Genomic DNA, 219,607 nt, shown 5'->3' with positions numbered 1-219,607 from the left:
TTTTTTGAATGCCTTCCTTGTCTCCGCCATTACGGCACGTGGTGTGTTCACTTTGATCAGGTATGATAGTTGTGGGTAATACTTTCCGCGCTGTGGTGGAACATAGAAAAGAAAAGAAAGAAAGAAGAAAAATAAAATAAAATGATGACAAATAAACACTTGATAGTTTTGTTTTGTTTTTTTTTCGTTTTATGGAGATTATTGTTGAGATTAATAAATATATAAGAGAGTGTGATCCGAACAAATATGGCAACGATACACCACCGATGAATTGATTGATTGATTGATTTATTGATTCACTCACTGTTTGTTTCCATTTCATTGCTTGTACCAATTCCTCGTGATTGAGATGAGCATCTTTTCCACGTGATTTAATCTTCTTCGGTAGTTCATTTTGATACCTGACAAAAGAGGAAAACAAATACAAAAAATTAAGTATAGTTTACGATGATCCCATCATCACATAAAAAGATATATACAATGAAGTTAACAAGTATAGAGGTATACTAAGAATATTCACACGTATAATATGTATATTATATATGTCAATGTGTGTGTGTATGTGTATGCGAAAAGAAGAGGGTATGTATGCGTAGAAATCAGAAATACGCGGAAGATGACGCAATTGTGTGGTCGAGTAGAATGCATGAAATCGTCGATTAGGAGTAACACCGCGTAAAGTGGTTTCCTCGTATCCGGTTTGAGATCGAGGAAACGCGCGTGGAACAACTACGACAACGACGTGCAAGTTTAAAAAGGACTATGACTAGTAACTATATATATATACATATATATATTATTATACTTACATACTATCTTACTTTTTATCCAAGTTGTAATCAAGAATGGTTTTTGTTATCGGTTTTTAAAGTAGAAGGTTTTTGTGCATAATAACATTCTCTGTTCTTTTTTTAAACTTCAGTCGAAGGATAGAAAAAAAAAAAAAAAGTAAAAAAAGAACGAAGTTAAATAATTTTTCTTTTCTTTTGTAATTTACATTGAAAAAGTATTACCTACCATTGTGTTTCATTTTAGTAAAATATTGAATCGTTTGATAATTTCAAATACATTTTTTTTTTTTTTAATATTATAATATCAATTAAAACTTGGACAATTTTTACATTTAATTAACATTTAAAGATTAATCATTGTGTATTTTAACAAGCAAATGAACAATCAAATAATCGTACGTGTCTAAAGAAAGAATGAAATTTCACGTACAAGATTATTAAATTTTATATCAATATATTTTACACACCTTATAAAGATTGATCAAAATGAAATATAAGAATAGAAAAAAAAAAAATAGAAAGCGTGTGAAGGGGAGAAAAGTATTCTTAGTAAAGTTTTATGCTCTTTAACCATCTCTGCAAAGAGACCGAGAAGAGTATAACTCACTTGGTAGAAAACTTACTCACAATGCGAACTGATATAGTGTTTTTAAACTTCAATAGTATCTGACAGGAAAATACGATGAACAAAGAAAGTAGTATACCAACAGCTTAAGAAAAAGCTATAGTAATAGTATTTACACAGCAGAGTTATGTGCAGTTGTAATTGTAGTGTAACAATAATAATAATAATAATGATAGTATAGTAATTATGACAGTAGTAGTTAGTATATTGTGGTGTAATAATGATAATGCAATAATTATAATAGTAATAGTGTAGAAGGAGTGATGAACTAACTGTAATAGTAATACAATAGTATTTATACAGCTTAGTTTTGTGTAATTGTAATTGTGATGTAATAATAATAACAATAATAATAATAATAATAATAATAATAATAATAGTATAGTAATTATAATAGGAGTAGTTAGTATAGTGTGGTGTAATAATGGTAATGCAATAATTATAATAGTAATAATGTAGTAAGAGTGATGAACTAATTGTAATAGTAATACAATAATATTTGTATAACAGAGTTTTGTGTAATTGTAATTGTGGTGTAACAATAATAATAACAATAGTATAGCATTTATGATAGGAGCAGTTAGTATAGTGTGGTGTAGTAATGGTAATGCAATAATTATAATAGCATAGTAGTAGTAGTGTAGTAGGAGTAATACACTAATTGTAATAGTAATACAATAATTGTGACAATATAGTGTTGGTGTAATAATGATATAATAATAGTTGAGTAATACAATAATTATAATAGTAGTAGTATAATAAACATAATATTATAATAGTATGTTAAAATTTTGAAAGGTGATATACAAAGAATAAATATTAAACTTGCACATGAGTTCTTAATTGCAAACTTACTTCTCTTAATAAAAAAAAAAAAAAGTATGATTGATTTTGAAAAATGGACAGAAACTTTTGGGTTTACCCTCGAGTAATATTAACAAAGAGACAAAAGGAAGAGAGAAACCAACGAGCCATAACACGTTCGTTGTTAGATTGTCGTTTCAAGTGAACTTTCGAAGGGGAACAAAGAAGATGAGATATTAGGTAAGAGGGATGAGAATTTGTTCAATTTTCTAACAACAAACATTCTTTGTCGATTATTATAAAAATAAAAAAAAAATAAGAAAAGAATAAAAAGATAACAATTTTAACCAATAAAAAAAAAACTACAAATAGAAGGTAACTTTATGACAAAAAGAAAAAAAGGTCCGAAAAGGGTCAGAAATAAATTCTAGGATAGAGGACTTTTGAAAGTAAAAAATAGAAAAAGAATAAAGTAGTTTCTTTCGAATCGTTTTTCCTTTCACGAGGCCAGTGAGCAAGTAAGCAGCAAGCAAGCAAGCAAGCAGGCAGGCAAGAACGGAATGCCTTTTCAAGATAGAGCAACCGAGACTCCATTTTGAGAGGCGCGTTCACGGCTTACACAGAAAGCCGAGAGAAAGAAAGAAAGAAAGAAAGAAAGAAAAAGAGAAAGAAAAAGAAAGAATTATTCCCTACAAAAACAACCTTGACACAATCGGCACACTAACGCTTTAAAACGAGGATTATGTCCCACGCTTCTCTTCTCTTTGCGATATAGTGATTCAACCTGATCTAACACTAATACAATACACTGTATAACTGTGTACTGTTATACTTTAAAAATTTATCATGTAGATACGTTTATTATATTATTATTAAATATATTTTCTTCTTTTTTTTTTTGTAGAACATTTATCATAAGTGATACAGTAATATGTTTATATCTATATTTTACAAGGTTACTGCATAATTTTTTGGATAAACACAAAATTTCTAAAACATAACTAAATTTTGCGAATTAATCATTTTATTATTATTAAATTTTATTATTACAATTATTGGGTTGTTCGGGAAATTTGTGCCGATTTTCGATAGATGGTATTAAAATTCTTTTGCTAAAAAAACCTGAAAAGTTCTGGAAGCGTGAAATTTTAAAGTTATTATATAATTATATTTATTATTTATTATTATATATTATATTATTTTTATAATTATATATATATATATATATTTATATAATTATTAATATATATAATTTTATTTATTATTTTATAAATATATAACACACAAAAAAAAACTTAAATGGGTTGCATTTCAATTTTTCGTCAAAATCGGCACGAACTTTCAGGACAACCCAATATTTTATTATAAAAATTTTTAAAAAACATAACTAAATTTTGCAAATTAATAATTTTATTATTATTAAATTTTATTATTATAACAATTATTTTATTATACTATAAAATAAACTCTTCAAACTTTTTCAAACGAAATTGAACTTTTCTATTGTCTGAGAATAAAATGAAAGTGTGTAGAACGTATAATAAAAGAAAAATAAAGTTATAACTAGATTGGACAAGTGCGAATTGTACCAATAAAACTGTATGTGGAAACCGATCATCCAACATTGAAAGATAACTTACTATTCTGTTGTTACGTAAGAAATATTGAAATTATTGCTTCAACTTTAAAAGACATTGGGATGAGAAGGGGAAATACAAGAAGGAATATATGTTCAAGGATCAAGTTCGATCATTTCTCAATAGTTCTTTGCTAATCTATCAAACTTGTTTTGTTTTTTATTTTTTTTTTTTTTATTTGGGGGGGGGGGGGTTTTAATTTTGTATAAAAGCAAAAATACTAAAAGACGATGCGATACGTGGTTGAAAATAGTTGTTGGTTAATCGCGATTGGCACTCAGCAAAGGAATTGACGGATAGTCGTTAGAAAGAGACAGACTGACAGATGGATGGATGGATGGATAGATAGATAGAAAGAGAGAGAGAGAGAGAGAGAGAAACGTCGATATTCAATTACAGGCCATTTGACCCAAATATTTTGATCGGTTTAACGAACTCGGAAATCGACAAAAAACTAGTGGACAGGATCGGTTCTGCTTGCCGGTGTTGCCGCCGCCGCCATCTTGCGAAACTTTTTTTTGTGAGGGGGAGGAATACAAAAATTGTGCGATATTTTTTTTTTTTTTTTTTTTTTTTTAATATTCTATTACGCATCGAGTAATTCTACAATTATTTGGAAACAAATTGATAAAAAAAAAAAAACATTATATGCATACGAATCAAATTTCTTGCACAAGTTAACTCTCTCTCTCTCTCTCTCTCTACATTTTATTTTGTTAAATAAATTAAATATACAACAGAACACAATTTTTATACGGAAACAAAATTGAAAAAAAAAAAAAAAATTGCAATGAAAGTATTCGAATTACGCGTGCCTATTCGAAATTTAACAATATGGTCGCCTAAAAAAAAAAAAAAAAAAAAAAAAATTGGATGATGTTATGAAAGTCCGAATAGAAGAATGAAACCTTACAAATACAAACAACAAATCGTACGTGCCTTAACATATATTTGAAAACGTTCGAATGAACGTACGAACCAAATAATAAATCACAAAAGTTCGTGAAAATTCACTGGCAAAAAATAGAACAACGAACAATGCACCATTGGATCAATTCTTGTTTTCTTTTCAGTTTGAATTTAAAGAAATCGAGCTATTTAAAAATGGCGGTAGCGTTAATGGTGGTATGGTGGTGCTTATCAAACAACGAGGGTTATTTAAGCATCACCACTTTTCTAAGATTAATCAAAATAATTAATATTTAATTTAAATATCTTTTATTACAGCAATTATAATTTACTCTATAATCAAATTTATTTAAATATTAAATGACAACATTATCAATGTTGTCATGAAACAACAAAAGTTTGGTTAGAATTGTTGAAAAATTTCTCAGTAAATTTAATTATACATTAATTGAAAAGAAAAAAATAATGTGTAAATTTAATTGGTATTTTTGAAGAGGTTCATTTATTTTGGAGTATCGTTGTCTCGTCACTACTTTTCGAGAGCTGACAACGACAACGCTCATTAGGATATCCGTTCGGCTCTCAGCAGCCATTTTTCTCGCATGTAACACGTTTAAAGCCAGTATATCTCTTTATCAACATCGTTTGATTCATGTTCGTGGTCATGTAACTATATATACATACGTATAAATGTGTGCATAAGTACATATATATATAAACTCAATGTAGTAACTCTTGCAGCTTGTTACTTTCAGACTACTACAGTAACAGTAACAACAGTGGGACGATAACTAAAGAATAAGACAAGAAGAAAGCTGGTTACAAGGTGGGCCGAAAGTTCTAAGGTGATTTTAAATATCAATTATTCCTTTCTCCGAGTCTAGATAAGATAATATTTTGAAATTATACAAATTCTATTAAACTTGTAGTTTTGCAATCTTAACAAAAATTATCTTAAATTATCTTTTAAAAGAACTCATTAATTTTCAAAAGCTTCTAATAACTTCTGAGTAATGTTATTAAAATAGAAAGTTCAAATTTAACGATAAAAATTCATTCTAATGGTCAAAGGAAATCGAGTGTGGAAAGAAATAATAAAAATTTCTGAATAAAAGAAAAATAAATGTTTATATACTCGGTTGATAAAAAAGCAAGTCGTTGTTATCGATAAAGGTAATTGCCCATTAAATATTCAAATTAGAAAAATAATTACAGAGTTAGGTGTTAATTAGTTATATCGTTATATCACGTGTTAATTATTCACATTGGTTAAATATGAAAAAAAAAAAAAAAAAGGTGAAACTATTTTTTTAAAGTGTATAAAATATATCAATGAACACACCGACACGAGGACAGTTCATTAAATTGTCGTTGAATGCACATAACGACTTGGTGTAACTTTGTTTTTGTGTGTGTTTTTTTTTATTTTAGTTTAGTTTATCACTGGACGTGTAACGGTCTCTCAGTTGATGTTCGCTTTCGTTTAATTCTTTTACATCAGCTGATACAGTAAAAACCGTTTATGCGTGTGTGTAATATGTTTTTGTTCTGTGTCCGTAATGATATAAACGAAGTTCACACACACCATCACATTTTTTATATTTTATTCTTCAAATTTGTATATATATAAATATATATATATATATTTTTTAATTCCCATATTTAATCAAGTTTAATTTTATAACAGGAAGCATCGTTCGGAAGTAAAAGTGATTCGATTATCGTCATTAACGTTATTGGCATCGTCGTTAGGTTCTAACCAAACGTTGATCGTTCGTTCCAAAGAGGGAGCGAAGGAGAGGAAAGGGTAGGAAAGTAAAAAAAAAAAAAAATCTATGGAGAGAGCGTTAATGCAGAATTTAACGAAGGCTCTACACAACCTGCTTTTAATTAATTAAAGCAGACGTGACGCCACTGGAATTGAAGCTCGAGTTCTCGTGAAGCACACGACGTCGACAACTACTACGGACGACGATATGCGTACACGCGACGTGTCCTCACATCACGAATATTCGTGATGTCAAGGATGGTTCCAATTTCCATTTGGGTTGTTCCTAACATATATTTTATATTTTTATCTTTTTTTAAAGGTTGCAAACTAAAAGGAACTTTTTTTTTTCTTGTGTCAAGCATATGTGACAAAAAATATACAGAATTTTGCTTTTTCTTTTTATGAAGTAATCGTTAAACAAAAATGTAATTTTGTTGTTATTGTTTTTATTATCAAAAGATTATGAAAATAAATGTTCAATACCGTTTTTCATAAAATCCATGTCGAACTTTGATTATCGGATTTGTTTATATATTCGTATCATTCATGATTTGTCGATTGTGAATTATTTATAAACGCGACTAATTTAAATATCAATATAGTAAAGTGGTTATGTGAAAATGATTGTTTTTGTAGAAAGGAGAAACACGTGCGCTTTACATTGATGAAGAAGAAGTAGTGTGTGGTAGTAGTGGGTAGTGGTAGTGTAGTGTAATGGTAATAAGAATAGGAGTGGGAGGTTAAGCTATTCCGATAGTGGAAAGGGGAAGAAAAATGACGAAAGCTAATCGCAAGAAAAATATAGTTCTTTGAACAAGATTAATAATAAAAAAATAAAAAAAAATAAAAAAAGAAAAAGAAAAATACTTCGGGCATTGACAAAAACGCAAATGGACGTGTCCTTTGCAATAATAAAAACCAAATAGAAGAGATCACGTGTTACTTGATAAAAAAAAAAAGTAAAAAAAGATAAAAATGTTTGCAACCATTTAAAAAAAAAAAAAATTAAAAAAAAAGGTAAGAGAGACGCCATGAAATGCGAGTACGAGGCACATGGCACGTAACCCACCACCACCGCCACCACCACCAAACCGTAACACGTCCATCACAAATTTTTCGTAATAAAAACTTCACGTTTCAACACAAATTTGATTGTATTAATTGAAAATAATTCACAGGAAAGAAAAACAAAAAATAATATGTAAAAATATTTTCTAAAAGTTTCTCCCTAAAAGAAAAAAGAAAAAAAAAAAAGCAAATTCAATAAATTTTTAACTCGCTAGACGAAAAAATGGATACCGGTAAAAGAATATACCGTTTATCGTTGCTTGAAAAAACAAGAAAGAAAAAAAAAAAAGAAAAAGAAAAAAACAACCGTTTGCATGCACAAGCTACTGATATGAGAGAAAACGAAGAAAGAACACACCGGTAAAAAAGAAAAGACCAAAACAAAAGGAGACAAAAAAAAAAAATAAAAATGCGTGGAAGCGCACAGCAGACACGAGTTTCGCGTTCTAAAGTATTCCCCCACTCCTTGTTTTCTATATCTACACCCCCGCCATTTCTTTTTTAACACAAAGAAAAATTAAAAGAAAAATATGAAAAAACTTCTATATAAAGTATTTGCTTTAGTTTTAACTAATTTTTAATTAATCATCTTCGCGTTGTGAAGTATTTGTTAGTGTATTATATACATTATACGTGTGTACACATAAAAGATTTAATTAAGAATATAATACAAGTGAAAGAATTAAAAGTTATTAAGAATAACGAATGAGAATATAGATAAAGAAAGATAGATTATTAAGATGAAGAAAAGAGAAAGAGAAAGAGAAAGAGAAAGAGAAAGAGAAAGAAGAAAGGTTCATTAATTGTAGCACAGGCTGCTGCTGCTGTTAGTTGTATTGGTGACGTCGGTAGAGTACTGTGTGTAAAAGTGGTAGTGGAATGGTGGTAGGGGTATGTAGGGGGGGAGGAGCCGAGGTAGAGCGCGTTCGCGCGACGCCGTGAAAGCGACGGGTCGGTCGGGACTCTTTTGCGAAGGCCTTGTTGCCAGTTCTCTCTATCTCTCACGCAGTACGGAACGATTCGTTCAAAAATTCACAATAATACAACATTGGCAATTCATTCGTCATATGGGGTTGTTAGGCCCAAATGTTTGTCAAAATATTTCTATTTTTATAGTTAAATTTATTCTTCCCCCTCCGCCCCTATTTTCTTTCATTATTGTTTAATTTAATGTAATTCATAAATTGGGTACAACTGTTGAGTTTTGTTCGTAACAAAAGTTATTTACAAAATTACAAATGATATGATATCGGAAAGAAAGAGAGAGAAAGAGAGAAGCAGCGCGTGTAAACGCCCTTATGCTAGACGACGGAATAACGGCAACGTCGAGAGCCGAGCGTCGATGAGTCGGCACGAAAATTCCGACGCAGGGAGAATGGGGAACTACTCTGCCCGCTTACTTGTTTGCTAGCTGGTTGGTTGGTTCATTTGACGTGCGCGCGTTTTTTTAATTTTTCAAATAACGAGAAATCAAACAAGCACGACAACAAAATGTACAAATAACAAAAATATGAGGTATATAGAATGGTATATTTTTTATGCGTAAAAAAGGGGTAATTTGGTCTTTTATAATGATGATATTATAACGAAGAAGAATTGAATGTGGGAGTGAAAAAGATAAATGAATGAATAGAGAAAAAGATAAAAAAAGAGAAACATCGTCCATCGATCACGAAACGTCCGAAGAGACGAACGACGTCCGTTAGAAGAGCCACGTGACGTGCCTCTCTCTCTCCGGGTTGGTTGGATTAAGCGCGGTCACGGCTTTCGAACCGATCGCACTATCTTCCTCCTATAATAACCCTTCTTTGTTATTCCACCGCTCCCTTATTTTCTGTAACCAAACCCCTCTCGCTGTGAAGTCTCGAGTCGTCGATCAAGATGATACAAAAGATAAATTCGCTATCTGAGATCAAGTAGCAGTAACGAAGACAATAACGACAACGACAACGACAACGACAACAACGAAGACGACGACGACGACGAAAACAACAGCAGCAGCAGCAGGAGCAGCACCAGGAGCAGGAACAGCAACAGCAGGCAGGCATACAAGGGGGATTGTGGTGGCGGACACGTACAGTTCGGTACGCGCTGGCAACTGGCGCGCCACGAGTTCATTGTCCCGTGCGTGCCCGCCGATGAAGCCCCTCGACCAAAAGGAGGGCCGGTGTCGGCTCTGTAAACTTGAAGCACTCGAAGAAATAGAGAATGTTGTTCGTCGGGAATAGGGGAAGAGAAGGAAAAAAGAAAAGAGGATTAATAAGAAAAAATAAGAAAGAAAAAAGATAGAGAGATATATAAAAAGAAAAGTAGAAATACATAAGAGAGATAGAGAAAGAAATAAAGAAAGAGACAGACAGAGGATAGAGGAGCCGTTTCATGACGAGTCCTCTTTGCAATTAACTTACCAATTATCCAACTTGATCAATTCTTCTGGTTTTTTCAACTTTCGTTCGGCCTTAAGCCTGAGCGCCTGCGGATATAATTTCAATACGTGCTCGAATTGATTAGCTGTGCCCCTCGTAAAGAAAGTTGATGAATCTTTCGCGGAAGCCATTGTGATAACTAAGCTTCGTAGAACGGCCGTTAGGGCGCAGCAACAGCGCCTCCGAGTAGCGCACCCGTCTCCGTCGCTTCACTTCCTTCACGCCACCAACTCTCTCTCTCTCTCTCACCCTCCCTCTTGCCCTCTTCCTCTCTTCCACCGACCTTATCTTTGTCTCCTACTATCTCTCCCCTTCTTCGCACGTAACGTCGGTGTTTGTCACACACCGTAATACGTCTCTCTCACTCTGCTGCTTATTCGCTTCCAACTCCAGCGTTGTGTTTACCGTCCTTCTCGCTCTCACGTTCCTCGATACTATATCTTTCTCTGTCACTTCCTTTCTCTCTCCTTCTATCTTCCTCTTTCTCTCTTTCGCGCTCGCACCTCCGTGCACACCAACCAACCCTCCTCCCACCGCGGGAGAGGACCACGCGAGAAATCCTATTTTACCCTCTGCCTCGTTCAAATTCTCTCGGTTTCACCGGCGGCGGTGATACGCGACACACGCGTGGGACGCGTTCGCAAAGAGACACGCGCGCGCGCACACACACTCTATCGACAAGAAAAAGAGAGGACGTTGACGACGACACCACCACGACAACTCTGCTACGACTGCTAAGACGACGATGACGACGACGAATAAAGCACGTCAGCCGAACTTAACTTCGTTCTGTTTCGTTTAATTTCGTTTTCCGTAGCCTTTGTGATATATCCTCTTTTATTTTCTCTCGTATAACAAACCTTCTTCTTTCCTTTTTACTCAATAAAAATTCTTCTCAATCTCTACTTTCCTTCTCTACTAACACAATACCCCGTTGTCTCTTTTTTTTGCTTTCTACTTGTGTATCTGCTTTTCGATAGGTTCTCTTGAATGCGCCTGTTCACAAAGCAAATAAGCGCACAATAGCGAAATTAACTCGATATCAAATACGTGTTCAAATAGAATAATATATCTTTGTCTCTCTTCTGATGATAGTCGTTATTATTTAACTAGACTTTAAAATGAGCAGCAAAGTCAAGTCAAAGCCAGACGACGACGCGACGAGAGTCAACTAACGACTACGAAGAGACGACGAGAACGACTAAACTGACACGAGGAGAGTACACAGACACTGATGAGAGAGGAGGAACGCGCTAAGCTGATCAGGGTAGCGGAACGAAGTCTTGCGCGTACCCTAGTCAGGGAAAATCACCGTGGTTACAAACCAAGAGCTCGCCTTCGGACCTCGTTCGACTGTCCCGGGTGGGGAGTCGCGACTCGACGTCGCCAATAGGGAGCAGCACCGCTCGGCATGTTTCTCCCCCCTCCCGCCGACTCTATCCTCCCTCTTCCCTTTCTTTCCCCCACTCCGACAACTCCAACACACCTCTCTCTCTCTCTCTTTCTCGCTCGCTCCAGCTGGCGTTGTGTCCTTCCACCACTCCTTCCTTCCACTATCCCTACCACTCCCTACTTTATCTCTCTCTCTCTCTTTCTCTCTCTCTCTCTCTTTCTCTGTTATTTTAACCGAAAATTTTCGTTACTACTAAACTACTACTAGTAGACTATGCACGAACGTCCATGTAACATCACTCTGAAGAGGATATAACTCTGGCGATAAATACTAAATTGATACTCGATATTACCTTCTCAAACATTCTATGAACGTGCGCAGCGCAGCGCAAGCCTTGACGTTGGGCGACCTCAGTGGCCAGATTATAACATTGTCTACTCTTTTAGAAAACCTATTACTTTCTTATACGAATATCATTTTCTAAATTTATTTCCATATATTTTTTATATTCGAAGGAATTAGATTTTTTGTATACATATATTTTGCTTAAATTCCCTCGTGCATCTCCAATAGACAAAGAGAGAGATAGACTATGTGTACGAAGAGCGCGTGCGAATCCCGGGCCGGATGTACGCGCGAAGTAACGTGTCGCCCTGATCCCCACTCTGGGTCTCCTCTCTTCGTGTTTCCCCCACCACTCTCTGTAGCTCGACTCTCCTCTTTTTATCTTTCTCTCTCTCTCTCTCTCTCTTTCTCTTTATCTCTTTCTGGTTCTCGCTCTATACTGTGTACGCACGCTCGAGAGAAACCGAGCGGCGTACTTCGATCGGTCGCCGCGGGGGACTACTCAGCCGCGTTCACTCTTCTAGGGGTGCGGAGCAATGTGGTGGAGGCTTCCTCTTCGTCCTATTTACTCTTTCGACGAGATCGTTTCATCGGTTGTTGTGTACCCGCACCACCAGGACACTCCATACCGACGCAACGTTGTTTTTTGCGTCAACAGTTATTTCTTTCTCTCTCACTCTCTCTTTTTTCTATTTATTTTTTTCTTGTAAACGAAAACATTACAGCTGGCACATATATAGCTCTCTTTATATATATGTATTATACATATATATATGACTCTATATACCCCAGCGCAATATATATGTGTATATCTACAGGAAGGACGACTCGCATACCACTCGTTTACTTGGCCTCCGATCTATGGCCGTATTTCAAAGCGAGCGACGAGAACGGATAACGAGAGTTAGAGAGAGAAAGAGACAGAGATATAGATAGAGGTCGAAGCCGCTGCCGAAGCTGCTTGCTGCTCGTTCGTTCGTTTCGAAAAACGGGAACGCGCCACAGCAGGCTACGCGCAGTGCCGATCGCTCGTTCGTTCTCTCCTTCGGTCGTTCTAACTTCGGTTATTTTCGGCCCTCTCCGGTCCCCACTCTTGTACCACTCGCAAACTCTGGCATCGACGAGCCGACTCTCTCCCCGTATATCGTTCTGCACTCCCTTCCAGCACGCCCCCTTTTCCTATCTATCTCTTTCGCTCCTTCTCTTTCTAGTGGTGGAAAAGGATACACAAACGACGGCGACGGCGACGGCGACGGCGACAGCGACGGCGATGACGATGACGTCGACGACAACGACGACCAAGAAAATCGCACCTTTATTTCGCTACGAAATGTATTTCTCTTATCATAGTACCTTGTTTACTTTGTTTTTCTAATTGTCTTTCAAGTTTATTTTGCAAATCTTTTTTTCTTTCTTCTTTTTCTTTTTCCTCTTTTTCTACATTTCGTAGTTTATTTCCTTGCCTAGGCTAAAGCCGTTCAACGGCAATACGCGTCAGCCAACTCTCGTCGATCCCATTGCCTTCGTCCAAGCCGAGATCGATATTAATGCCGGCGGGGCTAGAACGTACCGTCGTCGTCATAATAGACTTATACTCTCTCTATCTATCTCTCTCTTTCTTTTTCTATCTATCTATCTATCTCTATGTTCCAATAACACCAAATAACAACAACAACGATCGTTCTCGTACATCTATCTTTATATTTACTTTAATCATTTTAATAGAAATTATTTTCTCCTGACAATAATACAAATCAAAATGATTACGAACTAAACATGTAAATCTTAAATTTTGATTTAAACATTTTATTGTTTTCTATTTTTTTTTTTTTTAAGACACGATTAGATTTTACAAATCTTCTTTTACATTACACGAGTGGTAGTAGATGTTCTAAGCACGAGGGTTGATTCACGAAAGAGTTACCGAAGTAAATTCTTGCATGCATGCATAAAAAGTACTTTGAGTTTACTTGCTTGTACGCACGCATGCGCGTCAGTAGTCACATGACTTAATCCCTGCAAATGGGGTCGCGGAATGATCGACCCTCTCTCGGTCGCATTCTACTCGGAGCGTTTTTCAAAAAGTTATCGCTCTTTCGAAACATCTCACGCAGATAGCGTAGTCTGATATAAACGGATGGCACGATTATTTCCAGACCGGATGTCAGGACCGTTGCGAAACGTGCGATTACTTACGGAATTTCTTATTAGTTATAGTAAGACGCGTGATAGTATTCTCGCGGGATTTTCAACCATCGAAATATCCACACCGACCCTTCTTAAAATTTCATTAATAAATTCTTCTTAAGATTAAAATTAATAGGTCGTTCGTTGAAAATGTTCTCAACTCTTATGAAAGAATAAAATAAGTAAAATTGTTCAAGTAATTTTTTATAACATATAATATATTTTGAAAAATTCTATACATTTGCAATACTTATATTATATAAAATACATTTATAATTATTTATAATAACTATAAAGTTCTATAAAGCATTTGAAAGGATCAACTGAATCGATCGTCAGTAAGTCTGTCGCGCGAATAAATGTATTATACAATGTTTCGAAGGACATGGAGTGCATATCGTTTAAACGCATGCGCAAAAATGGGATGCGCGCTTGTTGGACATTATAATTGGTCGTTCGGTTGCGTTTAACGTGAAAAAAACAGAAGAGTGTCGTCGGTGGTACGATACGTAGCAAATATCGTCTCGCTTTCGTCTATAGTCCAGCTTATTGTTAGTATAGCTACTGATCTCTACTACATCTTTATTTTATTACTTACACTATCATTGCTATTGTGTAACTGTTAGTACACAGTTACTGTGAACTACTACACTACTACTTTACATTTTTATCTAGCATAGAGCACTAACGTTACTACTCTTATAGCTGATACCACACAGTTACTGAACCACACAGTTTTATTTTACTACCACACAACTTTACTGCCATTACTGCTACTACATCGCTACTACTTTTGTGTTTGCTAACGTCGGCATACACCAACACATACATATACGTTCGCTACGTCAGCATACACTACCACCACAGCAGCATTGCTGTCGCCCATTACGGCTGCTCGATGCAGCCAAGAGCGAACAGGCAGGCCTGTACGTAGTATACTCGTGGAAAGTACCGAACGTGCTGCCGGCTTATTCCTCAGTAACTTTCCATCGTATCGAGCGTAAACGAAGAAAGTTTTACCAAAGCAATGCGACAAAAATAGGAAAAATCATAAGAAATAACTATATAGATATTTTTTTTATATTACTTTTCTTTTTTTTATAATAAATTTGATTAATCATTTTACTTCTTTTTTTATTATCCCCCATGCAGATATAACATTCCAACGTGTAGATATTATTCATAGAGTTACAATCTAGAGAAACTATTTTTTTTAAAAATAGTCAGAAAGAATTGGAATTTAAGGACCTTAAAAATTGTCTACGGTTCTTTTTAAAATCCTAACCTTGAACAGTATTAAGAACTATCTCTGTATATCTACCTGAGGAATAACAGAAAAAGATAAACGAATGAAAGACACTAAAAGATGAATTGTTAGGTTAGAAAGTTTTAAGCTCAATGGGTCTGACTCTATAATATGCTTACAATTGTTCCTCTCGCTTGGTAAGTAGATGGCGTTGGAAACGCACGATAAATGGTGGGGATCTTAATGGCAGATGGCATTCATTTTCTTTACTTTATTCCATCGCTTTCTAGGGATGAGGGTTATTTCTTTTTAAAACTATTTGTACAAGAAAAGGAAAAAACAATTATCGTCAAAGCCATATATCAAGGAACGACACTGTTCAATTTTATTTTACAGACATTAGGTGTCCTTAAAAGAGTAGAATAGAGGATTTTCAAAGAATATCCGATTTCGAAGTTTCGAAAAAAGAATTGCCTGCAGGAAAAGGAAAGGCCAAAGGAGGGCACGTAAAGGAAGAGAAGGTAAGAATAGGGGATAGGTAGAGGGGACGGGAACTTGGTTTTCCTCTCGAGCCGATACTGCTAGTGCTGCTGTTGCTGTTACTGCTGTTGCTGCTTACCGAGCAGGCAGAACCGGGCAGACGGCCATAAGCCTCTCAATATGGCCGCCGAGACTCACCGTTATGCCGTAGAGAGCATCGTCGAACGGAGCCCTCGTGCCCCTTATACAAAAGAGAGAGGCCGGACCCCCTCTGTCCCTCGAGCGTTTGAAATTCAACCCCAACACACTGTTGGCCGCTCTGCTGCTGCTGCTTCTGCTCTTGCAGGGTTGCCAGATTGTCAGATTGTCAGGACACGCAGTGCTATTGGCTTCAGCCGTTTTATGTATCTATCTATATATATATATATACATAATGTGTATATACATTTATACATAGATATATACATTCCTATAATATATATGTGTATATAAGCATACACCAATAATAACCTAATCTCACGACAACCGAAAAACGTCGGCTTGGACTGTGTGTTATCGGTCATGGTAAACCGCAGACTGCTGTGGTACTACTCTCTAAACCATGGAGAATCCATGGTTACGAGACATTATTTTATTTTTTCCCCCACTTTTTGTTAATCTAAGGGACTCATTCGTTGTCACGTTTCGATCGTATGTACAACACAATGTTTTATTTTCTATTATTTTTCTAAAACAATTGTTTAGTCTTATGGGGTTTTTTGTTTTAATTTCTTTTGTAAAGAGAGATTTAAATGAACTAATGATAAGGACCATTGCTAAAACGAATACTATATATAAATACTGTTAAACACTTTGGTGTGCTGCTTTTTAAAGAGAGATCTATAGTCCGTTAATTATCCATTGTCAGCAACAGGTCGACCTCGACATCTACGACGACCTCGTTCAGAAGTTCGGCCACGCTTGATGAAACATTATCAAAATAATTTTAATAATATAAATACTTGACTTCTCTAAAGTCATATGCTTTCTTACATTTTTAATCCAATTACTGTAAAGTTCATATCCAAATTATTTTTCTTAACATTTGAATAAATTATTTTTAAATTCATAATTTTTCAAACATTGATATTTCAATTAGAAAAATAATATCAATCTGACCTTCAGTAATAATTAGTAAATACTATTTCAAAGTGATTGACCCTCGTTATTGGTTTTTAATTCTCACCTCTCCACCTTTTCTCCTCACACATATCGCGTATATATTTACATACATATTACGTAACGCCGATCGATAGCTCGTCCCATTTTAAGCAAATTAACTAAAAAAGAACGTTAACTCTTAAACAAAAAAGTAACATTTGTTTACGTAACATCCCCAACTCATAAATACACATATATTTTACACACACATACGACTTTATATCCCCTAATTTTTATTACTATATCATAAAAGTTTCTCAAAACTGTGGGAATTTTTCACCATACGTGTATATCTAATTCAAAATTGGCGCCTTTTATAAATCACTAAACGACGGGCTCAAAAAAGTTGAAGTAAAAATATCGTCAACATTACAAAATCTGTTTCTTTTTGATCTAAACAATAAAACAAAAAAATAATAATAATAATAAAAAGAAGAATAAGAGAAAAAAGTAATGCGAAAAAAGAAATCTAGAAATAGAAAAGATAGTAAAAGGGATAATTTGGATGATTGAATGACAATGATAGAAGTTGAGAACTCGTTCTTTCTTCCGCGAATATCTTTGCTTTCAATGCGAGGAACACGTGCTTCGAATGTTTTCTGCTATATGGCATTGTCGAGAAGTTGACATGTGGGCCACACGAAGCGACGACGGACACACAACCAACAACAACAAACAACACAACGATGGGAGAAGAAGACGATGACGATGACTATGACTATAACTATGACTATGACGATGTGGTAAAGAAACATACGAGGACACTAAACGAGTAAGTGGAAAAGAGATAAATGCATAAAGTCAGAGAGAGAGAGAGAGAGAGAGAGAGAGAGAGAGAGAAAAGAGATAGAAAGAGCTTGGACTTTACCGTGAGCCAATCCAAGCTGTGACCTTGAGGAGCTCTAGAAAGAGAGATATATTTAGTCGTGAGCGGATCGAGTTGGCTGCCGCCATAGCTTGTGTGCCTACTCCTTTTGCATTAGTATATTATACATGTGTATGTAGTAGTAGTAGCGTGTAACAGACATGAGCTGTGGTTTAACTGTGGCTGCTTGTGTGCTTGATTCTATTGCATTAGTGTGTGTACGTAATGCGTAGGGATTTGTGTGCGTAAGTAGTGTGTAACTAAACTGTACTATAGTTGTGTTAGCTGTAGCTGTAGCTCTGTTGTTGCTGTAGTTACTGGGTTGGTACTTTCTATATCTATGTAGTACTCTTTCTTTCTCTATTTTTCTTTTCTTCTTTTCTTTCTATATACAAGTTCTAACTTTTCAAGAGTCCCTATTTCTCTCTAGAACGTGGATAATAACTTTGAAACAACCGCTAGATGTGTTTTTCAGGAGGCACGCTTCCGTGAATATAGAATATCTGTGTTTATGTATGTTAGTGTGCGTGTACGTGACACGTGAGTTGAAATATATAGCTAGGTGTAGTTAAATATATATATATATATATATGTATGGTTGGTGTGAGAAAAAGTTTCATTTTTGAGTATTTGATGTTTGTAATTAGGAAAAAATATCACAGTTTGTATAAAAAATTGAGTTTTGAAAATATTTTAAAATTTTGGATGCATATATACGTGTGTATGTTTATTACAAAAGTTATTTTTTCTTCAAACTTGTAGTTAATTTGAATAGAAATTCGAATTTGAAATTAATAAACATACTGGTTAAATTATTTAATAGATAAATCTGTTGGTTATGTTAGTTTCACGAAATTTCAATAACCAACTCGCGAAATTCCAAACTCTACAAAGAGATTCCTAAAGTAGACAACTAGTTCTCTACTGAACAGTGTCCACTGTCTACTTTTCTTAATCTTCCTTCGAACGAAGTGCAAATGACATTCCGGAATTCTGCACGGTCAAGTTTAATATATTGCTTGACCGGTCACGTGCATACTCATGTGTTTCCACGTGCATCCAATTTACATCTATAATTATTCAACTGTATATTTATTTCAATCATTATCATACAAAAGAATAGGTCGCAAATTAATTAAATCGAAAAATCAATTTATTCTTTTACTACCTTTTCTTGAATACTCCAAATCTCGTAATTGAATTTGAAATTTTTTACGAGTTAAGCTTGCAATTGTATAATCTAAGAAATTGATTTTTAAAATGAGCTCTAACTTTTAAAAACATTCGATCAACTTCGTAATATTTGATCAATTTAAGTATTACCAATTTTGTCGAATTTGTAATATTTTCAAAAAAAAAAAAGAAAAAACAACATTTATAAAATTGAATTATTAATACTCTGGTCGATTAAAGAAACGAGTTACTTTTCCTATGTATATATGGCTTTTAGAAAAGGTCAACGATATGTTAAACGAGCAACCCAGTGACAAGAGAAACCTAACAGCAGTTCTCCTTGGTTGCTTTTGAGATACAACGACGATGAGAACGATGACGACAATGACAACGAGTCATGGGATACTCAAACTTACTCGGCCCAATTTCCGTGAAGCTCTCAAGCGTTACGAGGCCACTGGGCATTCCTAAATTACAGTTGGTACTTCCGCCACCTAGTATCTACGCTGTTAATCTACAGTATGTTCCATGAACTCGACGTAAGCGTGTTTCATTTTACTATCTATCGAGGAAAAATACTGAAAAACTGGAGATGAAAATATTGTAGGCTTATTTTTACATATAAATGGAATTGGATTATAATTTTTTTTTATCATAAAGTATTTTTTTTTTTATGGGAAAATATATTTTTTAATTGATCGTAACTCAAAACTAAGATTAGGAAATTGTATATCTTGGATATGACAATTAATAAAATCTGGCATTTGCAATTATTTGCTAATTAAACATCAGTTATTGTTGCCATTTTTTATAATACCATATTGTTTAATTAAAAAATTATATATAACTTATATTTATTATATTTAATTATATTAAATTATATATTGGGTCTACAAGTAAGTTTCCAGCGTTTTTTCCATAAAATTTGAGGATTTATTCTGAAAAAATGGTTTCGTATTTTTCATTCGAAATATTGTCCATCGGAAGATACAATTTTTTCCCATCTTTCTCGCAATTTGTGAATTCCGGAGCAAAAAATGTTCTCGTCTTTTGAGCTCAGGAATGTATTGAGCCAATTTTTGATTTCCTCTACTGAAGTGAAGCGCATTCCGGTAAGAGCGTTCTGCATCGACCGAAACAAGTGGTAGTCGGATGGCGCCAAATCTGGACTATAAGGCGAGTGAGGCAGAATTTCCCATCCACTATTATCCAAGTAGTTTTTGACCGAAGCAGCAACATGTGGCCGAGCGTTGTCGTAGTGAAAAATTACGGACTCGTGCCTGGTCTAATACTCTGGCCGTTTTTTCGTCAATGCCCACTTCAAACGAATTAGTTGGGTTCGATACAATGGTCCTTTGATGGTTTGACCATTCGGAAACAGTTCGTAATATATGACACCCTTCTGATCCCACCATATGCAGAGCATGACCTTATTCATGTGAATATTTCGCTTTGGCGTCGATTTGGCGGTTCGCCAGGCTTTGCATATTTTTTTTTTTGCGTTTAGGATTATCATAATAGATCCACTTTTCGTCACCAGTGACAATACGATGCAGAAACGACTTTTTTTTACGCCGCTGCAGCAACATTTCTGACATGTAAAATCGCCGTTCGACATCTCTCAGCTTCAACTCGTACGGCACCCAATTTCCAACTTTTTGGATGAATCCCAAAGCTTTCAGGCGCAGGGAAATGGCTTGTTGTGTGATGCCCAATGATGCAGCAAGCTCTTCTTGAATTTGACACGGATCCTCATCCAGCAAAGCCTCCAATTCCTCGTCTTCAAAATTTGTCGGCTTTCCGGAGCGCTCCTTGTCTTTAATGTCAAAATCACTATTTTTGAACCGTTTGAACCACTCACGACACGTCGATTCACCAATACATTCCACCTCGTAAGTTTCCAGAAGCAAACGATAGGCCTCAGCTGCATTTTTCTTCATATTAAAGAATAGAAGCAGCGTTTCCCGCAAATAAAGCTTATTTGGCACATAACTTGTCATGTTTTTGCTTCATAAAATATACGACGCCGATAGAAATGCGCAAATATGATGCATATGATACAATGTATCATATGCAATGTTGTTAACAGATACACAAGCTTCGAAAATGATACATTAGATGTGATATTTCTGCTCGAAATCTACTCGTGACACCATCTATTAAAAAACGCTAGCAACTTACTCGTAGACCCAATAATAATATAATAAAATTTAATTATATATAACTTAATATAATTAAATATAAACTCTTATTTTTCTGAGCTTACAAATAATATATTACAATTATTATTTATTAAAAACATAAAAGAGTATCTCGAATAAAATAATAATTAATTACACTAATATTTTCTAAATATTAATCAACCTTAAAAAAAAAAAATAATAATTTAAAAACTCATTTAAAAATTTGTCATATTCCCTTCTGTTTTCTCTTTTTTTTTTTTTTTTTTTTTTAAGATTAAAAATAATGAATTATTATAACTTCGTAGGATAATATTTTTTATTGTTTTTAAATTTGTTGAAATATTATTGACCTTTTTCTCTTTGTTCTTATTTAAACTCTTCCAATATGTAGTTTCATAGTATCCTTTAAAATTGATCTGCAAAATATCGGATAATCCACATCGCGATTTTCCAAACCATTGATACACGGTTCGACGTAGAAAGGAGAACGGAGGAACGAGTGGGTGTGAGTTTCCGTTTAACCCTTTACACACGCGTTACACATGATATGGCACGCGGTGAAGTGAGTCCCACGGAAGAGAAACGATGACGACGATGACGACGATGACGATGACGAACGACAGGGGGCGGGTCTTTTTAAATCTCATCCACGAGATATTTTAATTAAAATTTATCCTTTTCTTTTTCTTTTTTCTTTTTTTTTCTAACACGTTAATTCAAACCGTTTTCAGGATAAATTAATTCATTAAAATTACGAAACAAACTGTTTTGAAAAAGGAACGAAAAAATTTCAATAATAAAACAAAAAGAATTTAATTATTTAAACACTTGTGAACAAATAATACGTGAATGGATTGAAAAGTCTTGAACCTAAACATAGAAACAATTTTTTTTTTCTTAAAATCATATAAATTTATGTTTATTTTTTTTTGTTATTTAAAAAGTTTAATCATTCAACTAACTCTCGTAATTATTTATTTAATTAATGATCATAAATTAAAGATGAATTAATTGAAATGAAACAGCATATATATATATATAAAAGACAAAAAAATTACAAATAAAGTATTTTCAATAAAAAGAAAATATTTATTTTAACAATAAGTTTTACTTGTATGAAAATAATTTATTTATAAATAAATTAATTTAATGTCTTTTTTTATTATAAAATAAAATTATAAATTAATGATTTAAAATGAAATAATATAAATTATAAAATAATCTTGATGAATCGTAATAAAAAGAAAATAAAGTAATGATTGAATGCCCGTATCAAAGAACATTTTTATTCGTGATAGGAGGTACGGCCCTGATGTGGCGAAGGGGACCTCCGAGAGATCGATATCTTGACTTTCCATTGCGCGAGCGTTGGGAACTCGTAAAAGTTGAAAATTCAGGTAGTCGTATAGGATTATACAGGGTAGACCTAAAATTTCTGGATGTTTCAACAATTTTTGTTATTTTCAAAAATAACAAGAATTTTTTTTTCTTTACTTTTTAAATTGACAATTCTTTTATCAACAGTTCAAAAGAACGATTAAAATTACAGGTTAAAGTATAAACTTGAGTATGAGTTTAAAATAATAAAAAATTTGAAACAAGGAACAATTAATTAAATTTTTATAAATTATCTAACAAAAATTTGGGTTCACCATGTACCTGAAATATTATTTCCTTTCTCTCTCTTTTTCTTTCTTTCTTTTTTTTTTGTTTCTTTCTCTTTCTTATTCATTTAAAGCTGAAGATTCTTAGATACCTACGTATATTACGTATTTATCAGTCACGTAAGTCCGCTGTGCGTCACGTTCACTTCTCTTCATTCCAGCCTTGGCAATCTCTCTCTTAAGTTCTTTTGGCTCGTATTATAGTATCTTCTTTAAGCTATGAATTCAAAAAATTTCATTTCGAAAAGAACTTCAAGGTGAATCACAGCGACCATTTTTTTAAGAAGAACGTATATATTATTTCAAAGTATTCATTTTTGTCTCATTTCTTTTCTCTCTTAGACATTTTATAATTACCATGTCATATTATATTTCTTAAGAAATGTATTTTTTAATAATACGACATAATATTAAAAATATATTTTTTATAATTAACAAATAATTATTCGTTGTATTATAAGAAATATAATAGAAAAATATGTGAGAAATATTTTAAAATATGATCAAGGATTTACTTGAAATCTGAACACACACACACACACACATATACAAACTAAAATTTATTTATTAGAAAATAAATAATGGAAATAATTTATTTTAAACAAATATAAGAAATATGTTTGAACATTTTTTCTTTCCATCTATCAAAGAATTCACGTGAAATATTTTTCATAGAACTGAGAAAGAAATCGGGAAAATTGATTGCGATTGATTTCACGATGAGCTTGAAAGAAGTTCAAAGGTGTCCCTAGTGTTTTCGAAAAATCTGTCCGATAGAAAGGTATACAGGAGTACGAGGACGGGCCGATGCAACAGGCGGCCGAAGGTTCCGTTCTTTTACGAGCGAAAGAGAAAGCAAGAGAAACGTATATTCCGAGAGTGAGAGTGAAAAACTCTGCGGGATAGGACGAACGAACGGATACTCGAATGAATATAGAGAGAAAAAGAGATGGAATACGAAAACGAGAGAGATAGAAAGAGAGAGAGAGAGAGAGAGAGATATGATATACAAAAACGAGAGATAGAAAAGGATGAGAGATGGTCCAGTAATTTTTGCAAAGGCGGGAAATTCAAATTCATTATTCTTATCCAAATTAAACATCTACTTATATTTTTATTTTTATATATGAAAAGTTAAATATTAATATCATCAAATTAAACATAAAATGTATACATTTGATTATAAAGATATTAAAAAATATTATTGATAAGTTACTAATATTTATCACCATGTTTAACACTAGATATACCAGACGAGTCATTTTAATTCAAAATTTCTACTTAATGTAACATTTGATTTCTGTAAATAATCAAGCGTTTTGTTATTTAAAAATATCTATAAATCCATTTATCTATTAAAATTATTATTGTTAAACATTTTTTGTTATTTTTTAAGAGTAAATAAAGACTGGAAGCCTCAAAAAGGATTTTTTTTTATACACCAGTCATTTTGACTAGTGTGGTAGAAATATACTGAAAATGGTGTTATATCTAGTGTTAATATTTGCAATTGAAAATTATCACTTCTTTCATATTAAAATAATCAAATTTATCATAGTATTTCATTTTTACTTGAAAATCATTTCAATAATATTCTAATATTTATATCGTGATTTTTAATATAAACGATTTAAATACTACCTTTCATCTTTACAAAATTAATTCTTTGGATCATAGGTACATTTGATAAATTTTATTATTCATTTATTTAAAAACAACATCATATCTCAAAACTTATAACATAATCTCATCTCGAATGAACAATATTGTCAGAGTTGGGAACGTATAAATATAAAACGTTGAATATAATGAAGAGGAAAAAGAAATAATGAAAAATAAAAACGTTTAAAGAGGTTAATAGTCTGCACAAGAAAGGTAAACAAATCGTTCGGTCTATGAATGACAGAGTTGAATAGAAAGAGAAAGAGAGATAAAAAGAGATAGATAAAGAGAAAAAGACAGAGTGAGAGAGAGAGAGAAAAAAAGACACAGAGAGAGTGAGAAAGAGAGAGAGAGAGAGAGAGAGAGAGAGAAGGAGAAGGAGACTACTCGCGGCCGATGCCGTATTTACTTACCGTATGATTGTCATTCATGCATTGTGAATCACGGACTTTATTTTTAGAAGTCGTCTGAATGAAAGTGGAGTAGCCTCGTAGTAGAAGTAGTAGTAGTAGTAGTAGTAGTATTATAATGTTGGTTTGGTGGGAGGAAGAAGAGAAAAGGTGGAAGAGGAGGAGGAGGAGGAGGAGGAGGAGGAGGAGGAGGAGGAGGAGGAGGAGAGTACCAGCAGTAGTACCAGCAACAGTAGTAGTAGTAGAAATAGTAAAAGTAGTAGTAGTGTAGTGTAGTTGTAGTAGTAGTGGTGGTGGTAGTAGGGGAAGTTAAAGAGAAAGAGAAAGAGAAAGAGAAAGAGAAAGAGAAAGCTTGAAAGAGAGAGAGAGAGAGAGAGAGAGAGAGAGAGAACGAGAAAGAGTAAGCAAGGAGTGTAAGTAGTGGGGGAAGCGAAAAGGGAAAGGGTGGTGTTGTTGAACGTGGATAGATAGACGACGGATAGTTGTAACGGAGACAGCATCTACTAAAAAGAGGGAAGGATAAAAAGTTCGGTAGGGAGGGAGGGTGTTAAGGGGGAAGAGAGAGGGATGGATGAGGGAGAGAAAAAAAAGAAGACGTTATACCATCGATCTCGGTAAAATCGCGAATATATACATACACACACACACATATGTCTGTTAACAGAAAGAGAGAGAGAGAGAGAGAGAGAAAGAGAGAAAGAGAGAAAGAGAAAGATAGAGGAATACTTGGTCGCACGTGCGACTCATCCCTCGTCCTGTTCCCCCTTTTAGCACGATTTTCCCATTCCCTCTCTCTAACTCTCACCCTGTTCTCTTGCATCAGCATCATCCCCACCCACCCTACCTTTTGGAAAGATAAAGAGAGAGAGAGAGAGAGAGAGAGAGAGAAACACGTAGGACATGGTCTCTCACGCACGTGCGCACTCTGACGTTTACCTATATCCCTACGAGAAACTCGCGACATGGAACGAGAAAGATGGAAAGAGAAAGATAGATAGGTGCATGCATAGAGAAAGAGAGAGAGAAAGGATAAATGAAAGAGAAAGAGGACGCCGACAGATTTAGAGTGGGAGAAACGCGAAAGGAAAGGGGGAGAGAGAGGGTGTATACCAGTCACTCTGACTGAATAGTGTGTAAAGAATGAATGAGTGAGTGAGATAGACGTAAATAGAGGGAGAGAGAGAGAGAGTGAGATAGAATGAGGAAGAGGAAGAAAGAGGGAAACGCGTATGCAGAGGCGCGTTCGAACGACGATCCAATAAATACAAGGATCGTTGACCGAGGTGTACGACAACCGACTACAACGATGACAACGACAACGACGACGACGACGACGACAACGACGACCAAACCCGCGTGGTGGACGCACAGTTCAACGTCACCAACCAACCAAGTACTCTACTACGATGTTTACGGTTTAATTCGAGATACTCGAAATGTCACGTGTTCGGCTTCCTTCCTTCGTAGACGCGCACTCTCTTTTACATGTCGATAAGGATGCACGCGCATATATATATACATACATGTGTATGTGTATGTATGTGTTGGCAATAATAGGTATATCTAATATGCATACATTTGTTAAGTATGTATATATATATATATATATATATATATATATATATATATATATATATATATATATATTACTATGATGGAACGCACATGGATCAGATAGAAAGAGAGAGAGAGAGAGAATGAAACGATTTGTAGTAAGTGGGGGTGATGAGATATGAGAATAAACAAGATGGCGACTCTGTTTAAACTATAAGTGGGGGTTTTGGACTCTTTGATGGATACGAAATGACTCACGTTGTCATTTTCTTTTCCCTATCTTTCTCTCTTTCTTTTTCTCATTACTGCATCCGAATCTAACCACGTGGTGAATGGGACACAAACAAGGAAGTGGGAAAGGTTGTAGTAGTGGTGGTGATGGAGGTGGAGGAAAAGGAACGAATGGGTTCTCTCTCTCTCTCTCTCTCTCTCTCTCTCTCTCTCTACCTCTCTTTCTCTCTTTCTCTGTTTCTGTCTGTTGCCTATATCTATCTCTCTCTCTCTCTCTTTCTCTTCGTCGAGAGTGAGAAAGAGAAAGACAACGTTATCTGAAGCGGATTACATCGAACAACCTTGACCCAGGAAGAAGCTTTATCGAGCTCGCAAACAAAACGTCCAACGTTGTCACATTGAAAGATCTCGTGGGTGGTTTATATTCCTGCATATTGGATGCATATTGGATGCATATTGGGTGTATAAAAAATAGAGATTTTTTGATTTTACAAGTAACATTTGAAAGGTGCAATTTTTTTTTACTGATATGGGAATGCTCGAATGTGTTTATATTTGTAAAGGGAAAATCATTTTGTTTCTTTCGAATGTTCTTGGGTTCGAATAGTTTGAAAATGTTCAGTTAATTATTTCTATTTAACTTTAAGAAACTTAGCCAAAACTTTTTCATTAATCTAATTGTTTAACAATAAGTTTATATACGCAAAACAAATTTCTGTATTTCGATGTATGTAAAGAAATGGAAAGATGTCATTGAACTAGTGAAAGAGAGATGGCAAACGAAAGATGAGAAAAGAGGTCGGGTATGATGATGTAAAGCAAAAGTCATATCTCATATGTAATTGCAAGTTATGTCGAAGTCGTGTCACGTTTTGATTCTCTCATTGCTGAATGTAGAAATAAGTAGTTTCGCGGTCTAGGTCGATTCGTTGAGAAAGAAAAGATTGCATTGGCTCATATTGTCACATTTATCGTGCTTTTCAAATGTTGCATTCACAGTTTGCAATGACGAAGTCTCATAGAAATTGGAACGTGTAATATACCTACGTGTAGTTTGAATCCAATTTGTTTATTACAAAATTATATATATATATATATATATATATATATATATATATATATATATATATATATATATATATATATATATATCGTCTATGCAATTAATTTTATGATAATTTCCTCTAATACCACTACTATTTGAAATTTGATCTCTTTGAATCAATTTTAATTCCATTACTAATGAGAATAAAATTCAATGAGAAAGAATGCATAGGAAAAAAAAGGGAAAAAGAAAAAAGTAGAAAATTTGGTACAGCTTTTGGCAAAAGCAATGATTAAACGGCATAAAACTGGATTTCGATGTACCGACAGATAAGCCCTTAAAAGTCCCTTTATATTCCCTAGCGCAGCTGCGATTTGTATCACAGCTCGCGGTCGTATTTGTGCAACCGAACGAACGTGAAATTAATTGCCGGCTGATATTTGGGCACGTTCGATGCACCCATGAGACGAATAGCCTCGTCAGTATACACCATTTTGGTACATATACATATATATATGTATATGTAAATTGCCTGGCTACATATACAAAAATTCAATAGCTGAAATACTCGGGGGTGACCATTCTGCTTCAAATAAAAAGAGTCATCTCTCTTTTCCATCTCTTGTATGCAGAATGATTCAAAAATCAGTGAATACCTACTCTCTCTATCGGTAATGATTGTACCGCCTGCAAAGTTATAAATTATTAAACTTCGTATTTACGAATTTAAACGTTCGATTGGATTATAAAAGTGTATATGTGTATATGTATGTGCAAAAGAGATAATGAGTTATCTGATTTTCATTTTAAATGATTTAACTGTTACGATAATTGTACATATGTGCATATATGTACATATATGTCAAATTTATCGGTATATTGAAAATATATATGATATCAGTTTTATCGTTACTGCATATGTATACATAAAATGTTTTATGTTCAAAAATAAAAAATAAAGAAGTCTCCTTGTTGTCAAATATTGACAAGTAAATGATACGAAGAAAACATTTTTGTCCCATTTTTATCGAGTTCAAATAAACGTGGTCAATATTCCCGCGCGGATGAAATTGTAAATTGGTCCGAAATTCCATCATGGCCGCGCACGTATCTGTTTCGAATATTTTATTAACAAAGTATAACCGAGTTTCGAATAAACGGCGGTACGGTGTGGTAAAATTCTGTAGAAAGAACTTTTATCTTTGTTATGTTCAAACTTGATCAGTGTATTTATCGTACTAGAATGGATATAGGATATGATCGATAACCTATAAATATAAATTCTTGCGTGTTAATCGTTCCTATAGGAGAGTTTCATTTTCTCTTTCTATTTTGTAAATTTTATTGGATAATAAATATGTACTTTTTAGATAAAAACAAAAGCAATTAGAATGTTTTATCTTTGCATGCTCTGAAATTTAGTTTAAGACATTTGAATAGTGAAATTTGTCTAATGTCGGCCATATTGTAAACAATGTTCGATTAAACACATCTCGAGTTTTTCAATCGTTCTTATCAATCATTAAAATTAAAAATATCTATTTTAATTATTTGAAAATGAAAAAGAAAAAGTGAACTTTTTTTTAGATAACATTATCGACAAAATTAAAAAAGGAAAAAAATCGACACGTCTCATTTTAAAATTCATTGGCAAGTAAACATATACGTATATATTCGTGATATGTTAGTGGAAGTGACACCAGATGGAGAACTGAAATTGAGATGCAGGCGAGATCGAGTTCCCGGTCTCGTATTCTGGATTCTGGTTTCTCTCGCAAGAAGACAGACAGAGAGAGAGAGAGAGAGAGAGAGAGAGAGAGAGACAGGGAGAGAGATAGAGAGCAAACCGAGAGAGCAAGAAAGAAAGAAAGAGACCAGACCGAGATTTCAAGTAGAATATCATTGGTCGTTTCACTGGGCGAAATGTTATCTTGCGCGTTACAAACGGCCTGCATTTTAACAGAAACCTTGGGATCTTCTCTACACAAGAGAGGATAAGATAAGAGTATATTGGATTGGCTAACGATTTCTTCTTTTTTTTTTTATATTAACAATAATATCGATTAAACTGACATTAACATTTTCATTAAATTTCATTAAATTCATAAATGAAATCATCGAACAAAATTGTACATTAAATTATTGATATTTTAAATATATGAAAATAAATTTTGAAATAGCCTATATAAGTAGATAATAATATTGAAGTGTTCTTTGATCAAGAAATTCAATGACGTGAATAATCTTACATATATATATATATATGTATATATAGTCAACATGTCACCATTGCGACACCTAGCCGTCGATAGTGTTGTTTTGCACGACGGTAATCTTCTTGGATCGGCGAAAACAAATGCTGACGTTTAGAGAATATACTATTGACACATGCTGCAGCAAATCCGTCCGCTTTTAATTACCGATCGTATCAGTTTTCACAATTTTCTAAAAAAATAAATTAAAAAAAAAATATATATAACTAACTTTACTTCAAACTAACTTCATTTGATCTTATCATATAACTTATTAGTATTTTTCTATTTGGTAACATTATCTTGTAGATAAAAATGTCAAAGTTAAAAATTAATTAAAAATTTCTAGATGTATAGAAATTTTGTTTAAAATATGTCTAAGCTTTTCTAGAAAATCTTTACTTAAGATTTTTCCCTCTATGTGTGTAAATCTAACTTAGGAAAAATTGAATTTTCCTTTGCTCACATAACGTACATATTTAGTATCGTCTAAACGTACGATAAAGCGTAGGCGCATGCGCGGATGACTGTATGCTTGGCCGAGCCACGCAAAATGTTCCACTCGCAAGCTGGACTTTCAACGGCGTATCACCGACCATACTCGAAGTTAACTCACCATGAAAAGATTTCAATTTATCTAGAAGATTAAAAGAAAAACCTTTAGACCCTTTAAACATAACTAAATATTTCTAGGTTAGAAAATTTAGTATTATATAAAGGAAGGACGCAGTGATTCTCAAACGAATTTATTTGACAAACCTAACAAAGATTTCTATACTATCACAACAAAGTTCTTTGTATTTTTTTTTCTTAACGACGACAAATCCTATAGAAACAAAAAAAAACCAGTTTAGAAACTTAAAAATAATATAAAGAAAAATGCATTGATTCTCAAACGAATTTATATTAAATAATTACTTCAAATTTTATTTAATCTTTCCTGTAATATGGACAAATTTAGTAATCGCGAAAAATTTTTTTAGGTTAGAAAATTAAAACATTTTTTTCAATAAAAAGTATCAATGACTCTAAAATGTATTAACATGATTAAACTATAGAAATGTGTGTTTAGTTGTTATATCACAGAAATATTGAATCATGTTCAAACGACAACGACGACGACGACATCAATAACGATGCCAATGACGAGGACAATGAAGAAAAGACAGAAAATACTAGTAAAGCTTCGCGGTTTACGCTAATGAAGCAGAGCATCAGCGAGCCTTTATGGTGGTTTATACGCTTACGTCATCAAATCCATCGGTTTCGGCCTCGAGCAAACCAGCAACCGAGGAAAGGAACGCCTCGAGCGCACTCTCGCGGCAGATGGGGGGAAATAGTGGAGTGGTTATGCCAGCCGTGTCCCTCGAAGCAGCAGGCAGCAGCTGACGTGTGTTCTTTTCGAGAACGATAAAGGATGACGCACGAGTTACCCAGGAAACGTGCTCTAGGAAAATCGTTTCGAACGTCCGATTCGTTGTCGTTTGAAAACGTAAAATATGAACAACGTTAAATTATACGTTTTATTTTTTTTTTTTTTTTTTCAGAAGAATTTAATGGACGACGACGCCATGATGAATTTTTCTCAATGATTTATTACAAATATATTTCCTTTTTTCTATTATTATTTATTTTTTAGTCATATAACTGAGAGGATTTAATAAAAATACAACACCGAGTTGAAATCTATGAACTTATTTTTCATGGTCGTTCTTACTACAAACATACATATATTATATATGTATATATATATATATAACTTACAATGTATTATATTATACATAGATGTATAGTTTATTCTGACATGAGTAGTATATTACTTGTATTTGAAAATTAAATGAACCTGACTCTGACTACTGACTATGAAAATGAACTTACCATAAAATGTGGGCCCATGTCAAACGAAATTAGTCAAGCGAGAATGAAGTTTCCGTTTTTCTTTTGTTGTTTTTTTTTTTTTTTTTTTTTCAAATAATTCAAACCAATTGTCATCCGAAACAAGATTTATATATAATTAACTACTTGGGTCATATTAATCCCAATATTCTAGATAGCTTTACACAAGTATGTACTATAAGAACAGTGATCATTTGACAAGTAACTACATAATTATATCGAACCTTATTTTGTTTAACAACACACCTGCCCTACTCTATCGTATTCTGTATTTTCCCCTATCCCTTTTCTGTCTCTTCATCCTTCCTCACGCAGGTGTTTAGATTACGGAAGAATGCTCTTCTTGTAATGATATTCTTATTTACAGATACAAAATAAGTACCTTTTTGTGTAAAATTCTTTTCTTATTTTTTTGTTTCTTTTTCCATTTACCATATTAAAATTTTTTACAGTTAAATTTAACTATTTTTAGGGTGCCTAATTACTGGCACTTTCTTTCATTTTTCTTTTAAATTCATTATAAAAATAATATTAAAAGAATTTTTTTTATTTTCTAACAACATGTGAACACTTACTCGTTATACCGGTCTTTATTGAGTCGTCATAGTGATTGCATAAACGATTCCTATGATACGTATTTTAAGATTATCAATATACTTTGTAATTTTTTTCAAAATCATATATAAATAAAAAATATATATTTATATATATACATAAATAAATTTAATTTTTATTATTATAGTAAATTCAATGTACAAAATGAATCAAATATTTTGTTTATAATCAATAACATCTTTCAATCTTCCTTTCTCTTTTCTATTAAATGTAAACATGTATGCAAATACAGCTGTTGCGATCATCCTTAAATATCATTATCAAACGTGTTTATTTTCTCACGAAAAACGATAGATATTATTATTATTATTATTATTATTATTATTATTAAGCTCGTTTTCTATCAATTTCTATCTTACCGACTGATTTGTCTAAATAGCCACATGGTGGCAGCACAATCCAGAGGAGTAAAGGAATCTTCTTTTCCAATGGATACACTTTCAATTATTTTTTATTTGATCGAAACTTTTAAACTTTATTTACATTTTTATTATGTAATTAATACGTTGAATATTATAGGAACCATCAATAACCAGAACTTAATTTGTTCGTAATACTGCATCTATATAAATCACTAATATAATACAATATAATAGTAGGATCCTGTTTTATCGACACATTAATAACAGCATTCCTCTTTTTACCGACGTGTCGGTAATAGTAAATTTCTGTTTTTATTTTAGTAAAATTTAAATATAAAAAAAATATTTTTACTTTCATTGAAAGATTAATAAATGTAAAGTTAACGAAATTATCCTAATTTTATTTAATTTCAGTTTAAATTATCGTGCTCTATTATTTGTTCTCTTATTAATTTTTGTAAATTTTCGTTAGGAATTAAAATAGATCATAATCTATTATACTTTTGGGAAGTCGTGGTTTCCTGGTAACTGTAGCTAAAGAAAGATAATAACATTTCTAATCAATTCTACTGAGGACAACTACTTAGAATATTACAAACAGTTAAAGTTTTCGTTATTTCATTCTTTCTTACGTCAATTAAATTAACGATTTTGATTTATACATTTTAAATATTATCGTCATTTATGCAAGAAAAATTATGTAAATTTTATATGTTACATAGAAAAGTATTCTTATATATAATGAACATCACACATACAGTAAAATAATACAACAGGAAATATTTCAAAGAAATGTCACTTTGAACATTAAAAATGAGATATTCTTAAGGAAAAATAAAACTTATAAAATTCAACACCTTTTAGCATAAAGTTTTTCAAAGTTTTATTTATTTAACTTCTTTATTATAGTTGTAATGGTAAAAATAATAATAAATAGTAAATTCCCGTGTGTTTGAGTCTACTTGAAATTGACTTGAATAACATCGTGCAAATTCTTAAGAATATTCTTATGGCAATTTGCCAATATGAGTATACAGAGGGGTTCGACAATTCTTAGTAATGCTAAAAGTTCCTTCATTATTTTTTTAAATAAACTACTCTTTTGTTTATAATATCAAACTTCTTACAGATTTGTAATTAGTATTTGTAGTTTTACAAACTTGAAAAAAAAAAAGGAAGTTAGTCTAACATCTAAAAGCATGTAATTGCAACCTTCGAAATGTTGCGGTTATTTTCTCGTTGAATTTATCCAACGATTATATTCCAAAGCGATACAATCTAAATCACGATCTACCGTGAATTGCAATGAGACTTTTTTTTTTATTCCTTGAACATGATTCTACTTCGTTATTTTTTCCCTAGATTATTTTCTTGTCTTTTTTTTTCTTTTTAATTTTCACTTACAGTAAGACGTAAAAACGAAGAAGAAAAAAACAAAGATTTTACCTGTTAACCAGGAACGATGTATATATACGTCAAACGTATTTTACGTACTTTATATTTAAATAAACGAAAAAATATATATTTCATATTCTTTTTATTTATTTTAAGCATAAATAATAATAAATAATAAATAAATATATACAAAATGATAAATAAAGAATAAAAAAAAAGCTGCGTAATTAAAAAGGGAATTTCCCGGTTAACAGTTAAACGATATCTTGTGACACGATATATTTATCTTGACACACAAATAAACAAATTAAATACTATGCACACACACACACACACACACACACACAATACCCATATTATATTATATATGACATCCTATATTATATATTATACAATAGTAAATAATGCATACTGTGTTATAAATTATACTATATTAAATAGTACCTATATGTATGTGATTTCCTGTAAGAAAAAGAAGACTAATTAAAAATATATAAATAGTAATAGTATAATAATGATATTACTAATATTAGTAGTGATAAGTAATAATAGTAATAGTAGTAATAAATAAATTAAATATTATACAACACCTGTATTATATCATATATGAATTCCTATACTACATTATATATATACTATATATGTATACTATACTATTGTATAATATACAATAGTAAAACAATGCATAATGTGTTATAAATTATACTATATTAAATAGTACCTATATGTATGTGATTTCCTGTAAGAAAAAGAAGACTAATTAAAAACATATAAATAGTAATAGTATAATTATGATACTACTAGTAGTAGTAGTGATAAGAAATAATAGTAGTAGTAGTAGTAGTAGTTAGAAACTGTCTAAAACGAGCTGAAAACGTAGGAGGCTCAGGGCCATTGTCTGCTGTGTTCGAGCCTTTATCTCTTCCCTTTCCCTTTGATAGTCACGAGAGCCTTTCATCTACCGAGACGTGGCAGAGAAGAGAGGCCTTCTCTAAGCTCACGACTGCCTGTACATCTTCAACAGTCTTCAAGGAGCCATCCTGAAGACAAGACACACGCTACTGTGACATCGCCTTCAGACACAACTAGAACCGAAATTACGTTTCCCTATTCCTTTCCCTTCTTCTTCTTATTCTCTCTCTCTCTCTCTCTCTCTCTCTCTGCATCCTTCTATTTCTTATGCTTTCTCAATTTCTAAAATAAAATAAACACTCTCGTGTGAGAATAATATAATAAGATAATTACATACATATTTTATGTATATATTGTCTTTAAATTGTATACTTCAATTAAATTGTGTGAAAATCCTAAATTTTATTCAAAATAACTAAACGTTTTAGGGATATATAATATAATATAATATAATATAATTTTATTTATATAAATATAAATATATTATATAAAAATAATTGGATTATACGCTAAAACTAATAATTCGAATAAATAACGTGTTTATATATGAGTTCACAAGAGTAGGGTAGGGTTAAAGTATTTTAAGTATAACAAAACAACACGACTAATAGAACATTTGTTTTTAAATAATAAAAAGAGATAAAAACAAATCAACTAGTTTCATTGTTCGTGTTTATTTTATATACTATATACTATAACACATACTACTATGTTATAGACTGCATATTATATATATACATATATATCTAGTATAGTATAGTATTTTCTTAAATGTTGTTTATATATATATATATATATATAGTTTATATCTATGTGACACGTGGGTATACGTATATGTACAAGATACATTGAAAGTTGAAAAAATCACGGTAGTAGAATATCGAATCAAGAGGAACACGACACACGATGATTATTTCCACTGAATGGCGCGCAAACATTTCCGACATTTTTTATTGAATGTGGGAGGAAACGAGTAGTCCTCGCTCGGTTGCGTTCGCGTGTTCTATCTCTTTTTCTTTCTCTCTCTTTTTGATTTTTCTTGTTTTTTTTTTTTTTTTCGTACTACTACAATGCTCGTAAATCTTTCACAGGAAACGAAAACTCGCGTATTCATGAATTCGCCACTGTCCGAATGACAATGCCGATCGCATTGACGAGATTTGAATAAAAACACGTTGCGTTCCTCGTTTCAATTACAAACACAGATACGCGTATACATTTTAAAACAAACAAAAAAATTAGAAGAAAAACAAGACAATTAAAAATATACAAAAAACGAAATATATATATATATATATATATATATATATATATTATAATAGTTTACGCTAATTTGTACGAAACTCGTTTAAAACGAATGAAGCATAAACGAATGAATGAGTTAATCGAGTAACAAAAGAAATATTATTATTATTATTATTATTATTTATGATGTTTTGAACAAATATAATGTTTAAAATAAATCTAACGAATCAAAGAAAGAACAAAATTATTTGTAGATTAATCAGAAACGAAAGAAATTCATTATTACAATATGGATTCTTTATAACCAATCACGCGCGCGAATATGTCCAGACCTTTCTTGCAAAAGAAATAATAATTCGCAGCTGTATTTAATTGGAAGCTTGTTAAGGTGCCAACAACTTGACTGTATATACGTCTTTCATGTTCATCGGTGCACCAGTCGCACAAAGGTAATTCAATTTCCGCGCTAATATTGCTCACGTTTTATGTATCTATGTATGTATTTATGCACGTATGTTTCTACATATACATATATATAGGATTATAGATCGTCATCGTACAATATCAAAAACATTGGTCATCTCAATATCACAATAAGCGAGAGTGAGTATTTTGTTTAAATATATGTTGATATGTTGAAAAAATGAGTAGCTTAACACAAAAACCAATTTCTTTTTCAATTAAAGTAATTTTTATTTTTCAATAAATATTGGATTTTGTTACGATCAATTTTTATTTGATCTGTCGGTAAAACAGATCCACTTAAATTACAATTATTTTTAATGTAAAGTTCTTTTTTTTTTAATTATTTTTATTTACTTCAATTGATGTTTCTCTTCTAATAGAGTTTGTCTTTCATTTATGTAATTTCTAAAATAATTTGTCAATATAAAAGAATGTTTTTTTTATAAAATTTCGTGAAATCGTTAGTTCGTTGTGTTTACTAATGAATGAAAAGTAAAAGAAAAGAAAATTAAAAGTAAATGAATAGGAGTCAGAAAAACAACGATCACAATTAATTACAGAACACAGTGAGCGTAGTTGCTATCGGATGAACAGTCGTTTCCAATTGTCGATCGCGAATCGCAACCTTGAATTTTCCAGCACCTACAACAATCATATATATATATATATGTAGCTTTAACGATTCTATTTCCGAATCATTATGGGTGATTCTTGACGAGATATCGTTTCTAATGGAAAACTCTAAATTTATTTTGTATGCTTTCAAAACATTTCTATTATAATCATATTTATAAGAAAATAAAACAATTTGAACTTATCATTAATTACGTCAGTAGAGTGCGTCATTTTGATTTAATAAATAATAAATATATACATATATGTTATAGATAAAAATGTATTATCTAATAAAATTCAAGATTATAATGTATCATAAATGTATGTACTATATTATAATCGTACAAATATTTAATAATAAATAGAAATAAAAAATATTCTATATAGTATTCTGCAAAAATAAAAAAAAAATGGAGGAAGTAAGTAACTACGTGAGTCATCGATCGTCAATAATTATTATGGATTTCGATAGATTAAAAAAATACAATTTGAGATTATATAACTTGATATATACATCGTAAAATTCACGAGAATTGAAAACAATGATAGAAAATGTTAACAAATACATGTATAAACGTATACGCGTACGTGTAAAAAATTAATATTTAACTTTGTTCGATTGGATAAACTTGTAGAAAGGTGAAATCCCATAAAGAAGATCGAGGATTTGAAAAAAAGTGACTTTACTCGTCGTGCGTTCCACCCTGCTTTCACCGCGTGTTTCTGTTTACAAGACACGTGACCATTTGTTGGCGTTTGTAATCCTAACGCGATATTATACTTTTCTTCTTTCGCATTTCTATTTCGCGCTAAACTTTCGCTCTTTTAAACTCATTTTGGGCATAATGAGATCAAAGCCTAATTTTATACGTACATATTTTTTATATATAAATATATACGCTTAAAATAATTATAAATCGTTTCATTTTAAGAAGTATATTTTTTCGATCATTAAGATAAAATATATGTTTAGTTAAGTGTATATATTTACAAGGAGTAATTACATATATACGAAGAACGTTCAACTTCTCGTTTCTAGAACGATCTAAGAATAGTTAAGAAGAGTGGGGAGAGAGAAAGAGAGAGAGAGAGAGAGAGCACGATAAGTAGGTTTACTAAATATACATATATATAAAAGAGAATATGTACACATGACGGTATCATAGGATAGACATTTTGTTTATATTATAAATATATGTGCTCGTTGTTGCCGAGTAATTATTGATAAATCTAATCGTGATTTCACGTCGAATATCGATTATTTTCTATATCAGAATTATTACTTTTATACATTACTTTTTATACATATTTCATTTCTATAGAATCAAAAAAAAATAATAAAAATTAAAGATAGCCAAAAACATTTTTATTTTTTTCTAAGGAGAAAATTTTTTGTTTAATATATTAATATCTCTCGATTATTATTATTGGAATGAAGATATTAATTAAGTATCAGAGCAATAAGATTGATTTTTCGTGAAAAATTTCATGAAAACGATCGAAATACGACTTCTCACGTTGAAAGCAATATGGCTACCACAGTAAGCGAACAAGTAACGAAGGAACGAGCGAGCTAAGTTAAGCCGAGTTTAATCGAGTCGAACCGAGTAGAGTCGATCGAGTAGTCGATGTATCTTCGAACGAATTCTGAGCGCATGCGCAACCTGCGCGACGAGAAACTAGTTCGTCAAATAATTATTCGTAATTTCTAACTAAAATCAACGTTTTCTAATCTTTCTTTCCATGTTTATCTCTAAACAATGTTACAAGAGAAAGAAGGCTTAGTCATTTTGTTTGCGTTTAAGATAATAATTAGCTCGAAAAAGATAAGATATTAAAAAAATATTGTCTATATAAATTATTACGAGGACGAGGACGTGCAAAAAAGAACGTCTTCCTTGCGCACACATCAATTCGGGTAAGTTCGGCTGAAGTCGGTGACGTCACGTGCGCAATAGTTCTGTGCGCATTGACGAAGAAAAGAAAGAGAAGGAGAATATTGAGGATGAAACGCAAAGAGAGCACGGTTATACCGGGCGAGGAGAGAGTGTAACGCCTGATAAGACCGAGCGATGGTCGCTCTCGTGAGAGTGCGTGATCCAAGCAACGTACCTTTTCTATTTTGACAGTTCTGCCTTTCGTCCCGTTGAAGAAAAACAAAAAAGGATAATATCTGAGGAAATTCAATATCGGAATAAAAACTATACTTTTTTTTAAGTACACAGGTATCACAACACAACGGATCCGCCATTATACTTTGTGTCTCTCTCTCTGTTTTATTATTTTTTATTTTCCTTTTTTTGACTCGATACACAAGTTTCTCTCTCTCTCTTTTCTTTGATCGTTTCACTTTACCCTTTCTCTCGATTTCATAGAACGAGGATGCAAGTTGTCGTGATCGTAGTTTAGTTCGTTCGCGGGTGTCATTGAACGCCGTTGAATTTGAATAGAGTGCAAGAGAGATAGGTAGACGGACAGAAAGAGAGAGAAAGATATATAAAATAGAAAAGGAAAGCTTAAAAGAGACAAAGACAGAAAGAGGGAGATCGTTGGTCAGAAAATTTTCGGTGGTATTCCTTGATACATACGGGGTGGAGAGACAAATCAAATAGCAGTGTTTGTGTCTGCTGCTGCTGCTGTTGCTGCTGTGCGCGAACGTGAGATATTGGTGATGTGTTTTTAAGTGCGCGTCCTTAAAGCTTTTTCGTACAAGTTTTATATATATATATATACTACATATACAATATATGTGCAAAGAGCCACCTAAGTTTCATCCAACGATATGCTAACTCAGTGAAAATTGGAAAGCAAGTGCTATTCGATAAAAAGAAATCGAACAATCAACAAATTTTACTAACTCTTCTATTCCTCCTTCTTCTGTTATTGCTGTGTTGTGTTACGTTTCGAAGTTCCCTTATTTTTCTTTCCTCTTTCCTTTTCTTATATTTTCTTTCTTCCTCTTTTTCTTTTTTTACATTCACAGACAAAGGTGGCCGCCTTTGGTGCCGCCTCGAGGACTGACTCTCTCTCTCTTTCTCTGTGATATAGCTTTTTCTCTTTCTCTTTCTATCTCTTTCCCCTACTCCTACTCCTCTTTTATCCTTCTCGCTCTTTTCCTCTTGTTCTTTTCCTTCCCTTCGTTCCCCTCTCGGTCCTCTTCACCGCAATCCGTCTAGTACATACACGCGCGTTTGACCCTCGAGGGTAGAAGAAGTGGAAGAAAGAGAAGAAGTAATAAGAAAAAGAAAGGAAAAAGTAAAAGAAGAATAAGAAGAAGGATAAGACGAAGAAGAAGAAGAATGGAGGCGGTAGCCAAGCACGACTTTACCGCGACAGCCGAGGATGAGCTTAGCTTTCGCAGGTGTCAAGTCCTTAAGGTTCGTATTTCCGGGAAAAAACGATTTCTTTTTGATTGACAATTTTACTTATTTCATTTCTTTTTCTTATCTTTATTTTGATTATTATTTAATGTCATCAATGCGTTGTGTGTTGTTATTGTTGATTGCATTTTTCGATGACAGACCCTTCGAAAGTATTGTTTCTTCGTACTTTAATGAACCAACTAACTAACCAATCAACAAACAGCTCACCGTCGTCGAGCCAATATACTTGCTTCTGATTGGCTCATACTCTACGACGACTGATCACCGAACATCCGCAAACATTTCTCATATATATACACTCACAAATTTTGTTATTCTTGAATATTCGATTGGTTTGCAACAATATTTATTTTATTTTTTATTCGTTTATGAAATGCAAACATTAGCTTCTTTTATTTTTAGCCGAGAATTTGTCAATAGTATTGTTTTGTAATTTTTATAGGTTGTATACTTTTTTTATGTGCAATCATTACGCAATATTTTTTTGACACAATTTTCTGATTGGCTAATTTTTTAAATTGCATTAATAAAAAATTTTAACTATAATATTACTGGGCAAACAAATGTATGAAATCTTATAATTGAACATTTGTTTGTTTGCCTTTAATATTTTTATGTTATTATTTTAATTACGAATAAAGTTAGTTTATGTTATTTTTGTATAGTGATAATAATTGTTGAGGTTAATTTTTCTAATGAAATTTGTGATAAAATTCTTGTATCGATCGTTTCTATTGATAACTATCGATAACAATATCTGATTTGATATTTTATTTGAATTGACTTGATTTTCTAACATCGTCATTAGCGTATAGCTTATGTGTTTTCCATTCTCTTCCTCGTAATAACAATCGATATGATGTTGCTTTATTTTACTATATTCATAGATGATTTCGTATTCGTCGAAAAAGAATTCGCCCGCGAAATTCAAAAACTTCAATGTGGTCATTATTTTATATGAATATAAGTAAAGAAACAATAAATAATAATAAAATTATAAAATTATATATAAATGTTGATTATATTATATTAAATATGTAATTGTATTTTTATAAAATATAAAATAATATTTTATTTCTTTATTAGATTCTAAATATGGAGGATGATATAAATTGGTTCAGAGCCGAATTAGATTCCAGAGAAGGACTCATTCCAAGTAATTACATAGAAATGAAAAATCACGAGTAAGTTTTACTTTTTACATTGTAGTAAATTAAAAAGAAGATATATCTTATTATTCTGATTTTATTTTTAGTTGGTATTACGGAAAGATAACAAGAGCAGATGCAGAAAGGCTATTAATGAATAAGCATGAAGGTGCCTTTCTGATTAGAATCAGTGAAAGCTCTCCTGGAGACTTTTCACTATCTGTAAAGTAAGAATATGTTTATTTCTGCAATAATAATATACTTTTAAACGAATCAACAAGTGTTCAAAAATTGATATTGTTTCTTTATGACGACAGATGTTCAGATGGTGTGCAACATTTTAAAGTATTAAGAGACGCTCAAGGCAAGTTTTTTCTTTGGGTTGTAAAGTTTAATAGTTTGAATGAGCTGGTAGAATATCATCGTACAGCATCTGTATCACGTTCGCAAGATGTTAAATTACGTGATATGATTCCTGAAGAGGTAAGAATATTCACAGACAAATTACTATTGATTAGAAATGAAATGCGTATATATAAAAACATATATATATATATATCTTTTTTTATTTCAGTGTTTAGTGCAAGCATTATATGACTTTGCTCCACAAGAACCTGGTGAGTTGGAGTTTAGGCGGGGAGATGTAATAACTGTTACAGATCGCACAGATCAGCATTGGTGGCATGGGGAAATTGGTAATAGAAGAGGACTGTTTCCATCTACCTACGTTACTCCTTATCATCACTCCTAGGTATAACAAAAATTAAATCATAAGATCTAAAGATAACCTAAATAAATCTTTCATCGACAATCATCGTTTTCATTTTGTTTATTATTTTCTAGGTTATAGAAAAAGAACAAATGAATCTTCTGTTTTAGGCCTGATTTAATATATATAATGCAGGTCTCAACTATTGACCGCCTTATCCCACCATCAATCATATACAGAATGATCAGTCTCGCTGCAAAATTAAATCTGGAATATTTTGCTAGCAAAGCACCTATCGAAGTGGGCTACCAGGAATATACTCTCTGGTGGTTCCAAATGTCGAGTTATTGTAATAATACGATTTTGACATTAAATACTATTTAATAAGGACCTATGATCGGTCCCATTGAGAAAAAAACATTTCTTACATCCTTAGTAATCCATACGAGAGTGTGTAGAGAGTTCCTTGATGTATTACATGACAGGGTAGTGTCCAAAATTGTTTTTATATATCGCGTTAAATGGACAAGTTTAAATCTTCTCTATGGGACTGAATATGCTGCTGCTACCATTTGAAGTTTAACATTGATAGATGTCGTATGTGTATACCGTATGTCTTTGCGATCAAATAGAAATCCATGTAATGAATATTATTCATTAACTGCACATATTTTTTTTTCTTTTTATTTGACATATATATATATATCGAATATATATATACCAAGTGCTCTAAGCGTGCAATCGTTAAAATATTTTATAAGTTAAATTTATAAAAGCTGTAACATCGACATATATTATAAATGAAACTTGAAATGGTCTTTAGTATTTCTTGGTAGTCCATTTTAAAAATGGTGTTATACATCACAGATAATAAGCATATTAGTCTTTTGCAAGCATGTTCATTGGCCATATTAAAACTATAATTATTATTATTATTATTATTATTATTATATATATATAATAATAATAATAATATATTATATATATATATATATATACATCTCATATATGCTATCTCAGATAGTAATTCAGAAGAACTGGGATTTACATAAATCTTGTATTTTTTAATACAGATACCGCTAATCGAAGAAACCGGGACCTTGGCGAGAAAAGGGCCTAGTTACAAAAAATAAAATAACAATTGCATAAGAAATCTTACTAAAAAAAAAAAAAAAATGAACAAAACAAAATTATAATAATAATAACTTTATATACGAACGTGTATAGCGTTTAAAAGGATAAAAAAAAAAAAAAGAGAAAAAAGCGCATCGCCTTTTGGCATTAGACAATTTTTTGTTGTCTTTTTTTTATCGTCAATATTTTCGCTAATGAATAAAAGAAGAAGAGAGAAAGCATTTCTTTTCTTACGTTTTTATTATACGTTCGATAACGCGAATATTTCAGATATATTATCTGTACTATACACATACACATACACACACACGTGCACACATAACAAATCGAATAGACTAAATATATATATATATATATATATATATATATGAATAAAAAAAGTAAAAAAAAGCTTGTTCGATTTTTAGTCATAAGGAAATATTGAATGAATTGGTGTAATCTGTTTTAAAAAGATATTATTATGAATTATCATTGTTTTTATCTTTCTCTCTCTCTCTCTCTCTCTCTTTCTCTCTCTCTGATCATCTATATTATACATACGTAAGCAGTTAAAGCGCTTAAAGAGATTTATTTTGTAATTAAACGAATCTTATGATATGCGTCAGGTTTAAAAAAAATAATAATTATAATAATAAACAAAAATTTTTTTGTTTTATTTTAGAGAATTAATTATTCTAGCGAGGAGAGACAAATACTACTACATATATACAAAAAATATTGAAAAAGATAATCGTATAAGATTATTTCAAATAAATATTCTGACTGATTATCTTTGACAATTGTGTAAGAAAAAAAAATATATTACATGAATGCAGAATTATTAGAGATATATACTTCATATGATAAAAACACTCTATTACTATTAAAAAAAAAAAAAAAAAAAAAAAAAAATAGTAAACAAATATTGCTAATATGCACTTTATTTGTCTAGCAAATTTTTTAATCTGCCTATTTGTCATTTGTTGCAAATAAAAATAAAAAGTAAAAAAAAAAAAAAAAAAAAAGAAAAAAATGCCAAGAAGCGATACGATATTATCGAAGTCTGCCATGTGTTAATTTTAATTTGCACAGTTACTACACAATATTTAAAATATATGAAGTTTGTAATTTTTAAAATGATATAAGGAGTCTATATATGTGTACATTTAAAACAAGAAAAACGAAGGATAACAACAACCAACATAAAAAAAAATATTCTGTTTACTGACTTCAGTAATTATTGCTTTTTTCTTCTTCTATGTAAACAATGAAAAAATTTTTAGTCTTATTGTGTAATTATTATTATTAATTAATTATTATTATTATTATTATTATTATTGCGTTATGTTACATTTTATTATTAACAATATATTGCATTAATCATATTTGCATGCTTTTTTTACTTACGCCCATAAACCATATATGCCTATATTGTATAAGAAAAAATCATTTATAATATTTATTGTTTCGCTATCTATTAATTTTATTATTGTTTTTTTTTTTATTGTTCGTTAATGAAAATTTAAATTTATATTAGAGAATTATACTTTTAATATAACTTCTTTTTTTTGTTTTTTTTTAAAGAGAATATTATAGAAAGTATTATAGAAATTATATTCCTTTCTCTTTTTATTTTGTATTTTTGTTCATTCGTTTCAAATTAAAATTGTAAGTAAATTCTTTTACAATTTTATAAATATTAAGAAAGTAAGACTGTTTAATAAAATCAATTTATCAGTGATATATCAAATACATCGATAAGATTGTAAAATAATGAAATATATAAGGACTGACACATACATTCAAATTTTGATTTGTGTTTAAAACACTGCGTCTTTTATTTTTACTGTTACTTTAAATTCTTTTTTTTTGTAAGTTAAATTATTATATATATATACATATGTGTGTGTACGTGTGAAATAACATAGTTCCTGTTAAAATTTTTTTATTCATCGTTGGAATAACAAAAAAAAAAAGAAAATCTATTTCAATTTTTCTTTAAGAGTATAAAAAAAAAAATTTTTTTTTAAATAAAGAAATTTAATGAAGTTAACGTTAAGTAAAAAATTGAATATATAATTACTATTGATTTTTAATAGCTTTTTTTTGTAAAATAAGTTTGGCTTGTACTTAAGGATGCATTATACAATGTATTTTCCATATTATTCGTTTTTAAAACGATAAATTGCTAAATATTCGTAATAATGATGTAGAATATATTATAAATTAGTAATTTTTAATATAAATTCATGAATTGCGCATAACAGTATGAATCTCTCTTTCTATCTCTACATATTTATCACTTTGCTAAGATTTATCAAATTTTATGCATTATTGTAGCGTATTAAAGAAAAAGAACAAAAAAAAAAATAAAAAAGAAGAAGACCTATTCGTATATGCAGATAATAAATAAAGCAATATTTACATCTGCTTATGTAGTATATAAGCAATGTATTTTGACACACATGTACAAGCTGTTTAAATAAATCTGGAATTGAGTTGTCACTTGACAACAGCGTACCACGATACTTTGGACCAAGAAATAGTATAACAAAGAAATGTATTCAAGCTAAACGTTTGCATAAGAAAAATAATAATAAGAAGAAGTTTAGCTCTGATTATTGTGCCAATTTTCTCTCTTTTCATTAATATTATTTATTTCATGAAATAAAATAATAAAAAGAAAGAAAAAAGAAATATTTTTAATTAGTTGCTTTTTTTATTTTCATCTACGTATGTTGTTTTAATAAAATAACATTGTTCAAAGTGAATCTTAGAATCAGGGAAAAAACAAATGTATTGTATCGATGAATACATTTGAAATTATTGCACGTTTGTGGTACAACCATTAGTAATTATTTACTGCCTGATATATAGTTAATGTTTACTACCAAATGTATATTATGTAACGAAGCATCATAATTGTAGTACAATAAAGCATTCTCAGAAAGTAATATTAATTTTATCCCTTCGTTAAATCTTATGTTTATTTAACGTTATAGTGGATAGTATAATTGGTTTTTTAAGATCAATGAATTTTATAACAATAATGTATTTAAAAATGATTTGTATTTACAAAAATATTATTATAGATCAAAATTAGAATTTCATCAATAATAATGAATTGAAGTAACACGAAATGAATATTATTTGTTGCTTGTATTAATGATCAACATACGAGTCTGTAAGAGATATATCTTCCTGCAGTTTCAGAAGGTCTTATAATTTTGACTACTTGTCCTCTTTTCAAACCAAAGTAACGAGCAACTGGATCACCAGCTTGTATACGCATTAATTGATTTTCTTTAAGTTTATATCTCGTTAATAATTCGTCTTTTTCATCAGGAGTTAATACTATGTGTTCAGGTACCAGTTCATGTTCTGTGATATTTATCAACAATTCGGATTCCAAAAATTGTTCTAAAATATATTTAGGTGCCATGTCTACTAAGGATTGTTTAGCAGATGGTGTCATACCTTGCTGCACAACAATGATTGCCCTATAAAAGTTATAATTAAAATGTAAATTAATTTTGCATTATAATAAATCTTTTTAAGATGCATACCTATGAATTTTTTCTTCCTGCATACGCTGACAATAAGTTTTAATAGTTTTGATACCAATTTTGGGTTCATCAGGAAAGAATACAAAAAGTTGATCTGTAGGATCATCGTTGTGTGCAACTAATACAATAAGATCGCTACGTGCTGGTTTCTTTTCACTCGGTTTTTCACCAAATTGTTGTTTAAATTGTTCTAAAGTTTGATCCAATTCATCCTGTGTTACGAGATAACCTCTATCATGGCACAATTGCATCACTGTTTTACGAATTCGCCACAATTTATATGATTCCGCTTCATCATCCATTTTGCAATATATGTAAATATATTTTTAATAAATTATTAAATGTTAATTTTAATAATTTTACTTGGTATTTTTCTTATTTAAATTAAAAATCTTCAATCTCAATAACGCATAACACGCCGAATGAGATAAACAAATATTTCACTAACCCTAACGCGTCATTTCCTAATTTCCTCATTTCCATGTTCCTAACTTATCTCAATATGGTAATGTTGATTTCAATATCGATAAAGTAGATTGCTGCATTATCAATAGAATTTTTTTAAAGTGAAAGTAAACACGTTTTTGTTAAGATCTTTTTATTTAGTTTTTCGCTATTTTCTTCTAAGATTTTTTCCAATTTTAATCAAAATAAATATTTTTTAATTGTTGTTTACTGTGATAGTTCAACATGGATCAATATTTTAAAAGCTATGAAGAATTAGATGTAAGAGATAGGTTATAAATAAATGTTTACATGATTATATTATAATAAAATAATTTTTAGGTCCATCGTTTAATGCTCGATGATACGTCCAGAACTTTAGCATATAAAAATGCTATATTTAAATGTGCAGATAAATTCAAAGACAAAGTAGTTATCGATGTTGGTGCTGGGACAGGTGTTACAAGACTGTAAAATATTAATTATATATATAAAATCATGTGAAATCTTAATTGTTTAAAACGAATACATGTTTTTTAGGTATACTCTCTATTTTCTGTGCTCAGGCTGGTGCAAAAACAGTATATGCGGTAGAAGCTAGTGAATTAGCCAAAATATGCAAAGAAGTTGTTACTGAAAACAATTTAGAAAGTGTAATTGAAGTGATCCATAGTAAAGTAGAAGATTTGGATCCAAATAATATTCAAAAGGTAGATGTAATAGTCTCCGAATGGATGGGATTTTATTTAGTACACGAAGGAATGTTTGAATCAGTTCTATTTGCTAGAGATCATTTTTTACGTGAAGGAGGAATCTTATTTCCATCAGTAGCTAAATTATATGCTGCTCCATGTCAATTGTCAAATATGTTTCAATTTTGGGACAATGTTTATGGAGTTAATATGAAGTAATTATCAATCATTTGTATATATAATTTGTTAATTTGAACTTATGTTATATATAAATTATATATTAAATTAATTTTATTTTGATTTAGATGCATAGGAAAACATTATCGAAAGAATAAATCGATGAAACCAGAAATAGCATTGGTGAATCAGGATGACATTTTAGGGGATGGTAAATTAATAACTTGGTTAGATTTAGAAACCATTAGTTTAGAAGAAATAAATATTTTGGGTGATGACGAATACGTATCAGTTTGTAATAAAGAAGGATTATTGCAAGGAATTTGTATTTGGTTTTCCGTCGAATTTCCTGATGGTTCAGAATTATCTACAGGACCAATGGATGCATCAACGCATTGGAAACAAACTATCATTGTATTGCCCGTAGATGTAAAAGTAGAAAAAGACGAGCCTGTGGCATTTCATTTAGAAATAAAAAAGGACACTTCGAAAGAAAGAAAATTTAATATAGAATTTATATTATTGGATGCTGCCGAAGTTGAACACGAAATTCCATGTTTTTGTTATATGACTAAGTGTATTGTAACGAGAACATATTTAATAGAACAACAATCGATTGATATCACGAAAGACTGAAATTATTTGCATATAATATGATTATGCAATGTGCACTCCTATTACAAAAGTCTTATTTTATTATTTACATTGCTAATATAACATAATATTGTATAAATATATAATATGTGTGTATTAATTGTAAATAAATAAATGAGAGAATATCATTGATAAAACAATATACATAAAATGTAACGAAATTAAAAAAATATTTCTATCAGAAATTATTATACATATATATGTATTATATATAATATGTTTTTATTATTTTATAACAATTTAAATAAAAAGATAAAAACGTAATAACTAGAAATATATAATTAACAATAAAGAGTTTACAAAAGGAATAATACTTTACACAATGTAAATATATTTTACGTATATGATTTTATAATTTCTTTACAATTTTATATTGTAGTACCAATATTAAGACCATCAGTTAAATGGTTGGATAAATAACTTATATCATATACGTTACGATCTCTCTTAAAATTTGTATTAATTATACATGTACTGGGTACATGCGTCTCTCTTTCTTTCTTTCTTTCCTTCTTTCTATTTTTGTTTTTACGCAAATGTAAATTTCTGGAAGAAATTAAGAAAATAATCTCATCGTGGTCTTGATCACAATTGTCAAGTGAAATGGATTTACTTTATAATTTTATTTATATAATATAAAGAATGAGAAATAAATATATATATATATATAAACTAATAAAGAAATTTATCAGATTAGGATACAACATTTTCTTTTTGAGATATATAAGAATATAATGCATATTTGTTTTTACTTATTCTGGATATTTGATTAATCTGCTACAATTCGCTACAATTTTGCTGAATACGTACAATTCATTTGAAAATGGTCATTTCCTACAGCTTTTTTCGTTTATATTATTATTTTTTTTTTTTTTCTATTAATATGTTCATGAATTCTGCATTGCATTAGCATGACAGAAATGGTAATGGTTGTTGTTTTTTTTTTTTCTTGCGATTACTTGTATACTAATTTCACAAGAAATGAGAATTAAGAATTGCATACATAAGTATTGTGAATAAATTGAATAATAAAATTTGATATAAGATTTTATTAAATTCTTACCAAAAGTAAGACAATAATGTAAGAATAAATCTGTTGTCTTACATTTGGAAAAAAGAAAATGAATTTATATAATATTTCTATTATCAGTTTGTAAATTTCTATGAAGCATATTTAATAATATTATGCACACGTTACACAATCTTTGATATTTATGTGTGTGTTTATGCATGAAATTTAATTCTATAATATCATTCAAGGAGTATTTTAACTTACTTAGTAAAATTTCTATTGGTACAAAGTACTCGGACACATCTATATTTAAATGCAATTGTCTCAGAAAGATTATTTAATGTTAAAATTATAAATTACTGACATTTTATCATTGCATTGTACATACATCTCAATAATAGTATGCGCACTTCATCGAGCTATTATATATTAAAAACAATTTTTTCTTCTTTTTTTAAATATTATTTCTTTTCAATTCTGATTTAAGAGTAGATCTTTTATTTGTACATAATATTTAACTTGTTGTTAAACTTTTGAAATTATATTGATATCAAGCACGCATCTGGATGAATAGACAATGATATTAAGCAACTGTACAAATATCAACATTTGCGAAACCGAATAAGATTTTGGTATCTAGTTTTGTTAAATTGAATTTTTATACGAAATAATATATATATATATATAACGAAAGGTGAAGATAAAATATATATATTTCATAATTTACTATTTTAAAGAAATTTGTGAAAATCATATTGTTCGAAAAACAAAACCATACTTTTAAATAAATTATAAAAATATATTCGTTTCAGAAAAGAAAAATGTATACTTGATTGTTAAAACTAGTCACTTCAATCTTTTCGACCATCATTTTTTATATTTTCATAACACATCGATATATAATAAACATTAATATTACTAAAAAATCAACAAGTGATAATAATTCATTAAAATTTGCTTTTTATTAGTTTTGGATGGAATTAACAATTCTGTCGGATTATTTCGGAATACTTTTAGTGAATTATTCACTTATTGTTAATTTAATTAGAATTTTTTTTTTTTTTTTTTTTTTTACCGAGAAATCTATAACTATTTGTAGTTTTGTAACAAATAAGATTTCCAAAAAGGCAGTTATATGGTAATTATTAATGTGATTTTATGATTTTTAATATTTATATTTAAAGATCTCTCATGAACTTACACTCAGAATAGGATAATAATGTTTTTATATCTGAATTTTATTAGCTAAATGTGTATTTGTGTAATGTGTATATTGTTTTTAATATCAAGAACAAGTTGGATTAAACATGACGGAAAACTAAATCTCTACTTGTATAATGTAAGATAATTCTTGTTGTTTTTTTTTTGTTTTAAATTTTATCTTGTATGCATTAATATTCAAAATTTGTCTATTTTTTTTTTTTTTTTTTTTTTTAATAAATATTAATAACATATATATCGTTTAAAGAATTTGTTACTTGTATACACTTTATATTTGCAAATGGGCAGCATATTTATCTAAAAAAATTGTACATTTTGATAATTATATATTTATTTTATGTTCATCATTTTTCTTTTCTTTTTATTTATTTTTTTTTCTTCCAACCAAGATTTATTTTATATTTTATTTTATCTAAAGATATTGCGATTTCAATAGCTCGATAAACACAGCTTATGCAATGTCATAATTAAGTAAAATGTAAATCATTATTTTATTTGCCTCTCTTGTAATTTTATAATTAACAACGTGTTTAATAAACTTTGTTTTATTTATGTTCATTTTAAATGAAGATTCGATTAAAAGGACACCAGTGTGATAAATTTGATCATCGATTAGAGCAGAATAGTTTGAAATATCGTGGAAAATTTATAAAATTCCATCCATAAGTACATAGTGTATACAAATATATATATATATAAGAGAATTATTACATATACTCTTATATATTTTTTGATAATAGGCAAGTTTAATGGAATGGCTTATAAAGTGAAACTATGTCAAAATGAATGGAACAAGTACTCTAAAATAAAATACTAAAAGTAAGTATATTATCTTCATAAGAGCACGATTTCACATATGTTATTTAATAGAATTCATTCTAATATAGAGTAAATAACAAGGAAATACATATGATGAACTATATATGTTAACGAGTTCATTTATACAATTGTCTATCTATATACAATATGTAAATACGAGAGTCATTCTTTCTAAATATAATTTCAAGTTTAATCTTCATTGATATTTTAATTTATTATATATTAGAACAGCGTGAACATTTTTCTTTTCTTTATCTTTTTATCTTATTCTGTTCGCTAACTGTATTGTTATTATTATTAAAAATCTATAATGGCATCCCAGACTTTGCGATGAGCTTTAAATATCTAACACTTTGCTGACTATTAGAAATGTTTTATTTGAAGATAAAGATAAAGAGATAGAATATTATATAAAGGTACTCTATAAAATTATTAGATATGCTATAATACATTTTTAAATATACGTTTAGAATGTATTATTAGGCATAGAGAATACATAATAGTTTATTAGTTTTAATATCATTAATTATTTTTCATTTTAACAATAAATTGTTTAAATCAATGTACAAAAATGTAAATAATATTGAAGACAAGAAAAATAATGAAAAAAAACAATAGAAAAAGATTATACAGTGCAGAGATATTTCTATATTATTAATTGGTGTCTGTATTGTTTCGTATAGATTAACCATTGATAATTATATAATTTAAGGATATCATTACCATCGAGCTGTTGCTAACACTTTGCTTTTATTTGATTTTTATCATTTTATTAACTGAAGCGTCAAATCTTGTGTTGCTCTTTTTGTTGTTGTTTTTATAATAAATTGTTATAATCGTTCGTGAATACGCATAAATCATTTTTTAAAGTAATTATACAAATATATATATATATACAAAAATAATATAATAATACATATAATAATTATTATTTATACCATATTATAATAATTATTATAATATATATATATTATAATTATATATATATTATATATTATATATATATATATATCAGTGAAGAAAATTAATAATAAAATGAAAATTCTACGAGTAATGGTAGCAGAGCCCATTTGTCATTCTAATTCATGCTTTGTTTTGTTTTTAATTTAACTTGTCATTGATAATATTAATCTAGAGAAATATTAGGCGTAAATGTTGACCAATTAAAATGTCACATACCCAAGAAGTTTTTCCAAAGGAATGAAAGATTGTTGAAAAATCACAAATACATTACCCAGTGCAATTAAAAGACGTACATTACACGGTTGTTCCATATGTACTGAACATCGCTCTGGTGGTATCCGTATCTAAAGTAACATCTTCCGGTGAAGCTAAATCAACTTTAATCGATCCAGAATTATTTCTTCTTCTTGTCACACCTCCACCCCAATTTGAAAGAGTCCAATGATAATTTTCACCCTCCTTATCGTTATTAGCAGTCTCTTGGGTTTCATCATTGTCTTTATCTAAACCAGTCTCTATAGAGACAGAAGATTGTGATGCAACTGAATCAAAACTAGAATCTCCACCACCTCTGTAACGGCTTACACATTCGGTAGCCATTTCACCAGGTGATTCTTCGATAGCTCGTAAAATATTTTGACAAAGCTCGGAATCTAATGGAATTGGATCTTCGGAATCACGATTGTGAATGGTAATTGCTATATGTGCCGGATGTGGAATAGGAAGTGGTATTACTAATTTCTCAGCACTGTATGGTCGAATTTGACGTTTCCATGGTTGCCATCGTCCTTCTATGCTACCATTAGCTGAAACGGTACGTCTTCTGACTTTGGTAGATGTTAATAATCCGTTGGTATCACTAAAAAAAAATTAATATATATATATACATATACATATTCTTCTTTTATTTTATTACCTATCAATATCGATACAACATTTTAATATACTGTACCATCGTTTATCAGATTTTTTGCTATTACTGGCTTGCTTTGCTCGAGGATTAAATGCTGAAACTTCAAGATATGGGCTATGCACTTGAATATTTCCACGTGGTGCATAAACTGCGCCTAACAAATCAGGCCCATTTATACCACCTAATTCAGTACTATGAACCATATCTGTGTATCGTGACAAATCAACACCCGGATGTGGTTCTAGTCTAAATTTGGTATCAGAATCATCGAGAGGTTGAAGGAAATCCAGACTAAAAATGTCAGCATACATGAGACCAGCTAAACCTGCCCAGTCACCAACACCTAATCCTTTATTTTCCCAAAAATCTTCTTCGTTTCCAGTTAAACGAGCAAATACGTGTGATGGGTAAAGTCGTTCCAACATGAGGGCACCTTGTTGTATAACTACCTGTATTATTATCAGGAATCAAACATATAAGTCATAAAATAAGATTACAATATTTTATATATATAAAAAAAAAAAAATAATAACGCACCTTCAAATCAAACGTTGTTAGTTTAATCTTGCTTCTTACAGCCACACCAAGTCCTGTTTGTAAATTTTTCCTTCGTCGTTCTAATTTTTCGTGTAAAACAGCGATAAGATCTCTAGCTTCTTTTTCAAGCGATTTGTACGGATCTTTCATCTTCGCAAGACCAGCGGCAAACGGACCAAAACAAGCTTCTACGAATTGGCTAAAATCTCGTTGCGGTTGAGTTATTAATCTTTCTATTTCTTGCTGAAAAGCTAATAATTCGTCCAGCTCTAATTTAGCTTCAAACGCGGCTAACGCTTGTTCCGGTCTTATCTAAAAAGAAAAAAATATTTATTATATTAGACAATTTTTAGAAGATTTTTATATCCATTAATTATTCAATTTGTGATTCTCTTACTTGATAATAATAATCTGATGCTAATCCTGGTCCTGCTATTCTTTTAACTACAAAGCTGTCGCTAGCAGGAATTCTTCCTCTATTTTTGATTACCAAATGGAACATGATTGTATCCCATACCACTCTAATGCAATAACGTATCACAGCAACTATAAAAATAATTATGTTACATAAAAATATATTCACTCTCTTAAAAAAAAAATTCAAATAAATTTCTTACCAGTAAGTATTACAAAAGAAATGATAGGGCATACAACGAGAGCTACTATTAAGGCTGCTATTGGTTGCAAACATCCTTGTATACCAATATTCCAAACCAATGCTTCCATAACAACTAAATAGCGATTGCGACTTGGTTCTGGACTATCTAAATCCATGATAAGTGCCATGAAAGCATGTAATGTTAAAGTAATTAAAGGCATCCTGAAAGATATAATTATTTTTAGAATAAAATCATATTACCCAAAAAAAAAAAATTCTAAAAAGATTAACATATTAACTAACCACATAACAGCAGTAAGTGCAATAAGTAGAGATCCGAAACTTGCAAGTATACAAACGACAGGGAAAATAAATAATATAACAAGCGTTCCTAAAAGGCCTTTGGCGCCATAATTCCATAGCCTATTTAAATGTCTTGTCATTCCCTTGCCGATAAATCCTATAAGAAATTAAAAAAAATTAATATTTATTTAAAATATACAAAATTGATATATAAGTGAGATAACAAGATTTACCTGTATCCGGTTCTGTTTCAAAATGTGTTCGACTTTTACTGATATGCCTCCATAGTGCTACTAATCGAGAACAGAGAGTAGGCATTTGTGAAGATTTTCGTGGGAACAATGTGCCATTGACTTGACTTAATTCTAAATCAGGAGTAAAAGGTTGCACAAGTAACAAAGCACGGATGGAGACTGGACTGTACCATGGAACTGCTACTCCCAAAAGAAACATTGCATTCCAAGTCCAACACCATGTTCTTGCTATGTAATTTATCCAACGCCACATTGGCCACCTTCGTGTAAGGTAGGTAACGTGGATTAACGATATCTAATGTACATTTTATATAATTGCTAAGTTTAGAAAACTTATCAAGTTTTTTCTTTTTCTTCAACTCACCTAGTCGTCGTTGTACGTACTACTTCTCTTTCAACTAAGAAAACAGGTTGACTCGGATCCGCACGCGGTGTTGTTATGGACGTTGGCGTATTGCTTAAAACTGTTGGAATGATTTCAGATTGACCTTGAAAATTTCGTCTTATTATCCAATTTTTTGGAAGCCATATTTGTGTCGGCCATTGGAAGCTTCTAGTCGGTGTTTTAACTTTACGCAATTCTTTCAATAAAACTGGCTCTCTCTAAATAAAAAATTAAAATATGACAATACAATTATATAAATAAAATTACAAATGTAACTAACAAATATTTGTTGTATACCTCTTTCATAAAAATTAAATCACGATTGAGAAAGTAACAAGTCTGTTGCAAATTTTGATGACTACACAAAGCAAGAGCTTCCTCGTGAGCACACCACTCGCATTCCTCTATAAAGTTTTCTTCAGCTTCTCTCATACGATCTCGCATCCATGGTTGTATTCGTGATAAAACTGGATGTTCGAGTTCAATATATTGTCTTAAACATTCTTTCGTTTGCAGCAACTTTCGTTGGACATTTTCAATTGCTCTGTGCATTAATACGACGGATTGTGCTTGTTGGACTAGAAGTTGTGCAATACCTTCACCGAGTGCAAGTATATCCGGATGCGACAAAATGTTGGTGTATACTCTTTGTAAATATTCTCTCATCACCGCTTCATTAACTTCCTAAACAAAAACAAAAACGGAAAGGATTGACAAAGATGTTTTTAGCAAAATAAAAATAATAAAAGTAAAGTTTTTTTCGTACTCTTTCTATTTCTTCATCTGGTTTTTTCTGTGCTCTTAATTCTGATATCAGTCTTTCCCTAAAATGAAGAAACCAACCACGAGTTTCTCTCTCTAAAATCGAGACTAGTATTGGTAAAGCCTTTCTGATAATGTCTCTGCTAAATAATCTTAGGTCAACAGCAGCTCCACCGGGTGTACCAAACACAAAAGGAATTGGAACAGGTAATAACTGAGATGATTCACGTTCAACCTCGAATTTTTCCATTGTTGCTCGACGTAGTTGTTTTCTTACAAATCCACAAAGCAGTTCCAATGAATCTTCATATTCTGGCTATATATTATAAAATATAACGTATATATAAATATATGATATATATTTACACTTTGATACTATATTAGAAAATATATATATATACTTTTTTATAGAAAAACAATGTACACTTACTCTACATACTAACTCTGCAACTAAATATCGACAACGTTCTTCTCGAATTTTGGCATCTAAATTATGTGCTTGCAAGGATGGCACACCTATTATTATATCTGTAAAAATATATACATATTGTAATAATATAAATTAAAATAATAATTATATAATTACAAATATTATCAATAATTTTGTATATATTTATTTGTCTTACCGAGAAGACGTAAAAATCCTGTTAAGAATGCTTTAAAAGATTGCGAAACACTGAAGCAATGGGACACTAATCTAGCTTTTGCAGTTACTACAAGAAATCTAGTAGCTAAGGCAAGATCTCTGAGTAGTGCTTCGCGTCTTCTGTCTCTTCCTCGTTGAAGAAGAGCACTTAATCGCCATCGATGTATTTGACCGGCAAAATTGATTGAATCCACTTCAAATTCCCTGTACAAATAATGGCGCAAAATGCAGGTAATTAGATAATATGTAAAATTGTATATATGTAAATACTTCTTTTGTGTGTCCTATGTAATTGTGCAAATACAATTTCGAAGTTTATAGTAGAAAAAGACAAAAAAAAGTAGGAAAAGTAGAATAATAATATTTAATAAATTCTACACGACGAACTATACAATCAAATTTTTACAAACACACAATAACTGAAATCTTATTTAATGTTTTATTTTTTTTTATTTTTTAGTTTAATTAAACAATTACTGATATTGTTCTATAAAGATCTGTTGTTGCTAATTAAAATATCGTACGATATTTTTTCAATTAATTGAAAAACAAAACTAAATAATATACACTTACTTATGTAACTCTGCCTATGGACATTGTAATATGTAAAAACTAATAATTATTTATCTGTTTTTTTTTATTTTCTATTTTTACAAGCATATCTCCTAAAAATAATATATAAGATAAACCCACACCACGTTGCAATGTTTTACAGTGATAATTTTTTAAATATTATATATATATATATATATAATATATATATGTACAATGTGAGTAAAACATGCTAAAGAGATGCAATAGACATTTGTTAGATACTATACCAATTACATGTGTTCGATATATTGAATTTTATTTTATTTTTTTGTTCCCAGGTGAAACCTTTACTTTCATAATTTGAAGTGCAAGTAAAAATGATGTATTATTAATTGCTATAGTTAATATATTTATACATAGCAGTATATATGTGAAACTTTGGAAAACAAAAATTTGTGCTTCTTTTTATTTGAATAAATTTTTAATATTATTTTTTAATTGAATAAATCTTAAGGAAAGTTCGTGTTTGAGTGAATTATAAGGATAGACAAATACAACACTGAAACTGACAAGTAGAGCATCTACAACATTTTATTATTAATGTAATCATCTTTTGTTTAAATAAACAGATCGATATAGAGAAAATAATATAGAAATGATTTTTTTTATAATAATTATGTAATTAATTCAGCTCTTTGTCTCAGTTTCAGATAGATTATTGCTTAATCGTTAAACATTTTAGTATTTAATTTTCACTTATGCGTGTGACATACCCGCATTTTCGAATGCTCTCCAACTGAGTGGCATTCAGCTTCTTCGGCTTTCCGTATTTATCCTTGTGCAAGCTTTACAAAAATACGTTAAAACGTTTATCAGAGATGACAAAATATGAAAATGAATTAATAATCCTATCGTCCTAAATTTTCTTCCTTCCCGTATCACAATTGTTTCCACAAAATTAACAATTCTTATCCTCTTTTTTTTTTTTTTTTTTTTTTTTTTTAATTTATATGTAACAAAATTGTTTGTATATTTATTCGCTTGCGGATAATAGAAAATTGCTAATAAAATTTGATAATAAAAAATACAAGAAAAATTGTTCACACTCCATGCCGACTAATAAAAAACTGCAGCACTCTAAATATCACACAAAATATCTTACTTGTTTCTAAATCTACATTATTTAATAATACTGTGTCTAATTGTTACACACATTACTTTCGTGTTTTTTTTTTTTAAATACTTACGTACTGCATTATATCTACCTGTGTATTAAATATTGGCAAATATATTAAAATCATGTTTCAAAACGTGTAGACATATAATAATCTTTCCTTCGATGATAATATATTTGACGATGATCGCTAATATTTAATCTAGCGAGATTAATCTAACATCTAAATTAAAAACTAACAATATAAGTAATATCGATGACTATAAAACTACTTGATTGAAAAATAAACAACAAAACGGGGACAAGACAAGAAAAGGAGAAGGAAAGGGAGAGAGAAAAGGAAGAAGAAGGAAACAAAATAATTACAAACAATAATAAAATTTGGTTACATAGAGATTAAGAGAGAAATAATAATAAAAAAAAAGAATATGGCGGTATTAGTTTTTTTATTTCCAACGACTTACCCTCTCTCTCTGATGCTTTCTAATTGTTTATTAGTAAGTCTTCGAGGTTCTCCTTTGCTATCAACTGCTACAGCATCCAATTCGTCAAAACTAGGTGCTACGAAGAGATCCTTCAAGTGATGTTTCTTTCTTGCAAGTGTGTCTTCACCTTCCGTAGTCGTGGAAAGTGGTGGTGGCAAGACAATCGGAAATGTTCTCCAGTGATAAAGAAATTGTTGTGCAACGTCTTTGATATTGTGTACCAATGCCTCCACTTCGGCTGGTGCACCACGTAGGTGCGACGTGTCGAATTCAACCGGTTCTTTCTACAAATTCATCGCACATATAATATTTGTAATATTGCGTATAAACCAAAAAAGTTCGTACATTTTAATATTAATATTTCCAAAGTAAATTTTACAAAAACAATTCACATTATACAGTTTCAAAGTAAAGTTTGAACGCAATAAATGCGCGAACTTTTGATTCACTCTAATATCACGTAATTAATTCATATTTGTACTTGTATTTATACAGAATAATTATAAACTACAATACAATATTTGAATAATGAAATTATTTGATAGAATATAATGATAAATGAAATATAATAAAAGGAATTAGTACATATATACGATATATATTATATCTATAAACATTTATTTTAATGAACACCATTTTATCTGTTTACAAAACAATTATTAAAATGAAACAAGCTCGTGAATTTATTTGCAATTGTTTAATTGATTGTTTTATGTAAAATTTCTTTTGAAAATATTAATTTTAAAATCTACGAACATTATTATCCCCAAATGTAATAATTTATATTAACAATAAAAAAAATACAAAAGAAAGATTACTTCTGGCTGAAGTCCATCTCCATTTCGATGATAAGGTTGGTGAGGATAAGCCTGATGATTCGGTCCCGTGTTAGCGGAGTTGGCGGAAGCCGAGTTCAGATTGTGGGGCATCTCGCGCGTAAAGAGCGTGCGCGGCGGCTGAGGTCAGCTGCCCCTTATTCCGACTATCTCTTCATACACCATGCTGCTGGTCGCCACCATTTATCATAGCACGCTTTAAGTAAAGTATAAAAGTATTTCATCGATAAGAAGAGGAAAAAGAAGAAGAAGAAGAAGGGTTTATCTTTTTATTTAAGAAATTTAAAGGTTAAATGTTCGTTCACCAAGATGGCAGCTCTTACGAGCCCGCCATATTAGATTTTTGTAGAAGTTTTCAATCCATCATTTTTAATAGCTTTAAAATTGTTTTTTTTCTTTCTAATTAATCTTTTTAATTATATGTCTATATACATTTTTTTTAGGTTAATTAACAATACATTTAATTGAAAAAAAAAGAATTTCAATAGGTAGCTTTTGTATCGTATAAATACGTAATTTTTTCTTTTCCTATTAATTTAATTCGATAACACATTCAAAAGGAAATCGATTAGCAAGCTAGGATGGGAGCCCCACCCAGAACACGCACTCACGCAACCTGTTTATCGGTTCGTTACGCGCAAAAGGAGAATGAAGTTACAAGAATAAATTATTTATTTATAATCTTGTTCTCTCTTGTGTTAATGAAAATGTTATCATAAAGTACTACACATACATATGTATGCATGTTAGAAAGCAACAATATTAGGTTACGGTAATATTTTATGGTATATATATATAACAAAAAAAATATGTTTAATTAATAAAATATAAATTTATATTACACACGGTATAAATATGCAAATACACGTGTATAATAAATTGTGGATACAAATAAAAAAAAAAACAAGAGAAAACAAAATGTTTATATAAATAATTGATCACAAACATTTTATCGCATTAAATAGAAATATTATTTTCCTATGTATGGAAAATTTTACGAAAAAGTAGAGAGAAAAATGTTTAGAGAGATAAATAGAAATAAGAGGATAATCTTTTCCGTCAGATAAATATAAATATAGAAGCATCAAAGACCACATAAGAGCGGTCTTATTCATCCGTCACGCGTATGGTGGTTTCGAATGAATGTAAGGGTCTTTCCCATTAAACGATTATATCCCATTAAACAATTAACATTCTGTACATTCCACTTGACGTTTCCCATTTATTTGTCTTTCTTGACTTTTCAATAGTTTTTGAACGAGTAAACGATGCAATACAACAACCCTCCTATCTCGTTCACCACTTATGACGTATATAAGTGTATTATATATATATTTACTTATTTAATTTTATTAAGTACATAGATACATGCAAATAAATACACACAATTAGATTGCAAAGAGGACGCGTTATTTAAAAGTTCAAACCTCCTTTTGCTTATATGTATTTAGAATGGGCTATAAATATTTTGCAAAGAGCAAAGCTCTGAAATAACGTTCCACGAGACACGCTTTTAGAAAATGGGTCGGTTGCACACTGAAATTCAACACATCAAATCCTAAACGCTTTGAGAATTCTTCGGAATTTCGTTAAAACCCCTCTTTGATGTTCTTCTTCTGTTAAACCATGTTCCACTTACATATGTCCTGTTTTTCAGAGTGTATCTTACTTTCAACTTTTCTTTAGAAATTGATATTACCCAATTAGGTTTACAAAAAAATTTATATTTACATTATACCATTTATATATAACATTATTTTAATGTTTGTAAAAATTTTTATATATCTATGTATGTGTTTTAATGATCAAAATAAAAAAGAAAAAGATTTCACAAATTTTAAAATTACCGCTCAAATTATTTCAAAATGGCCGACATAAAATGATAGAATCAATCAACATTTATACTAATTGTTATACAAATGATAATAATTATAAAAAATATATAACAAATGATATAATTATATTGTAATTAGAAAATTTTGTTCGTAAATACTTTACTAGACCAACGAGAGTTTATTACTCGTTTGAAATAAACGCGCCTGTGCGAGCTTTAATTATACACTCTGATTATGAAAAAGTAGGAGAATATTATTTTTTTTTTTTGTTTAACGACCTTTTCTTTCCCTACTATTTCTTTTCTCTTCTGTCGAGAGAGAAGAATGCTCTCCTTATTATTATAAGAAACAATATTCCATTCTGGCAATGTACCAACTTGGGTCTCAGTTCGGTCTCGCTTTTTAATGTGGGACACGCTACGAACCGAAGTCAAGATTTCAATGAATGGACAATTTTATTTCTCTGATATCTTTTATATATTTTATAATAAAATATATAGAAGAGAGATATTTGTATTTATAACAAATAAACAAAATTCATAATTCAACAATCAATTTTTTCTGTTATATATTAAGTTGACTGTAAAGTAATGTTGCTTTCTAACCTTAAATTCAAACGAATACATTTCTAACAAGTTTTTATTTTTAATCAATAATGTAATCATTAACCCTCGTTATCAACAACATTTTTTCATCTAATATGCAAATTTTTAATATTTATAATATATAATTAATAATTTTTAATATTATTTAACAATTAATCAGTTTTTGATTAAAATATAAATATTGACTTGTGTAGTAACGACATTACTTTCCCTCTAATAGAATCGTATATTTATTATATTATTATATTTTATCATAAGAATAATAATAGAAAAATGTTAATAAAATTATTGTCAATAATATAAAATAATATTTATAATGTTAAAGATCACACAAAATCAAACAACGTGAGGAAGGTTAATAAAAATGGATGGATGAACCGTACGAAAAAACAAAAACTGTATTCTGCTAATTCAAAAAAGGCGGTAAAAATGGTACAATATAAAAATAAATAATATATTTCTTATATTTTATTTTATGAATATTATTATTTATGAAAAAATATTATATTATCATTAACACTAGATATACCACCATTTTCAGTATACTTATTTCTACCGCACTAGTCAAAATGACTGGTGTATAAAAAAAAAATGCTTTTTGAGACTTCCAGTCTTTATTTACTCTTAAAAAATAACAAAAAATGTTTAACAATAATAATTTTAATAGATAAATGGATTTATAGACATTTTTAAATAACAAAACGCTTGATTATCTACAGAAATCAAATGTTACATGAAGTAGAAATTTTGAATTAAAATGGCTCGACCAGTCAAAATGACTGGTCTGGTATATCTAATGTTAATTCCTATTTTTGCATTTATCATTGCATATATTTATGTATAATTAAAATTATAATTACAAATAACGCGAGATAAAGATAAGAAAGATAAATCAAATGGAATGAAATTGCTGTAAATATCTGTTTCCTCTCTCTCTCTCTCTCACTCTAAGCGTATATTGTTTTCTATTGAAATAAAAAATAAAAAACTGTTATTATTCTTAACGATATAAAGATAACTAAAATTGAATAGTCGATTTCACGAAGAAATCCCTTGTTGGTACGACCAAACGGAAATGAATTATTCATCCCTCCAAAGGAAATTAGCCGCTATCATCGTACACAACACGCCGGTGTATGGTAATTCGTCGAAGCCTCTCTAACGGATCGTCGACCCCGTTGAATCATCGGAAGAGAAAAATAGAAAGAGTGAAAAAGAATGAGACAAAAAGAGACAGAGACAAAGATAGAACACACACACAAAAAAATATATATTATAATAAATTACTTAGAGATTGTCTCATAACAATTCAATTGATTGTGAGTTACAACAAGTTTAAAACAAATTCTAACTGAATAAATATAAGAATAAATACTTGTAAATTTCCAAAAGAAAATGAAAAAGAAAGAAAACAAAATCTATATTTTTATTATACATATTCACACGCATATATGTTCACGTGTGTGAATATTTACGAGTCAGTTCGAACCCATTCCCAAGTAGGTTGGCAAGTAGTCACGCGTCGACTTTTGACCCAGTTCAAAGCTTGCAAGCTTCGCTTACTTTAAAACCATTCTATTAGAGAATAAACGAACTCTGTATAAGATATCCTAAGTGTGTATCTACGTATATGTATAAACCATAAATCGCATGGGTTTGTAAAGTTAAGCGTAGGAAGACATAGAGAGAGGGAGTACGAAGAAAGAGAAAGAGAAAGAGAAAGAGAGAGAGAGAAAGAGAAATATACTAACTTAACGTACTTTCAAAATTATTGATAGATTTCTTTATACAGTATGCATTATACATATACGCATTGATAAACTTTCTGTAAAATGACTTACTTACTTTAAACTTTTTTTTATTTTGTAGCCCTACTCCAATTTATAACAGATTAATAAGAAATGTGATTTTTAAATTATAAATATTCTTTTTTTTTAAATACAGTAACCGGGGAATTCCCTTTTTAATTACGTACCTTTTTTTATTATTTATTTATTATTTTATATATATTTATTTATTTATTATTATTTATGCTTAAAATAAATGAAAGACTATGAAATATATATTTTTGTCGTTTATTTATATATATATAAAATACGTAAAATACATTTGACGAATTTATACGTCCCACCAGCTGTTAACCGGGGAATTCCCTTTTTAATTACGTACCTTTTTTCATTATTTATTTATTTATTATTATTTATGCTTAAAATAAATGAAAAGACTATGAAATATATATTTTTGTCGTTTATTTATATATATATAAAATACGTAAAATACGTTAGACGTCTTTATACGTCTCACCCGGTTAACAGATTAATAATTACGTCAATGATAATTTCTTTTTAAAGTTAATTGTAATTTGATAAGACATTATGTAATCGAAAAAGATTTGGAATTTTAAACATTATATATGTCTGATGAAAGATACGTTAAGATCTTTTTAAAAAGGGTCAATTTTATTCGACAATGCTAGTAATGGCTTAATTTTGTCAATTACGATAAGAATCGAATGTTAAATGAAGGCATCAACGCATTATGCACAGTTTTCTATCTTTATCTATTCCTTTGTAGAAATCGTTGAAGTAATGAACAGAGGCCATTCATGAATTCACGTCTATAAAGTACACCACACAGCTAATGATACGCCTTTACTGTAGAATACTTGAGCAAGACAGAGAGAGAGAGAGAGAGAGAGAGAGAGAGAGACAGAGAGAGAGAGAGAGAGAGAGAGAGTGAGAAAGAAAAAGAGAAGAAAAAAAGAAAGAGAGAGAACATTCGAAGGATCTTCTTCTCATCCTCCATTTTGACGTCGCACATCCACTTTACCGCTACCTTCATAATTATTTCCGTCTACGGTCACGAATGAAAATTTATTCGCTAAAATATTAAAACTTATTACGTTCACGTTCAGCGAATAACATGATTACGATAATGACGATAATAATGATGATAATAATAAAAGAAAAAGTAAAAGAAGAATATATATATATATATATATATATATATATATATATATATTCTATATTAATGATATAGTTACATTTTGTAATTTCGGACTTTCACGGTAACACATATACATGTGTGTGTGTGTGTGTATTACAAAGTGTAAGTAATAGATATGAACAATTTATACAATCTTATATTAAATTTGTTCCGATAATGATCATGGCAAAGTTTCAATGACATTATTATTAATTCTAATATTAATTATGAAAATCCTATTCAATAATTCTTTACAATTATTTTATTATTTATGTAGATAATTTAAATAATTGACTCACGTAGTTAACGTATTTTAATATTAACCACAATGGCGGCGCGGTCTACGATGATCTAATAATCGAGGACCAAGTGTGTCAATGTTATTATTGATATTATTATTATTATTATTATTATTATTATTATTAAATAAAAATTAATATAAATTTGTTTATTAATATATAATGATAAATATATTGAAATTAAATAACAAGCTTAAATTAAATTTCATTATTTATCCCTAGATTATATTACTATACGTATCACTTAATTAATATAGTGGAATCTTTAACCACAATGCCGGCATTATTCAACAACGATGGTTAATGGTAAACGTATTTATTTCTAGAAAGTGAAAATCAATCTCATGTTATCCTCGAAACATTTTTTTTTATGCGTTTGAAAAACAATTGCTCGTACATAAAGCATACGTATATGTATATGTGTATTTATATATGCATATACATTTAGAAACGTATATTTTGCTATATATACGTGTTCATTTACGTTCATATAAACAATTATTCATATGCACCGGAGAGAAAGAGAAAGATTTCTTCAAAAGCACGTATTTTACTGTAGAGAACAACTATACAATACACGTATATATGTGCAATTGTTGTATATACATTCAAAGAAACATAGCATCTAGCTATTAACATATATGGGCTCTTTTCTTGAAACTTGCACATACCGTTTCATTCACGCGTATAATCACGAATGTCATTTTACGAAACGTATACAGAGAACAAGACATAATATAAGAATCTTTATTTTTCTCTTACTTGTCTTTTTTTCTTTTTTAACGAAGCAAAGTTGTTCATTCATAATAGAAATTTACATATATGTAGGTAGATATATATTGGGTTGGTAAAAAAGTAATTTCGGTTTGCACCAATAGATAGCGTTATGTTTATTTCGTTATTCTTTTGTTAATGTTAGAATTTTTGTTGCTTTTAAGCATGCTTTTAAGGTTTGGTATTTGACACTTTTAGGTTGATATAGAAACAAATTCCGTGTAATTTAAAAATAAATGTAAAAATAAATAATTGAGTTTTATTTCACATTAGAAAACCGAAATTACTTTCTTGCCAATCCAATATTGAGATCTCTGGCAGGGGCGTGGCGTAGCAATTCGACCTATGTACTCTAATTTTGAATTTAGCCACCAAATAGCGTATTCAAGTGCTAGAGATCCCACGTGATGTAGCAATTCGACCTATCTACTCTAATTTTGAATTTAACCACCAGATAGCGTATTCAAGTGCTACAGATCCCAATATATTAAACGTTTTTATAATACATATTAATATATAGTACAATGATATTATTTATTATGATATTGTAATACAGTATATTAATTATTATAATATTTATATTAAAGTACTGTATTACTTTTGGAGTTTACGAGTAATCACAATGGAATATATATATATATAAATGTGGAAGCCCTCTTTAAACGAGAAATAATCTCTACCCTAGATTCTTCAAATATTTAAATACATATAACGTTACCAATTGCAGAAAAATACCTTAGAAAATTCAAGACATGGTACTAAGAAAAGCAATCGGTATTGCAATAATCGACTATTATTTGTAAACCCCCTGGAGTAGCATTCAAGTGTTCCAATATAGAGAATTGAATAAATATTATTGAAAATATAAAGAAATGAGAGAAATAATGTGTCTATATATATATAATATAAAACGAGAAAAAAAGAGAGAAAAAAAAACAGAGAGAGAGAGAGAGAGAGACGATCGATAAATTCAAAGAAATGTTCAACCTAGCGAATAGTATTGAAGCCTTTGTAAAATCTAACGGGTCGATGATTTTCACCTAAAATTCGTTTAACAACCTCGAATGAACCCGATACGTACACACACACACACACATGTATGTATATGTAATGCATTCATTTTTATCACATTCTTTTATCCTTAACTCTACTTTGTTTTCTTTTTTTTTTTTTCTTTTTAACCAAATTTTCATCGATGTACATCACATAAATGCATCATACAACGTTTATGTGTACTTTGAGAAAAGATAAGAATAAAATGTTTGAGAGAGAGATACCTATAGAAAAAGATAGCACGTAGTCCTTTTAATCATACCGTAGAAGGAAGGTTTTACGATGATGTGTTAGTAGTAATGGCGGTAACCCAGCCAACGACAAAAAAAAGAAAAAGAAACGAAAGATCGAGACAAATAACTCTGTGCTGGTCGATTCAGGTTGCAGACTCGCCTCTGTAAAATTGTCCTCCTTTTCCTCCTCCTCTTTCGTCTTCTCCCTTCTATATATCTCTCTCTCTCTCTCTCTCTCTCTCTGCCATTCCAACCCTATCTCTTCTCTACTTCATTTTCTTCTTCTTCTTCTTCTTCTTCCACTGACCTACATGATATATAATACATACTTACTACTCTGCATCTTCTCCCGTTCTGTTAAACTTGAATTTTTATGTTAATTTTGTTTATTTGTTCTCTCTGTCTTTCTTTTCCACTTTTGTTGTTGTTTATATTCGAACGTGTACGAAATTTATTTCTATACTAATTTAAAACAGATGTAAAATTTTGACTCAAGTTTAAAATTTCTTTTTTTTTTTTTTTGTTAAACTAATAGGAAAAAATTGTCATTCGATTTTTCTGAAGGGTTAACATTTCAACGACTATGCAAATATATGGAAATTTTCTTGTTTTTTTTTCTGTTCCGTATCAAGCATTAAATTCCCTTTTTTTGTTCCTTGTATCAATAGAAAATAATGTGAATTATATTATTGGGTTGGCAAACTAAGTCATTGCTGATTTTAAAAAGCCACCTATCGACAAAATTCACAATTATTTACTTGCCAACCCAATAGGAAAGTAATGTCGCTTTCTAACCTTAAATTTAAACGAATAAATTTCTAACAAGTTTTTATTTTTAATCAATAATGTAATTAACTCTCGTTATCGATAACCTTTTTTTCATCTAGTATGCAAATTTTTAATATTGGACTAATAAAAATTAATCAGTTTTTGATTAAAATATAAAAATTGACATGCGTAGAAACGACATTACTTTCCGATCCCCCTAATACTATATATATATATCTACCTATATATGTATATTATTATTATAATATATATTATAAAAAATAGGTTATATATACTACAGCTATATATATCAGTAGGACCAAAAAATAATGTCGTTACTACGCACGTCAAATTTTTACATTAATATTTTAATCAAAATACCGATTGATGATTTTTATCGTTACGATATTAAAAATTTGCATACCAGATAGAAAAAGGTTGTTGATAACGTGATTAATTAATTTAATTAAATAATTTAAATATTGATTAATAATAAAAACTTTTGTTTAAAAAATTTATTCGTTTAAATTTTGAGGTTAAAAAGCGACATTACTTTCCAGTCCATCTAATATTATAACTATAGGTACTACAATAGTACCTATTATTAATATATTATAGTAAAATATAGTAATAAATAATACTTTATTACAGTATACTAATAAATAACACCATACTACAGTATAAGTAAGTTATACTTGAATAAGTAATAGAAAAATGTTTATAGGTAAAAGTATCAGTAAATGCAACAAGAATATAAATGCATTAGTGTTATATGTGTTTGTGTGAATATGTATATGTATGTACATAAAAGGAAGAACGTTGCCCGTTTTAAAAGCCGTTTCGTCTGTCATCGACCTCCATTCGTTTCTCTCTCTCTCTCTCTCACTCTTTCTCTCTCTCACTCATTTTTTTCTCTTTCTGTTTCTGTCTTTCCTATGAGAGGGAAAGGAAAAACGGTCGGACTGTTCTTGATTGAGACCAACGATGGACAAATTTGGCATTGTGAAGAGTACCAATGCTAGCGTGAATCTCGTGTTCGTAGGAAGATACAAAAAAAAAAAAAAGAAAAAAGAAAAAGAAAAAAAGGGATCAAAATATCGACGTTGGATGCAAACTACGACCCTTTTCTTTATCACTCTTGATCCCTTTCTTTTTTTTTACTTTTTTTTTTTTTTTACTGTTGTGTTGTGTTGTTACTGTTGTTTTTATGCTTCTTTGTATTTCTCTTTTTTTTTTTTCTATTTTTTCTTTTTTTTTTTCGGTTTCAACGTCCAACACAAAGAAAAATCTCCACGCAGTGCGGAACTTTTGGCCGACTTTTCCGATCCCAGTCGCGGGATCTATTTCTTTTTTTTGTTTTTTTTTTCTTACTCTTCTTCTTCTTTTTTGCATTTTTTTTTTTACCCAAAAAGTGTTGCGTCCTCGATACACGCGACACAGATTTTCATCATCACCATCATAATCATCATCGTAGTCATAGATATCAAGAATCGGCATCGCAATTTTCATATCATTGTAATCATTGGTTATAATACGTAAATATTATAAATAATAATCATGTTAATAAATGATTTATGGAATTTATTATTACTTATATTTATTATTCATGGAAAAAAATGATTAAAATTTGAATATAAAAAAACATTTACACGTGAGATGCTTTAAATTAAATTTCGTTGTATTTAAAAACAAAACAAATTGATCCAATTTGAAATGATAGAAAAACAAAAAATATTATGTAATAAAATATTATATAAATACATATTACATTAATATTTAATATATATATATATATATATTAATTATTGTAATTAATTTAATATAATATAATTTAATATATAATAATTATTATATTATATATATTAATATTATATTTTTATTTATATATATTTATTATAACATTATATATATATAATATATATATACATATATATATATATATATATATATATATATATATATATATATATATTGTATAAATTATTGATTTTTTCACGTCATTTGCATAGAAAATTTAAATATAACAAAAAAGGAAAGAGAAAAAGATTAAATATCGATTTAACATTTCATTATAGTTATCATTTATCAGCCATTAGTCAATTGCACGTTTGAAATACCAAACGTGTTATATATATATATATTACCACTTGACAATTCTGTTCTTGCAACGAGCAACGAACATCGTTGTTGTTGTCGTGCAATTTTCTGTCAGCGACAGAATAAAGAATAAAAGAGAGAGAAAAAAAATGTAGAAAATTCTCAAGCAATGGGTATTACTCGTAGCAAGATAACGAAAAACTCGGTTAGTCGTTTATAATAGACTCGTTATTGGAAATATCCCATTGGCGTCGAAAGATACGAATGTGGATGATGTTTTTTCCCTTTTGTATATTAAAGGTCGGACTCTATTCAAACTTGTACTACTTGCGACATCGATATCTTCAACCACTTTCACTTTCTTCTTCTGTCTCTTCTTTATTAGTGCTCTTGGTGTTAAACCATCGAATATAACAAAAAAAAAAAAAATAAAAAACAAGTCATTTTTGAAGGGAAACTTTTTAAAACAATGTTAACAATAAAATTATGAGACGATATAAAAAAAGAGAGAGAAAGAGAGAGAGAGAGAGAAAGTTAGATAAAAACCATTAAATTGGTACTGACAATGGTAAATTGTCAGTTGAACAAAATTATGGAAGATTTCAGTGTTAATTGTAATAATTATTGTATGTGTGTGTATATGTATGTGATACGTTTAAGAAAGAATGAATGAGAATTGTTACATACCTTAAATGATTGTTAATTAATTGAAAAAAAAAACGTGTATATTGTAGTCTAAAAACATTTAGTATAGGTTCGACACATCCGTTCACCTCGAAATCAAACGGTAAACTGAGTCATCGTCCTCTATGAGAGTCGAATAAAATTTGATTTATTTATTTTTGTTTATATGACTTTTAGAATATTATTTTGGTTATACATACACATACAGCCTTCGGAAAGTCGTATAAACAACAATACTAGTCTAACGGTGGATTCTAAGGAAGACGGTTCATCGATCATATACTCAGTGTTTTTAAATAACAAAATACATTTCTTTTGATAATTAACAATTTTTGTTAATATTTAAAAACATTTTACTTATATTACAGGTAATTTTTAGCCTTGAAGTTACCATTGCGCACGAGGGTTAAAATCTGTATATATAAAAATGTAGATTTCCTTTGTACCTAATCGATAATCTCCAAAAGTACTTTACCGACTGTTTTGAAATTTTAACACAACGTTGTATTTGTATAAAGCTAGGTTTTTATTATATTAATTTATTTATAAAATTATTAATTAATTTTTAAAAAATAATTGTATGATACTGGTAAGTCCAGTGTCATCCGTCGGTCATAGATTTCGGTGAGTGCGCGAAAAATTTGAACATAACCTAACCTTTATTTATACGACAACGTCATATTTTAGCTCACATGAGTTACAGTAACGCGTAGAAGGGCAAGATGTAACTAGTAATTACATAAAAATGAACAAAAAAAGCAAAAAAATCAGAATTTTATAATCTTAAATTCTATTAATTAGATGAATTATTTTTGTTATACACATGCGCAACGTTCGGAAAGTCATATAAACATTTAAGCAATTAATACAATTATTTTGACAGATGACAACCTGCTAGTCTGAAGGTGAATTTCGAAAAGAACGGTACTCCGATCACCTGGTGTTTTTAGATAACAATATACATTCTTTTCGATTAATTAATAATTATTTGAATACTCTAATACATTTTACTTATAATACAGTCAAATTTAACCCTCGAAGTCATCACTGTGCAGGTGCGGTAAAATAATTACATAAAAATAATTAAAAAAAAAAAGCTAAAATCAAAACTTCATAATCTTAAATTCTATTAATTAGGTAAAATATTCTTGTTATGCAAATGTGCGACATTTGGAAAGTCATTTAAGCAACATTCAATAAAAGAATTTGCATAGAGGATCACGTGCCAGTCTGAAGGTGAATTTCAAAGAGGATGGTACTTCGATCACATTATTGTTGTTTTCAGGTAACAATACACATTCTTTTCGATTAATTAATAATTATTTGAATACTCTAATGTATTCTTTTTATATTGCGGTAATATTTAATCCTCGAAGTCATCACTGTGCAGGTGCAGTCAAATAATTAGAATGCAAAAAAATGCAAAAATTCCAACATTATACTTCTAATATAATAATAATATAGTATTGCAAATATTATAACTTTTACAATATATAATTTTTCATAAATATTTATATAGAGAGAGGGAGATTTGGTATTTGCAACAATAAACTTTCGAGTTCCTAATGCCAATTAATAATAATAATAATAATTTATATCATAATAAATGTTTATTATATATAATAATGCATATATACATAAACATTATAATAAATATATATAAAAGACAAATGAACAATTTGATAATAAAATTGATTGCAGAAATATATCGATTAATCGAAGAAAAAAGAAACTGTGAATGTTAAATTAAACGCATTTAATAAATGGGATTGTTCGATAGGGTTCACGATTTGCCAAAGGGTCACGAATGACTTGTTCAAAAGGTATAATTTTTCCGCTCGAGTAAGAACTTATCGTCTCGTTCCGGATTATGATGCACGCAGGTGCAATGTGTCTACTAGTAATGTCTCAAGTGGCATTTGTTTGTATAATGTGTGTTGGGTATGTATTTGTATGTTCGAACTCTCTCTCTCTCTCTCTCTCTCTCTCTCTCTCTCTCTATCTCGTGAGCACTGTTATTAAATGTCGAAATCACAGCTAATATTATATCAATTAATTAATTAATTAATTAATTAATTAATTTATCTGTTTAATGTTAAAAATTTCAACCCCTGGAATTTAATTTGTGCATATATTTAAATTACATATCAAATGTAAAATAAAATTTAGGGGATAAAAGATTATTATTTTTATTTAAATAAGATAAAAATAGTTATATAAAATTAATTTAGATGTTATAAACAATCTAAAATATTATTAAAATATATTCTAGTATGCTGTATACCTTAATTAATTATTAATTGATCGAAAAATATGTGTATATTGTAATTTAAAAGCACTGTGTATGTATTCGAAACACCGTCCTCCTTCAGATTCACCTTCAGACTGTGACACATTGTTATCTATGAAAATTCTTTTATTGTCTGTTGTTTATAAGACTTTCTGAACGTTACACATGTGTACAACGGTAATAATATTCGTAATAAATAAAATTGAAGATTATAACGTTGTGTAATTGTAACATTTTTACTTCGTATAATAACACATAAATGATTTATTGCAATAACTGCCGTGTAACACGAAATTTGTCAAAAGTTTTTAAGCAATTTTAAGAATCAATGTTTCCCATTCGCAAACTTTATAAGTAAATTTCTTCCTTTTGCATCTTTTCTTTTTTAATTTTTAGATCGCGAAACTACAAGATTAAGTTGCAAAACTACGAGTCTAATTACAAGTCTACAAAGTTTTAATATTATTTTTCCTTTCTTTTAAAACTCTTTCTCTCTCTCTTTCTCTCTTTCTCATCCTTAAATCTCCTTTTTTTTCTTTTTCTTTTTTTTCTTTTTATCATATAACACGAACTATTATTAAAATCTTTTTCATATATTAATTTTAATCCCGAATAATTTTCTTTAGATATTCCTAGACCAATCTCTTTCTTTCTCTCTCTCTCTCTGAGAAATAAATTCATGTTCGGTCGGTGAGGAATAACAGGAGGTAGGGGTAGGGGTAAAGGGGGAAAGAGGAGGGGGCGAAAGGGAGGGGAAGGAAATAAATCACAGCTCTCGATTATGGTAGAAGGCCACTCTGGGATATAAAAGATGTTCCATAAAAAGGATAATGACTCTTCGTTCAACAAAGTTTATCGTTACTCCCCTCTTTCGCATGCATAATTTTCGTCGTAAGTTTAGTTGTGCGTCATTGGTACGTAAGTTAGCTACCTACTTGTCGTCTACTACTACTACTACTACTACTACAACTACTATTCTCTTTCTCTGTCTGTATTATATGTTCTTCTAAAACTTACAAAATTTCACACTAATTCTCACGTCATTTTTTTTCTTTCCCATCTCCCTCTTCCCCTTCCCTTTCCCCCCTCCCTCTTTCATTCTCCTTTCCTCTTTTTCTGTATAATTTTTTTTTGTATTTTTGAAGTACAATAAGTACCAGTACGTGTCTGAGTGCGAGGGACACCGAACTTTATTCCCGTCCGTATCGATCCTTTTTCCCCCCTGCAATTCACTTACGAAAAGGATCTCTGCTGTTAGCAGAGAGAAAAAAATAGGTGGAAAGAACAAAAAGAAAAAAAAAGAAAAAACAAAAGGAAGCTCTTCCTGTCCTGAAATAATACCCTCGGATCTTCCTTTGACGAGAATTTGATATTTTACTTAGAGGATATTCTTTGATTTATATGACTTTTGTATAATATATATATATATATATATATATGTCTTAGGTTAGAAGAGAAAATACATTCAAAAAGTTTTGTATTATTTATATTACAGTCTCTCTTTCAAGTGTTTTCTAACTTTTTAATACATCTTTTTACAGTTTTTTACTGTTATATGAATTTTGACGAATAAAATAGTAAACCATTGTAAAAAAAAAAAAAAAAAAAAAAGTTGAAACAAAATTTTTTACGGATAAAAAATACAGAAAAAAGAAAACTGTAAAAAGTGTTTAAAAAATAGACGAATAATTAATAAATTTTTACGAATAAAATAGTAAACCATTGTAAAAAAAGAAACAAAAAAAGTTGAAGCAAAAATTTTTACGGATAAAAAATACAGGAAAAAGAAAACTGTAAAAAATGTTAAAAAATAGACGAAATATAAATAGAAAAATATGGTCGATGTTTCATTAATTTTAACTAACGAACAGGATTCAGCAACACTACGAGACGATACTTGAATTCAGTCTGTGCATTCAAAGTGCATGGCGAGTTTCGTTATGCTCGTAATTCCACAACATTTTTCTTTCTATCTCTCTCTCTCTCTCTTGCTACCACCACAACACGTTCTTCGAATATAGTATTCCGTTATGTCGTTACAAACCCATTATACTGTTTGTGACGATGCACAGACACCTGTACAACATACAGTACCACATAAGCTCCTCAAGCAACCTGCTCTCTCAAGATCGTATCTTCGACCAGTACTCGCGTTAAACATCGTCGTGGATTGGTGGTAGTCTCTCAACCTTGTATTTTTTTCTCACAACAAGAAATGCAAAATGGCGTCCTCGACTCGAACCTTTAATCTTAAAAAAAAAAACCCACTTGTCGAATTTTTATACATCTTTCGGGAATAATAATAATTCATTTCACGAGGAATAAATACAAAATAATAAATTATTCGAATGAAAAGATTATTATTAAATTACTTTTAAATTAAATATCGATTAAAAAGATTTTGTCCCGACGCCATATTGAATTGTTATTATAAGATATTTTGAAAACGTTTTGCGAATATGTCTTAAAGACAATTTATATATTTAACGACAAAACCCGCATCGTTGCGTGATCATTTCTTTTAGTTTCATCAAAAAATTCCAATTCTCCGGAGGAATCAATCATTATACAGTTTTTACGGTTCTCGATCGTCACGCTCATTTATCTTCGTTCGAAAGAAACGTACACACGCGGTTGTTTTAACAGAACAATTAGACAATTACCAAGTTAAATAATTCATTTTGCAATATTATTTCAATTCAACTACACCCCCAATACAGAAACATATTTGTCTAATTTTGTATTATTATATTATACATACTTTGTGATTTTTTACAATAGAATAAACCAATAATTTCTTTTTCTATATATTGTTAGCTTTCCTCCACCCCATAAATGTGAAAACATGAGTATTGGAACGTATCGACTTTACTCCTTTTAAAAAATGTACACTGTATATATATATAAATATATATATACAGAATACATTTCTGTAAGTCCTGGCTCGACGCAGTCGATGCGTTTCGAATTGAAAGAGGTCTGAATTATCCGTAATCATCGTATACATACAAGAAAAGAGATGTTAATGTTCTTTAAAAGTTGAAGAGTATTACGTTTCGTCAGCCATATTGCAGCAATGGCCGCACTCTTCCGTTTCCTTTTATATTTCAAAAAAAAAAAAAAATGAACGTTCATTTGTTATTCTAAAAACCTAACTGTACAATCACTTTATTTATTTCTTTTTATTCAAATATAAATGAAATTGAAATAATTCAAATATCAAAGTACAACTATATTCATCGAGAAGAATCCACAAATTGAAAAATAAAAAACAAAATGGTGGAAAAGTCGTTACCATTGATCATAGCGCGTGGTATCGTTAACAAATACGATAATTCAAGATTTGAATTTGTATTCTAATCCTGAATATTGTTTCGTAAATTATCGATGTAATCATTGAAAGCTTTCGCGAATATCCTTCGGCAAATAAAATCGGCTTAAGTCGAATAAATTCTAACAGGGAGACCCCCACCATTTAAATCCCTAAATATCCTAAATAGTAGTGATCGTAAAATTAAAAGCAATACATTTGTTTAACTTTTTGCGTGATAGAAGATATCGATCAATTTAATGTTCTGTATAAAATATTTTTTATTTCTGTCTCGTTAAAAAAAAAAAAAAGAAAGAAAATTTCTAAGAAATATAAAATAAATATAAAAACATTTGTCTATACTAACTAATGTAAGTCAGTATAGGTTAGGTATGTACTAGTGACTCTCGAAGCGAAAGGGATAAAGGAAAATAAAACGAGAATCGATAGGAGCTGCATTTCGCAACGAACGCAGATAGAAACAGGAGGAGGAGGAGGAGGAGGAGGGGGAGGTGGTGGTGGTGGTGGAAGAGGTGGAGGAGTAGTAGACGGGAGGAGAGCAAATAAAACGAGAGAGTATTGAACGTGCAAGGCCCAGAAAACGAATAACCTAACCGCGAAAAGCAGTCTTCTACCAGACGAAAACCGCCATTGCAATTCTAGAATAAATTTCAAAGCTTAATCGATTGAATTTTTACTTTATTTCACAAACGAACTTTTTCTATCTTTCTAAAAAGACGATGACATAAATATAATCGATGTGACAAATGAAACGAATTAACTTTTTCAGTAACGTATGAAATTTTTTTTTTTTTTATTAAACAAGTAAACATAAACAAAACGTATAACTTGTTTAACATTTGAAATAATAAAAAATAATTTGATGGTGAAAAACAATCTCGATCTTGGAATGATAGAAATTATTTAACACTAGATATACCACCATTTTTAGTATACCTATTTCTACCACACTAGTCAAAATGATTGGTGTATAAAAAAAAAAAATGTTTTTTGAGACTTCTAGTCTTTATTTATTCTTCAAAAATAAGAAAAAATGTTTAACAATAATAATTTTAATAGATAAATGAATTTATAGACATTTTTAAATAACAAAACGCTTGATTATCTACAGAAATCAAATGTTACATGAAATAGAAATTTTGAATTAAAATGGTTCGACTAGTCAAAATGACTGTTCTGGTATATCTAATGTTAAATGTACAGTTGCATGCATAAATATCCGGCCAACCATATTTTTATATTTAACTGAGGTTTAAATAGTATAAAATGAAAACAGTAATATATCATTATAAAGTAGATTTATTGTGCTACATTACTACATAGTTAGATAATTAAATACAACAAATAATAATTATTTAGAACAAAAACAAAAGTTTTTGATACTTCATAAATATCCGGCCAATATCTTTAAAGGTATTTACTAATCGGGAAAGAATGTGTTTCGCTCCGTGTGGTATGTAAACATTGAGTACGCTATTTGTTCTGTATTATCCGATCAGTTATCATTCGCCAAGATGCCGAAAAGGACGTCATTAGCCAAACGTGAATTAGTTTTGAAGTTACACAATGAAGGTAAAACTTCACGTGAAATATCCTCAACTTTAGCTATGGGAAAATCGACTGTTAATGATATACTAAAAAAATTTGAGACTACTGGTACTGTAGAAGCTAAACGCATTCCTGGGCGACCTCGAAAAACAACTCAGCGTGTTGATAAAGTGATCAAAAGAAAGGCTGTTTCAGACGTGAAGAAAAATGCTGCTATTATTGCACGTGAATTACGTGAAGAAAATTTAACTGACATTAGTCAAAGCACCGTATCTCGAAGACTAAATGAAGTGGGCCTTTTTGGACGCGTTGGTGTTAAGAAACCATTGATCAGTAAGAAAAATAAGAAGGATAGATAGGAATTCGCAGAAAAACACAAGTTCTGGACTATTGACGATTGGAAAAAAGTTTTATTCTCAGACGAAACTAAAATTAATTTATTTGGAAACGATGGGAGAAGATACGTTCGACGACCTAAAGGTACCAGAAATGATCCACGGTATCAAACACCAACTGTGAAACACGGTGGCGGAAATATCATGCTATGGGGAGCTTTTTCTTGGAAAGGCGTTGGTCCGATTTTCAAAATTGACGGCATTATGGACTCTACTAAGTATAGGGATATTATATTAGATGTAATGCTGCCTTATGCACGTAAAAATATGCCAAGAGGATGGATCTTTCAGCAGGATAATGATTCAAAACATCGATCAAAGCTCCTTCAACAAGTTTTTTCTCATAAAAAAGTCCGAGTTTTAGAGTGGCCAAGTCAATCTCCGGATTTAAATCCAATAGAGCACTTATGGCAAGAATTAAAATTAAGAATAGGGAGTGAAACTTGTGCAAATAAAGCTGATTTATGGGAAAAAGTTCAAGAAGAGTGGCAAAATGTCTCTCAAGAACGAATTGTCAAACTGATCGAATCAATGCCTCATCGATGTGCTGCCGTGATAGCAGCAAAGGGTATGGCTGCTAAATATTGATGAAAAACGTTAACTTTTTTATTTATTTCAAGTTATAATAGTTTGTAACTGTTTTTTCTTAAGTTTTTTGTTATATATTGAGTAATTTCTGTTTGGCCGGATATTTATGAAGTATCAAAAACTTTTGTTTTTGTTCTAAATAATTATTATTTGTTGTATTTAATTATCTAACTATGTAGTAATGTAGCACAATAAATCTACTTTATAATGATATATTACTGTTTTCATTTTATACTATTTAAACCTCAGTTAAATATAAAAATATGGTTGGCCGGATATTTATGCATGCAACTGTATCTATTATAGTTTCTAACTTTCTTTTATGTTTCCATGATCGAACGATTGATCTCAATTAATAATATAAGTAGTAAAGATAAAGAAATTAAATGATATGGTTGGTCAGTTTGAGGAAGATGAAGTAGATCGATCGATCATGCATGAAACATCAGTTGAGAACGTTATAGTGGTCAGTAAAATAATTGCGATCTCTCTAGGGGAGTAATTTGATGGTTCTCGGATGCATCGGTGTAGAAATACAGAAAGCAAGAAAGAGAGGGAAAAAGAAAAAGATATCACAAGAGAGAGAGAGACAGACAGAAAAAAAGAAAAAGAGTTACACGTGTCGTAGTTACCACACACGTGGTGTTACATGACATAATGACAAACAGCAAGTCTGCTCGACAAAGAACAAAAAGAACAAAAATAAAAAGAAAAAGAAAATAAAAAGATAGAAAGAGAGAGAAAGATAAAAGGAAAGAACTCAGTGAGATGGAAAGAAAGAGAAAGCAATGAACTAAGTAAAAATGTAAAAAAAAAAAGGATTACGCGTGAAAGGATGTAAAACAGGATGCTCTTATGCCAAGTATGACGCCATCTTATCATTATCGCTATATTTTATGAACTTGCACGTAATTTCTTTTATACTTAAATATATATATATAAGAATTTTTTTTTGAAACCTAAGTACTCTTAAAATAACATCGATAACTTCGTCAATCAATACGACGAAAAGAAACTTAATGGAATAAACATAATTCGATATGCCTTCTATCTCTTACCAATCATCATGAATCATTCATTTTGGTTACTGGAACGCAAACAAGCCTCGCTCTGTTTCTTTAAACTCAATCGATATATATATATATACACATACACACACATATATACATCAGGATGATACAAAATACATCTAACTCTTCTAATGCAAGTGAAAAAGAAGAAAAAAAAAACAAATTAAAAGGAAATGAAGTAACACTTTAAAAGAAACGTTTATTACTTCATAATAAAATATGAAATTGTTTCGATTAACATTGATAATCCTTTCTACAATTGCAAAAATGTTTTCTCTTTTATAAGTATTATTGTTATTATTATTATTGTTATTATTATTATTATTATTACTAGTTACTTTTAGTGGACGAATAACGCGTAAGTTCGAGTCTCTGGGATATTAAATGCATCGTCGCTTTTCCACGACGTGCTCGTTAGTTAAGTGTCACGAGCACAACGTACTACAAACGCGAGACGCTAATTGAGAGGCTTTAGCATCGTTTTACACTGCCCACTACCAAGAGAAAACCTGAATCCTACCTTTCTTTTTCTCTTTCTTTCTAATCCGTTCGTTCGTACGGTCGATTTTGGTTGTCGGATTTTCTCGAGTATCTAGAACTTCGTAAGATTAAAAACAATGTAAATATAACCGAGTTGTTGACAGAATATACGCTACAAGAAGAAACATAAAAATGTATAAGGTATTTATTTTGGTAATACAATTTTGCACGAAAGAAATTCTTGACACAACCATCCCCTACACCTATAAAAAATTACAAAATTATAAAATTAGTTAGTTTGTTTGTTTGTTTTATCAATACTAGTAATACTACTACAACCACGAATATACGCTACAAGAAGAAACGTAAAAAAAAATCCTGACGCAACCACCCCTTAACAAAATTACAAAATTAAGAAATTAGTTTTTTGTTTGTTTGTTTATTTGTTCGAACGATATTACCTTTTTTTTTACTTCTACTATTACTAGTATCAATACTAGTAATACTACTATAATCACAACAACCACCAACCACTACTATTACAACCATACTTTGGAGATGACACGCATGGCGAGTTATCCCGGATTTCATACGCACTGAATGCCGCCTGCAGTGCATTTTCATGAGAGAAGTCGAGGTGGAATCTCGTGTTACCCGGTGAAACCTCCATTGTTTCGATGGGAGTCTCTACAAACGTACGAACGTAACAAGTTGTTGAGACCTGGGCAAAGGGGGGAAAATACAAGAGAAAAAGGGAAGACTAGGGGGAAGGTGCAGGGGGATTCGACAAGATAGAGTATAAAATAGCAATGAATGAAATACGTAAGTAACGAGCGTAAACTCGTGATGACGGAATAAAACGTATCGTTAGGATTCATTTTTCTCGCTCCTATTGTTCATTTAAAAAAATAACTAAATTTTTTGTCTCTTCTTTTAATTCAATTTCACATGTAGTAACTTAAATATTCTCAAAAAGAAGGAATAGTAATGTTCTACATAACTTTTGAGCGTATTTTACATACATTTATACAGTTTTGTTATTAAAATTAATTACATTATTATAAGAAACATATAGGGACGAGAAAAAAAGTTTAGAGTTTAGTTGGAAAAGTTGGAAAGTCGGTTAACCTTAGGTGGCAACGGTGGTTGCAATGGTGGTAGTAGTAGTAGTAGTAGTGGTAGTAGTGGTAGTAGTGGTGGTGTTAGTAGAGGTGGTGTTTTAATTCCCTGTCGTTGCAAGAGGGTACATCTCGCGCACCAATATCCCGTTTTCACGTAGTAACGTTGGCACAGCCGCAGATCGATTAAGCTCTATTGCACGCACATTCACGATGTTCCCTGCTTATCCTAGACGGCATACTAACTTTCCAAATACTCGATGATCCTACCCTTTCTTTTTATTTTTTTCTATTTTTTCATTTCTTTAATTTTGTATTCTATCAATTGCCCCCACTCCTTTTTAAAAATAATATCTAATATATACTAGAAAATTGAAAATCCCTATATGAGCTTTAAAAGCTTTTAAATACTTTGTAAATATAATTCATTTTTTTTGTTCACACTTTTTACAGGTCAATCTAATTTCTATTCAATTTTTGATATTACAATACTATCTTGTGTAACTATTACGTTTCTCTTTCTAACCTTTTCATAATTCCCGCGCAAATAATACAAAAAAGTCTAATCGTTATGATGGTCACGTTATATTTTCTTTTTTTTTTTTTTTCTTTTTTTTTCTTCCAACCTACAAGTTAACGATGACATTATTAGATATCTTTATCGATTTATACCACCGATGAAATTTTTATATAAAAAATTATATGTCCAATCGATTGTTTGAGAAAGAAAACATTTGCGCGGGAATATTTGAAATAAATTTTTAATATTTTTTTATCAATATAATAAGTATTAGTAATTTTTCATACAAAAAAAAAATAATACAAATTAACAGTTAGTTCTCTTTCTTTTTTCTCTTGATTAAACTGAATGATTAGAAAGAAAAAAAAAGGAGAAAAAAATAGGAGATCAAAACCGTTAGAACTAACGATCAAAAGCCACGAAGTAATTAATATGCTGGCCAACGAGCACTCTCGGAGTCTAACAATACATGGAATCGACGAGAGAATATTAAGTCTTTAAGACTACTCACTTAGAGTGAGTAACTTAATCAACAAATAATGACTTTGTTATAATCAAAATAATAAGGATGAATTTCTCAAAGTTCTCAATGTTGATCGTTAAAATAAAAAGAAAATTCAAAGCTTGAACAACTTTGACTAGAACAAGAAATTTCGGTGAAACTAAATTATACTATGATACATAAACCAATAACTAATTAACTTCAATACAAATAACTTAAACTTTACTAAAATTGTGCAAAAATAATCTTGAAACTTATGAATATCATTATGAACATCATTTTAATAAGTAAAATTTAGAAATAGTAATTCTTTTCTTTCTTCTAGTAATTTTTAGTAATCTTTCTTTTTAGTAATTCTACAGGCCCAATTGGAACTTATGAATATTATTTTTTTTTATTTTTTTTAAAGTAGAATAAATTTAGTTACATAAAATTTAGAAATAGTAATTCTTTTCTTTCTTCTAGTAATTTTTAGTAATTTTACAGGCCCCCAATATTTTATATATTAAACAATTTAAAGTATAGTAAAAGATAAAATAAAAGTAAAAAATGGATATTTTTTTTTTAAGTATAATAACGTAAAATATAAATAAAAAATAAAATATATTACGCATACAATATTATTCAACTTATCATCAAAATTTTTGGGACGACCTAATACGTGAGAAACAACAAATATTCAAAAATAAATATAATTAATTTGAAATTCGAATAAATTTGATCACAATTATACTGTATTATACTATACACATACCCATAGGATATAAATACGCTTGTACATGCTTTATTGCAGTTCCTTTTGATAGTATCAAGCATTTAATCTTTTCATTTAGCTTCGTGTACCGAATAATGGACAGAGTAATAAAGAAGAGAAACTCACACGAACGAGTATGTCGCGTCGTAACGTTACTTTAAAAAAATGTACGACCATTCGCGTTAATTAAGATTGTAACTTATAAAACTAACTAGACGAACTCTATCTATCTCTCTCTTTCTCTCTCTCTTTCTCTCTTTTTTTTCTTTTACATCTATTTTACAATGGATCGAAATACACGTTTGAAACTGATCTCTAACAACACATAACGCGTTGGTCGCTGTGATTTCATCGAGTTAAAGAAGAAAATAAATTATTTTTCTATTGGATGCAGTAACTTGTCGCATAGTTTTTTTTTCTTCTTTTTTTTTTTTTTTTTTTTTATTAACACGAACATAATAACCTTGACGAACGTAAATAGAGTGGATTAATTTACGTCTAGGAAATTTAACCAAAAAAAAAAGAAAAATAGCATTAGAAAATAAAAAACACGTTGGTTAGAATAACAAATAGATCGAGAAAAATAAAGAGAAATGAAATATATTAAAAAGAACGATCATTGGAAAAAGAAAAAGATAATATAATTTTATCTTTAAAAAGTGATTTTAAAAAAAATGGCTTTTGGGAGAATAACGCGTTAAACGTTTTAGTTATGTTTTTCTTCCTTTTAGTTATATCTATAGTAATTTTTGTTCTTATCTCTTTCTAACATAGAGTAATATGTAACTATCAGAATGTGAGGGGGAAAAAAAAGAGAAAAAGAGAGGGAGAGAAAACTGACGACGCGTTCCAAATCGTTCAGAAATCTCATTTCGCGTATCTAACCGTATGAGGAACTCGTTTAAAACGATGAAGACACACGACTGATTGAAAATCTATTTAACTGTTTGAAAAATGTGTGTCAGAAATATTTGTTACTAAACTATATATATATATATATATATATATATATATATTGTTAAAAATACAATAATTTAAATATTAAAAATAGCATTAATTATATCTAGTATTTAATCACGTAAAGAAAATTTATTCTAATGATTTATTAACGATTGATTGAAAACCTAAATAATTATAATAAAAACATTAGAAAGAAATGTCAAATAAATCGATTATTCAAATGTGTACATATTTAACCCTAAGAAATATTTTTCTAACAAATTAGACGTAAGATCGATTGACAATTTGTCTAAAATTATTAAAGAAATATTAAAACAAATAACATTGACATTTCGTAATAATTCATTTAAAAAATATACATATATATATATATAATTAAGAACAAATAACATCTTTCTCTCTCTCTCTCTCTCTTTCTTCTTGTCTATTCTATTTTAAATGACAAGAAAAAAGAAAGAAAGATAGATAAATAAAAAAGAAAAACATCCCTAACCTTAATTTCAGCGTTTTTGGTCCTGTCTCCTGTATTGCTTTTCTCTGTCTTTTTGCTCCTGTCTTGTTGTCTTGCAGAAACAAACCCTTTCGTTCCTTTTTTTTTCTAGTTGTAATGTATATGCAACTGTTCTTCTGAAATAACCGTCAAACGTTTTTATTTTTAATCAACGCAATTGGAAAATTATAAAAGAAATTATTGAAAATATCAAACGCGCACAGGATAGATCCTTCGGAACGCGTTCGCGAAAAAGGACTGACGTCTGAATGAAGGAACGAACGAACGAATGATTTCACGAACGATCGTACCAAACGAACGAACGAACCGAACGACGACGAACGACCGCCCTGCTCTCTCGTTTCTCCCACCCCTTCGCACACTCACTCTCTCTCTCTCTCTCTCTCCCACTCGCACACAACACACGTACATTTTCACTCAATCACTCTTTCTCTCTTTTTCTTAAAAATACAATGGTAGTATTACTTACAAGTCAATCTCCAAATAAACCTCGTCGATGTTCGTTCACCGTGATCTATAGATCAATGGTTCACACCCCGTAGATCACACATTAATTTCCTTTTAAAACAAGAATAAACCGAAACAAGCGACAACCGACATCAAAACAGCCCCTTCTAGAGTCTACGACTGATTTTTATCGAACTAGCCGCGGCGAAATGCGGATCGCGCTTCCGTCGTCCTGACATCTCACAGTTTCTTCGTGAACTAATTGATAATGTAGCGGTTTATTCTCGAATTTTTCGCGCAAGGATACTTCAATGTTTTATTTATCTTTTTTTATTAAGAGAGAATTTATATCGCATTTATTACTTTATTAGATTTGATTTATGAAATATTTTATGGAAATTTATCTGATAAATTTAGAATTATCATCGTCGAATTATATGTAACATTTAAAGAGTTACGTTAGTACCATTAACTCGCAGCTTATTTCAAAATTAATATTAAGAAGGAAATGTAAAAAATGCATATTTTTAAGAATGTATATATGCATTTGTATATAGTAACGATAAAAATGAGTTCAATTGTATATAGATAATTTATTTTTATTTGATTATTCGTCGTTCAAACGTACTACAGAAAGTTTTAAATTATGATCGTAAAATGTACACGTACTTACTAACCTTAAGTTTATCTCATTATTTTGAAATATATCTCGTTCGGAAATACATTGACGAGAAAGAAATGACCAATCGCATCCATAAGATAAACTTTCGTGATTGTTATATTCGTCAACGATCGAAGGCGTCTCCGTATTCTGGCAATCGATTACTTTAAATCCACCGTACATACAAGCAGCCAATAGAAATCGACGCGCGAAAGGATCCCATTTCAAACGCCAAATGCCACCATGCAAATTAGTTTCTGAAATCGGTCTCTTGAAATTTCTCGTATCCCATAAGCGTAATATTTCGTCATAACTAAAAATAATTATTTATCTTTATAGAATATCGTACTTTATAAAGTTCTATTCTTTTTTTTCTTTTTTTAAATACCTTCCCGATGCTAATACATGTTCTTTATCAACATTGCTATGAATACTAGTAACACCAGCGGTGTGAATCCTATTAATCATAGTAGGCTTATTTCCTGTTCTTATATCAAACCGTTGAAATTTACAATCATCACCACCTTAAATAATTATTATTTATCAAATATTAGAATATGAATGTTACATTTAAAATATGCTATTCGTACCGGTGTATATTATGTTTACATTCCAATAATCAAAAGCAGCTATCCATGCTTCATATTCATGAGATGACCACGATATTAGATTTTTTATTTGATCATTGTCTAACTCAAATAAAGATATGCCACCAGTAGAATCACTAACTATTATTTTAGCTGTAGAATTATCTTGGCTAGAATATTTTCCTGTTGACCAGTCAAGAGACAATGCTAGAATTTCTTCCTTCTGATCGTTCACTTTCAATTCTGTCATTAATTTTAACATTTCATTGTTCCCACTTTGTAATTGATAAATTTGTAAATATCCTAACGAATTAACGACACCTAACAATATTTTTTGATTACACGTTCCATGTGCCCATTTCATATCCAGTACACCTTCTGTTTCTAATTGTTGCAACAACTTTATACTACCACCATTAACAACTTGAAATAAATATATTCTGCCTAAACGTCTACTTGGTTTCAATTCATTTTTTGCTATACTTTCTGTATTTTCTATCAATTGATACGTCCCACATACGAACAAGTCTTTGAATGGTTCTATGGGACACCATTCTACAGAATCTGCGTAAAGCTCTGTATCGAAAGTAGTCAAAGTTCGAAACATGTTTAAAACAAGCAGCTACACAATCTGGAACAGAAAAAATGTTCATAATAAATTAGGCTTACTTCATATTTTCAATAAAATTCAATTTTGAGAATTACAATGTTACAATTGATATAGATAATAAAAAATGTATTACATAACCTGGAACAGAAAAAAATGTACATAATAAATTAGATTTTGAGGATTACAATGCTGTATAATTGGTATAGATAATAAAAAATGTATTACTCTATTACAAAAGCTTTTATTTGTTTCATAATTATAACATATGACTAATGTTAATATCATGAATTAATATTGGTATAAAATAATACAGATACGGTATTATATATAAATGCACGTTATTACATTAAAAATCCAAAACATATATATATATATATAATTAATAAGTATTTGGAATTATACTTTTTTTTCTATTGTTATTTCTTAAAAATAATAAACCTATTGAAAGAATAAAAAAGTACACTTGTAGGTACCTGATCTAGATATACTCATATTCCTTTGGATTTAGATATTCTATATTCAGATCACAGTAATATAATTTGTTTCTATAGCAGTTAAATATATGTATATATATATATTTTTTTTTGGAGAGAGCATTTATATATCTGTTGGATATAAGCAATTAAAGATTAAATTTGACTACTAATAAATGTGCTACACATTACATACTGAATTGATAAATTATTAAAATAGTTAGGAACTTATTAACATCATTCACACACATACATATATATTTAAAATCTTTCATACCGATCATTTTTATAAATCATAAAGTATGTATTCATTATCTTAGAGCACTCGAGTCATACAGTATATAGTTTCATTTGTTTTTACAATATTATTCTTACAAAATCAGAAAATAAATATTTGTACTACCAGCATATCTTAGAGTAAGGCCATCTATTTATTAGAAATTCTGGCTATTGTATAATCTGTATTTATTAATAAGAAATATTGTACTATGAGTATTTTTTATGATTAGTTTGCATACAAAAGATGAATAAGTCTGTCTGTAAAACGATGTAATATATTTGTTCGCATTTTAAGTAAAACATTATGCAAAACTGGTGTTCCTTATCTCTTTCTTATTATGGCAGCAGTTTATTATTCTCAAGTTTAATCATTTTATCTTTCTATTATATTTAAGCGCAAAAGATAAAATGTTTCTATGACATAATAGCTTTATTTAGTTAAACTATCAGTTTAGGAGTCGAGAAAGACATTGAAAGATATGGTGTTGGTCTTTACCATTAAAACTATATATTGATTTATACTAAAAATCTTTAGAATTATGCTTGACTCGCATGTAAACTACTTCTGCTGTTTTTTTTTTTTTTTTGGCAGTGTTACAATTTATTATATTATATTTCTTCTCCATTAAAATCATAGAATTTATAAAATGGAAATCAATAAATTAACATAAACTACGAGACAGAAACTAAAAAGAGAAACTAATATCTTAATTTTAAAATATAATAAAAGCATAAACCACAGGCAAGTTTAAGTTTTCATTCAGTCTTTAACAAAAATTAAAATTATTAATTTCTTTGGTGTGATTGTTCTATTTAAATATAATATAACCAACGTTCTATGTGTATATAAACATTTCTTCGCATATGAGTATAATCGTTTAAAAGAATAAATAATTTAAAAAGAGATATGAAAAGAATACGCATGAAATGAGATTTATCATATAATATTATGTTCCTAACTTGTACTATGATTTAGGTTGGTCGATATTTGAGGTAGATGATATAGTCCTAAAGAATAATATATTATTAGGTCTGTACCTTTCCTTCATAAAAATAGATATAGATTCTATAATTATGACTTTTTCTATAGTTTGATACGTTAACAATTTCTTTTTCATTTTAATATATATCGAATCGAATAATATGACAATAATATAAAAGACCTACTACTTCTTTTTCAATTTTCTCACTTATTGTTAGTAATCAACACATTATGATGGACGAGCAGTCCTTTCGGTTTCACCTAAGCATTCTCTAACTAAAGTGCGTGCAGTCATTAAACCACGCTTGACTTTTTCCGCTGAAGAACGACTCCCTGCATAGCAAGGTCTAATTTCTCGACCTAGTTCTTCTATGACTTTAAGTAATTGTATGTATCTGGATTGACCAGGCGCAATAGTAGTAGTATTAGATACTACCGTATTTTGTTGCAATGCTCTGGGATTTGGAACGTTTATCAACGGTTCTGCTACTATAGCCGAAATTTCTACATTTCCACGTTCTTCTTCCATCTTCTTAATCCTGTGTTGTCTTCTATTATTTTCCTTATCGTTTACCTTAATAAATAATTCATTAATTTCAACAAATTTGAAATAAAAATATCATTAGTTAACCTAATTTAAAGAAATTTCATATAACAAATAAGTTATTATAAAATTTCAAACAATATTACACTTTTTCTATTTATTTATAAATCATAAGAGAGAAAGAGAGAGAGAGAAAACAAAAGATAAGAGTACTACATATAGATCTAACATAACCTCAAATACATTTTTAATATAATCATGGAAAATAGAGAAAAACTTAATTGTATTTACATACCTTAAATGATAAATCGTAGTTACACTGCTTCTATATAATTATACAATAAGTACATAAGCGAAAACAATCAATCATTCGACTTTTTACTAGCACGCTGCAACTTGTATGCGCAAGACGATACACTGCAATGGTCTTCTAGTTTGCTGCGCGCGCCATTATATGTATATATAGGGATCCTGTAGGAGGGATGTGCCATTCATATTCAGCTCATGTGCCATTGGCTGAAAATTTTGGGGGACAGCTTGAATTTATAATAATTTTTTCGTGTAACCTATTCTATTTTAATATAAATTTTTAATTATCATTAAATATAGTTCATTTTTTTTCTGTATTTGATGCAATTCATTATTTCATAATTATTTCAATGTTTGAATCATTCGCGCGCAAAATCGAGTTCCGGTCCCCCAACAATGTACATGGCGCATCCCTCCTATAGGATCCCTATGTATATATATATATGTATATATTTACTTACCTAACCTTTCCAAATGTAAATAGAAGAGAAAATTTACTTTCTTTAATTTCTCGTTTGATTTTTTAAAATTTTAATTATAAACAATAAAAATATATTGGTTAATGTATTTTCATTAAAATAATGTTATACGGAATAACGTAATACAATACATAGTTGCATCTCCACGTTGTTTATATGTACGTACGTACTACGAGCATACATACATACATATATGCATACACAACATATATGCATACACACACATACAAATTGAAATGTTTATTTTATGACGTATTTTTGTTGGAAATAAATAACGTGACGAAAAAGAGAGAAGACATTTAAAAAAAACTGAGACTTTATTGAGCAATACCTCATATTTATGTCCAAGGATTATATTTCTCGTAGGTACATTTTTGTTTCTTCAATTTTCTTCTCGTACGTATACTATTAGGTAATTATCGTTTATTACCCGTTATATTAACCAAAATTGCAATAAAATATTTTTTATATATAAAATATAAGTGAGAAGACTCTTCAGTTTACACATCATTTCTAGTTTGTTATAGACTATTTTCTACATTCGAGAATTTAATCAAATCTAAAGATTATTTATAAATTTCTATTTTACCAGACCCAAACAGCAAAAAACGTAAAACATTTTTTTTGTATAAAATAAAACAACCTTTAAATTTCCCCTGATTTAAAAATTCGTCCTATCTTTTATTTAATTTCATAACTAAACTATGACTAAACGATTGAAGATCGTTACGTTATATACTTACAGTTAAATCAAGAAATAATCAAATTAACATTAATAATATTATATATATACTATAAGCCTTAAATATATCACCGTCTCAAAAGTTCTTCTCTTTGACAATCTAATATACCAAATACATTATAAGTATTTATCAGATTGCATAATATTTTGAAACAAGCAGTTCATTACAATGCATTTTGATTCATTGTCAAAGTGGTACTAAGCTTATATCGGCAAGATGGCATAATATACATAGCAGCAGATATATTATTTGTGACTTGTATAAACCTCCTTCTTTTTGTTTGAACAAAATCAATAATCTGCTGCCTTAAATGGATTATACATATTATCACCTTAAAAAATAATCTGATGAAAATCTAACAGCTAAGTTCATTGACAGATCATTGTCGCGCATTATGTTCAGTTTCTAACAAACATTCACGTACTAGAATCCTTGCATGTTGTATACCCATTTTCAGACGTTCCGCGGCACTACGACTTCCTGCATACGAGAGGCGAATGTCTCTACCAAGTTCTTCAATAATAACCAGTAATTGGGCATATTTACCCTGGCCAGGCACAGACGGAAAGTTTATCGTACTAGATGGACTAGCCTGTGCTACTTGAACAGTTTGAACATTTTGCAAATTCCTTGGATTTGGCACAGTAATCACAGGTTCAGGAATTCTTGGAATTTCAGCAACTTTTGGTGGAGGTGGCGGAGGTGGTGGATCATTTAATTTTGTTATTGTTATTTCATTAAGTTTAGCTAACTCCGTTAATTTGGCCATTTCGGCTATCTTCGAGTACTCCGGTATTTTGGCTATATCGTTTTGTATATTAGCCATTTTCATCATTTCATTCATTTTAGTTTTTTCATTCATTTTCGCTATTTCTTTAGCCATTTCATTAATTTGTGCGATTTCATTGAGTTTTGTTAAGTCATTATTGTACTTAGCCATTTCTGACATTTTAACCATTTCGTTTAACTTGGCTATTTCGTTCATTCTTTGCGCTTCATTTATTTTTACCATTTGTGACATTTTAATCATTTCATTCATCTTGGCTATTTCATTTATCTTTGTAATATCATTGTACTTAGCCATTTCTGACAATTTAACCATTTCGTTCATTTTGGCTATTTCTTGCATTTTTACATACTCCGTTGCTTTGGCGTATTCCGCCATCTTCTCCATTTCGTATCTCTTAGCCATATCTTGTGACATTTTGTTTAATTCAGTCATTTTACTAAATTCAGCAAGTTGAGCCATCTGTACTATGTGTTCGGGAACTTTACCTCTTTCCATCATTTGCTTCAATTCAGCAGATATTTTATTCATATTCATTTCAGACATTTGAGCAATGGTCGCTGCATCTGGCATTTTAGAGAGTTCAGCAATCTTGGATATCTCTCTAGCTAGATTTTCATCAAGACAACGCTTCTTCTTAGCACGATGCCTGGCCATTCTCTGAGCTTCTTGCATTCTCCTTAACGCAGCTTGTTCTTCTGTTTCTTTAGCTCTGGCGTTCTTCATTCTTTCAGCTGATGTATATAATCTCAAAGCACGTTCCTCCGCTGTTTCAGACATTAGTTTTTGTCGTCTATACTCTCGCATTTCCCTTACCTTTTTAAGGTAAGATTTTTTCTTTGCTTTTGGCATAACACGCAATTATGCAAATAACAAACATCGTTATTAATATATTTTGTCATCTTTACAAAATTTAGAAGAACAATTTTTCAGAAAATATATATTAGACATATACGTCCACTCAATTACACAGTGTAACTTCCTTTTTATTTATTGCTATATCCCAGATTGTTGTAAACACCTTTATGTCCAACAATAATATAGAACTGCAGTTATCTCCAAATATGACATTTATCCTGAAAACAAAAATTCACTTTGTTTTATCATCAAATACATTAAAACGTAATCGATATTATTATGTGAAATTAATTTATACAAATAAATATTATACATTAAATTACATTTATACAATATATTCGTAATATCGTTTAAAATTCAACTATCAATAGAATCGATAATCGCGTTTAAAAAATAACATCCTCGATATAAAAATCTTATCAAATAAGAGGACGCGCACATTAAGAACGCCAACGATCCTTTAAGAAAAGGGTAAGAGCGTGGTAGGATTCCTTCTTGCGTGTAGAAACGAAAAAAAAAAAAGAAACAAGAGAGAAAGAGAAAGAAAAAAATATATATAATAAGAAAGAAATAAAATACTAGCCCGGCGTTTTTAAATGTATAATTATAAAAATGCGTAAAACGAAATGCGCGGGCGCGCGCGAGCGCAAGCGACAGGTGTAAAATTAGGGTTGCAAGCACGTGCGTAAAAAAGCATCGGTAAATGAGATTTTCGAAATGCTCGGGCGGGCGCGCGCACGCCGCGACACCCGTTTATATGCCGTATTCGTGATCGTAGTCGGGTAGAATAGTAGTGTAGTAGTAGTATGGTGGCGTGCGTGCGTTATGTATATGTGTGTGTGTGTCGCGTCTCCGAAAATTCGAAAGAAGAGCGTCGTTGAGTCAAGCATAAAATGCGCATGCGCATTCAAGTTAAGAAACGCCGTCTTCTCTGGAATGTTCACAATCACAACAATGGCGGACGCAATTCGGTAAATCCACGTAAACGTAGGAAGAACCCACCGTTTGTTAATACCGGCACGCGCACGTGTCTCGTTTCACAATCGTACAATCCTCCAGACACACAGAATCTGTCAATATCGGCCAAATGAAAATCGATTTAAATTTTCTTAAGATATTCTGTAGACAAACGCACAAAAGGAAATATCGGTCTACATGTAAGATTTTCGTTCGGGGCCACTTTAAGGGGCCAAGCGGGGTCGCCGATAGGCTGCGTGTGACGTGGTTGCGTTTATTGACCATAACCCCTTCCTACCTCTCCGTCTGCAACTTCACGACGGACAGGTGTACGACCGAAGAGAGTAAGAGAGATAAAGGGAGACAGAGAGAGTTACAGACACAAGGAGAAGTGAGAAACATAGAAGGAGAGAAAGAGAGAGAGACCGGGAAACTATTGACCGGCCACCGGCCGCGTCTTAAAATGCACGAAGATGTTCGCCGGACGACCACTAGGAGGACGGCGCCTTTTCTCTTTTTCTATTCTTTTATTTTCCTCCCACTCCTCCTTCTTTCTTTTCTTCTTATCTTTTTTTCATTCTCTCTCTCTTTCTCTCTCTCTCTCTCTCTTTCTTTCTTATTCTCTCTTCTTCTTATTTCCTTTTCAACGAACGATCGACCCACGGGGAAGCCCCCGACTCTGTTTCTTCCCTCCACTTACTTTGATTTTCTCCTTTGATATTTCCTGATCCCAGACGCTCTATCTTATCCCTCAAGAGTTCCAAGGTCGTTATTCTTCCTTTAAGAAACGACAAAGTTTTGACATTAAGACGCATAATTTTCGTATATCTATATTTAAGAATTTAAGTTATGATTATAATTCACAATAGAGTTTTTATTTCATTCGAAGAATATAATGTTTTATTTAAAATAATTATTTCGTAATTTTGTTTAGATTTTTGTTTAAAAGTTTTAACTAGATTTTAACACTTTGCCGCACACACTTTTAATTTAACCATCGTACTCAAAAACACATTTTTTTTCAATTATTTATGACTATCACATGAAATTGAACGTCAGTTGTATATTTGAAAGTGAAAATTATCACATTTTGTCATTTGCCTATATATCATCAAAAATCGGACGATTATAACCGTCATTTTCTGCAACGTGTTAATATACGTAATAAGACTCGTTACATTTTATATATATTATGAGAATTCAGTTAATATTTATTTTATTTATAATATTTTCTTTTTATATCAAAATGATTTAATTCAAATTATAAATTTTTGATTAGAGCAGTATTATGATTTTTATTTGTATGCGTTTTTTATATATTTAAAATTTCCCGCTTTGAAACATCGTTGAAACGATCATAACAATGGCGGATATGTAGTGATAACATTTTTAGGAAATAAGGTTATGACTTGCGTATAGATTGTGATATAAAAGATTTTTTTATTGTATTACTTACTTCAAAAAAGAGTGCCAAGTAAATATACACGATATAAGAATAAATTGAATAAACTTAAATAATTATTAACAATAAAAAAATGATATTAAATATCGAACTATCGATACAATATGTTTGGCAATAGACAATCTTATTAAACTGGTATAGTTCGGCAAAAAAATACCAAGTAATTGGAGTTTATTGTAGATCAGAGAGAGATAGATTCTTCCATTTTACGTAGGTAGCGTTGCTTCAAGGTCATTTGTTCCCAAAATAACTTAGTACGACTAATCAAAGTAATGTAACTATAAATTTGTTTATATTTTTTATTATTCGATTTTACGAATTAAAGGTTAACTTCTTTTTAATTCTTTTATTTACGATATTTTGATTGATTCTTTTTTTATTTCTTAATTATTTTCAAATACATTTTTTAAATCTTTTTCTATTAAACTAATCAATTGTTTTCTTATGAATACGCATAATTGCATACAAATAATAAATTGTACGATTTGTTAAAAAATATAATAATTCATATTTATAATGTTTCTTTCTATAAAATAATATCACTTTTGTTCTTAATTAATTCTTTTTTTCTTACAATTAAATTTATAAATATATGGAATACAAACATTTTTTGTGCAATCTAAATAAAAAAACTATACATATATATATATACAAGAAGATGTATGTTATATACAGGGTGTTTAAGATTTTTTGTATAAACATTGTGAGCGTATTTTACGATCAAAAATAAAAAAAACAATGCTATATAAACACAGATCATTTAATACTGTATTCAATGATTATATTAATTAATGAATACAATTTAAATAAATAATAAGAGCTATTCAAAATGTTGCTCGCCTTTGCAAATACAAATTTGACACCGCTGTAGATATTATTCATCACATAGCAAATTTTTTGTTTATTTCTGTTAATTTCTTCAATTAAATAACATTCTTTTCTTTATTTTTCTTATATAGAATTTACTCACAACGTTTGTACAAAAGAGCTTCAAAACACTCTGTATATATATACAGATATAAATATTTTTTTGTCTTGTTTGTTTCAGATAGATTTATCATCTCAGTACAACAAAAAGAAAAATAAATTAACATACTTTCCTACATTTGCACATGTAAATAAATTATGTATATTCCTCAGCTCGAATATTATTTTCTTTTTGTTATTAGTTATTATTCCAGTATATTTATTTTTTAAATTGTGGTCATGGCTCGGCTGGGAATTATTTGTTAACAATTAAATTTGACTTAACAAATATATCTGCATATATACATATATATACATATATATATATATATATATATATATATATATTGAGCATTTATATAGATTGTTTGTTATGTCATTTTGATAAAATTTATATTAATCTCATAAAAAGTATGTTTGTACTTTTTATAAACAAACAAAAATTATTAAAATAAATTATTATCTTGAATACCCATTCGAGACTAATTTCGTTTGTACAACATAAAAAATTGTTTATCCATTATTTTCTAATTAAATTTTGTCATAAATTAAAAGTTCATCTAATCCCATTTTTCCTCTATGTTCCCATATTCTATATTTGGCAATATCTTTTCGAGTGATCATCCCAATTACCTGTAGTATTAATATAATTAATATTGTTGTCTAGTTTCGATTAACCTCTTGCATTATTTATTTAATGCGCATAACTATGTGCTAAAGTCTGTGCTGTATTTTGTGCTTTTTATGTTTTGACTGTAAAACGAATCACGAATCTCACACATTGTTATAATGCAAGAGATTAAGTTATGGCAATTAGTGTACATGATGTATAATATTGCATACCTCATTCACGTCATTTAAAACAGGTAAATGGCGGAGTCCTAAAGCTCTAAACAGTCTAAAAATACGTGGCAATGAAGAAGACTGAAAAAGATCATTATTTTTATATAGAACATTATTTTATCTAAAATATTATTAAAAAAAAAAATTAATATATATATATATATATATATACTAACATGTATGACTGCATATGGAGAAGGATTCATGAATGGTCTTAAATCAATTGTATATGTTTTTTCTTCTTCTGTTATTTGTACATCTTGGATAGCTGGATATCGTGGATAATCTTGACGAAAAAGTGTGATATTCATAGATGATTCCCATGTTTCTGAGTATTCATTAAATATTTTGTTTTGTAAAAGTGCTATTAATTGAGAACGTAAAACTAGTCCACGAAATCGACCATAAGTTTCTATATAGGGCTGACAACATTTAAAATAATATTAAAAGCATAATTATCTATCAAATAAGAATTATAGAATTATTTAAAAATATATTTATAAAAAACAAAAAGATCGATAAATTCAAAAATTACCTGATCACTACTTGGAGGATCTACCACAGGAAATCCATTGTACGTAACACATTTTAAAAGTTCTAAAATATGTCCGACATTTTCAACAGTTTTGAAAGTTGTTACAGGATGATTCATGATCTCACTAGCATATATATTATTTGACAATGGTGGTGCTTCCCAAGGTAGTAATGGTATCCCTGCCATTTGTATATGAATGTCATAAATGCCCTGTTGAATAATCATTATTAGATACTCGTATTTATATTTTGTTTTATTATGGTTTGAATCGTTCTTTGATCCTTTTAATTCATTTAGTTTCTTTATCTTTATTCATGTGACAATCTCGTCAATTTGATCTATGATTAACATCTAATATCATATACTAATATTTTTCTACTAATATGCTTTGTTATGATTACCTATTATAAAAATATATTTATTTTTTTACTCCTTTGAGATTTTCCTTTGTAAAAAAAATGGGTAGAAAAGTCCTTATATAGGAAAAATGTAGCAATATAGTTAAGTAAATTTACATTAACAGTCAACATCACACACACACAACTACGCAGTCAATGGGGCTGAAAATTTGATGTTTGCAAGAGGATATAAGAATGGGAGGGTAAAGAGAATTGACCTTTAGAGTCTCTGATTGAATTCATAATATTTGGCTTAGTAGTAACGTTGGAATTTTAAATAAATCAATATAATTTATTGTAGTATTTCTTAATAGTAGACTATTTTGGATTAGAGTTAATAAATATATGCCCAAATTTAGAAAATATTGACAATGTTGAGCATTGTGCTTATTAGGTTATTTCCCAATACTCTACAATTATTAAATTTAATTAAATTTAAAATGATTTACCTCGTTAAAGAAATCACCGACCCATTTTGCCAAAATAAGAACTATTATCACGGGCAAACCAAAAGATATCCCTTGAGTTGCTTCAATTAAAATTGCAGTTAAACTGATTGTCATTCTAACGGTTCCACCTAATTGTGCAGCAGCACCTAGCAAAGCATATTTTCCAGGATCTAATAACACCTATTGCAGATATAATAAATAAAGATAAATGTTATAGAATCACAGTACGTACTCCAAAGTTTATTGAAATACTTACGGAATTTGGAAATATTTTGGCTAATGCTGATCCAATAAGTCTACCCCAGGCAGAACCAATTAAAAGTGATGGAATAAAAAGTCCACTGGACATAGATAATCCAAATGTAAAAACAGCTAGGATAAAATAAAGAATAATAAAAACAGCCAAGGTAATATCGTTATGGGAGCCTATGGAAAAAGAAAGAATATAAATATTCTAGCATTTCAAAAGTTAATTATAAAATATGTTATATATTATTATGATGTACCTTTAGGGTCATGAAATAAAGATCTTACACTACTTTCTGGTGTTTGAAACCATAATGCAGCAACTGCACTGTATTCTCCTTCCTTACAATACATCTGAATAGGAAACTTTGTAGGATCTTGTCCAATGGGTTTACAATCATCCAAAAAATATATCATCAAAAATCCCATCGTTGCGCTCATTATTGCTACTGCAAGAGCTTCTATTACTTTTAACCATTTTTGTGTTATATATTTTAACCGAAAACATGTAATTTTGTAATTAATATGATTCCACAAAGCACCGAGAACACCACCAATTATTCCAACTACCACGAATAATGGAATTTCATAAATTTGGTACGGTATGGATTCAAATTTTCCTAGATTTAATAAACCTGGATAAGAAAGATCACCAGGATGTCCATGGTAAGTACTAAGAATAATGTTCAGCGTGAAAGTGGTTATCATGCTAGCAAAAAATGTTCTCCATGTTAGACTTTGATTAAAGAAGCTAGTACCTTCTTCGATACTAAACAAAACTCCACCTAAAATATTGATTCATAAATAAAAATGTATACTGGTATTTGTTAACATGCAGATATATTATTTTAGAAAATATTTTAAACCTATTGGTGCACCAAAAGCAGCCGATACACCACTGGCTGCTCCACCAGATACAAAATCTCTTTTTTCGTGATCTTCTCTGAAATATTTGAAGATTCCTAAATCTTTTTTAAATGTTGTACTTTTCCCTTGAGATATTCCAGCAGCAACTATCGCTCCTGAGTGTATCATTGGCCCTTCCTTTTTTATTAATATAAAATAAACAATGTAATGATAAATTTTAATTTATAATTAAAATAAATTGCCAAAAGAATTCATCGATATTACTTTTCCTCCAGCTAATCCACCAACTACGGTGCAAATGACACCAATCGTTTTAACTGCTAATGTTTTAATTCGTACTACTCGAGGCACTTTAATCCCATTTAAATAACATTTAACTTGTGGAATGCCACTACCAGCTGCAACAGGTTCAACGTAGGACACTAAAACAGCGCCTATCAATACTGGTATTAAATTAGATGTTAACCATAATAAATATGGTAGCCATAAGCAATTATTAACTACACAATGATCAACATCTGTTATTATACGTTAAGGAAAATTTATCTTTTGTATTGGTACATATTATAAAAAAAAAAAAACACACATATAAAAATTTGAATAATTAAGGATACAAGTTTTTAAATATCCATATTTTATATTTGATAATTGTTCTATTGAAATATCTACAAAACATGCTATAAAGGCAGTACAAATTCCAATTAACAAAAAGATGAACCATCTTGCAAAATTCTTTTTAACGACAAATTTGTAACCCTTCTTCCTTTCCTCGTCCTGAAGAAGGTAGTTTTCACAAGGATCATAATCCAAACTCTAGATTAAAAAAAAAAAAAGATTAACATTAATTATTACTTAAAACTATATATATATATATAATAATAATAAATTTTGTAGAGATACAAAAAAAAAATTACTTCATAATTAGTTGAAAGAAAATTAGTAGCTCCTGGTTTTATATCTCCAGTATAAATCTTTCTTGTTTGTCGATTAATAAGACTTTCCATAAGATTGGACGAAGGAATAACATTGTGTAGGATATTCTGTTAAACAAAAAAAGAACCAAATTTTTAATAATATAACAAGCATATTCCAATAATTAAATAATTACTCCACCGAATAATTTTGTTAATTTCATAGATATAATATTTTCTCAAAACAATTAAAAGATAACGATGAATAAAAAGATATATAAAAATGCAGAAAACAATTAAGCATAAAAAAATTTATCATTATGTTCAAAAATTGTGATCAAAAAAAAGAAAAGATAAATTATAAAAATTTATCTCTTTCAAGACTACCGTAAACGTTATTTGTAAACAAATTTAAAAAAAGGATTAATATTGAATACGAGATAAGATTAAGATAATCATTATCAAAAATAAAAAGAATACAATTTGATTCAAAACAAATGAAAAAAATTAATATCATTGAAATAAATATAAAAAAAAACCACTTATTTCTTTGTATGTAAAATAAATTTGATCTTACTCGAAATCTAACACTAATATCTCGTTTTGAGTATGAAGGAAAATTATTTCGTGGTTTTAATAATCTTTCCTCGTTATCGTCACTATGACAGATATCAATTTGATCCACATCACTTATGCTGTCGTTTATTCCAATATTAATATCAGTTATTGTTGTTGTTGAACTGTCCGTCATTTTATATCGTATATAATTAATGATCTTTTTTTACATTTCCACTTCACTTGCTGCTATTGAGCTAATATCACAATTTTCATGACTTTATATTTGTTTCTTATAAAAAAAATATATTATATATATTTGTTTCTTTTATATTTGTTCTTTATAAAAAAAAAAGGTTACACGTTTAATAATTATTAAGAGAAAAATAACCTCACAATGAGTACAATATTAAAGACACAGTTTCAAACGATATACTGACTGGTTTTTAACCATGAGTAATAGAGATAATGCTTTATTCATACTACACATGTATAGGCCACGTGATTCTACGTATACATTGAATCATCTGTTTTACGCTAACACGGAAGTATAACCTCACTTTCTTATCATTAGAATACGAATGAGAACGAGAGAGAAAAAGAGAGATAAAATACGCATGCGTCACAACTAAATTATTGTGGAAGGGATAGTAATTATTGTACATTGGAAAGGGAAAGAAAAGGGGGAAGTACGATTCTTTTATATTTATATTTATATTTACTTCAAGTGAATTAGAAGATAAACGGCCATTAATCTGCATTCGCCCTACATCGTCTTTTTGATAACCATTTTTTAATGGAAGCCATCTTGTTTTTTTTATTTTATCACGTAATTAATATTTATATATTTATTTTTAATTTTTCAAATATATAGTTTATATTTATATATACGTATACATATGAGTGTAATTTGTCTGTATGTACATCATTTATTTGTATGTATTTTTTTGATTATTTATATAGGTCAAATCATTTTTATAAGAATTGAATACTTGATAATATAAGAGTTGATAATTTTTATATCTTTTCCTTATACATTTTTTCTCTTATTCATGACTAAAACGTATCATTGCTACGTTATTATATATATATATATATATATATATGGATGTGTATATGTATGTATATTTATGAGTCGGCTACAATCAATGTTTTAATAGTATTAAAAGAAATATTTACAACTTTCAATGTAGCCTATTTTTCAGTGAAATACCGAAGAATGATTAAAATTCTTCCGATATTATGTTATATAATAAATACGATAAATTGTACGTTTATGTTTAGAATGAAAAGAGTTTAAACTTTTATTTTTTACAGTTACATTTCTTGTAAAAATCTCATTTTTATACATATTTATGAAAATACAAATGATACATGAAACTTGTAGTTTAATTTATACTAGTTTAACTATACATTATGCTAATTATATAATTATATTTAACACTAGATATACCAGAACAGTCATTTTGACTAGTCGAACCATTTTTCGAACCAAAATTTCTATTTCATGTAACATTTGAGTTCTGTAAATAATTAAGCGTTTTGTTATTTAAAAATGTCTATAAATCCATTTATCTATTAAAACTATTATTGTTAAACATTTATTTTTTAAGAGTAAATAAAGACTGAAAGCTACAAAAAGCATTTTTTTTTTATATACCAGTCATTTTGACTAGTGTGGTAAAAATATACTGAAAATCGTGGTATATCTAGTGTTAACATACAAAGTATAAATAATAATTAATTGTGTAATAAAATTAAATTTTTTTTCAAATATATAAATCACACGTGAGATGTAACTTCGAAGTTACACGTTTTAATAGAAAAATATTTAAAAAAATAAAAGTCAAGCTTTGTTCGATTTTTTGGAATTTCAAATTTTTTGTGACGTTGCATTTCGTATTTCGCAATAAAGGGTAAAAAGAGTATGAAGACTTTCGAGTCTGTAACCATCATGTGAAGGAATGTCGAGTAGATGGCAGACAATATCAACGAGACGGGATAATTCGCAATCGAGTGTGGTAAAATCGAGTGGCGCCTCATTCAATTGATCTTCAACATCCGGCGGCCATTGTTGCATTAATGTATCGATATCAGGCATTGCTTTAGTCAACTGTACAGCAGGCGGATGTTTACTTCGATGAAGTTGATTCATATCTTCGATCCATTTCTCTATAGCCTTAACATTTTTTTCCGCATCTTCGACTCTTTTTATCACTGCTTGCCTAGGTGCACTAGCACTTTTGCAATGGGTTCTTAATTGTAAATGTAATACAGCTGGGTCGGATTGTTCCGTGCATGGTTCGTCTAATACAGCCAGACCTATTTTATCCTCAACACCGTCTGGTCTAGGGATTTTTATGAAGGCATCTATATCACCGACTGCTGGTATATAATCGGGAATAAATGGCACCAATTTATAATTCAATTCTATCTTTTGTGGCGTATACCTGATCGTGTTTAGTAAAGAAAAATGTTTTTAATTCTTATTTTACTATTAGAAAAAATATCTTTTTTTTTTTATAGTTTAAAGAATAAATTCTAACCTAGAAATATTCTGAAAGAGTTCCTTCAATTCGGTTGATACGTTGAGATCTTCGAATTCCTTTGGATCATACATTTCCATTTGTTTGGAAATACTTGATCCTTGGATATCATCATCATCTGTTTCTTCACTATCTGATGGATCGCTACCGATCACTAATGATTTACTAAATCTCTCTTGATCAGGGTACCTTTAATTAAAATCAGATTTTGATAATTATATATTTTAAATATTGAATTTTTCAAGTATTATAAGTTAGGTGTTACCTTCGAAATTCGCGCCTTTCTCGGGGTGAGTTAACCTCCAAAATATCAGGAACGTCATTCGTAAAATTTCTTCGACCTCTTCTTGAACTCGGTGGCCTTGGATAATTAACTGGACTTTTAATTTCTTCTGCATTACGAACTTCGATGCTTTCGTCAAATTTACTGAAGGGCGAGATATCTCGCGTTTCTTCGTCCTCTTCTTCGCTACTGTCCTTGATGTCCATTGTTTTTTGATAACGATTGTTAAAGAGTAGAAATTACTTTAATTGTCATTAATAATTATATTATTACTTATAATTATCATAATTTAAACACTACTATTATAAAAACTTTGACGAAACACTATACTCATGTATTGTCGAATGAATAAAAGGCTTTCTATTTGTTTCGTATTCCGTTGCCATGGTTTTTACATGTGATCGATTATGACTCACTTAATGATAATATTTTATCTACTGAATATTTACTTTTAAAATCATTGAATAATTTATCTTTTATTTTCATAATATTAACACTATCAATATTATTATAGGGTATAAATTAAATAGATATCTATCTATCTAAAATCTGTTTGAACAATTGCAAAAAAATTATTAATAAAAAAGCTGAAAAATGAAAAAAATTCTTCTCTTTTTTTTTTTTTAAATAAAAAAAAAGAATATTTTTACTAAACTTTTAATAAATAAAATGACTAATAAAAAATTTTGTACCTATAGCAGCAATTTTGAATAACATTTATGAGTTGTTTTTTAACAAAAAGGCCTGATATCTCAGTAAAGTAGATATCACATATAAAAAAGGAATGCATAAAATTAAAAAAAAAAAATCGTGTAATCTTACTTTCAGTCTCAGCTCTAACCAATTTTATGGCTTTTCAGATACAGTCTATACACACTTGTTTTAAAATTCATGACGCATCTGGAATTCCCTTTCGCATATATACTCAGACATATATATATTTAGTAAATATAGATACAAGTTTAAATGTACCACTCGTATTTGGTTTTTTTTTTGCTCTCTCTCTCTCTATCTTTCTTTCTTAATCTCTCTAAATATAATCCACAAATATTATAATGATTTGCGCATTTATGATTAAAAAGTTGTAGCTTATTATCTGCCTTCAATGTTACGTCTCGCGTATCATGTTATTTGACGAATAACATATTATTGACGTATGACTTGCAATATTTGATTTACAGAGAGAGAGAGAGAGAGAGAGAGACAGGTATGATATACTTTATTTATTTACGTAATTTTCTATTTTTAGAATAAATTAATATAAAGCAAAGATACTTTATTGTATTTTATAGATAAACATTATCTTCGCATCAATTTTTTTTGTTTATTTATTTGATTATTTATGGATTATTTTCTTGTATAAAAGGACAACCGGAAACTGCAGAAACAGGTATCCTAATATCAAAAGAGAGATAGGAAGTTATATATTTCAAATAATTTATGAAACGCAAACAATACCAAAATTACGTATTATAGAATTTTTTATTCTTTTTTTTTTTTGTTTCAAATTAAAAATCGAATAAATAATTTATATAAATAATGTTTCTTTTTTTATGTCGGTTTTAGTCTTGAAACATTTTTAATAATGGCGTATTTGAAGTATGATCAAATGTACTTTCGTACTTCCTGTAAACAGCCATAGAAAAGAAAAAAAAACAAAAAAAAAGATTTGGAAGTTTCAGTTCATAGTTATTCAGTCAACCAAGCGTAAATAAATCAGGAAAGATCAAGTGCAACTGATAAAACTGTATTCCGGTTTGACGAAATAAACTGACATATTATTTATATACACATACATATACATACATTTAAATAGATAAAACAAACGTATATATATATATTAAAACTGTCAGTTACGGTAAATAAAATTCTTCTATACCCCCACGTGTTTTGGTTACACGATTATTCTCATTTTATCGTTAAGAATTGTTTACTTATGGTATTTCTCATAAAATTTGCTCGTGGCTTTTTTTTTTGCAGACTAAACAAAAATCATTTAACAGTTAATTCATCAATGTAATAAAACCGATAAGACTTGCATGGGTTTATATCAAATAAGAATCTATTAGGACCAAATGTTACGTAATTGTGTTATCTTGTTTATTATCAACCTTAAGATAATGCATATATTATATGATTGTGTGCATTCTGAAAAAAAAAACAAAAAAAAAATAGAAAAAAAAATATTTTCGTTGTTGTGTTTAAAAGAAATTGTTTCAGGTAATAAATCCATTATCTAAATTAATATTTGTCTTATAAGTAAACTTTAATTGTCTTAATAATTACGTCTGTATATTTTCACCTTATAATAAATTGTTGAAAGATCGATGATTCATTGATAATAATCTTTGAAATTGAATACTTCTTTTTTTATGTATAAATGTATGTATGTATTTGTGAATGTTTTATGTGTAGGTTAAATAATTAATGGACATAATTTCACAATGTACACACATACATATATAAATATAAATGTATAATGTATTAAATATACAAATATATATATATATATATATATATATGTTTTTATATGCACATATATGTTAGATTCATGTGAATACGGTTTTGTTTCATGAGCTATAGATTAAACTAGTTCCAGTCAGATATGGCCGGTTCACTGGTTTACTTTCACCCGCGTAAATACTCTCTCATCCCTTCAATGTGTCTCTTCGAGGTCGATCATGCCACTTGATCATCGTCATTTTGACTACGAATAAACTGCAACATGTTTTATGCTGTCATTGAAGTCACTCTTACGGAGATATTGTCTTTTACTTTTCTTATACATTTACATCTCTTTATATTCTTTATTTTTACATTTAATTTTTAAAAACATGTCTATTATATCATTTGAATTTATTTCTTCTTATATAACGAAATTATTATAAGTGATCTTGATTGCATTAGATAGGAAGAAAAAATAAAAATGAAAAATATTGTTGAAAATGTTATTCGAAATTATACAATTTTATTGTTATTGTAATTGTATGAATTTATATAATAGAATTTTGTTTGCGTTACGCGTTTATTATTTAATTATATTTTGTAAATGTATTATTGATTTTTATTTATTCGTTTATTATATAGATAAGAGGACAAAATAAAAATGAAAAATATTGTTAAAAATATTATTCGAAATTATACAATTTTATTGTTATTGTAATTGTATGAATATATATATATAATAGAATTTTGTTTGTGTTACGTTAGTATTATTTAATTACATTATTTTGCAATGAATATTGTAAAAAGTATGATTTTAATTTTGATTTATATTTATTTTTATTATTGGATTAGAAATTTTTAATGAGTATCACGTGTAATGTTTTTTTCTCTCGTTTTCTGTTATGTCCCCTTTCGCCACTAAGAAAACTTTGACCAATTAGAATGCAACCCAAGTTCGAAGGTATTCCCCTAGCTCTTCGCCTAAAGAATGTTTTGCCCCAAGGACTGGAACCGTTTACGGTTCCGACAAATTTTTCTCAGAAGTCCACTGATGTTGGACCAGTCATCTCTGTTTATACCGGCTCATTGATATGATTGGCTACAAATAAAAGAAACAACATTTTCACATAATTTCCGTTCTTTCAGTCTGGATATAATGATCATCCCGATCGTTTCACTTGTACTTTATTATATTATTATAAATTATTATTCTTTTTAAAATAAAATTATAAAAAATAAATATTTAACTATTATGTTTATAAATAATTAATCATTTATGTAACATAACGTATATAAATATTTTTTAAATTATTATCATAAACAACAATTTTTATTGGAAAAGTGAGTAGGAAATTGTTGTGTTAATTATTTATAAAATTTATTGATTATTTACGAATAATTGTATTTTATTATTTCCATAATAATTTTTAATAATAAATTATTCTTTTTCCAGACTTTTTAAGAGCTAATATTTGTTGTTATATCGCAAAATTATTATTTTATGTATCTATAATATATCGATAAATAATACATTGTACACACATCGTCAATTTTATATAAACTATTCAAGTTCTAGAGTTTTTTTTTTTTTTTTTTTTTTTTTTTTATAATAAGACTAACATGGAGCTATCAGATTCCTTTTTTTTATCGGTCGGTCAACCTGTTTCTCTTAGAGTTGAATAATCTAAGTGCATACTACGACGAGTCACGAAATAATTGGCATACCAGAGAGTTTAAAAGGAATATCAAAAAATTAAATAAACTAACAACAATTTCATTGACTTTTAGGAATTTTGGTCATTTAGATTCCCTAGAAAAATGGGTATATTCTACAAAAAAAAAAAAAACAACTCTATAAACTCAAAAATATTTTCTATTTTTGAATATACGGTGTAAAATATTTCAAGGTATCTTAATTAAACTTTTGACAAAAATATTATTCATTAAAAAATAACGGAGCTGATTTAATATTCGTAGAAATTCCCCGTACAAAATGCGCTTACCTGGTCACACCTGTACCACCGTCATTTTCTATCTAAAAAGAAGAAAAAAAGAAACAAAAAAAACTAACTTATTCCTAAGTAGTGTCGATATTACAACATAACGTAAGCCTTTTTTTTTTTGGTCCTATTATCCGGGAATTTATGGTGAACCAAAGAAAACTTTTTTTTTCTTTTTTTTTTTTTGGAAATACTTTTTTCAAATATTCCTGAAATAATTTTCTGAATTATATTTCATAATGTACACATTTTTTCGAGTGGTATGAGGGACCGTCCAGATTCTTTTAAACATTAAGTTGAATAATTCCTTGCATTAATTAAAAATTTATGATCAAAATTAAAAAATTATTTTCTCCCTGTCATAAAATTGAATAAAATCATTTAATAAATGATAAAAACATTTGATAAATAAATAATTTACGTAGATACTAATTTAACAATTTTTTTTATGCATTCATGTCAATTTTTTTCTTCTAAGTATAATAAATGTTACGCAATAAGTTGGATAATTATTTTGCAATTTTGTGTCAATAAATTGATCTCACAATAAGAAATGATCCATAACACGTTTAAAGTTATATGTAATGATACCAGTTTCACATGAGATTCACAGTTTCCCCTTCTCGATCGAGTTTTGATTCGTTGTACCCGATTGTGGTGATAGTTCAGTTATCCCTACTACTTTTCTGAAAGAGAACCATCGTAACAGGTCTGTAAGTACGATCGTAAAACAGTCAGTGGTTGTTCCGAACTCAAGTAGGTAATATCTACTCACGTAAGTGAAACGTGTGAATATACGGATGTTAAAATGTTGAAACAAGTTTAAAAAAAAAAAGAAAAAAAAACTATAAAACCCAGGTGTTTACGAAATCTTCTTTTTAAATATTTTTTTTCATTTTTTTTTTCTATACGTTCCAAGGACGACCATTTTTGTATAATTTTTTTCCCCCGCCATCGGTCATTTTGGTTTATTTTTTTTTATTCGTTTGTTTGTTTGTTTTTTTTTTCGTTCGAATTAATTTAACAAGGATACGTCGTTATTATTTATTGATTTTATTTCTTTTTTTTGGGGAAGACAAAAATGGGAAAGGTAAGAGACATTTGGTATATTTTACAAAATTATTACTTTCATTTTTAATTGATTATTTTATGTTTATTCAATGTTACATTTTGATTTGGTTTATATCTTTTATATTATATTTTATTGTTTATATATATATATATATATTTTCTTTTTAATATAGAATTTATGAAATTTATTTTATAATCAATTGAAAAAGTGTAATTGTACAAATAACACACAAATGAATTATTTTTAATAACAAATATAATTAATACAAAATCATAGATTTCATTTTATTTTTAATTGTCAATGAAAAAAAATTGTGTTTCTTATGAATTAAAATTGCATATATATATATATATCTAATTATTTATACGTATAATAAAATAAAATTATTTATAAATAATTAATGTAAAATATTTAAAGATAAATTTTCAATAATAAAAAAAGAAAAAAATTAAATTTTAGATCCACTTATTTTTCATTAATATTTTCTAATGTTATCTTATTGTCAGAAAAGAAAGATGACAGAAAATTTTCAATCGATTAATTAGAAAATTGTAGTATATATATATATAAAAATGGATTATACATTCCATCATTATGTTTGTGAATATTTGATTTAATGGTAATTGTTACATTTGTTTTGAACGATATACAAAAAATGAGCATTATGGTCGATCGATTGATCACGTTCCTCGTTCATTCAGAAATAACATTCACGTTCTCGTTGTTATGTCTATCTTGATAGAGACAGAAGAAGAAGAATAAGAAGAAGCAAAAGAACAAAACTTTAAAAGGAAGAAATGTTTATTCATAGAGACGTCTCATCAAAACATATTTTTTTCTCTTGTTATATTTTGCATTATTATATTATAATAATAATAATAATTATTATTATCACGATTAATATCTTACGTAAAAAATGATTACCAACATGGTTGAGCAAAAGAGAGGTTTTTTAAATTTATTTTTATGAATAATATATCACTTATTAATATTTCTTTTGGGACTTGTTGTTTTGCAATGTTGAAATGACAAACAAATTTAGGCAAAAAGTTAAATGAAACTTTATTATATCTTATGATTGGTCCATACACACATTAATATTCCGAAGGATAATAATAATAATAATAATAATAATAATAATAATAACAATGATAATAAAAATAGAAATTGTATACATACACGCGCGTTTATATTAAATATTAATACGTATTAAGTAAATTTAATATTAAATATGGAACGTGTTGATTTAATTATAAGATAAATATTTAAATATAGAAATAAAAAGAAAGTATGTTACCACTTTGACAAATATTCATTAACAAAGTTAAATAGAAATGATCAAAAAATTAATAATTTACAGTACAAAAATTGAACATTTATTTCAAATGATGTGAATATTAATTATTTTAACAGTTGATTTATTAATATCGTACACCAAACTTTATACGAATATGGAAAGGTAATTTTTTGTTAGATTTACTAAGTAAACATAACGTTAAATACGATCTATCATACTAACGATTTTAATAATAATAATAATAATAATAGGAGTTCTCGAGTACAGATACACATATAAGTGTCTATATATATATTATGTATTATTAATTTTTTTTAAATTAATATTTTATCTTTAAAATAATATAATTATAATATTTTGTAACATTTTGAATTAAAAAAAAATGTAGGAGATCAATAGGATATAATTATATGTAATAATTTATATATTATATACATAATTATATATTATTATATATTATCTATATTAATCATATTAATTATAATATATTTATTATAAATAAATTAATTATGAAATAATTAACCGTTTGAGTGTGAAAGAATTGTTTTATCCATTTGCTAAAATTGCGGAATGAAATTCTTAGTTATTTTTTTTTGGGGAAAATAATAAAAATGGTTATAATTAACTCTAATTATTATAAAAAAAAGTAATTGTTGTTGACAACAAAAATGTTTCTTATTCTCACTTATTACATGAGTGTTTTGCTGCACAAATTCTATGAATTCCTTTTTTACATACAGCGCAAATTAAGTTGCATTCGTTTAATTCTATTTCCATTTTTCTTTTTTTATTGCAAATCTCACACTGTCGCATGTTTCGTCCAGGCAATTTTTCTAAAACAAAAATTTTTACTTTTTGGTAGTCTTTTTGTTGCATTTTTGCTTGCTAACCATACCTTCTCTATAGTATCAATAATACTTGAAGTAAATTGCAGTCTAGTTAATTATTTACTCAGACAATTATCCGCAGTTTTGGCAAAATTGCTTCGCCGCACTCAAACGGTTAATATTTTATCTGTAAATTAATATAATTATAATATTTTGTAACATTTTGTATTAAAAAACAAAAATGGCAGGAGATGTGAAGATTAGAAAAATTGAAGAAATATGGAGCACGTTTTTTAATTAATTTTTTTTATTTTTATTTTTTTATTTGTTTTAATTCAATAGTTTTGTAAAGAACACGACAGTCAGGTTTCTTTGAAATCTAGATTTCTTTTTAAACATTTTTTAAACAAACCAGATTGATAACTTTCGTATATTAAAAAAGAAAAAAAGACTTTCACAGGAACGATCTACTTTTTGTTCCCCTTAATATTTTTTCTTTTATTTAAGTCTCTTGTTTTTTTTTTTTTTTTATTTTTTCTTTTCTTATTTCTTTTTAAGAGTCTTAAAAACCGTGGTTGGTTTAAAGAGGAAAGTGAGATTGTTCTTGATTTCTCGCTTTCTCGTCTATTTTTAGGTAATGAACGTTTCAGTATTACACAATTTTGATTGTTTTCTATAATAATTCAATGAAACATTTCCAATGTTCGATTAAATCTGTTCAATGTCGATTTAAATTGATTCATTTCTTTCAAATGACACATGCGCACAGTAAATTATACCGCAAAATAGTTTACAAGCTTATACAAGGTGATCACAAACGTTTCGATTAAATTTTATTACAAAATTTAATTGTAGACAAAAATTCTTTTCATAAATTACATGTGACAAAATGTCTTTTAAATAATACAATCGACATCAGTGTTGTTTCAACAAAATTATTATTAATATCAGATAAAGAGAATGCACTTATAGCAAAAAAAAAATATATATATAACAAAACAAGTTGTTGAGAATTATATTTAAATGAAATAACAAAAAAATAATTACAGTAAGTTTCGCAGTATTTCAGATAAGTAGTTTACTGTGAACGTTTGGGGTCACCATGTATAATTAAAATAGTTATGTCTGTTAGGTGTGTTGAACATCCCGTAATTATGTGTACGTGAGAGTTACTTAAGTCTGTGATGTCCACTTCGATAAGAGTTGAGTTACGTACAAATAGTGAAAGGAATAATCTCAAAGATTCAACATTTTACTTTTATTTGTCATACTGTAAAAACTCGTTAACGTGATTTCACGATTAATCATCAAAATTAAGTATGGCAAATAAATTAATTACAGGTTTATATTCTTGAGAACAAAATCTAAGTAAAAAAATTTAGAAGAAATAGAGAAAATATATAAAAAAAAAAAAAAAAAAAAAAAAATAGAAAAGAAAAATAATCCGGAAATCTGTAAGGTCATCAAATTAGAAACGTTGGTAGATTAGAAATGATTGTGGTATTATTAAACCGGTTAAAAATGATTTTATCATAGGGATTTGTTGAGATTAGAGATTAGTTGTAGGAAGAAGGAATGAATATCAAAGGAACAAATCAATTAGGAATATTCAACATTGAAGATAAGAAAAAGAAATTAATTGTGAAAACAATCTCCATTTCTTTTGAACCCCGAAAGATTTTATTCAAAGAAGATTTTGATAAATTAGATGATTCAAAATAGTTGACACAGATTAGTTCATGTGCAACAATTTAAATAAATAAAATAATAATAATATTATCTTAATAATAATTAATTTAATAAATAAATAATAATTTAATAAAAATAATTAATTTAAAATATTAATATAAATTAAATTAATATTAAAATAAAATATAATAATAATAATAATAATATTATTATTATTATTATTATTATTATTATATTTATTATATATTATACAATTTGTATTTATTCAATTCTTTGTTTTTCTTTATTGTTACAGAAGAAATTCACTTTAAATAAACTTTCACTTCCGACATATCATTTTTTTCTCTCTCTCTCTTTCTCTCTCTCTCTTTTTCTCTTTTATCATTATTTATTTTCACCAATTTAAAAATACATTAATAATATTATGTGACTAATGTGATATTAATTTTTAATATTAAATTTTATATAATTTAATTTTCTTTGTCTATAATCGTATTGAAAAACATGAAAATGAAGCAAAATTGCACCAATGCAGGAACGAAATGTGAAAAATCTAATGATTGAAGAAATATTTTTTCAAGATCATTTTCGTAAGAGATTTCAAGGTTACTTTTTTTTTTTAAACGTAACTATATATTCTCGTGAAGAATGAAAAAAAATGTATAAAAATAATCTACATTAACATATCTTATTTATTCTTGAGACATTTACATTTAAAGATAATTACTTCGTCCACCTTGAATATATATATATATATATATATATATATATATCCGTTATTTGTAATAACACGAAAAAAAAATGTTATGTACAAAACTTGAATGACACAAAAGGAAGAAATATTTGTGATGTTAATTTTGTGTGTGCGTAGAGTTGTAGTTTATGGAAAATTTCATGGTCATCTATCTTTTTCCATTGGCAAAAGAATTTCCGTAAAGTTAATAGTAAAAATGAAAGTGAAACATTCAAAAGGTAGACAGATTTATTGTTTCCCATAAACTGTATATAGTAAAATATGGGTTTTTTTCCATAGAAAACATAAAAATGATAGATTACTACAATCATCGTTCATGCAATGCGCGATTATGCGAATATGTTGCGTGCATGTGATAGTAAAATTATGGTGGATTAGAGTCGTTTAATCGAATGGTATTTTCCTAGAGATTTTTTTTTTTTTTTTTTATTTAAACGTTGGTAATTCCCAATGGGCTGGTCCATTATCGTTTCCTTTTCTTTTTGCTAACGTTGAACAACTTTTTTTTTTCACATTTAATATTATTATACATGCTGAATTCGCAATAGAATTTACCTAATAGTTAGTGGAGAGTGACGTTCAAGTTGGATGTTTAGAAAGTGTCCTTGAAGATCTAAGAATGCGTAGATTTTCTTCTATTACTCGAAGATCGACGACCTTTGTGGTTTATTTCTTTTTCATTATTAGATTTAATTGGCTGCGACATGACACGATCGTGATAACAATATAACAAATAAAAAAAAAAAAAAATTAATAATAATCATAATGATAAATTATATTGAGAAAACAATCGAATTGTTATACACACAATTGGTAGTAATCTTATGAAATTGAATTAATTTTTTTTTTCTTTCACAACAGATCTCACATTGTTTTATTCAATTTGTTTCAACAATTTTAATAAGAGTATTAAATGAAGAATAGTATTTTTTTTTTTTTATGTAAATTTATTTATTATTATTTTTTTTTTGAATTTATTCTAGGCAGGTAAACACAATGCTGCATTTGTTGGTGACGATGGCATATCTAATGTCCAGTCAAATGTTAATCTTAAAAATTCGACACAAATCGAAAAGGTATGTTTTCACATTTGAATTATATAATAATAATAACAATAATAATAATAATAATAATAATAATAATTATATATATCATATTATATTATATATTATATTTATATTATAATTATCCTATATTTTGAATATAATTTTAATATAAAATAATATTCATACAATATTCAAAAATAAATATTTATACAATATTTACAAAAATAATATATATAATATAATATAATATATAAAATATATATAATAATATATTATTTTATACGTGGGACGAGCGTCTCCGTGCAAAATATATTAAGCATTCGTAGAAGATAGATTGTTGTTGGGCCCCTATAGCTCAATTGGTTAAGAGAGCAGTCGTTTGACAAAACGAGATATCTCGCGGCTCGAGTCCCCGGTACAGTAGTAGTCAGTCCAGTTCGAGTTTTTTCCATGAATCTTACATATATTTTATCTCATATATATTTATAATATATATGAATATTCATATAATATTCGAAAGAATATCATATGAATATTTTTTTTTGAATATTATTTGAATATTATTATTATTTTTTCTTTTATATATTATATATATTTGATATTTATTATATATTATTATAATATTATATATATATATTTTATATTATTTTAAACTTATTATTATTTTTTTTTATTATTTTATATATTATTATATAAAAAATTAATATTAGTATTATTATTATAATATGCAAATAATATTTGACACCTTTTTGTAATATATATATATATATATATATTTTTTAGAACAACGATAATTTTAACATTAATTATGGCGTTGATGATAATAGAAAAATTACCCAAACAACACTTGCTATGGAAGAATTGGTAAATATGTACTACTTTTGTTTTTATTTTCTGTTCATTTGTCGTTATAATTAAGCAAATGATTTTTTCTTTTTAAATTACGATGATGTTTTATAATAAAAAAAAAATTTATAATTTCTATAGACGGTAGTAGAAAAAACTGTAGAAAGAGCAACATGGGGTAACAGTATTGAATTTCTCATGTCTTGCATCGCAATGTCGATTGGTCTCGGTAATGTTTGGAGATTTCCATTCACTGCATATGAAAATGGCGGTGGTGTATTTCTAATACCCTATATAATCGTTCTATTCGTCGTTGGAAAACCATTTTATTATTTGGAAATGATATTGGGCCAATTCACCAGTAGATCTTCAGTTAAAATGTGGTCAGCAGGTATGAATATTAATAAATTCCTTTAATTTTTCTAATTTTGTAACCCTTAGAGTGCTATAGACGCATATATGCGTTTGGTAAAAATTACCAGAGTGATTTATCGACGCATATATACGTGTTTTGTTAATAAATGTAAATTTATTTCAATATTACTTAATAACTAATATTTACTTAATAAATAATATTATTTAAACATTACAAATGTAAAATAATGTAATATTAATATTAATTAATTAAATTATATTCATAGAAACAAAAATTTTAATTATTAAGTATATAATTTATTATTATTATTATTTAGTTAATAATAAATTATTTCGTTCCTAAAAAACATTTTATTTAAAAGTATTCAGCATTTTAAGGGTTAATTAAAGTTTTAAAAAAAGAACAATATTTTAACATATTTCTTGTCTTTTTTTTTTTTTTTAAATATATATTAACAACAGTTCCAGCATTCCGTGGTGTTGGCTGGGCTCAAATGTTTTCAATGGTAGCAGTTGGTACATACTATTGTGCCTTGATATCAATGACCTTATATTATCTGATTGGTAGCTTTCAACCCCAACTTCCTTGGTCAACGTGTGTTCACGAATGGGGAGAAAATTGTGTTAATTCCATCAAAGCCGAAAATTCAACAATTCGTAATGGTACGCACTTGAGAAGTTCAGCTGAATTGTATTTCAAGTGAGTAGCTATTTTACTTGCTAACAGTAAAGATAAAATCATATTGTTAACGAACGTTAAGAATAAAAATGAGAAAAAGATGATAAATATCTTGGTGGTGTGGTGTGTGTGTGTGGGGGGGGGGGTTAAGGAATCAACAAACAGAAAATAAAAAAGAAAAAACAAAAAACCAGATGATTTATGCAAAAGTTATGACACTTCGAGATCTGATTTTACAGGACACAAATATCTTGTTACCGCGAATGTATTAGTAGATTTCATTTATATGGATATATGTGCAGATATTAAATATGCCTGACACGAAAGATTTTATCTTGCTTACTTATACCAGCTTAAAACGACTTATTAAAGTTTAATAGAAGGTGTCCCGTTGATATCTCATGTAAGTACGTCCTCGAGATGCTATCAAATTATAAATCTTTAAATGCATTTTATGACGTAATGTATAAAAAAAAGGGGTTATATCTCGATAAAAATCATGACAGTTAATAACGTCAATTATTATCATCATATTTGTTCGACATGGTTAACAATGTGTTTAGAAAATCATTTTTAACAAATCTCGTTAATATTATATTATTCCATGGTCATTTAATTTTGCAAAAAAAAATAATAATAATAATTGTTTTATTCTAATATATATATTTATTATTATTATTATTATATAAATATATTTAATAAAATTATATAATATATATAATATTATATGTTAATCCAACAGTTAAATAAGACTTAAATATTATTCAAACACATCTTATATTTAATATAATAGAATATTATAAATAATATAATTAAAATATTAAACATTGTTTGTTAATACAGAAAAACAGTATTGAAAGAGATACCAAACATTGACAATGGTTTGGGTTTACCTAATTGGAAATTAACTCTTTGCCTTTTTGTTGCCTGGTGCAGCATCTTTGCTGTTCTTGCACGTGGTGTTAAAAGTCAAGGAAAAGCTGCATACTTCTTAGCTATATTTCCTTACGTGATTATGATAGCATTACTGATTAGAGCAGTTACCTTGGAAGGAGCTAGCAATGGTATTATCTTCTTCATTCAACCACAATGGGACAAATTGTTCGATCCAAAAGTTTGGTACGCTGCTGTGACACAATGTTTCTTTTCATTGTCTGTTTGTTTCGGTGGTGTTGTCATGTATTCATCTTACAACGATTTCAGACACAATATTTACAGGTATTTTTATTTATTTATTATTATACAATCTTTAAAAGGCTGTTCAATGATTACGAGTATTATAAAATTTAAATAAATGTAATTCGATTATTGGAATATGTAAAAGTATTTACAATTTTTTAAAAAAATATTTTAACATAATAATTGAACAAATTTAAATATTAAAAATAAGTAGAACAAATGTGCTGTTTAATTTTTCTTTATTTATTATTAATTGTTCAACCAATAACTGAAATCCCGTTTATATCTGTCACTGATTCGAATCGCGAAATAATCCAGAAAGGAATGTTGACCATAATCTTTTTCAATTTTAGAGACGTTATGGTCGTGACTACTTTAGACACTTTTACCAGTCTCATGGCAGGTTTAACTATTTTTGGTATACTTGGTAATCTCGCTCATGAACTTGGCACCGATGATATCAGCAATGTTGTCCGAGGTGGGACAGGTTTGGCCTTTGTTTCTTACCCAGACGCTATCGCTAAATTTACAATATTGCCAAATGTGAGAAAGTTTTATAAATCACGATACACGATTCGATAGATTTTTTTATTAAATTCATAAAAATGATGTATTTTCAAATAATTCATAAGTTACAAAAGAGAAGAAAGAATTGTATTGATTCGTCATTTATGAGATATTCGTCCTTCGTATTTTTTCAAGGTATACAAGATGATTAAATATCGTGAATTCCTTTCTAATTTAAAATTATATCGTTTCACATGATTGAATATTTATCATCTTATTCGTCAAATACAAATCATTGAATTATTAACTAATAAAATATTACGTATATACGAAATATTAATTAAATTATGACAATAATAAAAAATCTATCCATCGATACGATCATAATTTAAATTTATATCATAGATTTCTAATCAACGTAATTTATTATCTGTTACAGTTGTTTTCTGTGTTATTCTTTCTAATGCTCTTTGTTCTTGGAATTGGGAGTGCCATTGCTCTTGTTGGTGGAATAGTCACTATTATCAGTGATCAATTTCCAAGTTGTACGCATTGGTATATTGTACTTAGTACATCTGTCATTGGATTTTTATGTGGTATTGTTTATTGCACGCCGGTTAGTAAAATTTTATTTTTTATCTATTATTAGAATTATATATATATATATCTAATTATAATATAGATATTTTTTATTTATTTTTTTATATATAGATATTTTGTATTTATAATTATAAAACAGTAGTATTATATTAATAATTTTTATTCATTTAATTAATTTATATTAATTAATATTAATTAATATTATTTTTATAATTTAAAAATTATTATATTTATTAAATGTAATAATATAAAATTATTATTTATCATAATATTAATTAAAATTATTTAATTAATTTATTACAATATTATTAACAAATTAATAAAATTTTTATTAATTTATATAATATTATTTTATTAATAATATTTAGTATATTAATATATAACTTTTTGATAAGTTGATAAATGTAATTGAGAAAAAGAAATGTTAATTATTTATAGGGTGGTCAATTTATATTAGGTCTAGTTGATTATTACGCTGGTTCCTTCATCGTGTTCGTATTGGCTACACTTGAAGTTACTGGAATATTTTGGGTTTACGGATTAGAAAATTTCTTAGACGACGTTGAATACATGTTGAAGAGAAGGCCTTCGATTTATTGGAGAATTTGTTGGGGTTTTATCACACCAATTCTTCTTGCAATTATTTTAATTTATACTATTGTTGAACTAACACCACTCACTTATACTGGTGTCTATTATCCTCCAAGTGCATATGGTATATTATTAATATTATTATTATTATTATTATTCTTTATTGTGTTCATCATCACAAAAAGTAGAGTAGTTTAAGATCTGATCACACATACAAACACACACATTTCATAAATAATTATATTTACATTAAACATATATGTTGAGTTATATTTTTATTTATAAAATAGTGTATAATAAAATTGTATATTAAATTTAATATATATTATTATTTATTATAAATTTATATACAATTTATTATTAATTTTAGCTGCTTGATGATAACATTGATCTGATTATTTTGCTAATAATTATATTTACTTTAAATATATATATATATATATATACTGCATTATATTTTTATTTAGAAAATAATTTATAATAAAATTGTATAATAAATTTAATTAATATTAATATATTATTATTTATTATAAATTTATATAAAATTTATTATTAATTTTAGCTGCTGGATGGATACTGTTTTCATTTGGGATAATACAATTACCATTTTGGTTGATTTATACGATGATGTGCAAACGACATTTGGGCATTCTAGAAGTATATACAATTTAAATTATTATTTTATTATGTTATCATAAATGAAAAAAGAAAAAAAAATAACAAATTCAAATAATAAATAAACATGAAATTATACTACAAATTCATTGATTTCAGATGTTCACAAAATCTTTCAGTCCGTCGACCGAATGGGGCCCAAAAAATATTCAAGAATTGGCCAATTGGAAGGAATATAAAGAAATGATGAGAAAAAAACGTGAAAAACGTAATTGCTCGCAATTAAAACAATTCGTTTATGTTATTTTTTGTTTAGAAGACAAACTCGTATGATCTCATTGTAAAAATGAGATTGCATTTTTTGTATTATTGTAACACCTCGCACTTGCATACATACATACATACACACACACACACATATATACATATACATCACATTTAAGCACATTTTTATTGACAAAAAAGAAAAATAATTAAAAAGGAAAAAAAACTATCTGTTGACTGATAACTGGTTTTTTTTTTTTTTTTTTTTTTACAAATTTATAGAGTATCAAAAAATATAATCACAGAGAAATTTAGGAATATATTTTTATAAATTTAAATAAAATGAAATATATAAATGTAAATATTATTATTTTTCCTTTTTAACATTTTTGTGAATAAATTTGTAATTTAATTAATTTTGAAATAATTTTAATATGTTTAAATTTTAAGATAATTCTTTTCTTTTTTTTTTTTTTTTTTTTTCTTAGATGTTACACGATACTAAAAAATATTTTACAGCATTAAATCATTTCATTTTCATGCTATATAAAAAAGAAAAAATTAATATTATCACATAAATCTTAGCGTTTTACACATCTCGCATCATTTTAAAAATAATTTATATTTAAATCTTTAGTTATTAATATTTTTTTTTTAAATGTTTTATTATATAATATTATATTAATTGACGTGATCTTTAAAAAATAAAGATGAAAATAAAGAAGAATCGTTATTATATAAAAAAAAAAAAAAAAAAAAAGAAAGATAAAGAGAAAATGTGAATGACTTTTCTTTTATTTATATAAAATAATTTAATTTCGACGATTCTCTAGTAGCACAAAATATTGAAAAATATTGAATACATGTGTATTTAATATTAAAAAGAGATTTAATGTTTTTTTAATATCAAATACACATGCATTCAATATTTTTCAATATTTTGTGCTACTAAAAAAAGAGATTTAATGTCTTTTTAATATTAAATACACATGTATTCAATATTTTTCAATATTTTATGCTACTAGCATTATTACGTGTAAAATAGATTTTAATAATAATAACAATTAATTTATTCTAATATTTCTTGTCTTTCATTTATTATTTTTATTTTCAATTAATGTATGAATAGTAATTCAAGACAAAAAAGAGAAACATATTATAAGAATCAGTGTTATTTTTTTACAGTCACGTATAAACATCGAAACATTTTGTCTTCTTCTGTACAGGTAAAATAATTTATACTTTCGATTGTCTCATAATTATTTAAACAACAGTACATTTGTTTAAACATTACGGAACTCCTAATAAATATTAATTGTAATATCATTTTCATTTGGATATTCATTTTATTACGCACAAATGCTAAAACTGTGTGAGGTTTTTCAATTATAAAAAATTTATTTTCGGATAAAAATGTATAATTGCCATATGTGTATGCGTTTTTTTGTTTGATTTTTATCAGACGATATTAAATAATCTCATAATTTATGAAGTTCCAATCTTCGGTCAATTCTTTTTCTTCTTCTTCATCTCTACTTTCCATTCTCTTGGTTTCTCGATCCTCCATTATCTTTTAGAAAGAAAAATATTTTATAAAAAAAAATTGTACTTATTGTTTATTCTTATTATTAATAAATTAAATCATTATTCACTAACCATCATTTTGTATTTTTCCCTTTTTATCATCAATTCCATTTCGAATTCTTTTTGTTTGTTTCTTCGTTCCTCGCATATCTATGTGAAATAATTTTTATATAATATAATATTAATATATATATATAATATTATATAATATTGTATAATTAATAATATTTATATAATATAATAATATTTTATAAAATATATTTTTATATTTCACATGTATAAAGAAATAATAGAAAAATTATTGTAACATGTAACACATAATAGAAAATATTTGATCATGTTGTTTAAAATGAAACACTTGATATAATTAAAAATATAATTTGGATATAAAATAATAACAAATTGAAATAATTAATTTTGCAAATATAAACAAACCTTTAAATGAAGCAACCAATATCCAAGATACTCAATTGGATCATAGGGTTTTTTCATAGCAATTTCTGGAAGGGCACGTATTAAAGCATCGCTAAAAAAATATTTTAAATAATGACCGTCAGGTGAAAAATAATATTCGGACATTGAAGATTTGGAAGAAACACAAATATCATCGGATTTTATAGAATTTGTTGTTGAATCATGAAATTGTTTTTGCCAAATTAATTTCAATTGTTCTACGTCATTTTCGAGGTAACCCAAAGCTTTCAAAAGTCTGAAAAACAATTTTTGACTTTGTATTATTATAATTTACACGATGTGTGTATGTCAAACGTTGAAAATAATTCAATTTGGTTGTTCATGTTAAAATATTATTTATCTATATATAACAAGAATTATTTCAAAATAATAATTTGTTTGTTTATATATACAAACCTGATATATTCGTCGGTAAATCCATTAGTTAACAAAGATTTGATTAGGCTATGACTCAGTCCTCTTTCACGTAAAATTTCATCCAATGATTTTTCTTTTTATCTTTTTTTCTTATCTTTCTCGACAATATTATTTTGTTCATTATATTTTCCCTCATCATTATTTTGAATATGTTTCATTACTCGCTGAAGAAGATCCTTCAAAATTTGTTCACATCCATTACTGATTTCCACAATTTTATCTTCTTTTATCTCGTCGAGATCAACTTGGCTCAATTTAATATCATTTTTGAAAATCCTCTCTGTTCTCTATCGAGAAATCCTAAAGTAAGAGATTCAATCTAATCGAAATGTGAAAGTGTCAAATTCTGTGGAAATATACCGACGTAGATTTTAAGTAATTTCATTGATATATCTGACAGTTAAGTAGAAAAATAATTTAAAACATTTTAACCATAATTTTAATACGAATATTTATATTCACGAAGAAATAAAAAAAAAATCATTTATAAAATTGTATTAACATTTGAATAGTTTTATTTCATTTTACTTTAATTTCTTCACACACTTACATCTTTGTCATCGGTTAGTGAAATCGAAGTAGATGAAAATAAAAGTTGTCGAAGTTCTCTTTTGTTATAAGCTCCCGTAACTTCAACATGACGTCCTTTCTTTTGCAAAATAACTCTTTCACGATGAATATTTTCCTGAAAATTTCTATTTTTATCCATCGTCATTATAAACAATCTAATAAATTATAAACATCAGTTTATTTATTATCCACGTCTAATTTCATTCGAAATATGATTAATCGATTTTAATTCGATTTATTAATGTCAAAACTACTTTACCGACTGGATACATTTCTCATATTTTAAATAACAAATTTCCTAATTGATAATTCAACGTTTATTAATAAAATATAGGTGGTTCAAAAAGTCGTTTCGTTTTTTGCTGAAGCAATAATGGCATTAATTGATGCAAATCGTCAAATAGTAACACATGAGATCGATGAAAGGTTAAATTTATCAAATTCAACTATTTATGATCACCTGAAAGGTTTAGGTTTAAATTCGAAGCAAAAATTGTCTTCATTTTTACAAAAGAAAAACGAAACGACTTTCCGAACCACCATAAATCAATTGTAGCATGTAAAAATGTTCAATCGATTTATAAATGTCAAAACTACTTTACCGACTGTGATACGTTTTTCATATTTTAAATAACAAATTTCTAAATAGATAAAATAAAATAATAATAATAATATATATATGTGAAGTAAAGTGTAGTTTTTTTTACATATTTTTATTTTGAATATAATAATAATTCAATAAATTAAATAAATCGATAAAATTGTCGTGTGTAAAAATTTGATTTATATTTGATGAATAATAAAAGTAGTAGAAATGTTTATAAAAATAGAACATTTTTGTTTCTTATGTAAAATAGTTGTTTTTTCTTATTCTAATTATCCCCTCCGTTTCTCATTTTCATTCTTACCATTAGGAAAAGAAAGAGAGGGAAATTTATATATATATATGTAAATATGTATATATAAAACGTGTGCATTTAATATTTTTTCACAACCAGTTAGAAAAAATTAAGAATGTGCATATATGAATGACAAGTTATACGTATGTACGAGTTTATTAATGATTGTTTAACGTTATCTGATTAATTGTGAATCATAATCAAGGATCAAAGAGCTACGTGAATAATAATCTTTTATAAGTATAAAACAAATTGTGTGTGATTTCAAATTGTGTTCATAATATAAAAGTAAGAATAATATATAACTTCGGTGCAATGAACGACATGAATTTTTAGTTCATTTTTTTCGTAAAAAAAAAAAAAATAAATAAAATAAAAATGCAATTAAACCGTTAAAAAAATTCCTTTATTTACTTGTGTTATCTTAATAACGGGTAGATTAAAATTATTTATCTAATCTATAGAAGGAATATGAAAGAAAAGAGTATGAAACTTTGTCAGTCCTATTCGCGACGTAATCCTTGACGGAACTTTCCTTCTTTTTCAAGCTAATTGGTTTATTAAAAAAATTTTTTTCTTTGCTTAGAAATCCAAAAGAGAAACCTCCAATTGGCTCCCATAAACACACATGTATTATTATTATTATTATTATTATAATTATTAATATAAATATACGATTTTTTTTATAAAACACAATGCACACATATAAATACACACATTTATTATTTATTAAATTTATTATACTATTTATTAGATTATTTAATTAAATTTGTTATAAAAATAACACATACTACGTTAATAAAATTATATTTAAGATTTGTTATTTTTTTTGTACACACAACAACCATAAACATTTACAGTATATTTAATATTATATTTCTTTTTTTTTTTTTATAGAGTTCACAAATTTGGCACGTAAACTTCAATAAAAAATAACTTCACACGTACTTGACAATCTTAAAACATACAATTGTGGAAGATACTTCGATATTCATGGGGAAAAAGGTATTACAAATATTTCTTATTAATTAATTTTACAAAACATGGATATATTATATATATATATATATATATATGCATGTAAATATTTATCATATTGTTATGCGATATTTCTTTGACATAAAATATGTATTATATTTCCGCTTGGCTAACGAAAACGTCATTCGATACGATTCTTGATCAACGAGTAAGTGGTAACTGGGTAATTCTATTGGTGTTCATTGTTCACGATTGAAACTCGTGATCAAGCTGACGTATATTACATATATATATATATATATATAGTTTGTTAGAATGTTAGCTAATACTTCTTATATGACATGTGTATGAAATAGTTATACAAGGTGAGTCAAAAGTTTCTAGATCATAAACAAAAAAAAACACAAAAACAAATTAGTTTAAAGTATTTTTCAAACAAGTTTAATTGATGTTTAAAATTATTCAGAAACTTTGGATTCACTTTGTATCAATTTGATTCATTATTATCATTAATTAATAATATTAATATTTTATATATATATATATATTTAGACTTGCAACATTACAAATGGAATTACAAACGAAGCTTTCAGTTTGGATGATATTACAGTATGTAACAACAATCAAACTGATTCTAATTCGGTTTCTGAAAACACCGTAAGTAATTTGTCTCTTTCATTATTTCATATGTAAAAAATGAAACCTTAATTCTTTTTATTTTTATAAGATTTTGTTTAATTAGGTGGAAAGAGCACAATGGGGAAACGATAAAGAATTTTTGATGTCTTGCATTGCCATGTCAGTTGGTTTAGGAAACATTTGGAGATTTCCATTCACTGCTTATGAAAATGGTGGTGGTGCATTTCTAATACCATACATCATAATTCTAATCGTTGTTGGGAAACCATTTTATTTATTGGAAATGACTTTGGGACAATTTTCGAGTAAATCTGCTATTAAAATTTGGGAAATATCACCTGCCTTCAAAGGTTACCATTTGATATATTTTCAATTTCTTTAAATTAGTATGATTTTTTAAATAATTCTTTTTATCATAGGTATTGGTATTGCCCAATTTCTTACACTGTTGGCATTAACGTCGTACTATTGTTCGTTAATGGCATTAACATTATTTTATTTGGTCGCAAGTTTTCAATCAGAATTACCATGGGGTAAATGTAAAAAGGAATGGGGTAATTATTGCGTTAATTCATCGAAAGATAATGAAATTTTTTCAAATGATACCACCCTTTCCAACGTAACTTATTTCAGTTCAGCTGAATTATATTTTTAGTGAGTATTTAACATAAATAATATTTTTCTAAATAAACTTCAATTTATAAATCGATGATCTGTTAAGTTATCTATGCCTAGCAAGGAAGTACTACGTGAAAAGAAAAACATTGATGATGGAATTGGATTACCCGATTGGCGTTTGACAATTTGCCTATTCATCAGTTGGCTTTGTATTTTTATCATTGTCGTTCGTGGTATCAAAAGTTCCGGCAAGGCTGCTTATTTTACAGCAATATTTCCATACATCGTAATGTTTATATTATTGATCAGAGCTGTTACTTTGGATGGTTCAGCCAATGGTATACTTTATTTCATTACACCTAATTGGGACAAATTGTTAACGTCTAGTATCTGGTATAATGCAGTTGCACAATGTTTTTTCTCATTGACTGTATGTTTTGGTGCCGTTGTTATGTTTGCTTCTCACAACAAGATTGATCATGATATTTATAGGTCAGTATCGTTTAATATATATATATATTTGATAAGAATTAATTTGCATTGATATTTTGAGAATTAATAATTTTGATTTACCAATGCTCTCTTAAATGTAAATTTATTTTTATAAAATATAGATAATTAATAATTATTTAAAACAATAACAATAATCAATTTAATTTGACAATATTATTAGGTTGGCAACTAAGTCATTGCTGAGTTTAAAAAGCCATCTATTGACAAAATTCACAACCACTTCACTTCAATCTTATATTTTGAGATTTATTTTTCATTATAATTTATTTTTTTTAGGGATGCAATGATAGTGACAACTTTAGACACCTTGACCAGTTTTTTGGCAGGTTGTACTATATTTGGTATATTGGGTAATCTTAGTTACGAACTAGGAGCTAAAGATATTAGCTCTGTTGTACGTGGTGGAACAGGATTGGCATTTATTTCTTATCCAGAAACAATCGTCAAGTTTGATTTTTTACCACAATTTTTTGCCGTTGTATTTTTCATAATGATTTTTGTTCTTGGAATTGGTAGCGAGGTTGGACTTACTTCTAGTATAATATCGATTATTAATGATCAATTTCCAAATTGGAAACATTGGCATGTTGCAGCTGGGACGTGTTTCTTTGAATTTCTTATCGGATTGTTATACGTCACTCCGGTATAATTTTTTATATTAAAATAAAAAAAAAGAAATATTTGTATAGTTAAATTTTTGATAAAAAGATAAAATATATATTTAGTTATTGTTTTTTTTTTTTAGGGTGGACAATTCATGGTAACATTTATAGATTATTATGCAACTTCGTTTCTTGCTTTAATACCAGCCATTTTTGAAATGATCGTGGTTTCTTGGGTTTACGGTGAATTTGTTTGTTTGTTTGTTATTTTTAAATAAATTATTAAATAGTTATGTTTATGTTCGAATGATTAAATAAATTGTTTTTTCTTTTTTTTTTTTCATAGGTGTCAATAATTTTCTGGAAGACGTTGAATTTATGTTAAATCGACGATTATCGTGTTTTTGGAAATTCTGTTGGAGTATTTTAACTCCTGGAATAATCACTGTGATTTTTATTTATAATATGATTAATTTGGAATTGTTAACTTACAATGGTCTTTTTTATCCTAACATAGCTTATGGTACATATTTATTATATATACTTTTTGTTTGTTTTTTTTTATTTTTAACCCCTTAAGGAACAATTTTGGCTCAACGTAATACAACGTCGCTCGAGTTAACTCGAGCGTGCAACTTAAGGGGTTAATATTATTTTTAATATTATATTAATATTATTTTGTATATATTTAATATTATTTAATATTATATAATTTATATGCAATACTTTGTGTTATTTTTTAAAATCTTTCTTTTTTAGTTATCGGTTGGATACTTTTTTCCATTGCTGTTGTGCAAATACCTTTATGGATATTGGTCGCCATATTGAAAAATAGACATTTACCTTTTCCTGAGGTAAACAATAATGAAAACCAAATTTGTTGTATTATTTTATGAAATATATTTATATATCATATTATTTGTACAAATTTATATTTTAAAGATAATTTTTCAATCATTTCGACCATCAAAACATTGGAGTCCATCGAACAACGAGACGAAGAAAAAATGGTTGGAATTTAAAGAACATCGAAGGAAAATGAAAGAAGAAGAAGAAGAAATCGAAAATAAAAATGCCAACATATTTTATAAATTATTCAAATCTGTTACTTGTCGATAGTATTGAATTGAAAACAAAAAATATTATCTTTAATTAATTCTTAATTGTGTTTCTTCTCATGTAATTATTATACCATAAAACATATTTCTTAAATGAAAATGATAATATAATTTTAATTGATCTTAATTTAATGTTATAAATAATAATAAAAATAAAACAAAGGAATTTTATTAAAACAATTTATAATTGATTTACGTATTTTACAATTATTAATAATAATTTAAATAAAATATTATTATATTTAACTTGTCATATAATACACTTTTGATCTAATATAATTCTAAAAATATAAAATAAAATAAACGATTAATAAAATATCAAAATAATATTATTATTAATTAACAATTAAGTAGTTTTTTACGATGAATGAAATCAAATTGGATAGATATTGAAATACATATATATATATATATATATCGATATTATTATAAATAAATCAAAAATATCTAGATTTCATCGTTTTCAAAGATAAAACTGATATTATTATTATTATTATTTTTTTTTTCATTTTTTGAAGTATCACGTATGAAATTCAATGAAAAAAAGAAAAAGTGTGTGTGAATAACCTGCTGTGAGGGATCACCTAATCTCACACATATATATATATATATATACGTAGACACATCAATCTCAATCAAAAAGTATACTTTAAAAGCGTTTACAATTAAGTATATAACCTTTTGCAAGTTTTATCGAACGGAAGAAAGTGACATCGATTTGAAATATCGATTACTTCATACATACACAAACATATATATTATAGTTATCTATCTCTTATGTACTTAATGATCTCCGAGACTTAAGCATCAATTTAATATATTTTTTTTTCCTTCGTTTTTTCCTGATAGATATTTATTATCTTTATCTTGGTATAGTTGTGGGGAAAGAGGAGGGAGGACGGGTAGGGGTATTTCGTGGATTATATAAAAAGACTTCGGAAATCGTAACATCGTCAAAAGTTTATTTTCGAGTGTTTCTTATTCGAGTAATCTACATCGTATGAATGTTCGTTTAAAAAAAAAAAAGATTCGATAAATCGTACCTTTCATTTTCCAATTTGTTTGTTTTTTTTCCAATTATTAGTGAAATGTCAAAAAATACGGTAAGTCGTGATAGTTGCTAGTTGGTTGTGATAATAAATTGCTTTTTTTTTTTCTTGATAAATAAAATGAAGAAAATAAACAAAGGACAAGAGTGTTATTCGTAGTAATTTGTAATACTTTGTATGATATCGATGAAATTAACGTGACGATTATGTTAAATCTTTTCTTTTTTGTTTTTTTTTGTTTTTTGTTTTTTTTTTTAAATGTATTCAATAGCACAAAGTACTTTTAAATGTACATATAAGTAAAAGTATGTTTTAAATGTTCTGTCTAACGAAACTTATTTAGCAATTAAGTTTTATGACCTTCGATAAAAAAACGCGTGGGTTTTAGATGGTCTCAAATGACATTCTTGGTAATTAAATAATACGTTACACGTGTAATAAGTGTGTAAGGTTGACAATACTAAGACAATACAATTAAAAATTAAAAGAGAGAAAAAGTATCTTATTCCTTGTTTATGGTTTTATACGAGTTATTAAACATTTCGATCATTAAAGTTACAAATAAAATTTTATTACAAAGTATATAATTTAAAAAATAAATTATAAATAATGTTTACAGTTTTATTCTGTATTTTTGTCTCTCTTTTATGAGTTACATTTCTTTCTACGAACATTTTCTTACATTGATTTAATGTTACAAAAGTGGTTCACTGTCTCTCTGGAATCAACAGCAAACGGTTCTTGTTTTTTGTTTCTTCAAACGGGTCATCCATTCACGTTTATTGTCGTCTTCAAAAATTGTTTGACTTTAGTGGAAAATAAAAAAAAATAAAAAATAGAAAATAATATTACAATATTTTATTAAATTAAATGATAAATAATGGTGTGTTGTAGTGTTTTCAAAAATATTTCTATCAGTTTAAAACATAAACAATAATTGTATTGCAAATGTTCAAATAAGTGTCAATTATATTTAAAAATAAATAATACAATAAATAATTACATTTTGTAATACAAAAATCATATTAAAATTATGTTACAGAAAAATGGAAGTGAAAGGAGTTACGATAATCCAGCTTTTGAAACAACCAATGAAAGAAATATTGAAATATCTGATAATGAACACAATGAATCACGTGTTTCCGATTTAAAAGATTTAGAAAAAGCTCAGGAAAATGAAAGTCAAGGATCTTGGAACAATAGTATAGAATTTTTAATGTCTTGCATTGCCATGTCTATAGGTTTTGGTAATATTTGGAGATTTCCATTTACCGCATATAAAAATGGTGGTGGTGCATTTTTAATACCATACGTTATATTGTTATTTCTCGTTGGAAAACCATTTTATTTTATGGAAATGATAATGGGACAATTTTCTGGACGTTCATCTATACGTGTTTGGAATGTTTCACCTGCTTTTGTTGGTATTTATAAATATATTAATTATTTTTCACATTCCTATAATATAAGATAATAATTAAATGTAAATATAACAATATTATAAATAAAAAATAATTATACTAATAATTAATTAATAATAATAATAATATTAATACAATTATTTAATATATTAATATTACATTAATTTATTATATTATATTATATCAATTATTTATACAATTAATTAATAATACAATAATTAAATATTATAATTTGTATATTTTTAGGTGTCGGTTGGGCTCAGTTCTCTTCGACAATAATTTTAGCAACTTATTATAGTTCGTTGATGGCTTTAACACTTTTTTATTTGATCTCATCATTTTCCACCGAATTACCATGGTCAAAATGTCTCGAAGAATGGAAAGATTTTTGTATAGATTCCTCGAGTAAAAAAGAAAGTAGAATGATGATCAATGATACGTTATTTTTAAAAAAACGATACCTTGTATAAAATCGATAGTAATTTGAGTGAAAAACCTGTTTATAGAAGCTCAGCTGAACTATACTTTTTGTAAGTATTTATTTTCAATTAAATTACATACTTTAAATCATTATTTTAACATGAATGATTTGTTAACATTCAAAATAAAAATTATATTTTATTTTAGAAAATCAGTATTACACGAGAAAGATAGCATAGACGATGGAATCGGATTACCAGATTGGAAATTAACACTTTGCTTGTTTGGATGTTGGTTTTCCGTTTGCGTAATACTTTTCCAAGGTGTTAAAAGTACTGGAAGGGCATCATATTTTCTAGCAATCTTTCCATATATAGTATTAATAGCCTTGTTAATACGTTCAGTAACATTGGATGGTGCTGCCGAGGGTATACTTTTTTTTGTTGAACCACAATGGGAAATGTTGTTGAAACCTGAAGTTTGGTATGCCGCTGTTACCCAATGTTTTTTCTCTCTATCTGTTTGTTTTGGTGCAATTGTCACGTATTCCGCACAAAATGGATTCAAACATAACATTTACAGGTTCGTTGATAAATTAATATCATTTTATCGTTCCTCTTTTTATTGATTTGACTTAATTTAAATTTTTAAAAAAAGTTAGAATTTATTATAGAAAAATAGTGAAGAAAAACAAAATTATTAGAACAATAATTATTAACTAAATCGATTAAAAATTATTTAAGAAATAATTTATAGTGATTTAAGTCCTCAACAATAAAAAAATTAAATATAATTAAAAAATAATTATTAGAATTATTAATTAGAATATTAATTATTTAATTAATTATTAATTAATTTTATTATTATTATCAATTAATAATTAGAAATTAATGAAATAATTTTTTCGTACCAATTGGATTTTTTTTTCTGTAAGAACAGAGATGCAATGATCATTACAACATTGGATACATTTACCAGCATGATCGCAGGTTGTGCAATATTTGGAATCCTTGGTAACCTTGCTTACGAGATGAATATTAATGATGTAGGTTCAGTAGTAAAAGATGGCACTGGTCTGGCATTCATTTCTTATCCTGATGCAATAGCTAAATTCGATGTTGTTCCTCAGGTAAAGAATTTTTGTTTTGAAGTAACTCATCAAACACTAAATGATCTATGATTTATCTAATACTTCTGCTTTCTAAAAGTAGAGATAAACAAAACAAAACAAAAAATAGAAAACCATGCAATATTCGATATCATCGTTGCAGTTATTTTCCGTTCTCTTCTTCGTGATGATGTTTGTTCTTGGGATTGGTAGTTGCGTTGGTATGACATCGAGTCTTTTTGTTATCCTTTATGAACAATTTCCTAAATTGAAACCATGGCAAATTGTCGTACCATTGTGTTGTTTTGGATTTTTAATTGGAATTGTATACGTCACACCGGTAAGAATAAAATTTGATTTTCATAATTATTTCATTTATCAGATTAATTTTGTTTGATAATAATTTTTATTTATTTTAAGGGTGGACAATGGGTTCTTGTTTTAGCAGATTATTATGGTACTTCTTTCGTTGTATTTATTTTAGCTTCTTTTGAAATGATTGGTATCATTCATGTATATGGTAAGTTTAAATTTGATTAATAAATTAATATTTTATGCAATATATTAGGTCTACCGGAAAATACTGTCTATTTTTAAAATAAAATAAAAAAATATCATGTAGGCAGATCACACGTGTTAGAAGGGAAACCTTTGAAAATCTAAGTTTCGAGAGAATAAGACGACTGCAGAATATCAGGAGTAGGATAATTGTAGGGTTTATTTGTTATAATATTATTATTATATTATTGTTATCACATTCAAAAATTATTATACGTTTTATTGAAAACATATATAAATAGATAACATATTACACAGTAAGCAAGTTTTTAATTCAAAGAAATGAGACGAGTTGCTTCTAGTAACTAAAAAATGCATGGTAACTAAACACCTCTGTTAGTGTAGTAAACACCTCTATAGTAAGGTTTTTTCCGAAAAGTAGTGAGGTTTTTTTAATAAAGTAGTGAGGTTTTTTCCGATAAGTTAATTAATTGAATTACTTTTGAACTCTTGCCAACATGGTGGCAATTTGTATATTCCATTTTAAGAAATGGAGCCTTACCCCTAGTGACGAAAAATTGAACTAATGTTTGTTTCAACAAACAAAATTTTCCGGTAAACCTAATATATATAATACAATAAAAATATAAACGAGAGAGAGAGAGAGAGAATTAACGTTTAAAAAAAAAATACAGGATTCGAAAACTTCATCGATGATATTGAATTCATGTTGGATATGAAAATAACTGTATTTTGGAGGGTATGTTGGTTTGGAATAACACCCGTTATACTGATCGTCATTTTCTTATACACTGTCGCAAATATGTCGCCATTGGTTTACGCTGGCAAATCATTTCCAATTGGTGCTCATGCCGTTGGTGTGATAATACTTTGTATGGGTATTTTACAAATACCAATTTGGATGCTGTTGGCTATACTCAAAAATAAACACTTACCATTAAAAGAAGTATGTTATTTTTAATCTATTTCTTATGAATAAAATCTCGATTGGTAATCAAATTTCTCGAGAAATGATAAATAATACAAAATAAATGAAATTTAATTAAGATATGATAAGATTAATTTGATTATCTATCAATGATTTTTAATTCACAAGTCATATATCATCTTATCATTACAATCTTAACTGTTACGTCATATTAAAAATGTTTAATTTTTATTAAATATTTAAGTATAATTTAAATGAAACAAATGAAGATACTTTTAAGTATCAAAATAAATTATATTTATTACAGTGTATCATTATAATATTATTATAATAAATAATTTTATGCTAATTTGTTTTTACAAAATAATATTATTAATAATATCATTAATAATATTATTAATATACTATTATTATAATAATATTATACTATATTATAGTATATTACTACTTAGTAATAGTATATAGTTAATTAGTATTAGTTAATAGTGAGTTATTTGTGTGTTAGTATTTATTTTACTAGTAAGTTAAATAGCAGTAATAATAGTAATATTACTCTATATATTACTATAGTAATATATTACTATTAGTATAGTATTATAGTAGTATATTACTATTAGTATATTACTATATATATATTATAAATAATTATAATATTATAATAATACTATTATTAACAATATTATTAATATTATAACAATTCTTATTATTTTTTTCTTTAAACATAAAATTAATTCAACATAAAATTTAACATTTAATTAAATTATATTGTTTGTTTTTTTTTTTTTTGTACAGAGAATTAAAAAAGCTTTTCAACCAACATCACAATGGGGACCGAAAGAAATGAAATATCGTAAAGAATGGTTAATATTCAAAGAAGACAAAATGAAGATTAGAAATAAGAGACAACGATCGAGATGGTCGCAAACTATTCGACTTATTTTTGGTTTGGAACCATGATAGACAATATTTAGGGGAAAAAAAAGAATATGAAATATGTCCTCGATATTCTTTTAAATAAAAATACAGAGACTGAAATATGCTTTAAATTTGAAGCTTGTGATCTACAATGAACTGTTTGTTCGTGTATAAAATAATTTAAAATAAAAAAATAAACATTTAAACAATTATACATGTAATATAATTTCGTATGTAACTCAAGAATAATAATAATAATAATAATAATAATTTATATATTAATACTTTCAATTATTTCTAAAAAGTATTTAAAATAAGTAAATCGACAAATTACGATGATTTGAATTAAATTTAAATAATAAACGATTTTCAATATTAGTTTCCTGATGAACAACAATTGGAAACAATATTGTTCTGTGACAAATAAAAACATTTATATCATTGTGTTTTAAGTAAACCTAATTGATTACTTATAAATAATATATTTTTCTTATTTATTGCCTACCGAACAAAAATTGAATGAATTTTGTACGTTCATTGATAGAATTATTTTGTATTCTTTTGGATTCTTTAAAATCTTTCCATTTTTTAAACCTTTTCTTATCCTTTGGACCCCAATCATTCTTCGCAATAAATGCCTATAAGATGATTATAATTATACAAATTAAAAATATACAATAAAAATTACAACAACACCAACAAAAAACCAAAAAAAAAAAAAATACTTACGACAGACAATGGTGCATTTTTATTATTTAAAATAGAAATAATTATCCATATGGGAAGTTGTGAAGCACCTATAATCAAAAGTATCCAACCAGCAGCTAAAAATAAATAAAAAATAAATAATCAACAAGAAATTGTATAAATATTATAATAATAATATTATAAATAATTAAAACAAAACTTACCGTATGCAGAATTAGGATAATATTCATTGTTATAAGTCAATGGTGCATAACTGCATAAAAAATAAATTAAAATAACGAACAATGATATTGGTGTTAAAATACCCCAACAAAATCTCCAATAGAAAGATGGCCTTGTACCGGACATAAATTCAACGTCGTCGATAAAATTATCTATACCTGTGAAAAATGATGTTTTTTTTTTTACATGAAGTAAAAGGAGGAAAAGAAAAAGAAAAAAAAACTATGAACTTATATATATATATCCGTTACTATAGAATTTTAATCATATACCATATATCCAGGATATCGCAATTACTTCGAATGACGCAAGTATTACTAAAATGAACGTTCCGCAAAAATAATCAACCAAGTTGAGAATATATTGTCCACCCTGTAAAAAAAGCAAAAAATTAGAAATTTAATTAAATTTACCAAAGATTAAGCAAAATTTGTTACTAAATGGTATTACAAATTATTCTTTTTATCAAATATTTCAATTTAATTTTTTATATATTTTTTTCGTAATCATATAATTTAAAAAAAAAAAAATACAAATAATTTCAAAAGTTATAAAGAAAAAATAAATAAAATTGTTCAATCAGTTAGGAAGACTTATTTATTTAAGATTTTATATTAAATTATTTTTATATATTAATTTTATTATTTAAAAATTATTCTTATATTATTCAATAATTCTTATTAATTTTATTATTGAAATTATTTTTATATATTAAAGAAAATATTTGTTTTTGACATACAAATATTATATATAACAAAAACACCAAACACAAACAAACTTACTGGAGTACAATAAACAATGCCGATAAGAAAGCCAATGAAACAAAAGTAAGCAGATATCTTCCATTGACTGATACGAGGAAATTGATCTTTAATGATACTTATGATAACACCACTGAATGCAACAGTAGTACCAATTCCTAATACAAATAACATTAGAAAAAATAATACTGAGAAAAGTTGTTGAGCGGCCGTGAACTTTGCTAATGCTTCAGGATATGAAATAAATGCTAAACCAGTTCCAGCTCTTACAACAGTACTTATATCATCTGTACCAATTTCATAAGCTAAGTTTCCAAGTATACCAAATATTGTAGTACCAGCAATTAAACTGGTGCAAAGGTCCATTGTTGTTACTATCAAACAATCTCTGTAAATCAAATAGATGATAGATATATTTACACATCCTGTATTAATTAATCATCAATGTTATCTTACATCTAATAATCTACGAGATAGATCAATTTTTTGATGATGTAATTAAAAACAAGTATTACAGTATTTATTATATTTTTTTTTTTTTGGTCTTTTTTATTAATGTATATTTATTTTGAATGATAGAGTAAAGATATATACGTGTATATATTAATTGATAGATTTATATAGATATAATATTTATATCTATATGTTATCTGTTAATCAAATCTTTTACCAATCTTTCAAATATCTATACAATCATATGTATATGTTATGGTTAATATACAGAATTTGAATGTTGTATAAATTCCCTAGGAATTCTTATTCTAAATTTTATATATAGAAATATATATATATATATAATGTGAAAAATATATAATAAATATAAAATATAAATATAAAATATAAATATAAAAAATAAGAATATATTCTATTATATAATATAAATATAAATATAAATACAAAATATAAAAATAAATATATAAATTTTATATAAATATAAAAAATAAGAATATACTCTATTATATAATATATATATATATATATATAATAGAATATAAATTCTATAGAATAGCCATTAAGATTAGGCAATCTATATTTTGAAGATGTTTCAAGTTAATTACACTTTTAAACTCTGATGCAACCGTTCAAAAAATCTTTTACAAAAACTGCAGATAAAATTTGATATTTACGATTGATATATCAAAATATTTGTTTATTTTTTCAATGTTTTTCATTCGAGGTATGTTTTACGTAACATTAAAAAGATACAGATCGTGAAAATAGTTCGAGTTGTATGAATCAAAAATGATTATAGTTATTTAACCTACCTTGATACGTTATGATCGAAGTTATTATACGATGAATACATGGTTACGGCACCAAAACAAACGCCAAGGGAAAAAAATGATTGCGTAACAGCCGCATACCAAACTGATGGATCAAAGATTTTATTCCATGTTGGTTTGAATAAAAATATTATTCCATTGATGGCACCATTTAAAGTTACACCTCTTATTAACAAACAAATCATAATAATGTATGGGAATAAAGCTAAAAAGTAAGAAAATTTCCCAGTACTTTTAACACCTTTAGAAATTACACCATAAACAAATGCCCAACTTGCTAACAAAGATAATACTAATTTCCAAGATGGTAATCCTAATCCATTGTCAATGTTGGTTTCATTAAGAACAACTTTCCTGAATAAACAAATAAAATATGTGTTTGCGTATTGTACGTTTATTGTACAATATTGTACAATAAATTGTACATACACTGTACTTGTATGTTTATGTATACAATATAATTAAAAACATTATACATAATAAACATATTTATATTATTATGACATATTTATATTAAATATGTTTTATTATAAATGAAATTAAATATAAATACCTAAAATATAATTCAGCCGAGCTGCTTTTGTTGCCAATGTTTGTATGATTTGACGTTAAGGTATTATTGAAACAAATATCACCCCAATCATCCCAACAATATGACCATGGAAGTACAGATTGAAAACTTGCTATCATATAATATACTATCAATGCCATAAGTGCTGAATAATAAGTGACTACTGCAAATACTGCCATTGTAACACCATAACCAATACCTAAAATATAATATAATAATACATTTTTACAAAATAAATAAATTAACAAATCCAATTAATTTAAAAACAAGAAATTATTTATTGTTGATTCAAAAAGATAATATTGAATAGGTGTGAGAAAGTATTTGTAAGAAATGTACAAAAATCCTTAAAAAAGAATATTATATTAGGTCATTAAATATGAAATGTCTGATTTCGAGATGAAAATAATCTGAGTAATCAGACATATTTCATAGTTTAATAACCTAATATATGTATTTTTATAAATTTTTGTCATGACCTTTGAAAGCCGGTGATATTGACCATATGTCAATACAAGAACGGCTACTAAATTGTCCCAAAATCATTTCCATGTAATATATTGGCTTTCCTATTATAAATAATACTATTATGTAAGGTATTAGGAAAGCCCCTCCTCCATTTTCGTATGCCGTATATGGAAATCTCCAAACATTACCAAGGCCAACAGAAAAAGCTACGCATGACATTAAAAATTCTAATTCACTTCCCCACTTAGCTCTTTCTTTCTCCTTTTGATCGGACACCAAAACCGTCGTTGAATTCTACGACACGATAAATCAAAATTACAAAATATATTATTAACTTTCAACAATGTTTATCAATTAATTTTATAATAAATAAAATAGGATATTCCAAAAATTTTGATGATTTTTTTTAAATGTAAGATACTTGTTTATACTTTGAATAACAAATTAAGGTAAAAATAATTTATTAATTTTGTAAATTATTTCAATATTTTTGGATCATCCTGTGTATTACATTTTATTTTATAAACTTTGACAATAAATACTTTTTTACATCAAATAAAATAATATATAATATTTATATATTAATTTAAATAAATTATTTAATTGTTTCTCTGAACTTACCCCAATATCGAGATTATTTCTACTGTCTGATATAACAGATAAAGTATATATACCGGGTGTCCCTTCGTTATCAATGTCATTATCCTATAAAAAATTAATTTTTTAATTCATTTCATTTCTGTTTCTCAATATACTTTAATTTTACATCCTTGTAAAAATATAAAATATCAAAATTAGAAACATCATTCATTTACAATTCTTATCAGCCTTTGTGAAGAAAAGTTATCCAGTTAAATCCTCTTAATGCTAATTTTTCATTGCTAAAATTACGCAAGTGTAGATTATTACACAATTAACTGGATTTTATATCCTCTTTGTTTCTAAATGATTACATTATTTACTTTCAATAAAAAGTATAAGCATGAATAAGAACAATTATTAGTAGAATTTATGATCGTGTACGGTCTTAAAACAATCTCATTCGTAGAATTTATCATTATTAAATTTTCTTTAGTACGAATAATGTTTTGAGATAATACAATCAACGTTTCGACGACCTTACACGGATTAACAATTGTATCATGTTTGTCATACTAATATTAACGTCCTATAAAAATACATGACTCTTATTTTTAAAGAACATTAAAAAATAAAAAAAATTATAAATTAAATTAGTATAATACTTTTAAATTAAAATAAAAAAAAATATATATATATATATGTATATTGCCAAAAATAATATAAAATATCAAATAAATACTTTCCATGTCGGAAAAAAAAATATAACTCAATAAATATAAAATAAAAAAAAAAGAGTATAGAAAATACTTTTAAATTTAAATAAAAAATAAATAACATAATTTATATTATAATAACATAAAATATCAAATAAATATTTTCCATACCAGAAAAAAAAATACAATACAATAAAAAAAATAATCAAAAAATATAAAATAAAAAGACAATTTTCCATCAAACATATTTGTCACCCATTTCAATGCTCTCGTAATTGAAATAAAATTTTGTTGAACAAATAATTTTTGTTTGATGTGTTAACAACTTAACTTAAAATATGAAATTAATGATTTCATTAGGAATAGTTTTTCTAAATTTAATAATAAGTGAAAGTATCAAACATATTTGATTAATTATTAATCATTTTTGTTTGATATTAACAAATTTACTTAAAATATGAAATGAACGATTTAATTTGACATTTTATTTAATTAATAGTTTTTCTAAATTTAATAATAAGTGAAAGTGTCAAACATAATTGATTAACGTAGTTCGACGAACCTTTGGTTTGGATTGGCGCATAATTTTTTCTTGGCGTACTAACACGCACGCGATTTTCAATAAGCGGACACTCACTCATACACACACACATATACATAAAATACACTCTAACACTTATAAGTTATATTTGATTTATTTCGTTTCTCGATAAAATATAAACATACGTCTTAACAAGTTGACGGAACTTGAGAGACTGCTTAGTAAATCTCTTTCACTTCGTATATTCGTTTACATTTAACAAGTACTACATTCACTGTCTGTATTTGTCAATATATATTGTTAGATTCATACTAATGATGATTACACTACATATATATACATATATATACATGTACCTAAATGATATTTGATTCTTTTCGCATACAACTAAAAACTCAATTAAGTTGCAACTTTTCGTAATCATAAATCTAACGATTTAAAATTATAATAGAAAAAATAATATTTTTCATTATACATATTTTATTTTCAAATAAATAATCTTTATTCTAAAATATTGATTAGTTATTAAGCTTGTTTTTTTTTTGTTAAATTTTTGATTTAATTTTAAATGACTTTGATAAATAATTCCAATTTTTTCTAATTATATAATTTTAAAAAATAGAAAAATAACTTTATTGTGTTAAATAATTAATTATTAATAAAAATAATTATTATACAATTTAGAGAATAGAAAAATAACTTTATCATGTTAAATAATTAATTATTATAAAAAATAATTATACAATATATTACAATTATATACAATTTAGAATATAGAAAAATAACTTTATTGTATTAATTAATGAATTATTAATATAACAAATAATTATTATACATTATTCGACCTATATTTTAACTTTTTTATTATTGATTTATATATATATATATATATATATATATATGTAAATTTTTTTAAAACCACGTAACACGATCGAAGGATCGTATCAAATGATTCATACTTCGAAAGTTGAATCTACGCATAGAATTCAATAATCGTGATAATGTTCTATTTCAATATTCAATCTAATAAGATACATTTTTTTTTTATGTATAAACGATAATAGTAAAGGAGATGAAGGAAAGATGATTATAAAGAATAATAAAATAAGATTTTCTTATCAGAATTAATTTCATGTTTTGTAAATTCCGTCGTAAAGATAAGTAAAAATTGTAAATATATTTCTTTAATGACTTCAACCTCAATGAAATTATTTTATGCTTGAGATAACACAAACTGTATTGTACTTAATGATTAATATTATTGTGTTGAATAAATGATTAATAACAATTCAAATAAATTAATATAAAATATTGTTATATATCAAGAAAGAGAAAAAAATGTTCGAAGATTTCGTAGAACATTTTTAAAAATTTATTTACAATTAATGTTAAAAGCAAATTAACAATGAAATAATTATAAAAACAACAAAAAATATATTTTCATTAATTTATAAATACTTCGTACTAAAATGATGTTTTAAATGATTATTAAAAATAATAAAATATTTATCGATGAAAATGTTAAAACTAAATGATGATACTTATGTAATAATCATTAAAATAAATTGCATGTACAATCATTTTCTTGTATATTCTGACAATTTAACTGGATAATCATCTTTTTCATCATTTACATTTCCAATTATGTTCATCTCTCAACCGTAAAAATTTCTTCTCGATGCCATACCTATGTACAAACTAATTTAAACTCAATATGAGTAAAGTTAGAATATATATAATGAATAATTTTAATATTCACATACAAACGTATCTTAATCATATCTAAATTTAAATCATAAATACATATAATATTATCTAAAATAAATTTCGATTATCGATTTAGGAGGTCGACATTTTTTTTCGTAAATGAAATCCTGCCATTTTCTTCTCGTAGCAGGATCGTTCGGTCCCCACTTTGTCTCCGATGGTCTTAAAGATGTTTTCAATGTCTAAAAATAATATTAAAAATAATATTAAAAATAATATTACAAATAATTTTCATTCATAATATTTTTTATCAAGCTTACTTCGATAATTGACGTTGACATATTTTTCATGAATATGTAAATGAACCAAACAACCATTAAACCGATACCAATGAAAACAAGGAACCATCCGATACCTAAAATAATGTTATTTTAATTAGATCAATAAAATTGAATCGATATAATATATATTAATCAAATAATTCTATTTATACAAACCATAAGCATAATCTGGAAAAAGCATACCATCGTACGTCGGTGGCTGATAAGAAACAATTGTATAAATCAGTATTACAATCATTAATACCGGTGTGATGATTGACCAACAAAACCTCCAATAAAAATTTGGCCTTGTTCCTATCATAAATTCAATATCATTTAAAAATTGGATAAACCATAAATCCAAAATATCGTAATCATTTCAAGGACACCGATGATAATAGCAACGAATGTTCCCCCATAGTAATCGACCAAAGTTACGAACCATTGACCACCCTAAAATAAATGTTATATAATTATTATTTTATTATTTAATTATATTTTCAATTAAATTTACTTACTGGAGTGATGTAAATAAGACCAATGAGAAAACCAACGATACTGATAAGTAAAACCACGATCCATTGGCTAACTTTTGGAAAATGATCGCAGAATATACAAACGATGGCACCGTTAAGTGCTACGGCACTTCCAGTACCAAGGACAAACATCATGACGAAGAAAAATACTGCGAAAAGTTGAGGAACAACATCGAATCTAGCCAAAGCTTCTGGATATGAGATAAATGCCAGACCAGTTCCACCTTTAACTACTTTGGATATATCACTAACACCCATTTCGTGAGCTAAATTTCCAAGTATTCCAAATATTGTACAACCAGCCATCAAACTGGTAAATGTGTCCAATGTTGTTACTATCATTACGTCCCTTTTACGATTAAAATTCAGATAAATGTTGAATTATTATTATTGGAATATGTTTGAGATAGGATTAAAAACTATGGTGAGATATTTATTTACCTGCTAACACCATGACCAAAATTATTATACGAGGAATAAGTCAAAATTGGTCCAAAGCAAACAGACAATGAAAAGAAACATTGAGTTATAGCTGAATACCAAACGTTTGGGTTCCATAACATATCCCATTTTGGTGTTACGAAAAATAATATTCCATCGATTGCACCATCCAAAGTTACCGATCTTCCCAATAATATTATCATCATAATGTATGGAAATATTGCTAAAAAGTATACAGCTTTTCCTGTACTTTTAACACCACGACAAAGTACACCGAATATGCAAAACCAACTGACCAATAAACAAATTGCAAGTTCCCAGGACGGTGTACCGATACCATTTTCTATTGAATCGTATTCTTTCAAAACGATTTTTCTAAAAATTAAATAAATCAAATGTTACTAATCAAATTAGATTATAGATTTTGAATTTGATCAGAGAATTTGAAGTGTTTACCTAAAATATAATTCTGCTGAACTTTGACGTATGATAGTATTATTGATTGACGTATCGTTAAGAATGGAATCTAAACATTGTCCTTTCCATTCATCACGGCAAAACGACCACGGTAATTCCGATTGAAAACTTGCTATCAAGTAATAAATAGTCAAGGCCATCAAGCTTGAATAATACGACACAACTGCGAATGCTGCGAAAGCCTGTCCATATCCTAATCCTATAAATGGTATCAAGATTAATATATTCTAATCTAGAAATGAAAATAATCTTTATTTCAAATTTATTTATTATTATTAATTAAAGTTAATATTTTATCAATTATATATATATATGATCTAATATTATATAATTTTTAATAATTAATAATAATAATTATTATTATTATTATTATTTAAAATAAATATTTTATGGATTTTGAGATTTATGGAATTAGAAAAAAAAAACATGTATTTTATTATACTTTTATAATTAATTAATTTATAATTAAATAATAATAATAGAATTAAATAATTATAATTTTTATAATTAATATTATTATATATTATATTTTTATAATTATATAAAAAACCTCTCATGGCTGGTGTCATTTCCCATGTCTTCGCACAAGATTTGTTCGTAAATTGACCCAACAATCCTTCCAAATAATAAAATGGTTTACCAATAAACAATAGAACAATAATGTATGGTATTAAAAATGCACCACCACCATTTTCATAAGCTGTGAATGGAAATCTCCAAACATTTCCAAGACCAACCGATGTGGCTATGCAGGCCATTAAAAAATCTAATCCACCACCCCATGCTTGTCTTTTCACTTCATTCTAAAAAAATATATTATTAAAAATTAAAAAAAAAAAATTTTTAAATGTGAAAAAGTTATTAGAAAAAACAATGAATAACTTTTAGAAAAACACATATTCATTTTTGTAAATAAAAATATTAAAATTATGTCTATACCGTGTCATGAATTTCTATGCTGTTTTTTTCTTGTTCATCAGTAAGATTATTAATCTTCTGAATATTGGAATCATTACTTTTTCCATTCTCCAATTCGATAGTTTCCAATCGAAAACCTTCATTAACAATACCACTCGTATTCTACAAAATTAATTGTTCTTATTTTATAAAAAAAAAAAAATAAATAAAAATAAACTAACAATATTTAATACATAAAAAAGATATATGTGGTTTATAAACTCACGTGTACTTCGTCAGACACTAATTTTCCCATCTTGATAAACTATGAATATTTATTACGAATATTTTTTATATTTCATTTTTTGTTTTATTTTAATTTAACATCTAAAACAATTAATTTCAATTCACAAATATTCACTGATATTCACTTGTTTTTTTTTTCAATTGAACAATGAGTTTTTCTTTTTCCTTTTTTTTTTTTATCAAACATTCGAGTACGATTGTGAATTGTAAACCGTACCTTTGCACGTTCGAAAATGATTTGAATTGGAAACGTTTGAACTGCTTGGCTGTTACTTCCTTTCTATCTTATTATCTCAATCTTATGTGTTAGTTTTATGAAAGAGATAATAATTAAATACCACTACTTATTCCTTACAATGTTTTAACCTCGTCCTTCTTACTTTAATACTTTGCATACAAGGACACCATGTATGAGAACGCAGATACGAATAATTACTGACAGAATCGTGTCGAACCAATCTCTTTTATAAGTTTTCATGAGTTTACATGCTATGATGTAGGTGTGAGAAAACTGTCAGATATTTCTTACTCTCTCATTCTTACACATTCTTTTTTTTTCCTGATATGGCGATAACGGTAAGAATATATTCTAGTAATTCACCAATAAATCTAATAATATAATTTTTCATCTCTCTCTTTTATATATCATATTAACTGTTACATATTTTATACGTCATATTTATCAAAATAAATAACTCCGAAAAAAAAATTCATAAATAAAATTGAAATAAAAGTGTACGTACGTTTTATAAATCAACGTGAATAAATAAATAAATAATATTTTATTGATGAACGACCAGTTAAACAATTAATTGATCGATAATAATTATATAAATATTTTTTTTTGATACTATACATTAAGATAATAATGATTTCATCAATACGTTTTACGTACATGTGTGTAAACATATTTTTTGAATGAATAATACTTATTTTTTCGATTACTGTAAGTTATACTTTCTCTTTTCGATTTCTATATACTCCCAATTTTATAATTAAGTTATTATATTTTTTTCTCACGCGCGCGCGCACACACACACACACACAAACACAAATATACGCACATACATACGCAATTGTATGATACATTTGAAGCATTTTCTTTTCTTCGTTTTATTTTCTTTTTTTTTTTTTTTTTAATGCAACTTAGAAGGCTAGATTAAGATCATAAAATAATAAAAGCGTATTTATAAGGTAATACCACGATCCATGATAAAATCTAGAAGTAACTTCCAACATCTTACAAAATTAATAGCATATCAAAACTGCAATAAAATGAATTACATTTTTTGCGATATAATACAATGATATGGAAAGAGAATAAACTAAGATATCTTGAGATTAGTATTAGATAAAATAAAGTTAGAACAAATTTTATGAATTATGATGTGTACATACATACACATATATATATATTTTTATTATTAACAGTATTATTATCATCATTATTATTTTTATACATGGACAATATTTATAATTATTATTGTGTTATCATATATTAATAATTATTACATATTGTCACGTTGTTTTAAACAATCATCATTTATCTTTTAATTCTAAAAATCAATCAAAAATTTAATATTCTTAATATACATCCTGTATATATGTATGTATGTATGTATAATGTAAATAAATATTAAAATATTTGTATTAAATACACACAGATGTTCGTAAATCATGATCATCATTTTGTCATACTTATTCTTCTCCATTAATACTACGAAATTTTAATCGTTTACTCAAAACACGAGATTTATTCGTGTTAATCCAGTTATTTCACGTGAAGAACAAAAATATAATTAATTTTAGGAAATTTCCAATCTTAATATACAAAATTTGTTTCAAGAAAAAAAAAATGAGTACATTAGTAGGGATAACAAATGAAAATTAGAGATACATAGTTTTATGTAACTTACAAGATTTTTCTTGAAAATTGTTAGAATAATGTAATGAGTTTATTAGCGTGTATGACGTTACTCGTAAGTAACAGGGTCAAGTATCAACAAATTATTTGAGTTTTCAATTAGTATGAAAATCTTATTAAAAATGACAAAGAAAATATTTCCTTATGTTCTCACAAGAAAAATATAGTTTATTCATTTCTTATAATAAAATAATAATAATAATAATAATAATAATTGTTATTAATATTTTTCTACATTATAGATATATATAAGTTTATAATTTTATTCATAAGATTTACCATGTATCCTAAATCGATATATACACGTGTATTTTTCATTACCCCAATTTGATAGTATTTCTAACATGACTCTTTTAAAAGGAACACTTAATATTTCACGTTTCTATGAACACAAATTGTCAATGTTAGTTACAATCAACATTATATATGAAATATGTATTTACTTTATGATTAGACTTACGGTGATGAGAAATGTTTGCGTTGATGATCCATGAATATTGTACTCAAAAGTATCTATTAATATGTATTGATCTTTGTAATAACCCTGTATATATAGAATGATTATAATTTTAAAATCAAATATTATAAATTTTTAATCTAAAGATATATGTTATAAAATTATTACACATTTTTCTACGTATAAACTATTTAAAGTAACTTACAAATAAAATAAATTTTCTTGGCGCCGAATCTATTTTTCCCGTTAAGGATATATTAACTGGTATGTGTTCCATAGTCACGTGACTTATGGTAGCTAGAACAGCCAATTCTAATACAATTTTCCCATGAGAACCATGGAATGCCCAACATTCGCCTGCTTGACTCCAAGGCTATAAAATATCAGAATTTTATAAATTTTTTTGAAAACAAATAATTAAGTTATATATATATATGTTAGTTTATACCTGTATTACTTTTCGCGGCGTGAAATAATTCGGCCGCCATATTGGAATGCCGAAAATATGAAATTGAGTATTTTTCGATTCAAAATATGATTCCGTATCTGGCGTTGATATCACTGACCCACCAACTGACTCCGAGACAAAATCAGCCATTTCTAAATCTAATCAAACATATTTACAATAAAAATATACAAGTATGTATAGTTAAACAATTTGATTAATTAAAAATACAAAATGTGAATATACGTGTTTTTTTCGAGGACATCTGAACGTTGCTCAATTCTATATTCTGTGACAAAGACAAAATATTAATAAATAATAAAAATTAATCTACTAGAAATATTTCTTAAATTTAATATGAAATTTTCTTCATTCATGTAATTCGTTACTTAAAATAATTTATATGGACCATTTTTTGAATCATCTTGTCGAGATTAAAAGCCTTCATTTTTAACTTTGATATTTCTTCTTTTAATAATACCGTTTCGACTTTAGAATGATCAGAAATAGTAAGAATTCTATTATTATGTTCCTTCGATTCTTTTCTTGTAATGTATTTTTCACAAGTAGTTGAATTAATATTGGCATTCAAGTGTATACATATAAATAATATTCCTGTATAGATTAATGAAAGGTAAATATTCAAAAATTCGTATTTTTGTAGTTTAAATAATTTTTATAATAAAATTTATATAATATTATATACATTAAACATTTAACATATATATATATATATATATAATGTTTATATTATATTTATATATGTTATAATTTGTATTGAAAATAGAAAAATTTGTTTAATTTACCTGTACTAATTGCTAAAAAAATAATAATTCGTAATAACGTATGTGATACTTCAAAACTGTGTCGGCAAATTTGTCTAACCTTATAAATAAGCCATAAATCAAAGATCATTAACTTCACGAGTGTAGGACCAGTACCTGTAAATAAATAACGATTTCAAATGACTATTTTAATTTTTGGAACAAATAGAAATATAATATTTTATATTTTATAATATATAAAAATAATTAAAAACAATAAATATAAATTAATAAACATATATAATTAAAATATTTATGATACCCTTAGATTTTTTAAAGGAATTGTTTTTAATTGCTATATCTCCTTTGACTCGTGACATTATATTAAATACAACTATAAATTATAAAAAACCAAGACACAAAGTTTTCTCTCTTTTTACCGTTTTTAAATTTTTAAACGATTTATATCTCTTCGAATGAATGAATTTTATAGAAATGAAAACATGACAAAAAATTATTTCTACATGTATCGCCATCTCTGGTATAATTTAATAGAAAACTTTAAATTTACTGTTGGTAATATAGAAATCTGTTATTATCAACAATATTAAAAATAATATGAAAAAATCGAAAAGTAACATTAATTAATATGGTATTATATAATTAAAACAGTAATTAATTCAATAAATTAAATATATGAAAAATATAATAGTAAAGAATTAAAAAATGTATGCTGTCAAATTAAGTAACATTATTAATAGTCGGTAAATTAGAATATTAATTGTTTGTCATGAATCGAATGTCATCTTGATCGTTGATGTTTCTTGCAATCGTACTATTTCTCTATTACTTGAATGTAATCTTACATTAAAGATAAAATTGCAATACTTTCACTATTTGTGGCGTAGTAATCGGTTAATATCAAAATATTTTCATTTACAAAGTGAAAACACTTTAAGAAAATTACTCTCATTATTGTTTTGTCTCTTACATTGTTGTATAAAAAAAGCGATGACTTATTAAAGAATGTCGTGTAATACGTGTGAAGCGAAGTTTACATTCTTTAAAAAAGAAGTAAGTAACAAAATTGTTAAGTCTAACATATATCATTATAGGTTATGTTATAATTCACTTACTAATATTTTTAATATCATTAACATTAAATATTCATATTTAAATATAACAATATTTTGTATAAAATTTAACAAAATTGTAGATAATCATTTGTAGCTTTCATGTTTCATTACAATACTTTTTAGCATGCTTGCCCTACTTGTGGTTTCTCCTATTGTAGCAAGTGTCTGAAATATCAACATAATGTACCAAATAAAGCAGTAAAGAAGATTTGTGGACGTTGTTACAACAAGAATAAATCAATAAATAAATTAAGCAACAATATGGAATCACCATCCTCAGATACTTCTGATGGTCCTTTAGCACCAATTGACATAGCAAGAAAGTAAATATTAATGTATTAATTAATACAATGTTGAAATCAAATGAACCATTTGACTTTGTTTTTCAGATTGGATTCATTGGAAAATCCATCTAAGCCTCCCATAGTTATGTACACTCATGCAAATCATTGGGATAAGTTTAAAACAGGTTTGGAACCTGCTGATCAAGAAATAGTAGATCGATTAAGAAAATTGAAAGGAGAAGACAATAAGGTACCATTGCCCAGTGTTGAAGAGATCAAAAGAAGATTGGCAATATTGAAAGATGAAGAACCCGAAGAGAAAATAACTAATGTAAATTGCAATAATAATCTTTAAACATATGCTTTAATATTTAAAGTAAAAAAATATGACGTAGAAAGTTGTTTTTTTTTTAGATTCAGAAGGTTGACAGTAGAACAGATCAAGAAAAAACTGATGACTTGATAAAAGAATATCTCGAAAGACTTAAATTATCTTCTAAAAATAATCCTGATAAAGATATCGAAGCAAGACTGCGAGCACTACAAGATATTAATAATTCCAGATCTGTAAGAAGAAGAGTCAATATAATCAAATAATTTGTTTTTTTATTTTGTTATATTAAATATTGAATATTAATTAACAATATTTTATAGAACTCAACTCCGAGTCACAGTTGTAATAATTTTGACGAGGACGATGAGAATGCTGTAACGAAGAAGATCATTGAAAAAGCATTGGCTGAGGCAGCTCTCGAAAAAAAATATGAAGAAGTGGATGAACTTGAAGAAATGGAAGTAGAGGTATTCGTGTAAAACAGTTTTAAAGAAAACAATTTATCTTGTAATTATTTCAATTAATTTGTTTTTTTCTTTTTCTTTTTTTTTTTTCTTAAGACTGGAACACCAAGCAACGATGAAGACGAAGAAAAACCCGTCTGCGTTATGTGCGATCAAACAAGAGACTTGGTAAAATGTAGAGGATGTAGCGATGATATTTATTGTACGATGTGCTTTGAAGAAAATCACGATGACTTTGAAATGAAAAAGCACAAAAAAGTGCCTTTGAAGTATACAGGCAGCATGATACCAGAATAAATATTTCACGAAGTATTCATTGCACAAAGCTAAATATTTGCCCTTTTAATATTTGGGACCTTTTTCATATTTTACGCATGCTCGTATCGGTTGGTTCACATTTTTAAACAATTAATATTGCAATATTATTTTCAATTATAATAATAATAAATGCTTCAATATTTATAAAAATCATGCTTTTTGTATCATCATAAAAATCATGCTTATTGAACGACATAAAAAAAATTATACAATGTCACTTTGAATAAGATTATAGTCTACAATTAAAATATGTTTATATAACTGAACATTACAATAATAATATTCCTTATTTTCTATAGTTTATATTTATCATTTCGTATAGTTTAGAAACAAGTGCACTTTTAAATATAATATGTTTTACACGGCTCACACTGTGAACAATAAATGTGATCAAGATCAAGATTTTACAGGATAATTACATATAGAAAAATTATGTACTTTAACGTAGAACAAAGATTTTCAAAAGACAATTAATTTGATGAAATAATTCTAAACAAAATCTTGTAACATTTAGAACTAATTATAAACTTGAAACAAACTTTGCTATCTTTGATCTACATTAACTTATTAAATATATTAAGTATTATAGATGTACTTTAAAAAAAAAAAAAGGCGAAAGCTATTTCTTCGTAAATATTTTTTATACTTATGTTTAGCTCTCAATATGAGAAACGATAATCGATTTGCTTTTTAAAATATTTGTGATTGCTGTACATGTTATGTATATTTGTATTACGTCAGAATTCATCAAGATTATTATTATCATATTTAAATAAACTTTTTTTGCTACAATGTTAATGAACAAAATATACAATAGTTTGCTTTAAAATTATAATATTATTATTAAAATGTTATCAAACAATATACACACAAATATAAATTACTTTTTTTTTTCTAGAAACCAATTCCTTGAATAATTTTATTGTATTACACCCAAAAAACAAAATGATGATTATAAATGTCTACATTTTGAAGTGATAATTATTTTCGCATTTAATCAATCAAATTCACAATCCCGATATGTGATCATCGTTTATTTTAACAAATTATCTTACAGAAAAGATAAAACTTATTCAGTGAAAACTTCAGTAATCGTTGAATATACTTCGACATGTTTGATCGGGAATTACGGGATTCCCCAAAGAAAAAAAAAAAAGAAAGAAAAGATACGACGTTTGAGTACGGGCGTCGCGACGCAAAAACATTTTACTTCTAACAGTCTAAGCGCTGCTTACTATTTTTAGGTCTGTCGTTTTGCTTAGCCATGCCAAATCTTTCGAATGGTACGAAGATAAGAATCAGCTTTGGAAAGTAATTTGTTCAAATTATTTCAGACATATTTATAACTTCAATTTTTCTTGTTCACATTTTTTATTTTAATTATCTTTTTGTTTTTTTAGAGTATTATCCTTCTCAATGATATCAAATTGAGATTAATAAGATTACATCTCTGAAAGTGATTTATAAAATTATATTTATATTGATTTTGTGATTTAATTATGCGTGTTAATCGTTCAATCACGATTGTAAATTTATTTTTACGTAATTATAAAAATATTTTGAGACATTTTAATTAAAAATAAATACTTACATTTTTGTAAACTATTCTTCTAAATGTTTTCATCATTAAATGAATATTAATATGTCTAATCTTCACATTTTAATAAAATGTACAGCTATAATAAATACGAATGTTCGAAATAATGGCCGCCATCTTGAAAATTCCGAATACGTGATCAAAAATATACTTAATTCTTGTTAAAAAAAAATTAAAACATTTTTTGAAAGATTACAAATTGAATATATAACAATAAAAATATCTTCTATTTCGTTATTGAATAAAAAAACAATTCTTTTTAAATAGCCAACGAACGAAATTCGTTGAAAAGTTGTAAAACGTACAATAAACAACTTCGCTATTGAATATTTCGAACTTTGGATATTTCTGTAAAACGAAACTAACGTAGTAAAAAGCTTGGCGGAAGCATTTTAACACATATGTGTATATATTTTTATACGTATACACATATGCCAAATAATTCGGCATTCGGGGTAGGGAGTAATAAAAAAATTTTCCTTTGTGATTGTCGATTGCTCATTGGGACTTCCCCAAACGTGTGTGTGGATGAGGCCATAATAAAACAATTCTAAAGAATTTGGCAGTGAACGATACTTTTGCACGTGCCGGATGTTGTTATTCGCAGGTCGTTGGCGTTTTCATATTTCTCTAAAACAATGAGAGAAGCAAGAAATGTCCAATCAAATCAGCAACCATTTTATATAATGGAAAAAGGAAAACATTAACCAATTAATCAATTAAAATGATATATGTTTAAATGTTTAACTAGTTTTCGATTTTATAAATTATGGAAAGTATTATTTATATGTATAAATTAATAAATAGATGAAACAAAAAGAGAAGAAAAATGGAGCTTTTAAAAAATTCCGTTAGGGGGGGGGGGGAAACGTTGATCCGAGTGACGATCATCGAACACCTTTTGGCACACTTGATATTTAAATCAACTTCTATTTTTATATTCGATAGACTGGTATTAGCTTACAATTTTTTTTTTTTACTGACATTTTCTGTCCGACATATTTTTCTTTTTCTCTTTCACTTCTCCATTATACGCCATTTGATTTTTCTATTGGATTTTGTTACCTCAAAAAAAGATAATACCAAAAAAAAACTTATTTATTCTATTATACTTACTCTTCATTTATATGTATATATATATATAATGGGTTTCATTATTAATTTATTAATATAAATTATTATTATAAATTAATTCTATGTTCGTATTTTCATTGAATTTCATTTACTCGTCAAATTATTACACATTCATTAATTTTGTAATTATTATTATTATTATTATTATTCTTTTTTTCGTAATTTTTCATATATTTTTTTTATTTTCAATACACCATTCTTTTCGCGACACATATATATATTTATATTTATATATATATATATATATATATATATATATATATATATATATATATATATATATATATATATATATATCTTTCTCGCAAAATCTTGAGACGCATTCATCTCTCCTCAGTCTAGCACACACATTTGCTCAGAAAAAATACAAAATTTCTGGTTAAAGACAATATTTTGTCCCTACGATTTTAACTTAAACGTCATACAGGGACAAAGAAAGAAGAAGAAAAGAATAAAAAATAAAAATAAAACAAAAAGAGACAATAAAAAGAATTGAGTATCACCATGAACAAGGAACCATAAAAACCGTGCAAATCATCCCTCTCGGTCCAATTTTTTTTTTTTTGATCTTAATTTACTTTTTATTTTCTTTCACTCTTTAAAAAATTTTGTCGTCATTCGAATTTAAATATGAAAATTTGTGGGTTTTGATTTGTTTCTTTTTTTAGACAACAAACGGGATGATGCAGCACAGTTTCCTTCACGAACACACACACGCATACATATAAATTTCTTTTTATATATAGTATGTATGTACATGTTTCGTATTCGCATACTCTGTTACAATGGGTGACACATACAAAGCAAGCCGCAGGAACGATTGGGCTTGAAAATTCTTTTAAAACTCTTTCTCACTCTCTCACTCTTTCAATACAACGCAAGCATACACAATAAATTATAAATAATAACATTAATTAATAATATATAGTTTATATACTTTACAATGTGCGTGTCGTAATACTAAAGCGTACCGGGTGATCTCTGACGTTGGCGTTTAGATTTTCTATATTTTTCTTGTAATTATTTATTAATTATTATTAATATTATTATAACTATTATGTTTCATATGTATCCTTATAAATTTGTCTCGATGAATTATTGATTGATTTAATTTTATAAATAATATCATTTTTATATCGTAAAAAAAAGAACGCCATTTTGATTTTCGTTTATTCTTCGATTTTTCTAGAAATGATCTTCGAAAACGAATCCACACATATGTACGTATACATATATATATGTATATATGTATTACTTTACCTAACTCTTGGTAAGTAATACAAATAAAAAAGTATATTAGAGTACATTACTTCTTTTTTCTTCTAAATAAGTTTAACGATACTTGACAAGGCACCATCTTATCGTCATAATCAATAGACAGTTTTTGATAAGAAAATAACGTCGCATTGCTATTGGATGGAATATGAGAAATACCCTCTACTAGGTTTTCAAAATAAAAATTACTCAATTATTATTTATCAGAAAAAGAAAATAAATATTTGCAAATATTGAAACATAAAAATAAACTCTCTTTTTTTTTAATTGTTATATATATAAGCATTTTGAATAATTTATAGATGGTGTACCTATTTCAAGTATACCAATTTTTAATGTATCAATCTTATACTCATGCACATGCTTATGCAATACGCATTTTCTTAAAAAAAAAAAAGAAAAGAAAAAAATTATATCAGAAATATAAATCAAATAATACTTTTCTGACACTTCGAACAAATATATATATATATATGTGTGTGTATATCTATACACACTGATAAAAATAAGTCGAATCCTTCGAGAAACACATTTATTTCATTATGGCAAAAGACAATTTCATTGAAAGAACAAAAGAGAATTCTATTTGAAAGATTATTATTATTAATTTGTTTATCGAAGGACAATGATAGTAAAAATAAACGAGAAGAAAATAATATTAACGTGTAAAACACGATATTCGTATATCTGTCGTAACCAGCAGATTCAACGACGATCAGTTCCGTTCCCTAAATCAAATTCATGCTATTAAAAAAAAAAAAACAGAAAAGAAGATAAGAAAAACCAAGATGGCGAAGAGTCGCAAAGATGTTTCGTTTCTTATATTTAGAAACGTGTATGCGTTTGTTCAAGCAAATAATCATGGGACCCGCCATTCAATGGTCAACGAACGAAATATGATTTACAAATAAATCATTTTTTCTTTTTTTTCTGTTTACTTTGCATTAGCTTCCGTACTTTCAGGTGGTGGTAAAGGTATCGCTTTTTCTGAGATCGGTGCAGCTAGTTTCTTTGCCTTTTTTGCAGTTTTCGGTGACAAAGGTAACTTAGTCGTTGACTTAGTCTTTTCTTGACTGTCCGAAATTTGTTTCTGTTCCTCCGTAGACTTTTGCTCGACGCTCTCTCCCACCATTTTGATTTCCTTTGATACATTTTGATTTTCATCTTTCTTTTCCTCTTCTACGACATTTTCTACTTTCTCTTGCACTTCCATTGGCGCCGAGGAATCGATTTGCATCGTTACTTCGGTGATGTTATTCGTGTTTTCGTTCGATGGTTTATCAGCGACTACTGCAGCCTCTTGTTGTAGTTGTTGTTGTTGTTCTTGTTGTTCTGCTTGATTTGCAGCAGGTGGAACTTCTTGTTTTTGTTCCGTTTGCTGATTTTCAGTTGATACATTTTGTGGTTCTATTTGAGCAACCGCAACTGTTCCTTCATTACTTTCAGTAGTAGTTTTTGGTGAGGAAGGTCCAGGAGGCAATGGGATTGCTTCGTTTGATTGCATATTCTGTTCATTGTTTTGATCAACATCCATTGGTTCATTTGATGGTTGATTTTCTTTATCTTGTTCTTGATATAGTTCCACTTGCATAGATTGTGAATCTTCCTGGGATTGTTCTTGTCCAGGTAAAGGTGCTTTGGATTCCAATAGACTTATCGTCTCTTGTATAGTTCTAATTGCATTTTTACGTGCCTGACGTACATTTTCTCGTCCTTCTGTTTCTATATCATCCAATTTAATCAATTCTCTTGTCAGCATCTCGTCCAGGAACATGTATTGTTTGTCCTTGCGAGAATTTCCGGTATACTGTTTAACTTGTTCAGCTAGAGAATCAACTTCCTTTTGTACCGAAGCTACTCTCTCAAGTGGATCTTTAGGTAGTGTTTGCTTTGGTACATGTTTAGGTGCTTCTTGTTGTTGAGCTTGTGGACCGGGTGCTGTCTGTTGCTGAGGATGTGGCTTTGGTTCCTGTTGCTGACGCGCTCTCTGTCGAGGCTGATGATATTCTTGAGGTTGAGACTCATATTGATGATTTCTTGACGGTTGTTGTTGTCTCTCAGCATAATGTTTAGGTTGTTGATAACTCGGCGATTGAGTACGACGAGTCGGTGAATGATCAAAAGACGAATTTGGATTATAAAATGATTCTTGGAAATGTGGTCGCCATTGTCTAGGTCCGAAACCTAGATTTGAGAAAGACGATGGTTTATTGAAATGTGGTGAATTGTGAAATTGCGGTGGTGATTGTTGTCTTTGGAAAGGTGCATCTATGTTCTTTGAAATAACTGGCTCGTCACGACCCTCTACAAATATTGGTATATGCCTAACATTGCCTTGTGATGGTTGAGTTGGGGGTGGTGGAGGTGCCGGGGAAGATTGTTGCTGAGAAGGAGAAGATTGCGGCTGATTATGCTGCGGTGTTATATCAACTCTAGAAACGTAACGTTGTCCTGTTGTTGGTTGCTGTTGAGATTTATCTTGCTCTTGCTGCAGATTTGTTTGTTGTCTGTTTTCTGGTGGCGCTGACATCGAACGTTGTCCACGAGAATCCTTCTCGGAATTCTCCATATTGTCACGATGATGTTGTCCTATGTCTACGGTATTACGTAAACCGTATTGCGGAATAGGATTTCTTCTATCTTCCCTATGCGATTGTTTGTATTGCGGATTTTTCGAACGATTAGATGACGATGACGAGGAAGACTCTGGATCACCGTGCGAACTCACGCCACTTGCACCACTCGCAGCGCTAGTAGCACTACTCCCACTAGCTTGGCTTCTAGCGTCCTCGTCTGGATAATTTGGATAACTACTGCTACCACCGTTCCCTGAACCACGACGTTGATTATTATACGTAGATCCTCGGAACGGAATATCACCCCAAGGCGGTCCTAAAAGATGATCCGCAAACTCTGGATGTCGAGCTGCTAGGTCATCCAAATGTGCTCGTATATCGGTACGTCTACCAAAATCGTCGTCGTCGTCAAAAGGGAAGCCCTGAAACATTATCAAAATATACACTTTTTAATACCACAATTCTTTCCTCCAAAAAAAAAAAAAAAAAAAACAAGTATTATATTTAAATACATCACAAATTGACTTGTTAAATATCATTTGTTAAACGACACACGATTCGCAACACGATCGAGACTAAGTTGACAGGACAATGATTTTTTTTTAAATTCTATGCAGCTGCATTATCAAGGTTAAGTATCGTCCTGTCAACTTGGTTCGTTCTTCTGTAAGATAAATACGTACACATATAATTTGGTTAAACTCTAAATATAAGAAAAAATGCATAACTATGCACGTATTCTATTAAGCAGTGCTGTTACTATCTTTTAATATAATATGATACCTATATTATATAGAAAAATGTTGACTCTAGTAGTAAATTCCATTAGTTAACCTATTAAAACGTAATCGAAGATATAAGAGTACTAAAATTTTAGCCAATCTTTTTGTTTTATTTTTTCATGAAAATCATTAGAATGAATTAGCAACAAAAAATGATATTAAATCTAATTGTATATTAGAAGAATGGAAAATGTAATTTTGAGCTGGTAATATACTACTACGTGTGACTCAACACTAAATATAACGTCGAAGCTTTTATATGATCCGTGTCCGACGAAAATCTCGTGGAATTTACCTAATTTCCAAATTAACCGCGAAGGTCTCGGAAAATTGTGGAAAATTAGTCGTGAAACATTTTCGATCGTGAAATATTAGGAAAGTAATAACGCTTTTTAACCTAAAATTTTAACGAATAAATTTTGAACAAATTTGTATTTATTATAATATAATCACACCTTGTTGTCAGCAATCTTTTTTTTAACTAATATGCAAATTTTATAATATCAAATCGATAAAAATCAATTGATTTTTAATTAAAATATAAAAATATGCATATGTAGAAACGACATTACTTTCCAGTCATTCTAATATATGCATCTTACCATTAAACTTTTGAAAGAAAATGTAAAAAATTTGTTTAAATTACATTTTTAAAAATTCAATTTGTTTGTTAATCAAATGTTTGATATATTTGTTTCAATACATTTTGAAATCAAATCGGTGGTACGTTGGGGATAAACAACATTAGTAAACAGAACGTTTCGATTATGCAGATGAATAATAAATGTTCAGTTTTCACCCAGAATAAGCGATAATACACTCGACATTCCTTGCCTTATAAGCGACTAAATGATTTCACTGTAACTTCTGTCGAACTGTTTGTCTATACTATAATGACGTCACTGAAAACGTGTGTAGGAAGAATGCAATAACCACTTATACGAATAATCTTCTCGTCTTTAACTGTGGACATTGAACATATATATATTCTTTCGAGGAAAAAAAAAATCTATTCGAGATTAATCAGAATTTATCATTTAACTCGGCGTTCAGAGTTTCTTATTTTACGTTTACATTAATCGAATAAAAAAAGAAACACCAAAAAGTACAAAAAATTAATTTACAAGAAAAATAAATGAAAAAAAAAGCACAAAAATAGTCTCGTCACGCAAAAACGTAAAAACTAGGTAAATGTCATCGCTCTTTTGGCATAATGATTATTCTAACTAGAAAACTAGGTGGCTGTCCTTGAACAACAATTTGATTTAACCTCGAGAAATAAGAAAAGAATAAAAAAGAGAGAAAAAGACATCTCTTTTTTTCCCAAGTTTGTGTTCACAATATCTAGGAACAATTTGATTTGTTTAAATTACTCATGAAAGAACGATTAAATATATTGATAATATTCTAAAGAATTTTCAACGATAGAATGATGATAGTAATTGACCAAAAGAACTTCTATCTTCATCTATCTATTCGTTGCACGGATGCATGACACTAGTTCCTCTTGTAATTACAATCATTATGTAACATTGCGTTATGCAAATAATTCAAGCCATGACTTCTATCTATTGAGTTTCAATGTTTTTCTATGCAACCATATATCTCAAATATAAATGCATATTCAAACTATATTAGGTGTAGTAATTAATTCGATGACTTCATATTAAAATTCATTGCATCAAAACCGCCATATTGTTTTTCGTCGAGTTATTCAACGGTTGATTAAAATATGAACAAAATCATCAAAAATAATGGAAACTATTTCGAAAATTAATTTATAATACTTTATAAATAAATATAATTAATTGCTACATCTAATATTTGAATAAAGAGAAAGCAAAAAAAAAATGGGGTTATATACACTCCATTTCAAAATGGCAACTCAGCAACTAACGTAAGCATTAAAAGATATTTCACAAAATATACGATTTATCTGATATTTTCAGGATTAAATATTTAAAAATAAAACATTATAAAATTCAAAATATTTTCAACATAATTATTTGTCGTTTGTTTTTTACTATCATCAACAAACTAACCTCACTCAAAAAAAAATTATGAAGTAACTAGGAAGGTGGAGAGGGGGAGAAGAGGAAGGAATAGGAATAAAATATAAAGATAGAGAAACACATAACGCATCTTTACGCTCGATAATCGTACTTCCCTATTTTTGGTGCAACGTTGCCAACTGTGTTCACTCTCTCTTTCTTTTTCCTTCTAACCCTCAACCATTCGCATAAATTTGCCATGTTGCCGCAAAATCACGTTAAATGTCAAATCGAAAAAAAGTGGTAATAGTGATACTTTTTTGTGTCACATCCGTAGGTTATATTTTTGAATTGAATTAATGGGTTTTTTCTAATAAATGTTGATATTTTATACATGTATTATTTTAATCTATTATTTAGAAACTTAATCGCGTTATTATACGATTTTGCAGCAACATTTAATTTCTTTACGAGGGAAAGCAGACACACCATCATCACAATTCTACCTTTTCGTTTTCTCAACCAATTTCCGGTCGGCATATACAGCCACCCAACCGCCCACGTGACCTGTCCGTTACACTTCTTTTCCTTCCATTTTAAAAGCACAGTTAGAAAAGAGAGAGGAAAAACAGCCGACTTTTTACAATATGCTCAATAATTCATTAATTATTATTAAATATTATTAGAAGAATAAAACAATAGTGTTTTTAAAGTAATTTTTTAAAATCAATATATATTAATTTTTTTTTAAATTAATTAGTTGTTCAAATTATCAAACTACAAACCTAACCACACAAATGAGTAACAAATAATTAAAAAAAATAATAATAAATAATAATAAAATATATAATAATAAAATAAATATGAATATAAAATAAATAAATAATAATATTATAATAAAATAAATAATAATAATAAAATAATTTGTTAAATCACTCAAAAACTTGTAGTCTATTTTGTAGTAGTAGTATTTTTGATTATTATTAAATATTATTAATTTATTTATTTATGTTCAAGTAATTTTTTAAAAACAATATTAATCTTTTAAAAATTAATTATTTGTTAAAATTACCAAACTACAAACCTAACCACAATTGTGTAACAAATAATTAAAAAGAATAATAAATTTGTCAAATCATTTAAAAACTTGTAGTCTATTTTGTAGTAATAGTATTGCCTATTACTATTACTATTATTATTATTATTATTATTATTATTATTATTCTATATGTTAATTATATTCTAGCGTGGCAACACAGTATGTATTTTGTCTCTCTTGAAAGTGTTTATCATAAAACCGGTTTCTTCTCATTTCTTTTTTTTCTATGCAAAAAATATAAGGGACAGTCGATTAGATCACGAACAAAAATATCATCTTATCATTTATGTTATTTTACTGTTGATATCGATGATGTAGTACAACACAGGTGTAAATATTATGTGTGAGTTTTATGCCTGTGTTTATGTTATATATGTGTATGTGTTAGTAATGTGCTACTGTTCAACTATTTCTTAGAATCGTTATAGGAAACGAGTACGAATACAAATAAAAAATAATAAAGATAAAACGTGAAGGAGATTATACATTTATACATTTTGTTTCTGCTAATTCCTAAGTCGTGTTAGTATTGTCATCTCAATCTCTTTACCTTATTTGGATCATTCGAATACTCAACAGATGACGCGAACGAACGCGAAAAAAAAAGACCACGTGTTGAAGAAAAAAAAAATAATAATTATTATTATTATTATCTCTTTATATTTCTTCGAATTTACTTGTCACTCTGCGCTACTTTTGATGAATAATTTCTAAAAAAAAAAAGAAAGAAAAAAGAAAAAAGCCAAAAAAAATATTTTTTAAAATTTGTTCGTTATAATCAAATATTCTTCATATTGTAAAACATATTTTTAAAGAACAGAATTAATATAATTTTATAATCTGTCCTAAAAAATATAATTCAATTTAAAATATAATTAAGGTAACTTTTTAATTATCTCTTGAAATACATTTTTTTTTTTGGTAATTATTTTGGAACAAAATATTTGTTCGTGATCAATATTTAAATTAAAAAAAAAAAAATGTTTATATGTTTATTTATTTTTTTTTTTTTTTTTTAATTAAAGCCAGCCAATTTCGTGCAATAAAAACAATGGAGGGGAGGTTACCTAGGTAAAGCAGAGCACAATGAATAATATTTTATTCACTTACGGCAATTGTACGAAAGATCCTGGTACCGATCGAAGATGCCCGAGAAGAAGAAATCGATCGAACCAAATAGAAGACGACTGTTCAAAGGAAGGAAACATAGCGCGATAGTCTAAACGTTTCTAGCACCTCCTTTTGTGAGAAAGAACACATATAATACATGACGGTGCTATTGTGACCTCAATTGGACGGACAGAGTTGGTCGGTTCTCTCTTCTCTCTCTCTCTCTCCCTCTCTCTTTCTCTAAGAAAAGATTCTCTTTCTCTCTCTCTCTCTCTCTCTCTCACTCTTTCTTTCTTTCCGAGGTTTATTATTAGCGTCGGCGCATCACTGTTTTTGGAGGAAGAGAGACACGACATTAGTAAAATCGAAAGAAACTTTGCCGATTCTCTTTCTTTTTTTTATTCGCGAACACTAATTTGAAATTTTCGTTAAGCTTTAACTCGGACCGCCGCCATTTTGGTATCATGGCGTTTTACATTTCGAGAATCGAGTATCAATTGTAATGTATTTATTTATCATATATACAGTTTTTAATTAATGCAAGAAAACTAAGCTATAAAACTTGTTTAGAATTCGAATTTAATTGAAAATGCAAAATATATTTTATATCTTACCAACGCCATGTTGAAATGCCGGTTTCATTTAAAATTGCATCGAGGTAAAATTTGTGAAAATCTTACGTAAAAATGTTTTTTGATTATCAATCAAAGTAAATTATTATCTCGACGATAATATCGCGTTACTTTATCGATCTAAAACGAGAAGTGATATGAATATATTGTATAATCGTGATATATAAAAGCTTATAACCTATTTTATTTATCTTCTGCAATGATTATGCTCTTTTTTTTCGTATTTTTGTATCGATGACATACGTTCATACCGAAATATGCATAGCAATCGAAGAAAGAAAAAATAATGAAAAGAAAATATGGAATTGAAAGAAATTCGTGTGTGGATATACGAAAAGAGATGTCTCTTTCGAAAGCTACGAAAAATACGTCATTACACGCAAATTCTATTTCTAACATTCGTACGATCCAAGAGAAGAAAACACGAAAAAGAAGGTCGGTTTCTAATAGACATACATAAATTGCAATATATATATATATATATATATGTATATATAAAAATTATATAAAAAATATTTAACGGGCAATAAATAACAATTAATTATTTATAAAGAAAAAAAAATATATCTTGCTTACTTTGAACGACTGAGCTCACACTTCTAAAATAAAATTAAAAAATAGGTCACTCAAATGAATAATTAAAATAATTGCAGATTTTCAACATTGAGATTAAATAATACTGATGATTAACAATTCTTTCTCTGTAAAAAAAAATTTCGTCGAATTTAAAGCACGACTCGAAACTATTTAATCGAAATAATGCGACGTAACACGTGAAAATATATATGCACATTGTGACATTTTCAACGACCTACTACTACTACTACTACTACGTGCTTTGCTCGCATGATAACAACTCACTCGATAAGTGTTCTGACGAAGGTAAAAATTGGTCATAAATATTAATTTCACTAAGAAAATATGTTTCAAAAATATGAAAAATTAACGAATAAACAAAATCTATAATAAATAAAGTAATTAATAAATTAGTTAATCGAAGAATTGTAATAAATCATCCGTTCGTTCTTTCCGATAATTCTTTAAATCTATAAAAAAAACAATCCGTCCCTAATATAGAATCGATTGAGCAAAGAGAAATATGTTATGAGTATGTAATATGAAGTAGACACGCGAGAGGGTTAAGGTCGGACGTAAAACCATGATGTAATCGTTCGAAAGGGAACTACTACTCTAAGAAAACACGAACATATATATATATATATATATGTATATATCAAATATATCTATACATATATACATCCAGTTATCTACCTACGAACTATATATATATATATTCTCATCTTTTTCGTGTCATCGTCATCGTTGTATTTGAATTGCGTAGTGCGTGTGGTTGGGGGTGGGGGGAGGAAGGAGAGAAAAAAAGGAGTATCAGAAACTTACAGGGATCCCTTGTCCGAATTTGGATGCTGTATCCACGATGACGGGCGAATCCATTTTTTTTTCTTTAATTTATTATTATTTATTTACTTTTTCTTTATATTTGTTCTTTAAATGTTTTTTTTTATTATTATCGATTTCGTCCTCTTTCTCTCTCTCTCTCTCTTATTCTTTCAGATGGTTGCAAGATTTCTAGATGGTTCTCCTCCTCGTATTATATAGAGCAGGAAATATAATAGTGGGGGGAGGGAAAGAGATTAAAATCACGTTTATCAGCTTCCTATGATCTGTGCTTTCTTCTTTGGTTTTGTTTGTTTTTGTTTTTTTAATGTAACACAAAGAGAAAAAAAAATAAGCTCACTAAGTAGAAATAAATAAACGGCTTTTTTTTTTGTTTTGCGTGTGGTGTTAAAACGAAGGCGAGCGAAACGCACTCTCGTGCAAAGATCTTTTTTTTTTTTTGTTTTCTGAATTACCCGAGAAGTTGGTCACTCTTTTTCTTTTTTTCAATTTCTTCTTTTTCCACTCACTCTCTTTCTTTCTCTCTCTCTCTCTATTTCTAATTTTTCTTCTTTCTCTTTCCCTTTCTCTTCTGGCTTCAAATATTTCTCTTCTTTTATCCTCAAATTTATCTTTTCAACACTTTCGAACAAAAATAACACTTCACTTTATTTACGATTTGAAATAAATATGAAAAAGAAAAAAAAATGTATATATTTGCACTATATATTGATTTTATATAAGTGCCGGTTTTCTTTTATTAAATGAAATGTCTCTCTTAAACACGATACACGTTTAAAAACTTTCTAGATTCTTCTCTTACGAAGCGCAATCGTTCGATTCGATAGCGAAACTGTCAGTCGCGGTACGAGTATCATCGACTTAAATATATTTCTCGTGTGGGACGGTAGCTAGTTAGTCACGTGACCCGTCGTCTACACTAGCGCCGACAATTCCCGAATGTTCTCGGAGCCGGCCGATCGAAACTACCAGAGAACGATAGAACCTTCTTTACGTTAGATTTTTCATATCCTTCAACATATTGTGTCGGATTGTGAGAGGAGTGTTGTTTTCCACGCACGAATTTACATGCAAACGCCAAGACACGTGCCGCACGTTTCTCCTTATTGTTATTGATGCTTTTATAAAGATTTATATTTTTTAATTTGATAATTATATTTTTATATATAATTTTAATTCAATTTACATTGATATATCGTATATTTGATTTAGTGTATATCTTTCGTTCTTTTTTTTTATTTATGCACACATACGTAATTATTATAATAAATTTTATTTATTCACGAGGGGGAGGGGTTGATAATTGTTTTAAATAGAAAAATATTATCATGGATGTTGTAATAATTGTACAAAATGATCATCATAAATGTTAAATTCGTGTCATTATGGAATATTCGAGTAGATGCATTGTATTGATTTACATTCTGAAATTGCTACCTTAGCGATCGCGAAAATACTGGTACATTCCATAGATGATTCATTGCCGCCCTACCCCGTATTATTCGAGGCTACTGCAACGCTCTGCTTTTCTTTATTTTTATTATCGACGATTCTTGTGCAAGGTTGTATTCTCTCACAACGTATCTGGCGCCTTTTATAGCAAACAGATATTCCCTTCAAGTTTGGACCTTCAAACGACAAGACGAAAGCGCTACATGGTCGACTTGGTTTTTTGGTACGTTCTCGACATTTTTCGAGAAAGAACTTTTCTTGCTTCGAATACGGAATCAAGATTTTATCTTAAGAAAAATATATTATTGACACATATTATTATAGCTACTTTTCTATTGTTTCATTTGAAATCACAAAACATGGAATTATTTTATTAACACTAGAAATACCAGACGATCCATTTTAATTCAAAATTTCTACTTCATGTAACATTTGATTTCTGTAAATAATTAATCGTTTTGTTATTTAAAAATATCTACAAATCTATTTATCTATTCAAATTATTATTGTTAAACATTTTTTGTTATTTTTTAAGAGTAAATAAATACTCAAAAAAGCCTCAAAAAGCATTTTTTTTATATACCAGTCATTTTGACTAGTGTGGTAGAAATAGGTATACTGAAAATGGTGGTATATCTAGTGTTCAAAAATTATTTCAAATTGTAAAAGAAAGAAAAAAGTTACTAGAACTTGATATCAAACACAATCTGGATTATAAATAAAAAATATGTGCGTTATAATTAGAATATTTGTATTGATATAAACAAGAAATGAATGAATCAATAAGTCTAAGAATAAACAAAAAAGAAATACTTTAAATTGATATCACACATTGAAGTTATAATTAAAGCATTACATTCATCCTCGATGATCAATTAATCATTATCTATTTCTATTCTAAGACAATGGTCTCTCAAATTGACTCTTCTCCTTACCCTCTTTTTCTTTTTCGACAATATACTTTCAGATTCACCATCGTTAAACATTAGTCAGCATCCAGAATTTGGTTGCTTGCCAAACTCTCCTCCTTGGGGCTTATCACGAATACCAAAATGGAGATTGACCGCCGCCATTACCTTTCAGTGGAAAATCATTTCTATTGAGAGTATATGATAAACGTTACACTTACTATTCGTTCTAATAAATTAAACTAACCAATCATGTGTGTATCTATTTATCTATCTATCTCTTTCACTTTCTTTTTTGAATGCATGTAATTCAAAACGAACTTGACTTTTATTAACCTATCCTATTAGACACGATGATCTTCCATCGTAACATATTTATCTGAAAATGACCATGTATCATGACATACGTAAATATATATCCACGAATATATGTATTTTCATAACGACCGTGCCTTCGAGGGTGCAACAAGGTGTTTTTAGACAGAGCACGATGATTGGACGTAGGCCAAGTGCACTAGGAACAAGGTTTCATAATCTAATACACTTAGCATGACTTTACTGATGACTTCAATGTGATATCAAATTGTAATTTCTAATGAATTTAAATGTAAAAACAATTCTGATTAAAAAACACTTTCCCAATAAATAATTCAATCTTTTACGTACATAAATTGTATAAAAAATATTAAAAGTAAATCAAAATTTTCAATTAAAAATTTATTTCATCACTTATTGCAAAATTACACATCTGCAAAATATTGTGTATGAACAAAAAAATGAAAAAATTAAAATTAAAATAAATGATGAGTCAACAACTATGATAAATGAAAAATAATAAGATAATATAAACAAAAGTTAGATAAGACAATTATCCTCTCTTACGTGTATTCATCACTTTCATACTATTTTATCTATATGCAACAAGCATATATATGTTGAGTGATTTTCTGGATATGAGTGTGTGTATATATATATTTGTGCGTATGCATGAGTAGATCCGTGTGAAGGTGACACAACATAAGGTATCTCCTACAAACATGATAGAAAGATTATGTAATAGATCAAGTAACAAATGCATCGATGAACTGGCATTCTGAAGACTTTGTAAGATTCCAGGAATGAATATAATATTCTTTACTGATGCATGAATACACATAAACATGAATATAGACAAATAATCTCAACTTTAATGTTAACCTTAAAATTATATACATATATATTTGTAATAAAAAGCTACAAGTGAGATGATGAAAGTTGAGTATTTTATGCAAGATTTGATATGAAACGATTCGTGAAAATAGAAATTAACTGCAAGACACGAGATTGAAAAGATTATTGCTAACATAAGATGCAGAAAGCTTTGAAATTGATTAAAAGTTACTCGAGCGAGTTTCACCGGACGACTCATCTCGTCGTCATTTTTATCGACACGGAAGTAAGCAGCTGCCAATCTTACTCTGGCATCTTCATGTGAAAGTTAAAATGGTGTCAACGTACAGAACGAAATGTATCTTCTTGTAACGATTAGTAGAATATGAACTAAATATTCTTTTAGATGGTTTTCTTTTTTAAATTATATACTATTTTATAAAATTTGACAAATTAATTTTCTAATTTTGCAAAATCTGGATGCAAATTTATTAAGTTGATCAATACTAGGTATTCAAAACCATTTGGTAATTTATTTGTCAACTTTCACTTTTAATAATAACTGCTAGTATTTCGTAATTTGTTTATTTGATTTCTATATAAATTTATTAAAGTCATAAAAAAAGAACTCTTGTGTGTTTTAAATTGTAAACAAATGTTAATATGTATTTTTCGATCGATTCCTGACGATCCTCTCTTCCCACCTATTTCCTGCCCACCCTTTTGTTGATCATGTTGAATAACTAGAACGTGCCATTGATTAAGTTAACTTCTACTAATTAACTCTCCAACCTTGAAAGTCAATTAAGAAAATGGGATCATGCTCTATGCCGAGACCTTTGTTTAAGAAAATCGAATCGAGTTTATCAAAGTGAATTTATCTTGACACAAAATTACTTAGAAATTATTTATATTTGTTCATGTTTTTTCAATATTGAACATTTTATTTATGTCAATAAAATTACATTATCTATTTAAAAATAACATTGAAAACAATATTTTTATCATTTAAAATTTCATAGTTAGGCTAATTCGAATAAAAGAATCAGATGAAATGAAGTATTTTAATTGGATTGATCAGATTTGTGCTGGTTCATTTAGAATCGTGACTGTCCAATTGTGATATTGATTAAAGTAGTATTTCGTCGAAGTTTGTAATAATGATTTAAATTTTTAAATTCGTAAATTACACAATATCAACAATAATAAAAAAATTTTTATGGTTAAATTCTTATTTTTAATTTTCAATATAGTTTTGTTCAAAACTTTTGTAATCCACCCTCGTAAATATTAGATATATATGTATAATGAATAAACAGAAATATTTTCACTGTTTCGATAAATAGGGAGATGGTGTTGCCATCTATCAGTATTAGCCGAAGGTAAAATATTCGAATGATATAAATGTTGTACATTTCTGGTAATATTAAATTTCTCTTCCAAATTTTCTCTTACCGATTAAATATAAATTATGTTTCAATATAATTTATAAACAGAAAGTAAAATATATTTAATTTATCTTAGAAACAAAACTTTTCTTCTTTACCGACTGTATTCAATCAAACATTTGCGAAACATTTTATGTAAATTACTTCATTATTTATACAATTGAAATTAATCAATTTATATGTAATATTATATGAAACTTTTACGATGAAAGATTGACTGATAATAATGATGATAATAAATTATTCAATAGTAGATCATCATTCATCACAACAACCATTTTGTAATTAATTTTTCAATTTAAAATATATTCATAATAAACTGTAATTCTCATTTGATTTATTTGAACTCTGTCGTATCAATTAAAATCAACTTTTCTGTTTATTTTAAATCAACAATAAATTTCTGCAATAAACAAAAAAAAATACTTTGCAATTAAATATATAAAATATATAACCTAAAATAATATAAAATTACGCAATTAAATTATTCGTTAAATTATAAATAGTAAAAAAAAAAATTAATAAATAAATAAAAAAATAAAATGCCAAGGTTGTTTCAATAGATATCATAAATAATTCGCAATAGAACTCGTTTAAAGTTTCTTTATCGTGTGTCGATGCTTAATTGTTGGCACCATTTAATCGATTTATATAAGTATACCGATATCTATAACGTGATCTAAAAAAGAAACGAGCACATTGTATCAATCATTTGAAATGTATCTTCTATAAACTTTATTGTTAGATCAACTATTAGGGGAACCGAAAAGTAATGTCGTTACTACGCATGTCAAATTATTTCTAATATTTTAAATCAAAAAACCGATTGATGATTTTTATTATTACGATATTGAAAATTTGCATACCAGATAAAAAAAAGGTTATTATATATAAAGTGATTAATTAATTTAGTTAATTAATTTAATTATTAATTATTAATAAAAACTTGTTTGAAAAATTTATTTGTTTGAATTTTAAGGTTAAAAATCGACATTACTTTCCGGCCCACCTAATAATATAAACTATAATAAAAAAAAAATTATTAAACAAAACTATATATAAAACTGTAATAAACAATTATAATAAATTACAATGCAAAAATTATTAAACAAAAAAATACTAAATAAATTGGAACAAAATTATTTTTCTTTTCAATAATTACAAATTTAATATTTAAAAGTAACTTTGAATAAATCGTTATAACATTTAACGATAAAAACACGATCATCAACATACTTGTATACTAGAAAAGCATATGAAATGTAACACACAAGGAAAGTATTAGAATAAAATAATTAGACACAACGTTTAACTATTAAATACAAGTTTTAACGACGATAATGACAAGTTGCAAAAAAAAAGAAAAAAAGAAAAAAGAAATGCGCAAGCAATGTCCTTGATTGTATGCATAATACATACTGACAAAGTAATTAGATGGCTGGTGCTGATTGCATAGAGAAGCAAACATCATCGAAAGCAAACTCGTTGTTTGCTTCAATGTAAGTGATCCAACTGTTTCGCAGACCACTACTTCGAAGAACTCTTTTTTAAAAATAGTTCTTTTTTTTTTATTTTAAAGTAAGCTTATATTTAGCTTTACTTTCCTCTATTCCTCTCTCTCTCTCTCTTTTTCTTTTTTTTTACTTTCATTTTTTGCAAGATAATATTATTCTTAATTTTAAATATTTATATACGTAGGTGTGGGTTGAAAAGTTTTGAGCTTAGATTCAAAAAAATAAAAAGAAAACTTATTTATTTTTTTTTTTTTTTTAAATAAAACATTTAATTTTCTTTTGTTTAACTGTGAAAAAAATTGTCTCTATGTTAAAGCTCCTCAAACTTTTCAATTCACCCACACGTATATTATTATTTTTTTTTTTTTTGATTTATCAAATTAATTATACATGCAAATTATAGTTTAGGATAATCTTTTCTTTTTTTTTCTTTTTTTTTTAAAAGTAAAGATACAAATTTAAAGAGAAAAATTTTTAATAAAATGAAGACTCGTGTTTGGAATTATTTGCAATGACCTTCTGGCCTGGTAGATAGCATCGTACGAGTGCAACAGCACTTATATATATATATATATATATATATATATATATATATATATACACATGATATAGTTAATGTAAAATTATAAAGAAAAGATGATATTATATGTACAGAAGTTTGATATATATATATATATAACTGACTAAACCGGTTCTTTAATTTCACCTCATCCGTTTATGATTCCATTGCTAAGAATCACCTGCTTTTACTCTCATTATCATGATACAAAATTAAACTCATAAAAATATGAATTCTTATTAAAGAATTTCAAGATTTTAGTGTATATATTAATAATAATAATACAATCGTTATATCGAGAGTATATAGATAAAAAGGGTAAATACAATATGTATGTAGATCATATGTGATATACATACATATAATACGAAAGTAATCTTACCATTTTTTTTTTTTCAAAATCATGCATATGTGAATTTATAAATTTAAGTTAAGGTTAGGTTGAAGAGTTTTTGATCGAAAAAAAAAGTAATTGTTTCTTCTATGTTAAGTAATGTATTCTTATATCTTACGTAAATCCTAACATAGCGCAAAATCATTTGGACGTCATTTTGACGTCATTTTGACGTAATTGTGTTCATTGGGAAGATATTAAAAGAATTTGTTTAATAGTAAGGTCAACTGACAATGAGGGAGTGAAAGCGATGAGAATGAAAGAATGTTGTCACTATCATGAATGATACTTAGCAATAAGAAATGGGCGGGGCAATAGGGGAGTAAGTGATGCACTTCCGAGAATGGAGAGAAGGAAAGTGCTTTCAAGATATTCTCCATACAGTACAATTATTCTAGTGACTCAGATGTCACATGAAAAGGCTAACATCAACGAGACGAGACGTCCGGTTATGTTTGACCCCTTCGAATGAAACACCCGACGTAAAAAGAAATTATAATAAAAGATTACTTTGATAAATTACATAAATGAACAATGTGAATATTATTTATATAATATTGTAAAATAAAATAATTTATTATATAGTTATATGTTATTTTTTATATATTATATATTTGGTATTATTAATGTATTGTAAAAATAATATTAATAATAATAGTGGTATATATGTATATGTGGAAAAAAAGGCTACGTGTGTGTGTATGTGTACGTTATCTTTGAATACTCACAATCAATGATATAACGGTTTTCCCGATAAGTATGTACGCTCATAATGTAAGTCAAACACGTAAACTTTCTTTTAAAACTAATACCTAAGAATTGAAAATATGACGCATTTATTTATTAATGTCTAGAATCTAAAATCTATACTTGGCAATTTAATAGAATTATCTTAATCGGAAGTGACATCAAATTAATTATAAAATTCGAAATATCGATAAAGCTTTCAATTGACTTGTTCGATACATTCAAATGTTACTTTAAATTAACTCGATCTATGATTCGTAGAAAGAACTTCGATGATTTAAATAAAGAAAGATGATTGGTCATCGCTATAAAACAAGAACGAATCAAATTCATTGAGCGAAATTTTAAAAATATTCGTCTGACATTTTTTCTTTCTTTTATGTCTCAGATAAATTTAAAGAAAAGTATAAAATTCGTAGGGGCTTGCAAAATGTCACTCGGGAAAATTTCATGGATTATTCTGGATCGAAGTAAGAAGTACTCGACGCGTGGAATGGCGAAAGAGAATCAATGGCGACTATTTTGAGAGATTTCGCCGAGACGAAGAAGACGAAGACGACAACGAAGACGAAGAGTCGAGAACGTTCCCCCATTTTCGTCGCAGTCGAAGAATCTTCAAAGACGCAACCCTGCTCTTTGCTAACAGGGTCTACCCACTAACTTTATCGAATATCTTCACTTCCTCCTAAGTGAAATGGAACCTACCATTTTAGTCACTGAAATACGCCATTAAAATACCAACGAGCACGCATACATATATATATACACATACAAAGGTGCAAGCAAGCACAAAATTATTTTATATAATTTGTTATATAAATTCTTCTTTGTTTTATATTTTAAATACAGATATATATTATATATAGGTATAATATTTTTTTATTAATGCAATAAAAAGGAATATGGATTTGTTATATTTTTCATTATGGCGTAAATATAAATTTATATTAATAAATATATTATATATTATAATAATATACATATAAATATATATAAAAATATATTCTAATATATTATAATATTTATATTAATAAATATATTAATATTAAAATATCTGTATATTTATAAAATATAATAATATACACACATATAAAAATAAAGATGGCGATAATAAAAAGATCCTAACTTCTATTCCCTATATAATAAATATTCGGTGAAAGTAATCGTGAGAAATGATAAGTAAGCTTTTGGAAGGTTTAGGCATCGAAAGAGCAATAAGAGGCATATCATCTCCCCGCAGGCATTTGGCAATAAACAGTTTATTTCTGGGGCCCTCACTCGGCACAGGCCGCTTTAGAAAACGCAGCGAAATTGCGATGCTAGCAAGTGGACGACGTACTTTCGAGCCTCGTGGTTGCAATTCCAAAGAGTACCCAACACATCATATTGATCTCATTTTAACCGACCAACAGATGCCTTTTATCCAATTACTAATAGCACAGAAGGGATGATACTACCAAAACCTAGGGCTCATTTTGATTATATTCGCAACACTGTTTAGAAGAATATTATTGACTTTATTTTATATGATTATTAAATTGATCACGAAAAGTTAAAAAGTCCTATTAGTTTAAAGTCTAAAAGTTAATTTATGATCTACAACAAAAGCATTGTAACATATTTAACAATAAACATAGAAGATGGCCGCCATTAAACGATTGGAACTGTTTCAAACGTTCCTGTGTTGTATATTTCTTATATGCATTTCGCAAAATGTTTGTTCCTAACAAAGAAAGATTCACGATATAGATAACATTTTCTTTCCATCAAACGTTTTAATTATAAATTAAATATAAATTCAAATAAATACCGAACGTAATAGTATTTCGTAATAACCGAAATTTCTTAAATGATTTGTTATCATATTTATCAATTAACATAATTGTATTTTAATATGTTTAGAAAGTTTTGATTACATTTTGTACATTTAGTAATTGTATTTACTGTAAATGTCTTCTATTTTATCTTTTCTTATTCTTTTGTTCTACACATATACACACACATGTATAGGGACCTTCAAAGATAGTAATTTATCTCTCTCTCTCTTTTGAGGGGTTGGAACTAAAAGGATATCGATCGATCCTTGACTGATCATTCGCTACACGAAGTATCTACTCCTTTGTTATGGGAAGTTAGGAGGGTGAAAATACTTTAACAGATGTCTTTTTCCTTTACGAGATAATACAGGGTGAATCAAAAGTTTCTATCATATTTTTAATAATTTAGTTACTCATATTACAAATGAAAATTGTTTTGTCATATTTTTTGTATTATTCAAAAAAACTTTTGAATATCTGATTAAAAGAAAAAGAGACAAAGAAGTTAAGAAAATTCTTCGAAAATTTTGTACCGTTAACATGACTGGAATAATTATGTTAATTAAGTTATCATTGATGCAGAACACAAGTTACGAGTTTTACGTGTTCAACTGGCGTACTTCCGGTTCTATATATAAATCAAAAATTCATTTTCATTGTTAAACTTTAATATTTTATTCATATTATTCGTCATTAAAAAACGTTTAAATTACAATTAATACATTACGTTCCATTTGAAGTATGAATTAGTTACGATAAGTTACGCAGATGGCGCGAGATATATTTTTAACGTATTTTTTTTTTTAAATAAAATATATATATATATAATAGTTAATAATTTCTTCTTCTTTTTTTTTTCGTACATTTAAAATAATACACAGAGAGAGAGAGAGAGAGAGAAAGAAAAAGAAAGAGAAAGACGATTCGCGACAAGAATAAATAGTCGAAGAAACTCCGTAGAAATTGGGACACACTCTATAAATAAAAGAAATTTCGGTCTAACGGAATCTTTAAAATAAAAAAAAAAAAAATATGTCAGACTTCGTATATACACAAGGATATGTTGAAAAGTTGTGAGCCTTAACGAAAAAGAAACTTGTTTTTAAATAAAAGTGAGTTTGACCCAAAAAGAATGGTTTCTGTTAGAAAGCGTAAATGTTAAAAAGTGAACTTGGCACATTGCATGTGTGTTACGTGACAAATAATAATTTGATTAGACAGAATTATATGAATTAACACTCGTTGCATATACATGTATTTTATATATATATATTAAAAGCACTTAACAAGAAATAAATTAGCTAAAATACAAAGTTTATTATTTCAAATAGAAAAGAATCAAATATATATTAAGAGTATTATTGACAATTCAAAAAGTTCCAAAACAATAATACAAAATTTAAAACATATTGTTCGGTAAAAGGTGTCGTACGTGTTATGAAAATTAAACTGACTAAAGTACAAAGAAACATTGTTAATTCGATACTAGAAAAGAAATAAAATGAACGAAAAGTATGAAATGAATGAGACATTGTGTGCATTATGTTAATAAATTGTTTTCTTACTTTTGGAAATTCGGGACGCCGGTCGAATGGAAATCTGGACGACTTATTATTAGTTGTAGGCTCGAAAAATGATTTGCTATCCTCATCCAATTGTTGTTGAATCTCTTGAAGAAGTTTGTCCCCCGACTTTCCACGGAATCTTTCACCGAACCTCGGCTTGTCGCGGAAATAAAATGACATTTCCGCGAGTGTGCTCTAATGTGCACAACGACGATGATCACACACACATACACACACGCGCGAACACACACTTCGATTAATTTTTATATCTTTAGATACACTTTTCATAAATTTTATGGTATTTTATTTTTTGGAAAGAAGACAAAATTTAATATATATATGTATATTTATATGTATATGTGTATATGTATATATATATATATATGATTGATTGAATTATTCTTTTACTTCAGTACTTATTTATTACTCAAAACACAACCTCACAGCATGAAGTCTTGCGCGTTACTGAAATCTCGCGCCGATTCATAAGTAGGCTCGATATTAAAACCGGTAAACAGAGCATGCGCGTTACGACTCTTCTCTACCGAAAGAATCGAAAAGTGCTCAATGATTGGTCAACTCTTAACTAAGTACACCAATCGCAACACTTAACGGGCCAATTTATCGTTGCAAATTCCTTCGTAATTTTCCAATGCTCTCAAAGGTCAGCTTAAGATATCTAAATTTAATCTGGGACTCCTTAGACAATACAACTTTTATCTTCAATTAAATTGGCACAAAGAAGACATATGATAGTTTTTCATTTTAAATGATTAAATAGATCTATATGATAATTAAATCAAGTTTTTTTTTTTTTTCAAAATTTCGTGGAATATTTATGACTTATATAAATATAAATATTATTATTGTTATTATTAATATAAAAGATTATGTAGACAGAATAAAAATTGGTCTAAACAATCTATCAATAATCTTATTCAAATTTATCTGTTATTATATTAAAATAAATAATTTAATAAGTTCTTAGATAAAAATAAAATTAGGATAGATAAACAAAAGAATAATAAAATGAAATATATACTGATGGTAAAGTAGGTAGCATCATGATCAGTAGAATATTTAACCAATCAAAAATTCACCTGTCAAATAACTTGTCCATTAATTAATTTGTACAATAGTGCCAATAACAAGACCATTATTACTTTAGAATTTCTTTGTTTTTGTATCAAAATTAAACGCACTTGTAACAACAATAATATATATAATTAAATTATAGATGACTTTATAAGTCATAAGAAAGTACGTTCTCAGTTGATAATGCAGTTTCAATTGATACAAAATCATATAAGAACAAGTATTAATGTCAGAAAACGCGAAGACGTGTAATTGTATAAATGAAACAAATTAAAGAATACGTTAAATATATAATGAAATTTAATCTTTAATATTTAAAATAAATAAACAATTAAATTCAGACAAAAGTGAGATAAATACTTTGATATTAAACAGGTATAACGATTTTCTTTTTCATATGTCATTTACCCCATAATTCTTCTTCGATACAAGGTCACAAATGATCATTGTCCTTTGAGTTAAATCTCTGTGAACTCAAAATGAATAAAATAGAATTCTTTTGCGAAGCTTTGAAACGAATTCGTGCGGAAACTGAAAATGGTAAAAATTTTGTTTTTATATACATGTGTATATACTTTTACTTTTACACACACACACACACACACATACAACATACATAAACGTAAGTTTCTTTCAATGTTTTTCTACAAGGTGCTGATCGAATAACCGAAGAAGGTGTACTGCCAACAACAATAAATGGAACGCCAATACGGAAATTGTTTGTTTGTAATATAGCACAAAGGGTATGTTTTGTATTCTCTCTTATCGCATATTTTATCCTTTTGTTTATACCTGCGATAACAATGACACGTGATGGGAACTATCAACACCCCTATTTGAATTTCATTTTATCTTATCTTTCTACAAAATTTTTATCTTTAACCGATATATGTCATTGCATCATGAAAAATTGAAATTATGATTTAAACAAAAATTAGATTTATAAATTATATTGTCAAAATAATAATTTAATATATTAAGAAAAATGATTTAACACTAATGTGATTTTTTACAGACTACATTTAAAGATTTGAATGCATTATTTTCTGAATACGGAAAAGTTGAGAGTGTTTACTTAAGTCCAACAAGCAGTAGAAGTAATTATGCATTTGTTACGTTTAGTACAGTTATGGGTGCAATCAGGTAAGACCAAAATTTTTTGTCAACATTGTACAAATTTAATATCAAAAATAAAATATTCTTTTATTTTAATTTATAGAGCTAGAGAAGCCGGAAGTAATAAACGTATTCATTTACATAGTAGAGATTTAAAAGTAATGCCAGCAGATCCTTGGCACCAACCGGATAAAACACAATTTAAAAATAATAATTCAACAAAGGATTCAAATAAATCTCGTGAAATGTCTTCGACTAATGAAACTGATCAAGACACTGTAGACAATTCTACAATTGCTTCAATAGATGTATTAAACGATGATTGTTTAATACACATTTTTCTTTATTTACCAATTATGGATAAAATTGCCATAGAAAGGGGTAAAATAATATTAAGAATTCCTTTTTTTTTTTTTTTTTAATATATTTAATTATTATTACTTAAAAATTGTTTGATACGTATATTTTTATATAATTCATTTCATTATAACTTTGTTTTCAGTATGTCAACGTTGGAAGGATGTGTCAAAAAAATCGTGGTATAGTGTTAAAAAGTTAGATCTTTCTAATCATACGTGGGGAATATTATCAGACTATAAAAAAATTAATACATCTGATTTACGTCAAGTATTATTGAGATGCGGTAGATTTTTAACTCAGATTGATTTTCCTCATAAATATCCGTCCTTAACGCGAAGCACTTTGCTCATCATTGCCAAATTGTGTCCTAATTTAGAAATAGTTGATTTCAGTGGAATCGAATTGTCTTCCTCGGGATTAGAATTATTAGCTGATAATTGTACAAATATAAAAAAGCTTAGTTTAGCATTTTATCCGTGTTCTTCTTCTCTAATTGATAAAGATTTATCATTATTATTTCGTATGTGTAAACGCTTAACTTCCGTGAGTCTTCGTGAAATGAGAATATCGGGCAAATGTTTAGGATTTCTTTCATCGGATACATTAGAAGAACTTGTTTTAACTGCTTGTAATAATATCACTCCACGACATTTTATCAATGTAAGTTTACATATATATATATATATATGAAATATTTGTCATATATTTTTTCAATGATTTAACATTTACACACATAAGATAATGTATAAATTTAATTGAATTTTATATTATTGATTTAGGTCTTAGAAAATCAGAAGAATTTAAAAAAATTGGTTATCAATAAGAGCACATTTTTCATCGGTGTTTTACTTGAAGCAATGGCAAAGTATTGCACAAATCTTCAACAATTCGAACTAACTAATGTAGATTTTTGTGAATTTTATTACCGAGATTCAAATATATTACATTTAACAAAATTTGTTAATCTTGAAACTCTAATACTTTCAACAAATAATTTTGTAGACAACTTTCTTCTAATTGCTTTGGCTTCAACGTGTACAAAATTGACCTACTTAGATATCGAAAGTAAGAGTACTTTAAAATAATTTAATATGATATTTTTATAATAATTTATAGATACAAAAAAGACAATGAAAAATTAATTTTCATTTTTCAGATTGCAATAAAGTTACTGATACGGGTTTACAAGCTGTGGCAACTTTACCAAAATTAGAAACTTTAATAATTAACTATTTGAATGAAATAACAGCTATAGGTTTAGACAATATGTGTAGCTTAAGACGACTGGAATGTAAGTATTGTGTTTCGATACTGGATACAGGCTTAACTACCCTTATTCATAAATCGCCTAACTTGGAATTACTCGATATCACTGGTTGCGACCAAATAACCAATGATACTATTACCGTGGCTGAATATGTTACTAGTCGTAGATCCAATAATATTGTTTTAAAGATATACATGGCTGGAACAAGAGTGACGCGTCATTATCATGCATCTCCTAATTTGATGTTACTTCGTATCAACACTACAGATATGTAGTTTTAATTGGAAATATTTTCAATTTACTGCCATTCATTATTGTTAGCCAAAGGTAGGCCATTTCAACCCAATAATCAATATGACGTAATACTAATGAATAACTACAAAATTTGTTGATAGGCTCCAATGTTCAGCGTGATCTGATTATTTTTCTATTACATTACCCCATTAGAATCATCAAGTGCCAGACTACTCATGGATGACTTAACCCGTGGGAAAAATTTTGTTTTTTGCAGTAAAATATTCTTACTGGGTCTTGTTTTATGTGGATTCACCTTTTTGTATATTGCCTAATCAAATCAAAAATCCTACATTATAAATAATTATTTCGTATGTCTTTCGTGAAGATATTTAATATACGTGCACGTAACTTGTGCACGTAATGTGAATGTACATATTTAAAAATTAATCATATAATATAATATATTAATATAAGATATTATAATATTTAGATCTTATGACAGATATCAAGAGAATTCCAATTCTAATTGGAATAACAAAAAAAAAAATGAAAAGGAAAAATTGGTCATTCAATGCCAACAAATTGAATAACTTTGATTACTGATTTATATACATTTATAATATTTGTACAAGCATTTAAAAAGAAAACAGAAAAACAAACAAAAAAATTATTTGTTACTTTAAACATCATTACTGTGTAGTATCTATTAAAAGAGAAGTAAATAAAAAAAAGTTATTTAATTGCAAAAGTTATTTGAATTGAATGAAATTGAATTCTAATATAAATGTATTATGATATAAATCAAATAAAAATAAAACTCATTCAGCAATACTTTAAAATTTCATTACATATAATTCAAATGCACATATGGTAGAGGATAAATTTATTATTTATCGCTACCTTTTCTATACATATATTTATTTTTTCTTTTTAGTGTGATTATAACATTTAGATAATGAATATAACTGCAATTATCCACATCTTTTTTGCAACAAATAATTTGCACATATAATAATAATAATAATAATAATAATAATAATAATAATAATAATAATACGATTCATAATAAAAGATCATATTTCTTCGGCACCTTTAAACTAATATCACTAAATTTTCTATCAACATATGTTACATCTTGTTGCTTGACATTTTCACAGTCAAACGATATTTGTTCTTATATTACTTTCTAGTTTTTTTAAATCTTTTTTTCTTTTAAATAATAATTACTATTATTATTTTTATCAATAAACATATGCCACGTTAAGCAGCATCACATCATTATCATTATAATTATATATATTAAGAAACATCTGTTTTGGGTAATTTCGCGTCTTACGCTTTTATGCATGCCAACGAGGAGTATGTTCATCATGTTTTATAAACATTCTTATTGTAGTACACTCCGATTTATTTTAAGCCAAATCGGAACAGGCTGATACTGCCTATACCTGCAGTTACATTTATGAAAGTCGTCTTTCAGACAAGCAAGGAAAGGTTATTGAAAAGACGATTGTATTTTTGTAATAGCATTACATACATTATCTCATTATATTCATATAGATTAAGTATGTATGCGTTTCTGTATGTAACTGAGACCGATGGCTTTTGTTTTCATCTTATACTGCACAATTTCTTACTTTCTTACTCTCTCTCTCTCTCTTCCTCTCTATTTTTCTTATACATATTTTGTTTACTTTTATATATATATATATATTATATAAAATTTAAGGATCCGATGACAATACATTATTAACCGTATAATATTCATAAAAGACGACACATATGCGCTAGTAATTAAGACAGTGGACCAATTTTTTAACTTACAATTAGTTAACTTTCATAATTACCAGCGCACAATATATATTTGTATATATATATATATATATGGTTTGAAATATAACATACAAGATACTATTTGACAATAATAACGATACTAATATTTAAAACTGTTTTAAATGTCCATGAATATAAAACTAATCGTTAAGCGACAAAAATAGTTTATTAAATATCTAATTTATTTCAATTACGTAGGAAAAACTTGATGCATAATTATACGGCAAATGCAGTTATAAGTTATGTATGTATGTATATATATATATATATGTATATTTCGTGTGAACACATGGACATATTTTAAGATCACACTAAAGACTTGTATTTTTTTTTTTTTTTTGACATTTTACATTTGAGGCCACGTTTATTTATATTACGAGATTTCCATCTTGTGACTTAATAATAATTAATAGAATCAATCACATACACGAGAAAGAAAATGATTTATATTATTTGATATATATATATATATATATATATATATATATATCATATATTAACCTGGAGTATAGAAATTATTTATCTCATTTGGAAGGCTCTTTTTTTCTTTTCAAATTGATCATTTTGATAATGTCTACAATAAGAGTATATATATATATATATATATACTTGTAATTAATGGTACAAACGAGCACACGTGTACTTCATAAATTTTTAAGCTTATTTTTCAACTTAATTTTTCATGTAGAATTATCTCCTGCTTGCTAGTACCACCAATTATAAGACACCCTATATATGTACTCTAATTTCTTAGTCTCATTCCATATATATATATATATATATATATGATATAAAAGAATCCTATGAAATTGTAATGAATGGCGGAACAAAGTCTTTTCACTAGTGTATTTGTGTATGTATATGTGTGTGTATGTGTATATATAAATAACATTCTAAGGATGTCAGGTACAAATTTTCTATGCATAACTTGACCTAACTAATATTCGTCAAATGATTTCTTTCATATACCTGATATCCATATATTCAAATATCCTAATATCATCATCACAGGGAACACATCGTATATTGATCATTTTATTCATTTGAAACTTATACCGTATATAACTGTTTACATGTATATCTTACATACTTTTCTAAAATAATAATAATAAGAAGAAGAAGAATAATCCTAAACTTATAGATGAAAATTGATTTCATTCGAAAATATATAAAAGAGCAGTGGCGTTTAAATGGCATAAAGTATTTTTAATATAATTGTGATTATTAATTAATAAGTTTTTTTCTCTCTCTCTCTTTCTCTATATATATATATATTATATACCATCCATACATACATATGCAAACAGATATAGTCTTACATTTAAACCATATATTTTTTTCTTTTCTCTTCTTTTCTCCACTTGAATTCATCAACTCGTTAATATCTTTCCCTACATTAATTAATGATAATTTTTAACACGGACTTATCATATGGATTGTTGAGTATTCTATAGTCAAAGTTTATACTTTATTTTCTTAATTATAGTAACCTCTGCTTGTCTCTTTTAAGTCTTATTCATCATTAAATTGTTTCTTTCTTTAAACAATGAGGAATAAGATTATATAAGAGACAAAAAAAACATACAAAATGGAGTTATAATATTAATGATCATAAAATTAATTAATCAAAAGAAAAAAAATAACGCCACTGTCTAATATAATCGAACGAAAAGAAAATAATAACTGACTTATGAGTACTGAACGCGTATATAAGTAGTCAAGTATGTAAGAGTTACATTTATTCAGGATTGTACGTTCGCTAAACGAGTTGGAGTGGTCGGTTGAAGGTCCATTGTACGGCATACCCAGCCAGCAATGTCAACATTCTCCGACTCAGCCGTTTTTATCCATTCGTGACTCTACAAAATGTCGGTATATATATTATATTATAATATAGTAGAACAATATCACACAGAAGTACAATTATGAAATATCCTTTGGTACCATTAGTGTTTTTAAGTCTGCTCTCTCTGATGGATTTTTCTTCAAACAACGATCAACAAAATCTGTGAATGTGTCACTGAAAAAGCCAACTGGCAATTTTGGTGGTGGTTCATTAACAATGTAATCTAATAATTCAAATATTGCCATGGGTCTTGGGCTACCAGCACCTATAGATCATAAATAATAATAATAATATTATTATTATCATCATTATATGATATAAACAATAAGTCATTTAATTATACTGTGTTAATAATTTGAACACCAACTATGTCCTGGTGATTGTTGAGTTGGTTGAGTAGGCTCGCTATTTGTTGCTGCAGTCTCCGTTGAAGGTTGACTTCCTGGTTGTGAACCAAATATCGATGCTAATGTTTTTTCATCTGGAGGTGGAATGGGGTACATACCAATAGCCATTTCAACAAGAGACAATCCTAACGACCAAATATCACTTTGTACGGAATAATGGGTACCTTGTAATCTTTCTGGCTGTAAATGTGAACATATAATTAGTATATGAAATGTTCTTCAGACTTGTGATAAGAAACATAGACATGTAAATAATATTTACCGACATATAACTTCTGGTACCAACGAATGAATTAGCCATGGAATCTATTAACTGACCGGAGACACCAAAATCGCAAATCTTGATCTCTCCTGCGCTATTTACAAGAATATTGCTTGGTTTAACATCGCGATGCATGATAGCATGCTTGTCACGCAAATAACTTAGACCTTTTAACACCTGAGAACAAAAAATAATATCAAATTTTTTTTAGATATACCCTATAGAATTATAAAAGAAAAGAAAAGAAAAGAATAAGAAAAAAAAAGAAGAGCAATATAAAAACATGATTGAAGTGAGTTGAGCTGTAAATATAGTACCGACGAATTAATTAAACCTTTATTATTATTATTTTAAAATATAATTATCGAAACAAGATGCCTGAGATGCAAACGATGTCAATGAAAAATCTTCGACCAAAAATGAACAATACCATTTCTTCTTTAGACCTTCCGAAGAAAAAATTAACTGAAGCTGACTTTGAAGCACTTCTTCAAGAATTAGATACCACGGATCATATAATTCCGTTGGAAGATTTATGCACGAAATTAAATACAAATCCAGTTAATGGTTTAACAGAGAAAAATGCTCAACAATTACTTATCAAATATGGTCATAACATGTTATCTCCTCCTAAGCAAACACCCGAATACATTAAATTTTTGCTTTGCATGTTCAGTGGTTTTGCAGCATTATTATGGATTTGCGCTGCTCTATGTTTCTTATTAGTCTTAATCACTTATTTATATGAAGAAGAACAAAGTGGAATAGAATGGTTAGGACTGATAATTGTTGCAATATGTCTCATATCTGGAATATGTGCTTTCGTACAGGAAAGTAAGAATACAAAAGTTATGGAATCTTTTGCAAAAATGGTACCTACTTTTGCAACAGTAATAAGAGATGGCAAAAAAATACGTCTTGGTACCGAAAGATTAGTGCTTGGCGATTTGGTAGAGATCAGACTTGGAGATAAGATACCTGCTGATATAAGGATAATTAAATGTAGCGGGTTGAGAGTTGAAAACTCAAGCATTACTGGTGAAAGTGAACCAGTTACTCGTACGGACTATCCAACAGATCTAAATCCTATGGAATCTTCAAATGTTGCCTTTTTCTCTTCATTTGCTGTTGCTGGAGATGGGATAGGTATAGTTATTGCCACAGGAGATGACACAATGATCGGAAGATTAGCAGGATTAACGTCACATTTACAAAGAGTTGAAACACCGATTGCTAAAGAAATCAAACATTTTGTTCACATTATTACAGCGGTCGCTGTCGTTTTTGGTTTAGTTTTCTTCGTAATTTCTCTAATATTAGAACCAAACATGATCAAAGCTTTCACATATCTACTTGGTATTGTTGTAGCCAATGTGCCAGAAGTCTTACTAATAACGGTAACTACATGTTTGACATTGACTGCCACAAAAATGGCTAATAAAAATTGTCTGGTAAAAAATCTGGAAGGAGTAGAGACTCTTGGATCTACTTCAACTATCTGTTCTGATAAGACAGGAACTCTTACTCAAAATAAAATGTCAGTGTCACATTTATGGTTTGGATATAACAGATTTACTTTCTCACCAATAGAAAAAATTGGTGCAGAAAAAGATTTATTGTTGGAAAAGCCTGCTTTTAATTATTTCTTGAGAGATGCCACTCTTTGTTTACGAGCTCAATTTACAGCAGAAAGTACACTTTTAGTACCAATAGAACAACGTGATGTTATAGGTGATGCTTCAGAAACTGGTATACTTCGTTTCTGTGAGCACATACATTTTACAGATGCATTTCGTGAAAAATATCCAAAGGTTGCTGAAATTCCTTTCAATTCTACTCTCAAGTATCAATTGTCCATACACCATGATGTTGATTCATACACATTGATTATGAAAGGTGCTCCAGAAATAATCTTGGATTATTGCACTTCAATACTAACTATGGAGGGTCTAACCAAACAAATAGAAACAACTGATTTACAATCAGTAAAACATGCCTGTACAGAATTAGGATATCTAGGTGAACGAGTATTAGCTTATTGCGATCTTCAGTTACCTGGAACTGTATATGACTCTAACTACGTATTCAACACAGATTCTCCTGATAAATATAACTTTCCAACTAAAGGTTACAGATTTGTTGGTCTAATTAGTTTGATAGATCCACCTAGACCTAACGTACCAGAAGCAGTTCAAAAATGTCGTACAGCTGGTATAAAAGTGATCATGATAACTGGTGATCATCCAATAACAGCAATGGCTATTGCTAGAAAAGTTGGTATCATAAGTGAAGGACATGAAACTAAATATGAAATAACTTTGCTGTATGATAATCAACAATCTTTTACTGCAATACCTGATATTGTAACAGATGCTATAGTCTTAACAGGCTCAGAATTAAGAAGTATGAGCATCGATGATCTGGATAATATTATTAGAAATTACGAAGAGATTGTGTTCGCTCGTACCTCACCACAACAGAAATTGATGATAGTAGAAAGTTGTCAAAGATTAGGAGAAATTGTAGCTGTTACTGGGGATGGTGTAAATGATGCACCTGCTTTAAGAAAAGCTGATATAGGAGTGGCAATGGGAATCACTGGTTCGGATGTAGCTAAAAATGCTGCAGATATGATACTGATGGATGATAACTTTGCGTCCATCGTTACGGGAATAGAAGAGGGTAGATTGATATTTGATAATCTAAAAAAATCCATTGCTTATTCATTAACATCTAGTATACCTGAAATGTTACCAATGTTAGCTAGTCTTATATTTGCAATTCCTTTACCATTTATTATTGAAATGGTACTCTGTGTTGATGTTGGAACCGATTTAATTCCTGCTATTTCATTAGCGTACGAAAAAGCAGAATCAGATATTATGAAACGAGCACCGAGAAATCCTCAATACGATAAACTAGTTAACAAACGTTTAATATCTGTTGCTTATGGTCAAATTGGAATGACTCAATCTGCAGCAGCTTTCTATACCTATTTTATGGTTTTAATGTTGAATGGTTTCTTACCGCATAAACTGTTAGGATTAAGATATGATTGGGAAAACAGGGCTATTAATGATCTTGAAGATTCTTATGGACAAACATGGACTTACAAAGCTAGAATGGATTTACTTAACGAAGCACGCACGGGATATTTTCTTTCTATCGTTATAACACAAATGGTAGATTTAGTAATGTGTAAAACAAGACGTAATTCTATTTTTCAACAAGGAATGGACAATTGGTTTTTAAACTTTTCTTTTGTATTCGAAATTATTATAACAGGAATGTTTTTATATATACCAGGAACAGCAAAAATATTGAAGACTATGCCTTTAGATATTTATTGGTATTGGCCTTCCCTACCACTAGCCCTATTTCTTTGGGTTTATGACGAGCTTAGAAGACTTTGTATTCGTTTATTTCCAGGAGGCATTATCGAACGGGAAACGTATTATTAATTTTTTCATTACAATTAGAAGAATTCATATGTATGTAGTTTATTTCAGTATATTCGTTTAAGTTATAGTTATTTAAGTATATAAAGTTAATTGTAAGTTTAACAAAATGAATAATAATTATTAATGAAATAAAAACTAATATATTTGTGAATATTAATAACAAGTATTACTTACAGCGGATGTAATAGTGCCTAGAATAGGTTCTGGAATTCTTCCAGCTTTTTTTAATATCAAATCTAACGATCCACCATCCATGTATTCCATGCATATACTAATCTCACCATCACTGTAAACAATCATAATACAGAAGATATAAATATTTTGAGATAAACTAAGATTTTAAGTAATATATTTGAATGTGTATACAAACCTATAAAAAGCACCATAGAATCCAACTATGTGAGCAAAATTACATTCGTGTAATACTTTTAATTCCCTTATGATTTGCTTTTTAATAGCCGGTTTTACTTCTAAATGAATCAACTGAAAAGATTAATATACATTTAACAGGATTAAACATACAATATTTTTTTATAAATTCGTATAAACTTTCAAAACAATTGTACCTTTCTTGCCATAATGAGACCATATTTTTTATGTCTAACTTTCATAACGACACCACCATTTCCAGCACCTAGTTCTCCAAGTTTTTCAAAATCATCATCGCACAATTCTCCTACCTTCTCTTTCTGTCCTAAGAAACTTTCTAATCTCTTTCTTTGTTCTTCATCCATCTCTAACTCTTCTAATCTTTCTTGAATTGCATCGATACTCATTTTGCCCATTACACCACTAATCAAGAAATAAAGAATAAAAGAATGAACAAATGGAATACTAAAGATAAAGGATAATGAATTATTAAAATATGATTTAAGGATTAAACTTACTCTGGCATAACGGGTGGTTCTGAATATGTAGGCAGTGGTGGAACTGGCGGTGATGGAGACACAGCTGGAACTGGTTCAATCGAGCCAGGTGGTAACGTCAAATTTAATTTGTTTTTTGACATTTGTTATGCAAAGTATTGACAACGTAACAAATTAATTATATATAAAATATATACAAATTTATATATATATATATATATATATAATAAACGTATGGATTTATAAACAAAATATATATATATATAGAATATTTCCACTGATAATTATCTAGAATTATTATCTCAGTTTTATGTATATAATATACAAGTATATAAATATTCTTCACACAATTTTAAATTCACAATTCACAAGAAAACTTCTTTTTAATATTTTCTTTTTCTATTACTTTCCTTTCAATAGTATTATCTTCTTCTTTTTCTTCACACTTTTGCTTTTATATTTTTATATTTTTATCTTAATGATTTATACAATTTGATAAAAACTTTGTTAACAACAACAACAACACTTACATCCTTTCAAAGTTATTACAAAAGTTGTTGTTGCATTTAATTAATGTTCGACTGATAATTGTTATTTCAATTGATCTGTCAATCTTCCAATTTAAATCATTCGACAAGAGTTAGATTTATTAAGAAATGTTAATATCTTATCTCTTCTTGTTATTTTATAATTTGAATTTTAATTTAATTTTATTTTTTTTTTTTTTTTTTTTTTTTTTTTTTTTACATCCAACACCAAATACAACTAATGAAATAAACAAATGTTTTTGATTTACATTATATTTTTCAATATTTTATTGAAGGAAATACAGGTTAACCGACTCTTTCCAGGAGCCGCGAAGTAACATCGAACGATAGTCCACGCACACAGTTTAGCTAGTACGAAAATCATAGACTATACTTGAACAGTCTATAGTTCGATAAATGATATCATGTATTATACCTTATACTTGTGAGTATAAAAATGAATTTTATATATAAATATATATATATACATATGTATATAGAAAGAGAGGGAGAGAGAGAGAGAGAGAGATAGAAAGAAAAAAATAATCTTATCAATTATATCTAAGTTTTCTTTTACCAAACAATAGGGAAATACAAAAAAAAACTATAATAATCTTTTAACCGAATCCGTGATCACAAATCATTGTATATTCAGGGGCGTATCTATCGTTCAACAAAACTTCGATTTTATCTATAAAAAACTAAGATAAATGTTTCGTTTTATTTATTAAAAATATATTAACATTATTATTGTATTATTTCTATTGTTCTTAATTAAATTTTACTTACAAGTGATGAAATATTTGACGATAGTATTAAGAATAATGTAATTTTTATTTTGAAGGTTCGACCAAAACGTTTTGAGTCATGACATTTGATTATTTTCATCGATTTAAAAAAAAAAAAAAATAAAGGATTGAAATATTTATCTCAACAGATACGAAGATTAAAAATTTTTTAATATAGTTTTTAATTAATAATTAGACGCCATTTTTATATTTTGTTATAAATGTTTTTTTTTTTTATTAATTTTATATTAAATGTGATAAATAGTTTTAATAAAATAAAAGTTTATATTGTAAATTTGTGTTCACGTTGGATTATTTGAAATAAAGTTTTAGTAAGTTGGTATCACTGTTTTCGGAAAGGAAGTTCGACAGTGCTCGTTTCAAGACATCCTTTTTGTTAGAACCGTGTGGTAAGAGGTATGTGCGGATTATGTGAAATCTATGGAATCCGTTTACATTTGTCGTTTTATTTTATTATCAATTAAACAAATATTCATCTATTATGTTCAAAATATCTAATTAGATATTTCGTTTGTAATATATATTTCGTAATTTCGTTTAAAACAGTGAATATATTTGTAGTCAAATACGCGTGTCGTGATTCTCGACACTGCGACACCTATCTTTTGATGAACACAAAATATGTCGATTAAGTATTGTTAATAATTTTTATTAATTATTTGTGATTTATTTTCAGAACAAAATGGGTCGTTATTCTTACGAACCATTAAATGCTACGAAATCGTGCAAAGCACGAGGTTCTAACCTCCGTGTGCACTTTAAGGTAAATATCATTTTGTTGCATCTTGTGAACATAACTTATCTCAATGATGTGTGTTATATATTAATACATGTTAATATATAAAAACAGTTATAGTGAAATAAAATATTAAATTGACAGTGGTGTTGTGTTTGTTACAGAACACTCATGAAACAGCACGAGCTATTAAAAACATGGCTCTCCGTAGAGCTCAAAAATATTTGAAGAATGTGATTGAACATAAAGAGTGTGTTCCTTTCAGAAGGTTCAATGGTGGAGTAGGCCGATGTGCTCAAGCTAAACAATTTGGCACAACTCAAGGTAGATTTATAAGGATAAAATAACCTCAAATATTTCTGGAATATTGCATTTACAAAAAATATAATGTATTATGAAGAAGATCATTCAGTCTTATTGTTTATGCTTTTAGGACGTTGGCCCAAGAAATCAGCAGAATTCTTGCTTCAACTTTTAAAGAATGCCGAAAGTAATGCTGATTACAGAGGATTGGATGTTGAACGTCTTGTTATCGATCACATTCAGGTTAATCATGCACCATGTCTACGTAGGAGAACTTATCGTGCCCATGGTCGTATTAATCGTAAGTATTTCTTCATGTTCTTCAATATTTTTTTCAATGATTTATTTTTATTCACAAAAAAAGTAGTATTCACATTGCATTTATTATTGATATTGTATTCATGTAATTATTTTTTATAGCTTACATGAGCTCACCATCCCATATAGAAGTCATATTGACTGAAAAGGAAGATATTGTTTCGAAAGCTACAGAAGAAGAGCCTTCGAAGAAAAAATTGAGCAAGAAGAAGCTTGCTAGACAAAAAGAAAAGATGATGAGGGAGTAATTTTTATTCATACTTATGCATTAAAAGACTTTAAACAATATTAAGACTACTTTCTTCTTTATTATTTATTATTTAATTCCTTCAAATCCATCATTAACTTGATCGGTGATAATAAAAGTGGTCTTAGTCATTTAAGATATCAAAAGACATATTTTTTGTCTTGTTATACTTAAAATGTTTAATTTACATGGCTAAGAATTATTTATTTTTTTTTCTTTCAAGAACACAGATATACTTATTTTTTTATTTTTTAATAATTGACTAAAATATATTTAATAAATATATAACATCACTTTCATAATCACCAGTTTATATTAATAAACATTTCACAGTTATTCTATTTCTTATAAGATATAAGAATAAAGAATTTTTATATTTTTATATTAAAAATAAACTTATAAATGAATTTTGATTGAATAACATTTTGAATACTTTCAATTAATTTATTTTATTTTTTTTTTTTAAATAATTGAATACTTACTGTTTGTAAGTTAAAGTACAATTTAGTACGAACAGTGTTATATACACAATAATTTTTACGAACACATAAAATTATTGCTTTATTCAACATTAAACTTTTTCTTTGTGTTGTTGATATATTTTTTGTTCAACATGTTTTATTTAAATTTACATTTTATTATTTATTTTCTTATGACTGATGTTTTTTTTTTTTTTTTTTTTTTAATTATAAATGCTTAATGAGAGACATTCAAAAGTAGAAAGATAATATGAAAAAATTTTAAAGGGATATATATATATATGTATAATTATAATAATAATATTAATAATTAATAATAATATTAATAATAAACATAATTATTGCATTATACAACGCTATATATAAGTAATACGTATATTTAAAATAGAGATATGCTATACTAATCGAAATTATGGGTATCCGAACCGAGAGAGCATTCTCGACCCACAACTTTTCGAATATTTTTGCATATTATTTCTAATATTAGAGATTTTATCGACCGATTGTTATTTTAATAATGAAACATATTATCTATCAGTATAACAAAATATATAATATATATATATATAATAGTCAAAATCTCTTAACACAAATAATTCTTATATTTGTACCTTTTAAACAGAGTTTAACTTTTCAATGAATTGTTTTTTTCAATTGGTTAATATATAAATTTAAATCTTAAACAAGGTTGACCAAAAGTCTATAATTAATTTGAAAGATTTAATTAAGCTTCTAGTTTTAATTTGAAGAGTTTAGAAAAAGAGTAATTAAATTTAAACATCATTTAAGAACTTTTGGTTTTATCCTATGTATGAGTAACATTAGAAAGAGTTTTGAAGAAGGATGACGAAAAGATATGTATATAAAATTTTGTTTTGTTCTAATAGAATTAATATTAATGGAAAATCGAGATGTGTGTCATCGTCTTTTAAAAAGTTTCATTATAAACAAACATATAAGTAATACTTGCGAATATTTGTTTCGCGAAACGAACTCTCTTCCAATCACTCCATTTTAGTTTCATGTGCTTGTATATAATATTACTTAATTATTTTTTAAATTAATTTTTTTTTTGTCTTTTTCATTAATTTTTTTTTTTTATGTGCACTTGGACGATCCTTATGTAAAGAAAATATTAATAATAAAACATATTATATATCTACTACAAGTCGTAGGTAATAACAAATGGTAAGGAAAAATCAAAAATTATTGCAACGAAATAAAATGCACGTAAGACGATAGACTGTACACGATTCGTTGAGGAACAACACAACGTTGATTTATTTAGCCAATGTCAAGAAAGTGGTTCACGAGTTGTATTTGGTAAAAATAGGCACAGTAAACCGCCACCTGAAAAAATAATTATTAAATAATTTGTGAACAAAATGAGTCTAAAAATCTTCAAAAAATAACAAAGATATGAAAAAGAACTTACCGATCAAAAGACCAGCGACGATAAATGTGGGTGCTGGACAATACATGTCCAAAAGTTGAGCTATAACAATATTACCGATGATACCACCGAGACGTGCAGCAACCATCGAAATTGCGATACCTGTTGCACGTAGATGAGTTGGAAATACTTCAGTGATCAGGCAGTCTAATGCGGCATTACCGCAACTGATTACACCGCTGAAGAAGGCCGAGACAATGAGATTGTGATATTTGTTGTACACGAAGTACAATCCGATAGAACAGAGTCCCGACGAGAGAGTACTGAACACTAAAAATTAAAATAAAAAAGTTTATCAATGAGTTAATAGTTTGTTGGTAATTTTAAAAAATTAATTAACACTTTAATGGCCGCTCATACAACATGTGTGTGATAGCCGGAACACATTGGCCGTTATTTTATTTATAACTTTATATATATATTTAAAATTATATATAAAATTAAATTTGTTGTTTTTTTGTTTTATGTTAATTTTTTCGTAAATGACAATAAAGTTTTTTTTTAATTAATTTTTGAAAAATATTACCGGACCCCTGACGGCGTTTGCCTGCTTACACGTGCGGCCATTAAAGTGTTAACAATATTGACCTATACACGAACTTCTGGTTAACCTTGTATTTTCTTATAATGAAGAAAAATGTTTAAAAATATATAAACAAGAGATAAAAAGAAATTGAATTTTGAATATTTACCAAGGAAAAATTTACGACCAAGACGATCCATTCCCAGAACGGCAACGATATTAGCCGGAATAGCAGAAGCCACAGTAATAAGTGACTCCATAAAAACGGAAGAACCGATTTTATCATTGCAAACATTTTCGATACGATGTGAACCCCTGTTAACAACGTAATCGGTGACCTCGCATATGGATGTTGATTGGCCCGGATGGTCACGATGAAATTCGTCGAATCGATTAAACAATTCCGGGAACCACATCATTAAACCATAATAACCGATATGGAAGGTGAAGTTTATAATGATGGAGACGACAGTGAAACGGAGTATCGGTGAGACAAATAATTGACGACTGTTATCCAGGATGTCACCGAGCATCATCTTACATTTACTCCGTTCCACGATATCGGCCTTGACAGGCTCTGGTTCTTGGAAGTCATCGAGGATCAGTTCTTTTACCTGCCGGAATTATTATTTCAATTTATATCATCATAGTATGTAAAAAACTAATTGATATTAATTTAAAAATAAAAAATACAAATTTTTATGACAGAAACAAAGTATCTGCATTTTATGTTTTCTTTTTTTAATAAAAAATAAAAGAAAACAATTATTGACTTACCGTGTAACTGTCGCGAGACCTGCCAGTGTTAATGGCATAAATACCACGGAAGATATCAAGAGCTTCCTGATATCTTCCGCAGGATAAAAGATATTTGGGGGATTCTGGGAGCAGCAGAAGCAGCCCCGCCACGATGAACGACGGAGCAGCGCAGATCAGCAGGAAGATTCTCCAAGAGTTATATGTGAATGCTATACTTGTGATACCAATGTCTTGAGGGATGATCAACCATGCCAAACCTTAATTAATAAGAAAAGATAAATAAAGTGATAAGAAAAAAAGAAATAATATTAGGTCTGTCCGTTCAAACAAACATTAGTTCAATTTTTAGTCACTAGGAGTAAGGCCCTATTTCCTAAAATGGAATATACAAATAGTCATCATGTTGGCAAGAGTTCAAAAGTAATTCAATTAATTAATTGTTCAAATTATGAATAATTTATTATTTTATTTTATTTTAAAAATAATACTTCCTGTTTATCTATTTATTTAAAAATATTTATTTGTGGTTTGTAATCGTAATCATAATTGAAAATATCATCATCTTACCAGCTACGAAGAGATTTCCGAGTGTCCAGAAAGCTGCCATGAATGAAAGCATGGAGCCTCGTTTTGATTTAGGTTGGAACTCGGCAAAATACGACCAGATGACCGGGCCGCTTCCTCCAAGTCTAAAGGAAACATAAAAAAAGAAATGGAAAATTTTAATTGACAAAATAATAAAACTAATTTAATAAATTGCGGCAACTTACGCTGCACCGTTTAGAAAACGGAAGAACATGAAGAGTTCGTAGGACTGGCTAAAGCTGGATGCAACGATGCAAAGGGCATTCATGAAGGATATGGCAATGAGGACCTTGCGACGACCCAAGGCATCCGCAACGGAGCCCCAGGCGTACGCACCGGCCATCATGCCAATAAAAATGATCGAGTTGAGCCATCCCTTAGCTTGGGTATCAAGTTTTAGATCACATTGTGCACTTGGTAAGATAAAGGACATGGAAATTACGTCCATCTCCTCACTGGTACTGACGAAGCCGCATACCGCGAGCAGGAAGTAATGAAACTTGCCATACTCTGTATACAACATTTTCAAAATAATTAACATTTTTACATCATTTTTAATATAATCGAATTCAATTCATCGCCACGCGAATTTTTAGGGAAATTTCTGTCAGGCCACAGACATTATTTTGTATTGAAAAATACTTGAAGTGTCAGTCACCCGTGACTGACGCGGCCTAAACGTAAAGTCTAGTGTCAGTCACCGATGGCTGACGTGGCGCTTAACGTGTTAAATATTTTTATAAAATTAAATATTAAATATATTTTATTCCAATTTGTTTATTTACCATATTTAAAAATAAAATTAAAATTTACCGGTAAGTTCGATGGCCTTTTCGAAATCGGCTTTGATGCAGGATCCTTTCTCTGGATCTAGGTTCTTATCCTTGGGCCCGATTCCTACCAAACAAAAAATTTCAAACTCAAATGATTGATTGAATAAGGTCAGGATTGTTTTAATCAATCGAATGTATCAAAAAATAAATTCAATATTTAAATATTTATCTAGGATTATGTATTTATACTTACGGGCAAGTTCAAGTTCCTTGGAACCACAACCGTTTGGGCGCTCGTCTTTTACATCACACTCTGTAAATATAAATTTTATATAAATAATTTATTTAGACAAGTTTATTTTTTATTTGTTTAAAGATCAAATGAATTGTCTACTGTTTCTCAATAAATAAGTTAGTACTTTTTAAATGATATTTAAAATAATACAATGTAATTGACGACCATATTTATTTCTGTCAGAAATAGGTGTGCCAGTGCACACGGCGATATTCCTTTGTTACTTCCTTTCTTTCCTTCTTCTTTATCTGTACGTCGTTCGAGTAACACGTGGAAGTGCGAGCTCTATCAACTATTGCGTTTAACTTACTAACAATATCCAATATCATTGAAAATGATTTATTTTATAATAAGTTTTAATTATAAAATAAAAACAAAACTTACTATCGTTGTGCTTTGATTCGGGTTCACCTTCTACCATTCTACGATGTCCGTGCAGTGGGGTGAATCTGGCTTGGTAAATTTATCAGATGTAGCTGAGTATTCGTGTAAGATGATGAAGTTCGTTAGATATTTTGTTGACGATGACGATTAAGTGGACCTTGAACTCTCGTTGAAGACTTCTTGTTAAATCTGTGCTGATCTGCTGCTGCTGCTCGTCGGCGGGGCTAGGTTCTGCGCTCACTCGCGAGCTAAAAACAATAAAACAATCATATTATTTAAATAATCATCAAAATAAATCACATTTATACGCATTTCAATTTATTACTGCAATTAATTGATTTTATTTAATAACCAAATATTATTTTCACACATGTGAAAATATTTTTACATATTTTAATATATTTCTTTTCATAATAAACGTTTCATATATGTGCAATAACAAATTAAAGGAATAAATAAGATTGATTTTAGATATTTTTGTTCAATAAATAAATAGATACTTTTATATATGTAGATGCGTGAAACACTATTATGTGTTGTAGTACATATTAAATCAATACAAGAGGGTTAAGCTGGGTCAATTTGTAATGGTACTGATAGCAAGCGTGGGATGCAATGTTCTAAAGAACAACGATTTGCAACTTCCCCGATGATCACAGAGGATAATGAAGGTAGTTTGTAGTAAACGATTTATAAGCGAGACTTAATTCGTATTTTACTCTTGTAGAAGAATAATAAATACTCGACTTGAAACTTTTTTACTATTGCTACGTGATAATAATAACAATAATAAACGTTATAACATTCTACCTATTGATCAGTCTTATGTTGATACTAAGAAATCATAAATAATGAGATAAAAAAAAAAAGCAGAACTAAACTAAAACACAAAAAAATCCAAGGAAAAGGCAAACAAGTGGACAGTGTGTGTGTGTGTGTGTGTGTGAGAGAGAAAATAAAATAATTAATAAAAAAACAAACAATAAATCAACTCTCGTATTGTTAATTTTTACGTTTCATTTAATTATTGTTTTTTTTCTTAATTTTTTTTTTTTTTTTTTATTATTATCAATGTAATCTTGATTTTTAACTAAAATAATTCTAATAGATTTTTATTGAGCACAACATGATTGACAGTATTTTTATTATTATCATTGTTATCGTTTTCTTTTTTTTACGGTTCACAAATGAGGAAATATAATACATAGAAAAAATACGTAGGTACGTATATGTGTGTGTGTAACAATTCGTTTGACGCGCAATTTTCTCAATCATTTTTGTGATTATCCGATCGTTACGAATGAAACTTCATAAACCTTGAAACAGAAATATTCTTTGGAGGCTAAACCGAGATATGAGGACCGTTAGAGATCGTTTAAAAGTAAGTTGATTAGTTCTCGAGTGAGAACAAGTGTTATTTATAAATCTTAACGAAAAAAAAAAAAAATAATTTTAGAACATTTTAATAAGAATCGTCAAAAATACAACAATATTAATGAAATCGATTATTTTTTTAATTATATGCGTAAATTATTTATTTGCATTTAATTGAAATCAAAGTTGAACTTATAAATGTAAAAATAAAAAGAAGAAAAAGAGAATAAGAATATTTCGTTGAAAAAAATATTTAAGTATTTGGAAGAATCTAAACAATTTTGTATTTTTTAAATCACGGTGAAAAATTGAGAAAAAAAAAAAATTGGAACATTCGACCGTGACAGGACTCGAACCTGCAATCTTCGGATCCGAAGTCCGACGCCTTATCCGTTAGGCCACACGGTCATTGAAGGGTAGTTTTCATAATATGTTATTTGAATAGTAATGAAAATACACCCCTTTCATTAAAATTGCATATTAACGAACAATTTCATAGTAAATATATATAATATATAGATTGTATCAATTTAACAATGCATTTAATCTAAAAACATAATGATATTTAATAATAATAATATTAATATTTTTCAATTTATATCAATCATTCATTCGTATTGTATCAAAAATATGAACAAACAAAAAAATATGAAAAATACAAGAAAAAAATAATGTGAATAAAAAAATAAATGAAATAATGACGAGTAATTTGTTAGAAAGGATAAAAAAAAAAAATATGAAAAAAAAAAATGTATGATTATCTTTCGAGGAATACTACTAACTCGAGTTATGCGGCTTGAAGTAAGTAATTGAGAAGTAAGCGTGTCAGGTTTAAGATGCGTTCTAGAAAACGAGTTAGGATTACTGAAGAACATTGACGGATATCCTGCGCTAAATAATATCATCTAACAAGCCGACATCATGCGCGTCGTTTTCGCAGCTTCTTCCGCGAGCTTGACATGTACCTCGCAATTGTATTTAATGTTTCTTGAGTTCCATCTTCTCAAACTACACACACATTTAATCTTGTCACATTTTTTTCTTTAATCTTTATTTTATAATATTTGGTTGACCGGAAAGTAACGTCACTTTTTAACCTCAAAATTCAAACAAATAAGTTTTTATTATTAATCAATAATTAAATTAATTAATGACGTTATTAATAACCTTTTTCTATCTGGTATGTGCAAATTTTTAATATTGTTACGATAAAAATTATCAATCGGAATTTTTTGGATTTAAAATATTAGAAATAATTTGACATGCGTAGTAACGACGCCATTACTTTTTGGTCTCCCATTTTTCTATTTTACTTTTCATCTAATTTTATCTATCAAACAAATTAGAATTCTGCACTTTTTCCTAGTTTTTTTTTTTGATAATATTATTGATTTGTTAAATATTTCAAAAATTATTAATCAATAATAATTTTTATTTTTATTTTTATACAAAATCTTTTGAATTATTTTCAATGTTTTTTCTATCCAATATTCAGACAATGAAGTTTATCAATGAAGTATTGAAAGTTGGTTATCGATGGTAAAATAATAAAAGAAAGAAATACGAAAAAAAAAGAAATAAAATAGATAAAAACGAACAATCTGAAAAAATGATCGTTGATTTATAGAAATGGATATTAGAATGAAAGTATTACGAAGATGAAAATACGGCACAGTGTGCGGGGTCGTCGCACGAGGCTGTTAATTGCACCGGTTGTTGAATCGTCAATTATCTGTGGTAGAATCGAGTTCAATGGTCGGTCGAGTTCAATTACTATCCACAATTTGTCTCTGCAGGTGCGGCACATACATAGACACACATATATACACACATATTGTACTAAATAACAATGCTAAATGTTCTATTTCTAAATCATTTTTGGTTTTACAACATTTTTTTTGTTTTCTGATTGATAAAAAGTTTCTTAAAGTAGAAAAAATAATATTCAATCAATAATTGTTTATATACTTCGAATTATTTATTTATTATGTTACAATCTAAACTATGCAATGTTAATTAGCTCTAGAATTATCTTCTTTTTTTTATCTAAAGTACTTTCGAATATTAATTATGCACATTATTATCGATGAATTATGCACAAATCTAAATTTATTTATATATACGCGTATATGTGTGCTTATACATCTGTGACGTATTATTATAATTAACTTGTTAGATATAAACATCGCAATATAAACTTGAAATGTTGGTCATATAAAAAAAAAATAATCTTGAAAAATATATTGTACGATGTTAGAAAGGAAATCGAATTCCTATGCAATGAAAAATTTGCGTTTCTAAATAATTCTTTTTTTTTTTTGATAATACAAAATTATTAATTCTACAAGAAAAGAAAAAACTGAATTTGACGCAATCGAAATTTTCTTTTTATTAAATGTTTTTTTTTTTTTTTTTGGTCAATCATTTACCCTAATAAAAAAATAAAAATCTACTATGAGAAATATTACATTATCTACATTAAAAGATAACAAAAAGTACAAGGAAATAAAATTCAACTAGAATTTTGGATTTTGATTAATATCGTTTGGATTCAAATTTGTCAACAAATACACATTTTTCTGCGGATTCATTTTCAAAAATATTCATCGTAAAAATCGAAGAGGTGACGACGAGAGTGTCGAAATGAGGTTAAGTCGATACTCTCGAAAGCTCTAATCGAGACGCGAAACACGGAGAGTACGATGATAGTTGGTTGACGGAGTTGTAAGTAAAGCGTTCTCAGTAATTATCGTCAGTCTCACAAGGACATAATAATCAGTCTCATTGCTGACAAATTTGTCCAGAAAGGAGGGGGTGAGGGACGACACTGCTTACTGAAACCGTGATAATAATGTCAGCTATCGCAAAGTGGTAAAAAAAAAAAAAAAGAAAAAAAGAAATAGGTCATACTATTTACAAAAATGAAGATGACCTTGAAATCTCATCAACTTCACCACCTACGTAAAAGAAATTGTTATTACTAATATATCCTCCCTCATCCCCTTTTTTATCATTCGAGAGTTTTCTACCAAACATTTTTTTTATTTTTCATATTATTACAAATAACAATGATAATTATGGTTGACAGATTTAATAATTATCTTTAGATGTTTGAACATCTCAAGTATATGTTCTATAAAAGTATCGCACAAGGGAAATATATAATTTCATTTAAAAAAAAAAAAAAAAGACAAAAATTGACTGTAAAATCTTAAAAAGAACAAAATTCTATCAATGGTAAATTTACAAACCCTCCCTTGTAATAGTATAACTTTGTTCTTTGAAATTTTTCTAATAGGATTATAAACAAAAGAAATATTTAAGGTGGTACAATTAGATGACTCACCCTGTTAATTATTTATATAATTTTTTGTTGTCGTAAAAAAGATAACATAACTTATTTACCTAAACAATTCTCATTATTCTAATCTTATCTAATAAACCTAAAAGTAAGTAAATCAAATACACACTCGTTTGTATTCCTCCCTCTTTTTGAAAGAAGATGAGTGAAGCACGTGGGATTGAGGAAAAATCACTTGAGAAAAAAAGAAGAACAAATATAACCAAACACGTGTAAAGTAATAAAATGTTCTTTAGGGTAATTATTTGAATAATTGGACGGAACAACATGTACGAATCTTTAAAGAAAAATATCACAAAATAAAATCGAATTATATATATATATATATATTTAATGACGTTTGAACCGCGTTTGACGGGGCGTGGAGATGAAGTGAGTGTCGGATAGTTGAAGCAACTAAAAACTACCTGCCACCTCCTAACTCTGACTAAAGCGATATATTACTTGTTATCCTTCTTACTATAGTATACACTTTTTTCTTTCTTTCTTTCTCTCTCTTTCTCTCTCTTTTTTTTTTCTCATAATGCAACATCTCTAAGATATTGCAAATCTTTTATATTGATTCTTACATACCATTTTGTTTACTCTTGCATAAATAACAATTTATTATTGTTATCTTTTTCAGTTTGTTTTTTTTTTTATAATTTTTTTTTTTTCTAATGAAAAACATTTACATTAACACTGTCGTTATTAAATATTCTAAACTAAAGAAAAACACATAAATATTTGTCTTATATACGTTGGTTATAAATTAATACAAATTTAATATTTTTTTCCAATGTCAATTCTATTATTTGTTTGTTAATATCGTGACAACGTTAAATTCTTAAACGAATGGAAAACACCTAGAAAACGTTTCAATTATTTGGTCTTCCGGAAAATTCTGTCTATTAGTTAAAATAAAATAATAAATTATTCATAATTTGAACAGTTCATATATTTAATTACTTTAGAACTCTTGTCAACATGGTGGCAATTTGTATATTCCATTTTAAGAAATGGAGGCCTTACCCCCTAGTGATGAAAACTTGAACTAATGTTTGTTTGAACGGTCAGAATTTTTCGTAATATTTAACGTTGAAAATTAATTGTATTTTGGTTATACGTTGGTTTTAAATTAATAATACAAATTTAATATTTTTTTCCAATGTCAATTCTATTATTTGTTTGTTAATATCGTGACAACGTTAAATTCTTAAACTAATGGAAAATACCTAGAAAACGTTTTAATTATTTGGTCTTCTGGAAAAATCTCTCTGTCCATTTTTAAAATAAAATAATAAATTATTCATAATTTAAACAATTAATATATTTAATTACTTTTGAACTCTTGTCAACATGGTGGCAATTTGTATATTCCATTTTAAGAAATGGGGGCTTTACCCCTAGTGACGAAATATTGAACTAACGTTTGTTTGTTTCTTCCTTTCTCATTTTTATCAAATTATACTTTATCATTGATGATTTACTATCAGATTTGTTTGTTCATTGAATTGAATTGATACATTACACTTTCTATGTAGAAGATACAATTCTTATGTGACGAAAATAGAAATACAGGAATACATTTTTCAGTCGACGAAAGGAAACGATGATTGGTAAGGTCGAACGGATTGACCATGACCAAACAAAAAGCAATATAGTGTAATAATATAAAAAGGAAAGAAGATAAAATAAAAAAAAATAAATAAATGCAGAAGGACGATGTTCATTGAGAAAAAAAAAAACAAGAAAAATCAACGTATTTAAAATTATATATAAGTATACAGGTAGTGACCTTGGCTGACTGGAGCAAGGATTACCTCCTACCAGTAATGAAGGACGATTAAAATAAGAGATATTTTTAAGGTTACTGGTAGCAATGAATCAATAAATTATCTGACCTATATCTTGTAAACATCATTTGTTTTTAATTGAAAGAAAAATTGTAATTACAATTGTTTAAACACTTTGACTACAACGTATGAACGTAAAAAGTTATATGAAATTGAATTTATTATGGGATGAATATTGTGTTGAAATTTAAGGTAGAAATTCATTTTGATAAAAAGTGTTGTATAATGCCATTTTATTATATATTATATTATTAATTATTTATTATTATATATGTATAATAAATATAAATATATATAATGTATATATTTATTATAATGAATTATTATGGGATGCATATTTTGTTGAAATTTAGGTTAGAAATTAATTTTGATAAAAGGTGTTGTTCAATGATGTTTTATTATATATTATATTATTAATTATTTATTATATAATATATTATTAATATAATAATATTTATTATATTATTTATGATAAGAGTTAGAGACCATTTTTGTGATTATCAATTATCACAAATAGTTCAAAAATGATAGTAAATTATAATTTCTAAAAATCTATAGTTGATTTGTCTTATCAAATGACTCTGCTTATAGTTCAACGCTGTTAAAAAAAAAGATTATAAATTGGCAATAGAACTTTTATCGATTACTTGTGTTGTAATGTTAAATGTTGTTATACGAATACTCGATAACTCGAGAAATATTTGAATTTCTGATTTTAGGGTGAAATTAACGATGTATTGAACGAAATGTTCTAATAATAAAGATTGCATTTTATCAAGCAATTACGTAGAGAAAAAAATGTCATTAAATGACATGCATTTTGTTACCTTGTAATTATAAAATTATATTTGCATATTATATATGTCATTATTTTTTTCGAAAGCTTATAAAAGCAATAGTATAATATTTCAAAATTTATCAGTATAAATTACTAATATGTACAATTACTCTAATTATGTATTTTTACTATTGGTCAATGTTAAGATTACACATTACACGGTATAGTTTCTTTTTCTTTTTTTTTATTAAATATTCATATAATAAATTTTGATTAAGGTATCAAATGATTTATTATTGTTTTTTTATGTCATTAATGTATAAATATACATTTACATTATTTTTTGATTATAATTAATGTAAAAATGGTATTTTACAAACACACACTCACAAGTATTCTTCGTAAATAATGAAAAAGAACGATACGATGATTCATAAGAAAGAACAAAAAAATATGTGCAAAAAAATTTGAACTTCATTTATAAGATATTTTACTTTACATGATTAAGAGTTCGTTATTTAATATTATTATAACAAATTTACATATAAAATTTCTATAATTAGAAATCATTCTTTACGACATGAATAATAAATCAAGAAAATAAGTGAAAATACATGTTTAACATTAGATATACCAGACGAGCCATTTTAATTCAAAATTTCTACTTTATGTAACATTTGAGTTCTGTAAATAATTAAGCATTTTGTTATTTAAAAATGTCTATAAATTCATTTATCTATTAAAATTATTATTGTTAAACATTTTTTTAAATATTTTTTAAAAGTAAATAAATACTCAAAAAAGCCTTAAAAAGCATTTTTTTTTTATACACCAGTCATTTTGACTAGCGTGATAGAAATAGGTATACTGAAAATGGTGGTATATCTAGTGTTAATGATGAAACTAGTTGTATATTTTAAAAATTCGTCATTTTGTTTGACATCCTGAAACAAATTCGAAGTGGTGTTCTTTTTTTGTTTTTGTTTTTCTGATAAACAATATAGAATAAAAAAGATGAAGATGAGATCAAGAAGAAACAGAATCAGAATCAGAAGAAGAAGAAGAAGAAGAAGAAGAAGAAGAAGAAGAGTAAAAGTTAGCGAGTGAACGCGCAAACAATTAATTAATAAGTTAGACGTTGCTGTTGGTTGTTGTTAGCTCTTAGGAGCACGTGGTTCGATTAAACTAGCCGCTTGTTCGGGCTATTCCAGCCCTCTGTAGTATAAATATTGCAATCTTTAAGAGCGGTTTTAACCGGTTAAATCTTGAAGACTAAATATGAAGCGATCCGATGAGAGAAAAGAAGAAAGATAGAGAGAACAAAAATAAGAGATGTTGTCTTCGGGGTGGAAGAAGAGATAAATCACGTGATCATCTTTTTGTCCTTGGATCAGCAATTGAATCTGCGAAGAATGTGTTACAGTTACTCTCCAATTTAAAAAAAAAAAAAAAAAAGAAAAAAATCAGAGAGAGAGAGAGAGAGGGGAAGAAGTTTCCAGGATGGAAGAAAATAAAACAAAACAAAAGCCATCTTCTTATCATCTACCTTTTATCGGAATTGATTTAAGAATGAATTTTCTATTCATTTTCTAATTTGATCTTAACTTATCGTTGTGTGTTTCAATCAAGAAAATTCTTATCGTCATACATTCATTTTCATTCATTAAAACGACACGGAAATTTGATGATTATTCGATAATTGTTTAACAATCGTGACAAAATGTGTAGTTAAGTATATTATTAAATTGATGATTATTGTTTCAAAGAATTACTTTAACTGGATTGTTTTAGTAATGATAAGATCGAGTAAACGATGACTCATTTTTCATCCCCCATTTTAATTGAGTTTGTTCAACGATAGGGATAGGTTACTTCGTTTTCTTTGATATATTTTCACAATGGAAGTTTCCTCTTGGTGAGTGCGGATATATATCTCGTAATAAAAACGACGTAATTGGATGAATCCAAAAAAGGAAGGTCAACAGGAGTAGTTGTTTGTCTTCTTACGAAAACAAAACGATGATTGGTTAGCCTGAATTTTTATCTGATGCTCGTTTTTTCTCGGAGAAGAAGAAGAAGAAGAAAAAAGAAAGGAAGAATAAAGAAAAAGAAGAAAAATTAAAAAATGGCACTGTAAACGCACAAAACAAATACACATAGATACCTGTGTTCATACACCAACTAACACACAAACATGACAGATACACAAACTCTCACATACACTAGTATCAATCCTAGAAAAACATTGTTTAATTTAATTATCACTAGCGTTAAATATTTAGATGAATAAAAAACTTACGTTGTCCGCTCTGCCAAGTCTTGGAAAAGTTGCCCGGATTGGGGAACAACCAATGCGAGACGAGAGTGCAGAATGCTTATATACGACCAGACTTCATCCCCACTTTAATTTCTTCGAAAATGTTCTTCTCAAGAGAAGAGATGAAACGATACTCTTCGAGCTGAGTGAAAGAGAGGGAGAAAGAAAATACTATATTGTACTTATAGAGAAAGAGTAAGAGAATGATTGAGAAAGAAAGAAAGAAGAAAGATGATGATGATGATGATGATGATGATGATGATAAAATAGAAAGAGAATGAAACAAACAAATAAAATCCTTAACACTATACCAACATTAATATTGAGATTCTACTGTTGGTAACAAATCAAACTAATAAAAGAATCTCATTCGGTTTAGTGTAACTTAAAAATAGAAAATAAATGAACAGAATAATATTTGTAGTTCTATTTCTTCTTCTTTTGCTTCTTTTTTATTTTTTTTATTTATGGAATATACCATTGTATTTTTTGAAAAATTACTCATTTAGATTTATAAACTTAGAAGAGTACATTAGAAATATGATTTATGGACTAACCTCAAAAAAAGATAATTATAATATTGCGAACTTTAAGAAATAAAAATTGAAAATGACAAAAAATAATAATAAAAAGACAAAGAATGAAGATGATAATGAATCGTTTTGAAGGCGTATATTTACACGAACATATTTGCAATTGCCATTTGCCTGCTGGTGTTCTTTGCAGTTCTTTGCTTCATGTTATCAATATTTGTAACCTTGGTAAGCTCTTGCACGTGTTTTCATTTTAATGGTTTTATATATATATTATTCGTTAAAAATAATTAAAAATACGAGATAAGGTTCGAAACGTAACACAAATTTGGTTTATTTATTATGATAGCATCAGCATATTTTGTTCTTTATTGAATGTTATGTAATAGAGTATATGCGAAATTTGTTTTTACGTCAACGAGATGTTTAAAGTAGATCGATGCCAATGTGATCTTTGTAAATATTCAATTTTTATGAAATATTTTTCTTTCGTTACGTATAAATCGAAAGAAAATTATTCGAAACGGTGAAGTTTCTCGTACGTCCGCCATGATGATCAGTAGATGGCGTATGATCGCCATCTTTGAATTGACTCAATTCTTATTTTATCTTGAATATTTTTTAAACAAAACTTGTTAAATACATATACGTATATATGTATATATGTACGTTTAAGAATATTATTTTTTTTTTTTTCAGATAAAATTGTTTAGCGTTTACATTAAAAGATAAGAAAAGAGTGATTGATTAATTGTGTTATGCAATATTGTATTCGATGGTAAGAAGAGGACAAAAATATTATAGCATCAAATTGACAATGAACAATGAAAATAGAAATTTCGTCTGAATTGGCATAAAAAATTTAGGAACTTTTTAACTAAGACAACAAGTTTTGCTCGAATGAAATCGTGTTAATTGCTGAGACATGCTGTTTGCCATAGGATTTCAAATGGCTTAACAAGCTGTAAATTGATGCCCACTTTTTGAACCTCTTTTTGCGCTTATGAATCATTTATTGTGTAACAGTATCTCTTTATTACTTATTACTTGTGAATATTAAAAAGATAGAAAAAGAATCGTAGAAATAAATATATATGATGATGATGATTATGATAATTGATGGAAATTTACTGTTAGATTGTAATCAAGAATGTTTTTATATTATTATAATATTTTTATATTTGTTTTATTATTTAATTTTTAATACGTTCTCGAATCACCGTTATTGAGTTTCAACTTTTGATCAAACTTGTCATAGGATTTTAAAGAATGAAAAAGAAAACATAAAACAAGTTAGTATGAATATCTTATATCTATTTGTATATGTGTTTATATACATATATCTATCAATGTATATATATATATATATGTACGAAGTAGACGTTCCTAAATTAATAAAAATGTTAACCTTTCAATTTACGCCTTGGTGTCTATCTTTTTTGCTAAAAAAAAAAAAAAAAAAACTAAACGATGTTTCTTGTCCATCGATTTCTTCTCTCCTTTATTTATCATTTATCTTCTCATGTTTGGAATATTATTTTATAATATAATATATTTACAGAGATTTAGAAATAACTGTTAATTTCAAACTAAATATATATATATATATATATATATATATATATATATATATAAATTCGTTCTAGGATAATTAATTAAAAAATTTTGATTTATGGTTAAACTAGATAAGAAGAAAAAATATACTCACGTGAAAGAGAAATACGTAAGAGAGAAATTTCAATTGCTAATAAACTCGCGTGGAATATTCCAAAACACTGTCGGTAAAACAGTACTGTAATTTTTATGAAAAAAAAAAATAAAAAATTAATCTTTTAAATATATGTAACTATAAAATTTATATTTTTTTATATTATATCGAAGTAGTATTACATATCAATGTAAAAAAATTATCTAAAATACAGAAATATGATTTAAGCAAATGCAATACAAAAAAAAAGTTTTCGCATTCTTTAATACTCTTAAACTATAAATTAATATTCATAGTAAAAATGAATTGCAAAAAAAACAATTTGCATACTAATCGATGACACAAAATTCTCAAAAGTATCGTTCTAGCCATTACATTTTATAGTTTACATATTTCGAACGATTCCTACTACAAATTCTGATTTTAATGTCACCTTATCATTTAGCTGTCTTAAGTCTGATTTAAATACAACCTTGGCGAATAAAAAGAGAACGATAGATAGAAAAATTTGTCAGAAGCATCAACAAATTTCACACGACTTTTCTGTCATCTTTGTTTAACAGATGAAGACGAGTAACGTATATATAACCAATGATTTATTATCTCAATATGATTCAATTAATTTGTTCTCATGTAATTTAGAATTAATATTTAAAAATGTGCATATAAAAAAAATGAATATATTAATCGAGAAAAGAACATTTTCTAAATAATATCAAAAAAAAAAAAAAAAATACATAATAAATCATTGTATTGATACCAGTTGTCAAACGAGTTGTGTTTCTTTTTAAAATACCGACGATAATGGCGAACGTAGGGAGAGAATGGAAAATAGAAAGAATAAAAAAAAAATAAAAAATAAAAAAAACAAGAAAATAAGCATAATATATACGTACATAATAGACAAAAAGGTGTGTGAGCTTTTATTAAATGTGCTACGTGTAAACCGGCAGTATCACATATAATAATGTGAGTCATCGAAAACGTTACTGACGTCATCAACGTGCTCGGGGGGGCAATCAACCGGCAAGTAGTATGCAAAAATATGTTGCTGTATCGTTTCGATAGCACACCTCTCTCTCTCTCTCTCTCTCTCTCTCTCTTTCTCTCTTTCTCTCTTTCGTTGTTATATATATATATATATATATATAGATTGTATGAACGAACGAACTCCATTCGAGCCGAGTTGTTGCAAAAATTGCTGCTTGGTACGCGCACGAACAGGAAACTCCATTCATTGACTATTATCAATTATCATACACGCGTTGGAAAATGTAAATTAACTTCTAGGAAATAATGGAATACGAGTTTAATCTTTCGCTATAGTTCTTTTTTTTTTTTTGTTATTCTTATTAATCTTACGATTATCGAAGGAATGATAAAAAAAAAAAAGAAAAGAATAATTAATTACAATGATGTATTATTTATTATGACAAAATGTATCGAATAATGGTATGCGCTGAGAAAATAAATTAAAAAAAAAAAAAAAAAAAAAAAATAAAACAAGGTATGTCCAGGATTTATGATCATTTCTTGTTTCCGTATTTTTTTTTTTTTTGTTTTGAATTTAATTTTGTATACAAGAATGTATACAAGAATGTTTGTACGTGTGTGTGTTATGTGGTGTAATTTGAAAGATATCGATGAATAACGATTCAGAGAGTAAAACAGGTTATTATTATTCGTATCGTATCGTATAAACGTTAATAAATCTGTCGTGGTAAGTGCAAACAAAAAGAAAAAAAAAAAGAAAAAAGAATCACAACTGAAATTGACATCGTAAATCAAAAACATGTTTGACATACTTTAATATTAATGCGAATCAGTAACAAGTACGTTGGGGTTTTCTCTTCTTTTGAATCTTGAAAAAATGATTTTGTCGAACACATACAATTTTTATATAATTATTATATAATTATTATTATTATTAATTGACATTAGGAACACGAAAGTTCATTGCCGCAAATATCAAATCCCGCCATTGTTCCCGTCCCTGAGCGCGACCTTCCATTCGCGGTCTTCGTATCCTATTTTTTTTTCAGGTCCCTTCTAATTGGAACACCATGTATAATTATATAAAATTAAGAATTATATAAAATAAATAAATCAAAATTTTTTTTTATAATTAATTATATATTAATATAATGTATATAGAATATATATTTATAGAAATAAAAATTCATAATTAAATAAATAATTAAAATTTAAAAATTATATAAAATATAAAATGTAATATATAAATAATAATTATATAAAAAATAAATATTATATAAATAATTATTTTTTACATTTTATTATAATATTATATTTCATATATAATAAATTTTTTTATATAATTTTTAAAATTTGATAAATTGTATCAAACAATTTCAAGATAATGATGATAGATTGTTTGATCGCAATTTGTTTTTTAAAATTCAAATACATTATACCAAAATATTTTCATCGAAAGAATTTATTTTTCTGACGATCATTCAAATCTCAAATAAATTTTTAAACCAGTACATTAATAATCTTGTAAAAACGAATTGTTTTATGTACACATTTTCACTTTTACTTTTTTGTTTATAATATAATTAAAAAAAAAAAAAAAAAAAAAAAAACAAACGTATATCTTTCGAACGATTTATCGATCTATAAAAAGAACGTGATATTTACTCAAGTATAAAAATATCTCACACGATGGATAAAACCCAAAAAAAAAAAAAAAAAAAAAAAATACATTTATCATTGTGTGAATAAAACAAATTCGAAATTGAAATCAAATGCAAATGAGAGGATAGAAATTATATAAAAAAACAAAGTTGTTCTTATCTTTCGTTATAAAAGACAAATTTGATGGCGAATTAATATTGATACGAATAAAATTTAGATTTAACCTTAGGATATTAACTCGTACAAATACACACATACACATTTATGAACACACACAACATGCATGTTCACACATCATAGGGGTGTTAATATAGTACTTAAAAACCTTTAACCTTCGTAGCCTGTTGAATCTCTCTCTTTCTGTCTATCGTTATTAAAGTTATTCGTATAATCGTGCTTGCGAAGAATGATTTTACAACGTTAGTTTAAAGCATTATTTATATATATATATATGTATATACAGTTGGTGTGTAATAAATCAAACGCAATAGTCACATGCGCGTGGGTAGGCGTTGTTTTCAACTTCTTTTATTCGAAGTTCAGAATTGTTGCGTGTTCATCACGCGTGAAATTAACACGGATAATCTTCTTATACTTATTTTTCTTCTCGCTTTTCAAATAGACCTGCGCATTATCTCGTCATAATGCTTATCTTTTATATATATGAACAAATATATATACACAAACCCTTTCCTATTATTTTCTATTTTATACCGAACCCTTCGATTGATTCTAATTAAATATTATGTTATTTAATTAATTATATTTTTTCTGTTCTATATATATATATATAAAAGTAAAATATTAACCCTTTGAGAGGTGAATACTTTTAAGTGAAGTGTTTTGTTGGAACAATTTATTATTAACTAATATTAAATAATATTATTAAATTAATAATATTAAATAAGTAAATTAATATTATATTATTAAATATAAATAATATAAATTAAATATAAATATTATTATTATATTATTAAATTAATAATATAAAATTAATATTATTAAATAATTTATTATATAACTATTATAAATAAGTATTATTAAATATTATTATATATATATTATTAACCAGATTCTAATAATAAATTAAATTTAATAATTAAAGTTTAAATAATTACAGTTTTTTAAACAAAATAATTTATTATTAATCAGATTCTAATAATAAATTATATTTAATAATTAAAGTTTTTTTGTTATTGTGAATATAATTTAATTAATTAATATAAACATTACATTATTTTACATTAATATTAACAAACACGCATATGCTTCGAATGATAAGGTTAGTAATTTTTACCAAACGCATATATGCGTCCATAGAACTCTACAGGTTAATAATACAATTTTTTTTTTATTATTTATGATTAGAACGTACTTATATAATTTTTTTTATTGCTTATTTATTAAATCAATAAACGTATTTTCATGTAAATATTATTTTTTTGAACCATCTTGTGTCTTTTATCATTTTCTTATACTACGTATTATTATTCATCGTTAGAAAAAAAAAAAAAAAATACTTTTCATCAAGCTTCATTTCTTTCCAAATAATCGATATTTTTTTGTCGTTATCGTTAATTAAGAAAAAAAAAAAAATAAAAAATTTCTACAATTGATTGAACAAAAAGAATTTCATAAAATACCTTGAACAAATATTATTCTCATTCTTTTCATTTAGCAAGATTTATTTTACGATCGAACGAATACGTATATATATATATATATATATATAGTCAATATACTTTTTTGATATACCGTTCTAAAAATAAAAAAAAATACAAAATACGTTACGATAAAAAAAAAATGAAACGAATAAAAATGATTAAAATGTCGAATATAACATTTGGTTTATTTTGAAATCAAACATTTACTTAACACAATCGAATGATAATAGTAATAATAATAATAATTAATTAGGTATAGATTGATAATGTTGTAAATTAACAAAATGAAAAAAAAAAAACAAAAAAACAAAAAAAATCTATTCATTGGAAAGAATGAATGAAATAAATAAAGAAAGAGATAGAGATAGAGATAGATAAGGTAGTATTACGACGATCATAATGCAGCTTATGTATAGTTAGTATGAACGCATTTGAACGAGGAGGCCAACTATCTCCGCTTGAAATTCACGCGGCTCATTATCAGGCTTTATAAGCTGATTTAGCAGGATAATAGAAAGCATTTTAGCAATGCGTTGACGTACCAGTACTACCGACCACGCCATCATACTTCGCATACTCTTCTCTATCAAAGAGAGTAACTTAATATAAAAGATTATGTGTCAATGTTTTGACAGATATATATATATATTCTATAAATATTATATTATATTACATAATATTTAATAGAATTATAATATTATTCAATATATTATATTATTATATTATATCATGTAGGGGGGGGGCCTTCGGGGTAAACACCCTAAAGGGGTATACCTGAAAAATAAACTTCTTTTTCTTCTATATTATTATATTATTAAATTATTGTATATTATATATTATTAAATATTAATTTATTATATTATTAAATTATTTTATTATATTATATTTATTTTTTTTTGTTCCCTCTCTCACTCTCTCTCTCTCTTTATATATATATAATTATAATATTACATAAATATTATATAAAGAATATTATAAAAAAATTTATATAATATTTTCTAAAATTTTATATAAAATAATTTATATAAATATTTTATATATAATTATATTTATATATATTTTTATATTAATATATAATATAATATAATATTAATTAAATTGTTATAAGCAAATTTAAAAAAAATATATTTTTTTTAAATAAAAAAACAAAACAACGCGTGTAGAAAAATATTCATCGTATTTTTGTACTTATCTTTTATCATTACTAAATTATTGTTTAAGATTTAAAAAAAAGAAAATTTTTGCTAATCTACTCGATATTTTCTTGCGTGAAACTTTAAAATAAAAATTTTTATTGCTAAATGATGAATACTTATTGAAATGTCATTAAAATTTTGAATGAACTAAAATTATTGTGTTTTAAAAATAAAAAATATAAATAAAACATTAGATACTTATATAGTTAGTAATAGAATTAAATTAAGATAAATTATCACCCGTCTAATCTAAGATGTAAATTGAATGGCAAATAGAAATATTACATATCGTCTTGTATACATTATTCATGTATAAATGAATGTGTGTAGGTATAAAGCTCATATTCAAATCCTTTTAGCATAACGCGAAAAATCTCTTATGTTAGTTAGAAGTGCTTAGATGTGGGGTACGTTTCTAGACACACGTATTCTTAATAATTGAACAGATGGTCACACAATTCGCATATTTTATCGTTTTAAAGAAATCATTTGTTCAATATATTATTGCTAAAGTATAAACGCATTTTTATTTCTTATAAATACAATCTTTTAAAAAATATCTAAATAAATAAACATACATACAAAAATATATATAATTTTATGATATTAAATATATTATATTAAAAATTATTAAATTGATCATTATATAAGAGGGTTGATTTCAAAAGTTTCAAACTTTAATAAAAAAAAAAAAAAAAAAAATAATTTTTTTTTATAATAAAATTACATTTGAGATTTTAAGTTCAGAACTTTTCAACCATCCCATGTATAATAATCTCGAAATTTTCATTCTATTATAAAAATTATTTTATTATTTATAACACATTATTAATCAAAAGTTCTTCAATAAACAATACTGAAATTATATATATATATATATATATATATATATATATATATATATATTTTTAATATATATATAATTTTATATATTTATTTATATATATTTAATTTTATATAATATATATATATAAAATTATAATATTAAATAAATATAATATAATATATTATAATATAAATTATATATAAATATATATAAAACAAATTATATAATATTAAATAAATATGATATAAAATAAATTATAAAATATATAATATATATATATATATATATATATATATATATATATATATATATATATATAAATAATATTTTATTAATAACTAAACAACACCACACATTAAAACGAGAATATTGAACAAAAATTTCGAGTAAAATTGAAAAAAAAAAAACAAAAAAAACAAAAAAAAAACAAAACGAAATATAATAAATAAATAAAACTTACCTAAACATAATAAAAAGCTCTCTTCTGATGAAAAATCTGAAATCAGTGGAATCTAATTGAACTAATCGCAAAATTGTTTTTTTAATGCGATATTATTTTTGACGAATTTTCTGTTAATTTCTTTTATTTTTATTTTTTTATTTTTTAAAAAGGAGCACGCTGGTTATGGAGGGTTACGGGGGGGGAAGATTTATCTTCGACTATCATCTATCGAAACACTTCCTGCCCTGCCTTGCTTCAATGTCACTTTTTTAATAATGCACTTTATTGTTAAATATTTGCCTAAAGGAAGACGAATAAAAAAAAAAACAAACAAACAAACAAAAAGAGATAAAGAAAAAGAAAAAGATTAAGAGAGAAGGAGAGTGAGAGTGAAAGAGAGAGAGAGAGAGAGAGAGAGAGAGAGATAGGGGAAGAAAAGAGAAAATCACACGGCACAACTTGCCAAGGTGTCGATAGAAAGATAACTACATCACTATCGCGAACTGATGGGGTCAGTTTGCTTGCCGTACGCTCGACCGAGTACGTCTGTCAATTCTGCTCGAGAATCACCGAGTTTGAATCGTCATCATACAACGACGACGACGACGACGACGACGACGACGACGACGACAACGACGACGACAGATTGACAAGATACATCATCATCATACGTTCAAACCTGTTTTTGTGTAGGAGGGGGCAAATAGAAGACTGTACGACAAAAAAAAACAAGCACCATTTAGCATAGAATATAGTTCAAAATTTTAGGATGTAATTAAAAAAATTGGTCTTTGTTTTTGTCTAATACTAAAATTATTTATAGATTTGGGGAAGATTTTTTTTTTTTTTTCATGTATTTGATTTACGTATTATAGTATAAATATATTATAATATAGTATATTTAATTATACTATATTATAGTATATATTTATTTAGTATATTACAATATATTATAATATACTATATAATAATATATACTATACTATAATATAATATAGTACAGTATTTTTAATTATACTATATTATAGTATATTTAATTAGTTTATTATAATACAGTATAATATACAATACTCTAATATAATATAATATTGTATAGTATATTATAATATAGTATAATTAAATATACTATGATATATACTATACTATAATATAATATAGTACAGTATTTTTAATTATACTATATTATAGTATATTTAATTAGTTTATTATAATACAGTATAATATACAATACTCTAATATAATATAATATAGTACAGTATTTTTAATTATACTATATTATAGTATATTTAATTAGTTTATTATAATACAGTATAATATACAATACTCTAATATAATATAATATTGTATAGTATATTATAATATAGTATAATACACACACACTATATTATAATACATACTACGCTGTAATATTTACTATAATTATATATATACACAATATAATACTATTGTATAAATTATACTGTATTGTAATATATGTACTATACTATAATATAATATAATATAATATAGTATATATTTAATTAGTATATTATAATATAGTATAAAATACAATGTTATTATATATACTATACTGTAATATATACTATATATATATATAATATAATACTATAATATATAAATTATACTATATTATAATATATACTATACTATAATATAGTATA

The 219,607-nt window shown here is 27.7% G+C and overlaps 24 protein-coding genes, 3 long non-coding RNA genes, 1 other non-coding gene and 1 pseudogene across 68 annotated transcripts in view; 13 read left to right on the top strand and 16 right to left on the bottom strand.

Moving 5' to 3' along the window:
* Positions 1 to 11,358, bottom strand: part of Amun (protein amun) — a 16,646-nt gene extending 5,288 nt beyond the window's left edge. Inside the window, exons 1-3 of the mRNA XM_015320412.2 lie at positions 10,014 to 11,358; positions 305 to 401; positions 1 to 90 (exon numbers count right to left, since the gene is read on the bottom strand). The exon at positions 1 to 90 is cut by the window's left edge and continues 226 nt beyond it. Of these exons, the coding sequence (XP_015175898.1) occupies positions 1 to 90; positions 305 to 401; positions 10,014 to 10,162 (336 nt within the window). The 5' untranslated portion in view covers positions 10,163 to 11,358. The remainder of the gene's footprint in view (positions 91 to 304; positions 402 to 10,013) is intronic.
* Positions 408 to 7,684, top strand: LOC149030904 (uncharacterized). The gene is made up of 2 exons (XR_016178172.1): positions 408 to 5,611; positions 6,454 to 7,684. It is a non-coding gene; the product is annotated as an uncharacterized LOC149030904 (long non-coding RNA).
* Positions 11,359 to 11,607: 249 nt separating the features above from the next.
* Positions 11,608 to 15,081, top strand: LOC149030903 (uncharacterized; annotated as a pseudogene).
* Positions 15,082 to 39,228: 24,147 nt separating this feature from the next.
* Positions 39,229 to 44,168, top strand: drk (growth factor receptor-bound protein 2 drk). 3 transcript variants are annotated; one of them, XM_015320415.2, is made up of 6 exons: positions 39,229 to 40,803; positions 41,896 to 41,993; positions 42,065 to 42,184; positions 42,275 to 42,440; positions 42,532 to 42,708; positions 42,837 to 43,724. In XM_015320415.2, exons 1-5 carry the CDS (start codon positions 40,726 to 40,728, stop codon positions 42,706 to 42,708), a joined length of 639 nt encoding a protein of 212 aa, XP_015175901.1. In that variant the 5' UTR covers positions 39,229 to 40,725; the 3' UTR covers positions 42,837 to 43,724. The 3 variants fall into 3 exon arrangements, with proteins under 3 accessions (XP_015175901.1, XP_015175900.1, XP_015175899.1); XM_015320414.2 differs by lacking the exon at positions 42,837 to 43,724 and adding an exon at positions 43,740 to 44,168 and having other exon boundaries at positions 39,230 to 40,803; XM_015320413.2 differs by having other exon boundaries at positions 39,287 to 40,803; positions 42,801 to 43,724.
* A 2,325-nt stretch (positions 44,169 to 46,493) lies between these two features.
* Positions 46,494 to 47,784, bottom strand: Rpb5 (DNA-directed RNA polymerases I, II, and III subunit Rpb5). Its single transcript, XM_015320468.2, has 2 exons — positions 47,346 to 47,784; positions 46,494 to 47,279 (listed from the first exon to the last, which is right to left on the bottom strand). The coding sequence occupies exons 1-2, from the start codon at positions 47,645 to 47,647 to the stop codon at positions 46,949 to 46,951; spliced, it is 633 nt and encodes a 210-aa protein (XP_015175954.1). The 5' UTR covers positions 47,648 to 47,784; the 3' UTR covers positions 46,494 to 46,948.
* Positions 47,785 to 47,907: 123 nt separating this feature from the next.
* Positions 47,908 to 51,774, top strand: LOC107066133 (Arginine methyltransferase 8). Of its 2 annotated transcripts, none has more exons than XM_015320469.2 (4): positions 47,908 to 48,071; positions 48,132 to 48,246; positions 48,330 to 48,696; positions 48,787 to 51,774. In XM_015320469.2, the coding sequence occupies exons 1-4, from the start codon at positions 48,036 to 48,038 to the stop codon at positions 49,292 to 49,294; spliced, it is 1,026 nt and encodes a 341-aa protein (XP_015175955.2). In that variant the 5' UTR covers positions 47,908 to 48,035; the 3' UTR covers positions 49,295 to 51,774. The 2 variants fall into 2 exon arrangements, with proteins under 2 accessions (XP_015175955.2, XP_015175956.2); XM_015320470.2 differs by having other exon boundaries at positions 47,920 to 48,071; positions 48,132 to 48,259.
* Positions 50,171 to 86,799, bottom strand: LOC107066100 (uncharacterized). Of its 5 annotated transcripts, none has more exons than XM_015320389.2 (17): positions 86,624 to 86,799; positions 86,137 to 86,270; positions 60,737 to 60,950; positions 59,898 to 60,202; positions 59,033 to 59,104; positions 57,706 to 57,929; positions 57,510 to 57,607; positions 57,084 to 57,395; positions 56,615 to 57,001; positions 56,297 to 56,535; positions 55,912 to 56,192; positions 55,679 to 55,835; positions 55,395 to 55,597; positions 55,175 to 55,323; positions 54,778 to 55,089; positions 54,280 to 54,689; positions 50,171 to 54,186 (listed from the first exon to the last, which is right to left on the bottom strand). In XM_015320389.2, exons 3-17 carry the CDS (start codon positions 60,845 to 60,847, stop codon positions 53,622 to 53,624), a joined length of 3,825 nt encoding a protein of 1,274 aa, XP_015175875.1. In that variant the 5' UTR covers positions 60,848 to 60,950; positions 86,137 to 86,270; positions 86,624 to 86,799; the 3' UTR covers positions 50,171 to 53,621. The 5 variants fall into 5 exon arrangements, with proteins under 5 accessions (XP_015175875.1, XP_015175876.1, XP_015175877.1 ...); XM_015320390.2 differs by lacking the exon at positions 86,624 to 86,799 and adding an exon at positions 86,356 to 86,374; XM_015320391.2 differs by lacking the exon at positions 86,137 to 86,270.
* Positions 86,800 to 87,174: 375 nt separating this feature from the next.
* Positions 87,175 to 91,160, bottom strand: LOC107066139 (diphthine methyltransferase). Its single transcript, XM_015320477.2, has 4 exons — positions 91,033 to 91,160; positions 87,853 to 88,480; positions 87,651 to 87,786; positions 87,175 to 87,575 (listed from the first exon to the last, which is right to left on the bottom strand). The coding sequence occupies exons 2-4, from the start codon at positions 88,454 to 88,456 to the stop codon at positions 87,209 to 87,211; spliced, it is 1,107 nt and encodes a 368-aa protein (XP_015175963.2). The 5' UTR covers positions 88,457 to 88,480; positions 91,033 to 91,160; the 3' UTR covers positions 87,175 to 87,208.
* On the bottom strand, positions 89,783 to 91,168 carry LOC107066063 (cyclin-dependent kinase 2-associated protein 1). Its single transcript, XM_089177081.1, has 2 exons — positions 91,033 to 91,168; positions 89,783 to 90,767 (listed from the first exon to the last, which is right to left on the bottom strand). The coding sequence occupies exon 2, from the start codon at positions 90,720 to 90,722 to the stop codon at positions 90,423 to 90,425; it is 300 nt and encodes a 99-aa protein (XP_089033207.1). The 5' UTR covers positions 90,723 to 90,767; positions 91,033 to 91,168; the 3' UTR covers positions 89,783 to 90,422.
* A 655-nt stretch (positions 91,169 to 91,823) lies between these two features.
* On the bottom strand, positions 91,824 to 96,466 carry LOC107066104 (uncharacterized). Of its 4 annotated transcripts, XM_015320405.2 has the most exons (3): positions 96,327 to 96,466; positions 95,571 to 95,648; positions 91,824 to 94,131 (listed from the first exon to the last, which is right to left on the bottom strand). In XM_015320405.2, the coding sequence occupies exon 3, from the start codon at positions 93,905 to 93,907 to the stop codon at positions 92,648 to 92,650; it is 1,260 nt and encodes a 419-aa protein (XP_015175891.1). In that variant the 5' UTR covers positions 93,908 to 94,131; positions 95,571 to 95,648; positions 96,327 to 96,466; the 3' UTR covers positions 91,824 to 92,647. The 4 variants fall into 4 exon arrangements, with proteins under 4 accessions (XP_015175891.1, XP_015175892.1, XP_015175893.1 ...); XM_015320406.2 differs by lacking the exons at positions 95,571 to 95,648; positions 96,327 to 96,466 and adding an exon at positions 94,916 to 95,564; XM_015320407.2 differs by lacking the exons at positions 95,571 to 95,648; positions 96,327 to 96,466 and adding an exon at positions 95,169 to 95,564.
* Positions 96,402 to 97,464, top strand: LOC149030902 (uncharacterized). Its single transcript, XR_016178142.1, has 2 exons — positions 96,402 to 96,542; positions 97,381 to 97,464. It is a non-coding gene; the product is annotated as an uncharacterized LOC149030902 (long non-coding RNA).
* ClC-b (chloride channel protein 7) lies at positions 97,074 to 102,686 on the bottom strand. Its single transcript, XM_015320408.2, has 13 exons — positions 102,442 to 102,686; positions 102,125 to 102,393; positions 101,551 to 101,676; positions 101,251 to 101,449; positions 100,901 to 101,154; positions 100,636 to 100,813; positions 100,030 to 100,554; positions 99,780 to 99,949; positions 99,524 to 99,703; positions 98,677 to 98,886; positions 98,318 to 98,563; positions 98,142 to 98,222; positions 97,074 to 97,931 (listed from the first exon to the last, which is right to left on the bottom strand). Exons 2-13 carry the CDS (start codon positions 102,296 to 102,298, stop codon positions 97,830 to 97,832), a joined length of 2,445 nt encoding a protein of 814 aa, XP_015175894.1. The 5' UTR covers positions 102,299 to 102,393; positions 102,442 to 102,686; the 3' UTR covers positions 97,074 to 97,829.
* A 539-nt stretch (positions 102,687 to 103,225) lies between these two features.
* On the bottom strand, positions 103,226 to 105,280 carry IFT46 (intraflagellar transport 46). The gene is made up of 3 exons (XM_015320335.2): positions 104,914 to 105,280; positions 104,649 to 104,837; positions 103,226 to 104,552 (listed from the first exon to the last, which is right to left on the bottom strand). Exons 1-3 carry the CDS (start codon positions 105,135 to 105,137, stop codon positions 103,976 to 103,978), a joined length of 990 nt encoding a protein of 329 aa, XP_015175821.2. The 5' UTR covers positions 105,138 to 105,280; the 3' UTR covers positions 103,226 to 103,975.
* A 4,836-nt stretch (positions 105,281 to 110,116) lies between these two features.
* On the top strand, positions 110,117 to 122,730 carry LOC107066142 (sodium-dependent nutrient amino acid transporter 1). 2 transcript variants are annotated; one of them, XM_015320484.2, is made up of 11 exons: positions 110,117 to 110,151; positions 115,999 to 116,091; positions 116,845 to 116,925; positions 117,049 to 117,298; positions 117,745 to 117,982; positions 118,805 to 119,179; positions 119,494 to 119,683; positions 120,087 to 120,263; positions 120,686 to 120,962; positions 121,401 to 121,495; positions 121,613 to 122,730. In XM_015320484.2, the coding sequence occupies exons 3-11, from the start codon at positions 116,914 to 116,916 to the stop codon at positions 121,784 to 121,786; spliced, it is 1,788 nt and encodes a 595-aa protein (XP_015175970.1). In that variant the 5' UTR covers positions 110,117 to 110,151; positions 115,999 to 116,091; positions 116,845 to 116,913; the 3' UTR covers positions 121,787 to 122,730. The 2 variants fall into 2 exon arrangements, with proteins under 2 accessions (XP_015175970.1, XP_015175969.1); XM_015320483.2 differs by having other exon boundaries at positions 110,130 to 110,466.
* Positions 122,731 to 123,090: 360 nt separating this feature from the next.
* On the bottom strand, positions 123,091 to 126,895 carry LOC149030901 (DPY30 domain-containing protein 2-like). 7 transcript variants are annotated; one of them, XR_016178155.1, is made up of 6 exons: positions 126,630 to 126,895; positions 124,743 to 124,877; positions 124,172 to 124,479; positions 123,737 to 124,010; positions 123,374 to 123,451; positions 123,091 to 123,287 (listed from the first exon to the last, which is right to left on the bottom strand). XR_016178155.1 is itself a non-coding variant. In XM_089177115.1 (6 exons), the coding sequence occupies exons 4-6, from the start codon at positions 123,878 to 123,880 to the stop codon at positions 123,186 to 123,188; spliced, it is 324 nt and encodes a 107-aa protein (XP_089033241.1). In that variant the 5' UTR covers positions 123,881 to 124,010; positions 124,172 to 124,511; positions 124,743 to 124,877; positions 126,610 to 126,738; the 3' UTR covers positions 123,091 to 123,185. The 7 variants fall into 7 exon arrangements, 4 of the variants coding, with proteins under 4 accessions (XP_089033241.1, XP_089033242.1, XP_089033238.1 ...); XR_016178154.1 differs by lacking the exon at positions 126,630 to 126,895 and adding an exon at positions 126,453 to 126,592; XR_016178156.1 differs by lacking the exon at positions 126,630 to 126,895 and adding an exon at positions 125,671 to 125,689 and having other exon boundaries at positions 124,172 to 124,511.
* LOC107066121 (sodium-dependent nutrient amino acid transporter 1) lies at positions 125,916 to 130,309 on the top strand. Of its 3 annotated transcripts, none has more exons than XM_015320454.2 (11): positions 125,916 to 125,949; positions 126,559 to 126,666; positions 127,192 to 127,296; positions 127,382 to 127,628; positions 127,698 to 127,932; positions 128,014 to 128,388; positions 128,686 to 129,052; positions 129,155 to 129,254; positions 129,358 to 129,534; positions 129,771 to 129,865; positions 129,954 to 130,309. In XM_015320454.2, the coding sequence occupies exons 2-11, from the start codon at positions 126,655 to 126,657 to the stop codon at positions 130,128 to 130,130; spliced, it is 1,890 nt and encodes a 629-aa protein (XP_015175940.2). In that variant the 5' UTR covers positions 125,916 to 125,949; positions 126,559 to 126,654; the 3' UTR covers positions 130,131 to 130,309. The 3 variants fall into 3 exon arrangements, with proteins under 3 accessions (XP_015175940.2, XP_015175936.2, XP_089033237.1); XM_015320450.2 differs by having other exon boundaries at positions 129,155 to 129,266; XM_089177111.1 differs by lacking the exons at positions 125,916 to 125,949; positions 126,559 to 126,666 and having other exon boundaries at positions 127,367 to 127,628; positions 129,155 to 129,266.
* A 772-nt stretch (positions 130,310 to 131,081) lies between these two features.
* LOC107066145 (sodium-dependent nutrient amino acid transporter 1) lies at positions 131,082 to 136,712 on the top strand. Its single transcript, XM_015320488.2, is given in 10 exon segments — positions 131,082 to 131,232; positions 132,221 to 132,602; positions 132,846 to 133,059; positions 133,061 to 133,129; positions 133,227 to 133,601; positions 133,959 to 134,148; positions 134,291 to 134,467; positions 134,548 to 134,647; positions 135,321 to 135,592; positions 136,367 to 136,712. Coding segments are annotated over 10 exon segments (1,959 nt in total). The 5' UTR covers positions 131,082 to 131,217; the 3' UTR covers positions 136,532 to 136,712.
* Positions 136,713 to 136,863: 151 nt separating this feature from the next.
* LOC107066141 (sodium-dependent nutrient amino acid transporter 1) lies at positions 136,864 to 142,674 on the bottom strand. Of its 2 annotated transcripts, none has more exons than XM_089177444.1 (10): positions 142,360 to 142,674; positions 141,124 to 141,207; positions 140,514 to 140,796; positions 140,017 to 140,146; positions 139,446 to 139,817; positions 138,202 to 138,568; positions 137,692 to 137,791; positions 137,401 to 137,577; positions 137,219 to 137,313; positions 136,864 to 137,127 (listed from the first exon to the last, which is right to left on the bottom strand). In XM_089177444.1, the coding sequence occupies exons 1-10, from the start codon at positions 142,378 to 142,380 to the stop codon at positions 136,984 to 136,986; spliced, it is 1,773 nt and encodes a 590-aa protein (XP_089033570.1). In that variant the 5' UTR covers positions 142,381 to 142,674; the 3' UTR covers positions 136,864 to 136,983. The 2 variants fall into 2 exon arrangements, with proteins under 2 accessions (XP_089033570.1, XP_015175968.1); XM_015320482.2 differs by having other exon boundaries at positions 136,865 to 137,127; positions 140,017 to 140,233; positions 142,360 to 142,672.
* A 1,127-nt stretch (positions 142,675 to 143,801) lies between these two features.
* Positions 143,802 to 147,154, bottom strand: LOC107066083 (sodium-dependent nutrient amino acid transporter 1). The gene is given in 10 exon segments (XM_015320344.2): positions 143,802 to 144,287; positions 144,366 to 144,460; positions 144,543 to 144,704; positions 144,707 to 144,818; positions 144,884 to 145,250; positions 145,343 to 145,717; positions 145,799 to 146,018; positions 146,370 to 146,622; positions 146,759 to 146,899; positions 147,003 to 147,154. Coding segments are annotated over 10 exon segments (1,893 nt in total). The 5' UTR covers positions 147,033 to 147,154; the 3' UTR covers positions 143,802 to 144,149.
* A 1,970-nt stretch (positions 147,155 to 149,124) lies between these two features.
* On the bottom strand, positions 149,125 to 155,800 carry LOC107066086 (SUN domain-containing protein 1). 3 transcript variants are annotated; one of them, XM_015320349.2, is made up of 8 exons: positions 150,935 to 151,067; positions 150,655 to 150,789; positions 150,258 to 150,463; positions 150,095 to 150,137; positions 149,852 to 150,009; positions 149,609 to 149,776; positions 149,407 to 149,490; positions 149,125 to 149,328 (listed from the first exon to the last, which is right to left on the bottom strand). In XM_015320349.2, exons 1-8 carry the CDS (start codon positions 150,990 to 150,992, stop codon positions 149,209 to 149,211), a joined length of 972 nt encoding a protein of 323 aa, XP_015175835.2. In that variant the 5' UTR covers positions 150,993 to 151,067; the 3' UTR covers positions 149,125 to 149,208. The 3 variants fall into 3 exon arrangements, with proteins under 3 accessions (XP_015175835.2, XP_089033460.1, XP_015175836.2); XM_015320350.2 differs by lacking the exon at positions 150,935 to 151,067 and adding an exon at positions 154,740 to 155,800 and having other exon boundaries at positions 149,135 to 149,328; XM_089177334.1 differs by lacking the exons at positions 150,095 to 150,137; positions 150,258 to 150,463 and having other exon boundaries at positions 149,126 to 149,328.
* Positions 151,378 to 157,923, top strand: LOC107066084 (abscission/NoCut checkpoint regulator). Of its 2 annotated transcripts, none has more exons than XM_015320346.2 (6): positions 151,378 to 151,686; positions 151,872 to 152,071; positions 152,138 to 152,363; positions 152,447 to 152,599; positions 152,687 to 152,833; positions 152,927 to 157,923. In XM_015320346.2, the coding sequence occupies exons 1-6, from the start codon at positions 151,639 to 151,641 to the stop codon at positions 153,125 to 153,127; spliced, it is 975 nt and encodes a 324-aa protein (XP_015175832.1). In that variant the 5' UTR covers positions 151,378 to 151,638; the 3' UTR covers positions 153,128 to 157,923. The 2 variants fall into 2 exon arrangements, with proteins under 2 accessions (XP_015175832.1, XP_015175834.1); XM_015320348.2 differs by having other exon boundaries at positions 151,380 to 151,686; positions 151,907 to 152,071.
* Positions 155,994 to 178,766, bottom strand: stv (BAG domain-containing protein starvin). Of its 7 annotated transcripts, none has more exons than XR_016178204.1 (4): positions 167,219 to 167,324; positions 165,327 to 165,464; positions 164,713 to 165,039; positions 159,956 to 160,152 (listed from the first exon to the last, which is right to left on the bottom strand). XR_016178204.1 is itself a non-coding variant. In XM_015320352.2 (2 exons), the coding sequence occupies exons 1-2, from the start codon at positions 178,494 to 178,496 to the stop codon at positions 158,089 to 158,091; spliced, it is 2,244 nt and encodes a 747-aa protein (XP_015175838.1). In that variant the 5' UTR covers positions 178,497 to 178,766; the 3' UTR covers positions 155,994 to 158,088. The 7 variants fall into 7 exon arrangements, 2 of the variants coding, with proteins under 2 accessions (XP_015175838.1, XP_015175839.1); XR_016178203.1 differs by lacking the exon at positions 167,219 to 167,324 and adding an exon at positions 165,921 to 166,739; XR_016178205.1 differs by lacking the exon at positions 165,327 to 165,464 and having other exon boundaries at positions 167,219 to 167,359.
* On the top strand, positions 168,297 to 169,374 carry LOC107066091 (uncharacterized). The gene is made up of 2 exons (XR_001475678.2): positions 168,297 to 168,438; positions 169,183 to 169,374. It is a non-coding gene; the product is annotated as an uncharacterized LOC107066091 (long non-coding RNA).
* Positions 178,767 to 179,469: 703 nt separating the features above from the next.
* Positions 179,470 to 183,222, top strand: LOC107066089 (putative RNA-binding protein EEED8.10). Of its 7 annotated transcripts, none has more exons than XR_016178207.1 (9): positions 179,470 to 179,951; positions 180,063 to 180,154; positions 180,427 to 180,554; positions 180,631 to 180,908; positions 181,030 to 181,547; positions 181,667 to 181,952; positions 182,044 to 182,178; positions 182,343 to 182,481; positions 182,602 to 183,222. XR_016178207.1 is itself a non-coding variant. In XM_089177330.1 (8 exons), exons 2-8 carry the CDS (start codon positions 179,891 to 179,893, stop codon positions 182,427 to 182,429), a joined length of 1,749 nt encoding a protein of 582 aa, XP_089033456.1. In that variant the 5' UTR covers positions 179,471 to 179,758; positions 179,844 to 179,890; the 3' UTR covers positions 182,430 to 183,222. The 7 variants fall into 7 exon arrangements, 3 of the variants coding, with proteins under 3 accessions (XP_089033456.1, XP_015175842.2, XP_015175840.2); XR_016178206.1 differs by having other exon boundaries at positions 182,550 to 183,222; XR_001475677.2 differs by having other exon boundaries at positions 179,471 to 179,951; positions 182,044 to 182,481.
* A 1,465-nt stretch (positions 183,223 to 184,687) lies between these two features.
* On the bottom strand, positions 184,688 to 191,354 carry Dsor1 (mitogen-activated protein kinase kinase 1). Its single transcript, XM_015320357.2, has 8 exons — positions 191,088 to 191,354; positions 190,767 to 190,992; positions 190,571 to 190,683; positions 190,375 to 190,486; positions 186,740 to 186,916; positions 186,438 to 186,657; positions 186,169 to 186,335; positions 184,688 to 186,083 (listed from the first exon to the last, which is right to left on the bottom strand). Exons 1-8 carry the CDS (start codon positions 191,207 to 191,209, stop codon positions 185,967 to 185,969), a joined length of 1,254 nt encoding a protein of 417 aa, XP_015175843.1. The 5' UTR covers positions 191,210 to 191,354; the 3' UTR covers positions 184,688 to 185,966.
* Positions 186,930 to 190,345, top strand: LOC107066087 (sodium/potassium-transporting ATPase subunit alpha). The gene has a single exon (XM_015320351.2). The coding sequence runs from the start codon at positions 187,114 to 187,116 to the stop codon at positions 190,198 to 190,200; it is 3,087 nt and encodes a 1,028-aa protein (XP_015175837.2). The 5' UTR covers positions 186,930 to 187,113; the 3' UTR covers positions 190,201 to 190,345.
* A 1,378-nt stretch (positions 191,355 to 192,732) lies between the features above and the next one.
* On the top strand, positions 192,733 to 194,047 carry RpL17 (ribosomal protein L17). The gene is made up of 5 exons (XM_015320325.2): positions 192,733 to 192,798; positions 193,079 to 193,165; positions 193,303 to 193,462; positions 193,572 to 193,742; positions 193,862 to 194,047. The coding sequence occupies exons 2-5, from the start codon at positions 193,085 to 193,087 to the stop codon at positions 194,005 to 194,007; spliced, it is 558 nt and encodes a 185-aa protein (XP_015175811.1). The 5' UTR covers positions 192,733 to 192,798; positions 193,079 to 193,084; the 3' UTR covers positions 194,008 to 194,047.
* Positions 194,048 to 194,436: 389 nt separating this feature from the next.
* Positions 194,437 to 218,575, bottom strand: LOC107066111 (synaptic vesicle glycoprotein 2B). Of its 6 annotated transcripts, none has more exons than XM_015320417.2 (11): positions 218,436 to 218,575; positions 217,965 to 218,246; positions 199,258 to 199,505; positions 198,832 to 198,891; positions 198,619 to 198,702; positions 197,991 to 198,315; positions 197,788 to 197,909; positions 197,239 to 197,477; positions 196,631 to 197,075; positions 195,921 to 196,208; positions 194,437 to 195,835 (listed from the first exon to the last, which is right to left on the bottom strand). In XM_015320417.2, the coding sequence occupies exons 3-11, from the start codon at positions 199,292 to 199,294 to the stop codon at positions 195,780 to 195,782; spliced, it is 1,656 nt and encodes a 551-aa protein (XP_015175903.1). In that variant the 5' UTR covers positions 199,295 to 199,505; positions 217,965 to 218,246; positions 218,436 to 218,575; the 3' UTR covers positions 194,437 to 195,779. The 6 variants fall into 6 exon arrangements, with proteins under 6 accessions (XP_015175903.1, XP_089033458.1, XP_089033459.1 ...); XM_089177332.1 differs by having other exon boundaries at positions 218,410 to 218,551; XM_089177333.1 differs by having other exon boundaries at positions 217,965 to 218,000; positions 218,410 to 218,516.
* On the bottom strand, positions 200,967 to 201,039 carry TRNAR-UCG (transfer RNA arginine (anticodon UCG)). Its single transcript has one exon. It is a non-coding gene; the product is annotated as a tRNA-Arg (tRNA).
* Positions 218,576 to 219,607: the final 1,032 nt, after the last annotated feature.

The sequence above is a fragment of the Polistes dominula genome, unplaced genomic scaffold, assembly GCF_049000335.1.
Source record: "Polistes dominula isolate Pdom_NZ unplaced genomic scaffold, Pdom_raw_medaka contig_20, whole genome shotgun sequence".
Taxonomy (NCBI): domain Eukaryota; kingdom Metazoa; phylum Arthropoda; class Insecta; order Hymenoptera; family Vespidae; genus Polistes; species Polistes dominula.
This window is presented reverse-complemented; position numbering and strand designations above follow the sequence as displayed.

Bases quoted from the DNA above. Each gene is read 5' to 3' on its own strand.
- drk (XM_015320414.2), top strand. From the start codon at position 40,726: ATGGAGGCGGTAGCCAAGCACGACTTTACCGCGACAGCCGAGGATGAG. The intron at 41,994-42,064 runs GTAAGTTTTACT...TTTTATTTTTAG, and splicing joins ATAGAAATGAAAAATCACGA to TTGGTATTACGGAAAGATAA. The intron at 42,441-42,531 runs GTAAGAATATTC...TTTTTATTTCAG, and splicing joins GTGATATGATTCCTGAAGAG to TGTTTAGTGCAAGCATTATA.
- Rpb5 (XM_015320468.2), bottom strand. From the start codon at position 47,647: ATGGATGATGAAGCGGAATCATATAAATTGTGGCGAATTCGTAAAACA. The intron at 47,280-47,345 runs GTATGCATCTTA...TAACTTTTATAG, and splicing joins CAGGAAGAAAAAATTCATAG to GGCAATCATTGTTGTGCAGC.
- LOC107066133 (XM_015320469.2), top strand. From the start codon at position 48,036: ATGGATCAATATTTTAAAAGCTATGAAGAATTAGAT. The intron at 48,247-48,329 runs GTGTTACAAGAC...CATGTTTTTTAG, and splicing joins CGATGTTGGTGCTGGGACAG to GTATACTCTCTATTTTCTGT. The intron at 48,697-48,786 runs GTAATTATCAAT...ATTTTGATTTAG, and splicing joins GTTTATGGAGTTAATATGAA to ATGCATAGGAAAACATTATC.
- LOC107066100 (XM_015320389.2), bottom strand. From the start codon at position 60,847: ATGCCCCACAATCTGAACTCGGCTTCCGCCAACTCCGCTAACACGGGA. The intron at 57,930-59,032 runs GTATGTCACACG...TTATTTGTACAG, and splicing joins GAGAGCATTCGAAAATGCGG to GGAATTTGAAGTGGATTCAA. The intron at 57,002-57,083 runs GTACGAAAAAAA...GTTTTTGTTTAG, and splicing joins CAGATGAAGAAATAGAAAGA to GAAGTTAATGAAGCGGTGAT.
- LOC107066139 (XM_015320477.2), bottom strand. From the start codon at position 88,456: ATGTTTCGAACTTTGACTACTTTCGATACAGAGCTTTACGCAGATTCT. The intron at 87,787-87,852 runs GTACGAATAGCA...TAATTATTTAAG, and splicing joins TGTAAACATAATATACACCG to GTGGTGATGATTGTAAATTT. The intron at 87,576-87,650 runs GTATTTAAAAAA...AATTATTTTTAG, and splicing joins CATGTATTAGCATCGGGAAG to TTATGACGAAATATTACGCT.
- LOC107066063 (XM_089177081.1), bottom strand. From the start codon at position 90,722: ATGGAAGAAGAACGTGGAAATGTAGAAATTTCGGCTATAGTAGCAGAA.
- LOC107066104 (XM_015320405.2), bottom strand. From the start codon at position 93,907: ATGCCAAAAGCAAAGAAAAAATCTTACCTTAAAAAGGTAAGGGAAATG.
- ClC-b (XM_015320408.2), bottom strand. From the start codon at position 102,298: ATGACGGACAGTTCAACAACAACAATAACTGATATTAATATTGGAATA. The intron at 99,704-99,779 runs GTAAGTATTTCA...TATCTGCAATAG, and splicing joins CCAAAATATTTCCAAATTCC to GTGTTATTAGATCCTGGAAA. The intron at 98,564-98,676 runs GTAATTTTTGAA...AAATGTTGTCAG, and splicing joins ATCCTCCAAGTAGTGATCAG to CCCTATATAGAAACTTATGG.
- IFT46 (XM_015320335.2), bottom strand. From the start codon at position 105,137: ATGGACATCAAGGACAGTAGCGAAGAAGAGGACGAAGAAACGCGAGAT. The intron at 104,838-104,913 runs GTAACACCTAAC...TTTTAATTAAAG, and splicing joins GAAAGGCGCGAATTTCGAAG to GTACCCTGATCAAGAGAGAT. The intron at 104,553-104,648 runs GTTAGAATTTAT...AAACACGATCAG, and splicing joins CTCTTTCAGAATATTTCTAG to GTATACGCCACAAAAGATAG.
- LOC107066142 (XM_015320483.2), top strand. The intron at 117,983-118,804 runs GTGAGTAGCTAT...TTGTTAATACAG, and splicing joins TCAGCTGAATTGTATTTCAA to AAAAACAGTATTGAAAGAGA. The intron at 120,264-120,685 runs GTTAGTAAAATT...AATTATTTATAG, and splicing joins GTATTGTTTATTGCACGCCG to GGTGGTCAATTTATATTAGG.
- LOC149030901 (XM_089177115.1), bottom strand. From the start codon at position 123,880: ATGTCCGAATATTATTTTTCACCTGACGGTCATTATTTAAAATATTTT. The intron at 123,452-123,736 runs GTTTGTTTATAT...TATTTCACATAG, and splicing joins ATTGGTTGCTTCATTTAAAG to ATATGCGAGGAACGAAGAAA. The intron at 123,288-123,373 runs GTTAGTGAATAA...TCTTTCTAAAAG, and splicing joins GGGAAAAATACAAAATGATG to ATAATGGAGGATCGAGAAAC.
- LOC107066121 (XM_015320450.2), top strand. The intron at 129,053-129,154 runs GTATAATTTTTT...TTTTTTTTTTAG, and splicing joins GATTGTTATACGTCACTCCG to GGTGGACAATTCATGGTAAC. The intron at 129,535-129,770 runs GTACATATTTAT...TTTCTTTTTTAG, and splicing joins TTATCCTAACATAGCTTATG to TTATCGGTTGGATACTTTTT.
- LOC107066141 (XM_015320482.2), bottom strand. From the start codon at position 142,380: ATGCGCCAATCCAAACCAAAG. The intron at 140,234-140,513 runs GTCATGACAAAA...ATTATATTTTAG, and splicing joins AATATCACCGGCTTTCAAAG to GTATTGGTTATGGTGTTACA. The intron at 139,818-140,016 runs GTATTTATATTT...TTGTTTATTCAG, and splicing joins TCGGCTGAATTATATTTTAG to GAAAGTTGTTCTTAATGAAA.
- LOC107066086 (XM_015320349.2), bottom strand. From the start codon at position 150,992: ATGTCACGAGTCAAAGGAGATATAGCAATTAAAAACAATTCCTTTAAA. The intron at 149,491-149,608 runs GTAAGTTACTTT...CTATATATACAG, and splicing joins CAAGAAAATTTATTTTATTT to GGTTATTACAAAGATCAATA. The intron at 149,329-149,406 runs GTAAGTCTAATC...TTGTGTTCATAG, and splicing joins CGCAAACATTTCTCATCACC to AAACGTGAAATATTAAGTGT.
- LOC107066084 (XM_015320346.2), top strand. From the start codon at position 151,639: ATGTCGTGTAATACGTGTGAAGCGAAGTTTACATTCTTTAAAAAAGAA. The intron at 151,687-151,871 runs GTAAGTAACAAA...AATACTTTTTAG, and splicing joins TTACATTCTTTAAAAAAGAA to CATGCTTGCCCTACTTGTGG. The intron at 152,364-152,446 runs GTAAATTGCAAT...TTTTTTTTTTAG, and splicing joins CCGAAGAGAAAATAACTAAT to ATTCAGAAGGTTGACAGTAG.
- stv (XM_015320352.2), bottom strand. From the start codon at position 178,496: ATGTCATTTTATTTCCGCGACAAGCCGAGGTTCGGTGAAAGATTCCGT. The intron at 160,153-178,316 runs GTAAGAAAACAA...ATAATGTTTCAG, and splicing joins GGCGTCCCGAATTTCCAAAA to GGCTTCCCTTTTGACGACGA.
- LOC107066089 (XM_089177330.1), top strand. From the start codon at position 179,891: ATGAATAAAATAGAATTCTTTTGCGAAGCTTTGAAACGAATTCGTGCG. The intron at 180,909-181,029 runs GTAAAATAATAT...CTTTGTTTTCAG, and splicing joins TAAAATTGCCATAGAAAGGG to TATGTCAACGTTGGAAGGAT. The intron at 181,953-182,043 runs GTAAGAGTACTT...TTCATTTTTCAG, and splicing joins GACCTACTTAGATATCGAAA to ATTGCAATAAAGTTACTGAT.
- LOC107066087 (XM_015320351.2), top strand. From the start codon at position 187,114: ATGCCTGAGATGCAAACGATGTCAATGAAAAATCTTCGACCAAAAATG.
- Dsor1 (XM_015320357.2), bottom strand. From the start codon at position 191,209: ATGTCAAAAAACAAATTAAATTTGACGTTACCACCTGGCTCGATTGAA. The intron at 190,684-190,766 runs GTACAATTGTTT...TAATCTTTTCAG, and splicing joins GTCTCATTATGGCAAGAAAG to TTGATTCATTTAGAAGTAAA. The intron at 186,084-186,168 runs GTACCAAAGGAT...GACATTTTGTAG, and splicing joins CAGACTTAAAAACACTAATG to AGTCACGAATGGATAAAAAC.
- RpL17 (XM_015320325.2), top strand. From the start codon at position 193,085: ATGGGTCGTTATTCTTACGAACCATTAAATGCTACGAAATCGTGCAAA. The intron at 193,463-193,571 runs GTAGATTTATAA...TTATGCTTTTAG, and splicing joins ACAATTTGGCACAACTCAAG to GACGTTGGCCCAAGAAATCA. The intron at 193,743-193,861 runs GTAAGTATTTCT...TATTTTTTATAG, and splicing joins TGCCCATGGTCGTATTAATC to CTTACATGAGCTCACCATCC.
- LOC107066111 (XM_015320417.2), bottom strand. From the start codon at position 199,294: ATGGTAGAAGGTGAACCCGAATCAAAGCACAACGATA. The intron at 197,076-197,238 runs GTAAGTCAATAA...TAATTCCGGCAG, and splicing joins GGTCTCGCGACAGTTACACG to GTAAAAGAACTGATCCTCGA. The intron at 195,836-195,920 runs GTAAGTTCTTTT...TTATTTTTTCAG, and splicing joins CGTCGCTGGTCTTTTGATCG to GTGGCGGTTTACTGTGCCTA.